The sequence below is a fragment of the Crinia signifera genome, chromosome 4, assembly GCF_055691185.1.
Source record: "Crinia signifera chromosome 4, ASM5569118v1, whole genome shotgun sequence".
In the NCBI taxonomy this organism is placed as follows: Eukaryota; Metazoa; Chordata; class Amphibia; order Anura; family Myobatrachidae; genus Crinia; species Crinia signifera.
Genome location: NC_139220.1, coordinates 230,762,829 through 231,051,186, shown reverse-complemented (window position 1 = coordinate 231,051,186; position 288,358 = coordinate 230,762,829). Strand labels below are relative to the sequence as shown.

The 288,358-nt window shown below is 42.6% G+C and overlaps 1 protein-coding gene across 4 annotated transcripts; it reads left to right on the top strand.

The window, feature by feature from the left end:
* Positions 1-53,108: 53,108 nt before the first annotated feature.
* On the top strand, positions 53,109-281,771 carry FBN1 (fibrillin 1). Of its 4 annotated transcripts, none has more exons than XM_083183934.1 (66): positions 53,109-53,259; positions 53,441-53,757; positions 87,257-87,339; positions 92,364-92,462; positions 114,957-115,052; positions 117,582-117,677; positions 156,064-156,261; positions 159,186-159,311; positions 165,899-166,024; positions 166,117-166,275; positions 167,855-168,043; positions 168,445-168,603; positions 179,816-179,935; positions 183,518-183,643; positions 187,140-187,262; positions 192,818-192,940; positions 195,528-195,680; positions 196,989-197,042; positions 198,798-198,923; positions 199,365-199,490; positions 202,087-202,206; positions 202,468-202,605; positions 206,006-206,056; positions 209,525-209,650; positions 211,211-211,435; positions 212,699-212,824; positions 212,908-213,036; positions 215,110-215,235; positions 220,070-220,195; positions 221,550-221,672; positions 225,452-225,577; positions 226,376-226,501; positions 238,299-238,421; positions 240,008-240,130; positions 240,548-240,673; positions 242,060-242,182; positions 242,659-242,781; positions 243,177-243,341; positions 243,503-243,571; positions 245,499-245,624; positions 246,128-246,250; positions 246,789-246,947; positions 247,070-247,141; positions 247,218-247,343; positions 249,249-249,371; positions 253,153-253,278; positions 254,039-254,155; positions 256,056-256,184; positions 260,300-260,419; positions 260,505-260,630; positions 260,848-260,997; positions 261,572-261,637; positions 261,725-261,841; positions 262,612-262,731; positions 263,658-263,780; positions 266,274-266,405; positions 266,851-266,973; positions 269,113-269,319; positions 269,983-270,108; positions 273,097-273,219; positions 274,284-274,400; positions 275,568-275,693; positions 276,629-276,748; positions 278,205-278,436; positions 279,236-279,407; positions 281,232-281,771. In XM_083183934.1, exons 2-66 carry the CDS (start codon positions 53,585-53,587, stop codon positions 281,619-281,621), a joined length of 8,640 nt encoding a protein of 2,879 aa, XP_083040060.1. In that variant the 5' UTR covers positions 53,109-53,259; positions 53,441-53,584; the 3' UTR covers positions 281,622-281,771. The 4 variants fall into 4 exon arrangements, with proteins under 4 accessions (XP_083040060.1, XP_083040063.1, XP_083040061.1 ...); XM_083183935.1 differs by having other exon boundaries at positions 53,112-53,259; positions 53,496-53,757; XM_083183936.1 differs by lacking the exons at positions 53,109-53,259; positions 53,441-53,757; positions 87,257-87,339; positions 92,364-92,462 and adding an exon at positions 120,734-120,827.
* The last annotated feature ends 6,587 nt before the right edge of the window (positions 281,772-288,358 follow it).

The following is a 288,358-nucleotide window of genomic DNA, read 5'->3' as shown; positions in this document are numbered from 1 at the left end:
ATGGACCATAGTCACCACAGATGCCATTGCATTTAACCAATTTGTCTGAATATGAATAACTTTTTTTTTAACAGTTTTCTGGCATTTTGGAGCAAATGGTCAATTGTCGGTTGTTCTCATATGTTACCAGATTTTGTTTCCAATTAACCTGATTGCATAATAAATCTTAAGGTGTATTGCCATCTGTAGTCAGTTGGTAGCACCACCAACTCACAATAGGGTTTCAAATAATTTACATTTAATTGGTGGAACCCGTTTTCTATATTGTACGAAGGATTGATCTTGGTGTGGGATATCCCTCTGGTATATATACTCCTGTATCTGCTGATATATATTATCGTTTAATAGCCTGTACATTATTTTTCACATTTAGCAAGGTCTACACTTCTATAATCTTAGGATTTCTCATCATAAAGTGTTAATGTTTGTGTCTCAGCTGTTAACATGTTAGGAATCGACCAAGAGGAGGGGGCTGTGTTTTGTCCTTTGTGATAGGGAGTAGTCTGGGTCAGGCAAGGTAATGATGGCAGCAGATGGATATATGAGTTCTTATATGCCTTTAATGAAAAGAATAACAGTTCAAAATAAATGTTCTCAATTGCTACATATTTTGTTGGGACTGTAATTCTGGTTACCACCTAAAATAAAGTGTGACCTTTTTGAATTGCAATCAAATGGGTTTGCGGACAGTCCTTGGAGAAATTCTAAGGGCTTTTTGAGGTGGGTAATATAACAATTTTCCAGCAAGTTATGCTACAGTAGTCCTCTGAGATCAAACCAGATGGGCTAACCTTGGGTGCTGGTTCACTGGTTATTGTCTCTTTTTGGTAGGTTCTAGCCACTGTATACTGGTAAATCCACACAAGATCTGATGTTTTGGAGGTGCTCTGACACACATACAGTATTTAAAGATTTTTCTTTTGCCTGCTGCATGCCGGTCTCACAGAAATAGAGATGTCTTGTACATAAACGTTTCATCTCCTTTAATATGCTTTTGTCAAAACATACAAACCTAAAAATGTAAATATTCATATCCCAGTGCCACTTCCCACTCTCCCACACGGTGGTCATCGTAGGGAAGTGACATTGCGCTGTAAGTAGGGATGCCACTCCTGGGGAATTTATTTTAAACTCTGGATTCGGGATTGAAAAAAATGCGTAATCCCAGGATTGGCTTTCCTAATTAAAAAAAATAAACGAGAACCCCCCCCACTGTGTGACCAGCAGACTGCGCAGTGTGACCTATGACCACATACACACAGCCGGAGACGGGAGCAGGTACACTAATCCTGAATTCCTGGGATTGGAAATGCCAATACTGGGATTCAAATTCTGGCATTTTTAATTCCAACCCTAGGTGTGGGTGAGTATTTATATTTTTATGTTTGTATGTTACATGATCTTGAGGAAAGCGCACATTGGCGCACAAGATGACTGAGTCTTTTCTGAGACCTGAATGTTGAGAATATACCCATGACTCCTATGCAGAGGGCACTGGGCAAGTAACAGTGAGGAATAACGCAGTTTCGGTAATTGCACAGTATATAGAATCTGTCCACGCTTCCCCCAATAGCGGCTTCACTTTTTATTCTGCTGAGTCCTGTATATCAGTTGTTCCCCACACCTCTTTGTAAGCTCACTTTGGCAGAGCTTTATAAACTTTGTTTCATTTTGTATGTAACTTGTGTCATTAACAGGTCAGTGTACAACACTGTGGAATGCAGCAGCAGGACCATAACTAGGTGTATGCCAGAAGTGCATTTACACTGTGGGTGCACCATCTGGCAGCATCACTCGCACGGATGTTCACTGCCGCTCACCGCACTCAGTCTGCAGCTTTTTCGCACGCTGCGGCCATGTGTAATTCTTTCTGCTCCTATGCTGCATTTGCTACTGCATAATGTGTAGGAGACATAACCATGTTGTGTAATGGACATTACGGTTTGTGTAATACTGGAGCAGTGTGCCCAAGGGGCTCTACCCAGTGAATGTGTACAACTGACACTACTGTGTGGTGCAATATGAATTAGTACTTTTTGTTGCCTCAACCCTTCCCCATGAAGTCACGCTCCTAAACTTTTGGCGTACACTATACCTATTCTGAGTATTGGGGAGGGGTCAGGACATCAGTCTCCTACTGACGCACGGCACCAAAATGTGTAGTTAAGGTATTGTATAGCAGCATTCTATAAATAAAAGTTAATATATTCTTAAAATCCACCATAGTGTTAGATTAGTCAAACAATTTATCGTAGTAGGCAGGAAGATGGGCTGGTCTTCTGCTGATGGCCTGGTGACCAAGAAAGTTCTATGCAGGCCATTTTGCCAAATAACTGGCTAATTGAACCCTTTGAGTCCCAAGTGAATTTGTCAAAATAGGTGTGAAAATTAGCAAGTAAACATGTATATCCATCAAAATGACCTGTGAGGTTTACCTTTTTTATAGGAAATATAATATTTTTTTACACAACATTTTTTATTTGAATTTATATACCAACTGTGAGCAACACTGGCATTTTTAGCAGATATTTTGAACATCTCTCACAGGTTTGCACTCAAAGGGTTAACTATTATGAATATGGCCAAATCTGCCACAAGTTTTGTTGGACAGATCTGAAAGTTGTGTGGCCACCTTTTTAGTCATAGCGGCCAATATGGGAATCAGTTCAGTATCTAGAAACATTAACTTGCAAGAGTTGCATTGGAGATCATTGAAGACCTGATTTGAGTCAAGATGTTGACACCTTGATAACTCAAGTTCTACATCTTCTTTCACCCATGTCATTAAGGGTATACGTCACTAGGTCGACATGGGGAAGGTCGATATGCATCAAGGTTGACACCTGCATTATGGCGACATGGGAGTGTTCATGTTTTGTTTTGTTTTTTTTTAGCCGACATGCCCTACCATCCACTAGGACGTGGTGGGAGAATAGAATAGTAGCCCGTGCGTAGCGAGGCATGGGCCATGGACACTGTGTATAGTGTCCATGTCGACTGCGTTGACATTCGAGATTAAAATGTGAAAAACCCCATTTCGACCTAACCTTCAGGTATGTCGATCTTGATGAATGTCGTCCTTCAGTGGTCAACCCAATGGATGTCGACCCTATGATCCATACCCATAATTTAGCTTAATCAAATTTTGTATCTGCCCTTCCCCTGTTCCTCAACCTGACTTGAATAAGAACATTTTGCCTTGCAATTACCCTATGATTCTGAAATCATAGTGTAGTGTTAGGTTTGTTATTATTTTTTTTCGTACTTACGGCTGGCTGGTTTGCAGTCGTCCCTGGGCAGCAGGGGAATGGCGGAGCCTTGTATTTCCCTCATCTGGTATGGGCCGGCGGCGATCCCTGAAGAAGAAAGGCGCCAAAGCCTTAATGCAAGCACTATGGGCTGGAAGTGTGTTGGCGTCCCCCGCATGTTAGTTCCACAGCGTCTTGTGGCACACGGGAAGCGGCGTCCTGCCCGGCGCTATGACACGCACGTTAAAAGGGCGCTGCGTTCCACAGCGTCCTGTGACGACTTCCGGCTGTGCTTCTGTATAGAAGTCGGGTGCCCGCTGCGCTGGCAGCGACTATATCTATATATATATATATATATATCACAACTAGGAATGACTCTAGTCGCGCCACACAATAGGCTGCTACTCTAAAGAGACTCCCCTGTTAGTGGGAGACAATAGGTAGGATAGCAGAGAAAAATAGAGAGCGCCAGAGGTTTCCACCACCTTTAGTGCAGTGAATGTGTCAAATGTACAAATAATCAGAACATTTTTTGAACATTTTTGAAAAGATGACAAATTTTATTAAAACATTTGTAGAAAAACGTGTGGTGTCTCAGTTCTTTTGAAGACAGTAACAACCCAACGCGTTTCGTCTTTAGAAAGACTTCATCAGGGGTTTTAAAAAAAGACACGATCAGGAATATATGAAGATGCCTCAAATATTTTCACATTATATGGTGGAATTCAATAAAAAGATAGAGGTCGCAATCTTAAATAGGTGTTATACCAGGATTAGGAATTTTAAACATCCATATATGATGGGGCTGTTGTAGGTCCCATACTTTTCTAGATATGAAGAATCTTCACAAAGTGGTCAGAACAGCGCTGGCCGTGAAAAGAAAGTCTGATTAGGACTGGACTAAATAAAGATGAACGTTCAGCAGGGTCAACCGGGGTCAGATGCCCTAAATTTCTTCCTGATGGTATCTGGGATAGATATGATGATAGTGATGGAACTCAATCCGCACCGATAGATACCACTGTAAATGGCACTAATACAGTGCCTTTAGGCTACTGAGGTTCTTCCAGAAGTTATCTAGGGTGGATGCGGTGGTAAGGATGGAACTGATTCCGCACAGACAGGCGTTGCTGTAAAGGCACTTGTATAGTGGATCTATGCTACAATGGTTCTGCACAAATGTAACGATCAAGGCGACAGCAAAGTCCAAAAAGAAAAACCCCATTTCGACCTAACCTTCAGGTATGTCGATCTTGATGAATGTCGTCCTTCAGTGGTCAACCCAATGGATGTCGACCCTATGATCCATACCCATAATTTAGCTTAATCAAATTTTGTATCTGCCCTTCCCCTGTTCCTCAACCTGACTTGAATAAGAACATTTTGCCTTGCAATTACCCTATGATTCTGAAATCATAGTGTAGTGTTAGGTTTGTTATTATTTTTTTTCGTACTTACGGCTGGCTGGTTTGCAGTCGTCCCTGGGCAGCAGGGGAATGGCGGAGCCTTGTATTTCCCTCATCTGGTATGGGCCGGCGGCGATCCCTGAAGAAGAAAGGCGCCGAAGCCTTAATGCAAGCACTATGGGCTGGAAGTGTGTTGGCGTCCCCCGCATGTTAGTTCCACAGCGTCTTGTGGCACACGGGAAGCGGCGTCCTGCCCGGCGCTATGACACGCACGTTAAAAGGGCGCTGCGTTCCACAGCGTCCTGTGACGACTTCCGGCTGTGCTTCTGTATAGAAGTCGGGTGCCCGCTGCGCTGGCAGCGACTATATCTATATATATATATATATATATATATATATATATATATATATATATATATATATATATATATAATCTCGCTGGTTTTTAAACTAGAATGGCGTTTTCCGTGGATAGGAGTGAGATCGCTATACTGGATACTGTGGAAGAATCCTCTCAGAAGTTACCGACATTGCTGCCCAGGTAGGTCCTCACAGAGGACTGGTTATTAGCCAAAGAGTTTTTTTCTATGATAGTTAGTAAGGGTTTCTATTTCTTTATTTGTAGTGTGCCTCCTGCACCTAGGAAGAAGCTGTGCAAGAAGAAAAATGTAACTAAGTCATGTTTATCATGTGATAAGGCGTTATCTGGAGAGGCGTTATGTGTGGATTGTTCAAAGCAGGGAGATGCAGAACCATCAGTGGCAGATCAGTTAAATAACATGATGGATTGGATGAAAAAGAATTTTGTATCTAAATAAGAGTTTAATAACAAAAGGTCTTGGTCACAGGCTAGCCTTAGCTATGATGAAGACATAGCACAAGATTTCTCTGATGATAATGGTTCATGTGTTTCAAGTGTGGAATCTGGAGAATTGGTCGAGGAGGACCGTCATTTCGATTTGGAAGTGGTAGAATTAGTCCTAAAGAACTTATATAAAGCATTATATTATAAAGAGTCTGTCAAGTCAGAAAGTGATGCGTTGTTTGAAGATAGAGGAAAGAAGAAAAGGTGTTTTCCAGTGCACAAGTTTGTGAAAGATATATTATAATGAAAGAATGGCTCAATACGGGTAAGAGTGGGTACGTTTAAAAGGTTAGATCGTATGTATCCGGTACAGGATGAGGAATTCCTGAAATGGTGTGCCATCCCAAAGGTAGACGCAGCGGTAGCTGAGCTGTCTAATAGAACAACTATTCCATTGGAAGATGGAGCTTCACTGAAGGATCCAATGGATAAAAGAATGGAGAATGCATTCAAAAGGTTGCATATAGCAAGTTCCATATTCATGAAGTCTGGAGTTGCGGTTGCATCAATATCCAGAGCCCTTAGGTTGTGGTGTGGAGCATTGCAGGAGGATCTTCAGGAGAAAACTCCTAGGGATCAAATCAGTAAAAAGTTAACGCAGATACAAATGGCAGTCGAATACATGTGTGAGGCCTCATTAGATGTTATTGACTATGCAGCGAAAGCTGTTACATCAGGAGTTGTGGCTAGAAGAGCTTTGTGGCTTAGGGCCTAGGCGTTGGACTCCCATTCTAAAAATAGATTGGCGATGTTACCCTATGAAGGCTCATTTTTATTTGGTACCAAGGTGGATGCCATGATACAGAGAATGTCCGGGGAAAAGTCAGTCAGGCTCCCACAGGACAAGAGAGGAAAATTTGGGAATGTGTACCCAAGACAGAGCTTCAGGCAAGCGAGGTCATATAGACCAGGTCGCCCTTACAGGGACAGATATGCTCCAGCAACCTCCAGAGCATTTTTTCGTCAGTCAGCTAGAAGAGGTTTTCAGAAGCAATGACTGTCCAGCCCCCATGGAATCCTTACCAGTAGCAGGGACATTACAAAAGTTTGTAAATATTTGGACCCATTCGGTTCAAGACAAATGGGTTATAAACATAATAAAAGAAGGATATCAGTTAGAATTCCTTACAAGGCCAAAAATGGGCCAGTTTTTGGTTTCAAGACTTCCAGTATCCAGAGAGGACCATCACCATGACACAATGATCACCAGCTGGCCACAAGGTTGGCCGTAAATCATATGTATTAAAATTGCATTCTTCTTTTTTTTTTTTTTTATAATGTCTCTCTAAATTCATTGGTTGTGGGGTATGGAAAAGTGTGGGCTGTAGTCATGCATGTGTTCTGGGAAAGGAGGTGTGGCCACTGAAAAGGGGCATGTCCTTAAGTGTAGTGTACCACACCATATACCCCTTATACACACTGGGGGGTATTTTGGTTCACTTGCGAAGGCAAATTCACTCTCAGTTGGACAACACCATGTGCACTGCAGGTGGGGCAAATGTAACATGTATAGAGAGAGAGTTAGATTTGGGTGAGTTATTTTGTTTTTGTGCAGGGTAAATACTGGCTGCTTTATTTTTACACTGCAATATATATATCAGTTTAAAGTACACCCCCTACCCAAATCTAACTCTCTCACCACATGTAACATCAGGCCCATCTGGAGTGCATATGGTTGTGTCCATTAGAGAGAGAATTTGCCTTTGCGAGTGAACTAGAATAGCCCCCATTATGAAACACTATAGTAGACCCTTTATAATTGCCCCTTACATATTATGCCACACAGAATGACCCAAAATTCACACTACTGTATGTCACTCGGAAAAAATGTCAATTCACACAGAAGGACCCAAAAATTATGTTATGCCACATGGATTGAACCATAATTCACATTATGCCGCGTGGATTGAGCAAAATTCAGGAACCGAGACAGTTGGGATGCCGGGACAGAGAGAGGGTTGGTGATTACATTGTTTGCGGTCCTTTCGCATACAATATCTGTCCGGGCTTGGATCCGATCTAACAGATCACTTCTGCAGCCAGTGAGACTTGCAGGCTGCAGTTTGGTGCACATCACACCGATCCTGCTGTCAATCACATGCAATTTGGATGCTTTTTATGCAATTAATCGCCACAATCCCGTGATAAGAGCCCAAATCGCATGTGAATTGCCTAGTGTTTGGGCACCTTAACTCACCACTTGTGCCAGTGCACAAAAGTCTGTCCATCTCGGAATCAGGCCTATTGCATTGCCAAACATGATATTGTAAGTTAGAACAATTGGCTTAAACATTTCAAAGGTAGAAAGACTATAATGGCACTACATGAAAGGATGAAGCGTTCTCACCATGTCTTACAGAGTTACAACAATAAGTGTTCTCTGATATTTTATCCAGATCTAGGAATACAGGACTTGGTAAGGTTCTGCAGGTCATGCTAAAGTTGACTCGGAAAATAGTTTTTGTGCAGATGAGTTACGTGCCCACTTCCAAGACTGACATTGCATCTTAAATTGAGTTTTCAGTTTAAGGTGAAACAGGCTGGATTGGAAATGGGCCCCATTGGAGATTTAAACAAAGGAACTGCCAAAGGCAGAAATTGTAGATCAGCCAGAAAACTGAAATCAGAATTTTCCAGCAGACGTTTTTCCCAGGCTTTTCTGTCCTGGTCTCCAATATAATTTTGCTCAACCACTTCTGTTGCTGTGTTCTTAATCCCCTTGAAGGGCAACATTCTACAGTGTTACAGTTTGTTCTGTAAATGATAATATTTTTTGTAAGAACAGGCAACAGAAAAGCAGAAAATGTCTTCTTACGTCTGTAGAATGGTTAGCTGCTATTCCTTCCAATTTGTGTGTGTGCTTATTTCACAAAGTCACATCTAACATATGCAATAAATATTTAACCGTATCCTTTGGCACGCTCACAAGCAGAACTCCCTGCAGTAGTAACAAACCTGTTTCATGACTCAGCTTTAGTTTGAAACAGTTTCCCAAATAAAGTAGGACCTTACTTTGGCATCTAGCCTCACCTTTTACCAAGGGCAATGCTTTAAAAAAAAAACAAAAAAAACCCGGAGTTGTCTCTCGTGAACATATCGTACACTCCTGGGCTCTGTACTTGCAGCAGTGGCAGTAAGTTCGCCATTTTAGATATTATAGAGTTACATACTGTAAAAAAACAGTAGCCACTGCCATGGTTACAGTTCTCTGCCAACCAGCAGCCTGTTACCATGTTAGTGGCGATTTCTGAATTGCAGATGCTCGAGCCCTGAAACTGCCATCACAGGACATAGCAGCTCAGTGCTGGCCGGAGGCTTCGGGTCCACCTTGGAGGTGACATGCAAACTCTTCACAGATGGTTACTTTGGAATTTTGCCCATGATACTAGTGATGTGAGACCGTAATATCAGCAGTGCCACCATTAGATGCAGTGACTGTTTTGATGCTGAAAGGGTTTCAGTAACCTTAATGAGCAGTCCAATGACATCACTAGGAGTTTATATCATTAAAAAGGCCAAGTAAAGTTATATTAGGGTTAGTTTGTGTCATGTTTGTCCAGACATATTTAATAGTTCACATTTTTTTTGTACTAATACGTGTTTTTATGATCAAGATTGAAAAAAAATGTCCTAAGATTAACAATAACCATATGCATTTTAGATCAAATTGTTTATTTCACAGATCCAATCATCATTAAGTCAAGCTGTATTTTTCATTGCAGGGAAATTTCCCACGCCTTAGCATCTGCTAGCCCCAAATGTGGAGATTTTTCAGCTTTTACTTTAAAGTAAATCTGTGAGCACCCCTGATTTGGAGATGTACGGGAATGCATTCACAGATGCAATTTCACTGGCTGTGAAACTGCAATGATTTGCTTGTGACTCATATGCCGTCTTAAGCCCTTCATACACTACACTACTCCCCTGGAGAAGTCGCAGCCCATCCCACTTGAGCCGCCCAGGAAGTGTTTCCTGAGCGGCAGGATCGCTAGCAGTCCTTTTGAATGGGATCTATCACATGCGATCCCATTCCTTGCTGCTGGGAGGCTATCCGAGTCGGAGGTCGGGCTGATCTCCTCCTCCGATGCGCATGGGACTGCACATTGGATTAGATGTCAAACATCTGCAAATTGACCACTTTTTACCCAATTTCTCAGCCCAGAATCGAGTGAAAAGTGGCCAAATCAGAAAAGTGTATGGCCAGCTTTAGAAACGCTACTACCGGAATCTCACATCCACCGTTGACAGTATGTGCAAAATGGTAACTTAACACATATCAGACCTCTGTGTAAGTCTATACTGTCTAAGACTGAGCATCTCTCCATGGATGGCGAGGGCTGTCCAGCTACGGGTGAAATCACAGTACTTGTTTTTGCACACCTGCGTTTCTGTAGCTACTCCCATTTACCTCTTTAAATGCTCACTACCTATCGCTCGCTTTGTAAATCTTCTGTGTGCGCAAAATCCTAGTTCAATCACTGCATGTGTACAGTGTGTCTTTGGCATGTGTGCAGCCAGTGGAATAAAACACTCCACCATGTCCTACATTAACATCATGTACAAGTCTGACTAAGGCCCTATATCCCAAGTAGAAGAAATATCAATTTAGAATGTATATAATACATTTTATGGATAAAAGTATAAATGCATACAATAAGTAATAAATATCGATTATTAAATGTATATTAACATTTATTTAGTATGTTATTTCATGCCTATAAAAAGATAAATTGCAAAATACTTCTTAAAAATGCAATAACATAATAATCTTATTGTTTTACATTTACATTGCCACAAATGTGGACTCAATTCATTTAGATGTGGTCGGTGAGTTACTATTGTATGCCGCCAAGAGCAACTCAAGTTGCTCCCCTCCATTCTGAAACAAACTTATGGATTTTTGTGTGCAGACCTATGGGGCTGTGGATGAAATCCTGCAAAAATCAGGGACACAAGTAAGTCACAAGTAAATGTGCCCATACACTTATCCGATTTGGGACGATTTTTCCTGATTCTGATGGATGTGTTTCACATCCCCTCCGACCCGATGCATTATGGGGAGGTTGGACAGGCTGCACATTAAATTTATCAGATCGGAACCATCAGTGGCACAACACGGGTACTTTTGAGCAACCACGATGTGTTGGGTCCTTTATTAGGTGTGTGCCAGCAGTGAAGCACTGCTGGCACACACCTACAGTATATGCAAAGGCAGGGGGCTGGCAGTGGGGTCTGAGGGGTGGCTGGGAGCTAGTAGCAGCATTTGCCGGGCGGCGGGGCTGGAAGCGGCTGTGAATTTGAAAAAAATATTTTTTAAAGACTGGCCGGACACTGATTGGCTGAGAGAATACTCTCAGCCAATAACCAGCTGGCCAGTCTATTCTAAATATTTTTTCAAATTCACCAGCCGATTCCCGCCCACTGCCAAATGCCGCTACTAGCTTCCCAGACGCTGCTCCGACCCTGCTGCCTGCCAACACCAAATCGTAACCCAAGCCTCCCGGGGAGCTTAGGAGCATATTAGTCCAACTTGTCCTTAGGACAAGTCGGACTAATGTATGGGGGCCTAGTGATCTCTGTATGGCAATTACTGCCAATTATTGGATACATAACAACAGATGTCAGTATATGAACTACAAAAATTTAAATGAAAATCTTTGAGCCACCATCTTTGAAATGTCTTTAAATAATAAATCCAATACGGTTGTTCCATAATAAGTATCCAATGCTTACAATATTAGTCCTTACCTTATACATCAGTTATAAGCATGGTGAGTGTTGGCCCCCTGCTCTCATAAATCTGTGCACTCATACTTCTCAAGAGCAGTGTTCGACTGATTTAAGTAGTTTATGTGAATTAAATAGCTTGTTTATATCTGACACATATTTGCAGCATACCAATGTAGGGGAACTTTGCAGTAGCGCTATTTGTCATGCTTAAAAAAATAAAATGCAGCATGTCTCTACAGAGGCGGAAGTTCATGCCAGTCACCTGGAGGCATAGGTGCCGATTCTGTGGGTGCTTGAGGGCACGAGCACCCACGGAAATTAATGAGCACCCGCTCAGCAGTGGCCCAACCGCCCGTGTCCCACTGCACTCCCCTCCCTTGTCGCTGGCACAGGTACTGTGTGGACATTTATGTACCTGCACTGTGGGGGCATTTATGTATTTGGCACTGTGGGGGGATTTTTGTACCTGCACTGTGTGGGCATTTATGTATTTGGCACTGTGGGGGCATTTATGTATTTGGCACTGTGGGGGGGATTTTTGTACCTGCACTGTGTGGGCATTTATGTATTTGGCACTGTTGCCATTATTTGAATATTGGAGACAACTGTGCTGCGTAATATAAATCAGTTTTATTTTGTGGCCACGCCCCTTTCCCATGAAGCCACTTCCCTATATTTTTGGCTTGAGCACCCACCAGCAAAAACATAAATCGGCACCTATGCCTGGAGGTGTTATAATTTGGTGCCACCCCCCTATAGAAAAAAATGAAAATGGAGGGTCAGGGTCAAGGTTTGTGAACCTTATGTAAGCTGAACACTTTTACAATTAAGGATGACACAACAGAGAAGGACTTGTTTATGGGGAAGATCAGACTTGCTCAAAAATCTATAAGACTGATTACCTGAAAATGTTTATAATAAACTGGTTGTATGTTGGTATATAATGTATAAGATTTGTTGAGCTATTATGCTGGAGTTGTTTGCCTTTTTTTTTCCTCAAAAGAGTCGCATCACGACTGCGAGTTTGGTGGGATTATTTTGTTCAATGTTACATTTTGGAATGTTCTGTTACATTGCTTCCAAATGAGTAACAATTGTTGGCAAAACCATTCTCCATCTGCTTAGCAGACGTTGTTAACATGTTCAGTGCTAGAGATGAGATGAGTGAAAATTTCTTGCATGTCAAATTTTTTTGTCATCGAAGCCGATACCTGCATGACACCTTATAAGTGTACTGCCTGGTTCACTAAGCTGAAAACTGGATATTTTTTTACACTCCCCTCAAGGCCTAAAGATTGCATGAAATTTCACCCAATATTTGCTTTAAAGAAGCAGAGCATCCAAAAATGTTTTTTTGTTCAACAAACTTGTTCCCTCCACCTCTCCAACTGGCAAAACTGTTGGACTACATTACCAAGACCCCATGCAGTGTATGTGTGTGTGTGAAATTTGTTTATGACTGTAGTTTGTTGACGAGCCTAAAGATAGCATGTAAACTCCCGATCCATCAGGGCTATCCAATTAGCCCTGAAGCCAGATGTTATGGGAGACGTTTTTGCCTAAAAAAAAAAAACGTACAGGTTAACCAGTTCTGCAATCCTGTTATAGCAAATATGTGAACATTTCATGGATACTGTGTGTAGGCACCTGAAATCTGAGAAATCGAGAGCTAAATTGAATAGCCTTTGGACATTAAATTCCAAGGCTACCTCGATATATCTCCTACAGTGATTTATCATGGGTAATTGAATTCCATATGTCTCCATCCAAACTGAGAACAATGGTAGAAATGGAGGTTTGTAACCTGTGCTCAAAGAAGATGCTGCACTATAATGTTAAACGTGCATGTACTAATAACAACAAAAAAAGTGAGAAATGTAATTACGCAGTTGCTGTTCTGCGCTCAAAGAAGGAGCTGCACTATAATGTTGAACGTGCATGTACTAATAACAACAAAAGTGAGAAATGTAATTATGCAGTAGGTCATTTATTGTGGTCTTGCACAAATAAACGCTGCAAAAACATGCAAAGGGATTTGGAGTGGGGTAATGGGGTATGGTTTGTGAGGGCTGCTGGGCAGTGGAAATGGGCTGAGTCCAGGGGCCCTGATGGTGGGGGGATCAGACACAGTCAAGGTGGGAGAGATGGAGTGGGTGAGTGCACAGAGGAGGTGGTGCAGGGGGCTGGCGTCCCGTCCCCTCCGCAGTGCACCGCTCACCTGTGTTCACCGCTGTAGTCTTCCTTGGGGTCCCAGCTCTTCTGTCTGCTTGTGGTAGTATGCTGTCCTCTACGCCGCGGGTTTGGGTAGAAGATGTCATTGAGTATTTAATCTTCTAACAAGATGTGCCAATGTTTATTAAGTATTTTTTGGAGTTTGGACCTTGACTGTATTGTGTGATGAAGGAGGTCTTGAATTAACCCTACACCCCAAAGGCCTTAACATCGACAATGAAATGAAATCCATAATAAACGGTTAGCAGCAGCAAAGTCAAATAATAATAGATAGATAATTAATACAATAATATATCTAGAACCCATGTTGACTTCTCCCAAACCTTTAACCTATAAATCCCCTTATCCCCCACCCTACCAATTTACAGTAGCAATTCTGCCACTCTTCTGAAAGCTTTATTTGTCTATCCATTGGTTTTACCGCTTCAATTCTCTTTGTATATCTATGTACCCAAACTCTAATCCATATACCCAGACTGTGTTCCTAATTACCAAGAATAGGTGCCAGTTAACACTATGGCACCCATTAACAACACGGCACTTTGTATCCCCCTGTACCCACAACCAAGATGGTAACTATTGCCCCAGTGCTTATCAATACGACACCGATTTCCCATAACAAAGATGGCATCCCAACCAGGGCATCTAACCGCCCGTTCCCACAACCAAGATGGCGACTACTGCCTCAAACCACCAGTATCACGAAACAATAAAAAGCCCTCTAACTAGAGGCCCAGCACTCCCTGAAGAAGGCTAGGAAGCCGACATGCGTAGGAGAATTACATTCCACCACAAACTTTTCCTGATCACTAGCGCCCCATCCCCCTAAGTCTCCTCCCGGCCAGGAGAGGAGCGCACAGGAGCCGGGTAGGACTCTGACGCTGGGTGATGGTATTCTCGCCCTGCCACAACCCGGAAGTCATGTCCCGCCCAGGACCTGTGGAGCCGGGCTCGCAACTCAGCCGCAGCACTGAACGAGCCGCAACGTAGAGGACAGCATACCACCACAAGCAGACGGAAGAGACGAGACCCCAAGGAAGACTACAGCGGTGAACACAGGTGAGCAGTGCACTGCGGAGGGGACGTGACACCAGCCCCCACGCACCACCTCCCCTGTGCACTCACCCACTCCATCTCTCCCACCTTGACTCCAACATACGATCCCCGGGGTGAGGATATGGGTCGGGGGGCTGGCCCTACGTTCTTCTGTGGTGGGTTTTGCTGTCCTGGTAGGTTTTTCCTGCCCCAGAAAAACCCACCACTCAAGGAGTTAAAGGTGAGACAATCACCAGCACAACTCCTGAATTAGCAGCTGTCACAAGTTTAAGATAAATGAGCTTACCTGGGTGCATGAGAAAGCTATGATCACAGAATGGTTAATTAAAAATCTGTATGTGCCAAAAAACGAAATATTCTGAAAACTATGGTTTTTCAGAATATTACGTGTTTTTTTTTTCCCCTCACCCCTCTTTTTTCATACTTACCTTGTCACTGGCACACTTGCGCAATGCACCCATGGAACCAGAGATGCCACTGAAGAGGAGTCCAAAGGCCACCGTGGATGCCAGGGGACACCGTGGATGTCAGAGGACCATCGGGACACCGCTGGGGGAAGTATGAAAAGAAAAATCCCAAAATCTGCAAAAATCCCTTATCCAAAATGCTTGTGGTCCAGAGCATTTTGGATAAAGGGTACTCAACCTGTATATACATACAGGATACCACTGCACTCGCCATATACATATGCACTATATATATATATATATAGTGTCTGATTGTGGGTCTCTGAAACACTGCCAACATTGTGTGTCTCTGAAACACTGCCATCTGTTGGCAGTGAGTGAAACTACACCACTTTCTCATACATGCACAAACACAGAGGCAATCACAAGGTAGCGGACATTTGTTTCAAGCAGGCTTACTAGTATATGTATATATATATGTGACACCCGTCTTGTCTATGCCCTGGCATCTCTCCGGCTTACCTGCCTTTCCGTCGGCTTGTGCGGTTGGTTCCTGCGGCGCAATCCAGCGTCTGCACCTACTCCCTGTCCTGAAGACGTCCTTGGCGTGAGAGGAGCTGCTTTGCCTTGGGTATTGTTTATATCATGTGGTAGTCAGCCCACAGTGATTTTATATATGGTACGAGCAATTGTCTGTACATACCTGGATTCTTTTATATGTATCATTAAAAAAAAGTCTTTTACCTGCACTATGAGGCGCACCTCTCTTTTCTGTATATTTTAGATATTTGTTTCATCCTGACCCTGGATGCCCCTTGCGTGAGAGGTTGCAGCAGTTCATCAAATTGGACTTAAGTGCTCATTTTTCACATATACCCTTCTTGTGAATAAGTTGTGGTTGGACTAATATTGGACTTATCATCAGCGCTGCTCACAACAGTATCTTTTTACTATATATATATATATATATATATATATATATATATATATATATATATATATATATATATAATATTGGACTTATCATCAGCGCTGCTCACAACAGTATCTTTTTACTATATATATATATATATATATATATATATATATATATATATATATATATATATATATATATATATATATATATACACACTTACACATTACATATACATTACATATTGGGTACATATAAATTTTGAATAAGTGAATCCCAATTCTTCCATAACATTCTGTATTTGCCTCTAGCACAGATGGTCTTAAGGCTGTTGTCACGGCTCCACCTTCTGAGAGAGGCTCTCCCTGAATCCCACCAGGGAAGAGGAATAAGATAACTGTGATGCAGATGGGGAGCATTGTGTCTCTAAAGTAGTTGCCTCCCAATTTATGTATACGTATGTGAGCGAAAGAAAGAGATATTGTATATAGTTAACTAGTAGTTCATTTAAAACACAGAAATACATCTCCATATACGTAGTTTACATGAATTATCCAACTGGGTGTTTGGCATGTATTACAGTTGCTACTTCTGCCATGCATACTCTGTATTGAAAAAGAACTTGTCATTGCCTTGTAGTCTTGTGGAAACCTCCCTCGTATGAACATCTGCAACAGGAAAAGATCACTGTATAAGGGAATTCACATCATTGTGTCAGGGGAGAAAAACAATTCCTCCCAAATGTGTTCTTGAAACATTAAAGAAAAAATAGTGATATAAATTCTGCAGTATGTACAATATTGCACACACCCATGTATGACCATTACGTATATCGTTTATAATGATGGAGTTTTGTAAGGGTGGAACAGAGGATAAAAGTTTATATGAAGTCTTTCAGAACTAGAGGTTACTGGAGAATCCTAGAACATATAAACAGATATCAATCAAGGCAAACATAGAATTACTTTGTGGTAATATAATGATTACTCCTTTCATTCTAGCACGACTTCACTAGACTTTTGTACTAAAAAGTAAAGCTGGCCACACACATGGGGATTTCATCTCACCTGAGACCCCAGGACTAATATTGGCATGCACTTGAACAGCTAGAGACCATTATAATGGCAGAGGATTTAAAGCCTGGATCTTAGTTCCCATGTGGTCACTCAGTAACCAGTATTGTTAATGTGTATGCAGCAGTCTAATGGGATCATAGGTATGTGATCCCAGACCAGTGATATACTGTATGTACTTAGAGACCCATACTGTATAGTGATACTTTAGATAAACCCGATCTCTTCTTTTCTGCTGCAAATTGTCAGGTATAGTATAGTGCAATGGTTCTCAAACTGTATTTCCCTGACCTTCTCAGCAAGGGGTCACGACTCCATGTTGCTGACCATTTCATCTGAAATCTCCAGGGATATGGACGCCGAGCGACCATATCCCCATGCGTACAGGGTGATGGACGCCAGAGTGTGCTCCTGCAACCAGCCCTGCATCAGTTGCTGATTGCAGGAACATACTCTTGGGACCAGCGGCTTCCCCTAGCAGTGTGTCGTTTCCATTAATGACCATCTCTGGTCGCTAATGAAAACGGGACACTCAGCAATTTGGTCGCTGAGCGATTTATCACTTCGCTCCATGTGTACAGGAGCTTAGACCTTAGCCTTATGTATTACTATCGCGGGGCCAGTGGTCTGTGTCCTGTAATGCTCACTAGCATCAGGACGCAGATGTTAAACACAGAGCAGTAGAAAACTCACTTTATTCTTTCCTTTCTGACTGAAAAGTGCCTACTGAAAACTCTCATCACCCATCCGCTATATTATGATGGGATGACAGCAGATTTTCTGTGGGATAAAAACAATCTTTAAGTCACTTATTTAAACTTTCTATATTCTAAGGGCAGTATTCAATGAGAAAATTCTCCGTGCATGGCGAGCGTTTTATTTCACTCGCCATGCACTCTCCGTGTTTTTGCGGAGATTCTCCATGTTTGGAGATTCTCCGTCACGGCACTTTATACACTATTCAATGTATTTAAGACTCGCCGCCACTCGCGGCGAGTCTTAACCCCTGCAGCGGACGAGCGTCCGCGGCAGGGAGCTTTCAGGGAGCCGGGGGACGGAAGCAGCCAGAGAGATTAAAGTCTCCCTGGCTGCTCCAGAGGAATGTGGAGGGTAGGGGGGCTCCCCAGGACCCAGGCAGCACAGGCTGCCCCCCCCCCTATAGCCAGCGGGGGACCCAGTATTCACTGCACCCGATCGTGCATATTAACGATCGGGTGCAGTGAATATATGAATATCTAATGAGCGGCTCGAGCGCTCCGGCCCCCTGCTGGCTGCACTGTGTAAAAAAAAAATAAAAAATTTTAATTAAATATATATTCATGTGCTATAAGCACATGAATAAAAATAACATGCCCCTTCACAGAAAAAAAAACCTGATTTTTTGACACCAAAATTAAAAAAAAACCCTTTTAGTTTAAAAGTTCACATTCCAGATCTCCATCAAAAGATGGAGAATTTCTACACGGAGAGAGACGGCGAAAATCACTTAGAAAGACGGAGAATATTTCACATTGAATAGGGTGGTTCACTTTTGGAGAGCAAAATGCTCTGTCCAAGGCGAAAAAAGCAAAAATTCTCCATAAAACACAGAGAATTTTTCTCATTGAATACTGCCCTAAGTGTTAGACCTTCTATTAAAGTTAATTGATATTGAGTGTGGCAATTGATTACCCCAATTCTCACTGTGAAAATGAGGTACTGTAATGTATGGGGAAGCGGTCATCTATTAGAATGAACTTAGGTCTACAGTCATTAGGTCGACCCCACTAGTTCGACTGGCAGGAAGGTCGACATGACTTAAGGTCGAATTTGCATAAAGGTCGACATGAGGAAGGTCGACTGTCATAAGGTCGACATGGGGTTTTTCACTGTTTTTTTGAGCCGACATGTGCCGACAGGCGGTATTTCATGCCCTACCATCCACTAGGGCGCGGAGGAGGTTAGGAAAGCTGTGGCGAGCGAAGCGAGCCACCGTGCCCGATGCATTGTGAGCGAAGCGAGCGATGCGAGGGTCCGATTCTCATTGCCAACTGTGTCCATGTCGACTGTGTCCACATTCGGATAAAAAAAACAGTGAAAAACCCATGTCGACCTTATGACCAGTCGACCTTCCTCATGTCGACCTTTATGCAAATTTGACCTTAAGTCATGTCGACCTAGGCCCATGTCGACCTTAAATCAGGTCGACCTTCCAGCCAGTCGACCTAATGACTGTAGACCTAAGTTCATTCTGACAGATGTACCGATTCCAATGTATGCTGGTACAAATACAGCCTCTAGCACAGTGTAACACACAATAGATACATGTTGCAATTGTAGCAAGTGTCTGCTTATACCCCTTTTACACCAGAGCCGCAACTCGGATTATTGCCACTCCAGTACAGGGCTTGGTGTAAAAGGGCAAAAAAAAAAAAAAATAACCTTGGTCCTGTTACCTGGTGTCCGACCCGCCAAATGTTCAGGGTTGGACACAGGGCTTCCCCGAAGTCGGGCCTTGTAAATGGGTAACCTGGGTCATCCGACCCAGGGACCCATTTCCTCCAATCAGGGAGTCCAACCTCTGGACCGAAACGCCTTGAGGTCAGTCTGGAGGTTGGGGTGTCAGGCGGCGGTGCGGGGGTGACGGTTGGCGGGTTTCCTGGCACTTGGACATGATGTCATCTCCGAGCACCGGCTCAGGGCCCGAATTCACAGGCACCCTCTACCCGGCATAATGCCGGGGGACGCCGGTATAAAAGGGAACAACTGCTGGTCGCATACGGGTCCAAAAACCCGAGTGCGACCCGGCAGTTTTGGTGTGAAAGTGGTATTACACACTGTTTCTGTCTCTGCTCTGATTCCCCTCTCACTCCGCTGCCATTAAATTTCAGGCACTGCAATATTGTATGATAACAGTGTGGGGTACTCTTTACCTAGAAGGGCGCCCGTCGTGGTGATCGCGAGTACATTTATGTCTGGCCGCGACGCGACCGACGCGATGCCCGCGATTTCCCATTGAAACCCATGTTAAACATGGAAATCGCGTCGGTCGCGTCGCGGCCGGCCATAAATGTACCCGCGATGCCCGCGACGCGATGCACCCGATTTCCCATAGGAATCAATGTTAAATGGCCCGACCGACGCGATTTTACTGTTAAATGCCTCAATGGACCCGATGTGGCCATAGGAATCAATGTTAAATGGGCTACAGAGCCCAAATAGGCACAATTAACCCTTAAATGTCCCCCCCAAATTTTTAACGCCACCCCATGATCCACGCCAACCCGAAGCGTGGCGAGCGCAGCGAGCCCGCGAGGGGCGGCGGTACGCGTCCTCCGACCTTTTCATGCCCTACTATCCACGTCGGCGTGGAGTTGAGAATAGAATAGTGTGGCGAGCCACCGAGCCTGAAGCGTGGCGAGCGCAGCGAGCCCCGCGAGGGGACGCGGATACCTTCACAGGTAAACGCGTCCCCTCGCGGGCTTCACAGGTGTCCGTGGCCACGCGGACACCTGTGAAGTCCGCGAAGGGACGCGTTTACCTGTGAAGGTATCCGCGTCCCCTCGCCACGCTTCGGGCTCGGTGGCTCGCTGCGCTCGCCACACTATTCTATTCTCAACTCCACGCCGACGTGGATAGTAGGGCATGAAAAGGTCGGAGGACGCGTACCGCCGCCCCTCGCGGGCTCGCTGCGCTCGCCACGCTTCGGGTTGGCGTGGATCGTGGGGTGGCGTTAAAAATTTGGGGGGACATTTAAGGGTTAATTGTGCCTATTTGGGCTCTGTAGCCCATTTAACATTGATTCCTATGGCCAAATCGCGGGCATTGAGGCATTTTACATGAAAATCGCGGTCAATCAGCCTTTTTAACATTGTTCCCTATGGGAAAATCGCGGTCATCGCGGGCAGCAGATTTTTATGTACCCGTGATTTGCCCGCGATTTTACCCCCGACGCCCGCGATTCCAATCGCTGGCGCCCTTCTAGGTAAAGAGTACCCAGTGTGGTTGTTTTTTAGTGATGGAGAGCAGCAGAAGAATATATCTTTTAACTTGCTTCAAGGGCGTGAGCATCTCCCTGATATACTCATCCTACTATCGTCTGATATCTGATAGGAGGAAATCAGAGGTCTGCTGCTTGATGTCTAAAGATTGTTAAGGACCAGTGCAATTCTACTAAGATGCAAATATTTTATCCGTCGCTTAAATTGTTAGACAATTTTCATGAAATAAGGCACTTCAGTAAAGAGGACAATTAGTCCTCCAATTTAGGACCCTACTATTGAAATACAGCTCACTAATTAAAGGTCCAATGTGTCAGTACGGTAAATGTTTGTTTGTCTGTGTGTTATATATGTAGAATATTTTGGTGTTCTAACTACCTCCCATGTAATTTGGTAGTTGATATAGGACATTTTTATTAATTAACATAATAAAATTTAAACACACCTTTACATATTCAATTTAAAGTGCCCACAACTAAAGTCTTCTTTTCTCTATGTGTATACTAATGGAGTAATATAGAAAACGGTACTTGTGTAATAGCACGGTGCACGGCTACGCTATGTTTTCACCGTAGGCTAAACTACGCTGTCAACGTAGCCCAAGTGCACCCTCCTTGGTTGCGGTTGCTAAGGACTCGCTGTGACACAGGGATCCTCGGGTGATCCTTAGACCCCGGTGTACTGCTGGATGCAGGGGTGCAGGACAAGTATAAAGTTCCAGCTCTACAAAGTGTCTTCTGTGGAGTAAGCGGATTATACCCATTTCCCAGGAGAGGGAATCCACAGTCCCATACTATTTGCTGCTAACATTTGGAGAATCACCTTCTAGACCGAGCCAGCCTTACGTTTGTCCCACCCTAAAGCGTTGGAGGATTGGTCCTTAGTCCAACCAAACGGACTTCATTACTTGGCCGGGGAGTGCTACCCCATAAATACAACGCCATCCCCACAAAGAACAGGACCCCCCCTATGTAACGGGTATATCTAAGGACATCTTAGAAGGCAATCTAGGAACGGATCCCATCATTTCTCCATAAAGATATACGGTACCGTATGGACTGACTATTTATGAATTCATTCCCTCCCAGAAGCTCCATTTACCAATAATTCCACACTGCCACCCAATGTTGGTATTTGCATGTCTGTGAATCTTTTATTGAATATACTTATTTTTTGTGTGCAATAATAAATTGATTTAACCCAACTAATATCGGCACCTACCAATCTATCTATTTGGATCCAGCGCAGTGTACGCACCCCATTCGCGTAGCTGGTAACCAGCCTGAAGCTTGGCGAGCGGACGAGTTACACGTCCCCCTGACCTGTTCATACCCCCACTATCCATGTCGGCATGGAGTTGATTTTATAAAGTGTGGGGAGCGCAGCGAGTGGCAGATGCAGTGCAGGTGGGCAGATGTAACCTGTGCAGAGAATTAGATTTGGGTGGGGTGTGTTTAAACTAAAATGTAATTTGCAGTGTAAAAATAAAGCAGCCAGTATTTACCCTGCACAGAAACAATATAACTCACTCAAATCCCCCCCAAGCAGTGCACATGGTTTTGCCTGTTTTGAGAACAAATTTGTCCTGCGGTCCAAAACAGGCCCCCTGACTCCTGACTTGTGTCCTGTTATTCAGATGGATGGGAAATATTTCTTCAAAATGATATATAAATGCTAGTGGAGATGTCGGTTTATGCAAATAAGTCATATTACGCTATTACGCAAATATCCAAAACAGTTTCTTGCACTCAGTATATAAACCCACTCGATATAAGTCCCCAGTAAATAAATGTAAATCATTTGAGGAGAAACGTAAGCTTGCCACTTTGCAATATGCCATTTACGACACGGAGTGGCAAGGAATGGCTTAAGCCCTGGCCTATGTTCATGACTAGTTTTTCAAACTGCCATCCTGTCTGCCACTGCAGTGCCACTCCTAGATGGGCCACGTGTATGTGCCACCCACTTGTGTCACTTAGCATAGTCATCATGCTGCCTCGTGCAACCTTTTGGCCTAAAAACAACATTGTGAGGTGTTCAGGATAGACTGTAAAACAGTGGAATTAATGTTATTGAGGTTAATAATAGCAAAGGAGCAAAAACAAAGAAAACAAAAACAAACTTCTGGGATTTTTGCGGTTTTTATGTTTAAAAAAAAAAAAACAGATACAAAACACAGAAGGGCAGTGTTTTGGAACTGATCCAGACCCAAAACATGGCCGGAGATAAAGACCGAAAACTACTTTTTGGGAGGTTCCATACATCTCTGTGTCATAAGCCTTATTAACTATAGAAACACAGTGATTTTATTAGTATTTAAGAGAAAATATAGGATATTGGAATTAAAGTATGTATTTTTTCTTTTCCTGCCTTTTTCCTTCTCACTCAGGAGGCAGTAAGGGGCCATGCATAGCATTCTATGATGGCACTTGCCAGAGCAAACCGCATTTACAGTATGCATGAACAAGACAGATAGCTTGGCATCTTTGGGCTGCACAATCATTTTGACAGGTCCCTTTTAAAGGGACCTGTTTGGCAGAAAGGAGTTCATTTTTACAGGATGCAGTCAAACAGGAGCTGTTTAGCAGGAAGCTTTCTCAAGAAGATATATACACTCGTCTGCTGCATCCTGGTAAAATGCAATGTATTGTGTATGACTGGAATGATTAGTTTCACTGGTGCTCTTAGTTTGTTGTTCCCTCATTGACACCATTTGTGTAGACATTTGTTTTTCATGAACGAGTAATAAGACAAGTCCAGAATAGATGTACGAGTCAAAAAAAGTCTAAAATATTGCATGTGTGTCCCAATACATTACCAATGCGTTCCAGGCACAATTGTTTTATTTCATCTACTGTATGTGTTAAGCTACACACTGTCTTCGCCTAGGAAGGACAGTTTTTGTTTTTCTTTAGTATTCTGGCTCAAACAGTTCTGTACCTCTAAGAATTTCCAGGAATAACGTATGAATAAGATATATGAACAATGAATGAAACACTTTTTTTTTGTTATACTCGGAACTGGATTAATTTCTGAAAGCTGTAAACCACAGGATTTCCTAAATCCTTTCTTTCCTGACATCTGCAGACTATTATCAACACTATGTGATCTACAAGTCAAAATATCAGGCTAACCCAATTACCTGGTTTTCTGATACAACTTCTAGAAATGGTGCTTGGAAGCGTGGAGATAAATAAGATGAATACCACTGGACTGTTGTTTATTCACCAAGTTTGTTAGGATGATACAAGTGACATTCAATGTGGCTCCAGCAATCCCAACAGCCAAGTGTTCCTGTGACCCTGGCACTGGTTATACATTGGCCACCTAGCTAGCCACCAGCCCAGGATTGCATGATGTAAAGACAGAACCCAAATGTATACTTTCTACCTAAACACTTAGTAGCTAATTAGCCACAGCCATGTGATCCCCCCCCCCCCCCCCCCCCCTGCGTAGCTGGGCTGTGTGTGCAGGGATATTTGGGAAATGAGCGAAACAGTCAATTATTTTTCTAAGAATGACCGATGGAACAAAGATGCTGATATCGAAACTGCTTACAAGGACATAGTAAATGGCTTTGACATGTCCAAAAACTGGTTGCAACACACCCACATTTTTTTGAATCCCCCCTTTACCATCCACAATTAGTCCCTAACTTTCAGTCAATCTGCATATAAATCCTTTTTAGGAGCGCTATTGCAAGGGTTTTGGATGCATGCACTGAAATAAAAACATAAGCCAACTGCGTAAAGATAGAGTACATCGCTAAAACTGTACTTGGTCAATCAAATTAATTACACTAAGCCTATTTTAGGCTGGGCACACATAGGGCCAGATGTATCAAGCTACAATAAATGTTAAATAACCAGCCAATCAGATCCTACTATTCATTTTACAAACCCAGCCTGTAACATGACCGGTAAGAGCTAATTGGCTGATTGCTCCATATTCTTACTTTTTGAAGCTTGATACATCTGGCCCTTAAGATGATATATCTCCCAACATATCATTCCAACACTGATCAGAACGGTATATCAGTCATACTGACCATATTGTATAGTGTGTACCCACAAATGCACGTTCCTGTGGGCTGTTTGATGGGTCCTCCCCATCAGGCGTGCTGCGTGTCTTATATGATTATGGCAATGACGGCATACATCCTCTATATTTCTTGTTTGCTCCATATATCGTTCTGTTTATATATCATTATATTGGTTGTGCACTCGGCTATCGGTCTAATGCGTACCTAGCTTTACCACTGGCCTTAGATACAGAAAAAATATTTACTTATATTGATTGGCCTTTCATTACAAAATTTCTAGAAATTTTTGGTCTAAAGGGGAATTGCAGTTATTTACCATAATCGGAAAGAAGTGACTCTAGGGCCACGTAGGATCGCTGGAGTATTGCACTGGTGAATTGAATCACAAATGATGGCTTTGTATACCAGGCAAGGCCTCTTACCCAAAACCAAAATCCACCTTGGTGGACAGGTGCCATTCTACCTACTATTCAGTCACCCAGACACCGTTATCCTCTGTTGACTGCTACAGAGTCCAATTGAATCCATAGCACCACCGGGGTTGTGCATCAAGAACTCGCCCTCGTTTATTGGCATAAAGGGAGACCGGCATATTCAGCTTGCTGCAACCATACAGCCTCTGCCATCTCACCGGAGTAACACCACCTCGCCACTCATTGAAGGCATTTGGTACCAACAGACTTTTGCCCACAAAAATACTCCCACTTTGGATTCCATTTATTGCATACTGGACAATTCAGGATCAGAGGTCACAGGTGACTATTACGCTCTTTATATGCACCTTCATACTAATGTGTCTATTTTTTGTAGACTGTGCATAACATCTACCTAACCTATGGTTTAGAAGCTACAGAGATATCCTCACTATTTTTTTTATGTTTTAACCTAGTATGTTGGAAGTGGAATTCATTAAACTTCAGTTTGACCTATACTGTGGTCTTAAAGAAACCTGCTTTGACACTATTGATTCTAAAATTCACTTTCAGCTAGTTTGAACTGTATTTGCCTGTGCATAGCAGCCAGTGCTGCGCGGCCAACTAGGCGACAGCGCTAGGGACCATGGGATGTGTAAAGAAGGAAGGAGCCAACCTTCTTTACATCATTCAATGTGTACCCAGGATCATATATATTGACCCTTGAGGATAATTATAACTTAAGAGAGAAGTCCAGAAACAGAGCATTTTGTCCCTCCTGGAGAGGGTCATGTTGGGAGGTATGACATCGCCCAAGTGTGTACCTTGCCTAAAAGAACTGCCCTTCAGATTATGGAATTGGTATACTGTACATCCAACAGCTGGAAAGCTCCAGTTAAACTGTGCAGTATGTTGTAATTTTTTTATGCTGAAACTGTTGAAAACAAAGCATTGCAGTGTTTATATCATGATTCCACATTTTATTACTCACTTGTGGTTACTGATTTATCACAGCGATCCGTCAACAGATTTGCCTCTTATGAAAGGATTTATGTTATGCATTTATGTACTGCGTATATAGTTTAACTCCCACACTTTCTTTTGCACTGTGCCATTCTATGTGTTATGCACATTCAGTCGATTAAAGGTCATATTAGCACAGTTGATATGAAGAAACAGAAACGTGTATCTAAACTGACCTTCCACATTATGAGTAACTCTGCTTAATGGCAAATCCCAGTGTGAAATTGCATAGAAGGCTGATCTTGTTACACATATTTCAGACGTGCCAAAGTGGCAGACAATGATACTCCTCCTGCTTGTAATTACACCTTCTGGGGCTGGGAAAATGGAAACCCCAATAGGGTGGGGGAAGTGGAATTTGAAGATACTCCCATATCAAATGAAAAATAAAATGTCTGTGTCCTTATTGCTTGGGTTGTGGGATGGGGTGTTATGTATGGTGCAACTCATATTTTACAGGAGACCTAATACTGCACTCATACATGGAATCAAAATTTTGTGCAAAACCTGTAAGGGTACTTGTGTATTATCACAGCGCCCATCGCGTCGCATCGCATACCACTAATTAAGGTATGCAATGGCATGCGATGGGACCCGATTTCCTACTTTCCCCGGGCTGAGTATACAATTTTAACACCGCGTCGCATCGCATGCAATTATAATGGCATGCAATGCAATGCGACGCGATCATGCCCGATTTGGGGTTATTTCCATGTTAAATGCCCCCAGACCCCATTTTTAATTGTATCCCCACCCTGATGGGTAATGAGTATGTTAAATGCCCCCCCATTGTTAATGCCACCCCACTATCAACGCCAATCCAAAGCGTGGCACGCGCAGCCAACCCGCTAGGGGCAGCGGTATGTGTCCTCTGACCTTTTCATACCCCCACTATCCACGGCTGATTTTATATAGTGCTGCGAGCGCAGCGAGCCACCGAGCCCGAAGACGTGGGGACGTGGATTACTTAATATGTATTCCGTGTCCCTGCGCGGGGCGTGCTATGCTCGCCATGCTTCGGGCTCGTATTCCACGTCCCCTTGCAGGGCTCGCTGTGTTCGTCACGCTTCGGGCTCGGTGGCTCGCTGCGCTCGCCACTCTATATGAAACCGACTCCACGCTGACGTGGATAGTGGGGGTATGAAAAGGTTGGAGGACGCGTACCGCCGCCCCTCGCGGTGCACAGTTCGTTTGTATAGCTACCTCCTTTCCTGTCGGTCGATTCACGGCATCCACCGCGCTCCACTTATTAGGTGAGAGTTCTGTCTCCACAGATCTGTTTGGGGGGGCTCCTTTGATATATTCAGGGTATCCCAGGATTGGCAAGGTCCAATTTAACGGCAGGTGACAGTCAGGTGGGGAAAGGAGCACTCTTAACGCGTTTCTACGTCCTTCAGGTATGACGGTTTCATCAGAAGATACTGAAGCCGGTCATTACACAAAAGGTTATCTGCTACCTCATCCTGTCAGGACAGCTCCCTCACCATCTAAACTCCTTGGAGGTGATTTCTATACAAGTGAGAACATAAAAACACAGGTGCTAATTGGCATCTAACCTGTGACCGTTTGCCCACAGATATTGCTCCGTGTGTATCCCTCCAATACAACCTCCAATTAATATATATGACTGTTTGCCCACAGTGATTGCTCCATGTGTAGCCCTCCAATTATAACCAAAATCTACTCCTCCAGATAAAAATCGGCCGATTTGGATTACTGTTGTATTCAGTTTTAAATTGGAAGCACAACATCTCTATGGATTTGAGACTGTGAAGGCTTAAGCAGCCAATATTGGAGTATAACATCTTTCAGGTTTTTGGAAACTGACCATTTGGCAAAATTGGCTTGTGACATCTGTCCCTGTCCCCCTGCCCCTCTTTTCCCCTCCCTATCTTATATTTTATATTTATAATTATATTAAACTGGAATACATCTGTATTTGTATATGATTTTATATGTTTTTATCAATCTAAATAAAATCAAGAAACACTTAGGGATCTGCGAATGTCTCTAATAAAAAGGGACCCAAACATGTGGTTTAATGTGGCATGTGCAGATGCCCCAACATCGGAGGTGTACACAAACCACAGCAGCTTCTTACATGTGATATAAAGATATACAGCCACAGTTAGCTGCATGGTTCGCCGGGCTGCAATTATTCGCACCCAGCTATCGTTACATGTCTTTGTATTGGTGAGCGCATGTGTACCTATGTGCCAGCACACTTGTGACAAAGCTGAGTGTGGCTTTGTATTTGGTCCAATAGGAATAAATAAGGTAAACAAATAATCTAATTTGTGGTCCCTTTTATAGGTTATTTGATTTAGAAATATCCTAAACCAGGGATGGGGAACCTTCAGCCCTCCAGTCGGATTCAGGGCCGGTGCAAGCCTCCCCCCCCGCCCCAGGCAAATCCGCCGCCCGATGCAACCCCCACCCTGCGCGCGCTCCGGGGGGGGGGGGTGTTTGCGGGCGACACTGCGGCGGGCGCCTGCTCTCCGGGGGGGAGGGGGGCGGCGGGCGATACCGCAGCCGTTACGGTGTCCAGGGAGATGCTGCGGCAGGTGCCCGCTCTGCAGGGGGGCGGGGGTGTGTGCGGGCGATACCGTGTGCGGGGAGGAGGGGGGAATGCAGCTTTGATCACGGGCGGGATGGGGAGGGGAGAGGGAAGAAGCACTGAGTGTCTTACCTGCTCCCCGCTCCAAGGAGTCCAAACTTTCTATGGTACCTCTCCTCGGCGGCTCATTACCGCCCTCCAGTGGCCGGCGCCCTAGGCAAATGCCTAGACCTGCCTAGTGGTGGCGCCGGCCCTGGCTGGACTGCACATCCCAGCATGCCCTGCTACAGTTTTGCTATTTGGCCATACGAAAACTGTTGCAGGGCATGCTGGGATGTGTAGTTCAACAACAGCTGGAGGGCCGAAGGTTCCCCATCCCTGTCCTAAGCCAACATGAAATCACTAGTGACAATTTTACTCAAATCTTAGTAAATGTGGAATTTGCATATTGAAAAAGAATGTCCATTGATTCAATTTCAATTGAATTTAAATTTTAATACAAAATCGAACTTAAAAAAAAACCAAATATATATATATATATATATATAGAGAGAGAGAGAGAGAGAGAGAGAGAGAGAGAGATCTATGTGTATATATATATATATATATATATATATAGATCCAACGAAGGTGCGGCACTCATAGCTTTCAATAATGAACACTTCACACAGTGGTAGTGATCAACGTTTCAAATTTATATCAAATTTTTCATCAGGATCCTGATGAAAAATTTGATATAAATTTGAAACGTTGATCACTACCACTGTGTGAAGTGTTCATTATTGAAAGCTATGAGTGCCGCACCTTCGTTGGATCTACAATTACTTTTATTGTGAGGGCACCGGCGCAGTTACATTGGTCCTAAGGAGTGCCGATCCCTCCATCTCTATATATATATATATATATAGATAGATAGATAGATAGATATATAGATATATATATATCTATCTATATAGTCCTTGTGAAAAGGAAGATGCACTCACCGGTCTTCTCAATTTTGCTTGCAAAAGGTATTTAATACATACCACAAATATTAATTTAGCTTACATGACATATGGTCGACGTTTCGGTATACCTGCGAGACCTTTTTCAAGACCTGCCTCTCCTGCCCTCCTCGCACACTGAGGAGGGCAGGAGAGGCTGGTCTTGAAAAAGGTCTCGCAGGTAGACCGAAACGTCGACCATAACCTACTGTCATGTAAGCTAAATGAATATTTGTGGTATGTATTAAATACCTTTTGCAAGCAAAATTGAGAAGACCGGTGAGTGCATCTTACTTTTCACAAGGACTGTGTTTGCTGGAGTATCTTTTGGTATTCCATCTGGATTTGGACACCCCGGCAGTTTACATATGGGAGGAGTAGTGCTGTCCTATTTGGATGAATATCTATATATAGATATAGATCTATATATATCGACTTTTGGTTTGCAGGATGGCACTCTAAATAGAAAAAATCCCGGTGCCAGGAACATAAAGTTTTAGAACATGAAAAGCACTTACCCCCCTTGGTTGTAGAAGGATAGGAACCGGCATACGGTTGGATGGTGAAGAAAAGTTGATTTATTGTACAAACATGATTGCACACAACGACAGCTGTACACCTGACAGCTGTTTCAACCGAAATAAACGGTTTTCATCAGAGGTGAGGCACACAGTAAACGTATACAGCGGTGTTATAGCCCAACACCACGGTTGACACCCACTGCCCCCACCAGCCCCGTCAACACCTCTCTTGGCGTGTCAAGCGGCATTGTCTGTACGCACACAGACAGCTGCCGTCCGCCACACACTGGCAGATATGGGACTCCCGGAGCTAGCCTAGTGCTTACACTCTGGGAAATCCCAATGATGCTGCCTGAACCGCGCCCCCCACTCCAGCTGTCACTCACTGTAATTGAAGTCAGCTGCACGTCAGTGGAGGCCTGTTTGGCCCAATTTACATATGCATTTTGGTGCAATTTTCAGCTATTTAAGCAGGCTCTTTTACTGTGTGCCTCACCTCTGATGAAAACCGTTTATTTCGGTTGAAACAGCTGTCAGGTGTACAGCTGTCATTGTGTGCAATCATGTTTGTACAATAAATCAACTTTTCTTCACCATCCACCCGTGTGCCGATCTATATATATATATATATATATATATATATATATATATATATATAGTGGGCAGATGAGGGCACTCCAGAAAAGCTTCGCAGTAGATGCCGGGGTGCAGCAAACAGTGGGGATAAACAGAAGGGCAGAAACAGAGGCACTCCACGGACTTAGTAAATAACGGGCACAGGGACACACAGAAGTGGCCGACGTTTCGGAACTTTAATCCGTCTTCAAGGCATGAACAAACATACATACAAGACAACATACCTTTAAACCCTGTCAGGGTCCGCCTCCGGTGCCGTATCTCCCGCCGCGAGCCGGCGTCCATCATTACTTCCGGGTCAGGTGACCATGTTGCGGGTGTACGTCACTCTACCACTTCCGGGATTCCCGCACGGAGCATCATGTTGCCTGGCAACGCCGATGCGGAGAAGGCACTGGTTGGGCTAGACAGGGAGACACCAACAAGTCATAATGAAACAACGTTACAATCAGTGAGATAAAACAATATAAAGTGGGAGAACACACATATAGGAAAGCTGCATGGAAACAATCTATGTACACGGGCTAAGAGGCAGGTAGCAGCAGATAGAATGGGGCAGTCAGTTACATGAACATTTCATACGACAATTGTTCATTTAGACCTCTAGGTCTGACTGTATCCAATCTTGCTATCCACTGTGTTTCTAACTGGAGCAATCGCTTGCCTCTGTCACCGCCTCTCAAATCTTCAGCGACCTGATCAATAATTATATATTTGAGACTAGCCAAGCTATGTTTCTCTGTGAAGAAATGCTTGGCTACTGGTTGGTCCATAGGTTTATTGTTAAGCGTTGCACGTATTGCTGTGCGATGGAGAGCGATATTCTCTGATAGTTTTACCTATATAATAAAGGCCACAAGGGCACTTTATAATATAGACAACATGCGTGCTAGAGCATGTGAGTGGGTACCGAATTTTGAATTCGTGACCCGAGTGAGGATGAAAAAAAGACTTTGATTGGATCATTGCATTGCATGTCGTACAGCCAGTACAACGGTAGCAGCCTCCAGGTTTGCATTGTGTTCCTGGTGGGAGTCTTTTAGAGATGTCAGTCCTGACTACCCAGTCTCGGATGTTTCTCCCCTTGGTGTAGCAGGACATTAGACGTGTATTTTTAAGCTGTTTAAGGTGCTTGTCATGTTGAATGGTGGGCCACAACATGTTGGACATTGATTTAATGTAAGGGTCGGCAGGATTATAAGCTCGTACCCAACCGATCACATCTTTCTTCTGGACTTCGACCTCTTTTCTCTTCAAAGTCTCACTTCTTGGGATTTTGTTGATCCGATTTCGAGCCGTCAGCAGTATTTTATCCGTGTAGCCTCTTACTTTAAATTTGTTTTGCATCTTGGTGAGATCTTCATCAAGTGCTTCAGGGAGCTCGTGATCCTCTTCACTCTCAAAAATTGGGAGAAAGGTAACCCTCTTATAAGAGCTGGTGGGTGGGAGCTCTGTGCCAGTAATAATTTATTGCGGTCTGTCTTTTTTGAATAGATAGACGAATTCAATCTGCCTGATTGCAAGGTGATACAAACATCACCTGTGCCATCAAGAAAGCAGCTCTCAAAAAACATGTGGTGAAGAGATATTAAAGTACCAATTTAATTGGGGGCGTGGCTTGGCTGAGTGAGTAGAAGGATGCAGGGTGTCTGAGCTCTGTATTCATCCTGATCTATATCCTGCCTGCAAGACTTTGGACACTCCTGCCCTGCTCACCGTGATTCCTGGTGCTCCCCTGCCGCTGACAGGCTGCTTTGGAGCTTCAGCCTGTGGCGCAGTCCTCAGGTGGCTGCCCTGCTGTGTCCTCCTCCTATTACCTGCTGCCCCACCGAACAGACATTCTGGGGGTGGTATAGCTTGGCTGTCTGGACTGTGTCTTGTTTGGCCATTACCTTTCCACTCCATTTCATTGTGAAACTGAGGCTTACCTACTGTAGATGCTCATCACTTGCTGGCATTGTAGATAATATCCTTTGTTATTGGTGAGTCTTAGGGGTGTGCTAGCCACCACCATCTTGTCACTAAATCTCATTCTGGACATCATTCCTGCCTCATGATGTCTGTATCGCTGCAACACATACTTCATGCCATTACTGCATCTACTCAGCGACTCCTCCTTGCATTTGAACAAGTGGAGGCTCCATCATCTTTCTATCCTGTAACTCAGGTATATACTCCGCCTATACCGCCTCAACCTTTGGACGTCTCCTGTCAAACGAAGGTGCCTTCTACTTCATCTGCTATTACTTTTACCCTGGGCACTGGATACTTTTCTACAGTTGCAATGGATAACCCTAAGCTCTGGAATTATACTACTGGATATCTCACATGCCTGTGTATGCACTCCTGGATGGACTGGATGATTTGTGACTTTCTGTTTCAACATCTTCGGCTCCGCTGTGGGGGTACCTGGGTCCACACAATACGATTTGCCATCTTTTTGCTATTGCAGGGGTCACAGGCTTGGACAGACTGATAATTCTTGCTCTTCTATATACTTTATTGTTATATTGGATTTCATTTCTTGTTTGGGTACTCTTTACCTAGTACGGCGCCCGTCGCGGGCATCGCGGGTACATTTATGTATGGCCGCGACGCGACCGACGCGATGCCCGCGATTTCCCATTGAAACCAATGTTAAACATGGAAATCGTGTCGGTCGCGTCGCGGCCGGCCATAAATGTACCCGCGATGCCCGCGACGCGATGCCCCCGATTTCCCATAGGAATCAATGTTAAAAGCCGCGATGGACCCGATTTTACTGTTAAATGCCTCAATCCACCCGATTTGGCCATAGGAATCAATGTTAAATGGGCCACAGAGCCCATTAACCCTTAAATGTCCCCCCAAATTTTTAACGCCACCCCACGATCCACGCCAACCCGAAGCGTGGCGAGCGCAGCGAGCCCGCGAGGGGCGGCGGTACGCGTCCTCCGACCTTTTCATGCCCTACTATCCACTACGGCGTGGTGTGAGAATATAATAGTGTGGCGAGCGCAGCGAGCCACCGAGCCCGAAGCGTGGCGAGCGGACGCGGATACCTTCACAGGTAAACGCGTCCCCTCGCGGCCTTCACAGGTGTCCGTGGCGACCCGGACACCTGTGAAGCCCGCGAGGGGACGCGTCTACCTGTGAAGGTATCCGCGTCCCCTCGCGGGGCTCGCTGCGCTCGCCACGCTTCGGGCTCGGTGGCTCGCTGCGCTCGCCACACTATTATATTCTCACACCACGCCGTAGTGGATAGTAGGGCATGAAAAGGTCGGATGACGCGTACCGCCGCCCCTCGCGGGCTCGCTGCGCTCGCCACGCTTCGGGTTGGCGTGGATCGTGGGGTGGCGTTAAAAATTTGGGGGGACATTTAACGGTTAATTGGCCCTATTTGGGCTGTGTGGCCCATTTTACATTGATTTCTATGCCCAAATCGGGTCCATTGAGGCATTTAAGTGTAAAATCGCGGTCAATCAGGCTTTTTAACATTGTTCCCTATGGGAAAATCGCGGTGATCGCGGTCATCCCGATTTACCCGCGATGCCCGCGATGCCCGCGATCACCGCGATTTTTACCCCCGACGACCGCGATTTCAATCGTTGGCGCCATTCTAGGTAAAGAGTACCCTTATTTGTTTTAATATGCTTTTGTTCTTATTACCCTGCAGATTTCCTGCGATGCCCGCGACGCGAAGCCCCCGATTTCCCATAGGAATCAATGTTAAAAGCCGCGATGGACCCGATTTTACTGTTAAATGCCTCAATCCACCCGATTTGGCCATAGGAATCAATGTTAAATGGGCCACAGAGCCCATTAACCCTTAAATGTCCCCCCAAATTTTTAACGCCACCCCACGATCCACGCCAACCCGAAGCGTGGCGAGCGCAGCGAGCCCGCGAGGGGCGGCGGTACGCGTCCTCCGACCTTTTCATGCCCTACTATCCACTACGGCGTGGTGTGAGAATATAATAGTGTGGCGAGCGCAGCGAGCCACCGAGCCCGAAGCGTGGCGAGCGCAGCGAGCCCCGCGAGGGGACGCGGATACCTTCACAGGTAAACGCGTCCCCTCGCGGCCTTCACAGGTGTCCGTGGCGACCCGGACACCTGTGAAGCCCGCGAGGGGACGCGTCTACCTGTGAAGGTATCCGCGTCCCCTCGCGGGGCTCGCTGCGCTCGCCACGCTTCGGGCTCGGTGGCTCGCTGCGCTCGCCATACTATTATATTCTCACACCACGCCGTAGTGGATAGTAGGGCATGAAAAGGTCGGAGGACGCGTACCGCCGCCCCTCGCGGGCTCGCTGCGCTCGCCACGCTTCGGGTTGGCGTGGATCGTGGGGTGGCGTTAAAAATTTGGGGGGACATTTAACGGTTATTTGGCCCTATTTGGGCTGTGTGGCCCATTTTACATTGATTTCTATGCCCAAATCGGGTCCATTGAGGCATTTAAGTGTAAAATCGCGGTCAATCAGGCTTTTTAACATTGTTCCCTATGGGAAAATCGCGGTGATCGCGGGCATCGCGGCCATCCCGATTTACCCGCGATGCCCGCGATGCCCGCGATCACCGCGATTTTTACCCCCGACGACCGCGATTTCAATCGTTGGCGCCGTTCTAGGTAAAGAGTACCCTTATTTGTTTTAATATGCTTTTGTTCTTATTACCCTGCAGATTTCCTGCTCTATTGATTCTCTGTACAGTACACCAAATTTTAATTCCCCCAGTCAGTCCACACTGGCGATATTCTTTAACTGGGATACGAAGAGGCCACTGCCCCTGTTAGTCCATGTGCCTTTTGAATAAAAGGCACATTGACTAACTGGTAGTTGGTCTGTAGTTGGGTGGGGGAATAGGTTTTCTTATATCCAGATTTTGTGGAAGGGCTGGAGGCGGCTTGGCTTAGAGCCATTAGTATTCTGCCTACTCTAACCTCCTGACACGAAGATGTTTCTGTTATTTAATTATCCTACTATATTACGGTACTCCATGTTGATACTATTTGGCTGGGGTATCGCCTGACCCTTAGATCCCCACGTTGGTGGGAGGGTCATGCTTGCCCTGGCTATAGTCGCTAGCTTATCGCCCCAGTCAATCCATGTCTCATTTTATCCTTTGATTCTAATTTGTTTAATATAGTACTGTACTTGGGGAGAAGATTTGTTATATATCCTAATATTCTTCAGGGTAATATCCTTGCAGCCCCCGGCACATCCTGCTCTTAATTCTATATGTATTTTGTGTTCAAGAAGGGGGGGGGGGTGGTTAGTTGTATATCTTTTGAAACATAGTTGGAGATAATTATTTGCAATTCAATGTGGAGACCTGCAAGATTCCTCAACTGCAGAAAAGTTACAGTCTTGTCCTGATAGCAAGACTGCCCCAACTTTTAATTTCAAGTGGCTGCATTGCCACAGCAGTGGTGAGACTACTGGGGACATATCATTCAGGTTTGAGATTAGGTAATGTGGGACAAACACAGGGGTGATTTCAGACCCATTTCTAAGCAGTCTGACCAGATCGCTTAGAAATGGAGCAATGATCGCTCCGTGTCTATAGCCATGGGCGACAGTGACGCGCTGTTCTGCGCATCGCTATCACCTGCAGGGAAAGCCTTCATGCTAGATCGGGGGGCTTTGCTAATTAAAAATAGGCAAAGCCCCGCTCAGCACGATCTATCAGCCCACAGCATCGACGGAATCATCACGGGTGTACCGCGATGTGTGCTGAGCGATCGTACTTAAGGTCGCCACGTCTGTATGCCCCATAAGACTTTCTGATTCCTGACTGTGCGTGTACAGTTCCAGAAGGCCATTGCGAATTATGTTATTGTTAAATAGAACATCCAGAATGGAGTTTCCTACGGTCCCCCTATATAATAGCACTAGTTCAATATATTTTCACTTTTGATTATTTATCATATGTGGTTCAGCTCACGATTACTCATACTATTTATTCATGTCCAATAGTGGTTTTACTTGCTTTTTTTTAAATAAATAATTTCTAAACTACTATTGAAATATTGTATTTCACATCATAATCCTACTTTTCCCTAGATCTGTAATACTATAAACAATTCAAGTGAAACGGAAAAGTTTTAATTTTTCCAAACTAAAGGTACAGCCAACATCTGCACATCTTTCCATTTAAGGTAAAAGAAAAAAATATTTAGTCATAAAAAAGCTCAGTTTTACTCAACTTGGGAAGCGACTGAGTTGTGCCAATATGCTGTGCTTCCAAATAACATGTATAATAAAGTCACTCTGCTAATTGCCGGCTCATTTGATAACAGTGCTGCAGATGTGTCAGTGCAGCAGTTTCTTGGGGTTTCTCAGTTAAATTTCATGTAAGATTTTAGTTTCTAGGTGTTTTTTTTTTGCCCAAGTTTATTCTCAATGTGGAAACTGACCATAGGAGGCGAAACACTAGTAAGAGCACTGGGAGGGATGAGTAGTGAGCAGATGATGAGTGTGAATGTGAGTAATGGAAAGTAACGTGTAGGACCATGAAAAGCATAATTTAAGACTTGTCTGGAGCAAATTTGGAAAGACGATAGATCACAGACAAATAGACGAGGTCTACTTTCAATAACTTGACTGCTCTGAGATCCAGGTCCAGTAAATTGATAGGAGAGTGAGTGCCAGAGTCAGACCAGATGCAACAGCAATGTTGAAAGCAGTGTACTAATGGTTTTGTGCGCACATACATCTGTGTCACACTGCGCAAGTGTCCGGATTTTGCAGGAATGAAAGGGACATTTACTGGACAACCACAGGCAGCCCGGATGGTGTAATGGCAGTGGCGTAACTATAGCTCCGCAGCCCCCGTGGTGACGGGGGGCGCAGAGAAATTGGGGGCGCCGCCGGGGGGGCTGCGGGGCTATAGTTACCCGCGGTCTGCGTCTCGCCCGGCTCTCTGTCGGGACCTTCCTGACGTCACGGTACCGGCCAGCTCCTGCTGCAATGAAAACTGACAATTAGAAAATGGCTGCCCCATACTGCAGACAGTATTCTGTCTGCAGTATGGGGGCAGCCATTTTCTAAGAGTCCGTTTTCATTGTAGCAGCAGGAGCCGGCCGGGGCCGTGACGTCAGGAAGGTCCCGACAGAGAGCCGGGCGAGACGCAGACCGCGGGTAAGAAGGGGGGGCAGGTTAGGTGTGTGTGTGTGTGGGGGGGGGCGCCGAATAAATGTGCGGCGGGGGGGGCGCTAAATAGTTAGTTACGCCCCTCTGTAATGGTTAGCATTACTGCCTCACAGCGCTGAGGTCACGGGTTCGATTCCCACCATAGCTCTAACTGCGGAGTTTGTATATTCTCCCTGTACTTGCATGGGTTTACTCCGGGTACTCCGGTTTCCTCCAATAATCCAAAAATATAGTGGTAGGTTAATTGGCTCCTAACAAATTAACCCTATAATGTGTGTGTGTGTGTATATATACATGTGGTAGGGAATATAGATTGTATGCTCCACTGGGACAGGGACTGATGTGAATGTTCAAATATTCTCTGTAAAACGATGCGGAATATGTGTGTGCTATATAAGAAACTGTTAATAAATAAAATAGGGAAGGATAAAAAAGAAGCATAGAGATAGAGGGGGAAATTTACTAAAGGAAATTTGTAAAAAAATAGGTGTATTTGTATCCAGAAATACACCTAGTTTTTACACATTCATATTTTTGGGATTTACTATCCCAAAAATATGCCAATTCGTATTGATGGCACATTCATATTTGTATTTTAAAAATACGAATGGATACACCATCGATAGAATATGAATAGGAATCACCATTCAAAAGAATGGTTATTCCTAATTTACTAAGCGGCCGTATTAAAAGACGTCCGTATTAAAATACGGCCGCTAATTATCAGTAAACGGCTGATAATTGCCGGCCAGATACGCCAGGAATATACACTTTATTTTCCTGGCGTATTTGGCTTTAGCCTTCACGGATCAGTCAGATCCGTGCAGGCTGCAGTGTGTAAAAAAAAAAAAAGAGTTAAATAAATTAATAAATAAAAAAAAAACTTTGTGGGGTCCCCCCCACGGCCATAACCAGCACCAGGCTCCGCTGATTTTTTAAAACCAGCCCCAGTGCCGTGCCTGGTTCCCAAAATATGGGGGTCAAAATGAAGTATTTTAAGAACCAGCCCCAGGCCCAACCAGCCAGCAGGGTAATGTCACAGCCGGGGGACATTTTCATATAAGGTCCTGCGGCCAAAATATTAACCCTACCGACCAGTCAGCCTGGGGGAGGGGGGAACCCCCCAACGAAGGCCCCCCCCTCAAGAACTTACTTACCCAGGCTGAAGCCTGGTGCTGTCCCTGGTACCCCTGGGCTGTGGGTACCGGGCTGATTCAAGTGTAAAAATTTGAATAATCCATTGGGTTTTGCTGTGGAACTATGAGTCTCAGCAAGCCTGGAACGCATACTGGGACTTGGAGAACCACAATTCCCAGCATGCGGCCCATTAATGGGCTTGCTGGGACTCTTAGTTCCACAGCAAAACCAATAGTTAAATAAAATCACACTGACACTCCACTGTACAGCATGGAGAATGATTGCACTCCCCAGTATATCTCCCACTCACTATTGTCTGCCACCACTTAAGCTTTCTTCAGGAGCAACTCACTCCAAACCGGAAGTCTAAGGTCCTTCCTACTACTACAATTAAATCCCAGTTATCATTGCCCATATACTAACCTGTAGAACAAGATATGTAGCTTGGATAAGCCAAATCCACAGGCAATATCTATCCAATAAGAATCACAAGACCAATCTTATTAAATGTGATTTAAAATTAGAAAAATTGGAACAATGTCTGAAGTATATACAAAAATAATGAATACAAAGAAAGAAAAAAACATAAGTTTTATTTAAATGAAATATTTGAGCAGGGAAACGCATGAATGTCAAATTGGTTCCCAATAATTGTACAATGTTCTGCATGTTGGATATGATATTTATTCCTATATGGGTGTCAGCTTGGCCCACCTTTCCTTGGTATTATCTGTCAATGCAAATTAGCTAAGGTCTGCTTGACACCACACCAGTTTTTGAATGGGACAAGTGACACACCTGGGTTTCACCTTTATCTATTTTACTGTATATTTACAGTATGTGTATTGTAAAGTAAAATGGTATTACACCATATACCATTTTCTATTTTTTTTTAAGTCATCCTGAGCCAACTGGCCTGACCCAGACTGACATTTTAAGTACACTGGGGTTTTGTCAGGGAAGCCCGTCTGGGCTCAGAATGAATTCTGGCCAATCAGGAGGCGCCTAGCCGCCTAGCGGCCAATCAGGAGAGGTCTCTCCTGATTGGCCGCTAGGCGCCTCCTGATTGGCCAGAATTCATTCTGAGCCCAGACGGCGAAGAGAGAGGATCTCTCCGGCTCTGAAAGCCGGGGAGCGTCGCGGAAGATGCCGGCAGCTGCTGACAACTTCCAGGATGTCGACAGATGAAGAAACAAGACCATCCATGGTGGACCTGGTGAGTAGGATTTCCTTCCACAGGTCCAACATGGATTATCCTCGGACAGGACGCCGACCCCGGAGCCGCCGACACAGGAGCCGCCGACACAGGAGCCGCCGACCCCGGAGCCGCCGACACCAGAGCAAGCGACCTACCTACGGGATCAAGATAGGTAAGTATCAGTATGTTTGTGATGTGTGTATTAAACTTTTATTTTAAATGGGTGTCAGTGTGTTTTATTTCACTATTTTTTTACTGTGGCACTACAAGTGCCAGCGGGCCCTTTAATGCCCAGCAGGCTGGGACTTGTGGTTCTCCAAGTCCCAGCTTGCTGGGGAGGCTTGCTGGCACTTGTAGTGCCACAGTCAAAAACAATAGTTTGTTCTTTTTTTTACACCTCTATCAGCTCGATGCCCACCGCCCAGGGGCATCGAGGACAGCACCAGGCTTCAGCCTGGTCAGGTAAGTCCTGGAGGGGGGGGACCCCTTTATTGGGGGGGGTCCCCACTCCCCCAGGGCCCCTGGCCAGGCTGACTGGTCGGTAGGGTTAATGCTTTGGCCGGGGGGACTTGCATAAAAAGTCTCCCCCCGGCTGTGGCATTACCCTGCTGGCTGGTTTTGCCTGGGGCTGGTTCTTAAAATACGGGGGACCCCTACTCATTTTGTCCCCCGTATTTTGGGAACCAGCCCTAGAGCAGGAGCCTGGGGCTGGTTGTTAAAAATCAGGGAACCCCTATTTGTCGGGTTCCCTGTTTTTTAATTACCGGCTCCAGGCTCTGTCAGCCTGGTGCTGGTTTCGGCTGTGGGGGGGACCCCACGCCGGTTTTTTTTTTATTTATTTAATTTTTTTTTACACCATGCAGCCTGCACGGATCTAACTGATCCGTGCAGGCAAAAACGCAAATACGACATGAAAATGGTGTTCTATTTTTCTGTCGTATTTGCGTGGGTGTTTTACACCACTTAGCAGCCGTATTATCAATACGGCTGCTTAGTAAATCAGGAACCACCATTCTTTTGAATGGTGATTTCTGTCGTATCCTATCGATGGTGTAGACATTCGTATTTGTAAATACAAATACGAATGTTCCATCTTTAGGACTACGAATTGTTGTATTTTTGGGATTGTAAATCCCAAAAATACAAATTCGTAAAAAAAAGTGTATTTCTCCCTACGAATACACCTTTTTTCTACGAATCCATTTTAGTAAATTTCCCCCATAATGTCACATGGAGTGGGCCACAATGCAGGGACAGTGTCGGCTGGGACACAGGGACAGTGTTGGCAGGGAGAGTTGCAGGGACAGAGCTGGCAGGGAGAGACGCAGAGACAGTGACGGCGGAGTGACACAGGGTGCTAGGGTGGGATAGAGAGAGGCAGGGCGCTAGGGAGGGATGAGAGACACAGGGTGCTAGGGAGGGCAGAGATATGCAGGGCGCTATGGAGGGCAGAGGGTACTTCCTCATGTTTGCGGCCACTGCTACGCCAGTTACGTTAGCCGCTACGTAAGGATTACCTTCAGTAAAGTTGTGGCAAGCTAAGCAAGCCACCGTGCCCGAAGCATGGCGAGCGAAGGATGATGCTTAGCAGCATCATTGTCCCCTTGCGGGCTGGCTTCACTCACCACGTTTCCGGCTCGGTGGCTCACTTCGCTCGCCACAACTTTACTAAACGAAATACATGGTGGCGCGGACACAGGAGGGTGGCGTGGGGTGTGTGTGTGTCAGTTGAATACTGACAGGGCGAGCTAGCCTCCGGCATTGAATATACCCCATAATGTATTACTAATATGTACAGATGTTTGTTTTTGGACTGTTAATATTAATATTTAAAATAAGCAGGAAAGAAGAGTTAGACTGAATTTTAATATTTAACATTAAAGCAGGGCACTACACATGTGACTGACAGCTTTCTATTGGTTTCCGGAAGCCCAAAATGCTGGGATTTAGACAGCAATGAGGAAGGGTAAAGTAGGCGTGCCCATTATGTATCGGCTGTGGGCTGATTAGAAGGTGTCATTGGCCAAGCTATAAAAAGCTCCTGCTGCTGAGGTGATGGAGCATCCGCAGCACTGGGGCAAGCAGCTCCTGATGGCCTGAGGTTATGGAGCATCCTCAGCACTGGGGGAAGCAGACACCACTGAGGGAGAGGGGAGGACCAGAGGCTCAGCTTGTAGCCTCTAATAGCTGTTGATGGGTGTATTTGGGGGAGTGGCCAGAGCAAGTTACTGACTGTAAGCAGTCTGTAGAGGTACTGTTAGTACCCACACCACTAATTAAAGTTGTTACTTACATCCTGATTGATATAGTAGGCAGCACTCAGAGGACTTATCAAACAACAATGTGGTTTTCTTGGGGTGGGTCCTGCGCACTGGGGTTTTCCTGGGGGGGGGGGGGCGCGGTGCTAGCTGCTGCACTTGTCCGGTGACCGATCCGGATAGTTTGGCAAATTTTTTCTTTCTGGTAGTGCTGCGCTTTGCTCCTTAGGGTTGTGTGGGTGATAATGAATGGATGATTGCTGAGTGGTTGTGAATTACGTTTTATTTGAATAAGGTGCAGGTTTATACAAGGTGCATACAATGTGAATACAAAGTATCGGTTTACTTGTTACATAACGTGCAGTTGTAAATATATAATGATAAAAAGTAAATACAATCAAATGCGTAATATGGGCTCAATAATGCGGGTTTGGCAGTGGTGACTGTTGTTCCGTGTCACCTGCCGGTGGGTCAGGTAGCGGCGTCCCGCTGGCCTGTGCCCTGAGTATCCTCGATATCCTTAGTGCGGTGGTGGTAAGTAGCAAAAGGTTCTGAGTCTTTGGGTGCCCAGGTGTGTTTTTGTGGGTAGCGGTACAGTTGTAGTTGGGGGTACAGTTAAAGAGGAGCCGGCGATGTTCTTAGACCTCCTCGTGTGTTCTCCTGACAGGTGTTTTGGGGTCAGGGCTCTCAGTTGATGGTTGCAGACGGGCAGGGAGGTTTGCTATGGCCGGTCTGGACTCACCGTGTGCTGTTTCCCGGCGGGTGGGTCTCCCCGTTGAAGGCTGAGAGCCCGGGGCTGGTTATATGGGTGTGGATCAGTCGGTCACCAGTTAGTCATTAGGTTGACATGCATTTAGGTCGCCATGTGTCTAGGTCAACATGCAGGAAGGTCGACATGAGTCTAGATCAACATGAGTCTAGGTCGACATGGGTTAGGTCAACAGGGTCATAAGGTCCACATGGATAAGGTCGACAGGGTCATTAGGTCGACCTGGGTAAGGTCGACAGTGAAAAAGTCAACATGGTTTTTTGTTTTTTTACCGTTATGTCAACACAGTTTATCTTTTATCAGTTTATCACAATCAACACAGTTTATCTTTCATAAAAATCTTTCATCTTTCAAGAAAATCTGTCATCTGTCAAAAAAAAATGTTTTGTAAACAACTCTGGGAAGTTCAAGGGAAATCTGTCACCAATATCTTTCATGCACACATTGTACGAGTGTGTATGCACCTTTAGACAATTTATCAAATGTATTTAACTCTAAAAATTGCAGAACTTTCTGTACATACAAGACACACATTAGCATAAGTTTGAATAATTTACACACTTAAATTAACAATTTTCTATCCATAACTTCATACATGATTTTTTTGTAAATTGTAAAAAAAAACCATTTTTTTTAAAAAGGTATTGTTTGACATAATGGAGCTAATTCAGACCTGATCGTATGGCTGCGAATTTGCACAGCGGACGATTATCGATACACTGCGCATGCATACAGCCCCGTGAGGCCATCCTGCAATTAAGTCCTGCTACTTTTTCTATTTGCATGCAGTTCCCTAGGTGATTGACAGGAAGTAGGCATCTGGGGGTGGGAGTGCTAAAGGCAGGCGTGCCTAGGAAAACGCTGAGAGTGTCCGGGAAAACACTAGGCATTGCCTTAGTGTTTTAGGGGAGGGTCAGCTCCAGGTCGAATATGCCTTATTCCATCACACAGCCAAGAAAGTCCAGGGCTACGCAGTGCCTGTAATGACTTGTACTAAGTGAAAAAATCATTAGATGTGAGCCTGTTACGATGGTTTTATGATGGGTTTTGGACATATTCGCTCGGCTGCGAATGGATGTGCAACCGTACACATCTACTCACACAGCGAGCACATAAATTCGCGAGGTGGGATTTCACTCAAGCGGAGCAGCAGCTTAAATGAACGCTTGGTTATGCAAAATTTGCGGCCGTGCGATCAGTTCTGAATTACCCAAATGAACCACGTGTGATCAATAAAGCATTGTTAATGTCAAATGCTGTTATATGTTTTAGAACATTTTTGAACTTTGTGTATACACAAAACAATGGGCCTAATTCAGCATGGTTCTAATCAGAGAATTCGCTGTTGCCCGTGGGCAGAAAGAAAGAAAAGATGGGCAGATTAATTCTCGAAAACCGAACCATTGGTTGTTTCTATCTGCGCCAGTCTAGGGCTTCCACTATACTTCACAAGAATCATGCTGGAAGTGGTCATCGTCAATGTCAGAGACCCATCTGAATAAAGCCTGGGCATCCCTGCATTTTCACTAACACACACACAGAAACGTCACGTTTTCGGCCCTATGCTGACTTCCTTTCAATAAAACTGTGTAACGCAGTCATAACATGATTCATTGCCAAGCTGCACAAAAGATTTTACGGTTGCTGTATGAGATACTGGATTCTAAGTGACCTATAAAAAAAATCAAAAATAATAATAATAATCACAATAGGAACAAGACAAGCTTTTAACCTTGATGTGGGTTTGTAATTATTATGTTTTAATTGTGTTTATAATAATTGTGGCATTGTTAGTCAATTATTTTTATTAAACCATATTAATCTAATCATTCTCTTGTTGCCAAATATTTAGCGCTGCTACTGTACATTTGGAACTGAATTTTCCTTATTTTTAAGCAGCTGCTGTTAGTGAAACAGCTAGACAAGCCCCTGAAATTACCTTTCTTGGTTATCTATTTTTATCGTGCATCTGCCTACATCTGAAATCCTCTATGCAGAAAAAAAGCACCAGCCTATCAGTTTCTGTGGCCACTTGTCAATTATCTCTTTAATTACTTTCACTTGTAGTTTCCCTCCTCTTTGAGGCCCCGATATCTCCTGACCTCCTGTGTCAAACTTAGCTACCCTTTCCGTCACTTATACCTACAGGTATACAGCATTCTTGATCCTAACTGAAGGAAAGTCACCCTGTCATTTTGTTACATTTCAACAGGGCCGGTGCTAGGGTGTCTGGCGCCCTCCTGCAAACCATACATTTTGCGCCCTTTCACATTGCCATTGCAACAAGCTGCAGCCCGATTGTGGGAGTGTATGCAACATGCGATCCTATGGAGGATCTCAGGTGCATGTACATGTATGCATGCACCATCTCAGTGCTGTGCCCGCAAAATGTTACAGGCACTAAAGGTGCCCATACACGCTGCGAGAATCGCATACATTATGAGCTAGATCGTATCGCACGGCATGCATGCAATGTGTGTGCGATGTGATCCGAAAGCAATACAAAAAGTATGTGCAGCACATACTTTTTGTACTGCGCGATGTGATGCCCAATTGCAGTGTATATGGCCACCTTTAGGCACATAACCCAGCCCATTATTTATAAAGTGTCTAAATTAATATTAAAAAAATCTACAATTATTAAACAATTTGTTATAAACATGTATAATAAAAACACTCACTGTTCTTTTACTGTTTAACTCTTGTGCAGTCCCTCCTCTTCTATCTGCCTAGGCAGGACGCTGAGTATGCCATTACACCCCTCTCGTGACTGAGGGGAAAACGAATGGGAGAGAAGGAGGAGATGGAAGAAGAGGGGAGGAGATAGAGGGGGCGAAGTGTTGAGGACGGGCAGTGGCACTGGCACAGCACACTGAGAAGAGGGTAGGAAGGGGAGCCGGCGCTGCTGCCTGTTTGGCATTTGATTGACAGCTGACAGGTGCAGGGAGCAATGGGTAGGGGGCGGATCCAGACATGTCATCCAGGCATTCACAGACAGCGCTACATGCCTCAGCGCAAAAGTCCATGAGGAAGAGGGGGCAAGTCGCAGGAGGAGGACAGTGTGTGCGCGGTGCAGGGAGCTGCTCAGCCTCTCCATACTGCCACCCGCTGTCAGACAGGCGCTGCGGGTGGCGTGCAGGAGGCAGTGACAGTGAGGGCTGAGGCAGCTTTAGCAGAGCAGGGAGGGAGACAGCGCCTTTTCAGCATGGCGCCTCCCTGCTTTGCAGGATCCTGCTGAGTGGGTAGCGCAGGCCCTGCATTTCAAGATGCTGGCATACATGGGATTCAAACCCATTGCCTGTGACATTGCAGTCAGACACTCTATTCATTGAGGTATCTGCCCTAGAGAATTCTAACTTTGTGAAAAAATAATCAGCATTGCAACATTGAAATGTGTTACTTAGTATATGGTATTGTAACTGAATAAAAAGAGCTCTCAAATGAAATGCATGAATGTGGTGTAAAGAGCAATAACTTGTTTTCTTTTCTTCAGACCATTATCAGGCCCATAATGAATGGTGTAATTCAGGAGGTAAAAACAAAAAAATAATCAAAGTACCATTAAGAATATTTCTTTAAAATAGTATCTAACAATGTATAGCACTTGTCCACTGACCATTATATTCTATATCAATATGGGGGCATGGCTCATAAAAAGATATAAAATGCACAGATACTTAAGTTTAAAATAATTATTTTAATGCACAATTATATATATATATATACTGGAATAGGTCGGCACTCACTTCCAAGAATGCATCTGCCTGGGGTCGCCTTCCAATGGTCCCACGCAGGAACCACATATATATTCAGAGCAAAAGAAGAATGGCACTCCCACCAGGGCTTGATAAATTTGCAAGATAGGATATTTTAATCCATCAACATAAATTTACAGACAGGTCAGGTATATATATAAAGGACAACACAGCAGGCATATAGTAGATACTGTAGCCAACGTACAATATGTATAAATATAACAAGCTTATCAGTCAGAAACCCAATGCGTTTTGGCGGTCATTCTGGTTGACTCGCAAAGATGTGAAACTCACAGCCGTCCACACGAATGCCTGCCTACCGCACACACGCAGATTTTTCATGCATAAACATCCATTGGCAGCTTGTGTGTGGGGCAGAAATCATTTGATGGTCACCGACCATCGAATGATTTCTATAATGCTCGCAAATCTAAGTCACTCTTTGGAGACTCAAATTTGTGGCGCCCTTGTACGGGAAGAGGGCAGGCAGCTGACATCCGGTGATGTCAGCTGCTAGCCCCCCCGCACTGGCGTCACGGCCAAATTACCATGGGTACTCCCAGCAGTTTCATGAGAACGCCCATGAAACAGTGGGCATTCTCTTGGGTGTTACCCATGTCCACCGCCACACACTGCTCCATGGAAACGGGCCAGTGACTATGAAAGTCACCGTTCGCACAGATGGCCTGCACATGTGCAAGCCATTACCATCGCTCACCATTGCCAATCTGGTGAATATCAACCTGAATGACCTCCCTCTCAGACTCTCAGACTTCTTCAAGGGGATGTTGGAGAATGGCCCAGAAGAGGTATTTATAGAGGGACTGATTGGATCAGCAGGAAGTAGGTGCTTATATCACATCCTACAGATGTAGCAGGGCTCATCTTTGGCCGGCGCTCGCCAGATCCCTTGCACTGGCGAGCGCCGGCGATAGAGACTGTGACGTGCGTGCGTCTCACACGCACGTGCGTCCCAGTATCACGGCTGCTGGGCAGCTTCTCCCTGCCCGTCTCCGCTTCAGGGAGACACTGCCCAGGTCAGGGGACCATCGGGGGAGGCGGCAGGGACCGGCATCAGGCTCCATTTGCCAAGAGGTGCGCGAGCGTCTCGTGCGTGCACGCCCCTGGCGGTAGCCGGTCACTGGCAGGCCTGACGACAGAATCGCCAGCCCCTGCAAAGTTAAAGCCGGCTCCATCTGTAAAAACTAGACTAATTCAAGTTGTAAAGTGGAGAAACAGTGCAATTCTGTACCTATTCAACGTCATTCATAAATACATATGTACAGTAATGTATTAGTCTGTTGTGAGAAGAATTCATTAAACGTTGTTGCTTTTGTGTTTGAAATGCATGGAAAAATAATGTTTTGAGAAGTAGAAGTGAATAAAGAATTGTCAAGAGTCATCAGGAATTTGTAGATGGAGCAGATATCTAAAGGTCAGAGATGAGAATTCATTAAAAAGACGGTACTTGTTTCCTAGCACGGCCACACCGATTAAGATCGGGGTGGTCGTGCTGAAAAAAATCGGTCGGTCGCATCGCATGCGATTTGGTCGCATGCGATGCGACCGACCGATCCGACCGATTTTTGACCCGATTTTTTCATTAAATCCAATGTAAATTGGGTCCCTGGGACCCAATTTTACATTGGATTTAATGAAAAAAATTCCAAACCCCCCCAAATTGAAGCGTGTACACAGCGCCCCACGATAGACGGCAACCCGAAGCGTGGCGAGCGCAGCGAGCCCGCGAGGGGCGGCGGTACGCGTCCTCCGACCTTTTCATGCCCTACTATCCACTAGGGCGTGGAGTGAGAATAGAATAGTGTGGCGAGCGCAGCGAGCCACCGAGCCCGAAGCGTGGCGAGCGCAGCGAGCCCCGCGAGGGGACGCGGATACCTTCACAGGTAATCGCGTCCCTTCGCGGGCTTCACAGTTGTCGGCGTCGCCACGGACACCTGTGAAGCCCGCGAAGGGACGCGTTTACCTGTGAAGGTATCCGCGTCCCCTCGCGGGGCTCGCTGCGCTCGCCACGCTTCGGGCTCGGTGGCTCGCTGCGCTCGCCACACTATTCTATTCTCACTCCACGCCCTAGTGGATAGTAGGGCATGAAAAGGTCGGAGGACGCGTACCGCCGCCCCTCGCGGGCTCGCTGCGCTCGCCACGCTTCGGGTTGCCGTCTATCGTGGGGCGACGACGGGGACATTTTTAATGTGAAATGGGTCATATTGACCCATTTCACATTTTTTAACATTTTTACACCATTTCAATGTTAAAATTTTTTTTAACATTGAATCCTATGTAAAAATCGGGTGCATCGCGTCGCATCGCGTCGGGACCAATGTTAATGGTCCCGACCGACGCGATGCCCCCGATATTTTACAGTTCCCGACAAGATTTCAATGTTAAAATTTTTTTTAACATTGAAGTCAATGCAAATATCGGGGGCATCGCGTCGGTCGCGTCGGGACCAATGTTAATGGTCCCGACCGACGCGATGCCCCCGATTTTTGTTTACTAGCCGGCAAAATGGACCTGATTTCAAAGGAAATCGGGTCCATCGGGCTAATCGTGTCCCTTAATTAAGGGACACGATTAGTTACGATTGTGGCCGTGCTAGGAAACAAGTACCAACCTGACTATTGGAATAATCAATAAGGGAGAAAATAAGAGCATGGATCCAAGTTTTTGCACTGCCTGGTGTAAGATGCAGACATATTTTGGTTGTGTTTGCCTGTAGAATAATTTTGAGACAACTTGAATGTGAGGACAGTTCAGAGTCAAGGATGACACCTAGGCAGCGTGCTTGTAGTGTAGGATTGAGTGTCGAGTTCTCAACATTAATAAAAATAACAGGTTGGCAACTACTATTGGTCAGTGGAAATATAATTAATACTATTACTATCAGTTTGAGGTGGTGAGATGAATTGGCAGAGAGGCATTCAGTGACATGGACTAAAGGCCCCCATACACTATGCGATTTGGGCACGATTTCACCCGATTCGGATGAATCGGGCCGTGAAATCGGCCCAAATCGCACTTGCAGACACCCAGTCCGATCCGATGCGCGGTCCCGTGCGCATCGGATCGGGGTCTGGAGGTCGGACGGGCTGCACATAAGATTTGCTAAATCTTATGTGCAGCCCAGCCCCGAAGCCGTGCGGGGGATGACAGCGGGCGGGGGATGCCGGCTATAGAGAGCCGAGCAGGGGGAGGCTGCATAGAGAGCCGGGCAGGAGGAGGGTGACAGCGGGAGCAGCGCGCTGGGCAGGGAGGATGACGCTGGCTGCCGGGCAGTGGCGGGAGCCGGGAGGAACACACTAACTTTAAAAAAAAAAAAAAAAGGTCATACAGATGACTAGCAAGCCATTGATTAGCGATTTTTTTTGTCAAGTTATCTGTGTTCCTCCCGGCTCCCGCCGCTGCCCGGCAGCCAGCGTCATCCTCTCTGCCTGGCGCGCTGCTCCCGCTGTCACCCTCCTCCTGCCCGGCTCCCTATGCTGAAAATTCAAAGGTTTCGTTCAAGGATGGCGCTGATACTACACCAATGCAGCCCACCTCACACTCAAGACCTTCACTACAGGCCTAAGGTTAATACGTATACAAGAAAAAGGGAATAGTGTGCGGAGATCTTCCTTCTTCCTATATTAAGCAGTCCTGGGACGGTAACACCTCACTATTGAAGGATTTACATTACCACAGTCGGTGGTTATATGCCTTTTATACCTGTTTGTTTGTAAGTGTCCTGTGAGACTAATAAATTGTTATATGTGCCCTACAGAATTGCACTAGGTTTTGTTTTGGCTTTTGTCTCATCAGGTGAAAGATCTTTTAATTAGACCCTGAATCAAACAGGCGGATTCTGCATTTATTTGTATGTATATCACCTCTATTTGTTTGTATCACCTAAGCGCCCATGCACACTATTTCCTTTTTCTTGTATACGGCTCCCTATGCAGCCTCCCCCTGCTAGACTCTCTATAGCCGGTATCCCCCGCCCTCTGTCATACCCCCCGCACGGCTCCCTCCTACTGCAGCTCCCCGGGGACCGCATATGATAAATCCATGCGATTTATCATATGCAAACCTTGGCACATCAAGTGCCTAATCGTGTGTCCCCCTCCTGGGGAGTTGCAGGGTGAAATCAGGTCCGACTTGTCCTTAGGACAAGTCGGACTAATGTATGGGGGCCTTAATACAGATGGTGAGAAATCTAAAGGGGGATAGGCCAATTTGAGTATCATTCACCTAAAGATGATACTGAAATCCAAAAGAGCTGATTTTACAAAGAGATATGGTATAGATTGGAAAAAGCAGGTGGCCTAAACTGAGCCTTGTAGTACTCAAGGTGGAGGCCTATTGCCTGGAGAAGGGGGTGTGTGATTGCTTGAGTGTGACAAGTGTGTTTGTACAACATGTGTATGAGTGTGACGTGTGTGTGCGTATGACATGAATGTGTCTGGTAGCCTTGGCTTCATTGCCGGCTCTACCATTAGCAAGCTTTAGGCAGCTGCATAAAGGGCACCACCAAGTCTGCCTATCCTGAAATTAGGGATATCTATGAGTAAGATATTCTTTTTATACTTAATCGCTTCAGTGGTATGCCTGGAAATTTCTCGGACTGAGCTGTGCTGCAGCATGCTACTGATTGGCACCGGGGCTCCCCTTGCCAGGCCTCTCCGCCCCCGCTTGGGAAATTTGGGAGCCCTCGGGTGCCTGAACACAAACGCCCATGAACACCCAAGCATTTTAAGTGTCAACATACTAACTGTTGACCACTGGTGGTTGACCTAGCGATTGTCGACCTACACATTGTCTACCACATAGCCGAACCCTACAAATGATCATGGCCAGATTTAACAATGCAATGGATGGAGCTTCAGCTCCAGGTCTGCACATAAAAATAGGCAATTGCATTTCTATTATACATATTTATGCATTTTTTGTACTTTTATATATTTTGGGGCATACAAACTGCGGTGAACTGCCGCCGCCGTGCTATAGCGCTTACACTACGCTGGAGGGACTGCCGCCGCCGAAGGGACACTACGCTGAATAGGACAGTACGTAAAATACTTAACGGCCACGTGAACTGCCGTCGCTGTGCTGAATGGACACTACGCTGAATAGGACAGTACGTAAACGACTTAACGGGCGCCGTGATAATACACAAGTACCGAACAAAACAAGATAATAGTGATTCACAGTACAAATGCAAATTAGGACAAGTACATAAAAGACAGTTGCAGCAGTGGACAATGAGGCAATTATAACAGTGGCAGAAATGAGGAGAGAGGGCCCTGCTCGTTAGAGCTTACATCTGGAGCTGCAAATGATGTACAGCAATCACAATTAAGCATGTTGCTGAGATACATTTTTTTTTTCATTTGTTTATGAAATACATTCCTTGTCAAGCATAATTTCTCTTGGAAGAAGGATAGGTGCAGTTTTGCAGATAATAATGATTGATGCATATTTCACCACAAAAAAAAAAAGTTAAGTGTTATGTTCACCTCTAAATCACCCCTTAGGTAGAGAGATGCATCTGCGCAGCACCTACACACAGACAGAGCACCATCCTACAGTCACAATGGTTTGGTTTTCCAATGACATGTAATGCTGCAGGTGGGGAAATGAGAAGCCCCCCCATCCGCACCGCATAGTGGCGATGTGCAGGCAGAGCCCCGCGCTTTGCACTCAACCCCCGGACAGCCTCACAGGCGATTGCAGCCAAGAAAGGCTGAGCCTGCGCCTTAGTGGGAGCAGCCGCAGCTCCTGCTTGGTGTTTCTGGGCGGGTTCCCTCGCTGCCACTAAGCTTTTTATCTGCTTTATATTGTCCCTAACGGCCACTTTGTTCTATAAATTCTAAATAGCGTCTGTCCCCCCGCCACAAGGAACATGACACGAGCTGACTCGGGTGCACGCTGAGGTAACCCGGAGCCCCTGCTGCTAGCTCTCTCTCTGCTTGGGAAGTTTGCGCTCTGGGGGTAGGGGGCAGCGCAACCTTCCGCCTGCAGCGTAATGCTATTCGGGAGTACAGCGCATAGGGCTTAGCTAAGCTGTTTGCTGCAGTGTGTAAGATGAGTTTGCCTGTGTCTTCTCTCCTGTAGACTCCCAGCTGCCGCCTAATCTGAGGAGAGCTGTTATTTCTGTGTTTCTGGACAGGACCTGTTGGAGCAAGCAGATCGGAGCCAGGGAGTGAGGAGTGTGCCCGCCGTACTTTAGGAGAAGGAGCCGCTGTGCACAGCATCAGGATGCGGCTGGGAAGCCTGCTCAGGCTGGCTGCTGGATTTATAGTGTTCCTGCCCTCCAGTGCCAACCAGTCTGCTGACAAAGATGTGGCCGCTGTGACAGTAAAGGATGCCAGAGCCACCAGGGCTAAGAGGAGAGGTGGCAGTGCTGGAGCAGCGCATGATGTGCTCAAAGGGTAATTATTGCTTATTTATCTGCTGCTGCACACACATGCCATGTCCTGCTGCTGAGTGGGCTCTTCCTATGCTAGAAATGGGTGCAATGCATGAGCTGACACTCCTCTCCAAGAATTATTACATGTCACTTGTATTCTTCACTTGTGAGGCTGATAAACCACGTGTTACAGTACTAGCTGCAGTATAAGCACTCATGTATATGCACTAGAACTGCTTTCTGCATGTGCCTCTTGTTTTGTGTTGTATTGTTAGAATTGACAGTATCTATGTTGACACATATATGAGATTGCTACTTGTTATCACAGATTGATAGTAAGTAATCAGCAGGGTATTAAATACTATCTTGGTGCTCTTCCCTCACAGCTATCCAACTGATCTTTGTGTGATGACCTTTTACAATTGTCTACATTTAATTTAAATGGTTAACTATAGTATACCATGTTAACTGGCATTATCTATCTATCTATCTATCTATCTATCTATCTATCTATCTATCTATCTATCTATCTATCTACACCTAAGGCTTTGTATATAGACTGTATGGAGAGTATAATTGTACTTAAGTTACTTTATTTAGGGTTGGAAATGTCATTGTGGCTGGTTCAGTACAGTTTATCCATAGTAGATAGTACTAGATTATGCCACTTGATATCGTTTTATAAACTTGCCAGGGTACCACTTATTGTGCCAGATCTCTGCTGCAAATAAAAACGGTCATTTTTTTCTTAGCAAAGAGCTACTTAAGAATCCTTAAACAGATGCAAATGTTAGGCAAATGTTATGGTTTCCAGCCTTTAATCAGCAGGGTGGTTCTATATTATACAAACAGTGGGATTTCCATGCTGTATTATGTGGATTACAGACAGGAGAGGGGAGTGGTCCCCTACATCGCAATCTGAGCTCTGCTTCAGCGATAGGCATATACTTATATGATGCAATACATAGAATAGGGTTTCAGCACATGAGATTGACCTTTGCTGATTTAAATCACCACTTTCCAAACAGGCGCCAGTTGGAATTTATCTATTAGCCATTAAAGCATTTTCCTGCATGCCTACGTCAGTGCATCTGGAGGCAGCTGACCAGTTACATCTTAATAATAATTGATATGAATTTACAGTATCTGATATTTACTCTGGATTAAGTGTTATACATGGTGTGTAATATGCAATCTCTATTTGATAAATGACAGTTCATACTTTTTTTCTGAAATGGCTTCTTAATCTGTACATCCAAAACCAATTTGTAATATCAAATGATGCAGCATGTCTTATTATCCCAGCAATATCTTATTATGCCAGCAGTGTCGGGTCCAATATTATTGCCCTTCCCCAGAAACATAGTAGAGAAATCAAATAGATTGTATAAAAGCACATAGTGCTGAATATGGTACCTTGCATTAATATGATCACTGATCAATATATTGGGGCTGTAATGAAATTACTTCCCATTATAGCCAGCAATATTAAAGTACAGTACAGTAAGTTCGTTTTGGTACTTGTAGTTTGTGTTTACATTGGTTTGTGACCTGCTCAAAATGAATTTCCTGTTTAAATGGAGGTATTTCACAGGATATTTATCAAAGCTTATAGAGAAAGCTATGTACACACTGGGCGATATATATTGTTAATGATATGAATGATATCCATACCATTAAAGATATAATGTGCAAATCGTCCAGTGTGTACGTTAAAAATCATTACCGATGCTCACAGCCGTGGGTCGTTGATGCACATGCTGCTCAATCTGACAATATCATCAGTGATTGCATGTATGGAGCGGGTTACGTCAATGACCGATATTGTGAGTGATATCGGTATATGCAGTATAACGTTCTTCTGCGGGAATCACCGAGGGAAACGCCCAGTGTGCACCCAGCTTGAAAGATAAATGGCCAGATGCACTAAGCTTCAACAGTGATAAAATGGAGAGTAATAAACAGCCAGCCAATCAGCTCCTACCTGACATTTTTCAAACACAATCTGTGACATGGCAGGTAGGAGCTGATTGGCTGGCTGCTTATCACTATCCATTTTATCACTTTTGAAGCTTAGTGCATCTGGCCCAAAGTAACTATTCAACTCCAACTGCCATTTGTCAAACACAGTTTACATGTATGGTTTTTCAGTGTAAGTGATTGTAACATTAATATTTTCATGCTGTAACTAGCACCTATTGGCGCTATATGCTGTCCTGTTATAGTATTACTTTTTGATAATACTGCAAATATAAAATGTATACGTATAAATGAGATGCTCCAATAAAATCTCATGTAAATATTAAAATAAAAATTCCTGAAGGAGTTGTGGGTAAATCTGTGGCATAGTAGTGTGTGAATTTGTCATATTACAATGCTACTACAGTATGTAACCTCTTGACTGAGATTACTGTGGAGGATATTTTTGACAGTCTGTATTAAACTGACAGGATATAGAGCGCACATGCCAAAATATGTCAGCTATGTATGAGCAATAGTTTTACTCACAGATAACAATGAATTATTTTAGAGTGAAAGTATTTCTAAACACATTTGGTTAGTTCAAGATGGATATATCTCAACATACTTTAGCATTAATATTTGGAGTTCCTTAAACATAACATCAGTTTAAATTGTAGGTCACCAAAACACTCAGAATAACTTTGGAAGTTAGGCTCTTTTTGGGTTGAGAGACACATTACGGATGTGCTAATCTTAATATAATTGGACATTTTAAACACAAAGGCTGTTCGTGATATATAATATATTGGGAAAGCATTAACATAAAACAGTGTTTGATGGATTTCTTCACATTTGTTTATGAAAGCGAGTTTTGAGATATGTGTATATTTAACCATTAAAAACTAGGTTTCTCCACATTGTAAATCCTTATATTGAGGATATTATACCTGATGAGGTTGATGGCAAACTCTACAATGTACAACCTTTCACATCGCAAATGTTGGGTCGTATCCGGGATTTGGACATGGGTCTGTCCCAGGAGTAACACAGCATTTGGGAGGTGAAGCATCCCATAGCAACACGGCAATAAGCTGGGTCGCTGATGTCATCAGAGGGGCAGAGCGGCGGCACGTCATCGGGGGGCGGGGTAGGGGACAGCACTTGGAGCTGAAGCTGCCCACTCCCTATAGTGTGAATGGGACCTGGGTTGTTCGACTCGGGTTACCCATTTACACTGCCAATCAACCCGAGTAAAACCCTTCTTTTAACCCAGCTTGGAATGCCAGGTTACTGGACCTGTTTTTTTTTTTTTCAAATGTCCCTTTCACACTGCACAGTGACCCAGGTCTACCCAGCAACAACCTGGGTCGGACGCAGGTTATTTGTGTGGTGTGAAGGGGGTGTAATATTACTAAGTACTGCATTGGTGTCCTGCGGCCATAAGGTGAGCGGAGAGGTCATCAAACAGTTACGTCTGCATAATTGGTGTTTGCAATGCTTCTTTTATTACATGTAATAATGCAAGTACTGTACAAGTAAAGACACATAGAAAACCATGTTGTGTTTACATGTGTATTTTATAGCATTTTATACAAATACCTTCAGTGTGATTTATTTTTTATATAATATATATGTCATAAATAAGGATGTCATTATCTTGTTCAAGCCAAATGCATAGGTGAGCATTTAATAATCTAATTTAATTTACAATTGACTCCCATAGAGATAAATGTCTGTTTCCAGTTGTGCTGATAAATGTCAGATATACAAAAAAGTGATCTGATTTCAAGTAAAAACACATGTAAGAACATTACTTTATAATGTCTTATTTTGTACAATGAGTTTTATTTATGCATCCATTTATATGTTCTCAGATACCCTTGAAAACATATTAAATGAAAGGTGAAACGTCAGTGTGCACTGCCTAGGAGCTATGGTACTTCACTTGCGGAGGCCTCACAGTTCTAGAAAAATAGCTAAAGAAAAATAAAAGAATTCAAACTATTTACATTAAAACTACATTTTTCTCTGCGCTCAAAATTGATGAATAGATAAAATATACAAATATTTTATGAACGACACTAGATCATTATCATGTTAGAATCTCTGCCATTGTTGGCCTTATTCTGACCCACCCTGCCATCTTCATTCATTCTGAAGGCTAAAGGCAAGAAAGATCTTACCCTCCCTACACTGTTACTTTCCAGCTGTGCAATCTCTACACTGGATCACAAGCCCTTAATCACTCCACAACCACCCCACCCGTACATCTCTGACCTCATCTTATACCACAATCTCCCCTGTTTGCTCCAATCTGCTAATGATAGGTGTTTCTTCTCCCCCCTGATATCCGCATACAGCGCCAACTCCAAGACTTCTCCCATGACGCATTCAACTCCAAGACTTCTCCCAGGCTGCACCCAACTGACGCAATTCACTTCCACGCCCAATCTACTCAATCAGACTCCACTCAATGAAGCCCCCTGTTCATCATAGCTCACCAATCTCACACACACACACACACACACACACACACACACACACACACACACACACACACACACACACACACACACACACACACACACACACACACACACACACACACACACACCATCCTAGCTGTACAGTCATCTGCTATGCCCAGCACTTTATGTATCATGCCAGGGACATTTGGGGAGATGTAGTAAAGCTGCAGTGAGATAAATTGTAGAGAAAAAAGTACAAACCAATCAACTCTTAACTGTCATATTTCAAATATAACCTGTGACAGTTAGGAGCTGATTGACTGATACGTTATCTCTCTGCAGCTTATCAATCACTTTGATACATATACCTCTTGGTCATTGTTATAAATATATATATATGTAGATGAAGAAATGTATTACTGTGCATTGGGCCTAATTCAGATTTGATCGTAAGGACAAATTTGTTCTCAAAATGGGCAAAACCACGTGCACTGCAGGGGGGAATGTAACATGTGCAGAGAGAGTTAGATTCAGGTGAGTTATTTTGTTTCTGTGCAGTATAAATACTGGATGGTTTATGTTTACAATGCAATATAGGTTTCAGTTTCAGCACACCCCACCCAAATCTAAAGGGGCCTACACATGGGGAGATTTTCTGAGCGTTCTGAGCGATGCTAGATAGCTCAGAACGCTCAGCACTGTGTGCTGAGGGATCTGTCAGGGCCAGTGTTCTCAGGTGAGCATCCTGGATATTAATCGCTGGGTGATTGCGATGCCCGGGGCCGATGTAGGGGCATTTTCTAAGCGATCTAGTGAGATTGCTTAGAAAATGACCTGAAATCGCCCTATGTGTAGGCCCATAACTCTCTGCACATGTTATATTTGCCCCACTTGTAGTGTACATGGTTTTGGCCATTTTAAGAACAAATTTGCCCTGCGATGAAGCCTGAATAAGGCCCATTTTTTCATTGTTTTGTTTCCATGGAATCTTTTGCAATACCATATTTGCTAACTGACCTAATTTCAAGGAAATGTCCCAAATCCTGTATTCCTGGAAGTTTATGTAGTTTTTTTTTTCAATATCGACAGTACCAGATTCCTGGTTATGATGCTGAATGCAGTTCTCAGTATCTGTTCCTATTCTGTATCGTTGAAGAAGAAGAATTATAATATGAATAAATTCCGTTATGACCATTGGAGCAACTTTTCCAAATGATTCAGGATGCTAACATTACCATATTGCCCAACATCGCCCAGTGTTTGAGATGGCGAGATGTGGGGTTTGCTCCTGGGGTGTGAGAGTTCATAGATTAGGACAACCATGGCGCTCTCATCCTTTTTCACATAAAAATGCATTCTTATGGTATTCTGATGGAAATACCTCCAAATCTACTGCAAATAGGCAAGAGTGTCCTGATGGTGGTAATAGTCCCCTGCAATTGTGATTGTCCCACTGAAATCAAGATAGTTAGGAACTAAGCATTACTTCCTGCCATCCCTTTCCTATGTGTGCAAAATGCATTGCATAGACATGGTTAGTGCATAAGGCAACACACACTAGAAGATACTTTTCAAAGATATGCACAATAACGATTATCGTGGATATTGTCTAGTGTGTACGCACCATGGGCGAAATGTAATACGGTGCGATTTTTAGACATGTGCAGATGAATTTGCACATTTTCAAAAAAAATCGCACATGTAATAACGTGCGGATTGAGGTAAAATTCACAATATTTGAATCGGACATTTAAAATCGCGTCCAGATGTTTTCTCATGAAAAAAAAAAATCAAATCACAAATGTAATTAATGACCAAAAATCGCAAAACAGATAGATCAGGTTCAGCCTGGTGAGTTTGACAGAACCATACACAGATCAGTGAGATCTGCGCACGGTTCTGTCCCAAAAAATGTGTGAGTTAAAATGTAAAAAAAAAAATGCGTGCCCCCCCCCCCCCCCCAAATCAAATGGATCCTCCATATTTAAGAAACCAGCACCAGGCTCTTGGACTGGTCTTGGTTCCAAAAATATGGGGGAACAAAAACGTAGGGGGTCCCCCATATTTTGGAGGGGATATGGTCATTGGGTCACCAGCAAGTTGTTAGTCATTAGGTCAACACCATTAGGTCGACATGTGTCTAGGTCGGCATGCAGGAAAGTCGACATGAGTGTAGCCGAAATGGGTTAGGTTAATATGGGTTAGGTCGACAGTCAAAAGGTTGACATGGGGTTTTTCACTGTTTTTTGAGCCGACATGTGCCGACAGGCGGTATTTTATGCCCTACCATCCACTAGGGCGTGGCAGGAGAACAAAATAGTGTGCTGAGCTAGCGAGGCACCGATCCCGAAGCATGGCGAATGGACGTGGTGCACTTTAACCTGTGTCCATGTCGACTGTGTCGATATTCGGGTAAAAAAAACCCTGAAAAACACCATGTCGACCTAACCCATGTTGACCTAATGACCCTGTCAACCTTATGACCCTTCCTGCTAGTCGACCTAGACACATGTCGACCTAAGTGCATGTCGACCTAATGGTGTCAGCCTAATGACTGTCTAACAACTTGCTTGTGACCAACTGATCCACACCCATTTTGGAGTCAGCACTGGGCTCCAACAGTAATGACACAGCTGGTCCCCCGGCTGTCACTTGAGCACCGTGACTGGTCAGCCCTGGACAGGGCTTCACCAGTCCACGGCGATGGACGCTGGGCTGATGTTTGTAATAAATAGATACAATCATATTGCTTTTAACAGGAGAACTACAGGACCCAGCATAGGGGGCATTGATGAGCCCACTGGATCTCGTAGTTCACCTGTAAAAAGAATATGTTAATAATGAGACAAGACATCCAGAGCTGTACAACTATAATATCACCCCTTTTACACTTTAATAACATTCACACATACTCACCTGCTCCAGCATTCTCAATCTCTCTTTGCCACTGCTCACTCGCCACTGATAGCCCAGTGACGTCACAGGGTTTCTGTCTCGGCTACAGTGAGCGACGCTCACCCGGCTGCCAGCAGTGAGTGAGCAGTGGCAGAGAGAGGACAACGCTGGACCAGGTGAATATGTGTGAATGTTATTTACCCTTTGAGTGCCAAGTGAATTTGTCAAAATTGGTGTGAAAATTGCCAAGCAAACATTTTTAATTAATCATAATGACCTGTAATGTTTACCTTTTATATAAATAATATTTTTTTTCCACAAAATTGTTAATTTGAATTCATATAACAAATGTGAGCAACACGGGCAATTTTAGCCTATATTTTGTGCATCTCTCGCAGAGCTGTTCGCAAGCAAAGGGTTAAAGTGTAGAAGGTGTGATATTAAAGTTGTACAGCTCTGGATGTCTTGTCTCATTATTTGCACATTCTTTTTACAGATGAACTACGAGACCCAGTGGGAACATTAATGCCCCCCATGCTGGGTCTTGTAGTTTTCCCGTAAAAAGCAATGTGATTTTATCTATTTTTTTACACACATCAGCCTGGGGTCCATCGTAAAAAAAGCCGCAAAGTCCCGCCCAGGGCCGTTTCTAGACAATTTAGCTCCCAGGGCGAAGAAAAAAAAATGCGCCCCCCCCCCCCCCCAAATACATAACAGGGAGTAGAAGAAATTGTGCGCGCCGGAGGGCGCGCCGAAATAGGGGGTGTGGCTTAATTTAAAAGGGGTGTGTGGTTTAATATAAAGGCGTGGCCTAGCAGGAAAACAATTACCTTACATCACACTTTTGCGACCTGCATGACCAGACATTGGTTACTGCAGGAGTTGTCATTGTCCTCCCGCACTTAAGTTGGCGGGCTGAAGGCCACACAGTGACATAAAAAATATAAAGGCCCACACAGTGACCTAGTACGCCTCACAGATCAAGGCCAAACAATGACAGGCTACTTAAATCATTATACACTATTTATCCATGATGCCAATTACACATGACGCTGCACACCGTGATGACAATTACACATTACGTCGCACACCGTGATGACAGGTACACATTATGCCGCACACTGTGATGCCAATTACATATTACGCCGCACACCGTGATAAAAATTACACATTTTTGTTGCACACCATGATGACAATTACACATTATGTCGCACACCATGATGCCCATTAGACCCCACACTGTGATGCCATTACACCCCACACTGGGATGGCAATTACGCAAAATCCCCACACCATAATGCCCATTACACATTATGCCCCACGAGCCGCTGCCACAAAACTGATGCCGTTTACTAATATGCCCCCACAGTGCCAGATATGCCCCCACAGTACCACACATATATGCCCCCACAGTGACAGCTATGCCCCCACAGTGCCACACATATGCCCCCACAGTGCCACACATATGCCCCCACAATGCCAAATATGCCCCCACAGGTATGCCCTCACAGTGCCAAATATGCCCCCACAGTGCCACACATATCTGCCCCCCACAGCACCACACATATATGCCCCCACAGTGACAGCTATTCCCCCAAAGGCCACACATATGCCCCCACAGCGCCACAGATATATGCCCCCACAGTGACAGCTATGCCCCAACAGTGCCAAATATGCCCCACAGTGCCACACATATATGCCCCCACAGTGCTGGATATGCCCCCCACAGCGCCACACATATATGCCGCTACAGTGACAGCGATTCCCACACAGTGCCACACATATATGCCCCCAGTGACAGCTATGCCCCAACAGTGCCAAATATGCCCCACAGTGCCACAGATATATGCCCCCACAGTGCCAAATATGCCCCCACAGTGCCACAGATATATGCCCCCACTTTGCCACAGATATCTGCCCCCACAGTGCCAAATATGCCCCCACAGTGCCACAGATATATGCCCCCACAGTGCCAAATATGCCCCCCCACAGTGCCACAGATATATGTCCCCACAGTGCCACAGATATATGCCCCCACAGTGCCACAGATATATGCCCCCACAGTGCCAAATATGCCCCACAGTCCCGGAAGCAGCATACAGTGACTCACGTCTCACTCTCTGCGTCTCCCCCTGCTGCCATCGCCTCTGCTGCTGCCTCTTCTTCATCTTCCTTGGGGAGGGGAGGGGAGCGCATCGCATGTCTCTCCTTCCCCTTCACTGAGCTGTCAGCCATTCATACATCGCGGGCTGTTCTCCTGGCTGACAGCCCAGTGACATAGTGAGAGAGGGGAAGGAGAGACGCACGATGCGCTCCCCTCCCCTCCCCTGGGAAATTAATCAGCGGCGCCGGCGACGGACGGTGAGAGGCGAGCCGAGAGGGGGAGGAAGGGAGGCGGCGCTGGAGGGAGCTGCCGGACGCCCCGGCTGTTTATTAGAGACGGACAAGCCGTGCGGCGCCCCGGGCTGCTGCACGGCTTGTCCGCCTCTAGAAACGGCCCTGGTCCCGCCGCAAACATTAAAAGCCACGGACATCGGCATTACAGTAACAGCCTGCAGGGGAAGCTAGGGAAAGTCTCCCCTCAATCATCTGGTCTGCTCCCAAACCTCCAATAAGGAGTGTAAACTTTGCATTGGTCTTATTTACCAATTTTATTTTTACATTTATTTTATCTTATCTATATATATATTTTTCTTTATTTTCATCTCTATTGTTTCCTAATATTTTCACTTCATCTCATTCTCTCAGCATCCCTATCCCCTCCTCCCCATCCCACTTGTCCTCCCCCTAGTGCCCTGATGGCTAACCTTGACACTCCAGCTGTTGTTGAACTACACATCCCAGCATGCTCTGCATCAGATTTAGCATGGCCAAATAGCAAAACTGAAGCAGAGCATTCTGGGATGTGTAGTTCAACAACAGTTGAAGTGTCAAGGTTAGCCATCAAGGCCTAGCGCTTGATTCAAGTTGTGTCCGTAGGTACAACACCATCTTGGATGGTTGTGAGGTACATAAGTACAACTGCCCAATGAGAACAGGAAAGTATCTGTGTATTTATAGAGGATCCATCGTGATTTAACAGTGTAATACAATATTTCCATAGATCACTGGGCAATTTTATTTTCTTAAACGGGAAATGTTAGCTATAAAATCAGAGCAAGGTGTTGCTTTAGGAATTAGGTGTTTGTATGCAATTTGGGGTTTGTTTTAGAGCACACACTATTTTGTCCGGGAACACATGTGGTCTGTATCAGGGTCTGCACAACTTTCATGTGACTACGCAGCTCTAGTGATGAGACCTTGGAAGTACTTAGAAGTTATGTTTATGTTGGCCCTGAACTATATGCAGTGCTTAGAATCTCACTTTCAGTTTGAACTCTATTAACTGCTTTGCAGACAGAATGGGCAGAGGGGGTACTTGCATTTTTACAACAAAAAAGATATATATATATATATATATATATATATATATATATATATATATATATATATATACTAAATTAATGGGTCTAAATTGGACAAGAGAAAACATGATAATAGTAGATCAAACTAAATGTTGCTTTCTTATGAATTTCTGATTTTGTTAGTAATTCTACAGTTATGTATATAGGGGGTTATCCTGGTTGGTGGTACACCCGCCCCCCCTCGCAGCGTGTGTTCGCACGCAGGGCATGCAAATGGATGATTAACATAAACATCTATTTGCAGCCTGTGGGTGAACACCCACATCATTCGATGGTCGCCGACCACCGAATTATGTGGAATGTGCACGCATATCTAAGTGACTCTCAGGTCAGGTAGATTTCCGTGCACCCTTGGGAGGAAGTGGGACATCACTGGATGTCAGCTGCCCGCCTTCGGCACCGACGTCACGGCCCGAACAGTCTGTTCGCCGTGGCCGCACGCACCCGGCGTATGCACATGCACAGAAATATGTCTGCCCCCGGCATTTGCGGTATGAATGGTTTATTGGTAAAGCATAACTAATATGACAACCCGGGTCGCTCGGCACTACACTTGCCAACCCAGGAAAAAAGGCTGGTGTGAACGGGGTGTTACGCTTGCAGTGTAAATAGGAGTGCAGTGTTAATGTTATTGTGCTTTGCTATGAAGAACCAACTGCCTTATATATCTTGAAATTGTTGTTCGCAATTTAATATGTCACTGTGCCCCCAATAACATATCTGCCCCGCTCCCGATGACGTCAGCTTATTGCCGGGTCACTGTGCACCACAAATGCCTGTTTGATCCCAGGACGGACCCGTGTCCAAATCCCTCATTTGCAATGTGAAAGGGGTATACAATATAACAGACTGTGTATGCAGAAACCTTGCTCTACTGTACATGTGATCATGATGTGTCATCATGTGATGCCTCATATGAGCATTCTGAGTGGGTTTTGTTAATAGTATTCTCATTCCAGTAATAATAATTACTGCCCAGGGCTGTATTAGCCATACGACTGACTACTGAAACCTAGGGACCCTGCAGGACCCTGCAGGAACTAAAGTCCCATCAATTTTCTTTTTGCTAAGGCACTGTTAGGACCTGAAACCTTGGCTCCAATGGTTTAAGGCAGTGGTTTTCAACCTCTGTCCTCAAGGATCCCCAACAGTACATGTTTTCAGATAATTACTTCACTTGCGACTCTGTGTGGAGACCTGGAAAACGTGAACTGTTGGGGGTCCTTGAGGACTGAGGTTGAGAACCACTGGTTTAAGGCATTTGTGTGTAGCATGTCACACCTGTAGTCAGCTGAGGGTTGTCTTGAGACAATGAATGTTAGAGGAGGAGACAGCGTCAGAAAACTTTATTTCAACTGCGTATTGGTGTCGGTGTGAACACTGAAAGCGTAAATGATGGCATAAGCTGTGCTTCCCAAACATCAGCTGTTGTGGGGTGAAGATTATATTGCAAGGGGGGAACTGATATACCTGAAAGAACAGGGGTATGGCCATTCATTAATACGGCCCTGTTATTGTCCCAGATTTAAGCTCTTAGTGCCAGACAGTGATGAAAACAGAGCAAGCAAAACATACAGTAGGCATACAACATAGACAAAATAAATGCTGATGTTAAAATAAATTCCTATTCTGGAAGGAGCATACAGCCGAGTTGGCAGAGCATGTCCAAGAAAGTTCTTCTAGATCAGTGGTCCTTAAACTTTGTTCATACCCCATTAGTTGTAAGATTTCTTTTTTCGTACACCATGTCAATTATTATTGCAATTATTATGTACAGCACACAGGGATTATCATTTTCTTTTTGGGAGTAGCATGTTACGAATTAGCAATGCGTTTTCCAGAAACACTTGGTGTAATTACTAAGTGGCAGTGTTTTAAACCCAATACGATTGCAGCATTTTCCCACTGATTTACTAAACACAAGCTCATTGCAGTCCTCCTGCGTAACCTCTCCCTAGAATGAAAAACAGCCTGGATTTTTTTCCCATTAAAATGATAGAACCCCCAGATTTACGAATTGCTTTTTCCACTACCAATATTTCCATTGTCAGCCTCGACTTTATCCTTCTGCAGGAGTGATGTTTTATGTTGGAGATGGAGTATCTCTGGACTAAAGCTGCCCATACACTTGTGAGATATTAGGTACAATCATGTGTTTTCGATAAATTGCAGCAACAAATTGCATGGATCGCACACCAATTACATGTGTCACCCATGGCGATGCGTGGACACGCTTGTCGAATCTCGCATCTCAAGATATTATGTGCTGCACATAATATGTATCGCATCGCATGTGCTGTCACATGTGTTTTTAAACACATGCGTTTTATCGCAATGCTATGGGCGCTGTTTTGAACTAATTTCCTAGACAGTCCCATCCTGGAAGAAGGAGGACCTGATTTCACGCATGATTGTATTCACATCGAACGTGAAAAAAATCACTTGAGACGCGATTTATCGCTTAGGGAGCTTCAAGGGGAATCGTCACGTGATATCGCATTGCATACAATCGCACACATGTAGAGTATGGGTAACATAAATGTATATTTCCGTAAAAAAAGTCAGCAACGCAACATTGATTGATTTTCATTGTTCTGAATTCGTTCTGATCTCGATAAAAATAGTTGAGAATCAAACTTTTGTAAACAAATCCCCAGTGTAATAAGGTCAATGGCTGAGAAAGCATTGGCGCTAGCTCCTGAGCCATATTTACACACAAGGCCTAATTCTGTTTGGATCCGTCCCTGGCGTATTCCCTCCGGGGACAGATGGTGCAGCTCTGTGCATGCGTATGGCTGATTATGCGCATGTGCAGGGTGGCTGTGCAAACACCTTCTTCGCCGATCCGTTTGCACCGCTAGGGACGGGCACAGGAACCCCTGGGTATGCAGATGGGCCGATGCCTGCGGGGGGCTGGCAGTTGATGTCAAATGACGTCAGTGCTTGCCCCCTCGGACGGAAATAAAAGTCAGTTTAGACTGACTTTTATTTCCGAAGGGGAGAGAAATCATTTAATGGTCGGCGGTCATTGAATGATTTCTCTCCCTTTTGGCCGCATGCCAGAAAATGAGACACATCCGCTCGCATTTTACGGAGGGGATGCAGGCGGCATGGGGGTGCGGGTGTTCAGTGAGGGGGAGGGGCGTTAAGCCGTTTGCTAAGCATCGAACATCCGCAGCTTATTGAGTGGTAGTGTATCAGGCCCACAATCTATGAGCCCCAGTAAGATCCGTGTCACAGATCCCAGGAAGATCCGACACAGGAGCTACAATGGGGAAACAATTGCAGTTATTGAATACATTGTAGAACCTAAACATCCTTTTATTACTTTAGATTAACTAGTTGTGCCAAATTTACTACAGCCGGGCCTATACCAAAGATGGAAACGCAGAGAGCATACCTCTCAAACTAATCTAACCCAGAAAAATCATTTGGAATATGCACTTCTCTAATTGGCATTATGCTTTAGTTGACTTGTACCATTATTTTCATGTATTACTACAGTAAAAAATAAAATCTTGGACGACAGCTGTTGCGTTACATAACCAAAGGGCATCATCTGGTATTCATCACAATTCAGCTCCTTCCCAGATCTGTATTAAACTGTAACATTTCAGAATTCTTATTTAGTGAACACATTGCCCTTTTAACTTTGAAAATTCAGAAATTAGTAGTTAGGGGTATATTGTTTTTTTTAAAGTGTTTCAAAAGAGTTGACCAAAGTCATTACTGCTTCACAAAACTGCGGCCATGGGTTCGATTCTTACCTGGACCCTGTTTGCAGTTTGTATATTCATCCAATGTTTGCTTGGGTTTTGTTCGGGTTTTACCCGGTTTCCTCCCCCACAAATATACTTGTACCTTAATTGGCTCACAAACAAAAAAATAACCCTAGTATGCAAATATACAGTATGTGCCTTTCATGGGTAGACTAGATGGGCCAAGTGGTTCTTATCTGCCATCAAATTTTTCTAATGTCAGACAGGGCCAAACACCAATGAACTTATATAGATGTATAATTACTCATACACACACCCACATCAGTGTCTCAGTATGGCAGGGTGCACCTCCGTCTGCATACCTGCCCCAATAGTATGGCAGTTAGAAGCTGATTGGATGTACATTAGATATATCTGCAGCTAATTGAATGGACAGCGTGTTCAACTGGCTGCAGATTACCCCTGCACCTAATTGAATCACTCCTTCTATGTTTTTGGTAGCATATCTCTGAAATCGTAACGTACAGTATTTTTTGGTACTTTGTAAAATGCATAAATAACAGTACACATTTTGAGACTAAGTAGTTAACCAATAATAAATATCTGCCACTGTTATAATTGCATCAGTGTCCACTGTTGCAACTGTCTTTTTTATTTACCATGTACTTGTCCTAATTTGCATTTGTACTGTAAATCACAATCTTTCTTGTATTGTTCTTTGCTCATCTATGTATTGTCACTGCGGAACCCTTGTGGCGCCATATAAATAAACAATAATAATAATCGCATATAATCCAAGTTACTAAATAGCATACGTAGACCTAATAAGTCAGATTTGTAGAGTTCCAGATGAAGGCTAGAAGATTTCTAATTAAAAGTCTGTAGTGTTAATTATACTTTAACTGAATCTTAACCAAAAGGATCTGAGCGATTGTGATCACTCAATGATCATTAATTGTTTGATTAATCATACAGGGCCAGATATACTATAGTGCAGGCTTGCCTACCCTCCCGGAATGGCCGGGAGCCTCCCGAAAATCGGGTCTGCCTCCCGGACTTCCGGGAAGGTGGTCAAGTCGTCCGCTTTTTGTTCATAGCCCACGCTACCCCCATGCCCGCCCCGCTGGTTTAATTAGCGCAAATTGCGGGTCCGCGGTGAGGAATTGCGGCATTTCGCCTCATTTAAGCCCAGCACCATCTCCGCGGCCCGCGAATCACAGAGTTTTCCGACATGGGGGGCAGGGCCAAGTGATGTCAGCAATGCCCCCGCCCCCCTGACGTGTTTTGGCCCTCTGGGCTTCTCCCGGAGAGGTGAAATTTAAAGTAGGCAAGTATGCTATAGTGCCACAATAGCTTTTCCTGCTTCACCTCTTAACTGAGGCGAAGCGTGAAGCAATAGCACTGAGATTTAGGAGCATCTCAGTTGCTGGGGTGCGCAAGTGAATAATCCCCCTCAGGAGATCCCTGCCAATCCCAGCGAGCATGTGCATAATCTCACAACCCTCGCAAGTTCACACATGGGGGACTACTTCTCCCCAAAACAGAGGCTCATACATCTAGGGGGTTATTCTGGTTCACTCACAAAGGCAAATTCAGCAAATTCACTCTCAGATGGACAAAACCATATGCATACATGCAAGACCCCCCCCCCCCCCCACACACACACACACACACACACACACACACACACACACACTCCACAGTTATGGGGAGGAATGTATGTACTGTATTTACTTTAGAATGCTTAATACATAAACATACTGTACAAGATACAGTGATGTAAGTACATACCTCCCAACTGTCACACTTACCGCGGGAACGTCCCGATATTCGGGGACGTTCCCGTGTCCCGCCCGGGGCCGCCATTGTCCCGCGGTGGGGGGGACAGTTGGGAGCCCCCCAGCTTGCCAAGAATAGACGCTGTGCGACGAGCGGCGAAAACGGGGCGTGGCCGGAGTTCGCGTCACCCCGTGTTCGCGTCACCCCCCTTTTCTCAAAGCTGCGCCCCCTTTTCGCGAACGTCCCGACCTCTCAACTTCAAAAGTTGGGAGGTATGTAAGTATGTTCTCTGCATTTATGATTAAAAAAATATTCTATTTATAAATATCCATTTATTTATTTGATGTCAAACAGCATGTGCTTAGGTTGCAGCAGAATCAGTGTCAGTTTATTCTTAATAAACTGTGGTTTGACAGACTGTATTGTTCATTGTACAGCCGATTAATGTTCTTTCCTTCTCTGCAGGAGTCCTTGTCAATACAATTCCAGCTGTGAAGCTGAGTGCGCCTGTTATCCCCACTAGGAGGCCCGTTATATACACATGTATGACTTTAAATTAGATTATACTTCTATAAATTGACATGGAGTCAGTTATGCCTTATAAATGATCGCCCTTTTAAAACATAGGGCCCAATTCAGGATCAGTTGTAATTTTGATAGAATTCTCAAAATTATAATTGCCGTCACTACATAGTGTGTGTGTGTGTGTGTGTAGTGGGGGTCAACCAAGCACAGGAAAGCCTGCCTGACTCGCTGTGTCCCACCCTGTGAGGCAAATGCAACATTTTAACTCGCCCATTAAGGGTAGCCCCCAGGCTCTGCAGCCTAGATTCGAAGTAAGTTGCGGAGCAGACATTTTTTGGGTCTGCCTGTGAAGTCATACACCCGGCGTTCCCCCCACAAACGATTCCGACACACCTGCATTGCTTGGACCGCTCCGAAAATACACTCGGTTAAAGTCTTAAGGCCCCCATACTCTATGCGGATCAGAAGAAATCAGGTCAAATTATCACAAATTCAATGTGTATGAGATCCGATCTGAGGTGCAGTCCCAGGTGCATCGGAGTCAGAGGTCGAACAGGCTGCACATAAGATAAGTCGTATGTGTAGCCGTCAGCAGCACATTGCGGGTACTTTTTAGCACCCGCGAAGTACCACATCCAAAACGAGCCGTAGGTGTGTGCCAGCAGTGCAACACCGCTGGCACACACCTACTGTATCTGCCGAGCGGGGAAGCATCGGGCAGGAGAGGAACTCTCCCCGCTCTTCATCCCTGTCGGGCGAATGGTAGGAGATTAAAAAAAAAAAAAAAAAGCCATACAAAAGGCTAATTCTTTAAATGGGTTTTATTTTGGCACACCAAGTGCCAAATTGTAAGTGAGCCCTCCCTATGGGCTGCCAGGGGAGCTCTCAGGGTAATCGGGCCTGACTTGTCCTTAGTAGTGTATGGGGGCATTTAGACTGTGGTAGCTTTTTTTCGCAATGCGACTGCAGTTTAAGGCCTAAGAACTGCTCTCAGATTCAGAAAAATTAATTTGCAGTCTAAAGGCTGGCTAGGGGCGGCAGCTTGGAATTGTGGGTGCTTTCTGTTGTGTGCGGGGTCCATACAACGCAGATGTCCGGACCTTTTTTGGTCGGCTGCGTGATGTCAGACACTACCGCTACGACCCAAAGATGGCGGTCCGTGTGCGTGTACATGTGGTAGGGAACATATATTGTAAGTTCCACCCCAGGAAGGGACTGATTTAAATGTTCAAATATTCTCTCTATATAAATAGCTGGTAGTAAATAAATAAATAATATTATAGAATATTGCTGCTGTATATAATGCGCATATGTGTATTATATAAAGTATACTGTGCTTTGCTTTCAAAGCAGTAACTCCCAGAGGCATTGGTGTTGCCTGCCTCTGGGCTCCAAGCCCTGAAGGGCACCTGCATGTACAGCAGCACTTGTGTGGTTCACAGCGGGATCCAAGTGTGACCGCTGCTCTTGCAATGGAGTTCTGTGGTGCACCCTCGCAATAGTATCGCCTGATACTGCTCAGCCTGCATTGCAGCCTGCATCGCATCAAATGACGGCGCACTGGCAGCTGCTTCTGGACTATGATATGGGACACGCAGTAAACGCTGATGCACTCTCTAGTCTGCTAGATCGCAGGGTTTTGCCTGTAAACATTAGCCAAAACCCTGCTCAGCACACACTGCGGGTGCACTGCTTGTGTGCCGCCATGTGTGCTGAGCGATCTGTGCTTAGCACATCACTCAGCATGAAGGCCGGCATCGCTGGGCTTTAGTTATTGTTTTCTCATTTGTTTGTTTAATCTGTGAGGTGCTGCAGAACAACATACACCAACATATATACACCCACCATATGTATTTTTTTTTTTTAAGAGGGGGCACCAAACTTGATGAACTTATGCCCGTTTGTGCTTTGAGGATGTACTGCCCTCTGAGCATGAACCCATATTCTGTTAATAGCTGGATTATTTTACATGCTGGGTTTTAATACATTATACATGTTGATATTGAAATGGCAGATATTTGTTTAATAAGAATATTGTTTATCTAAAGTTTATTAATAAAAAAATGTAATAAATATAATTGTAAAACATCAGTCAAGCAAATACTGTGGCTCATTGTTTACCTTCCAACATACAAACTTCAATAACGGGCATTCCCGGAAAGGGGGCATGGCCTAGACAAAAGGGGGTGTGGCTCCATAAGAATGCTGCAGCTGTGAGACACACCCCCTGTTGTTATCACCTTGGGGCCATGCCATCTTTCTCCCATGAATAAACGTCTTTTCACTGCTGCTTTGTTCAGCAAAAATCGTCAAAGTTGGGGGAATGCGCATTTTTAGCTTCCAACAAGTTGTAATTTTCAGTAGTTCTTCGTTTCATTTATTTAATGCAGTGATATGCTCATCAGTGCGTTATGTGTATACTGGGCCTGATTCAGACTTGTTTGTTTGACATATACTCGAAGGCTAGCGAACAGGTAAGCGCTGCCCCGCCGTCCCCCCCGCCCTTACTAGCCCTTACTAGCATGCGAGGGGACTCGGACACATCCCCTTGCATGCAACCGAAGGGGAGAGAAGTCATTTGATGATTTTTCTCCCCTTCAGTAATAAAAGTAAGTCAGAACTGACTTTTATTTCCACTGCAGATCACAGATACGGGGCAGGAACGCACTTCATGTGTCGTCAGCCTCCCGCCCGAGCATGCAGCATCACGCCTGCGTTCCCAGCATTTTTATGTGGACACCTGCAAAATGCTGGGTGTTCCCCTGTCTGCCCCCTCTGGAGCGAACGGCCCAGCGAGTGTGAAACTTGCCGAAGCCGCTCACTCTCAGGATTTGCGCATGCACATAAACCCAAAACATCGGGGATGGGGATGAATTCGGCCCCATTGTGTGACGATTCCGTTTGCTAACTTTGAAAGCAAATCTAGAAATGAGCTGTGGCAGCGAGATAAATACATTGAGCGCTTAGCTCCCTATTACTCAGCCTGCACCCTCAGCCCTGCACCAGAGTGGGAGGCTTGCATGTCTGAGGAATTGTTACATGGTTACATAATCATGGGAATTTATCATTTGAGAAGCTCCATTAGAGAGAGAAAGTAGAGTCACGTTCAGTATGTATCAATTCCCTGAATTTCTTAATGTTTTACTGTGTTGCCATTTACTTTCCCATCAGTAACAAATTAGATTAGTAGCACTATGACCGCACTGACATCTGTCTGCCCACTCACTTTTACCCATCATTCTCACAGTGTGGTCAGGGGGACAGGTCACATAACCCATAGAAACATAGAATTTGACGGCAGATAAGAACCACTTGGCCCATCTAGTCTGCCCCTTTTTTTAAACATGTTACCTCAAACCATATTTGATCCTTATTTTTTTGTAAGGATATCAATATGCTTATCCCAAGCATGTTTAAATTGTACTACTGTATTTGCGTCTACCACCTCTGTTGGGAGGCTATTCCACTTATCTACTACTCTTTCTGTGAAAAAATTCTTCTTTGCATTTCCCCTGAATCTTCCTCCCTCTAGTTTCAGTGCATGTCCTCTTGTTCTGTTGCTCCTCTTCCTGTGAAGAATGTCTCCCACCTGTACCTTGTTAAAACCCTTGATATATTTGAAAGTTTCTATCATGTCCCCCCTTTCCCTTCTCTGCTCTAAACTATACATATTAAGATCTTTTAGTCTTTCCTGGTACGTTTTGTGATGTAGGCCATGCACCATTTTAGTTGTTCTTCTTTGTACAGTCTCTAATGTATTTATATCCTTCTGGAGAAATGGCCTCCAGAACTGAACACAATACTCTAGGTGAGGTCGAACCCAGCTCATCTATTTGTCCAAATACTATGTGTGGGCTTCTGCTGTTGCTTATAAAGAGCACAGAGAGGCCGGCAGATAACAGGCAGCCATTCATTCTGTCTATTTTGCACCATATGGTGAACCGGTTGATAGGTCAACAGTGTCTAGATCAACAGTTAACAAGTCAACACTATATAATCTATAATCATCGTAGACAAAAGGTTGACACAATCAAAAGGTTAACATGTCAATTGTCGATAAATTAAAATGTTGACATGGACCAATTGGAAACCGTAAAGTGTGCCGAGTGCAGCGGTGGCAGAGGGAGGCAGCTTGCCCGAGGCATGGTTATGGTATTTTAGATCTACAATGTCTAGGTCTACAGTCATAAGGTTGACAGGGTCAAATGGTCGACAGCCAAACGTTTGACAGGGTCAAAAGGTCGACATTCACATGGTCACCAAGAAAAGGTTGACGTGAGTTTTTCATGGTTTTTTTGTGGTGTCCGTGTAGTCATAGGTCGGTATGGACACCGTCTAAGTGTACCGTGTCCCCTCGCATGGCTCGCTATGCTCACCATGCTTTGGGCACAGTACCTCGCTGCTATTATCTTCTCCCTCCACGCCATAGTGGATGAAATACCACCTGTCAGCAAATGTCGGCTCAATTAAATTAAACATAACAAAACATTTCAATGTCGAACTTTTGACCCTGTCGGCCTTTTGACTGTGGAGCAATGGTGGTCGACCTTATGACTGTTGACCTAGTGTCAACCTATAGACATTGCCAACCATGTATACAAAAAACACACCATGGTGCCGATTCAGACCCGTTCAGACGGGCTGTGAATTCACAGTCCGTCCGATTATTGGATGACCGCGCATGCTCAGGATTACGCTGTGCAGCAAGTGAAGGTGCTTGACATCCTGCAGGCATTTGAAGGTGTCCTGCCAGCGGGTTTTGGGTTTTCCCTGACCACCAGGAGTGAGAGCCGCTGACGTCATTAGCGCTTCCTTCTCCTGAGCCAGGACTCACTGCGAGCAAAGGAAAAAATAATTGGATGGTGGAAATCATTCAGTGGTGAATGATTTCCCCCGTGTGTGCATGGCTACGTACCCATTACCTTCATTGCACAGGGGCAATGAAGTGAAGGGGGCATGCATTCGGCAGGGCTCCCTGGGCTCTGAACACTCACAGCCCATTGAGCAGGTCCGAATCATGCCCCACATGTATTGTGTTTATTTCTATTGCACTCCTATTGGTCCAAATTCTGATAGGGCTTGATTTAGGCCCTTCATTTCTTCTGTCACTCTGGTCGTAATTAGTGCTCATGTTTACTGGTGCACTGGAACTTTTTGGCCAAACACTTATTCAGGGATGCATTGTTGCAAGAGGGTTGACGACAGCCAGTGCTGCAGAATAGGGGGCTTGTCAGCCCTAAGTTCCTGGGCATGCTGGAGCCATCTTTGGATGCAGCTTTATTGCCATCAATATTGGGAATTTCCTGGCTATCTTGAGTGACTACGCGTCATTAACAATGATTAATGTCTACTGAATTTACAGGTCAATTCGGTTACATAGCCGAAAGCATGTTCAGCAGGTCCCAGTGACATCTCTGAATAATATCGGTGGCTGATATAGTTCAGTGAGTACACACAATATCGTCCGCCTGCGGCCAATATTGGTAAGCAATTTTGCTTAAGCAAAAAAAAAAGGCCGGGTAGTGGTTCAGAATGAGAGATCTCGATCACTATCGCTCATTCTGTACACACAAAGAGATTTGCATCCACTTGACTAGATTTTGACTGCATGCACTGACTAGTTAGCAGGAGATAGCGACCTGCGAGACCGCGCATCGTAATCGCTTAGGGCAGGGGTCCTCAAACTATTTTGCACTGGGAACCCATTAGACAATAAAAATAATGACAGGACCCCAGCATGTTACTGCAGAAGGTCATCACATCACATGTGTAGTCAGCAGACAGCACATACATGGCAGCATTGTGAAGGCACAGAGTGATGGGAGGAGCCTAAAATAACATACAATTCAACAGATTGTTCAGACTCCTTGAATCACAGACTGAGATTAAAAAAGTCATCAGCCTGATGGAGTCGCGACCCCATACTGAGAAGGCCGGGACCCACTTTGGGGTCAGGACCCACAGGTTGAGAACGGCTGGCTTAGGGTATACACAAGAAGAGATCTGTGGTTACTTTCTAAGCAATCTAGTCAGATTGCTTTAACTCTCTGCAAATGCTACATCTGCCCCACCTGCAATGTACATGTTTTTTTTGTCCATTAACCCCTTCATGACAGAGCCAGTTTGTGCCTTCATGACAGAGCCCTTTTTTTCAAATCTGACATGTCTCACTTAAGTGGGGATAACTTTTTTTTGCTTTTACTTATCCCAGTGATTTTGAGATTGTTTTCTCGTGACACATTGTACTTCAAGTTAGTGGTAAATTTTCGTCGATACAGTCTGTGTTTTTTTGTGAAAAATACCAAAATATCGTGAAAAAATGGAAAATTTTGCAATTTGCAAAATGTTAAATTTTCTGCTTGTGAGACAAATAATCATACCACTCAAAATAGTTAATAACTAACATAGACCATATGTCTACTTTATGTTTCCATCATTATTTCAACTTCCTTTTAATTTTTTTGGACACTAGGAGGCTTACAATATGAATAGCAAATTCTCAAATTTTCATGAAAATTTCAAACACTGATTTTTTTAGGGACCAGTTCAGTTCTGATGTGACTTTGAGGGACTTGTATGTGAGACACCCCCATAAATGATGCCATTTCAAAAACTGCACCCCTCACAGTATTCAAAACAGCATTTTGGAAGTTTGTTAACCCTTTAGGTGTTTCACAGGAATTAAAACAAAGTGTAGGTGAAATTTCAAAATTTCTTTTTTTTTGCAGAGTTTCAATTTTAATACATTTTTCTAACGAATACAGTAGATTTTACTAGAGAAATGTGACTAAAAATTGATTCCCCCAATTCTTTTGTTTTCAAAAATATCCTATATGTGGCCCTAGTGTGCACGTTGACCAAACCACAGGCTTCATAATAGAAGGAGCACCTACTTGATTTTGGAGCCTCCTTTTTATGAGATTATATTTTAGGCACCATGTAGGTTTCTAGGCACCATAAGTGCTAAAAGTTAGGAACCTCCCCCACAAGTCACCCCATTTTGCAATCTACACCCCTCAGGGAATTCATCTAGGGGTATAGTGTACATTTCAAACCCCCAGGGGTTTCACCAATTTTGGTACAACTGGGATGTGAAAATGAAAAATTACATTTTTTTACACAAACATGCAGTTCTGGCTCAAAATTTTTCATTTTCACAAGGAATGAAGGAGACAAAGCACCCCAAAATCTGTGCCCCAATTTCTCCCGAGTACGGCAATGCCTCACATGTGACCAAAAAATACCAGTTGGGTGCATGGCAGGACTCAGAAGGGAAGGAGTGATTTTTGGATTTTGCAGCACAGATTTTGGTGGAATGAATGGTGGGTGCTATGTTGCACCAATACAGTGGAACCCCCCCACAAGTCACCCCATTTTGCAAAGTACACCCCTCAGGGAATTCATCTAGGGGTATAGTGTACATTTCAAACCCCCAGGGGTTTCACCAATTTTGGTACAACTGGGATGTGAAAATGGAAAATTACATTTTTTTACACAAACATGCAGTTCTGGCTCAAAATTTTTCATTTTCACAAGGAATGAAGGAGACAAAGCACCCCAAAATCTGTGCCCCAATTTCTCCCGAGTACGGCAATGCCTCACATGTGACCAAAAAATACCAGTTGGGTGCATGGCAGGACTCAGAAGGGAAGGAGTGATTTTTGGATTTTGCAGCAAAGATTTCGGTGGAATGAATGGTGGGTGCTATGTTGCATTAGCAAGACTCCCAAAGCACCAATACAGTGGAACCCCCCCACAAGTCACCCCATTTTGCAAAGTACACCCCTCAGGGAATTCATCTAGGGGTATAGTGTACATTTCAAACCCCCAGGGGTTTCACCAATTTTGGTACAACTGGGATGTGAAAATGGAAAATTACATTTTTTTACACAAACATGCAGTTCTGGCTCAAAATTTTTCATTTTCACAAGGAATGAAGGAGACAATGCACCCCAAAATCTGTGCCCCAATTTCTCCAGAGTACGGCAATGCCTCACATGTGACCAAAAAATACCAGTTGGGTGCATGGCAGGACTTAGAAGGGAAGGAGTGATTTTTAGATTTTGCAGCTCAGATTCTGGTGGTTTTTTGGTGGGTGCTATGTCGCATTAGCAAGACCCCCCAAGCACCAATACAGTGGAACCCCCCCACAAGTCACCCCATTTTGCAAAGTACACCCCTCAGGGAATTCATCTAGGGGTATAGTGTACATTTCAAACCCCCAGGGGTTTCACCAATTTTGGTACAACTGGGATGTGAAAATGGAAAATTACATTTTTTTACACAAACATGCAGTTCTGGCTCAAAATTTTTCATTTTCACAAGGAATGAAGGAGACAATGCACCCCAAAATCTGTGCCCCAATTTCTCCCGAGTACGGCAATGCCTCACATGTGACCAAAAAATACCAGTTGGGTGCATGGCAGGACTCAGAAGGGAAGGAGTGATTTTTGGATTTTGCAGCAAAGATTTTGGTGGAATGAATGGTGGGTGCTATGTTGCATTAGCAAGACTCCCAAAGCACCAATACAGTGGAACCCCCCCACAAGTCACCCCATTTTGCAAAGTACACCCCTCAGGGAATTCATCTAGGGGTATAGTGTACATTTCAAACCCCCAGGGGTTTCACCAATTTTGGTACAACTGGGATGTGAAAATGGAAAATTACATTTTTTTACACAAACATGCAGTTCTGGCTCAAAATTTTTCATTTTCACAAGGAATGAAGGAGACAATGCACCCCAAAATCTGTGCCCCAATTTCTCCCGAGTACGGCAATGCCTCACATGTGACCAAAAAATACCAGTTGGGTGCATGGCAGGACTCAGAAGGGAAGGAGTGATTTTTGGATTTTGCAGCAAAGATTTTGGTGGAATGAATGGTGGGTGCTATGTTGCATTAGCAAGACTCCCAAAGCACCAATACAGTGGAACCCCCCCACAAGTCACCCCATTTTGCAAACTACACCCCTCAGGGAATTCATCTAGGGGTATAGTGTACATTTCAAACCCCCAGGGGTTTCACCAATTTTGGTATAACTGGGATGTGAAAATGGAAAATTACATTTTTTTACACAAACATGCAGTTCTGGCTCAAAATTTTTCATTTTCACAAGGAATGAAGGAGACAATGCACCCCAAAATCTGTGCCCCAATTTCTCCAGAGTACGGCAATGCCTCACATGTGACCAAAAAATACCAGTTGGGTGCATGGCAGGACTTAGAAGGGAAGGAGTGATTTTTAGATTTTGCAGCTCAGATTCTGGTGGTTTTTTGGTGGGTGCTATGTCGCATTAGCAAGACCCCCCAAGCACCAATACAGTGGAACCCCCCCACAAGTCACCCCATTTTGCAAAGTACACCCCTCAGGGAATTCATCTAGGGGTATAGTGTACATTTCAAACCCCCAGGGGTTTCACCAATTTTGGTACAACTGGGATGTGAAAATGGAAAATTACATTTTTTTACACAAACATGCAGTTCTGGCTCAAAATTTTTCATTTTCACAAGGAATGAAGGAGACAATGCACCCCAAAATCTGTGCCCCAATTTCTCCCGAGTACGGCAATGCCTCACATGTGACCAAAAAATACCAGTTGGGTGCATGGCAGGACTTAGAAGGGAAGGAGTGATTTTTGGATTTTGCAGCTCAGATTCTGGTGGAATTTTGGTGGGTGCTATGTCGCATTAGCAAGACCCCCCAAGCACCAATACAGTGGAACCCCCCCACAAGTGACCCCATTTTGCAAACTACACCCCTCAGGGAATTCATCTAGGGGTATAGTGTACATTTCAAACCCCCAGGGGTTTCACCAATTTTGGTATAACTGGGATGTGAAAATGGAAAATTACATTTTTTTACACAAACATGCAGTTCTGGCTCAAAATTTATCATTTTCACAAGGAATGAAGGAGACAAAGCACCCCAAAATCTGTGCCCCAATTTCTCCCGAGTACGGCAATGCCTCACATGTGACCAAAAAATACCAGTTGGGTGCATGGCAGGACTCAGAAGGGAAGGAGTGATTTTTGGATTTTGGAGCACAGATTTTGGTGGAATGAATGGTGGGTGCTATGTTGCATTACCAATACAGTGGAACCCCCCCACAAGTCACCCCATTTTGCAAACTACACCCCTCAGGGAATTCATCTAGGGGTATAGTGTACATTTCAAACCCCCAGGGGTTTCATCAATTTTGGTACAACTGGGCAGTGAAAATGAAAAAAATACATTTTTTTACACAAAAATGTACTTCTGGCTCAAAATTTTTCATTTTCACAAGGAATGAAGGAGACAAAGCACCCCAAAATCTGTGCCCCCATTTCTCCAGAGTACGGCAATGCCTCACATGTGACCAAAAAATTCCAGTTGGGTGCATGGCAGGACTCAGAAGGGAAGGAGTGATTTTTGGATTTTGCAGCAAAGATTTTGGTGGAATGAATGGTGGGTGCTATGTTGCATTACCAATACAGTGGAACCCCCCCACAAGTCACCCCATTTTGCAAACTACACCCCTCAGGGAATTCATCTAGGGGTATAGTGTACATTTCAAACCCCCAGGGGTTTCATCAATTTTGGTACAACTGGGCAGTGAAAATGAAAAAAATACATTTTTTTACACAAAAATGTACTTCTGGCTCAAAATTTTTCATTTTCACAAGGAATGAAGGAGACAAAGCACCCCAAAATCTGTGCCCCCATTTCTCCAGAGTACGGCAATGCCTCACATGTGACCAAAAAATACCAGTTGGGTGCATGGCAGGACTCAGAAGGGAAGGAGTGATTTTTGGATTTTGCAGCTCAGATTCTGGTGGAATGAATGGTGGGTGCTATGTGGCATTAGCAAGACCCCCGAAGCACGGTGAAATGATGAACCTAATAATCCATAGATGTGTGGTATATTTTAAAGCACTCCTTTATACATAGGCCGGGTTTGTCGGGGCAAGTTTCACAGTGGAAAATAGTTTCCTTTCTTATTCCCTTTTTATAACAAACTTTGCACCTTTTTTGTGTCCTGCCCTTTCTTGCAGTGGAGGGGATTTCGTTGGGAAAATGCTGCCCTGGTACAATACGGGGGCCAGTACTAGAAGTACTGGGGCCCTCTGCCTGCTGATTCCCAAATGTTAGGCTCTTTATGACTTCCTCTTGAAAGTGCATAAATGTCCCCCTCTGGCCGGTAGAACGGAATAGCACGTAAGCGTTATACAGTGCCATCTGGATGATATACACGGCCAGCTTCTTGTACCAGATATTTGTTTTCCGCAGGGCACTGTACGGCTTTAGTACCTGATCTGAAAGATCCACTCCGCCCATGTACTTATTGTAATCTAGGATACAATTTGGTTTGGAGGTGTGGGTACTGGTACCTCGTACAGGGATGGAGGTGGTACTGTCTCCATGAATTGTTGTCAGTATAAGGACATCCCTCTTGTCCTTATATTTGACCAACAACATATTTTCGGTGCATATTCCCCTGCTTTCACCCCTTCTCATTACTTGGGCAATGTGCGTTTTGGGGAGGCCTCTTTGGTTCTTGCGCACAGTACCGCAAGCTGCTGTACCTCTTGAACCAAGGGCCTTAAACAGGGGGATGCTGGTGTAAAAGTTATCCACATAGAGGTGATAACCCTTATCCAGGAAGGGGTGCATTAAATCCCAGACAATTTTTCCACTAACACCTACGAGGGAGGGGGGGCATTCTGGTGGTTCAATTCTTGAATCCTTCCCTTCATATACCCTAAACTTGTGGGTGTACCCTGTGGTGCTTTCACACAGCTTATACATTTTTATGCCATACCTTGCCCTCTTACTGGGAAGGTACTGGCGGAATTTAACCCTTCCTTTAAAATGTATAAGGGACTCGTCGATACTAATACATTTATCAGGGATGTATAGCTCTGCAAATTTGGCACTGAAATGATCAATGACCGGCCTGACTTTGAATAGCCTGTCAAAGGTGGGATCATCTCTGGGTGGGCACTGTGCATTATCGGTGTAATGTATAAATTTATGGATTGCCTCAAAACGAGCCCGGGGCATGGCCATACGGTGAAATGGGGTGCTGTACAGAACATCTGTACTCCAATATTGCCTAATTTGTGGCTTTTTTACTATGCCCATATGTAACACCAGACCCCAAAACGTCATCATCTCTACTGCATCTACAGGGGTCCACCTAGCAAATGATGACGTGGGGTTTTGAGCAATAAACTGCTGGGCATATAAATTAGTTTGGTCCACCATTAAATTTATAAAATCATCAGAGAAAAATAATTTGAAAAAGTCAATTTCTCTGAGACCTGTTGAATCAAATTGGATTCCTGGGATGGCCAAAAACTCAGGAACCTGGGGCTCAAAATTGTCTGGTGGTGGGGTCCATACGAGATCAATTATTGGGGGGGGGGTCTCAGCTGCTCTACGGGGGCGTCTTTGAGGGGGTCCCTCATCATCAGAGGAGGAAGAGGAGCTTAAGACAAATCCTTCAAATTCCCCGCTTGCCTCACTGGCTGTGTCAGAGTCAGATGCAAGCATGGCATATGCCTCCTCCACCGAATACATTCTCCTGGATGACTGGGACGACATTTGGGATGACATTTGGGATGCCATTTATATTTTTGTGTTACTGGTAGTGAAATGTTTCAACACGTGTATAGTGTAGGGGGGGGTACAAACTTTATTTCAACCCAGGGGGTATGTAGTGTGTATTGTGTATGTAGTGCAGAAAAAAAAAATACAAAAAAAAAAAAATTGAAGGGTTCAAAAAAAAAAAAATGGAAGGGGTTAAAAAAAAAAAAAATGGAAGGGGTTAAAAAAAAAAAAAATGGAAGGGGTTAAAAAAAAAAAAAAAGGTCCTGCGCCAAAAATTGAGCACAGATGTTGGTCAGTAACGTCCGTCACTGAACAGCGCTCAAAGGCAACAGGAATTTGATCAAAAAAAAAAAAAAATAGATCAACCCTATGCCGAAAAAGCTGATCAGTGATGTACGTCACTGATCAGTGCACAGTGGCCACAGGACACACACAAAATCACAGTGTGTGTAAAAAAAAAATGTAAAAAAGACCCCACAGCACTCACAAAAAATAAAAAAAGGTGATCAGTGATGCGACACTGATTACCAGTGAGGGGCAGCAGGTGCACAACCTTTGGTGGTACTGACAGGTATATATAAAAAAAAAAAACCTCTGTACCCCCAAAAAGTTGCTGATCACCTCAGATATAGTGATCAGCACAAAAAGGCGGGGGCAGCCGACACAAAATTTAGCACTCTATCACTATCTCTCTCTATCTCTCACTATCTATCACTCTATGACACTGCAGCAGTTATATAAAAAATATATAGCACAATCTGTCACTATCTCTCTATCTCTCTCTCTCTATCTCTCTCTATCTATCTATAGCTCTATCACACTGCAGCAGCACAAAATATAGCACTAGGCCTCTCTATCTCTCTCTATCTCTCTCTATCTCTTTCAGTTATATAAAAAATATATAGCACAATCTGTCACTATCTCTCTCTCTATCTCTCTCTCTCTATCTCTCTCTATCACACTGCAGCAGCACAAAATATAGCACTAGGCCTCTCTATCTCTCTCTATCTCTCTCTATCTCTTTCAGTTATATAAAAAATATATAGCACAATCTGTCACTATCTCTCTCTCTATCTCTCTCTCTCTATCTCTCTCTATCTCTCTATCTATAGCTCTATCACACTGCAGCAGCACAAAATATAGCACTAGGCCTCTCTATCTCTCTCTATCTCTCTCTATCTCTCTCTCTCTAACTCTCTCTAACTCTCTATCTATCTAATAAATCGCAGCAGCACAAGATGCAGCACAAGATGCAGCACAGGATGTCACAAAATGTCACAATATCAATGATCAATGATCAGGTAAGGGTTCTGGTCAGTATAGGCGGCAGGTGGGGCACGGTGACCGCACTGCACGCTTTCCAGACCGGAATGGCGTCTGCAGTGCAGTCACCGTTAGTTTAAACCCCCCTCCACGGCTGTGATTGGTCCGTCGGTCCGACGGACCAATCACGGCCTTTGGGGGCGGGCGGGGTGAGGTGGGGTGACACCAGTGTCACCCTTACACCCCGCGGTGATTGGTGCTGTACTTTACAGCACCAATCACCTCCGATCCCGTGTCACCGGCGAACGTTATTCGCCGGTGACACAGGAAAACGCTGTGAATGGCTGTTCACACTGAACAGCCAATCACAGCGATCGGCGACGGGGGGGCGGCATCGCAGCCCCCCCTGGGCATGCAGGGACATGTCTGCTGTCAGGGACAGCAGACATCGTCCCTCTGTCACTGCGTCTCTAGACGCAGTGACAGTTTTAAGCCATGACGTATATATACGTCAACGGTCGGGAAGTACTTCCCGGCCATGACGTATATATACGTCAATTGTCGTGAAGGGGTTAAAGGATTTTGCTTTTGCAAACCCACCAGAATCTCCCACAAAGTCTTAGACCTCCTTTACAATGCATAACGTCAAAGTCTAAAGATAACGTCTACAGCTGAAATGTCCTGCATTAGCAGAGATACCTTTTTATGTTTGAAACATACAGTTTTGTGCTGTCCCCAGTGCTTGATTGTCCTCAGATAAACTGCGTTGGGGTGTATTCCCATGCCTGTAATATGGAGAGCCTCCTCACATCAGTGCCACATACGGCTGCTCATTTGACACGCCTAGCGCTTAGGACTGACAAGCTTATTCTCAAGATGAACATAAAAAAATAAATAAAGGGCTTTTGCATTCTGGCTTCTAAATTAACAGCTGGATAATCTCTGGGTGGAGAGGTGTTTGGATCACAAAGTAAAATAATGCACAAGCTTATATATTCAAATCTAATTATTCATTCTATTCAAATTGTTCTGCCATTAATAAAAAGACTTGTACTGCATGTACTAGGACTACACAAAAGGCAAAAAAATACCATTTACTTCTCATTATAAGGTTATGAAAACAACTCAAAAGTCAAATGATCACATTTCTCCCTAAAAGGGCATTCATCACTCACTTTATTCAGGTCGTATTTACCATACCGATCTTTGAAGTGGTCTAATCAGTAGCATCACGTAGCATAAAATATATGATGTTGTTGTCATATAAAATAACTATTAATCATATAATTAGTTATATGAATGTGGATGTAAAAGTTTCCATGCCTTGAACTTTTGACATCGTGCTGTACTTACATTTGCTGTGTATCTGTGTACGGGTCTGTGTCCTCTGTTATCAGTTATTTGTCATCAGTCTGCATCATTGAGACTTCAGACAGGAAGTCTACAGTGCAAACAAATATAGAACCCCACCATATTACTTGCTCTGAAGTTGGTGGAATTTAGTAAAAATGGGACATACTACACATGCAAGTTTTCACTGCATATGAAGATTTACTGGCTGAATGGCGGAGGCATAGGCATAAGCTGGGCACACGCTGAAAAGATCTATCGACCGATACAGAGCGGCCAATTACATAAGCTATACACACTTACCAATCAGCCTCTTGATATATCAGACAAGACAACTGGAAGCGCATTAAAATGTTCCTGCCCAGCTGTGATGTCAGTGTCGGCGTTCCCTTCAGCCAGTGAACAGACGTTAGGCTGGTCGCCCGAACAAACATGCAGATTTTTCAGCTATTTTGGCATCAGCTGTGCTGCAGGGCCAACCTGATATGTCTGTGAACGATGTTGTTCACAGACATATTGGGTGTACACACCTGCCGATCCAAATACGGAAAAGGGTCTGAGTCAGCTTTGGAGCTTGTGACTATACAGTATTAACTGGACTTTTGCCTATATTTGCTGGACATGGCAATGCATTACCTATCAATGCCATGTCCAGTAAATATACAGGTCACTGTAGTGCTCTAAGCATTGTTACTCATATATTTTTCATTGCACTGTAATAGTTATTGGACATAGTACTGCACTAATAGTCAATGGGTAAATGACTTAAGTTACACAGCGTGGTGCTATATTATACATGTACTGGACAGGACACTGTTCTAAGATATTAAAGATATTAATCAGTTATACCTGCAATTATGTAATTATTATTGTCTTTCTGACTGTCTGCACAATGTAATTAACATTATTCATAATTCACTTAGTTGTTACTATACAAATAATAAAGAATCATCAAGGCTTTTACAGGGGCGAGTTACAAGTGTAACAAATTAGGGGCTTACAAATACCCCAACGTATCTGATTTAAATTGAAATGATCATTTATTTTAAAATGCTACTGAAATCCAGTGTAGACGGCACCTATGGAGTTAAAGGTCCACAAGAGGACCATTTGTCTATAATTTTTTTAATGGACTCAGTTGTGCCTGGGAAGAGTCCAAATCATTAAGTTATAACTGGGTGAGAGCATCCTGGACTCATTAAAATACTGCTGAGAGGAACAGAATTTGGGCCATGTTGACCGTTAATACCTCATCAGGGTTTTTACTTCCTAAGCTCTGAGGCACAGCGTCCTGTCTTCTTGTCTTTCACCAACCAAATAATGTGCCAGTTACATGAGTATTAGAAAACTGATACTTTTTACTTCAGCTACCTGATTTGTTTTCCTGCACAAGTAATGATACTAGACTGAAAATAAATCTGATTAAAAGGATAAACATCTGTTTATATGTTTGACACTTCAGTGCAATTTAAACAGATTGATCTAATATGCTGCTTTCTTTTTTCAAGGCCCAATGTTTGCGGATCTCGTTACAATGCCTACTGTTGTCCTGGGTGGAAGACTTTACCTGGAGGGAATCAGTGTATTGTCCGTAAGTTCATCTTTTGCTGTTACTCAAAAGTAATTTAAATAACAGAGATTCAAAAGAAATGTAATAAATATCTAGAATATGACATTATTTGATAAGTTATATGAACAATTAGACGGGTTAAGAGCAGTGCTCTAACTTGACATTTTGGTGCCCTGTGCCAGAAAGGGAACTGGTGCCCCCCCATACCGAAAATGGGTACAGTGCGTGTCAAGGCACGTGTCAAAATTTAAGGGGCGTTGCTACTCGGGGAAGGGGCCTAGCCACATAATGTTACCAATTCACATTATACCATACAATAGTGTCCGTTATATACATTACACCGCACAGTGGTTCCACTTGTACACATTGCGCCAGGTAGAGCCGCTTATTCAATTTGTGCCAAGTAGAGCCTATTAGACGCACTGTGTAAACATACTGGGGGAAATTTACTAAGAATACGAATACAAAATTTCGTATTCTTAATGCGAATGACTACGACTGCATACGGCTGTTCCAGCCGTATGCAAAGTCATGTTCCGGAGGGGAATTTACAAAGCAGTCAAATACGACTGCTTTGTAACCCTCCGATGGCGTAATGATTCGTATTAGCGGCCATATATTTGGCTGCTAATACGAATTCGTATAGCCAGTCTGCACGGATCAGTCAGATCCGTGCAGGCTGCAATGTGTAAAAAAGAAAAATAAACAAATAAATTAAAAAAAACGGCGTGGGGTCCCCCCCCACAGCCGTAACCAGCACCAGGCTGAAAGAGCCGGAGCTGGTAATAAAAAAATCAGGAAACCCAGCAAATAGGGGTTCCCTGATTTTTTTAAAACCAGCCCCAGGCTCCAGGTCCAGGGCTGGTTCCCAAAATACGGGGGACAAAATTAATAGGGGTCTCCCGTATTTTAAGAACCAGCCCCAGGCCAAATCAGCCAGCAGGGTAATGTCAAAGCCGGGGAACACTTATTATATAAAGTCCCGCGGCCAAAACATCACCCTACTGACCAGTCCGCCTGGCCAGGGGCCCTGCGGGAGTGGGGACCCCCCCCAATAAAGGGGTCCCCACCCTCCAGGACATACCTGACCAGCCTGAAGCCTGGTGCTGTCCCCGGTGACCCTGTGCGGTGGTCACCCGGCTGATTTTTGTGTAAAAGAAAGAATAAACTATTGTTTAATACTGTGGAACTATGAGTCCCAGCTAGCCTCCCCCGCAAGCTGGGACTTGGAGAACCACAAGTCCCAGCATGCGAGGCATTAAAGGGCCCGCTGGCACTTGTAGTTCCACAGTATGAAAAATAGTAAAATAAACACACACACAGACACATGAAAAATAAAACTTTAATACATCCAAAGCCCACACATACTGATACTTACCTATCTTGAGCCCGTCGGTAGGTCCCTGGGTCCGGGGCTCCATGGTCCAGGGTCCGGTGCCTTGGTTCCTGGGTCCGGGGCTGCAGAGTCTGGGGTCCAGGGCCTTGGTTCTGAGGCTGGTCCAGGGCTCCAGGGCTGAAGAGTCCAGGGTCCAGGATCCGAAGAAATCCATATGGGGACCTGTGGAAGGAAATCCTACTCACCAGGTCCTCTGGCGAAGATCCCGTCTTCTTCTCTCCGCTGTAGTCCAAGTCGCGCATCACCCGGCCGGCACCCGCTCGGACTGAGGAGAGACACAGAGATGTTTCATCTTCCGTGCCTCTCCTCCAAATGATTCTATTGGCCGCATAGCTACATCCAATCAGGCCTGAGCTCAGCCCTGATTGGTTTTAGGGAGTCCCAGTCAGGGCCGGCGACAGGGGGGATCAAGGGGGACATGTGTGACAGGCCCCGGCGGTCTGAAGAGCCCCAGAATCCAGCCACGGCCGGGGCCCATCTGTAAGCTGCGTGACCCGTCTAGTGTGCAGTCTGAGCGTGGCGTGCTGCCCCGCCCCCGCCAGTGTCTATGAAATATGTGCTGCCTTGATCGCTCTGAAGCTGTGTGCACTGTGCAGCCGCCGGGGCCCATCTGTAAGCTGCGTGACCCCGTCTAGTGTGCAGTCTAAACGTGGCGTGCTGCCCCGCCCCCACCAGTGTCTATGGACTGTGTGAGTGTGTGCTGCCTTGATCACTCCGACGCTGAGTGCACAGTGCAGCCGCCGGGTCTCTCCGGCGGCTGTGTCAGTGTGTGTGGTCTGAACTTGGACCGACTGGAGGGGAGACTAGTGAGTCTCTGTGAACGTCCGCACTTACAGTGCAGCAGGCAGCAGCAGCCGCTCAGCATTTGGAGGCTGAGTCGGTTGTCTCCTGGCTGCACTGCGCACGGACCATACTGTGCATGCGCGGTCCCATTATGAAACCTGCTCCGCACTGTGCTGTGGCTGCCTCCTGCCCTGGCCCTGCCTAGTGCCCTCTTGTCAGGAGATGGACGCAGAGCAGGACGGGACAGTTGGAGAAGCCAAGTCCCCACTTGAAGTCAGAAAGGCCCCCCCTGGATCTGGACCTCAAAAGTACAGGTGACTAAGGTGAGGAGGTCAAGGAGGGAAGGAGGCAATTAGCTGCCTGGAGCTCATCTCTGCAGAGAGAGCCAGGCAGGGCCATCTTTACACATGGGCTTGATGGGCAGTTGCCCGAGGGCCCTACAATCCTAGGGGCCCACTGCCCAATCCAGGTCATAGGTTACACACCTGCGTCACCGATATCACTATATACCTGCGTCACCCATATCACTATATACCTGCGTCACCCATATCACTACATACCTGCGTCACCTATATCACTACACACCTGCGTCATCCATATCACTACACACCTGCGTCACCCATATCACTACACACCTGCGTCATCCATATCACTACACACCTGCGTCATCCATATCACTACACACCTGCGGCATCCATATATGGTTGTGACTTTATTTGCATGTACTGTTACACAGAGTAATTAGAATATTTAAATTGAATTAGGCTGGAGATTATAGTGTGGCTGAGAGACGTTTTATATTGTAGCGAGTGCCAATAGATGATGGTAGACACACCCATTGGACGATGTTAGACATGCCCAATAGGTGGTGCTGGACACAACCCTTTTGTTTGACAGTGCACCCTCTAATAAAATGTGCTGTGCAGGCCTATGGCCGCAAGCTTAGTGCGCTGACTACTAGTGAGCCCAGTCGCCACAGACAAACAGATGACGGGAATCCCTGACATCCCCGGCTCTTTTCTAGTATTCCAGTGTCTTATATTTGGAAATACATTTACTGGTACATGCAGAAGAGGGTTGTGTGGGTTTAGGATTATGTGGGGGGGCCCCAGAAATATCAGTGTACAGGGCCCCAAAATTTCTGTTGCCGGCCCTGGTCCCAGTGACTGACCATAGCAGAGGAAGCCGAATTCTGAAGCTGGTGGTCCTGCGGTGGAGGAGAGGGAGATGAGTATATGTGTGTGAATGTGTGTATGTATGTATGACAATAAAGTTATACTGAACTTGGTGTGTGTATTTGTTTCCTGATTTTTTTAATTTATTTTTTACTTTAACACTTTTTACACACTGATCTGTGCATGGTTCTATCATGTACCATTTTTAGGATGGAAAAATGCATCCTATTACATTTGCGATTTTGATGTTTTCAATGAGAAAACATCTTGATGCGATTTTTTAAGTCCATTTTTGTTGGTCACAGCAAAATGTGCGATTTTTATGGGAAACGGTCCTTGGGTCGACCTATATTCGGCCGACACTGATTGGTCAACAGGCCATAGGTCGACAGCTATAAAAGGTCGACATGACTTACATTTGCCCCAGTGTTTCAAAAATGGCAAAAAAAAATCTTGAAGACGTGGCAGGTCCAGGGTTGGTGTTGTTAAATGCAGGCCCTGGACCGGCATTTAGGCATACTAGCTGATACCTGTTTCCATCCGATGGTCGCTATGGTGATCCGATGCTGTTTCCTCATGTGCAGCACTCGGATGTGGCAAATGCTTACAGGAGGCTTCTATCTCCCACAGAAACCTTCTGCTGCATTTGATTTTTAACGCCATGGAATTGCACAGCCACTTCCTTATGTCTGCCCAAATCCTTCCAAACATGAATAAGGCCCCTAGTAGTGTCTTCCTAATAGTATTCCTGTGTAGTGCCAATAGACACAGCAGTGATATAACATGAGGTAAGGCAGTAACCAGCACCAGTTACATGTACAATGTCAGACATACCTGCGACCATAAAGTTTCCTATAATATTCCATATAATTACTGCCAACTGTGCACATGTGGGGCATACGTCATGTTTATAACATTGCAGTGTAAGAACACTCCCATAGCAGCAGAACACTACTAATGACAATACATCATTGCTCATCTTATTCAGCATTCCACATCCAGCGTCATCAATTTCTCACAAGATACTGTATCCTGCCCAGATGTTATATCGCTCTATAGATGATGTAGCTGTAAGCGGGAAGGGTCATACTACCGCACCTCTGCATATTTATGTAACAGGCAGGTTACACCCTGCAACGCCATGCAAGCCAATCTGTATTGTGTCATTGTCAAAGTAATGTACAGTCTGTGTTACAGTTTTCTTTTCCTGTATTATCTTTTCCCATATTATTTGGTACTTGTATAGCCTGCCATGCTTACGTTTAATTTTTACAGCTTTATTTAATGAAACATTGATGAAACGGTTGAAATGTAAAACCCTAGAAATGTGGGTGTTTTTTTTTTAAATTGACCTATTAAATGGCAACACATGTATATGATTATTGTTATGTCCACATCAGCAGCTTTTGATTACCGATAGCAAATAACAGGTTTGAGTAGAAATGATAGATTATAATGACTGGGTACATAGATTATGCAGTGCACCTGGATGCAAAGGTGGCAGCTTTTTTTTGTTTTATATTTTGGTTTCTTGCATGAAGAGTGTCCTGCTCTCTCTCAGCGTCAGCTCAGTGACACCATATTGTCATCATCTCTTTAACTGGCATTATTATATATTAAATAGAATGTAGAAGTGCTCAATGTGTAGGACTGAGATAGATGAAGACTTATTTATCTTTGTATTCTTACAGCCATTTGTCGTAACTCCTGTGGTGATGGATTCTGCTCTCGGCCGAATATGTGCACATGTCCAACTGGTCAGGCCGCCCCATCATGTGGATCTAAATCAGGTGAGTTTTATTAAGAGCCAAATTGATGTTCCTGCCACAACCAGTAACTTCAACTATAAATTGATTCTGTTTATACAAATGAGGGGGGGGGGGCATTATTTTGACAATTATCATTCTCCTCCTAAGCATGTAACATGCATTTTCCGTCTGTTTCTTGGGAATTTTTACCATTACAATCTTTCCAGTTCCTTGCATTGTCTGCCCAGGCTCTCGTAGCATCTGTTTGTCTAGATTGTAGCCATTGCATCATCGGTGCATGTGGCACCACGGAGGGATGGAGATCTAACATATGCTTCCCCAAACATACGTAGTTAGGGTTCACGTTGGCACGGTACCCTCTACTCATTTTTGGCAGCAGCTCTTGATGCTTGCTTCCCGTTTGAAGACCAAGCAAGCATGCATTTGAAGTTTTAGATAGCAGGATCTGTACATAGTTTGTTATATTTATAATGATTTGTTTGCATGGATCTCCCTTAAGCATGAGAAACAGCTTGTACATAATTCAATGCAAAATATTTATATATTCTCTGGACAACCATGATAAATGCCTGTATCTGGTATGGAGAGGGCTATGACCATGCCATACTGTGACGTTCAGCTACCATCAGTAGGTACTTTGTCAGCCTGCAGCTGAAGGCAGCCATGGCCACACCATGTTGGGCTAGTATCTGTATCTGTTTGTAGTTGCCCCATACATTACTTCTTATTTAAAATCCATAAAGGATAATAACTGTATTAGGGAACTGGGCCTCTTCTCCTCAGCCCCTATATATTAAACTAAAAAGTGCTGTCGTCTTGATGACGTCTTGTGACATCAGCCACCCACCCCCGGCAGGCATCAGGCCGCCTGCATTCCCCTGGACTAGCCCTGTTCTCGCTGCTGTCTGCCCCATCCCTCATTCCCTGCAACGAACGACCCGGCGAGTGTGTAACTCACCAAAGCTGTTCATTGCCGGGTTCCGCACATGCGCAAATACAGGCTTGCGCATTCACAGACCCCCCCCCCCCAAACATCGGAACTGATTCACCCCGTTCCCAATGGTGTTGAATTACGCCCTAAGTTAGGTACTGATCTCACACAGGACCTGACCTCACTTCTATACAAGACAATCCTTGTGAGCACACATATCATTCATTAAACAGAATTCTCATTGCGTGGTAATGGCAGCACTATGCTGTATGCTACAGCTGTCAGTTGTATCTGTCATTCCTGTCGTACTGCACGTTACTCCACAAAGGGGAACCTTGTGTATCATTTAAATATCTAATATCACCTTTATATTCTAAAGAAACAGTGGCCCTTATGGCCCAATTACCATCAAATATTAGTATGCTATAGCTAGGCTTTTCCAAATGATAAACTCTGTAGATCACTTATTTTAAGCTAAGGTTTTAAAAAATATATATTATTTAGAATATCGTATCTAAGTATAATATTTCTTTAAAGTCTTAGCAAGTAATTTACCCCCCTCCCCCCATTCCCTCCCCATATAACAAATACCCATGGAAACATTGTAGCCAACGCCAGTACAAATGTAGGAAATGTCACATTATGGCTTCACGTCAGCTTGGTTTCCGTTACAGAAGCCGGTCTTGATTCCAGCTTGGAACAAGTATTCTCCAATCATTTCATAAGCGTCTGCACTCTCCTAATCTAAACTGAAAGTTCAAAGCGTTTCGCTGCGTTTGGTGCTCACGTGGGAAGGGAATTCAAATTTGGCAAGAACTTCATTCATTGAAATCTGTTCCTTGAGTTGATTTCCTATCCTACGTGTTGATGATATAATTTCCTATACAGCTTGTAATCCTAAACAGTTTTCTTAAATTGTATAAAACTTATCTCAAACAGCACATTTTGACATTAAATACAATTTTTTTCCAAGTTTCCGTGAGTGTAAACTTAGAGGTATATTTACTAACAAGTAGCGAGAACCATGACTTTTTATTATAGCATAAATCTCTCTTGGAGCAGTAAAGTTTACATTCAAAATGTAATCTGTGCATACATGACTCAATTGGTACGAACTCACTATCTTTCCTCCATTCACAGTCCCCCCCCCCCCTCCCAATATCCAGCATCTCCACATTGTTGACAACACAATAATCTCCCCTCGAATCCTCCCTCTCCTTTGCCCTCCACGTCCAATCTCTGGCTCAATCGGAAACCACAGTCAGCACCCGGCCATTGAGAGGGAGGGCCACTGATGTCAGCAGCGGCCCTCATCTCCCCACTGCTTGGCAGATGTGAACAGGGGGAAATCCATTGCTGTAAACGTATTCACGCGGGGTGGTGTTAACCTGATCTACGAAGATTCACAGCCCAGTGATCAGGTCTGAATCAGGCCCATTAACTCTTTAGTACTGGGAATATATCATTCTTGCTAAGCTTGTGGACATATGTGCATCTATGAATTATACAGTATGTGTTTTATGGCAATATCATTGTGATACTACTTCTCTAAAGGGCTGGGCAACACCGGCCCTCCAGATGTTAGTGAACTACACATCCCAGGATGCTTTGCATTCGTTTTGCTATGTGGCCATGCTGAAACTGATGCAATGCATGCTGGGATGTGTAGTTCATCAACATCTGGAGGGCCGGTGTTGCCCAGCCCTGCCAAACACTAATCCCAGGTATAACACGCAGCCTTGCATACGATACCTCGGCAACTGCCAGCTGGGAAGGCGCCGGGCCCTCCGTGGGCTGGACCTCATAGAAACATCGGACAAATCGTTTGCACAGCACTTGTGATCTCCGGATCCAATCTGATGCACATGGGACACACATTGGATCGGAATCAGAGGTTAGGCACATACGATTTGGGCACTTTTCACCTGATTTCTTGTCCCGATCCAATAGAATCGGGTGAAAAGTGTATGGCCAACTAGTGATATTTGGATGGTAAGAGAGAATGATGAATTTAATGTAGCTAGAAGCAAGTATTCCAGTTCCAAGATATATAGACATAGGGGGTTATTCTGGTTCTCTCGCAAAGGCACAATCACTCTAATGGACAAAACCATGTGCATTTCAGGTGGGGCAGATGTAATTAGAATTAGATTTGGGTGAGTTATTTTGTTTCTGTGCAGGTGAAATATTGGCTGCTTTATTTTACACTCCAATATAGATCTCACTTTGAAGTAACCCCCCCCCCCCCCCAAATCTAACTCTTTCTGCACAAGTTACATCTGTCCCACCTGCAGTGCACATGGTCTTGTCCATTACAGAGTGATTGTGCTTTTGCGAGTGAACCAAAATAACCCTCTTATTTACCATGAACATGTAACATTTTTAATTGCTGCTAATTACCATTATAAAAAAAAACCTAATCGCCATAATTTATTTGAAAGAAAAAACTATTGCTGAAGTAATATTGCTGAAATGGTAAGTATTTGCTTACCACTATGCCAGACCGGTTGTTCTATATTTGGCCTTTATTTTCATTAAATTTATTATTATTATTATTATTATTATTATTATTATTATTATTATTATTTTACAAGGATTCAAAATAGATAAATGTTTAAATAGCATGCGATGCGATTTTTTTATCGCACACCATCGCATCGCCTGCCATACAATAATGGCATGCGATGCGATTTTTTATCGCATCCTATCTTTTTAATTTAAGTAAAATTAAGTAAATAAAAATAATACAAAAATCCTATGTGTCCAACCACGTGGTTGGAATACAGTACTTATTGTATTTTTTATATGGAACATGACAATATATGGTACATTAAGGTATAGACATCAGATTACAGTATATACTGTGCCGTGTACCAAGTTTCCTGCACACAAACTGTGATGGGTTTGAAGCTCTCTTGTATCACAGATAATGTGCTACATATGACTCCATCGGCTCACTGGAACCCCATGCATTTATATGTACCTTGTCATTTACTGAGTGTTGAATATCTTGTATATCTCTAGTACTGTAAGAAGCCAGCTGTGACTGTCCCCTTGTATAATTACAGTACGATACACAGTTATTAATATTTATACTGTTTTTTTATGTAACGTTTCTGGCATTGTAAAGGTCTGGAGTTGCTACAGCCAAAAAGACTAACCAAAAATGTTTTGCCATTAAATTTCAGTAGTTAATTCCCTGACAAACCATAGGAATGTGCACTATGTCTGGTCCTCTTGTTCTAGACATGTTTAGCAAGTGTGGCTGATAATATTTTATGGATCAATGTCTTGCTTAGTATAATCTGTGCCATATTTAGTGGGCAACATATGAAATACCTTCAGGGTCATGTAGGAAGCATAGAGAAATGTAACTGTGTTAATGTGCTGTGCATGGGTACCAGTAATATGTTACTGCATTTGCATAGTGCTCTGTATTCTGAAGATGACCTCAATGTCCAATGAACAAGCAGTGTTTCACAGTGGTCACCAGAGCAGCTGATAAGACTCAGCCAAACCAGAAAACTGTAAGGGCGGGATGTATCAATACTCACATTTCTGTAGTGAAGTGGAGTCCTTTTTTTGGTGGTGTTTTCGCTGGCTTTTTGCGGAGTTTTCCGCGTTATGTATGATTTTTTCCCTCTCTTCTTAGGTCTGCGGTAATGCAGACCTCCGTCGGAATCTTTTCGGGGTTTTTTTTTTTTGTGCGCATGCGCAGATGCGTCCTGCTGCTGGCTGGGTTTCCCCGGCTTGCAACGCTCAGCTTTTTTTGACTTATCCCTTGTATTGCTGGCGAACTGCAGTTGTGACAGTTCAGTTATTAAAGTATAATGTATTTCCAGTGTTGTATTTACCTTATTGGGTTGTGCTGTGGGATGTATTTTACTTGTTGTATGGGAGGCAAGATTGGTTCTTTTTTGGAAGGTGTGAGGCACAGATCATCAGGGCTAGGCAAGAGGCAGTGTGCCTCACACCTCACTGCCTCTTGCCTAGCCCTGATGATCTGTGCCTCACACCTTCCAAAAAAGAACCAATCTTGCCTCCCATACAACAAGTAAAATACATCCCACAGCACAACCTGTTTAAATAAGGTAAATACAACACTGGAAATACATTATACTTTAATAATTGAACTGTCACAACTGCAGTTCGCCAGCAATACAAGGCGAATTATATGTAAGAGAAGCTGAGCGCTGCGAGTGTTAATACATCACACAGCGCTTCAGCTACAATACTCTGCAATGGGAGGATCTTTCACGCCGGAAACTCCGTGATACTTCAACCCAGCGGAGTTTTTTCAACAACAGGAAACGAAAACTTTAATCATACATCACGCGAACAAGTGGCGAAAGCGAAAACGGGATGTCAACGCCACGGTAAGCGTTGATACATCCCACCCTAAATCTGATTTGGAAAGAAGAATGTTCTTAGAGATGTGGATTATACATTCTCTGGTCCTCTTGCCATCACATTACTCCCCCATCCTGTAGATGACTTGGGGTCACTTAGACAAATCCATGCAAATGATCATTACACTTAGACCCTCATTCTAGTTACCGTGCGGGGGACCGATGGTGAAGTTGTGGACGCTCTCACATGGGAACGTCCAGCGTTTCATGGGCGTTCCCATGCAAACGCTGGGTGTTCCCATGTATATGGCAGCGTGACGCGGTGTGCCGGGGCATGATGTCAGCCACCGCCCTGTCTTCAATGGGAAGCCCACAATATAAGTCAGTAGTATTTGCGAACTCTGGAGAAATGATTCAATGGTCGGCGACCATCGGCTCTGATTCTAATTGACTCGGTAAGCTGAGAATCTTGCAGCTCACCGAGTACTTGCAACGCGACCCTGGCAATTACACGCCCCCACCACCACTGTTTCCCCTCGCAACCAAGCATGGGGATGTGTCACGAAGACTCATCCCCTTTCATGTGCCCGCAGCCGGAAAAATCATTCGATGGTCGCCGATTTCTTTAGGGATCGCAAACATGTCAGTTGGCGAACGAGGGCCTTAATATCCATAACTCAACTTATATGGCTCAGATTTCAAATATGATAAACATGCCTGACATGCAAATGAGAATGACTCTATTAGCTAATTATATGCAGAAATCCAGCTGTACGTTATTTATTTATTATTTATTAACAGTTTCTTATATAGCGCACACATATTCCGCAGCGCTTTACAGAGTATAGTTGAACATTCACATCAGTCCCTGCCCCAGTGGAGCTTACAATCTATATTCCCTACCACATGTACACGCACACACAGACATTCTAGGGTTAATTTTGTTTGGAAGCCCATTAGCCTACCAGTATATTTTTGGATTGTGGGAGGAAACCGGAGTACCCGGAGGAAACCCACGCAGGTGCGGGGAGAATATACAAACTCCACACAGTTTGGGCCATGGTGGGAATTGAACCCATGACCTCAGCGCTGTGAGGCAGTAATGCTAACCATTACATCATCCGTACTGCCAAACGTTATGTATGGTATGTTGTGTATAAATATATTTATCTGATGCAACCCGATGGTAGCTAAGGAAAAGCTATTACATGCACTAGTTTGTTGTACTTAATATTTGCTTCCCTGATTACCACACAAGTTGAGACGGTACATTCTTCCTTTCTTGTATGTTTCCGTTGTAGGAAAGAGTTTACAACATTGTGCCATATTTATTTTATTGTCTGAGTCTCATGTCTGTATGAAATAGGACATCTGTTATGAAATAATGTGTTCAGTACCTTATTCCTTATATTGCACCAGTGTAAACCTTCCCAGTCTTGTTTTCCCTGTGTTTATTAACCCAGGAAATTGGGCCTATTTCAGCATGCATGTGGCCACCCAGCACAGGTCAAGTCCTTCTCGCAATCCAGGTTCCCTCCTCGTGCAATCGCATCTCAGAAATGTGAATGCATTTTTGAAATAGAAGTGCTTGTGTGCTTACTCTTAGGGTAGCTAGCTACGTAGGCGGTTGCCGGGCCACCATTTGTCCCGTCGCAGCAGCTGCATGTGAAATCATACTGCCACCACGCCCCGCCTCGCAAACACTCCAGTTCTAGTTCAATTGTCCAAACCTCCCCCCAAGCTATTTCGGCACCCATCTAACATTGGGTACGCACAAGCACATCCCATTTGCTGGAACACAAATCATGCCGTACACATCACAGGATGGCTAAGTGTATCCTCCATTATTTGTATCCTCCATTATTTGAATCCTTTTAATTGTGTTGCTCAGGTGAAAATTATCCCGGGGTCGAAATAGAAAATGGTGCCCCCCTCCCCAGTGGCTTCACTTATAATAAAGCTTTTAGGGCAGGCATGATGGGACTTGTAGTTTCACAACTGCTGGAGGGCCACAGTTTGTACTAAAAGTTGTATTATAATAATTAGTACATTTCCTTCCAACGTCTTCTCTCTATTTTTAAGATACAACAACAGAGCTGTAGTGCATTATAGACACACTTTGATCTGTTATCACATATCCCAAGACTCTACAGCACAAGAGGAGTGCAAAGTCCCATTTGAGTCAGCAGTGACTGTAGCAAATTACTATGAAATGAGTGGAGAGAGATCTGTCCTAAGGCCCTCATTCACTATGCAATACACCTCTTTTTCTGTGATTGCAGGGATCAATTGCAGGTGAATGACAACAGGTTTGATTTCCGGTCCAGTGGGAATCCCACCGGAGCCTGCGAGTCACACTGGGGCAGATGTATTAAGCCTTAACAATAGATACATTTAAGTTTGATAAGGAGAGATAAACGTCCAGCCAATCAGCTCCTTACTGACTTTTTTCAAACAAAGCCTGTAACATGGCAGTTGGCAGGTGATTGGCTGGATGTTTATCTCTCCTTATCACCCTTGTATTTATCTCTTTTTAAGGCTTAATACATCTGCCCCACTGGCTGCACAAGCAATCTCTTGGATTGCTTGTGCAGCCGTAATGGCTTGGCTTGCATACATTTTATCACATGCAAAAGGACTGCATGCATAATATCGCATGCAATCCTGCTGCCCGGGAAGCGACTTCTTCGAGGGGAGAAGTCACTGCATTGTACGGTGGCCTTTAGTTTAGCACCACCCATTCTTGGGGTCCCTTTGACATCTAGAGCCAGGCAGCCAGTGCCTCCAATGTCTCTTGGAGTTATGCCACTGCTGTAATGACAAAAGTACTGTGTGTAATGTGTGTATAATATGGGAAAGTTTCCAAATTACTTTCAGGTTTTTTCACATTGAGTAGCCATGTGGCCGTGATTCATATCGTCTACTGGACAGTTCTCTTACATTTTAACTGAATAAAAGAATAGTGAGACTAGGATGCTTTGCATATGTTACTTCTCGTCTACCTCCAAGGTTTTACTCATAACTACCGGGCCCTATACGGTTGCCAGGTTGAATGCATCAAATCAAGCAGGGAATGCTTACAACTCTCTCCAGAGCAAGGCTCTGCACACAACTTTATTATGTAATCTATGCCAGTGCTTCTTCTCATACAGCAATGGAACCCAGTTAATAACTCAGGGGTCTTACTCAGCTCAAATGTTACTCATATAATACAAGAAATCAGTAATATGTTATATATATATATATATATATATATGCGTCATTCTGGTACGCATATCACTTCACTGTTTAAGGATATTCACTATTGATGTTTTACACTGAAGGCGCAGCTGTCTACCATTGACTTTATTTTCAAAACGGCCACGTCGGAAAAACGTGACCACTTGAGACATTTTGCAGCCTCTTGAGATATATACACACACACATATATATATGCATATATGTGTGTGTATATATATATATATATATATATATATATATATATATATATATAGTTCCTTATTCTATGTCGATCACGCCTAAACCGAAAAATTGGGTTGTTTGAAGTTAAGAATTTAGGGTGCATCACAGGGACAGTTTTCTCTCTGTAACATGTGTCATACGTGTCCTCCCCACTGTATAGTGAATAGAACAAAAACAGGGAATGTAACTGTCAGCAACTTGCTATGTATGGTCATGTGTTCAAGCAATATTCGCCATATAGCAAAAATCCTACAGAGCATCAAACACTGACTTTTATGTGAGTAAGCTAGAATTGTTATATAATATTACATAGAATTTAGAAACATAGAATTTGACAGCAGATAAGAACCACTTGGCCCATCTAGTCTGCCCCTATCTAAAATACATAGTGGGTTAAAGGGTGTCCATTGAAAGCCAACACAGGCAGCTGTTCCATTCTTCTGGTTCTCATCAATGGTACTCTGGATTCAAGTTCTGTTCTATATAGCTTAAAAGGGCCAAGATATCATGATCCAATCACATAGAGAGTGGGAGAGGCCCAAAAGGTCAAATCAGCTGTTTGTGAGATAGTTTGGCAACTAACTCCTGACTAATGTTGTCCAACATTATTCAGCAGACAGAAAACAGAAAATGTGAGTGTTTATTGTGTATAGATTTGTAATGAATATGAGTGATCATTAAAATGTAACCGCTGATTTGAAATACTGAAAATGTAAATCAAAGTTGTTGGTAAAAATACTCCCAGCTTCTAAAAACTGAAGTATTAATCCAGGGGTGCAAGTATGTCGGTACGGGGTGGTACGGCGTACCGGTAAAAGATATATTGCCGGTACCCCTTTCCACCATAACAAATGCCCCCATAAGAGTTCAATACGCATGCGCGTATATGTAAGTGGCAGGGGGCGTGGCCTCCACCGCCCCACCACAGCTGATAGCCTTCGGAGGGGAGGGGAGCACATCGCTTGTCTCTTCTTCCCCTCCCTGTGTCACTGTGACACAGACGCCTGTTCACCAATCAGAGCTCGTGTGCTGGCAGCCAGTCAGGAGCCAGCCCGCGAGATAGACATGGGGCAGGAGAGACGGAAGATGCGCTCCCCAGGGAAGAAGCAGAAGCAAGCAGCGGCGGTGGGAGACTAGAGGGGGGGGGGGAGAGAGAGGACCTGACCTGACACAGTGAGTTGCTGCTTACTGTACTTCTAGAACTGTGGGGGCATTTATGTGTGGCACTGTGGAGGCATATCTGGCACTGGGGGAATATGTGTGGCACTGTGGGGGCATATCTGGCACTGGGGGCATATGTGTGGCACTGTGGGAGCATATGATATCTGGCACTGTGGGCATATGTGTGGCACTGTGGGGGTATATGATATGTGGCACTGGGGGCTTATATGTGGCACTGGGGGCATATGTGTGGCACTGTGGGGGCATATGATATCTGGCACTGGGGGCATATGATATCTGGCACTGTGGGCATATGTGTGGCACTGTGGGGGCATATGATATCTGGCACTGGGGGCAAATATCTGGCACTGGGGGCATATGTGTGGCACTGTGGGGGCATATGATATCTGGCACTGGGGGCATATGTGTTGCACTGTGGGGCATATGATATCTGGCACTGGAGGCATATGTGTGGCACTGTGGGGGCATATGATATCTGGCACTGGGGGCATATGTGTGTCACTGTGGGGGCATATGATATCTGGCACTGGGGGCATATGTGGCTCTGGGGGGGCATATTAGTAATGGGCATCAGTTGTGCGGTGCAATCAGCATTATGGTGTGGGGCATAATGTGTAATGGGCATTATGGCATGGGTCATATGTATTGGGCGTGTGACGCGTAACAGGCATTACTGTGTTAATTTTGGCCGTGTGCCTTAGGCGTGCAATATTCCAGCCACTCCCCCCTAGAGTCATGACCACGCCCCTGACCACGCCCATTTAAGGCGCGCGGCACAGTACCACTAAGTCGTTTTTGCTACTTGCACCACTGTATTAATCTGTGACGCTTGCATGAACTAATTTGCAGTAGGCGGTACTTTGGGAAATGAGAAAAAAAGATAGATTTGTTACACTGAGGCAGTAATTATATATTATGACATACAGGAATTCATCGTGTTAAGGTGATTTGGAATTCATCGTGTTAAGGTGCAGGCCATTCTACTTGCGATGGAGTTTTTTGTGGTCTTTGTAGCTGCAGTATACATTCTGCCCCAGGCCAATGTTTCTATAGCACTGGACTCCTTGTTCGAAGTTATTTCCAAATTACTGTCTGCCCATCCGGAGTGTGCCTTTATTGTTGCCGGTGACTTCAATCAGGCTAATCTACAGTTGGTACTCCCAAAATTTGTCCAAAATGTGAACGTCCCGACGCGTGGCAAAAACATCTTGGATCATGTGTATACAAATATCAGAGACGTGTACAAGACTATTTTGTGTCTTCATATTGGGCAGTCGGATCACTCTTCATTATTCCTAGTCCCAAAATATCTACCAGTGTTTAAGAAGTCTAGGCCAGTTATTAAGAATGTTATGGTCTGGCCTGATGGGACTTTGTTGGGTCTGCAGGGGTGTCTGAAATGCACGGATTGGGACCTATTTGTTGAGGAGGCAAACCGTGGTTCTAGCATCGATGTAGACTCACTGGCTTCCATGGTGTTGATGTACCTTAAATTTTGTATAGAGGGTGCTACTAGGGAAAAGAGAATATGATTTTTTCCAAATGAGAAGCCATGGATGAACAGTGAGGTTCGTTCCCTGCTAAGATTAAGATATAGGGTGTTTAAATCTAAAGACACAGCAGCATATACAGTTACCCGTTCTAATTTGAAGAGGGGCATCCGGTTGGCAAAAAAGGCCTATTTGGCAAAAATAGAAGGCCATTTTAAAGAATCTGGGGATGCTAGAGCAATGTGGCAGGGGATTAAACATATTACAATTTGCAGCGGTTCTAATCCTGGTTTATGTAAAACTAATGGGCCTTCTGTGGATGAGTTTAATCAATTCTATGCCAGGTTTGAGGAGAATTTGATCCCCGTAGTTAAAATCCTTAAGCGGTCAGATTCTCTATTGGAATTATCAGAGTCGGAAATCAGGTTGTGCCTACGGCAAACTAATGTTAGTAAAGCCCCTGGCCCAGACGGCATTCCAAGCAGGGTCTTACGTGCCTGTGCTGAACAGTTAGCAGGAATTTTTACGAAGATTTTTAATTTATCACTGGCATATTGTGTTGTTCCACAATGTTTTAAAGTCACTACAATTATTCCTGTCCCTAAATCGGCGGGAGTATCTTGTTTGAACGACTTCCGCCCGATTGCCCTCACTTCCTTATATATGAAGTGTTTTGAGAGAGTGGTCTTGTATCACCTAAAGGGTGTCATCCCGGCGGAATTTGACCGCTATCAGTTTGCGTATCGGTCAAATCAATCCACCGAGGATGCTGCTCTTACTGTCCTTCATAGGATTCTCTGTCATTTGGAAACTAAGGACTCCTATGTCAGATTATTGTTTGTGGACTATAGCTCCGCTTTTAATATCGTTGTGCCTGCGGTGCTGATCGTGAAGCTTCGGGAGATAGGTTACAATCTTCCCATCTGTGACTGGCTGGACATTTTGACGAATCATCCTCAGTCAGTTAGGGTGAGTTCTTCTTCCTTGTCAGAACTTGTCCTAAACATAGATGTCCCTCAAGGGTGTGTTCTAAATCCTTTTTTGTACTCTTTGTACACCTCAGATTGTTTTTCAAACTCAGAGTCCAACCTCATTGTCAAATTTGCTGATGATACTACAGTGGTGGGTTTAATCAGTTGGGGAAAGGAAGATAGCTATAGGTCGGAGGTGCAGCAATTAATTAAATGGGGTAAGGTTAATAACAACTCCTAAATGGTAAAAAGACTAAGGAGGTGGCTATTGACTTAAGAAGATCGAGAAGTTCGACTATCAATCCGCTGGTTTTAAATGGTGAAGAGGTAGAGTAGGTTACTAATACTACATTTTTGGGTATTACGTTCTCGGAAGATCTGTCCTGGTCCACACATACCGCAATGGCAGTTGTAAAGGCTCAGCAACGCCTTTTTTTCTGCAAAGATTATGGGCAGCTGGCCTATCTAGGCCTATGCTTATGAACTTTTACTGCTACCTAATCGAGAGTCTGTTGACTTATGCCATTGCGGTATGGTATGGAAATTCTAAGTGCTCTGAACGGAGATCCCTTGATAGGATAGTTAAGGCTGCTGAAAAAGTCATTGGCCAACCTCTGCCTAGGATGGCAGATATTTTTTTGAGGAGGGGAAAAACGAAGGCTAAAAAAATTATTTTAGACCCTAGTCATCCCTGCTATTCTCTTTTCTTCCTGTTGCCCTCTGGGAACGTTACAGGTGCTTGAGTTGACGTACTAGTTGGTTGCGGAACACTTTTTTCTCATCTGTTATTTTGTCTTTGAATTGTGGTATATGAATTGTGAGTATTCTTTCTTCTCTTCTTTTCTTCCTTGTGAAGTTCACTTTACATTTTTTTATGTTGTAGTGACAATAAATTATTATTATTATTATTATTATTATTAGGAAGAATAGGAGGGGTGGAATCATATATCTACATATCTTCACATTTTGTAGTGTATCATAGGGAATAGACTACAAAGCCGGCAAAGTCTATTGCCTGATATAGCCTTTGTCATCTGCCACCGGCACTAGTATCTAGGGTTGCCAATCCCGGGGCATTTTTTTCAATCCCGGAATTCGGGATTGAAAAATGCCCAATCCCGGGATTCCCGGGATCCCGGGATCGGCTTCCCTAATACAAAACCCCGCCCCGGCCGCCTGCATATTTACTTACAGGTGCGGTGCGGCCGGGCGGGTGATGAGCTGGGCAGATATACAGTAGCCAGGCGTGTGTGGCGGGAGGATGTAGCCTTTGTCGGTCGATGGTCTGGGGGTCCGGGTAAAGGAGAATGCAGGCTGGGTGGGAGGGCGGGCGGCGGGAGGTCAGCGCAGGAGTCAGATGAGGAGGCGGCGGCTGTTGTGTGCCCTGCGCAGCGTGACCTCTGACGTCGTCACGCTGCGCAGAGCTGCACTGCCCGGGACGGGAGAAGCCGGGCAGCGTCTGAGCACTAGCTCAGACGCTGCCCGGCATTAGACTGCGCATGCGCAGTCTAATCCCGAAATCCCGGGATTGGAAACTCCAATCCCGGGATTGAAATCCCGGCGTTTTAGGGGCCAAATCCCGGGATCCCGTCGATCCCGATCCCGGGATTGGCCACCCTACTAGTATCCCCATACAATGCATGGAAAAGCCTTTCTAACAAAGATGATTGTATCATGAATTTGGCTATAATGGGTAAAGGGAGTGAAGTGATTATGGGGACAACCGTTGGGGCCTGACTCAGCTTAAGGCAGTACAATGCAGTATATTGCTGTCTTAGGGCACTTAAATGTGACATAATATAAATTGGGAACACTCTGTTGTATAATAAGGACTATGGCACTAATATGGTATATAAAATAAACAACTTCTGTGGAGAAAGGTATATCAATGGGTGGGGGAAGGGACCCTTTTTAAATGTTCCTATGGGGTCCAAAACCCTGGACTGTCTTACATGTACTTCCACAATCCTTTGATCTCTGTTGTCATTCAGGATTGTGATAGAGAAAGATATTTATTATTTGTTTCCATTTAAAGTTAACCCCTTCCCGACATTTGACGTACATTTACGTCATGGTCGGGAAGTACTTCCCGACACATGGCGTAAATGTACGTCATGGCATTTAACTGTCACCGCGTCTATAGACGCGGTGACAGTTTCAACATGTCTGCTGTCCCTGACAGCAGACATGTCCGTGCATGCCCAGGGGGGGCTGCGATGCCGCCCCCCCGTCGGCGATCGCTGTGATTGGCTGTTCAGTGTGAACAGCCAATTACAGCGTTTTCCTGTGTCACCGGCGAATAACGTTCGCCGGTGACACGGGATCAGAGGTGATTGGTGCTGTAAAGTACAGCACCAATCACCGCGGGGTGTGAGGGTGACACTGGTGTCACCCCACCGCACCCCGCCCGCCCCCAAAGGCCGTGATTGGTTCGTCGGACCGACGGACCAATCACAGCCAAGGAGGGGGATTTAAACTAACGGTGACTGCACTGCAGACGCCATTCCGGTCTGGAATAGCGTGCAGTGCGGTCACCGTACCTCCCTGCCGCCATACTGACCAGAACCTTGCTCCATAGCTTGCTCCATACTTACCTGATCGCTGCTTCATCACTGCTTCCTGGATCCTGTTACTACTTGTGCCTTCCTGTGAAATTGTGCTGCTGCAGTGTACTAGCTAGATAGATAGAGAGATAGAGAGATAGAGAGATAGAGAGATAGAGAGAGATAGAGAGAGATAGAGAGAGATAGAGAGAGAGATAGTGTCAGAGAGTGCTGATCGCTGCTTCATCACTGCTTCCTGGATCCTGTTGCTACTTGTGCCTTCCTGTGAAATTGTGCTGCTGCAGTGTACTAGCTAGATAGAGAGATAGATAGAGAGATAGAGAGAGATAGAGAGAGAGAGATAGATAGAGAGGCCTAGTGACAGAGTGCTATATTTTGTGCTGCTGCAGTGTGATAGTTATAGAGAGATAGAGAGAGATAGAGAGAGAGAGATAGTGTCAGAGAGTGCTATATTTTGTGCTGCTGCAGTGTGATATAGTTATAGATAGAGAGAGATAGAGAGAGAGAGATAGATAGAGAGGCCTAGTGACAGAGTGCTATATTTTGTGCTGCTGCAGTGTGATAGTTATAGAGAGATAGAGAGAGAGAGATAGAGAGAGATAGTGACAGATTGTGCTATATATTTTTGATATAACTGACTGCTGCCCCCTCCTTTTGTGCTGATCAGTATAAATTAACTGATCAGCAACTTTTTGGGGGCGCAGGTTTTTTTTTATATATAGATATACCTGTCAGTGCTGCTGCTGCAGTGTCATAGAGTGATAGATAGTGAGAGATAGAGAGATAGAGAGAGAGAGTGATAGAGAGTGCTAAATTTTTTGTCTGCTGCCCCCGCCTTTTGTGCTGATCACTATATCTGAGGTGATCAGCAACTTTTTTGGGGGTACAGAGGTTTTTTTTTTTTTATATATACCTGTCAGTTGCACCAAAGGTTGTGCACCTGCTGCACCTCACTGGTAATCAGTGTCGCATCACTGATCACCTTTTTTTTTTTTGTGTGTGTGCTGTGGGGTCTTTTTTTAATTTTTTTTTTACACACACTGTGATTTTGTGGGTGTCCTGTGGCCGCTGTGCGCTGATCAGTGACGTACATCACTGATCATCTTTTTCGGTACAGGGTTGATCTATATTTTTTTTTTTTTGATCAAATTCCTGTTGCCTTTGAGCGCTGTTCAGTGACAGACGTTACTGACCAACATCTGTGCTCAATTTTTGGCGCAGGACCTTTTTTTTTTTTTAACCCCTTAAATTTTTTATTTTTAACCCCTTTTTTTTTTTATTGGTATAAAGTATTTTTTTTTTTTCTGCACCACATACACACTACACACTACATACCCCCCGGATTGAAATAAAGTTTGTACCCCCCCCACACTATACACGTGTTGAAACATTTCACTACCAGTAACACAAAAATAAAAATGGCATCCCAAATGTCCTCCCAAATGTCCTCCCAAATGTCCTCCCAGTCATCCAGGAGAATGTATTCAGCGGAGGAGGCATATGCCCTGCTTGCTTCTGACTCTGACACAGCCAGTGATGCAAGCGGGGAATTTGAAGGATTCGCCTTAAGCTCCTCTTCCTCCTCTGGTGATGAGGGACCCCCTCAAAGACGCCCCCGTAGAGCAGCTGAGACCCCCCCTCCAATAATTGATCTCGTATGGACCCCACCACCAGACAATTTTGAGCCCCAGGTTCCTGAGTTTTTGGCCATGCCAGGAATCCAATTTGATTCCACAGGTCTCAGAGAAATTGACTTTTTCAAATTATTTTTCTCTGATGATTTTATAAATTTAATGGTGGACCAAACTAATTTATATGCCCAGCAGTTTATTGCTCAAAACCCCACGTCATCATTTGCTAGGTGGACCCCTGTAGATGCAGTAGAGATGATGACGTTTTGGGGTCTGGTGTTTCATATGGGCATAGTAAAAAAGCCAGAAATTAGGCAATATTGGAGTACAGATGTTCTGTACAGTACTCCATTTTACCGTATGGCCATGCCCCGGACTCGATTTGAGACAATTCTTAAATTTATACATTACACCGATAATGCACAGTGCCCACCCAGAGATGATCCCACCTTTGACCGGCTATTCAAAGTCAGGCCGGTCATTGATCATTTCAGTGCCAAATTTGAAGAGGTGTACATCCCTGAAAAATTTATTTGTATCGACGAGTCCCTTATACATTTTAAAGGAAGGGTTAAATTCCGCCAGTACCTTCCCAGTAAGAGGGCAAGGTATGGCATAAAAATGTACAAACTGTGTGAAAGCACCTCAGGGTACACCCACAGGTTTAGGGTTTATGAAGGGAAGGATTCAAGAATTGAACCGCCAGAATGCCCCCCCTCCCTCATAGGTGTTAGTGGGAAAATTGTCTGGGATTTAGTGCACCCCTTCCTGGATAAAGGTTATCACCTCTATGTGGATAACTTTTACACCAGCATCCCCCTGTTTAAGGCCCTTGGTTCAAGAGGTACAGCAGCTTGCGGTACTGTGCGCAAGAACCAAAGAGGCCTCCCAAAAACGCACATTGCCCAAGTAATGAGAAGGGGTGAAAGCAGGGGAATATGCACCGAAAATATGTTGTTGGTCAAATATAAGGACAAGAGGGATGTCCTTATACTGACAACAATTCACGGAGACAGTACCACCTCCGTCCCTGTACGAGGTACCAGTACCCACACCTCCAAACCTAATTGTATCCTGGATTACAATAGGTACATGGGCGGAGTGGATCTTTCAGATCAGGTACTGAAGCCGTACAGTGCCCTGCGGAAAACAAAAATCTGGTACAAGAAGGTGGCCGTGTATATCATCCAGATGGCACTGTATAACGCTTACGTGCTATTCCGTTCTACCGGCCAGAGGGGGACATTTATGCACTTTCAAGAGGAAGTCATAAAGGGCCTAATATTTGGGAACCAGCAGGCAGAGGGCCCCAGTACTTCTAGTACTGGCCCCCGTATTGTACCAGGGCAGCATTTTCCTGATGAAATCCCCTCCACTGGAAAAAAGGGCAGGACACAAAAAAGGTGCAAAGTTTGCTATAAAAAGGGAATAAGAAAGCAAACTATTTTCCAGTGTGACACTTGCCCCGACAAACCCGGCCTATGTATAAAGGAGTGTTTTAAAATATACCACACATCTATGGAATATTAGGTTCATAATTTCACCGTGCTTCGGGGGTCTTGCTAATGCCACATAGCACCCACCATTCATTCCACCAGAATCTGAGCCGCAAAATCCAAAAATCACTCCTTCCCTTCTGAGTCCTGCCATGCACCCAACTGGTATTTTTTGGTCACATGTGAGGCATTGCCGTACTCGGGAGAAATTGGGGCACATATTTTGGGGTGCTTTGTCTCCTTCATTCCTTGTGAAAAAAAATGTAATTTTTCATGTTCACTGCCCACTTGTATCAAAATTGGTGAAACCCCTGGGGGTTTGAAATGTACACTATACCCCTAGATGAATTCCCTGAGGGGTGTAGTTTGCAAAATGGGGTCACTTGTGGGGGGGTTCCACTGTATTGGTGCTTTGGGGGTCTTGCTAATGCGACATAGCACCCACCATCATTCCACCAGAATTTGTGCTGCAAAATCCAAATATCACTCCTTCCCTTCTGAGTCCTGCCACTTTTTGGTCACACATGAGGCATTGCCGTACTCGGGAGAAATTGGGGCACAGATTTTGGGGTGCTTTGTCTCCTTCATTCCTTCTGAAAATGAAAAATTTTGAGCCAGAACTGCATTTTTGTGTAAAAAAATGTAATTTTTCATTTTCACTGCCCACTTGTATCAAAATTGGTGAAACCCCTGGGGGTTTTAAATGTACACTATACCCCTAGATGAATTCCCTGAGGGGTGTAGTTTGCAAAATGGGGTGACTTGTGGGGGGGTTCCACTGTATTGGTGCAACATAGCACCCACCATTCATTCCACCAGAATATGTGCTGCAAAATCCAAAAATCACTCCTTCCCTTCTGAGTCCTGCCATGCACCCAACTGGTATTTTTTGGTCACATGTGAGGCATTGCCGTACTCGGGAGAAATTGGGGCACAGATTTTGGGGTGCTTTTTCTCCTTCATACCTTCTGAAAATGAAAAATTTTGAGCCAGAACTGCATTTTTGTGTAAAAAAATGTAATTTTTCATTTTCACTGCCCACTTGTATCAAAATTGGTGAAACCCCTGGGGGTTTGAAATGTACACTATACCCCTAGATGAATTCCCTGAGGGGTGTAGTTTGCAAAATGGGGTCACTTGTGGGGGGGTTCCACTGTATTGGTGCTTGGGGGGTCTTGCTAATGCGACATAGCACCCACCAAAATTCCACCAGAATCTGAGCTGCAAAATCCAAAAATCACTCCTTCCCTTTTGAGTCCTGCCATGCACCCAACTGGTATTTTTTGGTCACATGTGAGGCATTGCCGTACTCGGGAGAAATTGGGGCACATATTTTGGGGTGCTTTTTCTCCTTCATACCTTCTGAAAATGAAAAATTTTGAGCCAGAACTGCATTTTTGTGTAAAAAATGTAATTTTTCATGTTCACTGCCCACTTGTATCAAAATTGGTGAAACCCCTGGGGGTTTGAAATGTACACTATACCCCTAGATGAATTCCCTGAGGGGTGTAGTTTTCAAAATGGGGTGACTTGTGGGGGGGTTCCACTGTATTGGTGCTTGGGGGGTCTTGCTAATGCGACATAGCACCCACCAAAATTCCACCAGAATCTGAGCCGCAAAATCCAAAAATCACTCCTTCCGTTCTGAGTCCTGCCATGCACCCAACTGGTATTTTTTGGTCACATGTGAGGCATTGCCGTACTCGGGAGAAATTGGGGCACATATTTTGGGGTGCTTTTTCTCCTTCATACCTTCTGAAAATGAAAAATTTTGAGCCAGAACTGCATTTTTGTGTAAAAAAATGTAATTTTTCATTTTCACTGCCCACTTGTATCAAAATTGGTGAAACCCCTGGGGGTTTGAAATGTACACTATACCCCTAGATGAATTCCCTGAGGGGTGTAGTTTTCAAAATGGGGTGACTTGTGGGGGGGTTCCACTGTATTGGTGCTTGGGGGGTCTTGCTAATGCGACATAGCACCCACCAAAATTCCACCAGAATCTGAGCTGCAAAATCCAAAAATCACTCCTTCCCTTTTGAGTCCTGCCATGCACCCAACTGGTATTTTTTGGTCACATGTGAGGCATTGCCGTACTCGGGAGAAATTGGGGCACAGATTTTGGGGTGCTTTTTCTCCTTCATACCTTCTGAAAATGAAAAATTTTGAGCCAGAACTGCATTTTTGTGTAAAAAATGTAATTTTTCATGTTCACTGCCCACTTGTATCAAAATTGGTGAAACCCCTGGGGGTTTGAAATGTACACTATACCCCTAGATGAATTCCCTGAGGGGTGTAGTTTTCAAAATGGGGTGACTTGTGGGGGGGTTCCACTGTATTGGTGCTTGGGGGGTCTTGCTAATGCGACATAGCACCCACCAAAATTCCACCAGAATCTGAGCCGCAAAATCCAAAAATCACTCCTTCCGTTCTGAGTCCTGCCATGCACCCAACTGGTATTTTTTGGTCACATGTGAGGCATTGCCGTACTCGGGAGAAATTGGGGCACATATTTTGGGATGCTTTTTCTCCTTCATACCTTCTGAAAATGAAAAATTTTGAGCCAGAACTGCATTTTTGTGTAAAAAAATGTAATTTTTCATTTTCACTGCCCACTTGTATCAAAATTGGTGAAACCCCTGGGGGTTTGAAATGTACACTATACCCCTAGATGAATTCCCTGAGGGGTGTACTTTGCAAAATGGGGTGACTTGTGGGGGGGTTCCACTGTATTGGTGCAACATAGCACCCACCATTCATTCCACCAGAATCTGTGCTGCAAAATCCAAAAATCACTCCTTCCCTTCTGAGTCCTGCCATGCACCCAACTGGTATTTTTTGGTCACATGTGAGGCATTGCCGTACTCGGGAGAAATTGGGGCACAGATTTTGGGGTGCTTTTTCTCCTTCATACCTTCTGAAAATGAAAAATTTTGAGCCAGAACTGCATTTTTGTGTAAAAAAATGTAATTTTTCATTTTCACTGCCCACTTGTATCAAAATTGGTGAAACCCCTGGGGGTTTGAAATGTACACTATACCCCTAGATGAATTCCCTGAGGGGTGTAGTTTTCAAAATGGGGTGACTTGTGGGGGGGTTCCACTGTATTGGTGCTTGGGGGGTCTTGCTAATGCGACATAGCACCCACCAAAATTCCACCAGAATCTGAGCTGCAAAATCCAAAAATCACTCCTTCCCTTCTGAGTCCTGCCATGCACCCAACTGGTATTTTTTGGTCACATGTGAGGCATTGCCGTACTCGGGAGAAATTGGGGCACAGATTTTGGGGTGCTTTGTCTCCTTCATACCTTCTGAAAATGACAAATTTGGAGCCAGAACTGCATTTTTGTGTAAAAAAAATAATTTTTCATTTTCACTGCCCAGTTGTACCACAATTGGTGAAACCCCTGGGGGTTTGAAATGTACACTATACCCCTAGATGAATTCCCTGAGGGGTGTAGTTTGCAAAATGGGGTCACTTGTGGGGGGGTTCCTAACTTTTAGCATCTTATGGTGCCTTGAAACCTACATGGTGCCTAAAAAATAATCTCATAAAAAGGAGGCTCCAAAATCAAGTAGGTGCTCCTTCTATTATGAAGCCTGTGGTTTGGTCACCGTGCACACTAGGGCCACATATAGGATATTTATGAAAACAAAAGAATTGGGGGAATCAATTTTTAGTCACATTTCTCTAGTAAAATGTACTGTGTTCCTTATAAAAATGTATTAAAATTGCAAATCTGCAAAAAAAAAGAAATTTTGAAATTTCACCTGCACTTTGTTTTAATTCCTGTGAAACACCTAAAGGGTTAACAAACTTCCAAAATGCTGTTTTGAATACTGTGAGGGGTGCAGTTTTTGAAATGGCATCATTTATGGGGGTGTCTCACATACAAGTCCCTCAAAGTTACATCAGAACTGAACTGGTCCCTAAAAAAATCAGTGTTTGAAATTTTCTTGAAAATTTGAGAATTTGCTATTCATATTGTAAGCCTCCTAGTGTCCCAAAAAATTAAAAGGAAGTTGAAATAATGATGTCAACATAAAGTAGACATATGGCCTATGTTAGTTATTCACTATTTTGAGTGGTAAGATTATTTGTCTCACAAGCAGAAAATCGCTAAATTTTCCATTTTTTCACGATATTTTGGTATTTTTCACAAAAAAACACAGACTGTATCGACCCAAATTTACCACTAATTTGAAGTACAATGTGTCACGAGAAAACAATCTCAAAATCACTGGGATAAGTAAAAGCAAAAAAAAGTTATACCCACTTAAGTGAGACATGTCAGATTTGAAAAAAAGGGCTCTGTCAGGAACGCAAAAACTGGCTCTGTCAGGAAGGGGTTAAACATGTTCAGAAGATCATCGTTTAGCTATTGTTGTATATTGTGATTTATATTGTGTTGTGACTCTGGTCTGCAATTGTTTTTCAGTCCAGCATTGTAACGTCAGATGTATGAATGGTGGCACCTGCAGCGATGAACACTGCCAATGTCATAAGGGTTACACAGGGCCGCACTGTGGCCAGCGTAAGTACTGCACTTTTTTTATTAATTAATAAAGGTAAAAAATACTTACAGTTTTGTCTCTTTTTTGTGACTTATGTATAGTGTAAGGGGATAAATACAAATTCAATGTTGAGCTGCAGGTAGTTAACTGGAGTACTTTGTTGTTTAGCCCATTTTAGATGAATTATGCATTAATATGGTCTCTATAGAGTGGTAAGCCGGGCATCTATCAGGGAGTAAAGAAATGTATGTATCAGCCAGAAGTTGCTGAAGAGATAATCAGATTCAAAAATTATAAAAAATAATTTAAAAAGCAGCACAGTGGGTAGAATTGCTAGCACACTGTTGGAGTTATGGGTTCAACTATAGAACTTGTTATGTTCTTTGTGGAGTTTTTATGCCCTCCTATCTCTGGGGGTGCTTACTCTCCAGGGGCAAGCTGTACTAAACCTCAAAAAGTAATATACTAGAGAGCGATAAATCACCAACCAATCAGCCTGTAACTGTCATTTTTCAGACACAACCTGTAACATGTCAGCTAGGATCTGATTGGCTGGTGGTTTATCACTCTCCATGTTATCATTTTTCAAAGTTAGTACATCTGATCCCAGGTCTCCAGTAAGGTTAATTGGAACCTAAAAAAACCAGCGTATTGGTATAGAAGAGAATTAAACTGTAAGCTCAAGAATTTGTTATGAATTATTAAGTATTTTCAGTACAGTAATGCTTAACGACAATACATGGTAATACAGCAGAAAATAAAACTGAGAGGCTTTAAAAGTAGCTAATGTAGAGTTTTATATGTTTTAAAATAGAAAAATATAGAGGAAAAGCTGTAGGAATGCATGGTAAGTAGGGTGGCCAATCCCGGGATCGGGATCGGCGGGATCCGGGATTTGGCCCCCAAAACGCCGGGATTTCAATCCCGGGATTGGAGTTTCCAATCCCGGGATTTCGGGATTAGATTGCGCATGCGCAGTCTAATGCCGGGCAGCGTCTGAGCGGGTGCTCAGCAGCTGCCCGGCTTCTCCCGTCCCGGGCAGCGCGGCTCTGCGCAGCGTGCCGACGTCAGAGGTCACGCTGCGCAGGCCGCATAGGATTTCTCCATGTTGTCTGTGAGCTGTGACTGACCCCGGGCACGAACACCCGCCCAGCCACAGACCAGACCGCCGGCGCCCACCCGCCCAGCAGCAGACCAGCCCGCTCCCCATCATCAACACAGCTCATCCTCCCACCCGGCTCCATCTCCTCTGCTCGCCCACCCACCCGGCTCCCGGCCGCACCACGCAGTAAGTACATATGCGGGGCGGCCGAGGCATGTTTTTTATATTAGGAAAGCCAATCCCGGGATCCCGGGAATCCCGGGATTGAGCATTTTTCAATCCCGAATTCCGGGATTGAAAAAATGCCCCGGGATTGGCTTCCCTAATGGTAAGTCATACTTGCCTACTTTTGAAAATGAGTTTCAGGGAGATTGTAGTTGGTAATAAAACTTTTCACAGCGCCCCTTGAGGGGGCGTGTCATTCTCCACCAAAAGGGTGTGTCTATGTCCATATATGGTGAGATTGTAAAAAGAGGTTATGAACACGGCACCTAGAAGCGTGGGTGTGTACTGCTACATCGGAGAGTAATCTTTTAAAATGACATATCCAAATGTAGATGATCCCCAAATCAGTTACTAAGAGTTAATATACTTGGTAAAGTGCTGAGAAATTGTGCTGATAATTCAATGCAACTGTATCTATCTCTCATTTCTTTTTTCCCCCAAAATTTAACCGTGTAATGTGGGCTAGGTGAAATGAGGGAGATTGCTAGACTAATGAGGGAGAGAGGGAGATTGCAGCTATTTCAGGGAGTCTCCTGCAGAATGCAGGAGGGTAGGCAACTATGCGTTAAGTGGTTTGTAGATTGTGTTTATGGAATTTAGTCTCTGGAAACCAACCAGTTACCCATAAAGTTACAGAAAACAGAAACACAACAATGTAAATGTGAGTATTAGTGTTCTACACACAATCTGTGTAGAGATTCCTCATTACATCACTGAAGGAAGTACTGATGAGAAATATAGTAAGTAGTAAAAAGGGACACTTGGTGGATACACACCTGTCCTATCGGGAGCCATTTTGTAGGAGTCATGGGGTTCCTGCTATATTTGTCCAATTACGGCCCATCTGAATTGTGGGTATGGAAAAATGACTCAATGGGCCAAAAACTTCCTAAACCCATTCAAATGGATTGCATGTCATAGATAGTCACGCAGCCTAAGGAGAAGTAGTTGGACCAGAATCCAACACCTTCCCTATGTATATTTACAAAGAGAAAGTCAGACATTAGAGAAGCTGTGTTGTCAGTGGCCATCTACTGTAGGTAAATTATACTCTTATCCATTATGTGCGGTAATAATAATATCAGTGATTGATGGTTGAGGCAATTAGTGAGGTACAGGAGTCTGTTTGCTGAATATAACTTTATAACAAAATGTGTATAAGCACATACTTTACATGTTTAAGTAGCATCGTACAAAGTTATTTTTTTATTGCAACTTACAGCTGTCTGTGAACATGGTTGTTTAAATGGTGGACGATGTGTAGCTCCAAACCGATGTGCCTGCCCGTATGGCTTTACCGGACCGCAGTGTGAAAGAGGTAAGTTCTTTTTCTTCACCTTTTTGATAAATGTGAGAAAAACATTAGTACAAAGCTGTGAATTGGATTGCAAAGTAAATTTGCATTGTGATTTAAGGCTATCGGCAACTCACACCTAGATGGATTGACCCCAATTTGGGATACGGTCGTATTGTCGACTGCACTTAGGTCAACAGTCATTAGGTCGACACTGTTGGGGCAACAGGGGGCAAGGTCGACAGGGTTCTAGGTCGACAGGTGTCTGTCGACATGGGTTAGGTCGACAGGTCATTAGGTCAACATGGTTTTTTCACTGTTTTTTGAGCCGACATGTGCCGACATGCAGTATTTCATGCCCTGCCATCCACTAGGGCATGGTGGGAGAATAAAATAGTGTGCCCGAAGCATTGCGAGCGATGCGAGGGGCTGCAGTTCACTTCCAACTGTGTCCATGTCGACTGTGTAAACATTCGGGTAAAATAACAGTGAAAAAAACCATGTCGACCTAACGACCTGTCGACCTAACGCATGTGTCAAACTAACGCATGTGTCGACCTAAACCCATGTCGACATTGTCCCATGTCGAACTAAACACCTGTCGACATTCATCCATGTCGACCTAGAACCCTGTTGACATTGCTCCCTGTCAACCCAACGGTGTCGACCTAATGACTGTCAACCTAAGTATGGTCGATAAAACGATCCATACCCCCCAATTTAACATTCTGAAAATATCATCTTTTGGTTCAATTTTTCTTTACCCCAGCAAAATAAACACATTGACAAACGTAGGTTTTTTTTTTTTTTTGTGATTAGATTTGTTTAATTCTATTGGTTGGCCAACTGGTGATAAAGGAGATACAGAGCATTATGTATTGTACATGGGTATGGATCATTCGGTCGACCCAACAAAGGTCGACACTAGGTAGATAACGGAAGGTCAACAGGTAGAAGATCGACAGGGACTGAAGGTCGTCAGAATCCTTGGGTCAACCGGCGGAAGGTCGACAACTGAGAAGATCAACACGTATTTTTTTTTGCGTCTAGATCTTAAAGTCTAGTTCTCGCTTCGCTCGGAACACTATTCTATTCTCCCTCCATGCCCTAGTGGATGGTAGGGCATAAACTACCGCCTGTTCTGGAACCACAGTGGGGAAAAAAATCAAGAAACCTTTGTCGACCTTATGCATTGTTGGCCCTCCTGCCGGTTGATCTAAGGACCCTGTCGACCTTCAGTCCCTGTTGACCTTCCGGTGTCGACCTAAGGAGTGTCGACCTTTCTTGTGCCGACCTAACAACCGCATCCCATTGTACATTTGTTAAATATTTACAGTTTATTATGTCTCTGGGTCAAGATCATGTTTAACGGTCTTTGGCTTAAAATACTATTCTGTTTTGCTCTGTCTGTCCTATCTGTTCTATTGGCATTTAACAGGCTGCCTCTTCCATGAGCACACCAAGCAGTAGGCAATGAGCAAACATGAGAAACACAAATTCCTTGGACCCTATGTAGTTATTTAACTTTCTGATACCTTTATTTGATTATTCGAGTATCTGCTGCATATCAGACTGTATAATCTCTTATTTAATTATGACTTTTAAAGAAGAATTTGAATGTTCCGTCCACTTTTACCAATAACAAGAGAGATTGTGTAGGTCTTTAAATTAGATGAAGGCAGGAAGGCATCGGAGCTAGCAGCTCATGGCAACAGGGGAGTGCCGGGGACCTGTTCCAGTATATATAAATCCACAATGCTTAATGAAAAGCGGGGGCACTCACCAAGGCAGCTTAAGTCAGCGTTTTATTATTGAAAGTCACATAAGCAGAGACGACCTTTCAACCCTCTAGGGGTCTTTCTCAAGACAAAAATTGCATGTTCACAGGTACAGCAGGCAGGTTGAACATGCACTTACCAATAATATTCCCCAGCATAATGGCCGGCTACTTCGGATCACTCCTGTTCATCCTCGAGAACAAGGTAATCCTGGTGACAAAACAGAGAGCGCTTAGCGGGGACCAGTAACCTGATTCCTCATAGTCTTGGCTAACTCTGCTCTCCGACTCCATGCAGTGAGCACCAGCATGTTTAGCCCTGCCACTTCCTGTGTCCTGATTCAGCAGGCCATTCAAATGACCAAAAAATCGCTTTTTGCAATTTTCGGCATTGTGCAAATTTGCCAGCGTGAGCATTTAATCTGCATTGCAAAAAATGCGACCATACTGTAAGCAATGATTGGGGGGACGATGACTCATTGGTGTGGGGGCGGTGATGCGGAGTTGTGGGCATATCAAGACCGTTTGCTGGGCAGGCAGTGGAGGCTACTTGATGTCACACACCGCCGCTGTGACTCAAAACATGGCGGCCATGCTACCGGCTGCGCAGCTAGGCTGCACAACCAAGGGGCTATCGTTAAATGCCTGAGTTGGAAGTATTGTACAATTCAACAGATTTTTTTAGACTTTTTGGATTACTGCCTGAAAGATCAGAGGGGTAATGAGCCTGATGGTCTGCAACATAGAGTTGTGTCCCCATCGTGAGATAGTCGGGCCCACTTTGGATTCACGACCAACAGTTTGAAAATTGCTGGTCCAGCTTTACATTGAAAGCACAGGTTGCACTGATGCTTCTACCATCACAAAGAAGAGAGAAGTTGAATAACTAGACATGAAAGACATATTGCAAAGACATATAAAATGAGCCAGGTAAACACACAAAATATGGTACGGTGTAAGACCGTAGAAGAACAATGGGTTTGAACAACAATATTATTCATACGTTGCCTGTGATTTGGCCAATTTCAATTTAATCGTTTTTATATATTGAATTTGTTTGTGTACTTATAGTAAACAGAGTAACAACCAGTATGATGATATTACTATGTATTACTAGCTACTTATCTGAGAACAAAAACATAAATTCAATCATCTTGATTGCACTTCAAAGTTATGTCAAATACATCCTTTTATCTTTTGTACGTGAAAGCATACCTATATACAAGTCTCATTCGTAATACTCATGTGTTAGCATCTCTTTCGCCTAACTTCCCTTCGTCTCCTTTTCTTTACTTTCCTGCAGTCTTGCATGCAGCTATCTTGGTATCTCCTTCTTCCTTCTTCTCTGTGCTTGCTGATATCTGGTGCAACATTGCAGATCCATCCTGAGAGCAAAGGTACCAGCTTCCTTGTTATTTGATGTATTCTTGAAATTCGAGCTGCACTTCCAGAAATTCCATATTCTATTAAAATTATCAGCAGATGTACTATCCATGAGAAAAGCGCTAAATTATGAAAATTGGCACACATAAAAATGGTAATGCAATCACCGGAAAAGACATTAGGTTCTTAGAAAACATTAGTAAACAAGGGAATACAATAGTCAGGGTAATACAACATGTTACGGGGGAGAAGGGAAGTACACATCATATAGCAGTGGCCTAAATCAGGAATAAAATTAAAATTTCCAATGGGGAAGGGCCATACAGTACATCAGCATTTCAGCCAGTGGAACAGATCAGCAGTATAAAGGGAGCAGCCATATAGGAGTGGGGATGTATAAGCATGACAAGCAGTCATTGGCAGTAAAATGGAATGGTTATGGTCAAGTGGTCAACTAGGTAATTCTTGGTAAGAGTACCATAAAGTAAGCTGGAAACAGTTAAATTGTATTCTGACAATTTTATGTAGAAAATGCCACCTGCTGGTTGTCATTTCCAGCAGTGCACAAGCTATGTGTATGCACTGCGGAAAGATTCCCACCATGGCCCTAAATATGTGGAGTTTGTATATTCTCCCGGTGTTTGAATAGGTTTCTTCAGCTTACTCCGGTTTCCTTCCACAATCCAAAAATATACTGGTAGTTTAATTGGCTCCCGACAAATAAAGTCAGAATCGTCGGTACTTATATGTTAGTTGGGCGCCCACTATAGTTAGTATAGCTTAGTGGGCACCCAACTAACATATAAGTACCGAATCATCTTTATTGGCCAAGTATACTTGCGCATACTAGGAATTTGGTTTGGATTGCTGTGCAATAAATGTGTTTAAGACAACCTAGATCACGGGTGTCAAACACAAGGCCCGCGGGCCAAATCCGGCCCGCCAGACCTCGTCATGTGGCCCGCGCGAGGAGATAGCACGCAGGGGCAGTGTGTCTAAAACAGGAGTGCTGCGGGCCGCGTCCACGTCCGCAGCCGCCTTACCTGTTCCTCCACTGTCGGCGGCCATGTTCCTGTAGGCACATATGTATGCGGCTACAGAAACATGACCCCCGGCCTCCACAGCTAAGTGAAGGAGGGCCCGGCCGCCTGTTCCCTCTGATGCCCGGCAGTGACAGACACTGGGTGGGGACGTCATGATGATGACGCTGCCCGCCCATGCGTCTGTAGAGAAGTAGGAGCAGGCAGGGAAGCTGGACCGGGAGTCGGGGACAGTGTGGCCGCAGCAAGCAGTGAAGAAAAGCTGGAAGCCGCAGCAGCTGTGCAGGACAGACGGAGAAACAGTAAGTGAGGATGAGGATCACACTCACAATAAAAAATATATATATATCTGCTGTTTCCTGAGGTGTCCCCGTGTATAATAATAATAATGCCATGACACCACAGGCTGCTCCTCCTGTATAATCATTTATGTGTCATGGCATTACTTTTATTATATTATACAGGGGGAGCAGTCTGTGGTGTCATGGCATTATTATTATACAGGGGGAGCAGCCTGTGGTGTCATGGCATTCATTTTATATTATACAGGGGGAGCAGCCTGTGGTGTCATGGCATTATAATTATACAGGGGGACCTACAGATACAACCGGCCCTTTGAGGGTGACCAAACTGCTGATGCGGCCCCCGATGAATTTGAGTTTGACACCCCTGACCTAGATGAACCAAATGGCTCTTATCTGTATTCAAAGTATATGTTTCTATAGCTGTTTGAACCACTGGATAGTGGATAGTGGCTCATTTATTATCCATTCATGGGATTACAGTAGTATTCACTGTAGGTTTTTTTTAGGGCAGGGTGATGACCACCGGGCAGGGCTTTTTTTTTTTTTCAATCGGAAGGGCACATTTTATATTAGAAATTTACATTACAAACATATATAAAAAATGGCACACTGCACTAGGATTATGCACTGTAATGCCTCTTACACATTATACCACACACAAAAAAGGCAGGGTTCATTTTGAGGGTTTAACAACAGGCAGGTTGTGGCAACCTGCAAAAGAAGCTTGGAGGGAACACTATTACAGGTTGATCAGTTGAATACTCAAAATCAACCACTGCGCCAATCCCTTTTTTCTTAATTAAAAGCTGGCTATATTATTATAGTACTACTAGTACTTACTAACATTGCACAAAGGTCTAAAATGAAACCTTGGTCACCGAACTGACACGACTTTGTATCTTACTAGAGCAGGTTAGTCAATGCAGTAATTAACGTTTTAGTAATTGGAAATTAACTCTTGTTGTTATATTGTTATAAATGAATTATACATCAAAAATGAAGCCTCAACATTATGTTTAAGTTTTTTTTTATGATTGTGAGAATAAAAAGATTCTAACAAAAAATAAAAATGACAGATACGACTGTATTTTTGATGTTGCTGTTCTATTTACCAAAATTAAAGTCACAATGGGGTAAATTTACTAAGATGGGAGTTCTGTTGAAGATGGGATGTTGCCCATAGCAACCAGATTCTATCCATTATCTAGTAGAAGGTGCAAATAAACAAGAAGTAGTATCTTAATGGTTGCTGTGGGCAACATCCCATCTGCATTCAAACTCCCGTCTTAGTACATTTTCCCCCAATGAAAGAAAAGAAATATGATTATTTCATTGTATTCTATTAAGTGCATTAAATAATGCCTTTTAAAAACTTCTCATGCATGTTTTTGTAATGTATTTTTAAGTAATTTGGAGAACATTAATAAATTGGCATATATATATATTAAAGCTGCACGTGCAACAAAGCGCAGTGTATTGTTAATAATTTAAAGCTGCCCTGTATTATACACATAAAACATATATTTGAAATATGTGTCAAATCCAGCTATAGGTTTTCTTCTTATTACCACCTGGGACTGAGTCTGGCACTCTGGTTACAGCAGCAGGCACCTGCATGCATTAGCAACCGGCGGTGTTGTTAGATAATAATCATTCTTTGGCCGCTTCTGCCCAGTCACTGACGCACTGAGAAGAGGAACAGTCATAGTTTGATTAGTATCCAATAAGAGTGTAGGCTGATATTCCATCTCAGGCAACAGCCCCTCCTTTGGCTTGGTCCACAAAAGCTTGCAACAATTATAACAACCGACACAACACACACAAACACATAAAATACACAACTGTATTACACCTACACTGCTCCAGCTGTTTCTGTCTGTTGTGATCATTTTATTAACATTTATATAGCACCAACATATTCCATTGCGCTTTACAATTGGGAACAAAACAGTAAGAAGAGACAGACCTGTAATAAGCCCTGCTAGCAAGCTTACAATGTATGGATTTTCTATGGGCTTTGTCAGTATATTGGTATACAGTTTGTCTTCCTATTTTCCATTACTGTCTCATGTCTGTCTTATTGTCTTACTTACAAAATTAAGGTGCCAATATGACTGGCAAATATTGGAGTAATCCCCCATTGTGCTGATGCCAGCGTTGGGCCATCACTGAAATCCAACATGTTGGAAATCCTTGATTCGCCTATTCTGACCCAAAAATTATCAGGGTCAGCGAGTCTGTAATTTCAAACATGCTGTTTATTTGAAATTTCCTGATGGATTGCCAATCACTGACATTCGTCGGATCGCATCATTGTTCGGCATCCGTAGAATGGGTTATTGTGGCTCAGATTTATGCACACATTGCTTATAATATCTGCTACAATTTTCTCCTGCTCTTCCCTTTTTTTTATTCCCTTCTTTTACCATTTTTTTCTGTCATTCCCTTCTTCTGGCCTTCCCTTCTGCCATTTCCATACTCTGCACTTTCCTTCTGCCCTTCCATTGTGTCATACCCTTCTTCTGCCCTTCGATTCTGACAATCCTTTCTTCTTCCCTTCTTTTGCCATTCTGTTGCCTGACATTACCTTATTCTGCCCTTCCATTCTGCCATTCCCTTGCCTTACATTCTCTTATTCTGCCTTTCTTTCTGCAATTGCCTTTGTATGCCCTTCCCTTCTGCCCTTTCTCTCTGCCATTCAATAATTCCACCCTTCCCTTTTATTTTCTGCTAGTCCCTTCTTATGCCTTCCCTACTGCCATTCACTTCTTCTGCCATTTCCTTATACCATTACCTTTCTCTGCCCTTCCCTTCTGCCATTCCCTTTTTCTGCCCTTCCCTTCTGCTTTTCTTTTCTTCTGTCTTTGCTTTATACCATTTCAGTATTCTGAACTTCCTTTCTGCCCTTTCTTTCTGCCATTCTCTACTTCTTCCCTTCCTTTTCCGTATCTGTTCTTCCCAAATACCAGGTTCTACTCAGTAAATGGCATTAGTCTATGCTCAACACATTTGCCAGCCTGTAACTAATATGTTAAACTTACCTATTGCTCCATGCATTTTACATACTGTAGCCTCGCAGTCTCTTCAACAAGTTATTGGAGCATGTCAAACAAGTTACTGGTCCACATCCAGTACATTCAGCCAAGCTGTTCCCAGTCTATAATACCAGCCTTTGCTTAGCATTCTGTGCTGGCCTTTACCCAATATCTTATACCATTCTTTCTCCATCACAATATTCCAGCCTGTGCCATTATATTGTACCAGCTGGTGTCCCATACAGTACATAAAACCAGCATATGTTTACTACAATATTTCAGCATGTGCTACATTACACCAATATTTACCCAACTCAGTAAACTAACCTATACTAGCTTATAACCATCACATTTGTCTAGCCTGGGCCAATTACTATTATATCAGTCTGTGTGCCTCACCATTTTACAGCTTCTGCCCAAGCTCAGTTCACAAGGGCTGGGAGGAGGTCCCACCATGGAGAAGGAAGGCGGGAGTGCCAGGTATGGAGGTGCTGCGATGTGGGAGCAGGTGGGGAAGAGCCTGTGACTGCAGCAGCTGCAGCAGTGCAGACAACAAGCACCATCATGTTAAAGAGGCTGGCTGCTGGGACCTCCAGGCAGAAGGTGGGGCAGCACCTAATACAACTTGAAAATACTGCCGCTGCTTGATCCCTTCACTGTACAGAGAATACAATGTGCCGCCTTTCATCTCACCACGTTTCTCTTCCTGTGCATTGGTGTAAGGTTTGGGGAGGGGGGAGCTTTCCCCTTTACCCCCCCCCCTCTCTATTCCCCCTCCTCTGCATTTGCTCAGCCATAAATATCCTTAAAAGCCAGACCATTGAGGACTGAGTGTGGGAACCACTGCCTTATGTACTATCAGTGTTGGATCTTTCATTCCTGATTGACAGATATACTTTATGCTCTGTTTGGATCTGTAGTTTTCCCTGAGGGATCCAGTTCTGCATCAATGAAATGGTGGTCTCTAGCTCTCTCATGTGTTTAACGCTGATTCCCATTGGAAGACTGGAGGCCATAAACAAATCATAACTCATGGCTTTTAAAGGCATTATATATGTTATATATGTAATCATTTTATTGTGCGGGAGGGAGCTGCAACCTAGACTCTATGATTTATACTCTGCGTGCATATGTCTGGGAACACCAATGAATCTTCAGCTGGGGATGATTTGTCTTACCATTGGAAAGGCGGATCACCAGGCAGATTGCCAATTCTGGAGAGATTTATAATAAGAGAGTAAAGTCAAGTTTATGTTGTATACCGTATGCAGTAAAATATGCCATTCTGTGTACAGTACGTCAGCATTCGGATGAAATCAGTATTACGAGTGCTTCTGCGAACAGACGTTGGAAAAGTCTGACGTTTGGGGTGGAACATAAACAGAACGAGAATGTTTAGAATAGTTTCTAGTCTTATCCAATTGCAGAATGTATATGTTAAATTACAGAGTCTGGATAGGAGGAGTGGTCATGGGCTGCAGCATTCATTGCAAAAATGATGTGTATTTTTAATGCAATTTGAAGGTATGAGCTATGTTTGAGATCACCATCTTCTTGCACTACTGTCTATCAGAAAACTCATATTATTATTATGCAATTTGGATTATTTTTTTGTGAGATTTGGAAGCTCTGATTGGACAGTGGATAAACATGTCTCTACCACTTCAAATTAGCTTATTCGTAACAGGTAGTAATTAGTGGTAAATGTGGGTGGTTTGTGACATTTGTAGCTATATAATTGGTCTGTGGCTTTAGGACAAGACTGGGTTCTTGGCGGCGGCGGCGGGGATGGGGCATGGGAACAACTAGCATTTCATGGACGTCCCCATGCAGACGCAAATTGCGGCGTGACGAGGGGTGCCGGGAGTGAGCTTAGCAGCTTACTGAGTCAACCAGAATGAGGGCCTAAATGTATTCCGGTAGAGTCCTATGCTCTAACTCATTGCTTTACGTTGGCTACTGGTAGACATTATTTCCAATACCTGTGTGTGCATTCTAACATGCCTCCCTTGTCCATCCTACTTTATGTCACTGCCCATACCGTATTTACATAATCACTAGTACTACTTTCACATCGCAAAATGCAGGGTCGCACCGGGACTTTGAAACGGTTCAGTCCTCATATGTAACCGTGCATTTTGCGCTTTCTGGCCCCTTCAGCGAACCGGCAATATTGCAGGTTCGATGAGGTCATGTTGGGCAGGGGCAGAGCGGCAGTACGTCATCGGAGGTGTGTGTGGAAGGGGGGGGGGCAGCGCTTGGAGTAAGTATGAACGGGAAATGGGTCGATCGACCCAATTAACCCTTTCACACTGCACAGCAACCCGAACCAGTGAGAACAATTATTTTTGACCGGTTTGTAATGCCGGGTTGCTTTCGGTTTGCTGGTTTGCGAGGTTTGTATTATCCTATCAAACATGAAATAAAAAATAGGGTTTGTTTAAAGTCTTTATATTGTTTAAAGTCTGTATATTTCATCAGACCTGACCATCCGGAGGGCAGTCAGGACTGTGGCAGTTATAATGAGAAGATGATTGAATAGTGGCAGTTTCTAAAACTCTCAAACTGTTTTCAATTCTCACAGACTGATTTGGATTAGCTGAGATGGTTTTTCTTTCAAGAAAACATGATAATTACTTTGATATGCTATTGCAGTGCAGATAGGGGGCCCACTGATGTGTCCATGGCCTATTAATTCAAGCGGACTCCATCATATGCTCTGCAGCATTTTAATTATGCTTTAATTTTTTTGCTCACTTTCCTAAATACAAACTTCTCTAAGGGATTTAAACCACATAGTAAATTGTGAGGAATGAACATCTTTCTTAAATGTTGCTTCCAAAAGAATCCTTTGTAAATATTTGTGCATTGTTGCTACAGCTGAGCAATGACATTCATATGCGGAGAATGTATTTACTTCCATGTAACAAATGGTTACTATCACCGCAATGTCTGAGATGATTTACATAGTGCTACAGTAGCTATGTGCATACAACAAAACTGTTGGAAATATTACATTCTTTACTGCCACCCATTACTGTGAAGCATCTGGTCATTTGTAATGACTTAATCTGTAGTACATCATTGTTTGGATGCATTGCTATGTTGCACAAAGATAATTCTTGGATGATAATCCCTAGGACAGATGTGGCGTTTTGGCTGCTGGACGCGCATGTGTCCTTTCTGTTCTTTGCTCTATGAAAGCTATAACACAGGCTGGACGCTTTGGTTGTTTCTCTAGTTTGTCATAATCTCATATTTTTCTGTTGATGCAAAGGGGTGTTTGAATAAATTGCATTAGTAATTCTTACCAAACCAAAGCACAGTTTACACATCTTGAGCCTGATGCAGAGCTGGAAGTAAATGTAGCATTTATTACCCCGAAGAAGCATACATGGTAAATTCCCCTATTAAACCATATGCACAGTTGTACACATCACGCGGTATGACTGCTATCCCTTTAGGTGTACACCTGGATGTCTATTACATCATCAGTGCAATCATGACTGAGCACTGCCCTATACTAGGTGGAAAGTATGATCTTACCAACAGGCATAGTTACACAGAGATCCTGTGATTCCTGGTTTAGACTGCACTCAGGGGCTGTATAGATTGTGAACAGACAGACACTTCATTGGATGTTTTCTTGTCTGCTAAGAATCAGCCTTTTCCTCAGTTGGAGAGACTTCTCTCTCTACCTGAAGCTGCATATACTTCCTACTGCCATAGGAGAGACATCTTATTGAACATCTTTTTTATACTTGTGTGAATTGGTCTCTCGGACCCGGTTTTAGTGAATCAAGCTCACCTTGAATTGGCAGGATTAATCCACCACAATACATTGAAGAACATTGTTATTCTGTAACGAAACTTGAGAGATTTCTTCTCTTATAAATCGGAAGCCCTAACAAACGTTCTAGAGAATTTAACTCCGGCCACAGTATATACAGGAGTTATCTCCATCTTTTTGATTGGTACATCGCCCCTGATGAAGTCCCAAGGGACAAAACGCGTCGGGTCGCGGATCTGAATTATATGTGGCACTAGTCAAAAACAGTGGAATGAAAATACAATGCTGGATTAACCATCAATAAATGTTTACTTGTTTTTATCCATTTTATTGATTTATTGTATGTAAAGCCACAGAGTGGTACACTTAGCGCACCCCTATTCTTTCCTTTTTTCATCCTTATCCAACCTGTACCTTCATTGACAGCGAGGTACGATAGAGGTGCTGCTTTCTAAAGCGCATTATTGGGGCCACTACCTTCTGTCCAATAGTTACACCTATGTTCAACTTTGTGTAGCATGCAGTTGTGTGTACACTCCTTCACCGATCCATGCCTTTTGAACATGAAAATGCCCTTTATAGATCAGTTCCACCTGTTTGGTCATAAGGTTAGTTTGCAAGTGCGATCGGAATGTGAATCTTCATAGAATATAGCTATAGAAATTTATAGGATATGACCTGAAATGGCGCCTTGCTGCCTGTGAACTGTACTTAACCCTGGCTATCACCAAATAACCTTTACAATACCATACAATCACAAAAAATGGGAATTTCCAATCACTGGCGCAAAAGGGGGATAGAGATGTCTATATCTTCTTATATTTGTTCTCAACGATCTTCAAAGGTTGTTACTCCGCCGATATGTGGAAGGAGTTAGAGAAGAATGGTGACGGTTAGATGTAATTATCCCAAATTTTAGAGATAAGAGAGTAGATGTATGAGAAAAACTTGGGCGTACCCCACTTACGGTAAGTAGGGCAGTGTATAGGCTCGTAGCGGTTTCTTTGTGTTCTCCTGATGTTGTCTTCTTCAAGGTAAGTTTTTCTCAACGTGGAAGGATGTGCAAAAAGAATATATACACACAGAGTTAATACATGGATGTGTACTATATTGATTCTGTTTCTTCAAAGGTGCCCCCGTAGACTCAATAGTTGATAAATAGTGGTATCGAGTCGTACCTTACTCACCGAGCAATAGAGCAAGGTACACATATAAAGGTTTCTTTTTTATATTCGAGGTGACTGTTATATGTGAAGGTCAATAATGGGTAAACGTACCCCAACTCACGTGGAAAGAAGTTATCTTTAAGCACGTAGCGGGTTCTTTGGATGGACTCGACAGTTGTCAGCAGATCATTGTTTTCTCCCAGAATTTGATGGTGAATAAAACAAATACAATAAAAGTGGTGTATCAGATTATTGACATAATATTAATGCCTCCTTTCTCATAAAGTGACCCCGTGAGATCGAGAATCAGTAAACAGTGATATCAGATCGTACCTTACTCACCAAGAGATAGAGAAAGGTACACATATAAAGGTTTCTTTTTCTAGGTGATTATTATATGTGGAGATCAACAATGGGTAAACGTACCCCAACTCACGTGGAAAGAAGTTATCCTTAAGCACGTAGCGGTTTCTTTAGATGGATCAAACTACAATCAGCAGACCATTGTTCTCTCCCAAGATGTGATAGCGAATAGAATTGTAGACAAGCACTGTGGAGAGTGAGCAGCCATCATCCTTTCCCCTCTGGATATCTTTTTGGACCTTCTGTATGTATTTTAGAAATTTTTAAAATATTTTTATTGTCTTTTTTACTATTTTTCTATTTTTGGGACTTGTACTATATTGGATGTATCGGGATCCTTCCATTGTTGGGATGGAGGATTTTTATTTGTTTCTTACCATATAATAAAATATAAACTTTTTGAAGAGACCACTGTTGGAGTATTTTAAAAGGAAAATCTAAACCACAAGGGATCCCTATCTAAAGACAAAGAAACCTTGATGGGTGGTGTAACATTGATAAAATTGTGAGTTGGGTACGCAAATTTCTGAAGATCATAAAATCTCCTGGTATTGAGCCTTTCCAGTAATTACCACGAGGTGGAGGGAATCTATCTCTAAAGACACCTTTATGGGTGTTTATCTGCACTTTTTAGTGTGAGTTATGGTACGAAACCAGTACCTTCTAAATCACTAGAAATAAATAAAACACAGTCACCTTCTTTATTAATATATGCCTATTGCAAAAGAGGCATACTATTTATTATATTAATTTTCTGACACATTATTTTGTATTGTTCTATTCGCTATCACATCTTGGGAGAGAACAATGGTCTGCTGATTGTAGTTTGATCCATCTAAAGAAACCGCTACGTGCTTAAGGATAACTTCTTTCCACGTGAGTTGGGGTACGTTTACCCATTGTTGATCTCCACATATAATAATCACCTAGAAAAAGAAACCTTTATATGTGTACCTTTCTCTATCTCTTGGTGAGTAAGGTACGATCTGATATCACTGTTTACTGATTCTCGATCTCACGGGGTCACTTTATGAGAAAGGAGGCATTAATATTATGTCAATAATCTGATACACCACTTTTATTGTATTTGTTTTATTCACCATCAAATTCTGGGAGAAAACAATGATCTGCTGACAACTGTCGAGTCCATCCAAAGAACCCGCTACGTGCTTAAAGATAACTTCTTTCCACGTGAGTTGGGGTACGTTTACCCATTATTGACCTTCACATATAACAGTCACCTCGAATATAAAAAAGAAACCTTTATATGTGTACCTTGCTCTATTGCTCGGTGAGTAAGGTACGACTCGATACCACTATTTATCAACTATTGAGTCTACGGGGGCACCTTTGAAGAAACAGAATCAATATAGTACACATCCATGTATTAACTCTGTGTGTATATATTCTTTTTGCACATCCTTCCACGTTGAGAAAAACTTACCTTGAAGAAGACAACATCAGGAGAACACAAAGAAACCGCTACGAGCCTATACACTTCATAGAATATACTTGTGTTTGTTCAGATCCAGAGCATATGTGATGTGCTAAATATGCAGCATGCACTCCAGGGGTATATTAGCTGAGGAGCGTGCCCTCCTGTTTTGCGATGGCACATACCAGTAGTAGACTTTGGTAAAATAGGCACTGTGCCATTTTATCAGTGATGTTGCTTCTGTCACACTCAGGGGACTAATGAGAGGTAACTATTGGTGCAGAGTGTGCTTTGTAGGACCTCAGGGGCCCATTTGCACTGCACATCCTGTACCCATTATGCTTTTCCCTAAATTTTTCTGTACAGAGGTGCGAATTCAGATGCATGCAGGGAGATGTGTAAGGAAAATATAGTGTGTGTCCCTGGGTGGTGACAGAGAAATGATGTCCTGTGTCTTTATGAGTACATTATGGGAGTGTCATGGGTGTGTCTGTGAACTAAAGGTCAGCTTTTTTATAAATATTCCCCTTAGTTATTATTATTACCATTTATTTTAAAAGGCGCCACAAGTGGTACGCAGTAACGTACATGTATCACACATTAGAACTATGCATGGTACACAGAACTAAACATATCAGTAACTGAAGAACTAAGAGCACAGGAAACAATTAGCAACATAATTCTTAGTACACAATTCAGCTAAGATGAAGGGAAACAGGGGCGTTGTACATGCTATAAGGGGCAGGTTGTCATTGGGAGAGATAAATGAACACAGGTGAGAAGAGATTCGGGTACAGATGGTAGGTGAGTAAGAGAACTGTATTTGAAATGCAAGAAGAGGGTTTTGAGAACAGAAGGGAAGGAGCCTAGAGTGTAGAGCAGTGTTTCCCAACCTGGGGTACGTGTACCCTTGCGGATACTCTGCAGCACAGTTGATTGAGTTGTACTTGAAAATAATATTGGTAATAGCAGAAGAAGAGGAAGAAGTCTAGTTCTATGCATACAATGCACATTTTAATATTCTTACATTTTTTTAGTGGTGGTAGTCTACTGTAAAATATGTTTGCAGAATCTTGCTTGCTTCTGCCCTGACCTTTAGCTTATCCCTTTTCCCTTTACCCTACTTGTCTACCCTTCCAGAAGCTGCAGAAAACTCACAATTTTTGAGATAGTCTCCTTCAGCCCCAGAAGAGTAGGTGGTTCTCCCACATCCTGCCCTCTTCCTAGTGAAGCGGGTTGGATTGTATGCTACTCAGTGTCTCTAGCAGGGAAGAGGGCGGGGTTAAATGACCAGATTGTGACATTTATCTTCTCCCCTCACCACGGATCATTCAAAGAAGAATGTGGTTGTTCATCATTTCATCATCAAAATCCTGGACAATACTGATAACTCTAATTAGAACTACAATCATTTGTCTACCAATAGGTATCCATTCCTTTATCTGTGTGTAGTTTTATGCTTTTGTACTTTTTTAGGTTACCATATGCAATTCCTTGTTTCTGCCCTCAGTGTAACACTTATTCTAGAGGATTAGTTATTGGAATAGTTTATATGCCAATAGCAATGCCAAATCTAATTACAAGCAAAATAAAATCTCGGTTGCAAATGCACTCTTAATTAGTGTCCGCTCAGATAGAATAGTGGGTAGCGTCACTAGCCGCTTGTTACTGCTTCTCATCCAGTTGGTAGAGCTCATGTTTTATGACTTCAGCATTGCTGCCTTGAAACATGTTGAAAGCTTGAATTACACTTGCTGAAAAGTGCAGTATAAAGAGGCGTTAGTATCTTGGTGTTTATTCAACTTGTCATTAACTAAGCGGGTTGTTTAAAAATCTAAACCAATTAAAAACTCTACAGCATGTTACTATTTACATTATGTATGAGTTAGTTACTTAGTTTCTGCAAACATTTTTTTTCTTGTTTAACCTTTCAAAACGCTGAGACACGAGATTGTAACTTTTGTTGCCAATTCCTTGTGAGGGTTAAGACATAAGCCACCGGTATATTATCAAGACCCTACTTCTACTCCTCATCTTGGCTACACAAAACTCTATGAGAGGTGGAGTTACTTGGTAGATGTCCAAAGAAAGTGAGTAAGTACTGACCTAATGTACACTGCACATATTCTTGGTAAGAAATGTATGTTTTACAGGGTGTGCTAGAGTTCACATCCCCTTTTTCACATCTTTCAAAAGATTGTAAAATGCTCAGCTGCTCTATTAAACTCGCAGCTCAACAAAGGCTCATATGCAAAAAAGCATATGATAAATCATTCGATCTGCGTCTCCAGGCCAGAGCAGGTCCGCCCCCAGACTGACGTGCATGCCATTATTTAAATCAGCTGCTAATTATGCCTTCATACTAGGGGACGTTTCCTTCCTGCATCAGATTTCACAGAATTTATAGGAGATATTTCCCTGAAAAGGAATGTTTTTGTAACCTCATAACTATTTGACTATCTGTATCTTATTATGAGACATCATTTTTATTAATTTACGTCTCGGAGGGAATAATCTGTAAAACAATAGGAATGAAAATATTGCCTTAACTTGCCCTGGATTATTCTACTTCCTAAGTCCATATAAATGTTGCATTACAAATCAACAAGTTAATTAAAAATTGGGACCACTCCATATTTTATGTTACTCTTTTTTTTTTGCAAAATTCCTGCATCTTCTTAAAATAGTAAAAAGGATATGAGCTTAACTAAAATGAAAAAGTAAAAATGAGGATATTGGTATGTTTTATTACATAATAGTGAAATAATGTATACTTAGTCCATCAAATTCCAACAATGATATAGTCAACTTTCGTTTTGCATACTATCGCATATAGTAGTGTGCGTAGTGGCGTAAGTTATTCCCATTTCCCACTTGCCCGGAGGCAAGATACATGGTGGTGCTACCCCCCCCTCAGCTGCACAGGGATTCCTGAGCGGATCGCCGTTCGTGCATATCTAATGGACAGGCACCCGGTAATTCAATAGGCATTGCACCGGGTCCCCCCTCCCAGCAAAGCACTCATCACCAAGCAGCACAACTATGCTGCACTACCCCACTACCTCTACACAGCACTATATCAATACACTACATTCCGTTTTATATTCCACGGTACATCAGTACACTACATCAAACTATATTACTAAAGTACACCCCCCTAGATGCTGCAGTACATCCCTAGAATGTATCCACCCTATACGCCTCACTACATCGCTACACTATATACACCCTATTCTCCGCACTTCATCACTACACTAAATGCCTCCTATACTGCACACTGCCTCACTACACCAAATACCCCTATACTCTCCACTGCATCACTACACTAAATGCCCCCTATACTCCACACTGCATCACTACACCAAATACCCCCTATACTCTGCACTGCATTACTACACTAAATGCCCCCTATACTCTGCACTACATCACTACACTAAATACACCCCTATACGCTGCACTGCATCACTACACTGAATACCACCTATTCTCCACACTGCATAACTACACTGAATACCCCCTATGCGTCGCTCTACATCGCTACACTATATGCCCCCTATAACAAGCAAAAGAATGAGTGAATCCTTAGGGACTAATTTAATTAGAGAGGGCATTTTATCACACATGATAAAGGGTGGTAGCCTCAGGCTATAATGCCCAGGGCTATTCAATTGCAGCCCCATTTCCTTGAACTGTAAATTAACCACTAATGTGTGTTAACCAATATACAGTAATATTATCCATGTAATCCTGAATACATTCACATTAACTGCACCTGCGATGACGTAATTTAACTTGGATTTCTGTTCAAGGCTCACTCAGGCTCAAACAAAATATCTCCATTAAGTGCAGCCTGTGGGTTGTCGGGGCCTTAATTAAAGAGCCCCAGAATATAAATTAGCCAGTGGCAATTAATCACAGCTAATAGAATCCGGCCCTTAGATTACTACAGTATACAGAAGACAGTTTTGTAGAAAAGACTGCAGAGTAATATTCCTATTAAAGGCAAACAACTTACATACAGTATATTGGATGTCAGTGTTCTTCTTTTAAGCACATACCTAGTACCCTACTGAATTTTTAATATTTCACTACTTGTAGTGGCATATCCAGTTTGCTCCCACAGGCCTGTGCGTGGATCCTTTGTGTGGTCCTCTGTTTATTCGTTTGTGCATTATATACTGTGATATGTTACTGTTTGTATTATCATGTAGTAATTTAAAAATAAATGGTTAAATAGGAGCATAGCCAGTTGTGAGCTTACTTTTGTAAAACTTAGCACTTGGGGGTTTTCCTATTCAATTGAAGGACATAAGCTTGTATCCCCAGAGCAAATCAGATTTTTCCTAATCACTATTTTTTTTTTTCCAAAATATTTTTATTTAGGATTGAGCATTACAATATTACAGTGAACAAAATGCAGTTGTATGAATCACAATAATACAGTATAAAATCAGTGTACATTTGAGTAGTAATGTTTCTTATCCTGCTTTGCCGAGCAGAGGAATGACAAAGATACCGGCGAACACGGCCGGAGGGTCCTCAACACGTGAGACAACTATGTTGCTGGAAGGTCTATCGGGGCATCCCCTAAGAGATTCCTAGTCTCGTACCATTGTGTGGCTCTAAAACATTTGTAAATCTGTACTTTAAGATCATCTGATAAAGAGTCAATAAAGCCTTCCCATATTTGGAAAAGTTTTTCTGTGCGTTCCTCCTTTTGTAAGGATCTCCACCCACTCCATATGAAAGACATGGAAAAGTTTCGCCCTAAACAGTTGTACGGTTGGAGGGTCCGCATGAATCCACTGATGTAGGATGCATTTGCGGGCCACTGCCGAGATTATAAGCATTACTTTTTTACTGTCGGGTAGTATTGGTGTATTGGGAGGAAACATACCCAGCAAGGCCCATTCCGCCGTCAAAGGAAGGCTGTTTAATAAGTAGGTCCTAGAGAATCCCTGCACCTGTCTCCAAAACCGGAATATGAGAGGGCAATCCCACATACAGTGCTTGAATGTCGCCCCCGAGCTACCACACTTTGGGCATGTATCGGCTTCAGATATGCCCATGACATAGCGTCTATGTGGGGAGAGGTAACCATTGTGGTAAATATTGTAAAACATTTCCCTATACATAGAGGAAGGCATGGTCTTCCAGGAATACTGGAATGAGCGTAGCAGGTGTTTTAATGAATATTGTGGAAAGATATGCAACCATGTAGATATGCCTGTTCGTATGGTGTCTAGGGCAATAGGAGTATGTAATATTTGATAATAAGTCGAAATGGCTTTCCTTCCCGATGTTGGTCTAAATAGCAGCGTGTCTAGGGCATTAGTTTTATCAGTAGGTGAGAGATATTTAAGAACCGAGCTAACGTAATGTTGGGCTTGATACATGGCTAGAGCCTGTGATTGGGGAAGCGAATATTTTTCAGCCATGTCCTGGACCTTCAAAGGAGCTGTCGCCGCATCGTTTACTAATCACTATTTTTAGGAAAAATCAGTAGGAATTGCTCTGGCACACCTGCAGAAGTTTCCAATTAGTTCATTGGTATTTAATTACTCACGTTCCTCCATCCTGTCAGGATCCGGTCTTTTTCAGCAGCGGCGAGTGTGTGTGTATATGTATGTATGTATGTATGTGTGTGTGTGTGTGTGACCCCCTTGTGTGTCCGAAAACAGCAGTAGGGAGAATAAAAACTCCCAACCATGTCCCCTCCCAGTAGCCACCTCTTCAGCGTAAAGATGACAGGGAAATGACCTGATTATTCATTCAAGACCCAGGATGGGATGTGTTCTATATGATCCCATATCCCCTGAAATGTATGTTGTTTATCATGTAAGTAGCATGTGATCTTTTCCATGCATGCCAAACATAGCACTTGATATACCAAAGCTGGTAGAGAGATAAAGTGGAGAGATTTCATTGTTATTCTTATAAAGCTTAAATCACTAAGCAGTATATTTACTAAGCCTTAGAGAGATAAACCACCAAACAGCCAGCTTGTAACTGTCCTTTATCAAACACAGCTTGTAGCATTGCTTGTAGCATCCACTGTATCTCTCTTCAAGGCTTAGTAAATAGACCTCAAAAGTACCAACCAATCAGCTCCTAACTGATTTTTGAAACGGGTGTGGTATAGGGTTCCGACAGTCGGGATCCTGACAGTCATTAGCCCGATATTGGGATCCCGACTGGCCGACTGACTCAGACAGCATGGCAAGCGCAACAAATCCCCTTGCGAGCACTGTAGCTCGCTACGCTCGCCACCTATTCTATTCTCCCTCTATGGGGGTCGTGGACCCCCATGAGGGAGAATAGCCGGTGGCCGCCGGGAACGACTGTCGGGATCCCGTCCGGCACCCTTTGAAACACACCCTGTATAATGTCTGGTTGGTACTTCACCTCTCTGCACTTTATCTCCATGCTCCATGAGGTTCTGTTATTTCCAAGGATCAAGCCGAGTACACACTGGGCGATATGTTGTCAGGTTGGAGGGATTAGCATATTGGCCACTGTGTATACACAATATGCTTGCGACGATGATGTTTGATGTGCTGCACATCAAACCTAGAACAAGGGTAGTGACACCATGCATGTTAATGAAGGACAGAGCACTGATCGTTTTAATCCTTCATTAATATTGCTCCAGTGCATACGGGTGATATGTACTGACTAATTAGAAAGGGCATCTTTAGTATCAAAGGTGTTGCATTTGTGCTGTATTTTAAACATGGTGTAAACTTTATATTGGAAATAAAATTAATAAAATAATTTCAAAGTTTTGTCTATTTTCAAGGTTTTCTATCCATTCTTCCATAAGTGTCCTGACCTACATTCTACTAAGCATGAGGGGATTTGTTAGCAATGTAGACCATGGCAACGCATTTGCATTTTAATAAAAATATCATTTGAGGACAAATATTTGCTTTTCCTGAGACGAATAGCAATGTACCTCACAAACTTTGCTTAATTTCCATGAAGACGAGAGAAAGTGTGTCAGTGGGGATTATTCTAGTTCACTCGCAAAGGCACATTCACTCTCTAATGGACAAAACCATATGCACTGCAGGTGGGGCTGATGTAACATGTGCAGAGAGAATTACATTTGGGTGGGGTTTGTACTTCATACTGATATCTATGTTGCAGTGTAAAAACAAAGCAGCCAGGATTTACCCTGCACATAAAACACCCAAATCTAAAGCCCCATACACACGGGGGAGATATATTGCTCAGCCATATATTGCTGAGCAATATATGGCTGAGCAATATATTGCTCAGTTTCTCCTTTTCATCAGCGACCAGAGATGGTCGCTGGTGAAAAAGAAACTGCCGGGGGGAGCCCGGCAGTGGTAATCAGCTGGTCGCAGGAGCATGTTCCTGCGACCAGCGATCACCACAGGGGCAAAAACGGGAGCGCGCACCCGGCGATATATCGCCGGTGCACACTCCCATTGCGGGCAATATGGTCGCTCAGCGACCATATTTCCCGCGATTTTGGACAAAATCGCCCCCGTGTGTACACACCTTAACTCTCTCTGCACATGTTACATCAGCCCCACCTGCTGTGCATATGGTTTTGTCCATTAGAGAGTGATTGTGCCTTTGCGAGTGAACTAGGATAACCCCCTGTGTGCAGTGCAGCAGGACTGTAGTCTGGAATGACAGCAAATTTCTGAATTAAAATACTTTTTTTGCATTGTGAAAGAAACCTATATTGTAAAGGTGCGCTCTCTCTGACAGTGCTAATTACTATTTGATCGTCCACCAAGACGTGCATAAGGAAAATTGAAATATTTAACTCTAATGGAGAGACAACATTTGTATTCCCAGAGGATTTTTTTGAAGACCATCAATTGTCTATGATGAAATTTCCCTACAAACCCACTTTCCTTACTCAACGAAAAACATAATCCATGCCAGTCCTTTTAAAATATTATAGTATTTTTAATACTCTGGGCAGTATTCAATGCTCAGGATTCACAATTTTTTATGGCACTCTCTGCGGTGAATCTTTTTCACTGAAAATCGGATTCACCCTATTTAATGTTCACTGTTCGCCGAAAGCGAATAGTTAATGCTGGCCAGTTCTCCATTTCATGCTCGCTGCAAGTCGCTGTTGTTTTTTTAATGGGATTTTCGCCATGAGTGTATTCCATGCTCAGATGGCGAATTGCTTTCAAAGTGATTTACGGCATGTGTCACCGTTTAGCAATCATCATCTTTTTAAGGTGAACAGGAATATGATCTTTTAAAATATAGTTTTTTTATTATTATTATTTGGTATCAAAAAAATCAGTAATTTTATTCTGTGAAGGGGCATACTGTTTTTATTCATGTGTTTGCTGCACGTGAATATATATATATAAACATTTTTTTTACACATACGCCACCAGGGGGCGGGGAGACGCTCATTACATATTCACTGCACACTGGTCCCGCTCATTACATACAGTATTCACGAGTGGGACCAGTGCAGCGGCTCCCTCGACCGCGCCCCTGCCCTGCTCCTTCTCCCACAGAAGTGTCAGGCGCAGGCAGGGAGGCTTCCATCTCCCTGTTTGCTGCCGTCCTCCTGCTCCCCTGCAGGGGTTAAAAATTGCCGTCAGGGGCAGCGAGCCCCTGCGGATTTGAATAGGGTGACAGGGAGGGCTGGCAGCGAATGCTCCAGCCCTCCGGAACGCGGCGAATGTGCAGCGAATACTAAACAGGATTCACTGCACATGCTGAAAAAAGTAATTGAGAAAGGTCAAGTTCTGTGATGGGTCTATCAGGGAATCTGCGTGAGTGGAGCTTATGTGAGGAATAGGGAGGTTTGTCCAAAAAACAGAATTATCTTGGGGCGGGGCAGTGGTAGGGGGAGTATAATGCAGTATACTGTCAACCTAAGCCTATGTCGATCTTCAGTCATGTCGAATTGTATGCATGTCGACCCTCAGTGGTCAACCTAATGCTTATCTATCCTATGATCCATACCAGGATGAAGGGAGCCTTCCGTCATACAGAGGGAGCGCCTCTCAGCCTGTGCTGGGAATAACCAAATTTCCTTAGCTGGCGATTGCCGGCGGAGATGTATTCCATCTGACGGGGATGTGCAAGCGTCTCACACGCACGCGTCTCCATCAACACGTCGGCGGGGAGCACTTTCCTTGCCCTTCTGCGCTGCAGGGATCAGGGAAGCTGGGGGCAGCTGCTGGGGACATGGGGGGGATCTGCAGTGGGCAGCGGAGGGCACCGTCAGAGTGGGGAGTGCGAGCGTCTCGTGCCTCCTTCTGGTGGCTGCTGGCAGTTGGCGACGGGAGCTGCTCCATCTGTAGATATGGAGAGGTCTAACATGGGATGCCTCTGGCCATGTAGAAGATTCATTAGTAATGGACCAGATCTATTGCCAAATTTATAAAACCATCAGTCTTTGTGGAAAGAGGAGTTATGTACCATTATTTATTGAAAGGCAGTTGTTAAAATATGCTGAGCTTGAATAAATGCTTGTGACATTCATTTTGTAGTTGAAGTAGTATAAGAAAGAATATTCCTCCGAAAAACAGCTTTGGAAGTCTGCCAGAAAAACAAAGGATCGTTGTTGGCCGTCGATAAGTTATTTAAGTGGTATTCCTCCCAAGCTGCCTCAAGTTTTTGTTTAAATTTTAAAGACTGTGACAATGCTGCAGGGAATCTCCAAGAACAACAATGCTTCTTTCAGTATCTACTCTTAAACTAAACCATAACATGGCGTGATTTAATAGTTCAATAGGTTCCATTTGAATTTTATGGAATTTTGGCAATAGATCGGTAGAACACAACACATCTATTCTAAACAATGCTCCATAAGCCGCAGATAAACAGGAAACGTCTGTCATTTGGATGATAATGGCGCCATATATCTAATAAACGTAGTTGAAAGTTGCTTGTCCAGCTGTGTAGCAGAGGTCAATTTAAAATGACCTGCTACGATCATAGATATATTCATATATGGGGTCAATTTTGCCACAAGTATTTAGAAAAAAGGGTTTGGAGTAATTGTTCAGAGCATAAACATTGTACAAAAAGTATTGTGTTTTCCAAAAGATATTTCCCACAATAAAAATCTACCTTCTGGGTCAACCACCGTTGATATGATATCTACATTATTATGTTGTTTTACAAGAATGATAACCCCTCTTGCTTTGGAATTAAATGGTGCTAAGGTCATAGTTTTCCATTTAAACATAAGTTTAACTGTTTATGCAACCGTCAGGTGTGTTTCTTGTAAAAAAATAAAATAAAAGAAGGATATCTATATGCAGTTTGTTAGCAAAGATCGACACCTTTTTCTTTTTGGAGAAGGAGTTAATTCTGCCAATATTTCATGAACTTCGTTCCAAGGTAGTTATTCAATATCTAAAGGGAGTGGCAAAGCACCAGTAGCATATTTATCAAACAAGAAACCATAAGATTAAAATACTTTACATGAAAACATACGGTTGATACAATTGCAGCCTATAGAAGGGGAGGGGAAGGTAAGCATACAACAGGGAGAATAGAAGTATCAGTAACAAAATTACAAACACATCAAAGATTTCCATTTTCCATACAGATGCATACAGTGCTTCAATCATTAGCACCTCTACAACAAACTTTTGTTAACTATGAAATTCATTTTTTTTTATAGATTTATAAGTCATGTGGGTGTAGAGACAGGCTCCTCACCTAATGGCTGATATCCAGCAATAAGTAAGAGTATTCTGGGACGCCATAGAAATAAACGTCATGGTAATTTGAAAATGCTCCAGGAAATACCGTAACAGACGACAAAATAATAGTTCCTGAAGATCATGTAATAGGACCATAAGATTAAAACTTGAACTAACAGATGGGTGACTCCAATTGCATTATAGCAATGAGATAGAGCTGTTAGTAATACAGCTCAAACTACTATAAGTAGTGATGATTGCTCTTGTACGTTCTTCAAACTGTAGGATCTCGAGAAGCATCTGAGGATTCACCCTCTTGATATTATTGGCGTTGTCTACTTTGTCAATATCCGCGTAAGAGTTTTTGTTGTAGATACGCAGGCAGGCAGGCAGGGTATAGAAGTGTAAACTTCTTCTCTATTTTTAACAGGTGGGCACACAGCAGGGATAATTCCTTCACAGCATTGGTTAATTCCACAGAATAATATTGGAAAAGAGATTGTGTTTTTTTCCAGAGGAAACCACAGCATCTAAGGGACAATTTCCATAATACATTTTATGCAGGTAGTTCAGGCACCGAAATAAAACAATTTGTGGTTTCGAATCAGAATGGTAATGCTGTGGGCCCACTCAATGTCAGGCAAAGTAGATTTGAGAAAATCATGGAGCTCTGTCCCTTTAAGTTATTCTGGCTGGCCGACAATGCGTAGGTTGTATCTACGTGATCTAAAAACAAATGATAGATTATTCGTGGCACAATGCTGCCCTAATTCCTATTTCCTGAAGTTACACCTTTACTTCAAATCATACAGATAGAAAAAAACGGAATATGGATGAAAGCGGCAAAGAATACTTATAACTTTAGTGCTATTAGCAAGCTTTCTGAATAATTTTGGCTACTGAATTTGAGACTCTGTCTGCCTGTCTGTCTATCTATCTTAGCATTACTGCCTCATATCAATGAGGCCATAGGTTTGAGTCTGATTATGGCCCTAAGTGTGTGCAGTGTATATACAGGTCGAGTATCCCGTATCCGAATATCCGTTATCCGAATTATTCCGAAATACGGACATTCCAGAAAGTGAAAAAAAATATTTTTTTTGCTAAAAACTCACTGGGGACATTTGTAACAGCATCACTGGGGACATGATATGTAACTGGCACTATATATGTGAAAGACAATGATTGCTTGGCATTCAAATTCAGTGCTGAGATAGTACACACATTTTGTTTCACGTTTTGAAACCTTGTTTTTTGAACAATTAAAATATATTTGTGTGTATTTTATGTGGTAATAAAATATATTTGTGTGTATATTATGTGTTTATACAGCATAAATGCAAGATACTTCAAAATACATCATTGAAATATTAAAATATTCCGAAATACGGAATAATCCATTATCCAAAATTCTCCTGGTCCCGAGCATTTTGGATAAGGGATACTCAACCTGTATTCACCATGTGCTTGTGTGGGTTTCTTTTCGGTTTCCTCCCACAATCCAAAAATATAATGGTAGATTAGTTGGTACCCCCTTCCCCCACAAAAAAAACCCTAGTGTGTGTGTGTATATACATATGTTTAATGCTGACTAGATAGGCCAAGTGGTTCTATGTTTTTATCTATCTATCTATCTATCTATCTATCTATCTATCTATCTATCTATGTACCGTACCTATCTATCTATTTAGAAAACAATTACCATGCATATATTTCTATCCAATAAATAAAACTGAGGTCAGTGTTCACTAGCTAGCCAAGCTGGTTATGGACATCATTGATGTAATTTGCTTTATTTAAGCAATGAAGTGTAACTTTCAACTTCTTTCTATTAGTAAAGGTGTAAATGAATGTCATCCTGTAGTGCTGTGTTAATGTGGTATTATCCCATACCCCAAGGTGCAATAAATATATCCTGAATGCATTATAGCAAAGTGAAGTTTTATAGAATAACATCCATGAAGGAAGCACTCTGTATGGCCATGTGGTGAGGCTGCCGCACTGAACCCTTATTGTAAGACTGCTATGTGCTACGTGTGCTGACTGTACTAAAAAAAGAACATAAATCTAGGTAAATAAAAACACGCACAAGCTAAGGAAAGCTACACAAACATAGGATGTACTGAGCTCGCGACAGCATTGCAAACAATGAGCTTCACAAATTACAGCTCAACTGTTTTCACTGACTTTTAAGACTGTACTATTACATGGTGTAAAACGCTAGCAATAAATTACTAGATTCCCCCCCCCCCCATGAATGCTGCCCTTCATTAGCTACTACAAACTAGCAGTCTTGTACTTAAATCTTTGCAGTCTATATATGATTCTAATTCCATGTATAGGGGAGTATTCTATTAGATGCAGTAAATAACTGCAGATAAAAGGGGTATGGATCATTCGGTCGACCCAAGAAAGGTCGAGACTCCTTAGGTCGACACCAGAAGGTCGACAGGGACTGAAGTTCGACAGGGTCCTTAATTCGATCGGCTGAAGGTCTACAATGCAGAAGGTCAACACATATTTTTTTTTTAGGCATCTAAATCTAGACGTCTAGTTCTGGACACGGTCTAAGTGTACGGCAGCCCTTTGCATCGTGCTCCAGGCACGATTCCTGGCTACACTCGGCACACTATTCTATTCTCCCTCCATACCTAGTAGATGGTAGGGCATGAACTCCCACCTGTTCTGGAACCACAGTGGGGAAAAAAAAATCAAAAACCCTGTGTCATCCTTCTTCATTGTCAACCATCCGCTGGTCAACCTAAGGACCCTGTCATCTTCAGTCCCTGTTGACCTTATGCCTGTCGACCTTCTGCCTGTTGACCTTCTGCCTGTTGACCTTCTGCCTGTTGACCTTCTGCCTGTCAACCTAAGGAGTGTCGACCTTTCTTGTGCCAACCTAACGACCGCAACCCAGATAAAAGTACTCCAGGGGGCTATCCTATTAGCCCTGATTGTCAATAGTTATTGAGGATTAGGAGGCGCAGTATCCCTGACAACAAGCCCCATTAGGCAGAGTTTTTCAGCAATAACACATGGGTTTGGATCTTACCCCTGATGCCATGTGTTATCATCTGTAAATTGATCATCTGGTGCACAGTAAAAACACGCTGGAATTGGATAGCCTGATAATATCATCAAAAAATTGTCTGCAGTAGATTTCGCTGGCAACAGGAATCTGTCCGTATTAAGTCAAGTCAAGTCAAGTCAAATTTATTGTCATCAGCAGCGGGAGAAAACTCTCTCTGCAGACGAAATTGTGTAATACATAAATACCAGTACAATAAAAGCAATATCCGCATAATACATATAAAAAGGGAAGAAAAATACGTAAGGGATATATAAAATCAAACATCACTTCAAGCATTCAACATACGCACTGCTGATGGAAGGAAACTATTGTGCAAACGGCTTGTACGTGCCCTCATGGTTCTGAACCTTTTTAGCGAAGGTCATTTCTCGAATGAACTAAAAAACGGGTGACTGGAATCGGCTCAAATATTTTTGGTACGCTTTAAAATTCTAGAATTATAGAGCTCCAGTATGGTTGGCAGTTGCACTCCTATGATTTTACCTGCGGCCTTTACAATACGTTCTAATTTTGAGCGTTCCCTAACCATGCAATTGCCAAACCAAACGATAATGCCGAAGGTCAGAATACTTTCTATCGAACATCTATAGAAGTTTGTCATGGTGGGCTTGCTCACACCGGCCGCTTTTAAACGCCTCAGAAAAAAGAGACGCTGTTGGGATTTTTTTGTTTGAGTGAGAACATTGCCAGACCATGACAAATTGGCTGAGACCAAGTCTCATGCTCAACTCAACTATTATAGTCAATTTGTACTATGATTTACTTTAGCTGAGCTGCAACATACTGCATAAAAGACAGTTAAACCACAAACTATAAATTAGGCCGATATCTGGGCAATTCCCCATTATGCTAATGACTCTATGAGTCTAGGGATGGTGGAATGGGGTTCCTTGATTCTGACCAAAAATGATTGGGATTGGCGAGTCTGGGATTTTTAATGTTTTTTATTGCTGATTCTCCAACGGATCACCAATCATCATTGTCTACCAATCGTATTTGACAGAACAAGTAATTAGGCTGTAGATGTATGGTATGCGCGGGTTACAGATTACAAGATAACAAGTAGCTTTTATCCTGGAATACAAAACCCTTTTTTAGGTAGCTTCAAATATTTTCTATACATTGGAAGAACATTGATCTTCATTTGATTCATCTATGAGATATTTCCCCTTTTAATCCCTCATAAATGACATTATTTAACAAATGATGTCCCCTAATAAGTTTGGTAATGTACAGTATAGGGCAATATTAATTGTATACTTTGTTTGATAAGCAAACACATTGTGAGATATACATTACAGTAGAGTCCAGAAGTATATATAAAAATATACAAAGAAATGTGGGGTGTATGAAAATCCTGATTTTAGAGCTAATATATCCCTTAGTAATACATTTCTCTGTCAGTTCTTTGATTTTAAACATTACTGTATATTTGGCAGTGTGTTGAAGCTTAATGGACACTGTAACTTTTGGTATCAATATATTGTGTGTGTTTGTGGTAGAACATATTAAGGAACATTGAGTAATGCCAGGTTTTAAGGCAAAATACAAATCTGATGTGTCTCATGGGTTAGCACAGATCACTAAGTAGTTACTAAGCAAAACAAACAAGAATAACAACAAAAATACCAAACCCAAGTTATATTACAGTTTAGACTCCCGCATGAATATCATTGCCAATAGCCTCGTTACTTGCAGAATGTAGACTGCAAACATGTGTAATAATGTAGATGCCCACGAAAATTACTGTTTTTTTTCTCTCCTTTTTTGTAGATTTTCTGTATAATAGTTATAGAGATTCCGATATTCACCCGGAATAACCTTTTGGTTAGGTTTCACCATTCATAAGTACCATCTGTGTTTCTGGGAAAGGAATTGTAAGGTCCAGATGGAATATTAAACTAACATTTAAATGCTTCTTCATACCTCGGGTAGGGTGGTCATTTTTTTTCTTTTCAGTGTTTATGTTCAATAGCTGTAAAGCAGTCATGTTCCTTATGGTAACTGTCCAGAAGTGCCAATTGCTGGTACTAATCAGCCTTATGTTGGAAATACAGTACATAGGGGTTTATTTCATAAGATGGGAGTTATATTGCAGATGTGATATTACTATGGACAACCAATCAGATTATAACTAAATGAAAAAGTAGAATCTGATTGGTAGCCCATAGCAACATCACATCTTCAGTAGAACTCCCATCTTAGTAAATAAACTCCATAGAGTTGGAATGACCCCTACGTGCCATTGAATATGGTTTAGGCAAAGGAAAAGGATAGATCCTTATGTTTAGGTGATAATCTGTTACTGGACTGATTTGTTCAGCTCTCCAGAAACTGTATTACTCATGTTAGCAAAACAAAATAAATAAAAAATCTCCTACAAGTTTGACATGTTGAACCAGTTAAAAGCTTTTCAATTTAAACTGAAAATCATAGTTGGGATATGTGCTAGACAAAGAATAAAAGAACATTTAATACAATTGGCTTCAACATGGCTTAAACCATTATGGATCTTTATCATATGACAATTGGCCTTATTTTGTTAGTAAAGAACAAATGGTCTGAATCCGATTAGTATGTAAATCCAATGGTTTAAGTAATATTCTGATGGTTGGCAATCTGCACATTTGCAGATCGCCAACTAACAGATGTTTGCATAGTAATGAGTTCTGTAATTACACTTGCACTGTCTGATAGCTGCAGCCTAACTGACAGACTGCAGCCGCTTTGGGTCGGGGAGGGGGGTGGTGCAGACAAGCAATTCCGATAACGATTTTCTGGGAAGGCAGTGGCCAGGGACTGCTTCTGGCTATGCAGATTTCCTGGCCTCATTTAAAAAGCTGCAGTTGCCAATCTGCATAACATGAAGGTTACTCAACTGGCCCATAGCCTCAAAGACATGGAAGCAGATCACACATGCATTCAGGAGCCATACATTTACACCAGATGCCTCCTGGTGTATGAGCATATGTTAGGATGCAGCAGTGATGCGAACTTTGTCCACATAAGAATCATGCCCAAAGTGATCATTTAATAAACTGGTTGGGCTGTAATTGATGCAGACCTTAAAGTACATTGGTCAAGCATTCTTCAAATGAGTACACTGAAAAAAACAATCACCTATATGCTGCATGGTGCAGAGATTTGTAGAGTGGTGCTGCAAGTCATGGGGTCGTGATGACATAGGTTCACCACGAATTGCTAGAAATCTTGTTGGCTGGGCTACTCTAATGAAGTTCATGAGTCTACCAGACATTCTGGGAGAATAGAAACGAATTAGGAAAGCTGGATGTGAAACCATATTTGTTGGCATAAACCATTGCGTTTCCTATCTGCCAAACGTTGCATTTTTTTAAAATTTCAGCCTCCAACCTGCCGAACTGTAAATCCTGTGGTTTGGATCTGAACACCAAATCTTATATGCGGTGGTTAGCAGGCCGCATACAAAACCACCCTTTAGTAAATCTTCCCCCTGGTGTTTCATATTTTCACAAGCTTAAATATAAATGATAAAAAACAGCCAAGCGCAGCTGTCTGATTAGGTTCAGTACTCAGGGCTGTAAGGAATCATATCTTTCCTCACCTTATTCCATTTCCATCCATGTGGAGTTCATTCTACAGTAGGTGTAAAACCTATAACATTTTACCACAATTTCTCTGTTTCATATTATCTTTTTTCTGAAACAATAGCTGTTGAACTAAAGTTCCCAGCATGCCCCGCAAGGTGCCTGCAAATGTAATACATATCCACTGGCAGAAAGTGCATGCTTGGGAAATTAGTTTATTGGTGTAAATTTAAAACACATGATGGGACTCCAGTCCAAAAATATGTCAACTGTTGATGCAGATCTTTACCCCTACTTATGGAAATACACAGCAATTGCTCTTTTCTGTCAACACTTGTAACACTTCAATAGCAAACCAAACTTTCTCCCCATGCCAGGCCCAGGCAGAAAGCTTCCTCACTTCTGCTAATGACCACCCCTCACCTCCCCCACACACATCACCCTCAGTGTCCTTGGCCACCTGAGCTCTTTACAACTATGTTGACTAGTGGGGACCGCTTGAGAAGCATTTTTTTTACCTCTAGTTGTCTGAGATTCATTATAAATGCGGCCTCCAAGGGAATGCAGTGGTAGGTTCTGTGCTTAAGGGGCATGGCCAGTCACCAAAAGGTGTGGTCAGCCACCCCAGAGGCGTAGCTAACCATTACAGAGTGCATTCTCTGGACTCTTTTATAAATATGTATAATGCATGCATGATCATGTACCAGAGTGATAATAGCAATGCATTGTAATAACACATCACCCTTGGAATGCAATATGACTTGTGATCAATAATGAAGCTGTATATACAGTATCTCTCTCTCTATATAAAATCTGTGGCCATGCTGTTTGGGCTAATCTCGAGAACTGCTGGATGGATTTTGATGAGGTTTTCAACGTTATATAGAGTATTTGCCAAGGAAAGTTTAGGCATATGAAAAATTGATCTATGACAAAAGGGATTTGAGCAGTGAAAAGTTTAGGAAAAGAGCAGAATGGTAGTTCTCTACAGTGCACACAAAGGCCAAGAGTGATCCTACAGTAGTTGTGGTCTCATAGAAGGTTTCAGACTTCAGGAAATCATCACAGCTTATCCTTCACATAGGTTCCCACCCGATCTCTCCTTAATGCTCTTTTTCACCTGCTTCTATGAGTCATCAGTAATAAAGTTTACCATGTGTGCCTCTGCCCCCTGCCTCCCCAATTGTGCCTCTGACACCCTCCCCATGAGAGCTTCTGACCCCCTCCCCATGACTGCTTCTGCATCCTACCATCTCCTACCATGTGCACCTATCATCTCCCCTCTTTATGTATACCTAGGCATCCTGCCTAACCAAGTTTGCTTCTGCCCCCCTCCCCCATCCACATCAGCTTCTGACCCTCTTCCCCATGAATGCCTATGCCCCTGCCCCCCTATGTGCACCTATTATCTCCCCTCTTTATATATACCTAGGCGTCCTGCCTGACCAAGCTTGCTTCTGTCCCCCCCATCCACATCAGCCACTGACCCTCTTCCCCATGAATGCCTATGCCCCCTGCCCCCCTATGTGCACCTATTATCTCCCATTGCAATATGTTCCCCTGCCTCATGTACGCATTAATGAACCTGCCCACTGCCTTGACCCCCTCTCTCTATGAATACCTCTGCCTTCGACCTCCACATGTGCCATATTTCCCCTCCCGATATTTGCTTCTGACCTCCCCCAAGCATCCCCCTCCCCTCCCAATGTAAATATTGTATTAGTTTTATGCCAGAATTGAAAATGATTAAAACCAAAGTTTAACTTTAACTCCTCATCCCTGATTAATTCCACATCCCTCATTGCCCAATGCGAATCACTACAATGTCTTGTGGACACACATCTGGGATCACATTTAGTATCTTTGTGGATTTTTTTGTTATTACATATTAAATAGAATGTTTCAAGGTTTAATATCTTCGGATTTGAACATTGCATCCCAGCGAAAATAGTGAGTAGCACTATAGACGGCAGATGTTAATGTTTAGCCATTGCATGCAGAATTTGTGTACTGTACCTATAACTATTTTGCAGGCATATCAAAATCTGATTTTAGCATTTTTCTGTTGATACTAGTTCACATTTCAATGTGACAGGCCAGTCACAAAACTTGCTATCAAAGCTAAGTTCACTGTTATACATCCATGAACAAAACACGAGAACTAGTTTGGCCTATAAAATGGATTTGTACTCTTTGTAGGTATCGGGTAATCTTACCTAAACTTATTCCCATGAAAGACTTCTATGTATATCTACTGTGTGCTTCAGGGGTCTCAAGTATTTCTTTCTTATCATGTTTTTTTGTGGCCTTTATAACCTTTGTTCGTTTTCCGGTAGCTGCGTCCACCAATTATCTTTATAATGAATGTTTAAAATAATAATGTTACCGTGTGAGAGTAGTGATAATTCTCTGATACAGTCCTGGTCACATAAATAGCATTTAACAAGTAGCTGTTACTCCTACATTGCCCTTTTACTTTATCGGTTAACATTTATAAACATTAGAACTAGATAGTTAATCATAGTTCACTTAAACATACAGATAAAAAATGCTAATACCTGAATGACTGAGAGGCGCTTATGTGTTCATTAAGTATAAAACAGCATGGTCAGGGTCTTTTAAAATAGTTGGGCTGCCTTGGTTTCCTCTAAATATGATTAGCACGGATTCAAGAAGAAGCTTTAGTGACTTTCAGAGATAGTTAAGTTGCGGTGTGTTTGGAAGGGGCATCAGTGATGAAGACAGCTCGACTTGCTAGCTAAATGATGTTGGCATGGAAAACCAGCAGAAGAAAACATGAATCTAAATGGTTTAGCAAGTGAAGATCAATTAACTGCACATTTCAACCTGTGTTATGCGCAGACCTCCAGACCAGGATATGTTTGTTGGGTTAAAGCACATAAGCCTTCTTCTTACCTAGTAATAAAGACCAGGTGAGAAGACCATAAAGACAGTAGTTGACTGAGGATTAGAAGGATGCGATGTTGTCTTATGAATCCTTCTTCATTCTCTTCTAGACAAATGGATAAGAGCAGTTACCATACTAGTCTAAACATTTCTACAGCTCTGAGAGTGCTTATTTCCAGTAGTGAAGATGGTTCTGTGATGCTGTTGAGAACATTTTCCAGGTTTAGGTTCAATCATTCCATATGAAGAGAAGGTCAATGCCAGTCACCACCTAATGGTGGTGGTATATACACCCAAGTTGCAGATTTGTTCTTACTAAAGGAATGAATGTCTTTTAGAATGACAATGCCACCATCAACCTAGCACAAGTGATCACTCAATGATTTGTTGAGAATGACATTGATGTTATTAGAGGTTATGACTGCTCAGTCACCACATCTAAGACCATTCGAAATAGGGGATTACCCATCGCCTTCATGTCAGAGTAGTTGTCACAGTGTAGTACTAACATAGGGCAACAGCCAATATCTGCCAGCTGTTTCTCCTTCAGGTCAGAGGCCAGAACTATAGGTAGTTGCACACGAGGATTATTAAAAACATTGGATAATACAAATTATGTTTCTCATTCTGAACCAGGTTCACATTTTATAGTCAGATATAAATGCGATTATCCGCCTGTATTCACAGTTGGCTGCCTCTATGAGACTGCAATACCCCCATCTCTCCCAGCTATCGCTATAAGTTCAGACACGCAAACCTTACCTACTGTAGATGAAATCAGTCAGTTGTTTGCATTCACACAGCTCTGATCAGCTTGTACAGTAATTCCACCTATACGTCCACAACATGCCCATGAAATATTTGCCCTACATGTCAGTGGCCAGTTGCTGCACATTTACACTCTCTAAGTGGCAAGTAGATATGCAGCTCAGATGCGCACTGCATGCAACTCTAAATCAGACTATCTGTGTTTTAGGCACCCCTTAGTTATATAGGCCCTAGACAATTGCCTAGTTTTCATGATGATGACTTTATATTGGTGTTTCCACTTTTGTGATGCACGTGTACAATATCAGCCTAGAGTTTTAGGCCAGATCTTCCTACATACACTGGGAATGTTCTCTTGATTACATGCTGAAGTGGGCAGTATGGGGAATACAAGACATGTGATACAAGTGAAGATCACAGGTGTGCGTAGGGAGGGTGCCTGGTGTGCCCAGGCACACCCTAATGTCTGTCACCTTCCTTACAATCACCTTCTGCAGTGATCATGAGTAATGCCACCCCCTACTTCCGGTCTCAGTAAGGACAGTGTTACTTGCCAGGTGCCACTTTGTGATGTGGTCAGGGGTATCGTAGCTATTACTGTATGTGAGTGCTATGGGGCAGGCAGGCAGCTGGGGGGCAGGTAGGCAGCTGCGGGAGGTGAGTGGGGTAGAGGTACCGTCCCTTTATGTGGGGAGCTGGGGAGGGAAGTGTTGGATGTTGGGTTCTGGCAGTGTGGGGGCTCTCCCTGGCTGCAGCTATACTGACAGGAGATATCTCTCCAACCACTGTTATGTATGTTTTATTATAAGGTTGGGGTCGAGGGAAATGGTGTGGGTTCGGATATGGAGCCTTCAGAGATTTCAGTGTACTGGGCCCCAAGATTTCTATTGCCAGTCCTGGGTCTATCTATCTATCTATATATCTATCTATATCATTTTTTGGTAGTGCGCACCCTAATGAACTGTGCTGCGCATGCCAAAGGTGAAGATACAGTAAGTCAAATCTGAGGTATGAAGTGTATTTTAATTTCTTGCTACTCTGTACTGTTGGAACTTAATGCTTTAAATGTATGGACATCACACACCAGCAAATCAAGCCAATTTATTTTTAAAGTTAATTTATTCATTTAGCATAAGCATATTTCATTTCTCTTAAAATCTATCTCTGGAGAAGTGGTCAACCTGGTATGATGCTTACCTAGTGTGCCATTTATACAGCAGCATTGCAGAGCCTTACAGAGCACAACATTCAGATGCCAAACCCTGTTTGCCAATGTCAGTGATTGTTTGCCTCATACATTGCCAAGATTCCACTATTCAAAATTCACATGTGCAGTAGCCCAGATGTTGGCAGAGGCATGGAAATTGTGTTGCTCTCTCCCTTTATAGTGTATGTTGTTTGGCAATGCTTGTCGTGCTATAGTTACAGGGGATATCTTGTTCAAATGCAGAAATCTTATTTTAAGTGATTAATAGTATGTACAACAGAAAATATTTGTAATTGAATATCTCAACAATAAACTTTTTAATGCAGTTAGTAAGGGTAATGCACCACACACACGAGGCAAATGTAGTCCTATTTCTATGAGATCTGACTAGATCGCTTAGAAATTAAGCACCGATCGCCTCATTTGTAGCCCCCCCCCCCCGCAACGGTGATGTTCGGTCATGGGCGTCGCCAACGCCGGGCTAGATTTATACTGCCTGTAGTATAAATCTATCTAATCATTATAAGTGTTCTCTCACCAGAGAACACTGGTCATGCCAGATCGCTGATCACACATCACTGGTGCATCACAAGGTGCTGAGCAATCTGTGGTAAGCAGTATCGCTCAGCACGGAGGCTTCCTCGCCCCGTGTGTATGGGGTATAACTTTTTATTGAAGATTTAAAGACCTATACAATGCTTTGTTACACAGAAATAATCAACTTCCTGGGACACTTTGTCCATAATATACGTTTTATACAGATGAATAATGGTGGTTAGTTATGATTTGATTCATCCAAGGACCATATGAGTTTTCTCCCTGTGTTTGCATGGGTTTCCTTCCAGAGGCCAAATATTACTGGTATATTAATGGGCTACTGACTAAAATGGATCCTTTTATAAGAATTTAGGGGTACTGTAACTTTAGATTATTTTTATTTTCAGGGGATTTTCTGTCCAATTTAAAAATCAGGTATTTACTAAAGTAAAAATAAACTGAAAATTGGCTCAAATGTACCAGAAAATAGACTTTAGACTGAAATAGAACACAAAACATCAGTACTTTAACATAGAGTTCTATAGAAAGTTCTTATTTACTAGCAAAATTGATTCAGAATTGACCCAAAATCACTAGAATGAATAAACCTTTAAATAAAAATTTGACAGAGATCTGTTTGATTTCTAAACCATATGGAATTGTCTGCTACCTCCAAAATGATGCCTATAACAGAGAGACAAGGGTGTGGGGCATTCTGGCTGTCCAATTCATGGCATTTAAAGGCACGACAATACTTATACAGCTTGAGTATCCCTTATCCAAAATGCTCTGGACCAGAATCATTTTGGATAACGTATTCTTCCGTATTTTGGAACATTTTTCTATTACAATGAGGTATCTTGTGGTATCTTGCATTTATGTTGTATAAACACATCAAACATATGAAATACGCACAAATATATTTTATTTGAGCATGACACAAAGTTTGTGTACAATCTCAGACACTGAATTTGAATGCTGAGAAATCATTTTTTTGCAGCGGAGGCGTGCGAGGGGATTCATTACACATCCCCTCACATGTTAATGAGGGGAATCGGGAGCAGCGGGCGTTCAGACGAGCGGGGGGGGGGGGGCGGCATCTCAGGCGCTCTGTAAGCTATGATCTTCACAGCTTACCGAGTCAACCTGAATCGGCCCAAAATTCAGTACATTCAATACATTCATCATTAGTGTCTGCTCTATCATTGGGACTGGGACCTGCCACCTGACCATACGGTTCATTGATGTTACTGTAAATAACCATGTTAATCAGCTTCTCCAGAGATCTAAATGCAAAACCAACTTATGTAGATAAAACAGTCATTTCAGCCAGCGCTTGTTTCTTATGCACCTGTTCTCTTTTGTTCCAGATTACAGGACAGGACCATGCTTTGCTATTGTGAGCAACCAAATGTGCCAAGGACAGCTGAGCGGTATAGTGTGTACGAAGACTCTGTGCTGTGCTACAGTAGGGCGAGCATGGGGCCACCCTTGTGAAATGTGCCCACCCCAGCCACATCCTTGCCGACGCGGCTTTATTCCAAACATCCGAACAGGAGCGTGTCAAGGTATGCAAAGTACATGGAGTTGCTGAAACTGAAATGTTTTAATGTTGATAGAATTACAGTGCTTTGGACAGCCTGACTTGTATTATACCCCAGCCTATGCTCAGCAAATGGAAAATCATTGTCTGATGCATTACTTCATGACTGACTGAGAGCATGATGTAAAAAAAAGGGAGGTGAGGGGGGGGGGGGGGGGGCATTAGTAACTCAGGTCAGACAGACGAGCCAAAGCATTAATGAATTTCTCCTTGCCAAGAACTCCCTTAGTCCACCAGAAAGGAAGATACTTTAACATGACCTCAGATACAGACATTTAATATGTAATAAAACTGGAAAATCATGAAATAAATGCAAAATGACTCCTGTCCTTTCATTAGACAGCTGACAGATTGTTTGGTTTGAATTGAAATGACTTGTGAAAAAAATGACTTATCCACCTATGTTTTCCTTTCACATTTTATTCTGCTGGAGTGTGCAGTTCAAATCATTGCGTTTGCCCAGATGTTCCTCACTTATTTTTGAGCATGCCTCCTGATAGAGGGCTCTGACACAGTTTTTGGCTTTTAGTCTAATACTTCCAGCTGTATAAATTCTTTTATTGTCTGGATGTCTGGCAGGAAGCAGAAGAAAGTTAACAGAGGCAGCCATATACTAAACTGTTGAGTAATCTAACTTTCCAGCACTGTGGGGGAATTTTGTAAAGTTTTATGCAAGTTTTTTTTAAACTGGGACACAGAAAAAACCCCAGGGTTGTTTGTATACATATTTAGCAGCTCAGGACAGAAAAAGTAGTGCTTAGCAGATGGAAGGATCTTCTCTGGATGCATGGTGGTACAGTTAAATGTCCAACTTGTGATTTGTGCAGATGCGGAACTGCTTTCCAGGCTTCCCCTATACCAACATCAATAGAATAGTTGCACAGTACCTCGCTAGTGGCCACTAGCTTTGCTTTGTTTATTTTTTGTGATTGCCCAAAGTTCCCCTAACCACATTTTGATGATCATGCCCAGATAAAGACAGAAAGGAGTATTTGAATAATGGACCTAATTCAGCATGGATCTATAACCTGAGAATTTGCATAACTGCGAGCAGGAAGCCGCCACCGTACAGAAAGGAAAGGTGCCCCCTGCAAAATTGCAGTAATGATATTTTCGCAGATCTATTCACAAAGAGTGTCCATCGAACAGTTTTTTTTCCCATCTACGTAAATCTAGGTATTCCACTAATCTGCTCAAGAATCAGGCTGGAAATGGTCATCGCTGACATCTGAGACCCAACCAAAGACCGCCTGGGCACACCTGCATTTTAACACACCCAGAAAATACCATGTTTCTACCCCTTAACACCGGCAAACAAACTGCGGCTACTCTGCGACTCTGCGACTTCTATGCGTACGGATATGTTTTCGCTATTTGGGTTTGGGCATAAAATTTGCGAATCCTCTGATTTGTCATCCATGCTGAATTAGACACAATCTTTGGAATCCCCCAAGACAGTGGTTCCAAAACTCAGTCCTCAAGTAGCCCCAACAGTGCATTTTTTCCAGGTCACCTGGCAGGTGCACTCATTATTCACTAATACATTTTAAAAGATCCACAGGTGGAGCTAATTATTTCACTTTTGATTCTAGGGTAGATTTATCAATTGTGCCCTAACGTTCCTTATGGGCGCAGGTTCGCTTCACCACTTTATCGTGGTGAAGTGAGCCTGAATTTTGCCCGAATCTATTAATCTTTGGGTGCACGTTATGAGAGTGCGTTATCCCCCTCCTGCCGGGGATACGCTTCCTCCCATAACGAATGCTCTAGGCGTCCGGCGGCGTCTTCTGCACATGCGCCGGATACCTTGGTCTTGCGTTGTGTACCCCGCTTGCTGGTCTCCGGCGTCTTCAAATTCAAATTGCGCATGCGCCAGGTAATGTTCGCCGGGGTTGCTGTGTACCCGGCGCATGCGCAGTTTGAATTTGAAGACGCCGGAGGCCAAGCAGTAGGAGGAATTATAGAAGAGAGACGCCAGAAATGAATTGTGAAAAGAGGAGGAGAAAAGACAAGGAGCGCGCGCCCACAAATCAGCGTAGTAAATAAGGTAGGAGGCAGGATCATTTAATAAATCTACCCCTCTGTGTGGTGACCTGGAAAATGTGAACTGTTGGGGGTACTTAAGAACTGAGTTTGGGAACCACTGTCCTATGAGGGATAACTATTAGTTGTTAACTCCCAAAAGGCTTTACAATTATTCCAAATAAATCCATACAATTTACAAAATAAACTGAAAGATTTCAGAGTTTAATAAAATAAGTGTCTTAGCTAGACTACTGGATAAGTACTCCCTGACCAGTTTCATTAGGCAATATATCTTTTAGGTTTTTTCCTACTATTTTCTGACATCCACTGCTCCTCCTTTTGCTGACATCTGTTGCTCATCCTCTTGCTGACATCCGCTGCTCCTCCTCTCGCTGACATTAACTGCATCTTCTCTTGCTGACATTCGTGTCTCCCCCTCTTGCTGACATTCGCTGGTCCTTCTCTTGTTGACATTCGGTGCTGCCCTCCCCCTGTTGCTGACATTAACTGCATCTTCTCTTGCTGACATTCGCGTCTCCTCCTCTTGCATTCATCCACTGCTCCTCCTCTTGCATTGAGGCAGGTGAAAAAAAATGCCCTTGTTTCAGCGCTAATTGGATAAAACTGGCTCTTTAATTATCCCACAGTCATCTACCGTGGCTGATTGAATTCTGCCCTAAATCCTTAATGACATTATCCTGTTCCATGTTACGTAATCCCCAGTGCTGGAATCATTTGAGTACTAAGCTGATCTTACATAACATGAATCTTAATGAATGGGTCACTTGGTCTCTAAGAGTAATTAGCTGTGATGGATTATACTGAGGTATGTTTTTAACTTTTATTTTGTTGTTTTTTGGGCAGATGTGGATGAATGCCAAGCTATCCCTGGGATGTGCCAAGGAGGAAATTGTATTAACACTGTTGGATCTTTTGAATGCAAATGCCCAGCTGGACACAAGTTTAGTGATATAACGCAAAAATGTGAAGGTAAGTAGTATCTAGTATATGATTTTGGTAAATTATGTTTTATTTTGTGCATATACAGTATTTTATATAATATATAGTGTCATTTTGTATAATCCTGCAATTCTTGCTCCTTATTTTATTGAAACTATTGTTGACTGTTGCCCTGTCTTTTTTAATTTACTTAAACTTTGGTTATCTGCACATGTTTGATCCGCAAGTTGTAAGCTGGACCAAAATAGGGAGGAAATAGAGTGAAGTTTAGACTTTTGGGAGTTCATCGCACAAGGGTGGGATGAAGAAATGCAGCTGCTGGGAGATCATTCTGTCATATGGCCTGACGGTGTGTTAGCTAGGCCCATATTTTTCTGCTGACATGATCTGCTCCTAGGAGGGGACTCTGGAAGCATCTATCATAGTGATTGCACTGAGAACTTCTAACTCTATCTTTCTCATACTAATACTGTGTCCAAAGGGACCCAGCAAATCATTTATTTCTTTTGCACATAAAAAAATCATCAACTGTTCATAATTTTTAAGTAAAAACCAGTATAAAAGTAAAGTATCTTTAATTTTTCAACAAATAAATGTAGGAAGGAATTTATTGTTTCTTGCCAATTAGCGCTACTTAGTGGCTACTACCCGAAAATGTCAATGCGTTATTCTGGTGGCAGAATAATTAGCTTTAGAACAAACTTGCTACCACGAATATCGTGTATTTGTCCTCAAATGACTTGTTATCCAATAGAACATCAGATGACGATCTGGATTGCTGGTACAGAAAGTGCAGCTGGATGTACTGTATGAGAATATGAACATCACAATGGGCCTTATTCTAGTTCACTCTTTCTGACAAAATCCTTTTTAGATAGACAAAGCCATGTGCACTGCAGGGGGGAAGATGTAAAATGTGCATAGAGAATTAGATTTGGGTGAGTTATTTTGTTTCTGTGCAGGGTAAATACTGGCTGCTTTATTTCTACACTGCAATATAGATCTCACTTTGAAGTAAAACCCCACCCAAATCTAATTCTCTCTGCACAAGTTACATCTGCCCCCCTGCAGTGCACATGGTTTTGTCCATCTAAGAAGGATTTTGTCAGAAAGAGTGAACTAGAATAACCCCCAATGTGTGCAGCCCTGAAAGAATTCATAGCAATCCTATTGGGAAATGCCGTTACAAGAGGACCTCTATTGAAACTATCTTTGCAGTAATTTTCTCAAATATGGGACAATATAAGTGAACTAACTCTAGTGTGGCTCTCCTGCAACAGAATAGTACATGTGTGTAGACAGCATTAGTGAGGAACAAAGCAACAGATTGAATTCTTGACAGATTGGCCAATAAAAAAAAGGCTTAAAAACCAGCTTTTTACATCTATCACGGACTAGATTGGTATTTGCCAAGAAAATACAAAAGTATATACTTAAGATTCCTAATATACCAAAATGGTTAAAAAAATACACCATAAAAAATGCATAGGGGTCCCCCATATTTAACCATTTGAGTGCCAACATCTCTGTGAGATTTTCAAGATATCTGCTAAAAATGCCAGCGTCGCTCACATTTGTTATATAAATTTAAATTAAACATTTTGTATTAAAAAATGGTATTTCCTATATAAGGTAAACATTACAGGTCATTATGATAAACAAAAATGTTTGCTTGGCAATTTTCACACCAACACTATGCTCCTTGAGCTAACCCTGGTTCGTGCAGGCTTTTTAACACAGGGAGTACTATACAATTCGGGCACACTCACACAACTAATCATGCACACTATTAAAAACATCTAAATAAGATTCCATACACTATCGGAAAACACAATTCTGTCAAACATGATTCTTAGTAAATGAGTGTATTTGACCTTGAAAAACTCTTGTATTCCAGCGATGCTGATCCTTTTTAAACTGAAAACACGATTTTTAGTAAATGTACTGTACTGTGTTTGAGAACGCATCTGTACAGTACTGGATGTCTGCTACATGGCCTGACTTCTCCAACTGAAAACTACTTGTCAGAAAAACAAACAAACTGTTGTCTTCTGGGGGTTGCTTGTATCTTAGGAGCAGATTTATTAAGCTTGGAGAAGAGATAAACTGGAGATAAAGCGGAGAAAAGGTAAAATGAGATAAAGCACCAGCCAATCAACTCCCAACTGTCTTTTTAAAACACAGCTGATTGGCTGTGCTTTATCTCCTTTTAACTTTTCTCCACTTTATCTCCAGTTTATCTCTTCTGCAAGCTTAATAAATCTGCCCCTTAGTTACAAGTACCCATAAAATTTCATAAACAGTTTGGAAAAGAAAACATTTTGATTTTAGGCATTGGAAATACAAAATCTTAGATGTTCTGAAATTGTTGTTCTACTCTTTGAAAATTATCCCTGGGTAAAAAAAAACACTTGTGGCTTCCTTTCCAGATACACACAACTAGTGTATTATACTGGCAATAAACTAACATTAAAGAACAATACCGACTTATCAAACACTTTAAATATGAAAATGTTTTGGCTTTTTGAAGCAGTGTATAAAATTTAATTACAATCATGTGTTGATATTGGCCACTGATGCAGGTTGGCTTGAAGCATAAATAGAGCTGTGTCAGTGATATTTACCCAGGAAAACAGAGAAGTTCTGAGTAACGTACTACTAGTAAACTAAAGTTAAAACTTTATATAAGTATACCAAAACTTTAACTAAAGCTCTACGTTACCAGAAAGTCCACCCGGTGTGGTACAGTAAGAAATGATCTCCGATGAGTTGCTATATATATTGCCCTACAGTAACCAAGGGCAGATTTATTAAGCTCGGTGAATTGATAATGTGGCTGGTTTTTATCACTGGCCAATCAGCTCCTAACTGTGAAGTTACAGTCTTGGTTTGAAAAAAGGCAGGTAGGAGCTGATTGGCCGGTGATAAAGACCAGACACTTTATCACTTCACTGAGCTTAATAAATCTACCCACAAATTTCTTAAACAACACATAGAATATGATTCAGTACATCATTTATCTAGAAAATACTTTGCAGTCATTTTATTTTGACGGTTATATAAAATGTAATCTGGAGGTTAAAGCTGTATCATCAGTTCAGTGACTCCTGAAAATATTCCACTGCTGCCTAGATTCTCTGCCACATTTCTTCTTTCACATGAGTTTAATTTCAAATTTGCAGCTATACATAAGGATTAAACATTTCTGAGTTCCTGCCAGTTCAAACTGTACGGAACAGTGGTTCTCGGAAATATTTTTACAGTGGTCTCCAGTTTAGCCGCAAACAAATCAGGGGGTCAGTCTTGGCCCACCTGACCACAGTGTGGCAGCGTGGGAGAATGCTTGCTTAATAACGTACAGTGGTCCACTGAGAGTGCTGGTGGCTGTTGCTGATTGCTGCTGCTGCTGCTGGCTGTTTGTTACATTTTTGTATGTGCAAAGATAGTAGTGGCAACGAAAAGGGTTTTATCTAATAATATACTTTAATTAACATGCCTTTATCTAGTCATGCAAGAAAAGACAAAGACAATACTATTAAAGAACTCCGCTATAATGAGGAGTCACTTAACTTAAACACCATCTCTTCACCCCTAATTAGATCCCACAGATAGCACATTATAGTGTCACCGATTTATAGTGTCTTCCAATTAAGCAGAAGCTATGATAAATGCATCCAAACCTGAATCAAGCTCACTGTGCCACTGTGAGTAGAAATACAGGGAATAGTTTTTCAGCATCAGCTGGAAAGGAAGATATTGCCAAATTTTGTATGAGAACATTCAGTTTATTTTCCCATATAACAGCATACAGGCCGCTCTAACCCTGGTCTGTTTTGGCTGAAGTCAAGATGGAATGCTCTGACTAAAGGACTTACAGACATGAACATTGTGAACACTGTAAAAAGTCTAATATAAAATAAATAATAACTTACTTCACAGTATCTATCTATCTATCTATCTATCTATCTATCTATCTATCTATCTATCTATCTATATATACATACATACCTAGAAATCATCCCGCCACTCCCCAGAAATGCTTCAATGTCCCCGGTGCCCTTCGGAATAGATAACTGGGATGTAGCAAAGAACCAGACAGCAGCACTAAAGGGTTACATGAATGGTGTGTATTGAGTCACAGCCTAAATAATGTTTCCAAGACATTAGGGAGAGTGCCGGTCTGACCGCTATATATATATATATATATATATATATATATATATATATATATATATATATATATATATATATATTCATTCCATTGGCAATCACATTAAACCATCATATCTGGTCGACGTTTCGATCCTCAGCAGGGATCTTTGTTCAGACATCAGGGTATAGCAGCAGAATCCATAGCACCAGGTAGTGTGACAGCAGAATCCATAGCACACTACCTGGTGCTATGGATTCTGCTGTTATACCCTGATGTCTGGACAAAGATCTTTGCTGAGGATCGAAATGTCAACCAGATATGATGTTTTAATGAGATTGCCAATGGAATAAAGACTTTTTTTGCACATTCAATGTAATGGTGAGTGCTTGCTCCATACTAGAAACTACACGCACACAAAAACACACACACACACACACTCCACTCTCCTGTTTGTAGTATCCGGGGTGCCTTGTCAAATATCAACTGTACATACACCTCCTGGGACCGGCACTCCACGTCATTTATGTAAAAAGATTACTCATGACACCAGCATGTGATGCAACGTTTCAAACCTTTAATGGTTCGTCATCAGGCAGTCTTTACACTGCCTGATGACGAGCCATTAAAGGTTTGAAACATTGCATCACATGCTGGTGTCATGAGTAATCTTTTTACATAGATGACGTGGAGTGCCGCTCCCAGGAGGTGTGTGTATGTATATATATATATTTATACTCCTGTGTATGCCGTCACTTTCAAGTAGCCTCAAGCAGCTTGGCTGGTGCCTTCTGTAAGAACCAGTCCAGTCAGAAGAACATATCCCTTGCATGAACAGCGGCACTCAGGACTCCATAATAAGCCTTTATTGGCTTCTCTCAAACAGCTTACATGATATATTGTCCACAACTGAACCGGCACTCATTACGATGATGCCAACTGGTCGGGTGCCTTATCTAGCGTAATTCAGACTTCCAATCAAGGTACGGCACTCCGACAATGATAATAAAAAAATACATGTTTAATAAGAGTTTAATAAGGCAATATACACATACACACACATACATACAGTGTTTTCTAGAAACAATATGAATGTAACCTCCTTTAGAAAGCCAAAATATCCTCACCTAAAGAAATAGTCTAATCAAGAATCAAGAAATATAACATTGCCACTTTTATTTTATTATTTTCCAAAAAAGGAACCAGAGTTTTGTGATGTTTTGCTCACTTCCAACCAAAGTATGACTTGAGGAATTTCCCTCTCGATACCATGTAACCAGCCATAATCCTGAGTACTGTGTCAACATAGCAGTTCATGAGTCAGGGACATTCAGAATGAACACATATACTGCACTATTACTCAAACCATACAAACCCTAGATGTGTTTTCTTAAACCACAGATGTTCCCCAAGGTCTCTTTGAGTGCTCAACTCTAATATAGAGTTGGGGGAGTCACCGATATATTCACTTATGTTAAAAGACTGGAATTAACACCGCCTTTTGCACAGTTTTCGGAAAACCTTAGAACTTTTTATTAGTAATTGCATGAATAACTGTTGGATTCATCTGGGATTTACCTTCATATTGCAATTACAATGATAACATTGATTTATATAGGTGTTGGTGGCTCTTAAAGTTACTTCTGCGAAACCTGAAAATTAATATTAAATAGCACTAGAACTTTTTGTTTGACCTGTATTATAAACACTAGATCCAAATATATAAAAACCCAGCAGTAATACAGTATATTGCACAACTGGTGTCAGACTTTGGTTTAAAAAATAACATTTTATTCTCTTTATCTCCCAAGTGATTTACAAACCACTAGAACAAGTACCATAGAGCAAGCATGTCCAAACTATGGCCCTCCAACTGTTGTGAAACTACAATTCCCATCATGCCTTGCCACAATTTTGCTATTAGGGAATGCTAAAACTATTGCAAGGCATGCTGGAATGTGTAGTTTCACAGCTGGAGGGCCATAGTTTGGACATGCCTGCCATAGAGTAATTTAAAGATGACATGTTATCCCCCCCCCCCCCCCAAAAAAAAAAAAAAGAATTAGACCGAAAAATATGTAGTATGTAATTTTGAGCATCATTAAAGTTTTAAAAGCAGTATTGTTTAGATAAAATGTGATCTCTTATTTTGGTTGTATTAGCTGGGTCTATGTTGTACAATTAAAACTTCCGGACTTTTGACTTTATAACATTGAAGCCCATTTTTTATTCTTTACTTGAGCCACAATGCCAGAACTAGTTATGTTGAAAATATAATAAGAACATTTTGCTGTAATGGCGTGTAGGAATAATGGGCTAAAGAGTTCTAAACAAACATTTGTGATATTTTATCAATAGAGATGGATTTGAGGGATGAATTCAAGTATGTTATTGAAAAACTATTGACACCTGTTATTTCAAAGTATTTTTTTTTTATTTTATACAATTTCCATTTTTTTTTTTCCAGATATTGATGAGTGTAGCACAATACCAGGGGTCTGCGAATCGGGCGAATGTGCTAACACTCCAGGGAGTTATTTCTGCAAATGCCCACCTGGATTTTTTACATCAGCAGATGGATCTAGATGTATAGGTAAGTATGAAAAAAACAAATTCTGCCTGTAATTTTCTCAGGTACTGTTAAGAAATATTGCCTCGCTAACCCTTGGCTTCTCTCAATGTTAGATATTCGCCCCGGATATTGTTTCACATCCTTAAGTAATGGGCGCTGTACCAACCAGCTTCCGCAACTCATGCAAAAAACACAGTGCTGCTGTGAGACAGGAAGATGCTGGGCCTCAGGAGTATCCGCCCCACATGAAGTGTGCCCGTTACGGGGGACAGGTGTGCCTTTACACTTATACCAATGTATATGTCTGATTTGTACAAATGTGTTTGTTTTTTAGTTGTATGTATGAAAGCTCACTGAACGTTGTGGTAGATAATAAGCTAATATAATAATAATTGTTATTATAATAGTGAGATAATGGATAATATGGGTAATAATGAGCTCAGAGGGCAATTTCAAAATGTTACTTTGTAGGATAGTTTATCTATTTTGGACAGAAAGTGGGTGAAAAGGAGAATGATTGCTTACCTAAAGATTTAAAAGAGAAAAGTAGCATGTTGAATTGTAACTACTATAGCATCTTAAAACTAATCTCTTTGTAGATTTGTTATCAGAAAGTTTAGGGTTTTTAAATGCGGACTGAACTAATATTTATGTTAATATATAATACTGTCCATTTCGCAGCAGGCGAGCCCCATGCCAGTTCTATTGCACTGAAACTTTTTGCTATGAAGTGCAATAGTTCCACCACATGGCATTGTTCCACCACATGGCATTGTTCCATCATACGGCATTGTTCCACCACACTCCTGCATCTCAGTAATGGGGCATTAACACGTTGAGATGTCTACTAAACGTTTGTGCTGAACAATTCAGGTTGGGCAATTTCCCGGTGTTTAAATCGTCCATAGATCGCCCATACACATGCAGCAATCTGTGTTAAGCAATTTTTTTAAGCCATTTAGAAAACCTAGTTTCTTAAGCAAAAAATAAATACAAATTAGGGTTATTTAAATAGTCGGTTGATATTACAGATCACAGGGCTCACAGAGAGAGGCAGGGAAGTGGTTATAAAGTTTTAGATTGCTCATTCTGTACACAAGGAGCAATGTAAAGTTGCTTGCTAAGCAATCTGGATAGATTTTTACTACATGTAGTCAAGATATAACAGGCAACGTCAATGCACAGGACTGCGCATCGCCATCGCTCGGGGGTATACACACGGAGCAATCCATACTTAATATTTAAGCAATCTAGTCAGATTGCTTAGAAAACAGCTTAAAATCATCCCATGTGTATTCCCTTTAAGTGTTGTATGTGTGATTAGTACAGATGTATGTTATAATTTGTTGGGGTGCAGTGGTGTATGCTTAGGCATAGGGGGTATTCAAATCCCTGCCGCTATTTTCGACGGAGGAAATAGCAGCGGGCGCCTATTTAATGCTGTCTTTCCCAACAGCATTGAATAGGCATATCAGCAGAACGGACCCTACTTTAAAAGCTATCGGGCCTGTTTTGCCAAGAAAGACCGTGGATTGTTGAGATCACGGCCGTATCTCGACAATCCATGTCCTTTTTACATGGCCACACCCCCTTTTTGCCGATCAGCAGGTGGGACATCAAATTCTGCCTGCCAATAAACAGACGAGCGGGCCGAGAATGGTCAGGGTCACGGACGTCCTGACAGTCATGACCCGGGATAGAATACCCACCATAGTCTGTTAATGTGGGGGTGTTAATTGGCCATTAAAGTAGGAGTAGGAATAAATGTATCTTTGTCAGGCTCTGTACTGTTCTGGAGATTAGTTTTCCAATTTATAACCAAATTATAACTGGTATTTTTTTTCAATTCAGATGAGTATCGCAAGCTGTGCACAATGTCTTGGTCACGTCCTGGCTTTCCAGGCCCAGAAATAGGAGGACCTATTTTTGGACCAGGCCCAGTATATCCTCCTCCAGTAGGTCCTGATGGACCACCACCTGTCTACCCTCCTCTGTTTCCACCACGACCAGGATATCCTGTCCCAACCCGAGATTCTCATGGTAATTTAAATATTAGTGATCAACATAGACAACAGTCATATAATATACTTACAGGGCCCATTCTGGGGTTCTGAGACAAGAAATAAACAACACTCAATATATTTATTATGTATATTATTATTCCCCTACATTTATGTCATGTACAATTGTAGTTCAAACTTGTTTATGCACTATTAGATTATACATCCCAGTAAAAATGGAAATCCATTGTACTGTATGAAATGTTGTAATTTGCAAAGAACAACACCAGAGCTGCTTACTGTTGATCATACTTTTACCAACAACCTAAAAACTCACTTAGCTTTGGGTCTTGCATTTAGAAACTGATGTAGGCCACATAACGAGTGATCTGCACCGCCACTCGTAATAAGTTACCCATTTTGCTCTATATTTCTCCCCAGTTGTTCTACCAGTAAATCTAACACATCAGCAGCCGGTAACAGATTACTGTGTGTCATTCCGTAACCTATGCTTACATGGCCGCTGCATTCCCACACCCGGAAGCTATCGTTGTGAATGTAACAAAGGATTCCAATTGGATGGAAGAGAAGTGTGCATTGGTACGTTACTTTTCTTTATTATTATCTTCAAAGTTCATGATAAAATGTTGCTTCTGAAAGCAGTATGCTGTATTGATTACATTAAGGTGAAAACCTATAACCTCAATACTGTTATATAAGTAAAGCATATATATTATTAGCCATTAATACTAGTGCTGGGAAATATTGTAACATAAGTAGAATCATATATAATATAATAACTCTAGACTTGTGGTGCTGATTGTAGCTTCCCCACGCTGAGTAGTTATTGCATTTTTACCAAGGACAGTGGGTGTACATGTGCTGGTGGCTGTCTTTCTACAAGTGTTACCACCTTAGCATGATAATAACAGCAGACGTGCACAATAAAATATATATTTTTAAAATTAAAATAAAGCTTTATTTAAAAGTATGTTTGGAGAAAGTTTGACTTTTGGCAAGTGGCAAGCTTGGCTAGAGTGCTGATACTACGTAGAAAATGGACATTTCAGAAATCCCAAGAATGCATTGGTATCTAAAAGAAATTCTCCCTGAAGCGATGGTATAAAATACGCAGCCTTGTCACAGGCTTATAAAGCTCTATTGGAAATATTACCCTCTTAGTCTATTCAGAATATTATAAAAAAATATTTTTGTTAACTCAACAGTTTAGTACAGTAGGTACTTGTTTCCTAGCACGGCGCCCCCAATTTTGATCGAAGTGCAACGCATCGCATGCAATATAGCTGCATGCGATGCAATTCGATATTTAATTGTACAAGCACCCTGATGGGTGCTTACAATGTTAAATGCACCCCCATTGTCAATGCCACCCCCACTATCAATGCCAACCCGAATCATGGTGAGGGGCGGCGGTACGCTTCCTCCGACCTTTTCATACCCCCACTATCCATGTCGGCGTGGAGTTGATTTTAGATAGTGTGGCGAGCGCAGCGAGCCACCGAGCCTGAAGCGTGGCAAGCACAGTGAGCCCCGCGAGGGGACACGGATTACTTTACATGTATTCCGCATCCCCTCGCAACGCTTCGGGCTCGTATTCTGCGGGGCTCGCTGCGCTCGCCACACTATCTAAAATCGACTCCACGCCGACGTGAATAGTGGGGGTATGAAAAGGTCGGAGGACATGTACCACCGCCCCTCGCGGGCTCGCTGTGCTTGCCACGCTTCGGGTTGGCGTTGATAGTGGGGATGTCGTTGAAAATGGGGGTGCATTTAACATTGTAAGCACCCATCAGGGTGCTTGTACAATTAAAAATCGCATCACATCGCATGCCATTTGTTGGCATGCGATGCCATGCGATATTTCATTGTACAAGCACTCCTGTTAATTTAATGGGAATATCGCATCGCACACCACTAAATATGGTATGCGATAGTATGCGATGCATCGCACACCACTAAATATGGTATGCGATGGGCGCCGTGCTAGGAAACAAGTACAGTACAGTATATATATATATATATATATATATATATATATATATATATATAGAGAGAGAGAGAGAGAGAGAAGAGATAATCCGGCACTCCACTAAAGAAATAAAAAGGCAGCTTGCTCCGGTGCCTTCCCAGAACCACGCAGGTCCAACACAGGTAAATCAGGCAACAGGCGTCACTCGGAGTCTTGAAGTAAATAAAGTGCTTTATTGCATATCAGGTGACCTACACCAGTGTTTCGAGCCCAGTGCTTGTCCTCAGGGTACCCTCAGTGACGCCTGTTGCCTGATTTACCTATATATTTATATATATATATATATATATAGACTTTGTGGGGGGATGGACGAAGCACTCCAGACTTTGTTCAGTGTCCAAAAACGAGTTTATTTGAATCACAGCAACGTTTCAATGCTATTGCATTATCATCAGGCTCTTTGAGTGCTTCGTCCATCCCCCCACAAAGTCTATATGATCATTGGGACCAGGGCACCCGACCAGCACCAGCACTAGGAGGTAGTGCCCGGCACCACAACAAAGTAATTTATTGAAGCGAGGTATAAGAATTCATAATACTCAGCACATCCGTGGCAGCAGCATGAGACAGCTTAGCACTTAAAATCCACAGGCTTAGCCCTGACGGGCCGTTTCGGTGTCAAATCACCTTCCTCATAGGGCATCAAACATACAATGAATCCTCACAGTATATAAAGCATGGAAATACACCTGAATCAAATAATAAACAATCACAGATTCGCGCCAGTAACAGAGCCTTACCCTTCCTGCACTGCAGGCATGCTCCCACGGCGTCCCGGAAGTCTCCACGGGGCCTGGAACTAACATGTCTGCGCCTAGTGCTGGGGGAAGCAATCTGTGTACCCAGGCGCCGGAAGTGACATAGCGGTTGCCGTGGCAACGTTATACACGCTATGTGCGCTACTCAAATCACCGCTGATATGCTGCTAATTCACAAAAAGTGCCAAAACAGCGGACATTGGCTGGGAGACATTGCTAGCTCCCCACAGCCTGTAAAGTGAGAATAGCGCTAGCGCGACGTTGCCATAGCAACCACCACACCTCCATGTCAAATACAAAAAACAATACAGAAAATAGGGATAATAATAAGAGAAAAAAATCCAAAAGCAAAAACAGTGGGTAATAAAGGTAATAAATATTTACATAGTATCTAACATGGAATGGCAGAACATAATGTGACCATATCATAGGTTACTGAGACTCACTGAACTGCCGGATCCCTAACTACAAGAATACTGCCAAATTCAGTTCTTCATTTAAACCTAACGGTGCCATCGATTGTAGCGTGTAAGTCCAATAGCTTTCCCGTTGTAGCAACAAGCTATGTCTGTCCCCACCCCTCTTTAATGGTGGAATGTAATCAAATGGGAGAAATCGGAAGTCACTCAAGCGATGACCTGCCAGTGCAAAGTGTCTCGCAACCGGGGGAGTATTAGCATCCAACTTGATCAGGGCTTTGTTAATTGATGAGCGGTGCATATTGATCCGCTCCTTGAGCATCCGGATGGTTTTTCCCACGTATATCTTGTCACACGGGCACTGTATAATATATACGATATATTTGGTGTTACAGTCCATCCTATGCTTAAGTTTGTATACCTGCTTCGTTAATGGATGCTGCCAGCTGCTGCCACACATAATATATTTGCAGTCAACGCAACCCGTGCACTTTCTGGCTCCTGTGCCAGTATTGAGCCATGTGGTTCTCGCCACTGTTTTAGTGCCCACATCCGTGATGACCACCTGTTGTTTAATATTGGCGCTCCTCTTGTAACAAAACATGGGAGTCTGTTCACAATATTTGCCAATGACAGGATCCGTGCTTAGAATATGCCAGTGCTTCACGATGGCTCCCCTTAACACTCCCGAGTTGATGGAGTATGTATTGGGGAACAAGAGCTTCACTCCCTGAGTGTCCTTACTGCGTGGTACTAGCAAGTCCTCCCTTTTCAGGGCTAGGCACCTCTATTTTGCCCCATGCACCTCATTAGGATCATACCCCCGAGAGATAAAGCTCTGTCCCATCTCATCCAGGGTTTTGATGAGATCATCCCTGCTGGATGTAATCCTTACCGCTCTCACTAATTGAGAGAACGGCAGTCCCCGTTTAAGGGGCTGGGGATGAAAGCTTGTTGCCATTAAAAGATTATTCTTGTCGGTAGGTTTCTTGTATAGGGTGGTTCTGAAACCCTCTGGTGTTTTGGATACCAGCACGTCCAAAAAGTTAAGCTGATCTAAGCTACTTGTGCAAGTAAACCTAATGGACCCGGCAGTCCCATTTAGCCTGCCTACAAAGTCATCCAGTGCCATCTGCGATCCAGTCCACACTATGAACAGGTCATCAATAAAGCGTAAATAAAATGCAATAAATTTGGAAAAATCTGGATCCGCCATAATGTGAGTTTTTTCGAAATCATACATAAACAGGTTTGCATACGATGGGGCCATATTGGACCCCATCGCAGTCCCCTGCAGCTGTAAATAAAAGGCGTTATCGAACAGAAAATAATTTTTATGCAAAATAAACCCAATGAGTAATAACAAAAAATCAATTGGAGGACCTGCATAGTGTGGACTGGACTCCAGGCACCTTCTGACAGCTGCCATACCTTCAACATGACTGATGTTGGTATACAACGACGTAACATCAAGCGTCACTAAGATACAATCAAGTGATGGCATGCCAAATTGGTCGAGCTTATTGAGGAAATGAGTCGTATCCCTGAGCCAATATGGTGTATTTTGTACGACATCCTGCAAAAAATAATCCACAAACTGGGATACAGGTTGTGAGAGGGAACCAATCGAAGATATGATTGGCCTCCCAGGTGGGGAGACCAATGTCTTGTGTATCTTGGGTAAGATATAGATGAGCGGCACCCTGGGAAACTCCTGTGTTAGGAAATCCAGAGTGCCCTCATCCAACCACCCGTTCAAGCTACCCATATTAAGGATAGAATCCAACTCTTTTTTATAACCTACTGTTGGGTCATTTTTCAACTGTTTGTAACAGACCTCATCGGTCAATTGGCGCAACACCTCATTTATATAGTCAATGCGGTTTAGGATTACGGTCGCCCCGCCCTTATCCGCGGGACAAACCATGATTGCGGAATTTTCCCGCAAGGACTTCAAAGCTAATTGTTCAGTTTTGGCCAGGTTAGACCTAATAATCCTTGACCGCTTGACCTGAGGGATCACGTCCTGTCTGACCAGTCTAATGAAGGTGTCTATGGAGGGGTTATTAACCTGTGGGTCAAAATGAGACTTCACCTTAAAGGGACAAGCAATTTTAATCTCACCACTGACAGCGTTATCAGTGGGATGCTTAGAAAAATAATCCTTCAATCTAAGTTGTCTCTGGAACTTGTACAGTTCGACCTCACAGTCAAATGGATTCTGCCTGTGGGTCTGAACAAAACTGAGTCCCTTATTGAGTACGGACAACTCAGGTTCCGTCAATACGTGATCGGATAAATTATATACGATCACCTCTTGTTGTCCCTCTGGGTTCTGCCTCTTTCGGTGCTTGACCCCCCCTCTCCTGCAGGGTTTTTCCCTCGCCCTCTGGCCTTTGTTTGGGATGGCTCCCCTAAAAAAACCTTCTGATTGGCCCTCCCCGTGGGTTCGGTGTCGCTCTGCGAGGTGTTGGATTCAATATCCGTAAATTGGTAATTGGAACGCTTGAAATCACCCCTCTTTCTTCTTACAAAATTCCCTCTCCAGGGTCTACGTACAGCTTGGCCAGAGAGCCAGGGATAAACCCTTAACTCTTTGTAATCCTCTTTAACCTTGCGGTATTTATTCTTTTTAAACAATAGCAGTTCAGTTTTAAACTTCTCCACTGACTCCTCCAATTTGGCAAGCCAATCACTACCCGTATCAGCTTTAACCACCTCCAAACCAACTGCCTCACAATTTTCAATTTGTTCATAGTGTGGACTGGATCGCAGATGGCACTGGATGACTTTGTAGGCAGGCTAAATGGGACTGCCGGGTCCATTAGGTTTACTTGCACAAGTAGCTTAGATCAGCTTAACTTTTTGGACGTGCTGGTATCCAAAACACCAGAGGGTTTCAGAACCACCCTATACAAGAAACCTACCGACAAGAATAATCTTTTAATGGCAACAAGCTTTCATCCCCAGCCCCTTAAACGGGGACTGACGTTCTCTCAATTAGTGAGAGCGGTAAGGATTACATCCAGCAGGGATGATCTCATCAAAACCCTGGATGAGTTGGGACAGAGCTTTATCTCTCGGGGGTATGATCCTAATGAGGTGCATGGGGCAAAAGAGAGGTGCCTAGCCCTGAAAAGGGAGGACTTGCTAGTACCACGCAGTAAGGACACTCAGGGAGTGAAGCTCTTGTTCCCCAATACATACTCCATCAACTCGGGAGTGTTAAGGGGAGCCATCGTGAAGCACTGGCATATTCTAAGCACGGATCCTGTCATTGGCAAATATTGTGAACAGACTCCCATGTTTTGTTACAAGAGGAGCGCCAATATTAAACAACAGGTGGTCATCACGGATGTGGGCACTAAAACAGTGGCGAGAACCACATGGCTCAATACTGGCACAGGAGCCAGAAAGTGCACGGGTTGCGTTGACTGCAAATATATTATGTGTGGCAGCAGCTGGCAGCATCCATTAACGAAGCAGGTATACAAACTTAAGCATAGGATGGACTGTAACACCAAATATATCGTATATATTATACAGTGCCCGTGTGACAAGATATACGTGGGAAAAACCATCCGGATGCTCAAGGAGCGGATCAATATGCACCGCTCATCAATTAACAAAGCCCTGATCAAGTTGGATGCTAATACTCCCCCGGTTGCGAGACACTTTGCACTGGCAGGTCATCGCTTGAGTGACTTCCGATTTCTCCCATTTGATTACATTCCACCATTAAAGAGGGGTGGGGACAGACATAGCTTGTTGCTACAACGGGAAAGCTATTGGACTTACACGCTACAATCGATGGCACCGTTAGGTTTAAATGAAGAACTGAATTTGGCAGTATTCTTGTAGTTAGGGATCCGGCAGTTCAGTGAGTCTCAGTAACCTATGATATGGTCACATTATGTTCTGCCATTCCATGTTAGATACTATGTAAATATTTATTACCTTTATTACCCACTGTTTTTGCTTTTGGATTTTTTTCTCTTATTATTATCCCTATTTTCTGTATTGTTTTTTGTATTTGACATGGAGGTGTGGTGGTTGCTATGGCAACGTCGCGCTAGCGCTATTCTCACTTTACAGGCTGTGGGGAGCTAGCAATGTCTCCCAGCCAATGTCCGCTGTTTTGGCACTTTTTGTGAATTAGCAGCTATTAGCTGCATATCAGCGGTGATTTGAGTAGCGCACATAGCGTGTATAACGTTGCCACGGCAACCGCTATGTCACTTCCGGCGCCTGGGTACACAGATTGCTTCCCCCAGCACTAGGCGCAGACATGTTAGTTCCAGGCCCCGTGGAGACTTCCGGGACGCCGTGGGAGCATGCCTGCAGTGCAGGAAGGGTAAGGCTCTGTTACTGGCGCGAATCTGTGATTGTTTATTATTTGATTCAGGTGTATTTCCATGCTTTATATACTGTGAGGATTCATTGTATGTTTGATGCCCTATGAGGAAGGTGATTTGACACCGAAACGGCCCGTCAGGGCTAAGCCTGTGGATTTTAAGTGCTATGCTGTCTCATCCTGCTGCCACGGATGTGCTGAGTATTATGAATTCTTATACCTCGCTTCAATAAATTGTTTTGTATTTGCATTATATGCGATGGTGTGCTGGACCTGTCTGTCCTTGGATTGGAGTTATCTGATTGAGGACTGATACATGATATTCATTGAATGTCCCTGCACCCAGCTGGTATCCCTACTTGGAGTGTGCGTATCCCCTCTACGCCCTATATATATATATATATATATATATATATAAATATATATATATATATATATATATAAAACTATTGTATAGGTGCCATGTTTCCGGAGACCAGCGCATGCAGAAAGGAGGGGGCCCATACAGAGTCTGCACACTGGCTCTCTCCTCTGTTAATCTGCCCTGGTTGTGTCTGTTTATAATATACTTTACCATAATTGCAGCAATGAATTACAGTCTGCTTGCTGTTAAGGCCCAGTCTGCTTTTTACATTGTTGAAGTTGATGATGTCCGTGAATATTACATTGTAAAGATTGTAGTAGATTAGGGATTGAAGCAAAGGCAAAATACAAGCATTAATGTTAACAAGAAAGAAATCCTCTTCACAGCATTTGCCAGAGCAGCCGGCCACGGAATTCTTTATGGTTTCTATGCAAATGGAAAAGTGCTGTTTGCCAATAAAATGTACAAGTTACTTTGAAAGTAAAGAGTATTAGATTGATACTAAGCGCTGTGAATCCTGGGCTGCTAAAATGTTTGTGTAATGCATTTGGAAGTGTGTGGAATTTATAGTTCAGAATGTTGGTTCACAAACAGCCTCGGTGAGTCCAAAGCTTTTGTGGTGAGTCATGCGTTGAGGTTTAGGTTGCCAAGTCATAAAATGAATCCTAAGAAACCTCTCCTTGGAACATTGGCTCGTTGCCTCTTCAACACAACTCTACCTGTACCAATTAAGAATAGGATATATATATATACGAGAACATATTATATGTTAGCCAGCACCGGAAGTCATAGGTTGTATTGTAGGAAAGTAGATGGTGGAGTAGCCATCCTATCACCTTGCAAAAACACAAAATAGTATTTGCAGCTGTGATTCCTTGCCCTTTAAACAATACAGCACTAGACAAGCTGCACACACATAAAAAAAGAACCTTGAACTCACAGAAAGCATAAAGCAGTATTGGTGTAGGGTTTTTTGGGTAATAACGTCCACGGGTTGTGTATTCCAACCTCACAAGGTAACAGGTGAGGCAGCCATCTCGTACTGCATTGGATTTCCCTGAGTGGAATAGGTTACTCATGAAAGAGATGACACAAAATGGACCAGCTGGTCCATGTATTTATCATCCCATCTACATTCATACCAGATTAAGCAGCCATGTTGGGTGCACTATGAAGGTTACACTGTGGGAGGTGAGCAATACAAGGGCCCAAAGCACATATGGGAAAATACTTATGTGGTTGCATGAAATAAACAGTATGGAATGGAGCACATCCTGCTCATAGAGCAGTGGTTCTCATCCTGGGGTACTCGTATTCATGGGGGCATGCTGCAGACTGACTGGGGGTTCTTGAAACTAATATTGGTAATGGTGTACCAAGAAGAAGTGTCCCAATGATGGAAGAAGTCTCCCATTTCATAGGAGACAAACCACATCATGTCACTTCTGGTTCTGTTTGCATTGTCATCAGCTTCTCCTTGCACAATTTGCCTGACCAGCAATCCACTGGGAGCTACCCATGCTGCCCTCAGATATCAGCGATCATCTGCCCCGCGCTGACACGGGTGGAGGAAGCAACATCATTAATCCTACAGGCGTTAGCTGGAACCCCAACGACAGTACACAGCCAGCAGGCAGACACAGAGTGACCCGATTCCTGACCGCACACTACTTCTCCGCTATTCCTTATGCATACCGCTCAGTTCCACTCCACTTGTAGGTACTGTGGATTTTTTAAATTGAGAGGAGATACTCATAAAGGAAAAGCCTAGTCAATGGGTATGTGAGAGATAAAAACCGCTGCCATAGAAGATCCATATAAGGCAACCCTCTGGGAGGCACGGCATAGATCACCGCTGGCAGGGCGTGCAGTCGGTGTAGGTACACATTATAGGAATAGCACACAGGGATGGTTGAACTACACTGTTAGAGAGAAAAGAAAGCACATGGTAGCAACACATTTGTTGGTAGCCAATGGAAGAAATAAAATTGGGATATCATTATTTTGATAAAATTATAAATGTTTTGGTCTATTGTGAGCAGTACAGGTGAGTGTGAAAGAAGTGGGGAGAACATGCTCACAGCATCTATTCCCAGAGACAGATAGGCTGGGGGCATGGCCAGCAGCTCAGAGAGACTCTGGCTGTGAGTCCAAAGCGTAGAAAACACCACAAATTTTGCCTGGATTCCCAACTTCAACAGTTCTAAAGTTTGGGAGGTATGTATTATGGGCCTGATTTTCATTCACTCGCAAAAGCACAATCTCTAATGGGCAAAACCATGTGCACTGCAGAGAAGCAGATGTAACATGTGCAGAGAGAGTTACATTTGGGTGAGTTATTTTGTTTCTGTGCAGGGTAAACACTAACTGCTTTATTTTTACACTGCAGTATACTGTAGATATCCGTTTGAAGTACAAACCCCACCCAAATCTAACTCTCTCTGCACATGTTATATCTGCCCCACCTGCAGTGCACATGGTTTTGTCCATCCATTAAAGAGAGAATTTGCTTTTGCAAGTGCACCAGAATCAGGCCCTATGTGTGATTAGTATCTGTAGCTAAAGGACATATGCCACTGTGTTATAGAAGATATTAAAAAATAGAATATACCACAATGTAAATAGAGTTATTGCCAGTATTATAAAAAATACAGATCAAGGGCCAGATACTGTATAACAAAAAAAGCATGCCATTTTGTGTCTGTAAAGCGTTGCAGATTATGTATGTCCTATATAAATCAATAGTAGTAATAATAATAATTATACTTTTGTCACAAATAAGGTAACAGTATGGCTGTGGCTAGAAATCTCCCACAGTGTTACAAAGAACATTCATTACAGAATATATTAGGAAGGATGTTTGACTAGAAAAGCATGTTTATCCAGGGCTAGAATTCTGAATGAGCAACCGTCTTGGCTGATTCTTGGTTTTTCTTCCAGATTGTAGACAAAATTAAGTTTCAAAAACCACTTAATGTATTCCTGATTTTTATTTTTAAGAGAAATTAATGAATACATTATGATGTTCTGTTCTGTTTGCTGAGTATATATTTAACCGCGAACTCCCCTCAATTCTAGGAAGGAAATGAATGTGTCCAATTAGGGTGCAGATCTATATTTGCATGATGAGTCTCTGTGTGCTACTGGAGTCTAAGGATATGCCAGGAATGCACATTAATCCTCTGGGTTTTCATTCATTCTTGACTATTAAGGATTACTTCAGTATCCGATATTTCTAAAAGGCCAAACATGGTGTTTTATTAAGCATTACCACTCTATTTTTTCACCTGTAATTTACAAATATTCTACATATAATTTGTTTATGTTGCTGCATTATAGTAACTCAAGTTCTGCCAATTGTTTCTTCCTGCTTTTGCTCAATGGTTACTATCCAGTATTTTGTAGAGCATAGTGAAAAGGACTCGACAGAGATGCTACCTACCGGTCTTCTAAGACACAGTTTTGGGGCATTATTTAAAACTAAAGGGGGTTAGTTAAACCGATGCACGACCCCACGCGGTTGGTATCGCAGGTACAGTAGAAATAGACTGTGCATTACACACCCGTGTTTTTAAAGTGGCGATCATTTACAAGGCAAAACTGTTTTGTAAGGGATTGTCGCTTTAAAAATATGAGTGTACTTGCTCAAAGTCCAGCACCTTCAGCTTCTAGTAATCCTATCACATTCCCCCCTAATCTCTGATTCATCATTACAAATCTATAGGGCAAATTTAAAACTCAGCCATTTTGTTTTATGTATTTATAAATATTATGTCTATAAGTTATAATGAGTACTCTTTCAATATGTGCTTTTATGTATCAGATGGATCTCTTTGAGCAAGACTTTCTCTTTTTCCTACATTTTAGATATTGATGAGTGTGAAACAAATCCTTGCCGTCATGCAGACTGTGTAAATACACAGGGATCATACATCTGCAAGTGCTACGCCGGCTTCCAAAGTACATCAACACGCACAGAATGCAGAGGTATGACGTATAATTTATTTATTATTTAATTACAGTTTCTTATATAGCGCAGCATATTCCGTTGCACTACAATTGTAGACAGGGATAAAACAAATTGGGTAACAACAGACAGACATGGAGGTTAGAGGACCCTGCTGCAAGCTTACAATCTATAGGGACATAGGAGGGAAACACAAGCACAGGCATCAGTAATAGCATAGCTTGTAGGTCCAGAACGGAAGCTATATATTACATAAGTGCCTCAGAGGGTTATGCATATGGACCTTAAATATGATAGGCTTGCCTGAAGAGGTGAGTTTTCAGGGAGCGCTTGAAAGTTTGGAGGCTAGTGGAGAGTCTTATTGTGCGTGAAAGGGCATTCCATAGGATGAGAGCAGCCTGATAAAAGTTCCGTGATAGAGCTAGTGATCCGTGCAGAACAGAGACGCAAATCTTCCTCAGAGCGGAGTGGCCGAGATGGGAGATATTTTGTGATAAGTAAGGAGATATATACTGGTGCAGTATGGTTAATAGCTTTATATGTGAGTAGAAGTATTTTATATTGAATACGGTAAAATACAGGGGACTGGCAGAGCGGATCCACAGACAATAAACCTCTTGCTAGGAAGATCAGCCTAGCAGCAGCATTTAGAATGGATTGCAGTGGCGATAGTCTGTTCTTAGGAAGACCAGTTAGGAGACTATTGCAATAGTCAATGCAGGATATAATGAGTGCATGGATAAGAGATTTAGTAGTGTCTTGTGTGAGATAGGGTCATATTTTGGATAGATTTTTAAAATGCATGTAACATGATTTGGAGACAGATTGAATGTAGAGAACAAAGGACAGTTCAGAGTCGAGGATGACCACTAGGCAACAGGCTTGTGGGGTAGGGTGGATTGTCGAGTTTTCAACAGTTATGGAGATATCAGGAAGGTATCTGTTCTTGGCTGGTAGGAATATAAATAATTCAGTTTTGGAAATATTGAGATAATGCGGCATGATGCAGCAGGGGTACAGTCAGCATCTTCAGGCATCGGAGGTTTTACAGTCTGACATTTGTAGTTTAGTAAACATGTTACACTAAAGATAAAAGACAAAAATTGTGCAGCATCTACCTACTATCTGACAACTCCTATTTCCATTATTGTCAGTCTAGTTTTATTCATAGCAAAGCAGCATGTTAGCAATATATGAACATTTTGGTGGTGGAAGTGTATTACGTTTGTATATTAAAGCTATTTATGCTTTATGCAAATACAGTAATTGTGTAATTAAGTAACACTTATTTCCAATCACGGTTTACTTGTATTTATACAGTATATATCCCAGTGTACACTACGGTACAGTGGTCTGCTACTGTATATGAGAGAGACACATTTCCAGCAGATTTTGCAATAACAACGTTCACATTAAATAGACTGAAAGCTCTGGTTCTACATGGACACATACTGTACTAAGGGCCAGATGTACTAAGCTTGATAAACCACCAGCCAATCAGCTCCTAACTGCCATGTCACAGGCTGTGTTTGAAATATGACATGTAGGAGCTGATTGGTTAGTGGTTTATCACTCTCCATCACTTTTTAAGGATTAGTACATCTTGCCCTATGCCCTAGAGAGAGAGAGATAAATGGGGTAATTCAGACCTGCTCACTATGCTGCGTATATACGCTGCCTACTGAGCTGGTAAACACCTTCCCTGCCATATGCACACCCACCACGCTGCACAAATCCCCGTGCTACGATGCGACCGGATGTGTTCTCACCATCAATAAGCAGGCAGCGGCACACCTGCGTTCTCAGGTGTCTGCCCAGCGTTTCCATGGTTGCCCATGGTTTTTGTGGGCATGCCCATGAAATGCTGGGTGGACCCCAGGGACCGCCCCCTGCCTGTCACTCAATTTGCTAATGCCCCAGCGAGTGAAAAAACTATCATCGAAGAAATGGTAAGATTCGAACCTGTAAGAACAGGTCTGAATCAGCCCCAAAGTAGCAGCCAAGTAGTTCCTGTCATTTTTTCAAACAGCATGTAAGATGGCAGTTATGAGCTGAGTACATCTCTGCCACCATCGCTTGATTTCTGATTTTGCTGCACCATCCTGCCTGATATTTGATATAACTATATTTCAGTTAAATATAGAGCTGTGACGGCAATGGTATCATTGCATTAGCTGTTTGATTGGGATATAATAATGGAAAAAGTCCTAGTAGAACAAGGACCTGATGTGCTATGCTTGAATATTGATCAAATGGAGAGTGATAAAGTAGCAGGCAATCAGCGCCCAACTGTCACGTTACAGGCTGTTTTGAAAAATTACAGTTATGAGCTGGTTTGCTGGTTGATCTCTCCCCAAATGTGATAGCATTGGGGAATTCAGGGACGAACCAAAGTGATATGATTATTCCTGGGTGCTTATTAGAGGATGCCTTGTGTTATTATAACAAGTTTATTTTGATTGTGGTTATGCCTGTTTTTTTAAAACGGCAATTCAAGACACAGCCATGTAAAAGCATTACCCCTATAAATATCACGCATACTGCAGATACAATCAGAAGCTCTAGGTTTTACATCCCAATGCTTCATAATTACACCCCTTGAATACAAAACAAAAATTAAATTAATTAAAATTATAAGACGATATCCACTATCTCTGTGCTCTTGCAAAAGTATTCCACAAATCAGTGAATGCCCACTGAAGGTGCCAACCTCTTTATCTTATTAATCCTGTTCTGCAAAATTAAAATCTAGGCTGTTATCAGGGTTTTTACCGCATTTTGGGATGCTGTAAGCATCCCCCCATAGAAGCCAATGTGCTTCTACCGCAACCCTCCGCCGCCCTGCGCCGACCCCCCGCCGCCCCGCATCGCCCCCTCACCTGTGTCCGGGCAGCACAGAGCTGTGCTGCCCGGACCTGTGACCTCCTCCCTGCACTGATCCTCTTCCGGGTGCAGGGAGGAGGAGAGCCCGGCGCAGCAGCAGCAGCGCCGGGTGTGTGAGGGAGGGGGGAGCCGCCGGGACCTGCTGGGACCCGGCGACTCTCACCGCAAAGGACAGCTCTTAACGCAAGAGCTGTCCTTTGCCTTAATTATCGCATATGTTACAACATATGCGATAATTATAAATGCGATGGGCTGCGAAGGGGGCCGGAGATTCTTAGAGAATCTCCCCCTAGGTATACATTACAAGGGACACTTACTGGAAATCTAAAATCAACCGTAATTGCATTTATTCTCACGGTACCACCAAAGATGGCTTGGTACTTATGTAATATCTGGACTCCCGTTTTTCTTATGAGACCGCGTCCCCTCGCGGGGCTCGCTGCGCTCACCACGCTTCGGGCACGGTGGCTCGCTGCGCTCGCCACACTATATAAAATCAACTCCATGCGTAGTTGGATAGTAGGAGTATGAAAAAATGGGGTGCATTTAACATGGGAGCCCAGATAATACATAAGTACCGATGGCTTTTGTGCCACGTCTTGGCTGCTTTGTGCTTCTAAAATGAGGCAACAAAGTGAGTGCACTGGATTGTAACTTGACCTTTGTATGCAATTTGCTTTTGTCAGGTATGTCATTTTAAACTCATTTCCATTTTCTAGACATTGATGAGTGCTTACAAAATGGGCGGATCTGTAACAACGGTCGATGTGTGAATACAGATGGCAGTTTCCACTGTGTGTGCAATGCAGGTTTTCAAGTGGCGCCTGATGGGAAGAATTGTCAAGGTAAATTCATTGTTTGGGTTTATTCAAACTTTATTTTACTATACAGTACGTGAGATTTTACCTGTGTAAGACTGGCATAAAGCTGGCCACACATACAGCAACATTAGATACTGAAATAACAAACCACTTGCACAACAAATTACAGTAAGTGTGGACCCAAAAGTGATTCCAAATAATAGTTGGTCTTCATAACATAATTACCAAAGAGGGTAGAAAAGTCAGACAGACTGGTTTCCTTGTACTTGTGCAAGTCAATTGCGCTTCCAAAAGGGATCCGGCTGTTGTAGTTACTGTACTGTATGTTGTATCCAACCATAATGAATGAGTTTCAGCACAGATATAATTACATGCCCTTATGAACTTGCTATCACCCAGTTTAGGTTCTTGGTGTAATGACACATGACAATGTCATAATGACATCATTGTATAGGAGCACATATGTTAGGCAATGGTCCATTATGGCTGATTGTGATGGCATCCCCTGCATCCAATGTGATTACTCCACTGACTGGAACAATTTATGAACACGTTTAGCCCAAAGTTTAGAAGGATCTTTACATTTTATAAATTGGAGACTTTGTTACTCATTGTAACCTTCCCAAAAAACAAATCAGCGTGAGTGTCAATCACCTTGCAAACCACTGGCTACATTTGCGCAGGCGGCTCGTGCATGCGCAGTGCGGACCATGTCCATGCGCTGTCGTTTGATAATCGTTCATGCTGCAAATTCGCAATCGAGCGGACGGGTCTGAATTGTGCTCATGGACTGTACATTTGCTGGAGTTGTATAGCCCTGATCGTGATGTCTTGGATTATTATAGCATTAAGAACTACTATTGTCATGTATGGTAATAACAGAATACGGCTAAATTCCTAGGGTCGTCCACTTTATAAGCAACAATTGGCACAATTTTGCTACTTTATGGGTGCAGCAGGTTTTGCAACCCATGCAATACTAATGAAATAGAGTTCTGTTGGAAGTTATTTTATAAAGGTTGCTGAGAACAGACCCTGTGATCCTTTCATGTGTTAAAACAATTTCAGAAGAAATTTTTATAAACCTATTCTGGCAGCATAAACCCAGGGTGTAAGCTATCCAGCTGGCAGCGAGCATGTGTCCGATGGGTGATGGTAACATGCTTGTGTGTCTCAGCACCATGAGGGGGGACAACGTCTCCACCTCTTCTCTGTAGCCTTACACCCATATACATGAGACAACTATTGTACATGAGATAAAAGCCAGGGTCATTCTTATTTGACACATAAAACTCTCTGGATCCTTGGCCAGATTAACAATGGGGCGGATGGAGCTGCAGTTCCAGGCTTCCACCTAAAACTGGCCCATCATCATGACACCAGCTGGCCACATTGTTCGCCATAAAGCTACACAGTCAATTTGCATTTCAATTTTACACATTTATGCAATTGTTGTACTTTTATATTTTTAGGGAGACACTGGGGCTTATAGACTACGCGTTCCACATGCTTACATGGCATTGGCCTCACCTCCTCCACTCTTCGTAATAGGCCCATTAGGCCCTTAATCTGGCCCTGCCTGGATTAATCCATTGCCCACTTAATACCCCTTTCACATCGCAAATGCTGGGTCGCACCTGGGATTTAGAAATGGGTCCGTCCCATGAGCAACCGGACATTTGTTAGGTGAAGCTCCGCTCAATGACCTGGCGAAATGAGGTGTCGCTGACATCACACAGGGGTGGGGAGGAAGTCAACGTGTCATAGGGTGGTGGGGGAGGAGGCAGCGCTTGGAGCTGATTCTGCCTCCTCTTTATAGTGTAAACGGGACCCAAGTCGCTTGTCTCGAGTTACCCAGTCGAGTTTACGCTGCCCAGCAACCGGGTCCGACCTGGGTAACACCCTTCTTTTGACCCGGATTGGAATACCGGGTTGCTGGACCCGGGTTTTTCAACATGGCGCTTTCCCACCGCACAGAGACCCAGGTTAAAGAGTTATAAGTGAGGAATAAATGTTATACAGGCCCATTATTATATGATATCAACATGTTGCTGAATTTCAAATCATTGTTTTTATTATTCTCCATAACAAGTCAAAACAACATTTTAATTCTAAAAGGAAATGTTCAAATAGTATCTCCCTGAAACAGTCTGTAGACAACAAGCCAGTTTGATAGATATATTTAAAATGCCATTTACATTGCAGCCCTTATATTTAAAATATACAGTATAACAGTGTATTATCATGTAAGTTCCATTTGTCAGTCTACTTCACACTTATTACACCTTCTTGGTGTAGGGAAGTATCATCTGGCACCATGTGAAGGGTTAATAAGACAGCCTCAGTGAAACAACACAGCGGGTTAGAGAGATTTTAATACTACCCCCTTGGGACTGGGCGTAGTAGGGCTCATTGCCAAGATAGAGAGACCCAGCCCCAGTGCTTAGCCCATAGCCCAACACATGCATTTCTTGGATGTCAGGGAAACACTTTTATACAATACATGTGAGTCAGCTTAAGTCCTATCTAATAGTAACCTACTGTATGTAAATAAAATGTGGAAGTTGAAAGGCGACAGCATAAGGAACAAATATAAGATGAGTACTCTACAGTAATCCTGTTTGGGGTTCTAGTGGTTACATCTTATGCGCTGCACAGCCGACCTCCCGATCACCATAGAGGAGCTGCCTTACCTTCATTTCCGGCTCTTCTGCTGCTGCCATGTCTCACAGTGGCTCAAGCTGGGTACACTGAAAGGTAGCATTAAACTCAGTCAGCCGAAAATCAGTGTGTGTACCCAGCTTAACAGTCCAGGTTTCAGTGATGTCCATTCTTATGTACAGATAGTAATCAAAATAACTGAGGTATTAATTAATTAATTCACATTTGCTCAAGTCTGACTATCCTTAAAATCTATTTACTAAAGATTGGTTTTGATCGATTAAAATCGATCTTAATCAATGTTGGGCTTCCAAGGCTACACACTAACTTTTAAAAATGAATATAAAAAAACAATAATTTGTTAGTAAATGTGACATCGATTAAGATGAATTTCAATCTGTAAAAATTGATTTGGACCTTTAGTAAATATACCCCTTATATCGGAACTTGAGTATTCAATCTCGGCCGTTTTTCGCGAAACAGGCAGGATCAGCCGATACAGATTCATGCTTTGAAATGCTGAATCTGCGAATGCGGAAATGGCTGCTACATTTATGAATTAGCGTCCGTTTCCGAGGAAAAATACTTCTCCAATTGTCAAAATGTTTCCAAAAATCTGAAAAATCATTGCGAATTGAAAATTGAAATGCAAATTCCATCTATCCTGTGTGAAAAAGGATGCTATTTGCCATTATTTACACAAATTGGAAACATTGAATAACCCCCTTAGTGTACCTTGAGGAACGTGGCTGGGAACCACTGGACTGCAGAAACATAAAAAGCAGTTGCTCTAAAAATATATTTTGAATAATCATAGTGATCATAGTGATACATAATAAACAGATTGTGTTTTTTGCAGATATGGATGAATGCAGTGTAAGAAACATGTGCTTAAATGGAATGTGCATTAACGAAGATGGAAGTTTTAAATGTATTTGTAAACCTGGCTTCCAGCTTGCACCAAATGGACGTTTTTGCACAGGTATGTATTAATGTAATTACAGTCCACCATATACAGTATCTTCCGTAGACTGTCATTTTATGGCCTTTAGAAAAATCCACAACTAGGCGGCACCAAGGAATGTCCCTAGCAATTTGTATTTCTCTGCATAAACTTCCTGCCTCCACTCTATGTAGACATCCATTTAGCATCCTGTGCTATCTAAGCACATGTATTACAGCAGCTGTTCTGTCACCTCCTGAGATTCCTCATAGCTGACATGGCACATGCCTTCAAATTCTTTCCCACCCAAACCATAAGAGCTTGCATTTGCTCTATTAGTGTAATGCAAGTCATGTTTAATGGACAATGGGCCTAATTCAAGCCTGAACTCAAAGCTGCTTTTTTTATTAGCAAATTAACAAAACCATGTGTACTGCAGGGGGGGCAAATGTAACATGTGAAGAGAGTTAAATTTGGTGAGTTATTTGGTTTCTGCGCAAGTTAAATACTGGCTGCTTTATTTTTAGGCTGCAAGTTAGATTTCAATTTGAACACCCTCCACTCAAATTTAACTTTCTCTGCACATGTTACCTCTGCCCCACCTGCAGGGCAGCACGGTTTTGTCACTTTGCTAAAAAAAAAAAAAAAAGCTTCTTTGTGCTCATTTATCATTTTGCCTATGTGTGTGACATTGGGTCCTGATTCAGAGGGCCATGCAGATCTGCAAAATTCGCAGATTGTGTTCTTTTCATATCTGTGCATGCACGCGCGTGTACAAGCCTTCAAATTGCAATCACAGTTTAAAGCTAGGTACACACCTACAGATTTCTCTGTACAATTTATCTGTACAAATCAGCCATTTGTTCCAAACACCTGGAAACAAACAATAATAATTATTATTGGTATAAATATGTTAAATTAATAGATTTACCAATTTGTCTGACTGACCATCTGGCAGCAAATGATTGCAATTTGCTCCCATAGTTACCAGATTCTTATTCCTACCAGACAGATTGTGCATATAAATCTGTCTGTGTGTTTCCTATCTCAAGACGTGACAGGGACAGTGGCGGAACATTGTGGAGGGTGCTCAAAGCAGGCATGTCTGGACCATCTGTGTCTGACTTCACAGTCAATGTTCGAGCACTTCGCTGTATAGCAATATTAATGCATCCGCAAAATTTTGGAGGCACATCTCAAAAAGGGACCCGGCATGCGGGTGGCCTTGTTTTATGTTGGGTGCACCCCCCCCGCGCATCCTGCGGCTTGGAGTTATAATTTTGAAAACTTTGCAAGATTACAACTCACGGTGAATTAGGCCCATTGTGACTGAGCCTGTGGAGAATGTGGTGTCATGCAAACAGATGTCTCAATACACTCCCTCTAAGCCGCCATCATGAAAACAGAGACACATATGTGGCCAAGTTATTGTGGTTTGTTTGGTTTTCTTGTGTCACTTTGTTCTGTTTGAAATATTTCTTTTTCCGTTTATTGAAGAAAGACTCAGTGCATTCATGTATTTTTGTTGTACAAGATAATATCTTCAGCAACAATTACAAATTACAGAATCTGTCTAATTGACTATTACAAATGAGTCAAGTCAAAATAAAGACCACATGTGTCTACATATGTTTACAGCACATTTATTAAAGTCATCAGCATAAGAATACAATATTTATACATTGTGAATAGTCTTAATTGCTATGAAACGAACATTACCCAATGTAAGATGATGTTGGCTTCTTTGGTTTTGTAGAATTTAACTTTGTTTACTTTTTCTGGTTACATCTTGCCAAGCAGAATCTGATGTACAAAGTTGTGTGGATACAATTGTCTGCACACATCAGTTTTTGTTGTTTCCATGATCAACAGAAATAAACATCTCCACCGTAAGATATAAATCAATCATGTGTGGCCATATAACCTTTAAAAGGTTATACCTTGCCCTTAGACTCAGTTATAAAATCCAGATCCAAACATCATTCCCATATGCTCTTCAGGCCTTCTACATGCCCTCATACCCCTTCGTACATGCCCTCATACCCCCTCACTTGCTCCAAACTCCCCCCTGCATGCCCTCATACCTTCACTTACCACATACTTTCTATTCATGCTATATGGATCTCCCACTGGCTAAAAATTACTATACTAACTCCAATTGCCCAAATGCGCCCAGATCCCTCATGTAATCCAAAAATGCCACATCACACTCAGGGGTAGATGTATGAAGCAGTGATAAGGGAGGAGAAGTGATAAAGTCCCTGGTACTTTATTACTGGTCAATCAGCTCCTTACTGTTAAGTTACTGGCTGGGTTTAAAAAATGCCAGTTAGGAGACTATTGGCAGGTGATAAGGTACCAGGCACTTTATCACTTCTCCCTTATCACTGCTTCATACATCTACTGTACCTCTCAGTCCTTCATACATTCTCCCATAATACTTAGTAAAAGCACATTCAAAATAAAATCATACAGGTGATTATAAAATATTTTACTGTATATAATTTAATGAATGATTGTTTTTATTGATTATGATTAATTTTTAATTGCTACAGTAAAACATTTTGTGGGCCATTTATTTGTAAACATTGGAGCATGCCACTTTGTTGATATTTCCCTGTGCATGAAAAAAACAACAACAACCTGAACAGCCTGTGGTCCGGGCTGCTTGAAGCCCCCGGGGGCTGGGGGTGCAGCAGCAGGGCAGGAAGTCCGCAGTCTCCAGGAAGCGATGAGCGTACAGTGGCAGCAGAATTTGAAAATTTTTCAAAAGATAGGCCTGCTGCTGATTGGCTGAGAGTGCTCTCTCTCTCATCAAATTAGCGACCTCGCTGCCTCACCGCTGATTGGCTGAGCGAGAGAGCACTTTCAGCGTTTTCATGGGGACGCCCATAAAATGCTGGGTGTACTCATGGGCTTGCCCCATTCTCTCCCACTGTTCCTCCCTCCCTGCAACAAAAGGCTCGGCAAGTGTGTAACTCACCAAAGCCGTTCATTGCCTGGGTGTGCACAGGTCAAAAACGTGTGTGCGCATCTGCAGACCCCCAAACATCGTAATGGAGCAAATTTGGCTCCCTTCCAATGTTTGGGGGAAGATGAATCAGGTCCAGTGTTCTTTTCAGGAGATAGCTGTGATAACTTTATCCGCGAATGCCGCAGTGCCCATGTCTGGATAAAATTAACAAATCACAATGTACAGCTATAGCCACGCTCATCATTGCCACTCCAGTCACCACCAGTGCATCTAATTCACTACCACGGCTCATAGAAACACATTGAGCAGTGATATTGCAGTGTGGACACTCCGCTGTGGAGGCACAAATTTGGCGTGATAAACAAGCAAGAGCAGTGGCGATCCTGCAACGATGAGTGCAGCTACATATGTAGGTGGCATTTCTGTAGGGCATTTATATAGAGGAGATGTTGACTATTACTGTACCTTCATCTATAGCCGCTCACAGAAATTTACCTTCTTGGCCTATTGCAACTATCATAACAAGACATGTAATACTGATTTTTAATTAAATATGTTTTTATAAAAGTATGGCATACTTATATATCTAAGATATTTTGCTTACAGTTTGTTGCCATTTATTTCTCTGAAATATCATACTTGTTCACACTGGTGTCTATAAATACTGAACAAGTTTTGAATACTCTTATGTGTCTAGTGATTTTTTAAAGTTACAATCTATTAATAAAATACTGTTGGAGTGAGTTTGGATATTGCGAGTGTGTGTTGTGGCCGTAAGCCAGAGATTAAAGGAATAGAGGTGTTTCATACTCATTTTGTCCTTTTAAGGTCAGCAGTGTTGTACATAGCAAGAGATTTGTTCTGTGTTGTGGTCTAGCTTGTTTACATGGTAACATTGCATACAGTATATGATTTATTTCTATACTTATAATGATTTACTACAAAGCTAAAAACACAACAAAGATTAAAACACTTGGTAAACACTTCTGTGTAACAAAATCAGATAACTAACTTTCTCATTGTTAGGTACAGTATTGTTGTTTTGGTATACACAAATAGTACAATATTGAAAAATGACAATAATTGTCAATGTGCGGTCATAAGGGTGCATTCAACGCTTATTAGTGTACCTCAACATCACATATGTCCCTGTGCACCTCTATTAGATGCATGGAACAATTTGCCACTTGAAAGCACTTTGGGCCAAAAGTAATAGGGTGTGAGAATGAGAATCAGGAAGTGCGAGATTTTGGAAGAGTTTTCTCATATTTTTTTTAAAGTGGCAATTATTTACACTGCAAAACCAAGTTGATTTTGCCATGTAAATGATTGCTGCTTTAAAAAAATGGGAAAACTCTCCCAAAATCTCTCACTTTCTGAGTTCTGAATCAGCGACCATCGAATGATTTCTCCTGATAGTGAAGGCATGCGAGGGGATGTGTTCTCGTACACATCCCCCCACATGGTACTGAGGGGTCTCGGGCGCTCAGTAAACTGCGATATTTGCAGCTTAACAAGCCAACCTGAATGAGGGCCTAAGTTACTTAGAGGGGTATTTAATGTTTCTTGTTATTTCCAATCAGCAGAAATAACGGGACTTGAGTATTCAATCCCAGATGTTTTTGCCCGGGAAGCAGCCGGGATTTGCAGCTACAGATTTGGCTCTTTGAAAAGCCGAATCTGCATCCAATTCCACCTAAAAAAGACATAGATTAGAATGCAAATTCCATCTATTGTGCACGAAAACGGCTGCTATTTCCCGTTATTTGTGAGGTAATACCACCCTTAATAGACAGTAAGTACAGTGTAAATTAATACAAACAAATACTGTACATACTGTAATAACAAATCTGTAGATAAGACAAAAGGGAAAAGGTCCTACTCACACAAGCAATATTTAGTTGGTATGGGAGGACACAAAAGGCAGAAATAAGCATGGACTGTAGGCTTACACAGAGGAGTAGTAGGTTAATAAAAAAAGGTTATTAAAGGTATGTTTGGTTGTATAGCTGGGTTATAGTCCAATCGAACAAGGAAATGAGGGGCAGATTTATTAAGCTTGCAGAAGAGATAAACTGGAGATAAAGTGGAGAAAAGGTAAAAGGAGATAAAGCACCAGCCAATCAACTCCCAACTGTCTTTTTCAAAAACAGCTGATTGGCTGGTGCTTTATCTCCTTTTACCTTTTCTCCGCTTTATCTCCAGTTTATCTCTTCTACAAGCTTAATAAATCTGCCCCTGAGTATCAGAGGCTAGATGTGACCTGGAGAAATCCTGAATGTGAGAGAAGTGGTGTCATGGAAGATGTGAGGCAGCAGTCATTCGCAGAGCTAAAATGTGCTGGAGTACCTTTCAGAACAGCAAGTACCCCGCGGCCATCACCATTAATTGAGTTGAACCTTATATGTCTGCTTTAATTCATAATATAAATAGACTTCGCACTTTAGAGGCAAAGTTACATAACACACCTGCTTCTATCCCTAAATAGTAACAATACATAATAACTCTTCATTTACAGTATTATTGTTACCACAGAGCACACATTTTTTTGCTTTTATTCAATTGATAGAAAACCTATATCAATATATTGTTTATTGACTAATTGTCCTTACCATTGCAGATATCGATGAGTGTGAAATAGCGGGCATGTGCATGAATGGCCACTGTGTAAACACAGAGGGTTCCTTCAGGTGCGAATGCTTACCTGGCCTTGCAGTTGGACTTGATGGACGCGTGTGTGTAGGTAAGATATAAATCTACAGTAGCTGCAAGCACACCCAGCCAATCTACATGCCAAGTATAAGCCTTCAGATAGAAATAAGATGATTAGAGTGTCTGGGGTCTATAACAATTTGGTTAATGCTATAGTGGTATGAAAAAACAGAACATCCAATAAATATAGTTATGGCCTACAAGTTGCAGATAGTCCAGTGTTCACAATAAAATTTGTATCTTACACACTGAAAACATACTTATGATCTTAAGGTGTGTACACACGGTCAGATGTGCCTTAAGATGCGATCCACGATCCGATCAGATCGGATCGGGATCGGATCGCAAGGCACATCCGATTTGCATACAATCTTGACTATATAGTGCAGATCTGCACTATATAGTCAAGGCAGCCAAGACTTTCTGGCTTCCGATACGTGAACGCGCATCGGGATCGGATCGGGATCGCAATGGTTAAAACCCTTGCGATCTGCATCCGATTCCGATCTGATGCTGATCCGATGTTGACTATATCGTCAACATCGGAAAGGGAATCGGACCATATGTACACATCATTAGGGATAAATTCAGACAAGCTCAAATTGCATTTGTAATTTAATACATAGGCATCGCATTTATCATGTATATTGTGATGAGTGAGAAATATATCACAGCATATATATATATATATATAGTTGCAAGCAGGATATCCCATATTGCATGCTGCAACATCAGTATCAATACTTGCAAAACGTCCCAAAATATATTGTTACTATATAGAAATATTATGCAACAACAGGCATTTAAGCATGCACACGTCTATAAGTGCAGCTAGAGACACCCTTTGTTCCGTGGATGCTACAGTTGTAGCATTTTTGCCACTTTAGACTATATAGACAAACTAGTAATCCTGAACGAAACAAAAGCTTAGACAGAGTCTGCTACTTTCTGTGCATGTTTGAGAAAAGGATGTAGTTTCACTCTCTGCCAGCAGATGGCAGTGTATCAGAGACTCACGGACACTAGACATATGTATAGATGATATGTGCTGTTATCTACAAATGTTGTTACTAGCATTAACTCATTTTTAACAAAAAATCATAGACTGATGTTGGGAGAGCCCACATTATTTATTACACAAGGGGGGTCATTCTAATTTATTCGCCCCCCCTCCCCATGGTTTTGCACAGGGGAGCGATGTTTAGCTTATGAGCATAAGCTTGTATGCGCATGTGCAGATGCTTGGTGCAAGTGGGTGCGGCAAATTGGTTATTCGCATTAGTCGGCGGTAGGGATGCCAATCCCGGGGCATTTTTTCAATCCCGGGATTCGGGATTGAAAAATGCTCAATCCCGGGATTCCCGGGATCCCGGGATTGGCTTCCCTAATTGTGGGGGCACATGGGGAGCACACAGAGGAGGAGAGAGATACAGTACTAGAGTCCCCCTGACTGCTGGGAATCCGGTAAATACCTGCAATCACCTCGGGGCGCTGGGTGGGTGGGCGGGTGGCAGGGGGCGCCCGAGCGCTGGGTGGGTGGGCGGGTGGCAGGGGGCGCCCGAGCGCTGGGTGGGTGGGCGGATGGCAGGGAGCGCTGGGCGCCGGTGAGCGCTTTGCCGGCCGTGAGTGCATTTGGCCGGCCGGCCGTCCGTCAGCGCTGGGCGGGTGGGCGGGCATTTGGCCGGGAGCGCTGGGCGGGCAGCCGTGGATGTGCGGCTGTGCCCTGCGCAGCGTGACCTCGCAGCGTGACCTCGTCACGCTGCGCACTGCGGGGTATGGGAGAAGCCGGGCAGCGTCTGAGTGCTCAGACGCTGCCCGGCATTAAACTGCGCATGCGCAGTTTAATCCCGAAATCCCGGGATTGGAAATTCCAATCCCGGGATTGAAATCCCGGCGTTTTGGGGGCCAAATCCCGGGATCCCGCCGATCCCGATCCCGGGATTGGCCACCCTAGTCGGCGGTGAGGGGCTGCGCCCATGGGAACGCCCACCGTTTTATGGGCGTCCCCATGAAAACGCTGGGCGTTCCCATGGTATTTTGGCGATGGCGGGGGTGGCGGAGCGGGCAGTTGACGTCAGAGGATGTCAGCTGCCTCCCCTCTTCCCATACAGGAAGCACGTAGATATAGGACACCAGAGAGTGTCTTAGATCTGCGTGCACTGTAGAAATCATTCGATGGTCGGCAACCATCAAATGTTTCCTCCCCACACGCAACCTGCAAATGGATGTGTATGCTACACATCCATTCACACATGTGTAGGGGATTTCGACGTGCCAGGGAGGAGGGGTGGCAGGCAGCGTTTAAAGCACGCGCAAAATTTTTAAATTTTGCAGCTTTGCGTGCAATCCAGAATGAGGGCCAAGGTCCTCAACATTCTGGACAGCAAATCCTGGCTTGGTAATGAACCTCTGAAAGAACTGTACCCAATATTTGCTGATTTGCAAAGAGTATATGTAAACACTGCTTATTTAATTTCTCCTTATAACTTTACAACAGGCAGATAAATAAGGCACTGAACTTAGAAAATACATTGCTGTAACAATAGAATTGCATAGCAACATAATGTTTATACTGAACCCTGCCATCAACCCCTTTCATTATATACATTATATTGCAGATACTCACATGAGGAGCACATGCTATGGTGGCTACAAGAGAGGCCAGTGTGTTCGGCCACTACTGGGAGCAGTGACTAAATCCGAGTGCTGTTGCGCCAACATTGAATTTGCCTTTGGTGAACCATGCAGTCCATGCCCAGCTAAAACATCAGGTAAGAAGAACCTTATTATTGTGTCAATTTAGTTTGTTCCCCACATATCAGCATTGCCTCTCTCACATACCACTTGTGCTCCCATATATTAACATTGCCTCACTCACATACCACTTGTGCTCCCATATATTAACATTGCCCCACTCACATACCACTTGTGCTCCCCATATATCAGCATTGCCTCTCTCACATACTACATGTGCTCCCATATACAGTATAAGCATTGCTTATATATATATATATATATATATATATATATATATATATGTGTTTCCAATATATAAGCATTGCTTCTCTCACATACCACATGTGTTCCCCATATATTACCATTGCCACACTTACATTCCACATGTGCTCCCCATATATCAGCATTGCCTCTCTCACATACTACATGTGCTCCCATATACAGTATAAGCATTGCTTATATATATATATATATATATATATATATGTGTTTCCAATATATAAGCATTGCTTCTCTCACATACCACATGTGTTCCCCATATATTACCATTGCCACACTCAAATTCCACATGTACTCCCCACATATCAGCATTGCCCAGTGGTGCAAGTAGAATTTTTTTCTTGGTGGTACTGATAGCCTCCACCAAAAATGGGCGTGGCCATGTGTCGTGAGGGGGCGTGGTAACACAAAGCTAGAGGAGTGACTAAATGACAATAGTGGTGTGGCATCACGAGACAGGGAATGAGAAACAGGGAATGACTAGGGTTGGGTTAGCTCTTGCTTGGGGGAGAGCCGGGCAGCTTGTGCTTACAAATGTGGAGCCTGCTCTTCATGCTGTCGGCGACGCTGATGCCTGTCAGTGTGACAGGCAAAATCAGCAGTAGCCGGTAACTGCATACCTGCAACATATTTCTTACAGGTACTCTGTACCACGCCGTACCCCCTTACTTGCAACACTGGCATTGCCTCTCTCACATACTACATATGCTCCCATATATAAGCATTGCTTTTCTCGCAATATATATGTGTTTCCAATATATCAGCATCGCTTCTCTCACATAGCACATGTGCTCCCCATATATCAGCATTGCTTCTCTCACATACTACATGTGTTCCCCACATATCAGCATTGCCTCTCATGTATATGTGCTCCCAAACTCATTTTGTTTAAAAGCCTAAAGGAGGCTGAAAAAAAACTTTCTTATTACCTCCTATTATAATATCTAGAGAGGAGCTGAAAACTATTCATGTCCTTGAAAGGCCTATTTGTGCAGGTTATTTGGCAATAAACTCTTCTGTCACTGGTTAATATGAGGCTGCAATGTCATTTCCTATCTTTTCAGATGAGTATCAGGCATTATGTAGCAGTGGGTCAGGAATGACATCTACAGGTTCTGGTATGTATGACTAATACTTTACTCCCAATGTACTTAGACCGGAATGATATCAGCCTGGGCTAAAATCAGAATTCTGTGTATTCTTTAGCCAAAATAGTGTTTCTCCTTATACCCCAGCTACAGAGGCAGATTATCCACAATGCATCCTAGGTGACTGCCTAGGGCCCTGCAGGTCCCAAGGGCCCTATGAAGATATCCCGGCCTTTCAAAACGTTAGGATAATTGTGCGACTACCACATGATTTTAAGACGTCATATAGGCCTGCCCACACAAAAGTCCTTCTGATGCTCTATGATAGGATAAAAAATGTTTGGACACACAAAATGCTTTCATCCACTGTATGTGGGCAGTCAGATCACCCTAAATGTAACACATGTATTAGTCTACTTTCAAAAGATCTAGAGCCTTAAGGTCCATAGTGTGTATAGTGCAGGATGATGGGGAAAATAACTGGGCTGAAAAAAAGCTCAGTGCATACACAGTGAGTGTTTTTCCCCCTGCCCAGCCATTTTCCCTGGGGGTGGACGGCTTTCCATAGCAGGAGGCTATGGAAAGCCGTCCACTCTGTCACTCATCTGCTGGTAGTACCACCTATTGAGTGGCGGCCGGCAGCGATGATGCGGGAGCGCACCGCTTATCGCTGCCCCGTACACACTGGGCGGCTTTCATGCTGAAAGCTGCTCAGACGAGAAAACTGAGCGGCTTTCACATGAAAATCACCCAGTGTGAACAGGCTTCATCCAGCTCTGTATGCAATGCTGATTTTAACTCAGCGTTTATCGATAGAATGTACACACGCCAAGGTACTCTATCGCTGCCACCTGCAATCAGCAACAAAACTATAGTGCTATGTATTGTTTGAGCAAGGAGGGCCCCAAACTAGTATCTTACCTCGGGCCGCATTAGGTTTAAATATGCCTCTGCCCAGTTATTTATGTGTCCTGGGCTTCGCAGTAGTCATTAACATTTATTTGCATTCACCTAGCTCCATTCATAAACAGTAGGGAAAATGTTGCACCTCTGCAATGGTCACTGTACTTACACACTGAGTCATGTTCATCATGGTACAATTGGTAACCTTCATACAGAAACAGGAGCGTACATCCTGTGCTCTGCAGATATGCATAGAAATACAATACATGGGAGTATAAGGCTGCTGCTTATACTTCTCACTTACAGTAAATGCATCTGTTAGGAGATGGCAGCTGTTGCCTGCATGCATTGCTATCATCTGAGACCAACTGACTATATCCTATGGGAAAAAGCTGGACTGAACTTTGTTTTCAACTTTAAACTTTGCACCCATCCATACTATTCATCATATAGATCCAAGGCATTGCTAGCTTAGTTGCTAGTTTAATGCTTTATTATAACTTTATTATATACATTTCTCATTTCTAATTAAAGCCATTTGCTTGTTACCATTTTTTTCCAGCCACTGTTTTGTATATGTAAACAAGCTGTGTGTTTTTTTTTCCCCCATATGAAAGTAATTAAAAGGGTCAATTTAAAAATCCATTCGGTGCAAAACAATGTAGTAACATAATATATAAATAGCATTCTTGGGTCCAGGAAGGTTGCCAGATGTAATATCCGGGTAAGATATCAGCTTATTTCGCTCGTAGCAGAATGTTTTATCTTACATGGAATATCTTACTTTTGGCATTGCCATTCCAGATACAGACTGACGTATGCATTATACTGAGCATTACGGGCTACCTGTGCACAGCTAATACTGTACAAGTCTCTTTTCAGATATCAATGAATGTGCCCTGGATCCTGACATATGTCCTAACGGAGTCTGCGAAAACCTCCATGGAACCTACAAATGTATCTGTAATGCTGGCTATGATGTGGAGCGTACTGGAAAGAGTTGCATTGGTAACATTTCTTTGTTGTTTCTCTATTTAATAGTCTTTTTTTCTACAAAAATAGACATAAGCAATATAATGTATTACGACATGAAGGATAAAGGGCAGCGGAAAACATGTTTAGCAACAATAATAACAGAGCATGGCAACCACAGGTCAAAGACCTATTCATGATACAAGGATGAATAACAAGTAACTTTGCAGAACAATTGAGGAGTGTGAAGTAATGGAGAGGGAAGGGAGGAGGTATGTAGGGTAGGGGGAGAGTCGGGGGTGCTGCAAGCAAGGTTGGGAAGATAAGTAAATGCGATCAGCTCTTAAATATAACTAGACAATACGACAGCTCCCATCCATCTGACTATTGTATTGTGCTGTGTCCAATATAACATTAAATACATAATGCCTCAAATGTAGCTTGTGTAAAATGAGATCTGCATTCTCTCCTTTGTAGACATTGATGAGTGTGCCTTGAACAGACTGCTCTGTGACAATGGACAGTGTCGTAACACTCCGGGAAGCTTCTCCTGTACCTGTCCCAAAGGATATGTCTTCAAACCTGACCTTAAAACTTGTGAAGGTAAAATATTTGTTGCAAATGTTATACAATTCTGTTTTGAAAGCTTAGATGTCATGTTTTTCGAAGGCAATGGATGTTCCTTATGTGCAGTAATGGATGGTTAGTGAAGATGCAACAGGACACATACTATATGCAGTCAGTTCGGAAACATTATATTGGGTTCACAGCTAAAAGAAGTTGAGCAGTACTGATAGAATAGGATGTAGTGGACATCCAGATGGATAGGATGCCAGGGATTAGAAGACAGACACCAGAATCGAGACACAGGAATTCCGGCACCGCCATACCAAATGTAAATATGCTGTATGCCGAAATGTTAGGGTTAGGCTACAGGGGGTTGGGGACAGGGTGGGAATGTATGGTTAGGTACTAGGGGGAAGGTTAGGGTTAGGCTACCCCGGTGTGGTGTGGGGGGACATATATGGTTAGGCACTAGGGGGAAGGTTAAGGTTAGGCTACAGGGGGTTGGGTGTGGGGGGGTGTATGGTTAGGCACTAGGGGGAAGGTTAGGCTACAGGGGGCTGGGGACAGGGAGGGATTGTATGGTTAGGTACTAGGGGGAAGGTTAGGGTTAGGCTACCTGGGGTGTGGTGTGGGGGGACATATATGGTTAGGCACTAGGGGGAAGGTTAGGCTACAGGGGGCTGGGGACAGGCAGGGAATGTATGGTTAGGTACTAGGGAGAAGGTTAGGGTTAGGCTACCTGGGGTGTGGTGTGGGGGGACATATATGGTTAGGCACTAGGGGGAAAGTTAAGGTTAGGCTACAGGGGGTGGGGAGTTGGGGGTGATGTATGGTTAGGTACTAGGGGAAGATTAGGGTTAGGCTACATGGGGTTGGGGACAGGGAGGGAATGTATGGTTAGGTACTAGGGGGAAGGTTAGGGTTAGGCTACCCCGGGTGTGGTGTGGGGGGACATATATGGTTAGGCACTAGGGGGAAGGTTAAGGTTAGGCTACAGGGGGTTGGGTGTGGGGGGGTGTATGGTTAGGCACTAGGGGGAAGGTTAGGCTACAGGGGGCTGGGGACAGGGAGGGATTGTATGGTTAGGTACTAGGGGGAAGGTTAGGGTTAGGCTACCTGGGGTGTGGTGTGGGGGGACATATATGGTTAGGCACTAGGGGGAAGGTTAGGCTACAGGGGGCTGGGGACAGGCAGGGAATGTATGGTTAGGTACTAGGGAGAAGGTTAGGGTTAGGCTACCTGGGGTGTGGTGTGGGGGGACATATATGGTTAGGCACTATGGGGAAAGTTAAGGTTAGGCTACAGGGGGTGGGGAGTTGGGGGTGATGTATGGTTAGGTACTAGGGGAAGATTAGGGTTAGGCTACATGGGGTTGGGGACAGGGAGGGAATGTATGGTTAGGTACTAGGGGGAAGGTTAGGGTTAGGCTACCCCGGGTGTGGTGTGGGGGGACATATATGGTTAGGCACTAGGGGGAAGGTTAAGGTTAGGCTACAGGGGGTTGGGTGTGGGGGGGTGTATGGTTAGGCACTAGGGGGAAGGTTAGGCTACAGGGGGCTGGGGACAGGGAGGGATTGTATGGTTAGGTACTAGGGGGAAGGTTAGGGTTAGGCTACCTGGGGTGTGGTGTGGGGGGACATATATGGTTAGGCACTAGGGGGAAGGTTAGGCTACAGGGGGCTGGGGACAGGCAGGGAATGTATGGTTAGGTACTAGTGAGAAGGTTAGGGTTAGGCTACCTGGGGTGTGGTGTGGGGGGACATATATGGTTAGGCACTAGGGGGAAAGTTAAGGTTAGGCTACAGGGGGTGGGGAGTTGGGGGTGATGTATTGTTAGGTACTAGGGGAAGATTAGGGTTAGGCTACATGGGGCGAATGTATGTTTAGGCTACAGGGGGATGTATGGTTGGTCACATAATTTGCTGTATTATTGAAGGGTGGATATCAGCGCTGGTCATGATGGTGGCTCAATGGCACATATCTTCCTACAGTGATAGATAGGTTATATCACATAGGTTGCTGTATTGTTGGATGGTATATATCACAGGCTGATCATTACATATCTGCCTGTATTTAATAAGATAATTTTAGTATATACCGTGCAACTCTGCTAACGGCGTGTTTCTTGTTTTTTGCCAAAAATGCATTGTATTCACATAGCGATGGCACTAAGGCACATTTTTGGGGGAAAATGGAGAAAAAGATGCCCACGGTATTTAACATCCTCAAGACTGGGTGCGACTAAAAGGGCTGCTTAACGTGACTGCAGCAAGGGAGGACACATCTCTATATCTGTGTTTGTTGAGGGATTGCTTATATCACACTACTTACTGTATTGTTATATGGTGGATATCACATAGTTGGCCATGGCATTGGAAAGGTAATATCACATAGCTGCATAATGAATATGGATATGGCTTGGTGTATTGATGAAATTAGGCTGTCACATGGCTGGATATATAGATAAAAGCCAGATATCATATAGACTAGGTACAAATGTCAAGTAGTCCTTACAGTATCACAATGAGAGATGGATCACTTGGCTTGTTGTAGTTGTGTAGTCCCCGCCTATCTAGAATAGCATATCCATAACAAATGAAACCACTAAGAAAATAAATCATACTTATTTCAGATGTTGATGAGTGCGAATCCAATCCCTGCATCAATGGTGTATGCAAAAATATCCCAGGATCGTTTGTGTGTGATTGTCCCACTGGAAGTACACTGGATAAGACAAAGACCATTTGCATTGGTAAGTACCTCTCCTATTGTATTCGTACATACTTGTTCATGTTAGTGACCCATCTGCTACAGTATATATCAGTTACTAAGAAATACACAAACATTTACCTCTTGCATGTAGCTTTGCTGAGAGCTTTGTTTTTAAAGGAACTTCCATGTAAGTGTTTTCATTGTTTAGGGCCAATAGGAATGAATACAGACTAGAAAAACAAATGAACCATTTTCACCAGAACTCTGTTTCATGCAATGATTGTTTTTCTCTGTTCCATAGAAACGGTGATGGGTACATGCTGGAAAGACATAGTGAATGACAGATGTGAAGTTAACATAAATGGGGCCACGCTGAGATCGCAGTGTTGTTCCACATTGGGAGCAGCCTGGGGAAGTCCATGTTTACCTTGTGAAGCAGGTAATACTATGTTCTGTGAGTCGTAACTTTCACTGCTTGCTCCTCCACTTCCCAAACCATGTCTTCTTGCATTTACACCATGCTATGTGATGACTATTATCATGTTCTAAGCAAAGTTCTAAAAAAAATAGTTTTTCACGTGTTTTGGTGTCTATGTTGACTAGGACACCATATAAGTGTACTGCGTCCCCTCTCATGGCATGTTTTCGGCAAGGTGATGCGCTATGCTCAGCACACTATTATAGTCTACCTCTATTACCACTTGGATAATAAAGTATGAAAAGTTACCTGTTCTGGAGAAATACTCAAGTCAACCTTTTCCAGGTTGACCTTTCCCATGTCAATGCACTGCATGTGTCAAGCTTTTGACCAGGTCGACATAGGTATATTGACCTTTTTCATGTGTCGACCTATGGCCTGTTAACCAATGGTGGTCGATCTATTGACTGTCAACCTTTTACTGCTGACCCGTCTACGGCATCCCCTTAGCAAGACTCCAGCTCTAGCAGGAAAGACGTCCTATAAGTGTTTCCTGACTTTTCTGGAAATGTTGGAGTTTGGTTCTTAAAGGCTGTACAGTATGTTAGAATAATTTGTATTTTAACTCATATTAGCTCAGTATAATTAATTTTAAGAGGAACCAACGGGTTGGGATCATTTGGTCTACCGCATTATGGTCGACCGTCATTAGGTCGACACCATTAGGTCGACATGTGTGTAGGTCGACATGGGAAAATGTCGACATGGTTCTAGGTCAAAAGCTCATTAGTTCGACAGGTCATTAGTTCGACATTGTCAAGGTCGACAGTCAAAAGGTCGACATAGGGTTTTTCACTGTTTTTTTACCTGAATGTCAACACAGTCGACATGGACACAGTTTAAAGTGCACTGCATCCCCTCGTTGCGCTCGCAATGTGTCGGGCACGGTGCCTCACTACGCTCGGCACACTATTTTATTCTCCCACCACGCCCTAGTGGATGGTAGGGCATGAATTACCACCTGTCGGCACATGGCTCAAAAAACAGTGAAAAACTCCATGTCGACCTTTTGACTGTCGACCTAGACAATTTGAGTAAAAATTACTTCACAGAAAGGGTAGTGGATAAGTGGAATAACCTCCCATCAGAGGTGGTAGAGGCAATTACAGTAGTACAATTTAAACATGCTTGGGATAGGCATATAGGCCCTTATTCTGAATCGTGCGGTACGGCCCGCGTGCGGCCGTACCGCCGATGTTTTCAGTCTGCACATGCGCAGAGGTCAATCTGCGCATGTGCAGCCCAATTCGCCGCAGACGTAGTTCGTCCGCCGCAAAGGGGGCGTATAGGGGCGTGAGGGGCTTCATACCCTCATTTCCCTATGCATACGCCCCGCGTTTCATGGGCGTTCCCATGCAAACGCGGGGCGTATGCATGCTAATGAGGGTATGACGCCAGTGATGGGGGCGGGAAGCTGACGTCGCCGGATGTCAGCTCTCAGCCCCCATACAAGCTATCACACGGACGATTGTCCGTGTGGTCTCAGCTTGCGGGACCTGGTGGGGCGTGCGGCCCTGCCTTCGATGGTCGCCGACCATCGAATGCAGGGGGCAGCTCCCACCATGGTGGAGGCGTACGCCCCACCATTTTCTTGCGGATCGCCAGCCGTCCGTGTACGGACGGCCGTGGCGATCCGTATCGTGGGCGGGGATTGGTTTGTGCGGCCGGAGCACCGTGTGCGGCTCCGGCCGCACAGATCTGAATAAGGGCCATTGATATCCTTACAAAAAAATAAGGATCAAAGATGGTTTGAGGTAACATGTTAAAAAAGGGGCAGACTAGATGGGCCAAGTGGTTCTTATGAGCCGTCAAATTCTATGTTTTTATATTTCTATTACTAGATACCACAATTTGTAATTATGTATAAAGTTATTGAAATTACAATGCAATGTGTGCTTCATGGGTCTGCTCTTTGTTATTTGTTTAAATGCATCTATTCTTTGCATATAAATCTTATTCACATTTAACTTTCAGTTAACTTTAATATATAGTTAACTTTCATATATTTGGCAAGCATCTGCAACCAAAGACCTGCTACTTGATTTTAAACTTAGGATTTGCCAATATATAAATCATGCATTCTTATTTTTTAAAACATTTTGGAAAATCGAAAGGCCACTACACACTGGGCGATTTTGAGCTGAAAGCAGGTCAGTTTACTCATTTGAGCTGCTTTCAGCTCGAAAGCCGCCCAGTGTGTACGAAGAAGCGATGAGCGTTTTTCAGCCCAGCTATTTTCCCCATCAGCGGGCAGCATATTCACTGAGAAAAATTGTCCAGTGTGTATGGACCTTAACAACTAATGATTCTAGAGCCACACAATTTCAATCCATGACTTTTAGTACACTCTGTTGTAATTTGTTTTAATTTAATTAGCAATGGTATGTGATTACCTGGGGCTATCCAATTAGCCCCAAAGCCATGAGTTATCAAGGATTTTTTTTTCCACCTGCCTCAGTGGGTCGGAAAAAAAAATCCCTTATAACTAGCAGGTTAATGCGTGCCATAATTTTGTTAATGTGCAAATCAGTTAACTGTTTATGGATTCTGGGTGCTTACACCCAATAAAATGCTAATTTCACAAGGCTAAGAGAAAAGTATACCAGTGCTGGCTTGTTTCTCAAATAATTCTGAGAATGACGGTTTCTTAGTAATGTAAAAATTGAATAAACATTATACACACATATTAAGAACAGACACATACATGTGTTTGAGTATGTAGAAAGGACACACTAAAAAATAAAAAATAAAATTAATTGGATGATAAACCCTAGAAACACTTTTGGACTCCGGTAAACCTGGGTGGAGTATTGAAGTTCAATACTCCACCCAGGTTTACCGGACAAGATACCAGAATACAAAATTGCTATGTCATCATACATCTGGAACCGGCCACCTGGTAATATATCACTGCTATAATTAGAGACATCCCTTCCAGAAACATATAATCCTGGATATAGGAGTCCAAAAGTGTTTCTAGGGTTTATCATTCAATTAAGTTTTATTTTTTAGTGTGTCCTTTCTACATACTCAAACACATGTATATGTCTGTTTTTAATATGTGTGTATGTTTATTAAATTTTTACATTACTAAGAAACTGTCATTCTCAGAATTATTTGAGAAACAAGCCAGCGCTGGTATACTTTTCTCTTATCCGGTATATTTTCTGGGGACTGACTACCCCCTTACTAGCTGCTGTTAGCAAGCGCACCTTACTACCACATATTTGTCTAATTTCACAAGGCTGTCAGGTGAAATGGGAGTGCTATTGAATAGCTGTAGGCTAATTGAATTCCCCATATATAGAGCTAGAGCTACTTATCTGTGATTATCATAGTTACATGTGTCTTTGTTTTATAGATCCTGTCTGCACAAAAGGATTTGCGAGATCCAGAGGCACGCAGTGTGAAGGTACAGTTACCTACATGTGCAGGAAGTCTTACACTCCTAATGATCTATATATGGGAATAAACTAGTTTATAAACCATACAGTTTACCATAGTTTATAAACCATACAGCCCCCCCCCCCCCCCCAGCAGGTGGACGTATGTGCACATGCCTCCAGCAACACTGTATGAGCACACATCTATATATTGCCTCTCACTATACATATGTACACTGCCCCTTACATACTGTACATATATATGCACTGACGCTCCTATTTATACGTATTTACATACATACACACACACACTGACACTCCTATTCATTAATACATACTGTACATGCACTGATGCTCTCATTCATTCATTCATTCATTCGTTCATACATACATACATACATACATACATACATACACTGCCACTCTTATACATACATACATACATACATTCACACATACAGTACTACATACACTACTGCTCCAATTCACACACATATACACTGCTTCCATACATATATACATATATCAATAGTAAAAATTGTGTTCTGTGCCTGTGATGTGGAAGCATCTCTGTGTGGTTTTAATAATAGATAAAGGGGTTAATCGCAGAGCGCTGTATAAAAGAAATGCAATACCAATTAAAAAATGTAACAAATAGTAGCCTCCCCATTCTGGGGCCTCTCCTGCCCTGCAGAACTTGCCGAGTGAGTAGCGTCGGCAACATGTCAGTAACTAATGATTCAAAATTAAGAAAAACTTTTTCTAGAGGGTGTAGGGGAATGCTCCCCCCCCCCCCCCAAGCCCCCAGACCCCATAGCAGCTGCATCCCCTGCACCCACTATAGATATGCCACTGCAAAGGTCCATATTACATTGTAGCTGTGTTGTTCCATAAGAATGCAAAATAAATCCCCAGTTAGGCAGACCCTAAAATAACTTTACAATGTATAATACAATACCTAATTGATGCTGAAAAAAGTATTTTACCTTATGCATTTAAAAAAAATGTACATAAAATGTTAATTTCTTCTTGGAGCTTGTGCTCCTAATGAAATGAATCCAGCATCGGATGGCCAAAACTCGAACGATTCAGCATAATGAACAACTAGATACTTCCACTGACGTATGGACAGCACAGCTCTTCCCTGATGTCAGGTCTCCAAAGACCCTTGTTTTGTACAAGAGAGGGTTCACTCCCCATGACCCAACACTTTGGCTCTTGCTTTTGTCATATGTTCACCATGACAAACTGTTACACGCCTTGGAACAAGCTTGCCAAAGTCAACACTTATAAAAAAGGGTGGTCCCCTGTTCTTTTTGCACTCTGAATCAGAACTATGCAAGAGTGTTGAATTGTTAGCCTAGTGCTAATGCCCGCTTCCAGATGACAATGAAGTCATTGTAGACACTATGTGGCTGCATGGCAGTAATAAAGCAAAAGGTCGTCTTCTTCAGCAGTGATGTGTTGCAGACATCATTAGAACTCCTTCCTGCTTTGATGTCAATTTTTTTTATTACAGCTTATAACAGTTATTTAAAATACCTTCTGATATGTTACATTACTGCAGAAAGTGAACGCTTTCATTTTTTTTTCTTTTATGCCTGTACACTGCTCAATACACTGTACAACATAACATATTGGGTTAAATGTGTGATGCTTGGAGAAGTGGTATTTATCCCCATAAAGCACATTGGGGCAGATGTATTAAGCCTTAACAAGAGATAAATGCAAGGGTGATAAAGAGAGATAAACGTCCAGCCAATCAGCTCCTTACTGACTTTTTTCAAACACAGCCTGTAACATGGCAGTTAGCAGGTGATTGGCTGGACGTTTATCTCTCCTTATCACCCTTGGGTTTATCGCTTGTTAAGGCTTAATACATCTGCCCCATTATGTGTAAGGTGATATTGTACAAGCCAATCAGCTACAATATGTAAATTCACAGTTAGAAGCTGATTGGCTGGAGCATTATCACCTTGCACATAACGTTCTTTATGGAAATATATAACACTTCTCCAAGCTTCATACATTTACTATATTGTTATATGCTTCATGTAACAATACTGCATTGATCATGGAATCCTCCCATTTTACATGCAGCACAAACAGTGGGATGATCTGCTCATTCAATTCATCAAACAATAAATTGAGTGGATTTGAAACTACATACTATACAATGGTCATTGTAATGCTACGCAGATCACAACAGTGTCCAATATATCATATAGTGTTACCCAACTTAATCAACATGTGGAACGTATGTAGGTTAGATGGCCATCAGGTTGCCTATTACTGCTAGGGATCCGCACTGCCATATAAGTACTAGGGTTTAATGTTTATTACATGTAAATTGCAACTTAATTCAATATAGGCAGGGCTATTTTTGTGCAGGCTCTAGCAGGAACTGTGGCCCTTATTCTAGTTCACTCTTTCTGACAAAATATTTCTTAGATGGACAAAACCATGTGCACTGCAGGTGAGGCAGGTGTTACTTGTGCAGAGATAATTAGATTTGGGTGGGGTTTTACACCTGCCTCACCTGCAGTGCACATGGTTTTGTCCATCTAAGAAATATTTTGTCAGAAAGAGTGAACTAGAATAAGGGCCACAGTTCCTGCTAAAGCCTGCACAAAAATAGCCCTGAATATAGGAGTTTGCTGAAAGACTTAACTAAGGGCCTTATTCTGGTCTGTGCGGCCGGAGCCGAATATGCGGCCAGGACCGTGCGTCCTAAACCCCGCCTTCCGTACGGATCGCTCACTCCGTCCGAATGCGGTAAGCCGCTGACCGCACGGAGCACGAGTGGATTTCTCATGTATACACCTCCTCCATCTCTGGGAACCTCCTCCATCTCTGGGAACCTCCCCCATCATTCGATGGTCGCATACCATCGAATGCAGGACCGAGCGGTCAGGCAGCTCCCGCGAGCTCAGACCACTCGGGCATTTCTCCGTGCAAAAGCAGGGATCTGGGCGGGCAGCTGACATCCGGCAATGTCATATGTCTGCCCCCTACACGTGCGTCACGGCCGCATTACCATACGTACGCCCAGCGTTTACATGGGAACGCCCATGAAACGTGGGGCGTATGCATATGTTATTGAGGCCAAACAGCCCTTCACGCCCCTCTCCACCCCCTGTTCGTAGTGTAAACAAATTATGCGGAATTTGGACGTATGTCCCTTTCGCACATGCGCAGATATGCCTCTGCACATGCGCAGACACAAAACATCGGCGGAACGAACGCACGCGGACATATCCGCACCAACCAGAATAAGGGCCTAAGTGTAAAGCATAATCTGATTGTGTTAGTACAATAAGAGAACCCAGTCGTAGGTCTTAGTTGCCCTTTAATTTGTTGATGGTGGCCCCACATGTGCAATGCAGAGAGCTAAGTGCCTTATGGGAATTACACCACACCCTTTTCTGAAGGAAGCATGATTAATGGTGATATTTGTATTGCTTTACTAATGCAACATTCATTTGTTTTGGTTGCAGATGTTAACGAGTGTGATGTGTTCCGTGGACTGTGCACCAATGGTCAATGTGTTAACACACTGGGATCCTTTGTCTGTCAGTGCCCCACTGGGATGACGCTTGATTCTTCTGGACGCACGTGTCTTGGTATGAGATCACAAACTTTGCAAAATGCAAATACACACTAAAAACATTTGTTTAAATACATTCCAACATCTCCCTTGTGAATTTCAAATAACAATGATATAATTCAAGGAGGATACTTACACTTTTGTAATGAAAGATCAGTGCTGTCAGAAAAAGATTTTCAGTCCCAGTATTACAGCTGGATTCCCAAGGTTGAAATACAATACAGGCAAGTAGTGAGATACAAACGCCCTGGACTGCATCAGAATCTGCTTAGGATATGGTGATATACTGTACATGTTTTGCTTCTGTACACAGCTTCTTTTTAAAGAGATAAGCAATTGTGATAAAGTGCCATTATTTTAGCTAACAATAAGAAAGTGTTTAACATTTCTTTGTATAATGCATAACAAAGAGTAGTATCATAACATAGAATGGAAAATAGTGTAATACACTTTTCAATGGTAATCACAAAATGGATGTAAAGATACAGTAATGCTTGTGTTATATTAAAGTATATGAAGGAACTTTAAGCTGATCACACATAAGCTGAACCTGCTGTTTGGCCCGATTATTCGATAACATAAATAATATTGAATCTAGTATTGTATTAAGCCTAGTACACACAGGGGCGACTTCAGCCCCGTGCTGAGCGGTGTAGTTTAGCACAGTCTCTGGTGAGAACACTGGCGATCCCACTAGATCTTGACTACACGTAGTCAAGATGTAGTCAGGTGATGGTGACATGCAGGATCGCACATCCTGCATCGCTCTGGGGCATACACACGGAGCAATCCCTGCTTAATTTCTAATCGATCTGGACAGACCGCATAGAAATATGGCTAAAATAGCCCCATGTGTATGAGCCTTTTAGTGCAGGCATGTCCAACCTGCGGCCCTCCAGATGTGCTAAAACTACACATCCCAGCATGCATTGCCATCATTCTAGCATTCACTAATAGCCAAATTGTGGCAAGGCATGCTGGGATGTGTAGTTTTAGCACATCTGGAGGGCCGCATGTTGGACAAGCCTGCTTTAGTGTGTATACAATCCTTGGAGCACAGTTTGATAGGTGTCACCCACTAACCATGCCTGTTAATCCTATCCACAGGAATTAAAAATGAGTGGTGAATTTGCAAACATCCAATCACAAGCTGTTCTCTAGTGTTCTCACCTGATAGATCACCTAATATTTGCACTAGCCAATGACTACCAGAAAATTATCCGGCTTCCTCAGGTGTATGCGCATCTGTGTCTAGGCCTGCATGTGTTTCTAATTGCAAAAAACCACCCTTCCGGCACCTGACCTATGTTACGGTGCCATTCCTTCTGCATCATGCCTTTCCAGACACAGGTTTGTGAAAGTACTAGAATCACACGAATCTGCACCAGGGTGTGTGTGTGCACCCATTTTTCTGGGAATGTAAAAATATGCTACTCTAGCTGGTGTAGTACTAACACTGAATCACACAAATAGACTTTCACACTAATGCCACTTTAATAAATATATATTGTATAACATTTTGGATTGCAAGCAGCCAGCACTTGTAAGCAGTTTTTTGCTTTATCCTTTTTATCAGACATCCGTTTGGAGACTTGCTACCTAAAACATGAGGATGAGGAGTGTTCCGCAGTTATTGCTGGTCGCCACCGGATGGATGCTTGTTGCTGTTCTGTGGGGGCTGCTTGGGGATTTGACTGTGAGGAGTGTCCATCTACAGGAACTCCTGAGTTTGAAATTCTTTGCCCCAGGGGACCTGGCTTTGCACCTAAAGAGATAACACCTGGCAAAATCATTTCCAAAGGTAAAAGTCTAATGGTTTTATCTGTGCGGAAGCAGGGATGCCCCTAGCCATTACTTTGAATTATTATTATTATTTTATTATTATTATTGCTATCTATTATGTATTTAAGGTTCTGTGTACTATGAAGTGATATTTTTTTAATCAGGTCGTTTTTTAAAGAGTTTTTCAGATATAAATAATGCCCAAAACAAATCAGCACAAACAAGTAATAAATAGATAGATAGATCGGGGTGCTTGGGCCCCTTTGTCAAGGTGCAGAAGTGAGTGAACATTATTATCAGTTTTAGAAACTGATAAAAATATGTTACTAAGAATCGTGAAGGCCAAGATTTAGAATAAGGAAAAACAACATGATAAAGAGAACAAACAGAAGATGATACATTATGAAAGCAAGATACTTATAAAAGGGTGAAAGCAGACCACACAACCATGTTCTGGCAATTATAAGTTTGGCCAAGTTGGAGAGAAAGAGAGTACACTTACAATATTCACTTACAGCACAGAGTATTTTATTGTAGTGTTCCTCAATGCCAAATAGAGAGAATAAGGGGAGCATTGGAACAGTTATTTGAATATTTGCCCAAATCTGAGTCCAAAAGGCGAAAACAATATTGCAATCCCAAAGGAGCTGCCAGAACCCAGAATATTGGGAAAGCATGAGATGCAACTGAGTCATCTTGTAAGTTGGTACAATGGGGAGTGGTATTCCCTGAGGAGAATGTAATAATACATACATACATACATACATACATACACAAGAACTTGTCTTTTTAGTGAGCCAATAACCTGCTCCCCAGTACAAGATAATGTAGACCTGCCCCCTAGGGCTCAATAGAAGAAGATAATTAAAAGGGTCAGGAAACCCTTTTTCAATTGGGCACACCCAACATGGTGCTATTGAAGGTATCTATAAAAGATGCATGAGAAAGATAAAATGTGTCTGCAAGGGCACAAAAAGATATAAAGTTACATCAGCCAGATGTGGTCGATGCTGAGCGTATCAGTTCAGAGGAGGCAGCTTTAAACCATAAGGGAGTACAGTACCTACAAGGATTGTTTTTAATCATTCAAGTCAGTCTACATGAATTTAAAACAACATGTTGCCTGTCTAAACTGTAGGTTTATTGTCGGGTAATAAACACAGTTCTTTTACACTTTGCGCAAAATAGGTTATAGTTACGCCACCCGTATGTAAGATGCCTCTAAGTACGGCTTTCATAGCACTGCTGCTTACAGATTGCTGATCTTTGCCTTTTCTTTTAGACATTAATGAATGTAAAATGATCCCAAGTCTGTGCAAGTATGGGAAATGCAGAAACACTATTGGTAGCTTCAAGTGCCGATGTGATGTTGGCTTTGCCCTTGACGCTGAAGAAAGAAACTGCACAGGTAACTAACTATTCATTGATAGGACCTACCGTATAAATGCAATATGCTGCCATTCACAATTCAACCATGCTGTGTCTTTATAGATATTGATGAATGCAGAATATCTCCTGATGTTTGTGGACAAGGCAACTGCATTAACACTCCTGGAGACTTTGAGTGCCACTGCTTCGAAGGCTATGAAACTGGATTCATGATGATGAAGAACTGTATGGGTGAGTGCTGCTCATTGGTTTAAAGCAATGGTTTAGACAAATCAAAGACCTTAGAATTCACCGGAAAATATCTAGTAGACAATAAATAGAATAGTAAAAAGCTTTAAAAATCATGTATAATAACACCCAAATTACATATAATCAATTCAGTAATATTACTGTTGCTGATATATACAACTTTTAATTGCTTATACTACAAAAAACATGTTCTGTAAAAGAGGATAAAATATCCTTGTTCTAAAATAGTCCTAAAAGCAAATGTTAAATAGTCTATTATAGTCTATAGAAAGACTATACAAAATATATACTATACATTTAAAAAATAAATAAAGACTAAACATTACAATCCCACAGCCTTTATTGTGTAATATATACTTTTTCATGCTAATGTACAGAACATATTGGCATAGTTAGTAGTTCGTGTTCTTGGCATATCAGCTCTACTTGCAGTTTGTGTTGACAAGGGAGGATATGAAAATTGACACTTGTCACCGTAACATTTTCTAAAATAAGTGGCATTGTTAATTAGTAATGATATTGAAGAAATATAATACAAACATAGGTCATTTACACAAGAGCAAGAGTTGCCATCTTTTAAAACCACGTCTCCTTGTGTTAGAGTACACAACTTGAAAGAAAATGACACCTTATTTATTTTATCGTTCTTTCTATTGTAGCGATAGACTTAATTCCACAGTTTGAATATATTTTATAAGAAAGTGTCCCTTCTTGGAATGAACATCGTTTTAGCAGAATATTGAATATCCATATATGTGCAGTGGTAGAAATCCAGGTTCAGTCCCTCTTTCAATATTCCATAAACATGACCCCACCTCCTGACCTTATTAGAAATATAGAACGATGACATAGGAGTAGAGGAAGGTTCAAGGTTTAGCAATTATATTGAGCAAATATTTAGGGTGTAAGCATAATGGATTTATAATTTTAGCAAATTAGTCCCTAATAGAGTCCGGATTACAATTTTAAAGTCATTTAGATTTTCACTGCAAAAAGATTACTTTTTTAGTCACAAATTGAATATAGATATGTTAATGCCACTCTCCCATAATCACGGGAAACGTAATATAACTTTAAAACAGGGCTATCTTAATGTATAGGTAGATTGGGTAGCTGCCCAGGGCCCCATGATTCTAGGAGTCTTCAATAAAGGGTGGCTGGGCCACTCTACCTGCCTTCACTCGTGCAGCCAGACAGTGAATAGCTGTCAGCATGCTGACTGGTGGATGGCTGAAGCTACTCACCAATCGGAGTGCAGCATTCACTACCTGCCTCCTAGCCTGCGGTGCAGACATACAGTCAATGGCTGTCAGCAAGCTGATTGGTGAATGACTCAAGCTATCCACCAATGAGAGTGCTGACAGCCATTTATTGTATGGAAGTATGTTGAAAGCAGTTGAACATACTGAGAGATGACCACAAAAAGGGTGGGTTACGAATGTACTGTAGTTATTTATTCACATGAATGGATATGGAGGGGACCCAGTGGATTGTCCCTCCCCAAAGCCCATGCTTTTAAGATGGCCTGTATTAAAAAAAAAAAAAAAACTCAGTGCACTGCTGTAATGTTTGACCATATTTAATTTCCCCTTTTCACCACATTATAAAATAACCCTATTTATGTCACATCAAGTATATCTAGGAAGAATTAAACAAATTACTGTATATTATAGTTATTGAATTCTAACATTTAACCACTCCCACATGTATACAATAGGTCAGATATTTTTTATTCAGTTTTTAACAAATAAATCACACAAACGTAAAGTTCAGAATATTAATAACACTGTGAAAGAAAGGTATTTAGAAGTAAGATATTATTATAGTACATTTATTTAAGAACCACCTTGGTCTAAACTACAAAATGAGCCTTGATATCTGGATGGGTAACTTCATAATGTAAAGGTAATGATGTTCTATATCATTTTATGTTACTATGCTGTATATACAGATGACCTACAATGTTCCATTACAGTTTTGTTATCCTCTAAATGATCTATTTTATGAGATTGTGCCTTCATGTTCCTTATAACATTCTATGTGTTTTAATTACAGATATTGATGAGTGCGAAAGGAACCCACTCTTGTGTCGCAATGGCATCTGTATCAACACAGAGGGAAGTTTTAAATGTGAATGTCCTCCTGGGCATGAAGTATCAGCTGATGGTTCCGCCTGCATAGGTATGTTACATACACTGTGATACAGTTCTCTTTATCAAGCAATACATATTGTTTTTTATTAATAAAACAGTCCAATCATTTGGTTATAGTAATGTAAAAATATGTATACAAATAGCTTTGTGACCTTCCAGCAATTGTTTATTGGTTTATTTTACCTGAATAAAATAGCTTTGTGACCCTCCAACATTTGTTTATTGGTTTAATTTTTTGAATGGATCTGCAAGGTTTGAGACTGTGGGAGTTCTATTTCAGATGGGATGTTGCTATGGGCAAACAATCAGTCTATCTATTATCTTCTAGAGCAGTGTTTTTCAACCAGTGTGCCGTGGCACACTAGTGTGCTTTGAGCTGTTCTCAAGTGTGCCCCCACATCTAGAGATGCCCAAACCCATTTACAGCCACCACCAGTTCAAATGTTATTTACTGGTCTCTTCTTTTCATGTAAAGGGCCAATGTATTTTATTTTTTTTACCTGTGGGGATCAGTGTGATTGTTTTTAATGTGGGGGCCAATAGGTTTGTTTCTTTCCTGTGGTGGCCAATGTGTTTTGCCCTTTGGGGATCTTAGGGTGTGCCTTGGCAATTTTCCAAACAGTCCAATCATTTGGTTATAGTAATGTAAAAATATGTATACAAATAGCTTTGTGACCTTCCAGCAATTGTTTATTGGTTTATTTTACCTGAATAAAATAGCTTTGTGACCCTCCAACATTTGTTTATTGGTTTAATTTTTTGAATGGATCTGCAAGGTTTGAGACTGTGGGAGTTCTATTTCAGATGGGATGTTGCTATGGGCAAACAATCAGTCTATCTATTATCTTCTAGAGCAGTGTTTTTCAACCAGTGTGCCGTGGCACACTAGTGTGCTTTGAGCTGTTCTCAAGTGTGCCCCCACATCTAGAGATGCCCAAACCCATTTACAGCCACCACCAGTTCAAATGTTATTTACTGGTCTCTTCTTTTCATGTAAAGGGCCAATGTATTTTATTTTTTTTACCTGTGGGGATCAGTGTGATTGTTTTTAATGTGGGGGCCAATAGGTTTGTTTCTTTCCTGTGGTGGCCAATGTGTTTTGCCCTTTGGGGATCTTAGGGTGTGCCTTGGCAATTTTCCAAACAGTCCAATCATTTGGTTATAGTAATGTAAAAATATGTATACAAATAGCTTTGTGACCTTCCAGCAATTGTTTATTGGTTTATTTTACCTGAATAAAATAGCTTTGTGACCCTCCAACATTTGTTTATTGGTTTAATTTTTTGAATGGATCTGCAAGGTTTGAGACTGTGGTAGTTCTATTTCAGATGGGATGTTGCTATGGGCAAACAATCAGTCTATCTATTATCTTCTAGAGCAGTGTTTTTCAACCAGTGTGCCGTGGCACACTAGTGTGCTTTGAGCTGTTCTCAAGTGTGCCCCCACATCTAGAGATGCCCAAACCCATTTACAGCCACCACCAGTTCAAATGTTATTTACTGGTCTCTTCTTTTCATGTAAAGGGCCAATGTATTTTATTTTTGTTACCTGTGGGGATCAGTGTGATTGTTTTTAATGTGGGGGCCAATAGGTTTGTTTCTTTCCTGAGGTGGCCAATGTGTTTTGCCCTTTGGGGATCTTAGGGTGTGCCTTGGCAATTTTAAAGTCCTATTTAGTGTGCCGCAAGGTAAAAAGGTTGAAAATCACTGTTCTAGAGCCTTGATGGCTAACCTTGACACTCCAGATGTTTTTAAACGACACATCCCAGCATGCTCTGCATCAGATTTAGCATGGCCAAAATAGCAAAACTGAAGCAGAGCATGCTGGGGTGTGTAGTTTAAAAACATCTGGGGTGTCAAGGTTAGCCATGAAGGTTCTAGAGGGTGCTAAATAAATTAGAAGTAGATTCTGATTGGTTGCCCATAGCAACATCCAATCTGAAAATAAATAAATAAAACCCTGTGAGTGGGATCCCAGAACATGGTACTGATCAGAACTGCCTCTTGTATGGGTCTCAGTACAAAGACACACAGGTGGAGATTAAATTTTCGTTAAGGTGCCCATTAATATTAATGGGCCTAAAAGCACCAGGTTTAGCAGTGCAAAGTAGCTAGACCTGTCTGAAGAAGTGCTTAGGCAGCCAAACCATCATTATGCGCTAAAACGACAGACTTTACACACACATTCTCACAACTCAAGAGGCACAAGAAGAAATGTTTCCCCCATGGCTATAGGTGTCCATACTGTCACAAGTGAATTGCTTCAGTAGGAGCCAATTAATATACAGTAGATCCCTAATTGGGGCACGCAGGACAATTTAGTCACCCCTACAGATTCTGGAGTTCTCAGATTCAATGTCAAACTGACACTTCAAGTCCAGTGACAATGGTACACTGATACTTAAGTTACCAGAACAACGGCTGATTGACACATTGGGTATCAGAACACACATTTTTGGACCTAGAACACTCTCTCACAAAAACTTGGGGCCCCAGAATAATGGCAGACTGACACATTGGGCCCCAGGACAATAAGACACTAATAATTGTGGTCCCAAAATTAGCAGACATTGGATCTTGTAAAAATGACATACATGGTATCCCAAAATAATTGCATATTGACCCACGAGGGCCCAAAAGTAATAGAGTGTGAGAATCAGAAAGTGAGAGATTTCGGGAGAGTTTTCCCATGTTTTTAAAGCAGCAATAAATTACATGCCAAAATCGACCTGGTTTTTCAATGTAAATGATTGCCGCTAAAATAATTAGGTAAAACTTTCCAAAAAAATCTCTCACTTTCTAATTCTCACACCATATTACATTTGGCACAATGTCTCAAAATAATGGCATACCGAGATCAATAGCTTGCTGACACATGGGGTCCCTATACAGACACATTTGGTCCCAGATTGAAGATATACTGACCAATGTGTTCCTTGAAAAATGGTGTACTGACACATGAGGTACCAGAATATTTATTTACTGACACATGAAGTTCCAGAATAATGTAATACTGACACATGGGGCCCCAGTATAAAGATATACTGACACCTAGTACCAGAACAATGGCATACTGAGGAATATATATTTGTTGTACTTAATGCAGGGGCAGCTGTGGAAGTTCTAAGATGCCACTTCCACACTTTCACTTGAGGGGCTGGAAAGTGGGCATTGGTGGCCTAGTGTGTTTGGGGTTGGCAGTAGCTTGATGTTTTGCCTGGGGTGCTGATAAAAACTACACTGGCCCTGTGTACTGACACATGGAAGTACGTTTACTAAGATTGGGGTTCTGTTGAAGATGGGATATTGCCCATACCATATTCTACTTCTTATTTATTTATTTATTTATTTATTTATTTAGCACCTTTTAGAAGATAATCAATAGATGTTGAATGGTTGCTACGGGCAACATCCCATCTTCAATAGAATGCCCATCTTTCTAAATGTACCACATGGGTCCCTAAAACAATGGCATTCTGAGACATGGAGTACCAAAATAATGACACATTGACATATTGGATCCCAGAATAATGGCATACTGACACATGTGGTCAAAGAAACAAAGACATACCGACACATGGGCACCCAGAACAATGGCATACTAACCCAAGGGCTCCCAGAATAGTGGCATACTAACCCAAGGGCTGCCAGAATAGTGGCATACTAACCCAAGGGCTCCCAGAATAGTGGCTTACTGACCCATGGGGCCGCAGAAAAATGGTGAACTCACACAAGGGGTCTCAGTACATGGGGTCCCAAAACAATAGCATACTGAGACATGGAGTCCCAGAATAATGGCTTACTGACACATTTGGTCCCAGGCTAATGGCTTACTTATAAATGGGGTTCCAGAATATGTAATACAGACCCATGAGATCACAGTATAATTTCGTTCTGGCTCATGAGGTCCGAGAACAATGACATCCTGATACATCGAGTACCAGAATAATGGTGTACTGACACATGGGGTCCCAGAATAATGGTGTACTGACACATAGGGTCCCAGAATAATGGTGTACTGACACATGGGGTCCCAGAATAATGGTGTGCTGACACATGGGGTCCCAGAATACTGGCGTACTGACACATGGGGTCCCAGAATAATAGTGTACTGACACATGGGGTCCCAGAATAATGGTGTACTGACACAAGGGGTCCCAGAATAATGACATACTGACACATGGGTAACCCAGAATAATGGCATACGTTTATCTAACGTGGAGCTCTCTGGCCCATAACCACCAACGTGATTCTCTTTCATGAATTTTCAATATAAAAATTAGATTATAGATCGCTCAGCACACATTGCTGGCACATCGCTGTGCAGCGCTGTGTGCTGAGCGATCCTTGTAAGGGGGGGTTTGATCCACATCAAGCATCATGTCATTAATCCCCTGAAGGACATCATAATTAAATATTAACTGTCATAACAGAGGCTGTTTTCATACACATGTGAATGTTACGCAATACATTTCTTACATTGAACCAGATTGTGTTTTAGATTTAAAGGCAATTTCCAGTCAGACTGACAGTTAGAATGATGTTGGTTACTGAGTCCATAGTTTCCAACAGTTTTTATTTATTGCTAATCGTATGATAGGAAACTGCTGTTATTTCCCCTTATTGATTTATGTTAAGGATTATTTATGCTCCATAACTATGTAGGGATTTATTGTATATGTTCCATGACTGCATACAAAGTTATAGAATAAAATAAAAGGAGTCTTGTATTTTTAGATGGCATTGGGCCCATCCAGCTAAATGTTACTGTTGTTCAAGTTATGTCTTTTTATCTGGAGTCATCTGTCGTGATAGATGTAATGGCTGCCATGATCTAACACAAACTTGCCTGTTTCCTTTTAGATATCAATGAGTGTGAACTTGGTATGCAGTTGTGCAGATATGGTCGATGTATAAACTTGATCGGTACATACCAATGCGAATGTGACCATGGATATCAGCAATCACCTGATAGGCTCGCCTGTGTTGGTAAGTGTTTGTTACTATTTCTTCGCACACCTCTATAGGCTGCAGAAGAAAAATCTGTCGTGCTTGTGGGAACGAATTGCTGAGGTCCGAGCACCAGTTCCTCACAGCCATTGCAATAGTTGTGTTTCTAAGTCAGTGAAATGTGGATCAAACGTGCTCTATGGATTGTCCCAGCATATACAGTATAGTGTTCTTTTTGGGTGGTATATTTCTTCTTAGATACTGTACTTTCCATGTTGCTATCCAGTATTGTATGCCACCATCTGTTATGTTGCACCTCAGATGTGACGAAATGTGTATAGATGATGAATTGTACACTCACTGGTTCTTCTTGCTGTTTATAGCAGATAATCCATATGCTTCGATGGTGTATTCTGGCCAAAATAAAACCCAAGAAATTCAAGATGTAATAATTAAAATGCAAAACACAATTTTTACTAATTAAAAATGGAGAAATGATCTTACCTCATAGATGAATTTGTCACATTGGCCCTTATTCTGGTTGGCTTGCAAAGCAGCATTATTTTGCTGCTTCGCAAGCCTGGTAGCACCACCCACCTTTAGCCCAGCATCCGCTATTCACCTATTTTCCCTGCAGCGCTACCAATGGATGATTTGCATATACATCCATTCACAGACTTGCGTGGTTGCCCAAAATCATTAGAATTATTTCTGAAGTGTTCGCTAATCTAATTCACTCTCTGGTTATTTAGATTAGTGATGCCCTGCTCCGTGAACAGCATGGGCAGCTGGCATCCGGTGACATCAGCCGCCAGTCCCCGGAATGCAGGAAGCCACCCCCGTTCGCTTCGGGACACCCAGCTTTTTCCTGGGCGCACCCAGAATTTTTGTGGGTATTCCCAGGAAACGCTGCGAATGCCCCCTACCCGCCTCCTGTATGCCCACCCCGCTGTGAGCACCTCAGAGACTACACAAGCCTCTGAGGGTGCCCGCAGCGAAGACCTGCATATTCGCTTATGACCATGCGCAGATCTTCTACATCGGTCCCCGTTGCGAATTCTCAACGGGGCGAACCAGTTAGAATGAGGGCCATAATCCACTCAAATTGGGAAGAAGGAACCCCAGGTATCCTATTAACTGCAGTGTCTTTTCCAAGAAGAGCTTAAGTAAGACAAACTCTTGCTGCTCAGCATACTTGACAGCGGCCACACAAAAGTGATGTGATTCGCTGTAATATGGCCGCTGTACCCTTGATATTGTCTGTTATACTTTCAGTAACAGTAGAGGCATATAAAAAGAATATATTATTGTAACTAGTGTGTTGAAGTAGCGTACCATGTTCTCTAGCGTCTCATCACAATTTGTGTGTAAACACTCTTTACTTTGTTTTCAGATATTGACGAGTGTGAGCGTTTCAATGGAGGGTGCGATACAAACTGTACAAACTCGCAAGGAAGTTATGAGTGTAGCTGCTCAGAAGGTTATGCCTTAATGCCGGACCACAGAACCTGTATCGGTAAGACTCGTTCATATACTTATCTTAGCGTTCCATGATTTGTGAAAGTATTACCTGTACCGAAAAACAGATTAATCTTTACCTGGACAGGCAGTATGTAGCATTCCTTTTTGTAGTCATGTAAAACTATCCCAATCAATGGGCCTTATTCAGGTCCTCCTGCATTAGTGGCATATGGCGCCAAGTACCGATATTTGGTACTTTGGACATGTGCCCCATCGTATTGTACATGTGCAGAGTAAGTCACACTACAGCTTCAGACTGATTGACAGTTTGATGCCGTTTAGGCCGGCGATGGCCTCCATTTCACAAAACAGTGACATGTCACCACCATTGCTGGGGAGGGGCGGGGCCAGGATCTACATCTGATTACACAGATTTCTTGGCCTCTTTGTTGTAGCCGTGGTGCCCAGTTTGTGTGAACCCATGAGTCATATAGTGGTATGATGCCTCCTACTGCATTACCATGTTAGAGCTATTGCTGCTGCTTCCATGTAAGCTGGGGTGTACAGAGTCACGCTGAGCCCCAGTAATAAATGGGCAGCGTGGCCTCAACTGGGGGCATGCTCCATAGGGGATGCCACTGTAATCCAGGGGGACACACTTGCTTATGTGAAGCGGGTCTATCCTTCTCAGCCGGCACCATCTTCCCAGTGATAGTTGGGAAAATGCAAACAAACAAAGAAAAAACAGTCCCCAGGCGCTACCCAACACCTTCTGCCAAGCCTTCAAATTAGGACCACCACACAGTCCTTTCCAACGACAATCTCCACAAGAAATCAGGCAAGCGGCGATGGCGGTTGTTCTTACACCAATTTATCTCTCGCAATCATCATATATGTGGAAGAGAAAAAAACAATACAATGTCTAGTACATCTACAATTTAGATCATACTAAAAAATGGATATATGATGGGCCCAGAAAATGCGTACCCTCACTCACGTAAAGAAGAGTGAGAACCTGTGCATAAAGGTATCTTTAGCCTGGGTCACTTCGTGGTGTTAGCGAAAGTTCCCTCCACCAGATTATATTAGATGGACGTACCGTACTCACATACAGAAGTCACAGTCCACAACGGTTGGCACCCCTCTCCACCGACACGTTTCGATAGATACTCCTATTTCGATAGGTCCTTCACAAAGATAGAAGTACCTATCGAAACGCCTTATGGGCCTTATTCAGACCTGATTGGAAGGGGCCAAATTCGACCCCATTCCTATGATGGGGAGTCCGAGCTTGTGCATTTATGCGCATGTGCAAGCCCCGGTAGCGGACGGCTTCAGTGAGTTTCGCACTTGCCACTATTCACACTTGCTGATCCCGTTCTCTACAGAGGGGGCAGGCGGGGTGGACACCGGGCCAGTGTAGGGGAACGCCCAGCGTTTTATGGGAGTCCCCATAAAAACGCTGGACATTCCCATGGAATGTGTGCTTGGGCTGGCAGCTGACATCACATAACGTTAGCACCTGCCCCATATTCAGCCATCTTGTCCTTCGCAAAAAAAAATCATTCGATGGTTGGCGACAATCTGATGATTTCTGTGCCCTTCGGCTGCTTAGGAGAGGATGTGTTCTCGATCACATCACCTCGCATGTTACCGAGGGAAATGCGGATGGCGCTGGCAGCGCATGGGAGGAAGTAGTTTGTCAGGGCTGCCTAGCGAGCGGGTCTGAATCAGGACCCATATACTCTAGGAAAAAAATTCTAGATGTACAGTACTAAGCTTCAGCAGGAAAATGATTTGTGTGTTAATTTAAACTAAGTACGATCATTCTATGACCTCCTAGCAATGAAATGAAAGTAGATATTTTTGAAAGCATTTTCTTCAGTTAACCACCCGATGACCCAGATTGGTGTGAGGTGAAGCAGCTGCGTCTTCTGCCAAGATCAAGCCTTCCGCCTTATAGTCTATTTACAAGAACATAGATTTATTGTGCAAATACTGACAACCTTTCTTCTCTATTTGGAATGGAATGCTGAAGCTAGAACAAAACAGGCCTCAATTGGCTTCTCAGTCTAACTATTTATAAGAGAAGGCAATATTGTTTAATCCGTATTTTCATCCCTTTAGTGCAGGTGGTATATTTCAGTGATCCGTGTCCTACCAATCCTCTTGGGTTCTCTCTATGGTAATATAATATTCATCAAGACCACTTACTGTCAGTACGAATAAGCAAGTAAAATAGTGGCAAATAAAATGATGCAGTCAATTCCAGAGAATTCATTTTATGACCCTTACCCAAAATGATTCACTGGGCTGATCCACTACATAGGTACCATGGATACGGCACAATTACACCCACAGACACAGACTTTGGGAACCCCATCATAGATCCTCCCCATCCTTAGAGACGTTAGAACATAAATGAAGCATTTAGGGTTTTGCTGGATGTGCTTTCTTTGTTATTTGAGAGTTTGCCACCTAGTGATGTACCAATGTCCTATAATTGCACAAGCTAGAGATATTGTTTTTCACAAGAGACCAGCCCAGCAAACCCAATGTGGCTTAAGGCCATCTGGTCAAACAGTCTTTGGACTAAAAGAATGTTGGCAAATTAATACCTAATATGTAGCTATGGGCGTAGCGGGGAAGTTTGTGCTACAGCACATGGCAAAGTCTGCAAGTAATGAATTACTGACCAGCTTTCATTAGTGTGTGGTCATTTTTCTATCTCTATTGGTGGAAAGTTAAAATATCCTCCCCTCCTTCAGAGTATCTTTTTGGAATGATCTAACTGCACCCCAGCTATACTCCCTCGTGTACTGAACAGAGTGTAAATTAAGCAAAGTTATTAATTATTTAAATAACAACTACATGTAGGAAAGCACTTTACAGCGATTCATTGATCATTTACATCAGTCCCTCTCCCAGTGGAGCTCCCAACCTATATACCTCACCCCATAGGCAGACTATACCCTACAAGTATACCTTTGTGGTGTGTGAGGAAACCAGAAAACATGGAGGAAAGTGACACAAGTAAGAGAGAACATATAAACCCCACACATATATAATTGGGTCAGTAATCAAAACCATGACCTTAGAATTGCATGTTTATTTGCACTTAAAAGGCACATAAATAAAATGTCGACAGGTACAACATGTCATCAGGCATAATATCAGCTTGCAAAATGTGGACAGCCAGCATGTCAGCAGGTATATAATGTTGACACACAGTTTCAAGACTAACCCAGAACCCTAAGATCTCTGTTGTCCATATGTTGACTGTGGGCTCATTCAGAGATATACACATAACCAAGGGTTTGCGCATACCTCTAATAGTTGTTTAACTTCACTCATGGAGGACTCGTACTTGACATGTGCAGATCATCTACAGTAGTTCAGGTTTAAAATGTTGTATGCCACTATTTACTATAACCAAGGTCTGTATTTTTAAAGTGGAAATCATATACTGTACACGTCAAACCCCACCCAGATTTGCCACGTGCAGTAGATTATTGCCACTTTAATAATATATGCATACTCACACAACGTCCCTCACAGAATATTCAAATTCACTCAAGGTCTAATGTCAACAGGACGACCATGCCGACATACTCAGTGACAACTGATAAATACTCTCCGGAATAATCAGAACTGTTGTGATATATAAGACAACACATGTCACCTTACTGTGCAGTAACTAATGTATTTTATACATTTAGTATTAATATTCCGGTATACCTTTAGTTACAATTGTAGAGTTTAAGCTTTAGCAAAACAAACAAAAAAAAAAACGTTTTATCCTGTTACAATTCATTTGTGTTTTATTCTATTTAGATATTGATGAGTGTGAAAACAATCCAAATATCTGTGACGGAGGACAGTGCACAAACATACCTGGAGAGTACCGCTGCCTTTGCTTCGATGGTTACATGGCATCTATAGATATGAAGGCTTGTCTAGGTAACTTACTCTTTCAGATATGACAGATCTCTCAGACTTTTGTGTGTTTGCAATGCCCACAAGTGTTGTCTAATACCTGTTGCTTATGAGCATACCGTCACATTGCAGTCCAGTCAGCTGTTGTAGAAAGGTGCTGCGGGTTTGCCTGGTAATGACGCACGTGTGCCTGCTTTACATTGGAAGCCCATATCCTGGCAAATTAGGAAACGAGTTATTGCAAGACGGCTTCCCTCTGAAATATATGCAGCACGGAATAGCATTTTGTAATATACCATGCACAGGGATATTTTAGATACATTAAAGGAATGTCTCAGAATATGATATTTAATCAGTTTACAGTCTCATTAAGAAAGAAAAAAAGAAAGAAAACAGAGGATGTGGTCATTAGGCAATTACAGGCATAAAATATGTATTTGGCAAATACACACAAATTAAGTAATACACAAAAACAACATAAATTTTAGTGAATATATGTTAGAATATACAAACATAAGGGAATGACAGGATTAAAAACCCTAATAGAGATTATTAGACAATGCCATACAGCTACATTTATCTACCTTATGTTTTAGCCAGAAGTTGATTGCTGTCAGAACGGGCAGGTGACCATTTCTGTCCTGTCTGGCAGACAAGTGGTTGGAATGGATCCATCGTGATCTTACAGAGACCCATCCCCGGCAGGTTTGCATGTGCCCCTGTGTATGTGTGACTTCCTCTGTTTGGAAGCCTTTGCTTTGTAGAGACACTACTGTGTGTTTCATTGCTCACACCCTATATAACAAGTGTATTCTGTTTCAGATGTTGATGAGTGTGAGCTCCATTTAAACATCTGTCTAAGTGGAAGTTGCGAGAACACCAGAGGCTCATTCATCTGCCACTGCAATCCCGGCTACTCTGGCAAGAAAGGAATCACCGGATGCACAGGTAACAAGCTGTATGCAGTAACAGTAGCTCTATTTCATGAGGACTTTCCAGCTTACAGTACTGCTGGATCATCTGTACATTAGGTACTTATGTAGTAACTGGGCTGCCGATTTTTTGATTGTATGCCTTAAGTTAAGGCATACAATCAGATGCGATGCGATGCGATATCGCATCGCATCGCATCGCATCGCATCCGATATCGGATGCGATGACCCGATTTTTCCATAGGAATCAATGTTAAAATGATTCCTATGGAAAAATGGGTCCTTTTCATACCCCTACTATCCAAGTGGGCATGGAGTTGGATATAAACCTGTGGCGAGCGTAGCGAGCCACCGAGCCCGAAGCGTGGCGAGCGAAGCGAGCCCCGCGAGGGGACGGTATTCGTCCCCTCGCGGGGCTCGCTTCGCTCGCCACGCTTCGGGCTCGGTGGCTCGCTACGCTCGCCACAGGTTTATATCCAACTCCATGCCCACTTGGATAGTAGGGGTATGAAAAGGACCCATTTTTCCCATTGAATTCCATGTTAAAATGGACTCAGTCCATTTTAACATTGATTCCTATGGAAAAATCGGGTCATCGCATCGCATCGCATCGCATCGAATCGCATGGTCGCATGCGATGCGATGCGATCTCCCGATCCGACCCGATTTAGAAATCGGCAGCCCAGTTACTACATAAGTACCGTACATTATTCTGTCACTATCTGAAATGACACAGTTATTATATACTAAGTCTATTATACTAATTTAAATAAAATATGTGACATGAGCATTGTCTTCAGAATGCTGTCAGCCATTCTGGCATTTGTCATTTTAAACAGTACCCTAGAACATCTTACAGTATCTTGCATCAGTCTGGGGATGTAGAGGAAGGCTGAATCTAAGTGACAGGCTGGCAGCACTCTATACAAGGCTAAATGACCATAGCCACTGTGTGCACCCAGCTCAGTCAGTGCTTGCATAGCATTCAGGGCACACACAGAGTGCCATTGTGAGACTCTGGACATGTGGATGACACAGATATTAAACTGATTGTAAGATTCATTCGAAGAGCTTTGAACACCTGTAAATATTACTTGTTGTCTTGCTAACACCCCAACAGTTTACATTGTTAACATGTCTAACCTGTTACTGGTATATGATGACATTTTCTTATTGGGAAATATTTATGATCATGAGTGCTGTTCTGTAAGGAGCGCTGTCATTACCTTTTCCCTCATCTGGTGTTCTCATTTTCCTGTGCACCTTCATGAGTGTGGGAAGGAGTGAAGGAAGATACATCACAGCGAAGTTCCTTCATGCACTTCAGAAGCAGATTGCAGAGAAATGCATCATCCTCATAGTCTCTAATAAACTTACCTGTACTATAAGAAGGCTAAATAGTGTCTATACAGCCGCAAACTCATGATTGCAGTATACAGTACAAAGTATTGGCTGGCAAGCAAAGATGAAAGTCAGGCTGATCTAGCAAAATATTAATTGAAGGACACGTACATGCCAAGAAAGCAAAGGCGCATGCAGATGGATAGACCCTTAGTGGAGCTGTGGAGATTAGATTTGCCAGTTCTGAAACCAATGCCACCACTAGATAAATACTCCTCCCTATGTCTGCCTGTTGACATGAGTACAGTGAGTTCATTGGATATGTTCCCTTTTAATGTTTGGGAAGCCTAGCAACAGGAAGAATTTAAACTCGGTTTCCTTTATTTTTCCTAGAAACTGCACTGCAGCCCTACACTGTGGCTTTCTGTGCTAAAGTTTAGAGATGAAATGTACTGAAGACATTGTCAGCTTAGCACTAGCACACATACCATACGTTTCCCATTACGTTGCCTCTTACTGACATGCAAGCTTATGTCTGTCCAGAACATTGCTAATCTGGGCTGTAAATCCAAACTCTATTTTGCCTGTGGCAACGCCAGTTTGTCTTACAGCATGTTTTCCTGTGCTGCTCGCTTAGGTTATAAGATGTTGCAAGAAAAGGCTGATGCTGGGTACACACTATATGGTGCATGTACCCAGCGATGGCATATAGTGGCAGCACAATACGTTGCACATCTGTACACACTGCATGATGCAGTGGATGACGGAACAATGTATTGTTGCCCAGTGCATTTAAAATGTGCGCTGAACAGGTACTGCTATTGGATACTTTGCAATGCAGACTGATGTATTATTCGTATCAGCATTGGACCGATATATCGACCAATTAATTGCCTAGTGTGTACCTGTCTAAATTTATAAGTATAAATGAAGTTATAGTACAGCACATATCATACAGCCTGCGGTTGTAGTTATTATGAATGTTGTGGTTTCCCCAGGTAATGATTTCAGAGTGAGAAATACAATGCTTGCAGAGTCATTAGAATTATTGCATTTATACAGTATTTCCCAGTATGCCCCTGTTGTAAATACCTCATTACAGTAATTATTATAGTGTAGTATAGTACCCATCACTCACGCAAAAGGGAGGCACAGAGAGCCTATGCCTCAACAATATTATTAGTTATTGTCTGAAGGCCCCCATACATGCTGCGGTAGCAGCGTGCGAAGCAATGCGATGCAATGCACACTCCCATGGGCATCGCATCTCACAGTACAAAAAGTATGTGCTTCACATACTTTTTGTACTGCTCACGGATCGCATCACACCACATGCAAATCACATGCAAAATGCATGCATTGCGATGCGATCCAGCCAGTAACGCATCACATTGCACGCTGCTATCGCAGCGTGTATGGGGGCCTTTATTTATTACTTGAACTTTTTAGTTCCGATTTTGAATGGCAACTTCTGCTGTGTGTAGGCAATCGGTTTAGTTTAGGATGGAATCTGAAGATATTACATATCCTTTGGGCTCCATTAGAATTAGTCTAAATATTTCAACTCCCTTGTCATTGTGGATTGTTTCCATTCCAACAAATAAACATGTTTTATTTTCCTAATCACTCAGCATTCAGCATCCGCCCACTGTCATGCAGCACATTCACATCCCACACAGATGGGTTATTATCCATCTAGTAGGATTTAGTGGAGAGTTCAGACAATCGTTTTGCTTCTAGAGCGAGGTATATTACATCTGTAACAGATGACACGCCTGCAGTAATCAGCAGGAAACTTAGTGGAAAAAATGCCAAATATGAAGAAGGGCCATACATTGCTAGGAAATTGCTAGATTGTGTTTTAATAATTCACTTAAAGTATAAATTGTTTTCTTCATTTTAGTGTTTGACAATTCATGAAATATAAATGCAGAAGAAAATTAGCTCAGTTTCAGTATCCCTCTCATTTCAAGTTTTGGGATCAAATGTAATAGGGCCTCACACACTTTGAAAAGTCCGGTATAGTTGCAATGTAGTAATGCTATCTTGGTGAGCTGTATGATTGGTACTGCATGCAACCTTTGTTCTGCAGTTTGTGAATTATATTTTGAAAGGGCCACTCAAACTGTCTTCCGCACACCACTGCCTTGACTGTTGCCTACTCTCCTCTATCGGAAGATGACTCTGCAAGCTTCAAGTTCTCATAATGCAGGGGTTCCCAATCTTTTTTGAATCACGGCACCCTACAGTATCAGAATTTTTTCAAGGCACCCCTAGCCAGAAAAACAAACAAACAAAAAACCCAGAATGCATATAACATTAAGTATATTGGGTTTATATGCGGTCCTAAGGGTCAGTTATGTGGTAAAGGGCTGGATTTGCTTCTGTTTGTACACATTCTATGATTGGCAGCCACCAGCACTGGTTTTGCCCATAAATAATTAACCATAAATAATTTGAACTGGTCCTGGACCACCAACCCGAGGCACCCCAGCAAGTGTCCCGAGGCACCCCAGGGAGCCACGGCACACAGTTTGGGAACCACTGTCATAATGAGAGGTGACTTTACTAAGATGGGAGTTCTATTTCACATGTGATGTTGCTATGGGCAACCAATAAAAATCTACTTATTTAGCTCCTTCTAGAAGATAATAGATAGTATCTGATTGGTTGCCTATAGCAACATCCCATCTGAAATAGAACTCCCATCTCAGTAAATTTCCTTCAGAGTCTTTAGTACAAATGGCAGTTTTGTGACTCTTTTTTTTGCATTGGCTATAATGTAAATAGAAATGTACTTGTGTCTAGGCAAATTGTAGAAAATGAACATTTCCCATAAAAGTACAGAATACAGCGACCATTCTGAGCTAGGGATGGTTCTCAACCATTGATGTTGTTCTGATGGTAGTGTTTTTACCATTAGATGGCAGCATTCTGATGTTTGCCTCCATCGTATGGTAAATATGGTGTTGCGATAGTGCTGCCCCCAGTTCTATCCTCAGCCATCAACGCTGCAGATGTTTGAGTATGCGCAAAAGACCGCATTTAAATATCCGATGGTGGATGCCTAGCCATCATTTAATGGTGGATTTTTTATGTCCATCCCTACTCTGAGCTGGTAAAAAATCCTTTTGCAGAATGGAATTAGCTGAGTGCCTCTTGACACAGCACAGATTACTCCCCATTCATCTAATACAGGGCTGGGCAACACCGGCCCTCCAGATGTTAGTGAACTACACATCCCAGGATGCTTTGCATTAGTTTTGTTATGTGGCCATGCTTAAACTGATGCAAGGCATGCTGGGATGTGTAGTTCATCAACATCTGGAGGGCCGGTGTTGCCCAGCCCTGATCGAATATATCACTTTGCAGTCAAAACTGAGATCTTGGATTGAAACAGCTCTTTGACTGCACTGACTCAGCTTATGGTGTCGAGCTATTACCACCTACTGTACGAGTGCAGAGTGCTGTACTCTTCCATAAGCACTGCCATCTTGTTCTGCAAAACCAGGATTTGATCAAAGCAGTTCAACAATAGTACAATAAATAAATGAGACCCTGTTTATAAATACAGTATAACACAAGTGCAATGCCGCTGTCAGATCTACACATCACGTAGTCAAGGGAAAATTGCCCCAAACACTTGTGATTTGGGACAGGTGGGTGGAATTCTGTGGAATGGAGAAGAGAAAGAGTAAAAAGGAATATACAGGCATATAATACCGATTAATGGTTACGAATCGGTGAAACTCACAAACATAGGGTAATTTATGATTGTAAATAGCACAGTGGGTGATTGATAACAGGGTGTAAGCTAACTGACATGGAGTAAGGAAGGAATTGCCTTTGGGTCCTGTATTTTCTCCTGTGGATCATCACAGCTAAAATGTGGAATCTTGGCAAACCCTCATGTACTCTTTGCTGAACACTCAATTAAAGTACAGAAAGTCCCTTTGTCACACGTAGCAGTGTATGTGGGAGCATTTTTAGCACAGTTGCACAAGTTTCAAAACATCTGGTATAAAAAAAGTGAATGTCCCAAGGAACAAGCTCACAGTCCATGATGCATGATCAGAAGGTTACAGTAGTAACAGTCAGCTGAGAGCGATGGTCACCATCATATTTGCACCCCGCCCTTAGTTCAGTTGGAATGTTCTATTTTTCAGCTGAGGAAAGTCGGAGAGCCCTGGGGGTTACCTGTCCATCTGTGATTCACCAATTGCCTATAGCAAAAGACGCATGCATATTGACACTGTATGCTAGCTTAAAAATAAACAAAAATGTTGCTATGGTCAGATTTATGGCAATTGCTTTTGGTGTATATGCTGCTGTACAACGGAATGTACTCATTGTGACTGGTGTTATGCTGCTTTACATAGGTTTGTGCCAACTGCAGTATATGCTAAGGTGCTGTACACAGATTTGTGCCCAATAAGGATGGTGTTTTGTTGCTGTATAGACTTGTGCGCATTAAGGATGGTGCTATGTTGCTGTACACAGATTTCGGTACTTGTGTATTAGCACGGTGCCCGGCTACGCTACGCTGACAACGTAGCCTAAGGGTACTTGTGTATTAGCACGGTGCCCGGCTACGCTACGCTGACAACGTAGCCTAAGGGTACTTGTGTATTAGCTCGGTGCATGGCTACGCTACACTGACAATGTAGCCTAAGGTACGTTGTCAGTGCCGTGCTAATACACTCACGATCCACGGGAGTCCTGACCCGGCGGTGACTGACCAGAGGCGCGGACCCCCAGGAGTTCTGACCTGGCTGGTGACTGACCAGATGCGAGGAGGAGACCACAGGCGGAAGAGGGAGTCCTGACCCGGCGGTGACTGACTGGAGGCAGCTGAAGTCCTGGCGCGGAGGAGGTGATGCGCAGTGACAGCCGGCTGGCCGGTCAGCGGGGCAGAGGGAGCGCAGCGCAGCAGGAGTTAAGGAGGGGGAGCGGGGATCTGGCAGCACCAGCAATATACGTAATTCAGTGTACTGCCATCACATGGTTTCCCTGCTCCCCCAGCGGCACTACACCGCCGCCGGGGACATCAGTGCGGTGATCGTGCTGGACGTTTGCCGGGCCGGAGTAAGGTAAGTATAAAGCACTACACACACACACACACACACACACACACTAACAACATCATATCTCCACTATCCACGTCATACCCCCAGTATCCACGTGGGCATGGAGTTAATTTTATAAAGTGTGGTGAGCGCAGCGAGCCACCGAGTCCGAAGCGTGGCGAGCGCAGCGAGCCCCGCATGATCCGCATCCCCTTATGGGGCTCGCTGCGCTCGCTACACTTTATAATATTAACTCCACGCCCACGTGGATACTGGGGGTATGACGTGGATAGTGGAGATATGAACCATTGTGTGTATTATCACAGCTCCTGAACAAGTTACATAACTTACGTAGTTTTACGTATCTTACATAGTTTACGTAGCCAGCATAGTGGTGTATTGGTATTCTCAATACACCACTACGCAAACTACGTAATGGGCGCCGTGATAATAAACAAGTACCCAGATTTCTGCCCAATAAGGATTGTGCTGTGTTGCTGTACAGATTTGTGCAGAATAAAGATGGTGCTGTGTTGCTGTGCACAGAATAGAGCAAGGTGATATTTTTTGCAGGTGAATTGTGTCATGAAAAAGAAGCAAAAATATTTCCATTAAAGTGGTGCTCCTTATGTGATAGGAGGTTGGACATTTGCACAAAACATCTCTTCATATTTCCAACCTCCCCAGACTCTGAGCTGCACCCCTAGCTTGCATAAGCATCCCCTGAGGTCAGAGAGCAAGGCAGTACACGTGACAGACCTTAGCCCATACACAGTGCGATACGATGCATGCTCCCGCAGACATCCCATCACACAGTTCAAAAAGTATGTGCTACACATACTTTTTGAACTAGCTTCAGATCGCATGCAATTTAATCTAAAACACATACAATTATCGCAGCGTGTATGGTCACCTTAAGGCAATTTGAGGCGCAATTCCTGTTTCTTTAGTTTGTTTTACAAAACATTTATTTCATTTTGCTTACTTGCAAACTATACACACAGTTGCATTTCCTGAGGTAAATTGTTCCCAGAGAGTTTATGCTTGGGTGACTGACAGTTAGGCAGGAGATCAGTTTCTTACTTGCTCACAGAGAGCCAAGATTTGCATGAATAAAATTTTCCCTGGGAAGAATTACTTTGGATCCATTCTAATAAACATCCTATTACAGCTTAGACCAAACCACAGAGCAAATCACCACAATCCTCACTATATGTTACTTTTATTAGGGTTCAGTTGGTACAATTCCACGTACCGCAGCCACGGATCGGATGTTTTCTAGCCTCTGATATTATCGCTCCCTCTATAATTACCAATACATCTTTACTGCTCTTTCTCTATAGTATCGATTTATTTAATGTATATAATTATTTATTAGAGTGATTGTTTGATACACGTGCCCTTGATTAATAAGTGCTGCTGGTTTGACTGCTGTGGCCGTTAAACAGGCTGCATCGGTACAGGCTGATTTTCAGTGCTGTCTCTGAGAGAAGATTGTGCAGAGTTTACTTTAAGTAGAATTGCCAAGATATGTCTACTGTTTGTTTTGCTAGCAAGTACAGGAATCTCCCTGAGCTCCCCGGGCTCTTACAAAGATCCTTATATATCTTCACCCAATTCCTTCCTTGTGTCTTCATAAATATGACATGTTCCACATTCCCCAAACAGGACAATGTGCAAAATATCAATTTCACAGGCTGTTCTAGCTCTGTGGGAAAATAGTGTGCGTGCATGAGAGTACAAAGGATCAGCTTGGGGCAGCTTTATAAAGTCAGATTGGAGATGATTTTAATTAACTCACTTTTGCCTGACTATCATTCATTTATCATGCATGATTGTAATTTACTATGACTGTGCATGAACGGAGCATAACCCAGCTAGTGATGGAAGACTAGTAATGTATTTTTCTGTCTCAACTTTTGCTTGACGTTTTGAAGTACCTGCTTGGTTTAGCATATCTTCTTGAAGATGTCTCTTGGATAACGTAGGGCCAGGGTAGACATCCTGTGGCTTGGCACTCAAGGCCTGATTCTGATTTGTACACAAAATCGATGTTTTGATACTGGACATCCTCAGAACCCCTTACTGCTAATGTATGAACTGTGTTTGCGAAATGCACACACATTTGAGTACTAAAACCAAACGTTTCCGAAAAGACTGATGCAAGGTGTTTGCAAACATGGTTAAGGACCAGTTGAATCAAACACGAAAAGAGGCTTTGTTGTGGGTGAGTAATGGGAGTGTAATGGGTGCACTACTGCATGGGTCAGTTCTCCCACGCAAAACCACTGATACAGTGGCCATATTATTTGAAGGTTTCCAAGTTCTATCTGCATGACCCAAGACCTACGCAAGACCCCCTATGTTTCCCGCTGTTTCCCCGATGTTGCAGTGTGCACGGTCCGTCTGACGAATCTGCACATTACTCAGTTCAGTAAAGTTGAATTTTTTAAACAGCCCATCTCATGATCATACATGAGGAGACATAGCATTGATGTTTTTAGCACTTCAACTGAATTTTTGACATTTATAGCATACAAATCAGAATAAGGCTCGCAGCATGTTGTGAAACTACTAGAACCACAATCATCTATATATGTCTAGTGTCTGTGAGTCTCCGAAACACTGCCATCTGCTCGCAGAGAGTGAAACACATCTCTTTCTCATACATACACAAACACAGAAGGAAGCAGACTAGCTTTCGAAGCTTTCGCTTTGAGCGGGTTTACTTGTAGAGTATAAGCCAACAATAATTGGGTAGATACCGGTTGCCTATGATTGATGTTGAGCAAAATAGACAATGTTATTGCTATCTTACTGTGGAACAGTGTCTGTGTGGCTGACATTATGCTGAGTAGGCTGTCCTATTTCTATACTGTCTAAGTAAAAGTAATGTTTGTATTCAATTTAGTCTCCAGTACAGTATAGCATGTAAAATGGGATTTCAGTTGGACTGACACATTATTTTTCATTACTTCTAAAACACCCATGTGAGCAAACTATTGGTAGGTCACATAGAATGTTGGAACAGTATCCCATTCCTATACAGTGAGTTGCAGTAAATAAACGAAGTGTTACTTTGTATCAAAACTGTTCCATGTGGTATCCCATTCCATGTTTACTGGCGGGTTGGGAAGCATTGGCAGTAAAATCTTGCTGAATCTATTCTTATAAATGTTCTGCTGTTGATCTCAAAAGGTCATAAATAATCATATTAATCTGTAACTTTTATTTTCGTTGTGCAAAACAATGATGTTGAACATGGAAGCATAGAACAATATGTACATAGTTTTCATATTATATAGCCGTACTCTCAGGAGCCGAGGTTACTTGATAAACTATTTGCAGGAATCACTAAGTTGAGTTACTTACATGAATAGTGTAGAAAATCCAAGCCTGTAACTAGTATGGTGTAACATGTGCTACTGCACAGATTGCCACAAGGCAGGCGGTACTGTCCGGTGGCACACGGCAATTTTCTGTTTTAAATGATTAATTACTTTACTTGTAGCTTCTCTCTTTGATCCTTTTCATCCAGAAGCTCCTTTAGTCACATAATTCTTTTTTTAAGGCACACAAAAACACTGTCATAACTGGAACTTGAACCCAATACCTATTACAATGCAGTTACACACCCTACTCATGGATCTAGTGTGTGGTTACTGGTCTGGTTACTGATAGCATTCAGTGACTGGTAGAAACCATGTATCTTTCTCTTTTTCAGTATTACCCCGCCCTTTAATACTGAAAACTGAGGGATGTCACCAAATGCAATATAATAAAAAAAGGCTAGTTACGGCTCTGAGAAAATAGCACTTTTTCTTAACTTGCATATCATCAAAGATCTCCCCAGTGCTCTCTCAATTTGATTACTTTCTGTCCTCTAGTGCTAGTTAAAGCACAAAAAGGGGTACACTGTATGGATGGCTCCTATTGGATCCAATGAGTTTGTATACTATATCTGTGTATATAGCTCAGTTACATTTGACATGCTGCCTACTTTGACTGTTTTTACTCAAAGTGCTAGCTACTATGGCATGTAAAACGCGTGTGCCTAAGATATGTCCAGAGCATACTTGCCTACTTTCAAAACTAGTTTCAGGGAGATTATAGTTGGTTGTAGAATTTTGAAAAGCGCCCCATTGAGAGGGCGTGTCATGCTCCACCCACATGGCGTGTCTATTTCCATATATGGAGAGATAGTGAAAAGAGATTGTGAACGTGGGTGTGTACTGCTACATCTGAGAGGAATCTTTTAGAATGACTTATATCCAAATGTAGATGAGCCCCAAAGCAGTTATTAAGAGCTACATTACTTTGTAAAGTGCTGGGAAATGGTACTGATGATTCAATGTAAATGTATCTATCTCTCATTCCTTTTTCCCCAAAAATGTAACAGTGTAATGTGGGCTAGGTGAAATAAGGGAGATTGCTAGACTAATGAGGGAGATTGCTGCTATTTCAGGGAGTCTCCTGCAGAATGCAGGAATGTAGGCAACTATGGTCCAGAGACAGCGATGATCCTCACTGTACAACTAGTTCCTGCTCATATGAGCCTGCACAAAAGTATCAGCAATGGTTTAAAAACTGGACAGTGTCAGCTTTGGATCTGCATGACACTCATGCCAAGAATCAAATTCCCAGTATGTCGTTGTACAAATGACCTTTTGAATTTATTTTTGCTTTTCCCTTTAGTACCTGCCAAACTTAGCTATTTTGTTCTTCCTGAAATATTGGTTTCCTGTTATTGAGTGTTTATTTTAATCATTTTGGCTCAGTGCTGTATTTGTACTGACAGCAATTAACACATAGCAGTGAACCTAAAACTGTGTATGAAATGTTCTTTCTATGAAAGAACTAAATAAAAAAAATGTGCTTGCTATTATTACACAACGTTTGTACAGTAACTGGGAGAAATAATAACCCTGCATCTTCGGGGCATCCAGCACTGACAGTACATGCTCTGCATTCTTCCAGTTAGACAATTAAAAGGTGAAACCATTAATACTGTAGGTTGTGTCATGACTGAGCACCACTGGACTGGCCACCTTGGTTTTGGTAATACAAAATGCTCCCTCCATCTACTTTATGGCTCTCTGAGACCAATGTTCTTAGCCAAGAAAAATGGATACAACTGGAATGGTTTACATATTAAGGCTCCTCGTTCTACAAAAGCTGCAATAATCTACAAATGGGAATTACTGTCATTATTTTTAGTGTATGCCTGATGTGTAAATGGTAATATTAAACGGAATAATGCAATAAATAGAAGAAATCACTGTTAGATACTATAGGGACAGAGATGGAGCCAGTGACTATTTGTTATGAGAACAATTAGACAAACCAGCTTTACCTTTTCTTACAAACAACAGCCTAAACTTTTTTGTTCTCTGTAAATTTCCACAGATATCAATGAATGTGAGATCGGGGCCCACAACTGCGATAGACATGCCATGTGTACCAACACCCCAGGAAGCTTCAAATGTAGCTGCAGTCCTGGATGGGTAGGAAATGGTGTCAAGTGCACAGGTGAGGTGTATTCACAGTCTGTCATGCTTCTTTCTGAGTTGTGTTTTATCCTGTACAACACTATCCATGTAACCCAAATCACGGGGTGGTTTAAGCCATAGCAATCCCCATTAAGCCTTCACCATTGCGCATACTGTATGTAAATATCCAAACTTCAGTATCAAACAAAATAAATGACAGGGAAGCTATTGAATGCATGCTTACACCATCAGCGGCACTCCAGACAGCTGTCAGTGATGTATTCTTAGTGCTTTCATAGGTCTGAAGCAGAAAACAGGAACACACATACGGTAATAAGGTGCTGCAGGGTATAGGTGCCTCTTACCTTGCTTCTATTTGGATGTTAACTTCAGAAAATATTTAAAGTATATTTAATTTATAATAATTATAACTATATATAGGATTTATATTCAGGGCTTTTGGAAATAAAGATGTGCAAGCTATAGATCCCCAATGGCAAATCTGCATTTCCAGTGATATAAATGAGTAACAATGCAGTTTGCCCACCATTCATATAGGTGTAAATGAGTTACCAAGGGGTAGATTTATTAAGCTCACTGAAGTGATAAACTGTCTGGTTTTTATCACCGGCCAATCAGCTCCTACCTTTCATTTTTCAAACCAAGCCTGTAACTTCACAGGTCGGAGCTGATTGGCCGGTGATAAAAACCAGACAGTTTATCACTTCACCGAGTTAATAAATCTACCCCTTAGTTAGTAGAAGGAAGCAGAATACAGAATAGCACTTACAGTGTAGTAGAGCACACTTACATGTAATGTTCCCCTAGTGCCATGGGCTGGACCAGGCTTATGTCTGGGGAACCGTATTGTTAATAGCAGGACTAGAATCTTATTTACCCCAGAGCATTCCCCCTATATGGCTTGCATACAGAAGCAGTAATGAGGCAATTTGTAGTGTAATCTGTTTTGTTATTATACCCAATGTTATACGTCTGATATAAGGGCAATGGCTGGTCACAATGGAATGGATTTTAAAATATCAAACAAACCAACAAACAATAGTATTAGTAATAGTTATGACATGGCAACACTTTGGACCTTATTCTGGTCCGTTCGCATCCCCCGTGTGTTCGCATTTCTGCGCATGTGCAGACACAGGGTGCGTGCGTCCACAGCAAACAGACCATTCGTCCAAGGGATTCGCTCATGGGAACACCCAGCATGTTATGGGCATTCCCATGAAAACACGGCGTTCCCATGAAAATTGCCTGGTGACACGGGTGCAAGGGACGGGCAGCTGCCCACCCAGTTCCTGTCGGGAGCGCACGCAAATCTAAGTGACCTGAGAGCCACTTAGATACGTGTGCACCTTCCACATCATTCGATGGTCGGTGTCCATCAAATGATGTGGGTGTTTACCCCTGGCCTGCGTATGGATGTTTTAAACATCCATTCACAGGCCGTGCAATCAAACCTGGCATGTGAAGGGGGTGGACCGGCATTCGGTGGGTGGCGTCTGGGGGGACTCAGACCAGAATAAGGGCCTTTGTCTCTTATTGAATGAATTATAACATTAGTCTGATGTAAATAACATCTCTGATTTAAAGTAATGGTTTTTATTTTAGATATTGATGAATGTTCAAATGGGACTCATTCATGTAATGTTAATGCGAATTGCAAGAACACCATGGGTTCATATCGCTGTCTATGCAAGGAGGGATTTTCAGGAGATGGATTTGTCTGCACAGGTAAGCTCATATCTAATGTCAGAATACTGTTCATTTGACATCTGCACCATGGTGGGCAAGACCAGCTTTAGGCTGACCGTTTCATGTTGTCATATATTTTATTATAGTACATTCTCCATTTTTCACGACCATTTCTACTTCCTTGGTGGGGTCAAAAAAAAAAAAAGATTAGCGGAGAGTTTAAATTGTTGGCTTGGTAGATAGATGTTGTATCTTTACTGCCAACAAATAGCTCATCTCATTAGAATGGAGTCACGTCTTTAATTACAGCAACTGGAGAAGATATTTCAGTTTTGTCATTATGTTATGTTCTGTGTGCTGCAAGCCGAGCCAAAGCATTCAATATAGTAATCATGTCTATAGCCCTATAAGGGAAGTGAAAACTGGTTTAGTAAAGCTGTGTGCTATTCTCTACAGATATTGATGAGTGCACAGAGAATCTGAATCTATGCGGAAATGGTCAGTGTCTCAACTCGGCTGGAGGATACCGATGTGACTGCGATATGGGATTCTTACCAAGCACTGATGGCAAAGCATGTGAAGGTAGGATGTGTAAGAATGTATAGCAATATGGACAGAATGGACAGCAATGTAATAAAGCACATTTGTTTATGTTAAAGATAGTCCTGATTTTCTTGAAACAGTCCAAATGCACAATGGGCAACAGGATCAAGGATTGTAGCCATGACGTAATGGGTGACTGGCTAAATTAAATCACGGCATGGCTGGTCAAAGTAGTGGTGTGGCTGATGGCATAGGTGTACCATGGCATTGTACAGATATCTGACTGCACATGCATCCCCTGCATTTCCAAGATATCATCCCATTATAGACATAGTACTGCACACAGACAACACTGTACTGTGATCCGGCAATGCATGCAGTTCTGTCTGGTTACATACTATTCATTTTTATGGGTGCATTTGATAATAGAGATACTTATAACCCCGAATGGGCCCCAAACCTACTCCTATTGCTCTAACACTAGGTCCACCTGCCCTACTTCGAATATATCAGGGCCAGGCAGAGGGCTTGGATACCAAATGTGACATACAGAAAAAGTGCAAGAGAGTGTGATCATCAACTCTCCCTTCATAGATAAGTGGAAGGGATCAGTGCTCCTGGTGCCTTGTCATCTTGGACCCAGATGTAGTTGGGCCTCATGCTATGTTAGATGCTGTACCACATGGCTCTAGTGTATCAGAAAGGTATATAATACAGTATAATGGAAACTTGTAAAATAAGGATCATTTGTTTCCCCAATGTTAGCATAAAAAATCAGATCTACATTGTCTAGATTATGTGCCCCAATTATAATTATGGATATTCAATGTGCATGAATGATATCCATTAAACTTGCCAAATTTCTCAAATCCAGCCTGTAAATTGGTGTCAGCGCCCATGCAAACACTGTCCACCCCCAGACCACATACTACTCATAATGGTGCACCCTTTGAGGTTGGTGGTGGTACTAACATTACTGGGACTCTACTGCATCACTCAGAGCATCCTAAGTACATTTGCAGTAACTGTACAGCCTGCAGAGTGTGTGGCGGGGACATCTAAAGGACACGCTAGCCGACACTACAGCAGAGGTCGGTCTGTGCGTTCTCACTAGGCGCACCACCATCTTTACAGCTCTGCTCATGCCCACTGCATGCAAATGGCAGACATTTTGAACAACTGTGTATATAAAAGTACATACTGACATCAGTTCCCTATATCAATTTAAAATCGTTATTCCCACAAGCAGATATTGGAGGGTAGATTCACTGTGATGGATGTGCATGATGCGACCAGCTCCCAGTACGCATAGACAGAATTACCAGTGTTGAACATTTGCCAAGTGCCAGGTTTTATCTTATATCTTAGTAAATGTAATATATAACATTAGGGATAGCTGTAATGATGATGATGTTTTTTCTCTAGATATTGATGAATGCGCTCTTCCCAACATCTGTGTTTATGGCACTTGCAAAAATCTCCCTGGTCTCTTCAGATGTGATTGTGACTCAGGATATGAACTGGACAGAACAGGCGGTAACTGCACAGGTAGGAGAGAGGCAAGGCTGCTCCATTCCTGTATATTGACAAGTCATATCTATTGTACACAAGGTTTCCTTAATATGTGAAACATGTTTAGATTTGTCTTATTTCAGTTCACCATTAAGAATAGTGGATTCTACATGGAATATTTAGTCATTTACGTCATCCCTACCCCTTCATTTCCTTTCATACAAACACATACAGATATGCCCAGCCCGGACATTGCCGTAATGCGTATGTATATGCATGTGCGCAAACATTGCTGCAGCAACTACACGCTGCTATCTGTTCACACTAGAGTCAATTATTCTTGGAAGCCAGGTAACTGACCAGTATGTGTTTGGAGTTGGGAGAAAATCAGAGCAACCGTAAGAAGCCAACACAAACACAGATTAGGTTCAGTACGTTACCAGACTCAAAATGTTCCAGAAAAATACTATGATGACATTCATACACATATATATATATTTTTTTTCACTCAGATGTGGATGAATGTGCTGATCCAACGACATGTATTAGTGGATCATGTGAGAATTCCCCCGGCAGTTACCAGTGTGAATGCCCACCAGATTTCCAGCTTAACCCTACGCGAGTTGGATGTGTTGGTAAGATCTCATGAATACATGGTAGTTGCACAATGTAAAGACTGACTTTTTGCAGGAATTAATGAATATATTGTATTTACTGATACACATAATTAAGCTGTTGTTCACAATCTTCGTTACCTGAGGCTCACAGCAGAATATATCTATCCAATCATACGTCTTTAGTAGAGCTCTGTGGAGTTCTATTAGAGAGATATTGTGGTATTGAGGCCTCCAGCTTCAGCTTTGACTAAATCCAACCCAGTTATTACTTTTTCTTACTAAATTAAACATGTAAATACACAGATTACTAACTCACTATATCTTTTTATGTAGATATCACAGGCAACGAATACTGTTATGTTTTTCCTGAGAATTAAATTTTAATAATAACATTGATTATCTGTTTTAAAAAGACACTCGTTCTGGCAACTGCTACCTGGAGGTAAAGTCACGGGGAGATAACGGAGACCAGAGCTGCACGAATGAGATCGGTGTAAGTGTGTCCAAGGCTTCGTGCTGTTGCTCACTTGGGAAAGGCTGGGGAACACCATGTGAGCTTTGCCCTTCTGCAAATTCCAGTAAGTATGTTTGTATTTTCATGATATATACATGTGTAATTAGGCACTTTAACTGTCATGCCCCTAACTAGCAACACATTTATCTGCTTGCTGCTACTGTTACTACTTAATACTACTATAAGTACTATTAAGATATAAAAAATAGACCTCTTCATTTACAGCTGATTACAAAACGTTGTGTCCCGGAGGAGAAGGTTTCAGACCAAATCCCATTACTGTTATTTTGGAAGGTAAACTATATACATTTTTTTTTTTTTAAAGTGTCTTTTGGATGATACATTTCAAACTTATCAAAGCCAGTTGTTAATATTATTCCAGCAGGTCATTCATAAGCTATGAACAAACCTACATATATAGGGCCAGATTCACGTTGGCTTGCTAAGCTGCGTAGATTTACTGCTTAGCGAGCCATCTAGCACCGCCCACAAGGTGAGTGAATTCCCGCCACCCTGCAAACATCCCCCCTGCATTGCAAATGAATGTTTAGCACAGGGGTCCTCAAACTTTTTAAATCGGGGGCCAGTTCACTGTCCCTGAGACTGTTGGAGGGCCGGACTTGGGTGTGTATGGCCATTTTTTTCAAACAGAAAGGCGAACGCAGGAGGGTTGTATCGAATATATATATATATATACACACACACACTGTGCAGCATGCACTGTACATCCCCCGCCCCTGTCTGTTGTGGTGGCTGCCGTTACTGTGTACAATTGTACACAGTAACGGCAGCCACCACAACAGACAGGGGATGTACAGGTGCATGCTGAGTGGTGTGTGTGTGTGTGTATATATATATATATATATATATATATATATATATATATATATATATATATATATATATATATATATATATATATATACATATACATATACATATACACATATATATATTATATATCATTTTAAATATGTTAGTATAAAAAAACACACCTCTAACAATAAGAACACATTCAAGAGTAGACTGTGTGCGGACTGGGACACTGTCAGTGTCTGCTCAGTCAGTGCCACTGCTCCCTCCCTGCTGGCTTCTCGTCCGGCTCCTCTCTCCGGATTCAGTAAGCTACTCTCCTCTCTGCAGCCGCAGCGTGTGACGTGATGACGTCACACGCATAGGAGAAGCTTATGCAGGGAGACAGGACGGACCAGCAGACACTGCTGCTTCCCCTGACGTCCCAGGCCACTCCCCCGCCCGTCCATTTGCCAGCCAGCCTGCCCGGCGTCCATCCTCCCAGCAAGTGAGGCAAGTGAGAGTGATTGCCGCTTGGGCAGCGGCAGCCAGGCGGGCCGGATAAAAGTCCTCAGCGGGCCGCATCTGGCCCGCGGGCCGTAGTTTGAGGACCCCTGGTTTAGCATAAACATCCATCTGCAGGGGAGCATACGGCGGCGAAATCTCCGACCATCCAATGTTTTTTTCTTCCCCCTGTGGCATCAGGCTCATAGAACAGGGCGGCCACTGACATCATGCAATGTCAGCTGCCCACCTCGGCAGGCCCCTCTTCATTCACATGGGGACGCCCAGCTTTTCCTGTCATACATTTTAAGGATAGTTTCATAAAACTGCTAAATTTCCACAGATAAGTTTGCAAATAAATGGTAGATATATAGGGGAACACAATGACATTTTTAGCAGTATTAATTTGAAAATAATTATTAGTAGAATCACTGGAAGAAAAACTGTTTTCTTCTTACTGGCTTCATATAATGTGGTTATAAAACCTTTAAAAAAAATAGTGTATTTAAGAAAAGCCCAGTCTGTCAATAAAAAAATCTGTGAGATTCATAATGATACTGTGACACATACTTGTTATGGTGTTTATCAAGCACATAGCATACAGTCTATACAGTCTAAAGCTATAAAGTACAGTACAGTAGAGATGAACAGTACATAAGGTGCCCATACACGCTACAATTGCTGGGTGCGATGAGATGCGCACATCTCATCGCACAGCTCAATAAGTGTATTTGTACTAGATTGCATCTCATTGCATAGCAAAACCGATGCGATGCGATCTAGTCCAAATTGCATACATTAATTGTACTGTGTATGGGCACCTAATACTTTATCTCCATTTTTATTTTTTTTAAACTTCTGTAAACAACTCTCCAACAATTGGGTGTTGAGCGTGCTTCCATAATGCCTATACTTTGTTTTGTAGATATCGATGAATGTCTAGAGTTGCCAGGTTTATGCCAAGGTGGAAAGTGCTTAAACACCTTTGGTAGCTTCCAGTGTATTTGTCCACCTGGCTATTTCCTTAATGAAGACACCCGTGTTTGTGATGGTATGTACAAGTGAAGGTTTTATGTTGTACTTGGGTCACTGTCCGAGGGTGGTTTCTGATGAACATTTATGCAGTTTTTTTTTAAATTGTGAACTCTGCCACAGCTGATTAGAACATCCCTCTAACTGCCAGAGCCACCATAACAAATGTCAGTCCCTTTTCCTTTACTATGGGGGGACGAGGTTTTTACTACTTGTTATTTCCTAATTCCTCAGGACAACACTTCTTCACATTGATTACATCAGTAATATTAAATATAAGTAGAAATTAGCTTTATTCATATTTTATATTATATTTTAAATACATTTAGTAAGAAATGGAATTGGTGTGATGTCCCAATATTTACAGCCTAACTTCGAGCACAGTGTGTTGCACAGTACAAACGTTAGTTAACGCCTTAGTAACCGGTCGGCACTATAAGTTTAAACATTATGGTAGGGCAGTTCTACCTGTTTGGTAATATGTCTTACAGTATACATATGTACATATCATTTTTATTTAAGATGTCAACGAATGTGAGCAGCCTGGAATATGTGGTCCTGGAACCTGTTACAACACTGTTGGAAATTACACATGTATATGCCCACCTGACTATATGCAAGTAAATGGAGGAAACAATTGTATGGGTAAGTGCATCTACTAGAATTATCTATTATAATAGACATAGGCGTGCATTCAATGCGGGTGGCGAGGGGGGTTAAAAGGCAGGGATCGCCGAAAACAAGAGTTCCTCGCCGTTTACCCCCGCGCTGGCCGCTCACCCCATTTGACATCCCGTGGGAATCCTCGCTGTCAGATGCCGGTGAGGATTCCCCAAAACAGCTAATGCACAGAGCCCGCTGTATTTAGCCACAAGTCTCGCTGTTGTAGCGGCCACATACGTCATTTCTCCCTCGCTCCAAAAAGTTGGTGAGGGAGAAACGGCGTATGCAGGTGTGACAGCGAGCAGTCAGCCCTGAATACTGTCCATAAAGTTAGAACATAAACAATTTGGTACAACCACTCATCTCTTGACTCGCCAGTTCATCGGCAGGTAACTTCTTTATTTTTCGACTTTTTCGTTTTTATAACTGTAGACAAATTAATTGTCACTTGACTGATATATTGGACATTGGATTATTTAACTGCAGAACATGAAGTGATTTATATATACTTTATATGTAGACATGAGGAGGAGTCTGTGCTTCAGGAATTATTATGCCGACAATCAAACTTGCGATGGAGAATTGTTTTACAACATGACAAAAAAAATGTGCTGCTGCTCGTACAATATTGGGCGTGCATGGAATAGACCCTGCGAGGAATGTCCTTTACCAACTACTGGTGAGTGCAAACATATTCTATAGCTCACACATGTAATTATTATTATTATCAGGGGGTATTAAAGTGGACCCAGGGTTTTCATATAATTTCTGTTATTTATTTTATCACGATTTTCCTTGCAGATGAATTTGCTGCCCTGTGTGGAAGCGCTCGGCCCGGCTTTGTCATTGACATATACACAGGACTGCCAGTTGGTAGGTATTATATTTGTTGCGTGTATCTTGTATTGTTGACTGGAGATAACACAATGATGTCTTCCTTTCTCCTCAGATATTGATGAATGCAGAGAAATCCCCGGGGTTTGTGAAAATGGCGTTTGCATAAACATGGTGGGGAGCTTCCGATGCGAATGCCCAATGGGATTTGTCTACAATGACAAGTTACTGGTCTGTGAAGGTAAGGAGACGTAGAAATGTGCTTTTCAAACAGAACAGCAAAATGTCTCTTCAAAAATGGCTGACGAGAAACATTGCCAAAATCTTGACATGCGCATAAATACTGAAGACACAGCTTTTGCACCAATCATAAACATCATAAATATATCTTCTTTCTTCTCTAAGGAGGCTGCTCTGCAAGGAATTTGTTATTAAACAAGTTGTCTTTTAGGGTCTCGGTTACAAGCAGCTTGAAAAAGACATTGTTAAAATACAAATGACATACTTACATATTATGTATCTGACTGGAAGTATGAAGCTTTACAAACAAACTAGTGGTGCATTACACTATGCTGAAAAGATACAGTCCAGTTTGCATTCTTTTTCTAAGGGGGTATTGAATCCTGGGTCACGGCTGTCGAGCTGGCCCTACAGTTGTGACCCTGTCCCATCCTTGGACTGCTCGACTGAGAATTTGCAGGTGGGATTCAATGTCCCGCCTGCCACGGGACGAGAAGGAGGCGTGGCCACTAGCTGCGGCCGGGAAGAGGCGAGCTGCAGCCGAGAGCTTGTCACTTCCCGGCCGTTCTTAACAGAACGAGTCTGACTGCTTATGAAGTTGGGCTTGTTCTGCCGAGATCCCCTGTTCAATTCTGTCAGGGAAGACAGCATTGAATAGGGCTCTGCAGCCATCTCCCCCATCGGGAGATGGCTGCGGGGGATTGAATACGTCCCCTAGATCTTGAAAAGTTTTGCCCAACATACTATACTAGTAATAACTTTCATGATTTAGTGTAAAAGAGCATACTATCCAGGCAAGTCTCTCTCAGTGCAGAACACCACAAAGGGTGCTGGAAGGTACAGTCTCTATAGTCAATGTAAGCACAGTGGTTTTTTTTTAGCAAAGCCTTCCAGCGTATTGCCTATTTCCAGCACACCAACATCCATTTAGCTGTAAAAATCTGAATTTAAAATGGAAAGATCCCATGCTGTAAATAAACCGGTAGCACATTTGCCAATATGTAAACACGGCAGAAGCGTACAAGGGTTAATAGTGCCATTCATAATATCTCGGTAGAGACAGAGCGGCACTCACGGAGGAAAGTGGGGGGAAAATGCTGGAACTGTGAAAGCAAACAGGACTCCAAAGGTGGATAAACAGGATATTTATCCCACAGAAGCTTTTGATGCAGCTGAATACAGAACATATTAGAACTTCACTGCACAACAGCAGCTATGGGTCAAAGTTTTTCTCTTGGCCGCGTGCCTGAGTATGATCTCAGATTATTGCAGTTTAGCTGCTCTTTCCTAACCATGGGCCCGATTCAGACATGCTTGCTAGGCTGCATATATTCGCTGGCCTGGTGAGCATGTAGATGCTGCCCCGACAAACGCACGGCCAACCAACCCCCTTCCGTCTAGCAAATCCCCCCCGACACACATCGCATGTGTCCACACAAAGGAGAAACTCATTTGATGTTTACTCATCATCCAATTATTTCTCCTCTCTTCAATGATATAAGTAAGCATGGACTTACTTTTATCTTGTGTGAATTGGGCCTGGCGCTGGCATGTGACATTATCCCCCCCCCTAAGTAGGCAGGGGTAAGCCTCTGTTCGCAGTTGTCCGCCCAGTGTTTCAAAGGGCACGCCCACAGTTTTTGTGGGCGTGCCCATGAAACATTGGGCAGACCCCAGTGACCGCCCCCGCCTGTCAATCATTTGCCCCGAGTGTATGCACATACTGTACACACACCTCCACCATCGATTCGCTGCTCAATTAGCACGTCTGAATCGGCCTCAATATGTATATAGGAGGCATATTTCTATGAACAATCAATGTAAATGTGTCTCAGGTTTTTGGGATATATTTCTTGTGGACAGGATAATAATAATTTATCGCTGATATGTTTGTTGTGTTTTGCAGACATTGATGAGTGCCAGAATGGATTTGTATGCCATAAGAATGCAGACTGTGTTAATACAGCAGGGAGCTACCGCTGTGACTGCAAACCTGGCTACAAGTTTACATCAACAGGACAATGCATTGGTGAGACATTATGTAACACATGGCTCACACTGTACTGGGCATACTTGTCTTCAGCTCAGATCACTGCAACCCCTGGGGCAATATTATTTCACTAAATGTATTCTGAGATGTCCGCTATGAATTCAGGGTTTTTTATTTTTTTCTATTTTAGTGTGTTTTTTAGTTGTGCCTTTTTTCCACATGATAGACTTCCACATTTTACTTATAACCATTTTTTTCTCACAGTTCATAACAAATGATAACAACAGGGCAAAGTAAGTATTGTTGGAAAATGAAATGTGATCCTTTGTTCTGTCACACAAGCTGATGACATAGATGATAGCTACTTTTTTATGCTGCCAATGTTTATTTTTGGACCCTTCACCATTGAAACCACACTTCTAGCAGTGTTTGCAATTATGCCGGTATTGTAGCGTTTCCACTATACATTTGTTATAATCATCAAAGACCATTATATTGTAACCAGCACATCACTGCAGTCACACCGATTGCGACCCCTCTCTGGATTTGACCCATGGCTGGGGGGCATGATAGTTCACCAAAAATCTGCACAGAAAATAATGGTTGAAACTAATTTGCATAAGGGGATGTGGTCACATCATCCCTGGTTAGACCACACCCCCATGAGCTAGGTCTGTAACCTGTGAAAGTATACACAGGCTGGTATCTGGATGATACATCAACATTGTAATGTCGATAGTCAATGGTTCAACACCATACGGTCAAAATGCATTAGGTCGACAGGTACAAAAGGTTGACATAGAGAAAAAGATGACAGATGAAACTTCGGCCATGCTAAATGTCAGCAGGAACAAAAGGTTGACATGACAATGGTTGACACAAATAGTCAACCCCCTTTTTTTTTTTGAGGGGTTTTCACAAGTTTTCTCAAAACTTGGTTTATTTACACTCCATGTGTACATGTATTGGGAATAGTAACCTGTAGTGAGCGACACGAGCCGTCATGCCTGGACCATGTCAAGCAAAGCGAGCATGTGATGGTAGATATTTGCGCTGATAACGGTAAAAAAAAAACGGTCAAAAAGAAAAGAAAAAAAAAGGAATTCACATAACGACCGTTGTCATGTCAACTTTTTGTACCTGTCGATCTTAAGCACTGTCGACCTATTGTACCTGTCAACCATTTAGTGATGACCCATTGACTATCTACCATAACATTGTCAATCCTTTGATCCACAACCACAGAGCCTTTGTCTGATCTATCCTTCCCTTTAATCAAGTACAAAAAGAACACACTCGGTGGGCCTTGCCTTTTTGCAGATTATATGTTTCTTATTAAGTAGTGGGCCCTGGACCTACCTACAGTTTGAAATGAGCTGTCATCAGTTCTTGATTTATTATTGCTTTGGGGGATCTGCTCTTTCACACCACTGTGTAATCAGAAAATAAAACCCAAAAGATGAAAATCCCTGGCAGTAGGATTCTCCTACCTGGCCAGAAGATCACTCCCGCCCCAACACAAGAGAAGAAATAAAAAGTAAATGTTGGGCTCTTCTCCCAGATCTCTGAGCACATGACTCAGGTTTAACTAGATTCAAAAACTGAGAACATTTAGAGAACAATTTTCCAAACCTACAATAGTAAGATTTGCTATCAGCCTTAAAGAAAAAATCTAGTACGTTGCCTGGAGGATATACTCCATTTCACTTTTTGCTCCATCTCTGTAAAGTGGTGACTTTATATTACCAGAACTTTCTCTTTTTACGAGGAAGTCTGTTTTCCTGGGCTTTCTCCTTTGCTATCGTGAACACCCTTTGTCTATAGGGTGTTGATATATACTTTGTTAGAAATACTCTGAGGTGGTTGTATAAAGATGTTTACAGTTTCTCTCACAACTGCTATTGTAACTCGCCCAGTGGAACAGGAAAGCTCATGAGATATCAGATGTGAAGAACAATATCAGTGATCACGCTGGCAGGTCCTACACCTTCCTGTCATTCTCCTCTTACTGATCTGATAAGTGTTCAGGGAACCAACCTGACTGGCTCTCATGGAGTTTGCCCTCATTACAGGAAACACCTGATACCGAACATCCCAGTTATGTGAAATTTCATTAAGTTGGGTGCAAGCAGGGGTGACATTCTGATTTGTAAGGTAGCAGGTCTCTATAAACAATCACATGCAAAACCTGACATCGAATAGGACTTTTTGCTGTATTGTCAGGCCAAGATGGAAATCCCTTTAAGGTATAAGCCACTAACAAAATACAGCTGGAGGAGTAACGTGATCCACATTCATTTCTTTTAGGATTTGAAGCAAATGGAGCAGACCAGCACTTATGTTTAGTAATTCTAATGCTGCTGCAGACTAGTAGTAGCTTAGATTTTACCTATATGAGATATATTAATATCTTTACTAGTATGTGTTTCAACCAGGACATGTGTTTTTCACAATTACAAGAACAGTTCAGTATACAGAAGTGTCCACAGGCATCTGTCCTCCATGCGATACATAAAGCATGAGTGCCGTATGACTCTGTAGAACTGGGTGCCTTTGCGTGCAACTTTTTCCTGTGAAATGCATCTTATTTGTAAAACTGAGGATGCAGAATCAGCTTCTGCTGATTAAAAACATATGAAGCATGTCCATATTCTGTGTGACCACGTCTGCATCTGCAAACATCAGTCACCTATACGTATCAGCAGACCAACATTTCTGAGACCCAAACCTGCCAATTCTCTAGAAACAAGAGACTCCAAATGGTCACTCAGGATGTTCCAGTTATGGGATGTTCTTCAGTAAAATGGCTGCCTCCTTTTTGAATGTGACAATTGCCCTGTTATAGAACTTTTGCAGCGCGTAATCATTGTCCCGTATAGAGAAAAATGTTGTTCATTGCTCTGAGCTACAGAGTATCTATTGGTTACTGTAAGGACCACACTGAAATGACTGATCGATATGATGCCTCTAGACTCTGCTTGATGCTTATAGTGCTATGAGAATTGATATTGAAGACTTTGTAGTGATCAGTAGAGCACAGTACTGACATCTGGTCAAATACAAAGAGGCTGCATTGATCCTGATCTGCGATCTTACTTTCGGTGACCCAAAAGCAGCAGTATGGTCATTGTGCATGGGCGGCAACGGCTTCTGTTCTACAAAGGACATGTCTCCCGATGCAGACTTCCTGGACCCGCAAGCCTGGAATATACAGCTGCCTGCATAACCTGTAGGTTACTTAGATGACCAATATGCATGCAAGTAATCCTATGCTTTGTCTTTGGACACCGCAACGCATCACAGACACCGACGGGGAGCATCTATTTACACGTGCTCCTAATATTGCAAAAGCTTTTCAGAGAGTTATACAGAGCCTGTCCATTTTCTATCACAGTAATAGGCAAAGGCTTGAAGGAAGCAATGAAGTGTTGCTTTTGGCCCAAGGTTTCCACTTCGAATTATATTTATTTAAAAAAAAACACCTCACATGTGGTCCTTGGACCATTTTAGGAGCATAACTGTTTCTTTATTGCTTGACCAAAACATGAAGGAACTACAAGTATCCCCTTGTAATCAGCATTTCTGTTCTCATTATTGAAGAGATGTGGGATTGTAAACACTTTGATTGTAGAAATCCGTTTTGTTTAAAAGCAGGAAACATGGCATCCACTGACAAATGTAATCAGTGTGCTCATAGTCTCACTGACTCCATGGGTGTATGGTAATAGATGGCATCGATGTTATTTTCTGTCTTGCACATGTCGGCATGTTGTTAATCATACAGAGCTGTTTCATTGTCTTTTTCCTTCTATCTTATAAGATCGCAATGAGTGTCAAGAAATTCCAAACGTTTGCAGCCACGGAGTATGCAATGACAAGGTCGGAGGATATTTCTGCGTATGCCACAATGGATTTAAAACAAACGATGATCAGACCATGTGTCTGGGTGGGTAATTTCTTTGACGTGTTTGGTATATATTCCTACTTCAAATAGCTAGATACAGAGAGCAATGGCTAACTCTACCTCGATCAAGCTCCTCTGAACTGCTTGATGGTCATTTTATTGTCTTCTGCATTCGCCTTACTACTAGTGATTAACCTGCCAGTATATTTTTTTAGTGAGGGAGGAAACTGGGGTGACCAGAGGAACACACAAAAACTGTCCTGATCAGTTATTACTAATGACCCTAGTGCTGAGAAGCACCAATACTGGTGGCACAGGAGTGGGGGCCACTATTTACCCGGGTCTGAGATGCTGGAGGGACCCAGTGTGGGCTCGGGTATGAAGACACCCCCCCCCCCCATCCTCCTGAGTATGTCTATACGTAAGGACGGACCATCGTCCTAGTAATATCTTCAGGAAGATGGCACCTGCACGTTGAAAGCAAAGACTTCGCTGTCTAGTGCACATGCATCATATTCCCAAAAACACACTCCTGTCCTCCTCATCCCCTGTGGAGAAGTGGTCCTGCAATTATTTATCTATTACATTCAACTATGTTTATGGGGTGTGGAAACTCCCCATTTTCAGGCCACACCTCCCCGTTCATTACCAGAACCTGCATGGATTTAACGCCCCTGACACTAGCTGCTACTCCCCATACACTCCAGAGGGTGTCAGCTTTTATCACCGTGCTCATTTTACATATGTAGATTTTAAACCGTCAATTATAAATAAAAATATGTATCTTTTTTTCTTCTTGCAGATATTAATGAGTGTGAAAGAGATCCTTGTGGGAATGGGACATGTAGGAACACAATCGGGTCTTACAACTGCCGCTGCCATGATGGATTCATTCTGTCTCCCAATAATGACTGTATCGGTAAGTTACTGGTCAAAGTGTTATCCAGTCAGCTGACTGATATAGAACTTAGGAAGGATGGAGCCATTGTGATGGAAGTCCATGTTTCTCCTGATTTGTTACATTAACATTATACTTCCAGTTTGTACATTTGTGATCCCAGAGCTGCTCTGCTTGGCCTACTAACGGCCATTTGTTTTTGCACTTTTTCAAAGTGCCAGTAGTTTTGATAAATGATGAACACAGAAAATGTACAAGTGTTATCGTGATCACTAACTTATACTCTAGTAATGTACATAGAGCCATGTTAATAAATACATTATTCGTTACTGAACTGTATTTTAGGCAAATGCATATATTAAAATAGATATGACTTGTTGTTTAACAACAAGATTTAATTGCATTTACCACATTAGTGAGCTTGCTGTGAAGCTCAGGAGCAGAAGCTTGTCAAAATGAGCAATTGTTGCCATGTCACGATGGGAGAATGAACGGTACTTGTTTCCTAGCACGGCGCCCATCGCATTGCATACCATAAGCCTTACAATGGTATGCGATGCGATGCAATGTTACGCGATGGCACCCGATGTTATACAATTTAAAATCGTATACCATCGCATTGTATGCCATATACAATGGTATACGATTTTAAATTGTATAAGCACCCTAATGGGGGTTTTCAATGTTAAATGGCCCCCCTATAAGATTATTAATTGTATAAGCACTGTAATGGGTGCTTACAATGTTAAAAGCACCCCCACGCCACCCCCAGTATCAACGCCAACCCGAAGCGTGGCGAGCACAGAGAGCCCCCGAGGGGGGCGGTACGCGTCCTCCGACCTTTTCATACCCCCACTATCCACGTCGGTGTGGAGTTGATTTTAGATAGTGTGGCGAAGCGCAGCGAGCCATCGATCCCGAAGCATGGCGAGCGCAGTGAGCCCCTTGAGGGGACGCGTAATAGCCCACGCTTTGGGCTCGCTGCGCTCGTCATACTATCTAAATTCAACTCCACGCCGACGTGGATAGTGGGGGTATGAAAAGGTTAGAGGACGCGTACCGCCGCCCCTCGCTGCGCTCGCCACGCTTCGGGTTGGCGTTCATAGTGGGGGTGGCGTGGTGGTGCATTTAACATTGTAAGCACCCGTTAGGGTGCTTATACAATTAAAAATCGTATAGGGGAGCCAAAATTGCATCGCATGCGGCTATATGGCATGTGATGCGATACAATGCATAAGATGCCATACGATTGAAAATCGTGGGCACCGTGCTAGGAAACATGTACCGAATGAACACCTCTAGTTCGGATAGCACTAGAACACCCCTTCTATATAAAATATTACTAGTAGTGCCGAATGCAAATGGTATATACACAGCAGAGGGAGACTGTCCTACTTAAATTGTTTGGAGGCATGCTCAGCCTGCAGCAGAGCCAATCTATTAACCAATCAGCAGTTAAAGGGTTACAGACGGCGCAGTGGTAGAGTGATCATGTTCTAGGCAGGGATAGCTTCCCTCTTCTCCCCAGTCTAGCCAATATTTGTTTCCGCCTACACTCTATGTTCTCTTTGAAGGTGTTCCAAATATTAATTAGAAGGAAATGTCCCATTGTAATGTTTTTGGATAATATAATTCTCCCATAAAAATCATAATGACAAATAGGGTTCTAAGTTCTTACTTGCTCTTCTTCTTTTTTTTTTTTATCAAATCAAAGTTTTCACCATCAACATAAAGATATTGTACGGTCTGCTGAATATACCATGTTGTTGCTGCAGGATGTAATTCATCACATAAGGAAAGGAAATAAAAAGAAATGCGTACCTTAGACTAGTTGAAACTCCTACTGCTCTTTCTGTAGGATTCCCAACATGTAATCTTCCATTTGTTTTAAATAACTTTTTATGATGTGTTCGGTTTACAGATATAGACGAATGTGCCACCCTGAATGGGCAGTTATGTAGGAACGGACAGTGCGTCAATATCATCGGGTCTTTCCAGTGCGTCTGTAATGAGGGATTTGAGATGGCATCCGATGGAAGAACATGTCTTGGTAAGTATTGGAAATGGTTATTTCTTCCCTCCTGCTTAATTTCCACATTCTGACAATGTCAGCATTTCTCCTACCGACATTCTGAGAATGTTGGTTCAACATTATGAATGTTGACATACATTGTTATTGTTGACGTTTCGACCACATCTGCAAATGATGGTAGTCATTGTCCACATCACACTTGTCAACATTATGAATGTCAACATTTCAACCTTTTAAATGACATCCAGAAGCAACTCAATTGAGCTCTTAAGTGTGAGGTGCGTGTACTAAGTAGGAATTATCGGCCTGAGAAACTATATATATGCAATTACTAAATTATTTAATTATGTGACTGTAATGGATACATATTTCAAATTCATTTGTACACAATTATTAAATATTTGCAAATTTTAATTTCTTTAGTGGCTTCATATTTATTATAATCATAGCTCACAACAGTAAGGTAATTATTGACTTATAGAGGTTAAAGAGAATTTTTCTTAGTAGATTGTATATAGCTGTATAGTAACTGGAAATAATATAAATAAAAAAAACATAATTAGGTTACAGTATGTTTCACATGTAACAAAAACAATTCTAAACATTAAACTTTAAAATAAAAACTCTCTTGGGATCTAGTAGGATCTTTTCAAATTTGTTCTTAAAGGTAATTTGCATTTGTGATATAGAAACTGTATAATGTTGCTGTGGAAGGAATTCAGTTAGGCGTGGGATTTGCTGCACAGGGAATAGCTTTTGGTTTCATGCCCAAATGTATTATTTAATCTGCATTTTCCTATTTTGGCAATCCATGAATGAACACGCGCTAACCCATAGATTCTGTGCAAAGTGCTGGAATCTATGCGTTTTCCCACATGTTAAATGCATAGTCTGCACTTTATTGCAGATTTTATCTTGCAGCTCCTGAGGTTACAATGAAAAAAATCCAATCTCTGCAGTTGAGCATGCTGGGTTTCTACACCCTCTCCAGCTTAGCATGCTGGGTTCCTGCAGCCCCTGCGGCTTAGCATGCTGGGTTCCTGCAGCCCCTGCGGCTTAGCATGCTGGGTTCCTGCATACTCTGTGGCTTAGCATGCTGAGTTCCTATACCCTATGCAGCTTAGTTTAGCATGTTATGTTCCTGCACTCTCTGCAGCTTAGCAGGCTATATTCCTGCACCCTCTGCAGCTTAGCATGCTGGGTTCCTGCACCCCCTGCGGCTTAGCATGCTGGGTTCCTGCATCCTCTGTGGCTTAGCATGCTGAGTTCCTATACCCTATGCAGCTTAGTTTAGCATGTTATGTTCCTGCACTCTCTGCAGCTTAGCAGGCTATATTCCTGCACCCTCTGCAGCTTAGCATGGTGGGTTTCTGCATCCTCTGTGGCTTAGCATGCTTTGTCCCTTCAGCCTCTGTGGCTTAGCATGCAGGGTTCCTGCACCCTCTGTGGCTTAGCATGCTTTATTTCTGCAACCTCTGTGGCTTAGCATGCTGGGATCCTGCACCCTCTGTGGCTTAGCATGCTTTGTTTCTGCAACCTCTGAGTCATAAGCATGCTTTATTCCTGCGACCTCTGTGGCTTACCATGCTGAGTTCCTACAACCTCTGAAGCTCAGCATGCTGGGTTCCTGCACCCTCTTCAGCTTAGCATGCTTTGTTTCTGCAACCTCTGCAGCTTAGCATGCTGGGTTACTGCACCCTCTGCAGCATAAGCATGCTTTGTTCCTGCGACCTCTGTGGCTTAGCATGCTGGGTTCCTGCACCCTCTGTATTCTAGCATGCTGGGTTCCTGCACTCTCTGCATCTTAGGATGCTGGGTTTCTGCACCCCCTGCAGCTTAGCATGCTTGGTTCCTATACCCTATGGAGCTTAGCTGAGCATGTTATGTTCCTGTACTTTCTGTAGCTTAGCAGGCTATATTTCTGAACCCTCTGCAGCTTAGCATGCTGGGTTTCTGCACCCTCTGCAGTTTAGCATGCTGGGTTCTTGCACCCTCTGTGGCTTAGCATGCTTTGTTACTTCAGCCTCTGTGGCTTAGCATGCTGGGTTTCTGCACCCCCTGGAGTTTAGCATGCTGGGTTCCTGCACCCTCTGTGGCTTAGCATCCTTTGTTCCTGCGACCTCTGCAGTTTCGCATGCTGATTTCCTGCACCCTCTGCGGCATAAGCATGCTTTGTTCCTGCGACCTCTGTGGCTTAGCATGCTGAGGTCCTGCAACCTCTGAAGCTTAGCACCCTGGGTTCCTGGACCCTCTGCAGCTTAGCATGCTTTGTTTCTGCAACTTCTGCAGCTTAGCATTCTGATTTCCAGCACCCTCTGCGGCATAAGCATACTTTGTTCCTGCGACCTCTGTGGCTTAGCTTGCTGAGTTCCTGCAACCTCTAAAGCTTAGCATACTGGGTTCCTGCACCCTCTGCATTTTAGCATGCTGGATTTTCGCATTCTCAGCATCTTGGGATGCTGGGTTCCTGTACCCACTGCAGCTTGAAATTCTTTGTTTCTGCTACCTCTGCAGCTTAGCATGCTGGGCTCCTGCACCCTCTGCAGCTTAGCTTAGAATGCATACTGGGTTCCTCCAGCTAATACATTCAGGCAGCACATCCAGTTAGCTGTGGGGTAAACCATGCACCTAATTGACTCTCCCCTTTGGCTTTTTTATTATAAATGGTAAAAAACATTAAGGAACATGAAACTAAAGACTATTATGCACAATGCATAATTTATTATTTACATCCCCACCCACTTATTTCCTTTTAACTTTTGCTTGTCCTTCCTCCCCTAAAAATCTTGTCCATGTATATATACATATATATATATATATATATATATATATATATATATTGTTGGCAGGACTCCAAGGAGCACGCACACACTGAATTGTTACTTGTGGTAACTGTTTCAATAACAGTCTCTGAGCTTGAAAAACTTTAATACTACAGTGGAGCTAGAGACTCCCCAAAAATTAGAGGGGGCAGATCTTTTTTCATCTTAAATCACCTACCAAGGCAAATTATACACCATATGAAGTATATGAAGCTAGAGCCTACCGGCCTAAAGGTTCTTCTATCGGCCGCACTAATTGGGAGTCTTAAAATATAAGACCAGAAAACTGTCCGATTCAGGATTAGCACAAGTGATAACACTCAAGATTGTAAACAAACCCCCTGATGAAGACTCAGATGGACACGAAACGCATCGGGTATTGATTGATGCTATCTGAAAATAAAAATAAAAACATTCTTCAGAAAAGAAGCCACAAGAGTAGTTCTTATATATATATATATATATATATATATATATATATATATAAAAATTGTTTTTAATAAGACATTACATCTATAGGGCGCTGAAGATACTATTGTTGTTGTGTGTGTGTATATATATATATATATATATATATATATATATATATATATATATATGAGTAGAGGGGGATCCGGCTCTCCTGTGGTGTGCTTTGCTGCGTCGGGTGCCCGGGCAGAAGGATGTAGTATAGGACGGGACGGGGCACGGCACTCCAGACAACTTCAATAATTCAGGCAAACACAGGTTTCATATACAACGTTTCAATGTCTATTAATATGACTACCTGACGAAAATGCCACAATAAAAGGCATTGAAACGTTGTATATGAAACCTGTGTTTTCCTGAATTATTGAAGTCGTCTGGAGTGCCGTGCCCCGTCCCGTCCTATATATATATAGATATATATATATATATATATGGAAAATACGCACTAACAATGGTTTCTCTGTTTTATATTTTTAATTTTAAACATTCATTTTTATTTACTGAACCTTTTTGTTATTGTGTAATTGCAATTTTATATGTTGTCATTTCAAAATGGATTTTCTTCTTAAATCTTCCATGCTGTACGTGGACCTAGAACACGTGCACAAAGATTTGGAATCATCTCTCAATAAGTTACATTGTGTGCTTATTTTAGCAGGTGGTAGTCAAACTGAAAGGTTACCTGGCTTTGACACAAATGGGTGGGTGGATGGTAGACAGTCTTACATGACCTCATCCTAATGAAACAGATTTTATGACTTATTGCTCAGCTGTGTATAACAGTCTTTCCTGTTTCCCAGCGCTGAGAGAACTATAATGTTGATATTATGTAATCGTTCTTAGATATCAATGAGTGCGCCCTTGATCCTGGAAAGTGTGCTCCTGGAACGTGTCAAAATCTGGATGGCTCGTACCGCTGCATCTGTCCTCCTGGATATGTTCTGAAAGATGACAAATGTGAAGGTACAGCGAAAAAGCTTGTAATCTAATTATTTAAAGGTACGCTTAAAAGAAAAGCTGACCTCCTAAAATGATTTTGCCTTTTCAGACATTGACGAATGTGTTGAAGAGCCAGAAATCTGTGCTCTAGGGACTTGTAGCAATACTCCTGGCAGCTTCCTCTGTCAGTGCCCAGAGGGCTTTGTGCTATCATCAACTGGACGGCGATGCCAAGGTAAAACATTTCCTATAAAAGTCACTACGTGCTGTCACATTTATGCTATAGCTAAACCTCACATTATTAGCATCTGCCGGCAGTGTCACTGTACCCACAGAAACTATCCTATTAAATGAACATGTTTTTATCACCCATATCCTTGGTCACAAATGGTAGTAACATTATCAGTGTGATAAGAAGGTATTTCATGCACTTTTTTCTTTCTTTTTTAAAGATCTAAGAGTTGGATTCTGCTATTCGAAATTTGAAGATGGGAAATGTATTTCCCCAAAGGCCCAAAATCACTCAAAACAGGAATGTTGCTGTGCGATGAAGGAGGCCGGGTGGGGATCTCCATGTGAATTATGCCCAGTGGAAGGAGATGGTATGACCTAAATAAATACTAGAGCGGTCCTTACAGTTACCATTTAAATACACAACTATAACTTATTTTTTAGCACTATTAGTTGTAGGGTTTTGATATTGAATTAGTATTTTACAATGGCAAAGAGCAGATTTTTATCATAGAATAATCAAGGAAAATAGAATAAATTCCCAGACAATCCCACAGGGAAACAATTACTCAGTACAACAAAACAGCTTTCCACCCACCAAAAGCTGGCGAGCGTTTCATTTCAAATGCACTTGAAAGCCGATCTTGGAAGAACATTTATAGATGTACATGATGTGATGTCCAAGAGAGCACATTCCAAGAGAAATCATGAGAAACACTCATGCAGACACTGCCAACTTATTGCATGTTTGATCAAACTCTATACGCCGCTGCCATTTTAACCCTTTATTGGGTAACATCAGTTGGAAGAAACAGGCTTCCTAATAGTCCCCAACTTTATGGGGTAACATTCAGAGGGATCATAGGACTGTTTGGTAGATACTTTTGGAATATGCTGAAAGTGAAGAACTAACTTAATATTATTTTGTACATACTTTATTTGCAGAGGCTTTCCGAGAGATCTGTCCATATGGATCTGGTGTGGTCGTCGGGCCAAACGATGAGCGAATCGGTAAGATGTAATATTATGTAACCATACAACTGCAAGAAACAGCCAACCAAGGATTTACATTGTGGCTTTCTCCTCTCCTTCTTGTAGACATGGATGAATGCACTATTCCAGACAAATGCACAAATGGAATATGTATCAACACAGACGGTTCCTATCGATGTGAATGTTCCTTTGGATATGTACTTATAGGAGACGAGTGCATAGGTCTGTTGTAATTTAATTCAAATATAAAGAGAACTTATTTTGTGTAAAATGATTTGTGATTAAGCCTATCTATATCATGCATAGGAGATTAAGGGAATAATTACAGAATTAAGGATTTTAACTAAAATAAATGTTTCTATTGAAATAGAAAGTGCTTGGTTTGTGATTGTCAGCTAGCGTCCAATGTCCCCTATCATTTAGGAAAAGTTTAGTTTTCACAAAATTTATCGATTGACCTGAAGCTCCGGGGAGATCATGGGAAATTGTTTCCGATATTATTCATGGATCATGTCTTCTAATGTCTACCTGGCTTCAAGGTGCACACACATTAGATGACATAATTAAAGATATGCACAATAACAATGACCAGTAACGATACTTTCGTCCATATTGTCTAATGTTTATGCACTATATTGTTATAGTGCATGCTCCTGCGGGTTGTTAGCATTGTCCTCCGTATTCTGTACGTGCAGGACTACGGAGGATTGAGCTAACGAGAACGGTATGAAGCATGGCACTGTTAAACCTGCATATGTCAGGTAGTTTCCCTATATACACACAAACATATATGTCCGGCATTTACATTTTTCAGTTATTATAAAATATTTATACTTTGACACTTCACTTTGGACAGAAAGAACCAGTTGGGGAGCCTGCTAAAGTGTTATGGAATGTGCATCTGTTAATTACAGATTACAGTATGTACAAATATACATAACTAGTACTCATTCACCAGTTGTTGTCACTAATATTTAGAACCTGTCTTTTAGATACTGATGAGTGTGCTGCCGGAAACCCATGTGGAAATGGAACTTGCAAGAACGTGATTGGTGGGTTCGAGTGCACATGTGAAGAAGGCTTTGAGCCAGGACCAATGATGGCTTGTGAAGGTAATGTCTGCATTTATTATTTATTTACAGCTTTCTATATAGCACAGTATATTCCGTTGCGTTTTACAATTTGATTGTTTAAAGCTCATTAAATTAGTCAATTGGTGCATACCTTCCAACTGTCCAAATTATCACGGTACAGTCACAATTTTTTGTGATTGTCCCCATCCCACTTGCGACCGGTAGTGTCTGGTGGTGGTGGGGGCAGCTGGGAGTCCCTCTGCCTATTGCTGCTCTGCTCAGCACTCATGCGCACAGCGTTTTATCAGAGAGACTGAGGACATGGCCAGCAGCTCACAGAGTGAGGGGAACTGGGTCGTGGCTTGCAGCTACTGCGTCCCTGCGAGGCCACACCCCCTCCAACATCCCCTTTTTAGGCTACCCAGAATCAGCCTGTATCTGCACAGAGTTGTGGAAGGGTCAGAATTTATATGCACTTATGCCTATGAGTGTGATCTTTTGTTATTGTGCAAATCAATTGGAGACTTAGGGGTTTATGTATTATACCCACATTGAGTGTGCGGGTATAGCCCTTCCTGCAGTAGCAAGTTGTGTGAACATTTCAGTGAAAACTACCCCCTTCAGCAATCCCTGCTAGAGCCTACAACAGACACTGATGCACTATGTCTCTCCTCTCGGCCAGCTCTACTGGGCATGTGCGGGATCTCGCAAGCATTGAAAGATCTCTTGTGCAGACCAGAGCCGGCAGTCTGTGCAGCCAATGTATGAGCAATGTCACTTGAGCTGTCAAAATCTGTAGTTACCACTGACTGCTCATACATTGCCCCGCACAAAGCACGATGCAAAGTAAAGTGCTATAGCTGGATAGGTACAGGATGCCTACAGTTAAGACGCTTTGGTGTAATTGTTATCTTTTTACTTTAACATATTATTCTTATATTAATTATGTTGGACTTTCTTAACAGATGTTAATGAGTGTGCACAAAATCCTTTGCTGTGCGCTTTCCGCTGTGTTAACACCTACGGCTCCTATGAATGCAAGTGTCCAGCAGGTTATGTGCTCCGGGAAGACAAGAGAATGTGCAAGGGTGAGTGTCAGAAGTGGACATTGGTGCAGCACGTGCATTGTATCGGGCCCCTGAGAACCAAGGGGCCCATTGCTGCCCAGACCAGCAATGACTTCTTGGGTTGGGGTAAAGGTGGGGGCTGATATTATATATTTGCACCTGGGCCTGCCACTCACAAGTTCCATCACTGGTGAGTATGTCTGATCTGTCCAGCTGGTGTCAAAATGTTATCACAACCACAGATTCTAATTAGTAAAACTACAGACATTCCTCACTTAACGACCTACCTGTTTATCGACCACTCAGACTTAGGATCCGGCCTTCTTTTATTGACCGCACTGCGACTGCTCAGACTTACGACCCCCGGCCACTTGGACTTACGACCCGCCTAGACTGTTTAGTGACCCGTGCTGCTCTCGTTTTGCAGCATCTCCGCAACGTGTCAGAGAATAGGAAGATAGGAGGAGTATCACTTTTCTTTATTTAGAAATATACTGTACTTGTATTATGTATTTTTATACACATTCGTTTAGTGACCAATTCGTTTAACGACCGAGACATAGGAACGGAACCCGGTCATTAAGGGCCTTATTCTGGTCTGTGCGGCCGGAGCCGAATATGCGGCCAGGACCGTGCGTCCTAAACCCCGCCTTCCGTACGGATCGCTCACTCCGTCCGAATGCGGTAAGCCGCTGACCGCACGGAGCACGAGTGGATTTCTCATGTATACACCTCCTCCATCTCTGGGAACCTCCCCCATCATTCGATGGTCACAGACCATCGAGTGCAGGACCGAGTGGTCAGGCAGCTCCCGCGAGCTCAGACCACTCGGGCATTTCTCCGTGCAAAAGCAGGGATCTGGGTGGGCAGCTGACATCCGGCAATGTCATATGTCCGCCCCCTACACGTGCGTCACGGCCGCATTACCATACGTACGCCCAGCGTTTTCATGGGAACGCCCATGAAACGCGGGGCGTATGCATATGTTAATGAGGCCAAACAGCCCTTCACGCCTCTCTCCTCCCCCTGTTCGTAGTGTAAACAATTCATGCGGAATTTGGACGTGTCCCTTTCGCACATGCGCAGATATGCCTCTGCACATGCGCAAACACAAAACATCAGCGGAACGAACGCACGCGGACATATCCGCACCAACCAGAATAAGGGCCTAAGTGAGGAATGTCTGTATTGTTATTATAAACTTAAAAGGTCTCACAAACACTTGCAGTGCTGCACAGTGAAAGAGAATATAATCTATTGTGTGTAAACGCTTCATACAAATGCATCATGTTTGCCACTTGCAGTGTAATAACACAAAACATACATACATTATAATGTGCACTACAATAACTATAATAACTATGGCATTACTAACAATGGTAACACAATGTACTGTACTTACCTCAGTGTGACGAAAATGCAATTGTTAGTGCAGGGCCAGCCTTGCAGATCATTTCCTATAAAGTGATTCTAAGGGTAAATTTACTAGAGATCGATTTGTGCTCGATTTAAAATCAACCTACAATCGATTAATATCAAAAAAGTGTTTCAGGGACAAAATTTCATATTTACTAAAAGTCAATTTTTACCATTAGTGATTCTCAGATATGCAAAATAAACAAAAATAAATCAGTGGGAAATACAAAATTGGTCAAAATCATCCTTTAGTGATATATCCCTCCATGGCTGACTGACATGTGACCTGCTATTGGTACTGTACTGTAGGCATAGTTTTCTTTAAAATATATTCAAACATCTCCATAATAACCACTTTATTATTACAAATACTGTAAGATGTTAGAAAAAAAAAATCACTACATTGGTAATAAAATTAATAAATCCAGAATATTTTTTATCATATACTATAGACTACTAAAAGGGGGAAGGGAGATGTATCAGGAACATATAGATCAGTATATTGAGGAAAATTTACTAAGATGGGAGTCCACATGGGATGTTGCTACGGGCAACCAATCAGATACTATCTTCTAGGTGCTAAATAAATAAGACATAGATTCTGATTGGTTTCCAATAGCAACATCCTATGTGAAATAGAACTCCCTTCTTAGTAATTTCCTCCATTGTATTTTTAGCCGGTGACAGTGTGTGTGGCAGTACCTCCAATCTGGTGGAATTTGGACTCTGATAATCAGGCTTTATATCCTTTGCCATATATGTCTTGCCTGCTGCACTACAGACATATTGCTCATCATACACACATACACACCAGACAAGCGTGGAAGGCAGGAAATATCATACGACAGATGTAAGAGAACAGTGGGCGTTCTAGTCTGGAGTTGGGGAATTTAAAGCTTCAGTTATTTTTTGGAATGCTGCATTCCGGCTGCATCATTTGTTTTTATTCCTTGTTAGTAATGATAACAATTTTTTACATGTATCCTGACTTATTTATGATTTATTTTAGCTTCCTTTATGTCTGCCGCTTCTTATGTTTAGTATGTATGAAATTATTTACATGACGTTAGTATGCATCTTCTCTGCTTTGTTCTATAGATCAGGATGAGTGCGAAGATGGAACTCATGATTGTGACGCTAAACAGATGACTTGCAAGAACCTTATTGGAACTTTTATGTGTATATGTGGACCTGGGTACCAACGTAGGCCAGACGGAGAAGGATGTATGGGTAAGGGAGGTTCACATTAAATACTTTGGGGAAAGTTTGGCTAAAGAAAGGCAAACAAAGAAATAAAAGGACATTTTGGGTGGTTATGGCAAAGCAGGACATAAATGAGAACTCATAAACACGAGTGCAGCTGTAAATTGTTCTCATTAACTGGATGAAAAAAATCCCAACATACAATTTTAAATTATGTCTGGTCAGGACATGGAAACTTCAGATGCGGAAAACTTTAACAAAGTGTAAATATCATTTATTCTCTTGAGTGTGAGAATCCATTGAATTAGAAATCTGTTTTGAGAACATTGTAAATGTCATGCACGATACACAGTTTTAGTTTTGTTATACAAATAAGACACAATAGACTTATATGGATGCCATTTTACTGTGTAACTCCGTTTTAATGCTATAGGTTTTTGTTCTTGTTTAATGTGTTTTTTTGTTTCATAAGATCTGAACGAATGCAGTAAGCCTGGATTATGTGAAAATGGAAAATGCCTGAACACTGTCGGCAGCTACAAGTGTGAGTGTGCAGACGGATTCAATGCCAGCGCTACAGAGACAGAATGTATTGGTGAGTATGAGACGGGGCAGAGAGGTTGTCATACTGCTGATCAAAGGTTTCCGAAATCCTTTCAATTTCTTTATCAGCAAATATTAATGATCCACTTTCATGTTTAATAATCAGAATAATAGCAGCTGTCTTTAATCAGGATTACATATAGGAAGTCAATAAACTACCAGTCAGTTGTAACCATTATTTTGCTCTAAAACTAATTAGGATTAATTAACGTATCTTTATAACTGCATTTTTTGTTTCATTCAGACATAGGATTACTGTTAATTTTTTTATATATCACTACCATATGCAGCGTATTACAGAGACTATTTATGGGAATATGTACTAAGCTGTGGATGAAGTACCAGCCAACCAGCTCCTGTCATTTTTTAAACATAGGGCCAGATGCACTAAGCTTCAAAAAGTGATAAAATGGAGAGTGATAAAAAGCCAGCCAATCAGCTCCTACCTGCCAAGTCACAGACTGTGTTTGAAAAATGTCAGGGAGGAGTTGATTGGTTGGTCAAGTGTCATTCTCCATTTTATCACTTTTGAAGCTTATTCCATCTGGCCCCTTGCTTGTAACATGGCAATATGGAACTGATTAAATGGCACTTTATCTCCAGCCAAGGCTTAGGGGGATATTTAATCTCTGTCGATATTTCCGACAGTGGAAATATCAGCAGTTCAGAATTCAGTTCCGGCCAGGACTCATCTGCTAGAGACCCGCCTCACTATGGAGGAGAGTCTGTATTGTTTGAAATTGCCATGGATTGTTGAATCCGATGCCTTTTTCCGACAAAACGGCCACTGATCCACGGACTTTCCGACACCCAACAGCTGGAACATTTCAGGTGTTGAGTTACAGTCAGAAGAAATTAAAATGTCCCTGGTTTACGGCTGTCGGAACGTTCCAAGTCAGAATCCCGGATTGAATACTCCCCTTAATCTTTCTCATCAGTTCCTGTACCACTGGGGGTTACAGTATAAATTCTCCACCACTCAATCTCGCACCCAGTTGGGTCCATTTTGTGAGCAGTCAATGAACATACCAATATATCTTTCAAATGTGAATGGAAACATAATACATATTTGTGGACTATGCAAACGCCACATAGATGAAGCCCTTGTCGGAAATAAACCCATTCTGACATTGCTGTGAGGTAATAATGTGCCAATATGAACCTTGAAGTAAAAAAAGTATAAATAATTTTAGCTGGCAGAGATATCATAGTGACAATATAAGGCAAACCTAGTAAACTTTTTTCTTTTTTTTTTAACTATCAATTTAAACAAAAACAAAAAACTTTTAAAAAGTTCAAACGGGCACTGAAAACTCACCTATTCATCAAAGCGTACCCTTCCACTGCATAAACCAGCTGGTTCTCCGACCCCTTGCCTGTTTACATCCTGCTATCTAACCACCACCCCCTCGCTTGCACCTCTTGTAATCTGTCTGTCTCCCCTTCCTACTAGATTGTAAGCTCCTCCGAGTAGGGCCCTCTTCCCTCCTGTTGTCAAAGCCCACTTCTCTTCACATTTCACTCACAGCTCTCCTTTACTCCAACACCCAGTGACCATCTTCATACTCATCTCCAACATTGGCCTCAAGCCTCTAGTTGTATGTTGATTGAGTCCTCACTACTTACATTTAAGCTGTAATGTGTATTGAACTGTGGTGCTCTTTATTTGTACTGTATTTTTGTTATTTATTCAATGTTATGCCAAGTTTTGTCTCCCTGTATTGTTCCTTTGTACGGCGCTGCGAAACACTTGTGGCGCCTTATAAATAAAATTATAATAATTATAATAATAAAAGGTAAGGGGGATTTTAGTGCCCTTTTCTCCCAGACTGCACTATGTAGAAAGATAGGATCACCCAAATTTGAAAAAGGGGAGTCTCCTCTTTCAAAATATGGCTGCTATCCTATTAGCCCTGATGCCCCTTCAGCAGACAAAAATGGATAGGTAATGCAATGAATGACCGATGGTCATTATCGTCGTTATGCAGTTAGCGGACAATTTTATCGTCTGAAAATGAACCCTTAATCGGACTAAATCACGTGGGATAGGGGATAAGGTATTCCAATGTTGAATAACATATGGTTTAAACATTTGCTGAGATCATTTCTGTACATGCTTTATTTGTTACAGACAACAGGCTGGGATATTGCTTCACTGAAGTATTACACACCATGTGCCAGCTGGGATCCTCTACACAGAACTCTGTCACCAAGTCTGAATGTTGTTGTAATGCTGGCAGAGGCTGGGGTATTACCTGTGAGATCTGCCCCTTCCCTGGCACTGTTCAGTTTAAAAAGCTTTGCCCTTACGGCAAAGGGTACACGACTGGAGGAGAAGGTAGGTCTTTGCTCGAGAAGTTACTGTCTCTGCTACACCTAACAAGTATAGCAGAACTAGGAACATTACACATTAATACATCAGTATTTTTCACCTTTTAAATCCTAATTTTAAAAATTGTGTTATCATTATTGAAATCTTAACTGTATATATATTGAACTTGAATATATTTAATAATGCAATATTGTAACATACATTTACTAAATTCAAAAGTAATTTCCTAGTTCATTTGTCAATTAGAAATATTTCTATGGAACGCAATATTTAAGTATATTTATGGTATCATGAAACAGATATCCCAGGGTAGGTACCCAGGCCGGTACTTTATTAATCACTATGGAGATCACTTAGTCACTCTCATGTTACTGGCTGGCTAGGATGGTGAGTATTTCTGTGGCAGAACAAACCTGTTTATAACATGGTTATAATAAATGTAATCACATTCGTGTTGCTAGCTTTCTGCTGGAGAATAAGGTTTGTTCAGGAGGAAAACTACTGCAGAAGCCGATTTCCAGCATGCACAGAGGTGTAACCCAATATCTAATGATAGTCAGGGATAATGGTTGTCTGACACTCTTTTATATATGCTACATGTTTGATAACAATATAAATACTTGATGTAGAAATACATTAATATGTCTCATTCTTCTATTTGGTCCTCAGATATAGATGAGTGTCACGTGCTACATGGAATCTGTCTCAATGGACAGTGCATCAATCAAAGAGGATCCTATAAGTGTCAGTGCAATCTAGGCTACACCCCAGATGTGACAGGCACCCAATGCATAGGTATGTTGGCAAATACATAGATGATTCAATTACTGGCCAGTCATATTGGTCCTTTGTCCTTTTATAAACAACCCTGTTCTAGAGCTCTCAATTCTGTTACAATCTTGGATGAGGATAATTCAGGCAGTGTTACGGCTGCCCAACAACTAGCTTCCAAATGTAAGTTCTACCACCACTCTTTTCTCCTACTACTATTGTGTCACTTGTAACTGCCCCTTTATTCTCCTGCACCCTCCTTCTAAAGGGTAAATTTACTAAGATGGGAGTTCTATTGGAGATGGGATGTTGCCCCTAGCAATCAATCAGATTCTATCAATTATCTTTTAGAAGGTGCTAAAAAAATAATCTGATTGGTTACTATGGGCAACATCCCATCTTCTGTAGAACTTTCATCTTGGTACATTTAATACAAAGTGTTTACATAAGTCTGTATACTACATATCTCCACTAACCCGGTCTTAATTGTATTTTCTGCACTCAGCATACACCGTATCTCTAACATTTAAACCCTTGCTAACCATTAATATATTTTACCACCGCAACTGCTGCATCTTGATTTGTCCTGGTTAGGTTTGTTGTTTACCAGTGCTTTTTGCCATCCATTTCACTTTGTGTCCGTTGTGACTAGGGATGCAAATCCCAGGATTGCCGGCAGCTGCGTGACTGTGCAGGCAATAAAAGATAAGAATTCTGAGGGCATACAGGGATGTAGGTTCCGGAGGCCAATCCCGGGAAACTTGGTATTGAGAGTTTTTCAAATGTGAATCCCGGGATTGGCCTCCCTAGCTGTGCTCAAGGTGATTATGTTGTTATTGTGACATACAACACATTTTTCAACTCTTCTTTCCATTCTAAACCATTTATCCACCCTCTCCACTCTCATCACTTTTCCCCTCTGTCATCTTTCCAATAGTCCATGCCATCCTCCACCTTCACCCTGCTCATACACCTGCCATTCTGTGCTCGTGTGTACCTCTTTCTTCTTCTCCATTCCCACTTTGTCAAAATTCATAGTATGTCTCTCTGTCACTTCACCTCACATCCTCTCTCTACCCTGCTCCTTCTCCCTTACCTACATGCTAACACACTCTCACTGTGTGACTCCACCCTGTCTTCCCACTGCATCACCTTTGCACTGCACATCCCCCTACTCTTCACCTATTGTACCTCCTACTACTACCCCCAACATACAGTCAGCATACAAGTGACTCTTCCTACCTTATCCACATACCTCTCTTCAATCCCTACATTTTTATCGTGCCTTCTGTGACAAAAGGTCATTCTATTACAAACCCGTCCGAATCCATGATCCACTTTATCCCCAGGTTCCACAACCTTGTTGCGCTCACTGAGACTTGAATCACCCCAACTAGCATGACGTTATTTGCATATGAAGCCTCTGTACCTATTTCAAAGCCAACCTATATTTCTACAGCTCAACCCTGTCCCTCTCCAAACAATATTACTTCAAGTCTTTCATTTACTCCTAGTCTTCCTATAACCACTGACTGCTACCTTCTCCTAAAATAACCCTCTTCCCATATATTCTGCCTGCCATGCTCTTGACTTTTTCACATCCACAATTTATGCTCACAGTCATGACACTCCCTATCAGTTGCTACAGTCATCACCCATTTTGCTCTCCATCTGCCTGCCTCCTTCACCTCCTTTTCCCCTGCTACAGACAATAATGCCAAAGGTCTGTTTTTATCCCCTTTCTCTTCTCCTTTTACAACTCCTCTAAAGGAGAGCCATCAGCTCCTTTGGTCTCCATTATTACACATATGCTGGAGACAAAACACATTACCTGTGCTTCTATGACCTCTCTCCCTCTGTTATCTCGCGTGTCTCTAATTTTCTTTATGCTATCTACTCCTGGATGTCCCCAAACTTCTCAAACCAAAGATGTCTATAACTGACCTCAAACATTACTAGGACCATATTGCCACCCCCTACACTCTACATATCTTTTTACAACATCTCTCGCTCATCTGTCGCTCTTGTTTGCTAATAAGATTAATCTCTGACTTCTCTTCAACTCAACTAACCACATTTCCTTTCTCACAATCTTGCTGATTATACATTTGCAATGTGGCCACAATTGCTCCTTCCCTCACTATAGACACCATCTACGCACTTGTCATCAATTGTCGACTCTAGACTATTGCAATCTCCTCCTGGCCTCCTAATTGCAATCTAATATTGACTTTGAAACCCATCTCATTTACATCTCTTTCTGCTTCACTGGCTTCCCATCTGCCACAGAATACTGTGTAAACAACCCCTAACTTAATGAAGGTCACTTCTACATCTGCAATCTCATTTTTGTCCACAATCTCTCCCTTACCATCTATTGATGGCTGCATCACTTCAACATACTGTACATGACCTTATCTCACCCCCACACCCAGGACCTCTCTTGTGCTGCTCCTTTACTCTAGAATTCACCCTCTTGCTCTATCAGACTTTTTTGCCACCATCCACTCCTTCAACATATTTTTCACCAGTGACTTTGATACTTGAAGACCTAGTCAGTGCTGTATACTCCTTCTCACCCCATTTACAATAGTGAGTCTCTCTATACCGGACATGTCCAGACTATGGCCCTCCAGCTGTTGTGAAACTACACATCCCAGCATGCCTTACCGTAGTTTTAGTATTCCTTAATAGCAAAATGGTGGCAAGGCATGATGGGACTGGTAGTTTCACAACAGCTGGAGGGCCATAGTTTGGACATGCCTGCTCTATACTATCATATACTCTCCCTACCCAGGCACTGTGTTTGGATTTGTCACTAAACAACACTAAAGTTATCCTATGTGTTTATGTAAGATCCATGTCATTTTGTATGGCATTGAAAACGCTTGTGGCGCCTTACAAATAGAAGTTAATTTTTTTTATAATAAACTGTGGCAATGTGCCGTTTATGCTGTGAGTTTTGTGTTCCGTTACCCCTGTACGGACTACAGAATTATGTTATTGTTACAGATCTTGATGAATGTATCCAGTCTCCCAAGCCCTGCAACTTTATCTGCAAAAATACTCCTGGAAGCTTCCAGTGTTCCTGCCCTCGCGGATATGTCCTGCAAGAGGATGGAAGAAGCTGCAAAGGTAACGCACACATTTATTGTATGCATGTGGTTATTGCTGACTCTCTTTCCATGGAATTGCTCAGTTGGAAAACAGGCACATACTGCATATATATATATATATATATATATATATATATATATATATATACACACATACAGTACACTAAGGGTGCAGGGAGTGTCAGTCATTACATGTAATATGAATTATTCTTACAGGTTGGTAACTTTAGTTGTTGTCCCTGACTAGTGAGAATACTGGTATGTTATTTTGTAAAATGCTGAGAATTTATTTGGTCACAATTTAATCCACATCACATGAGACCATTGACGGGGCAGAAAAAGGTTTGACCAGCAGTTATTAGTCCCTTGACCACAGAACAACGATGGAGCTGATGTAGAGTGAACAATATGCCAACCTGAAGAGAATATATTCAGGGATTTCACTCTGCACATACTCTGAAAGTACACCTATAGTACAGGCGTAATATATTCTTCCCCAGTGAGGGGTTCGGGTGGAATCACTGTACTTGTGATGGTCAAACCGGGTGTGGTATGTTTCACCGACAGTCGGGATTCACCGACAGTCATTATCCCGACGTCGGGATCCCGACTGGCCGGTGTCAGACAGCGTGGCCAGGGCAACAAAGCTTCTTGCGGGCACATTGGCTCGCTAAGCGAGCCACCTATTCTATTCTCCCTCTATGGAGGTCGTGGTCCCCCACGAGGGAAAATAGCAGACGGCCGTCTGTGTTTTAACAGTCGGGATCCCGACGTCGGGTTAATGACTGTCGGGATCCCGACTGTCGGGACCCCGTCCGGCACCCGGTCAAACCGGTGCTCAAGATTTACCAATGGTCCATGTTTTCCAAATCACCTAGCTGCTGCACAGCTGTAGTCATTACTAACTGTCACATTTTCAAACCTGCTGCATTCATTCCTACTATAGATCCACAGGGTGCCTGAGATACATGAACTGTTGGTAGATCTCTAGGGCAGGTTTGGCCACCCCTGCTTTATTCAGTAGTTTCATACATATACTTTATATTACAAACTGCAATAATAATGTCTTTATTTTCTTTCCAGATCTTGATGAATGTGCAACCAAGCAACATAACTGCCAATTTATTTGTGTCAATACGTTAGGAGGATTTACATGCAAATGTCCTCCTGGTTTCATACAGCATCATAGCGCTTGTATTGGTAAGTACATTAGAGAGAAAGGTCTATAACATATTGAGGCTTCATATTGAGGTGATACATAAGGCAGTAATGCCTTTAGTTAGTATCCCAGAGCCCCTTTGGGTACCAAGCAAAGCATTGGCGCTGATGAGAAACAAGACGTGTTGCTGCTTGTTAGGCTGTGGCCACTGTCTCCATAGAGACTGAGTAAAGGCTGCAGAATCGGTTGCCACAGGAGAAAACACTGATGGGGTTTGTGTTTTAAATACAGGAAAGAAAAGTTGTAATATATCATATTAATTTTATATATTGGACTAGACACTACATAATAAGTCACGTTAGTACAGTAAGTGGTTATTACAAAAACACAAATTACAGTATAGATAGAACATTAAATATTATTTCTATACTATAAGATGTAATTAATTTCATCAGCTTGTAGCGACAACCCGCTGTATCTCTAGTTTAAAATTGTATCGGGATAAAAGATAGGGACTATGTAGCTGAATGCGCTGGTGTGTTAGGGCAGATCAACAGACTTTGTAGTGGCAAATACTGTAGATTGTTCTAGGAAAACTGCAATTTGCCCATCAGGATTACATTACTTTTCCTGATGATTGCATATAGAAAGGCTGCTGTGGTGTCCTTGCCAGTAACATAGCACAACTTAATGTCCGCTTTCTAAAAGGTCTGTTGTGGCAATTGGGGGACCATGGTTTAAATACAAAATACAGCCACTTTTCTAGCTCCAATTGCTAGGGATCATGGTCACATACAGCGTGGATGTAGTTGCAGGCAGCAGGGGTTCTTGTGTCTGCAATCAGAAAGCCCAGCCATGCCAGCTGCCACAATAGTCATCATTAGTGTAGGCACTTGCACCAGCTCTATGCTGGATATGAGAAACAGGCATCTCCTTGCCATGTGTATGATAAAATTGCACAGAGCTATAGATACATGCCCACAATACAGGATAGTTCCATGTGCTTGCATTATCTTTTACCAATTTTACCGGTTGCCGTCAGACTTTAAATAAGGCCCATAAGCAGCAAGTTATTGGTTTATGCAGCTATGTACAGAACCGTGCATTTGCCTACAGTACAGAGATTTTTGTGGGTGTAGCAGAGCAACATGTTTGCCTACTGTACAATGTCAGCAATTGAATCTTTTCTATCTCCCATGTTACATTAGATAACAACGAGTGTTCGGAAATGGGCATGTGTGGTGCTAAAGGCATTTGCCAGAACACTCCTGGTAGCTATACCTGTGAATGTCAGCGTGGATTCTCCCTTGACCCGAGTGGTGCAGCATGTGAAGGTAAGGTGCTTACGGTGATGTACACACACTAGTACCCTGCAGCATTACTGTGTGCTGCAGCAATCAGCATACCAGGGGAAATTGCTTTTATTAGACACATATTTCATATACTGCTTTCAGTGAGTTTATATGGCTTCTCCCCAAGCTGATGGTTCCTTAATATACGTAGGCCAGGATAATTCAAATAATAATTGTTTTTCTAAACGGTCTGTGTAACGACGGCTATGGACGTCTTCTGTTATTTGTTTTGTTTGCTTTGTCCTTTGTGCTAAATACAAATCCCAGTTCTCCCCAGGCTTGGAAATGTAGAAAACTGCATGGTATCAGTGTAACCCTGCCAACACTGTGGCCCGGGGCAGCCTTTTGCTAAGGTCCCTAATGGGGCACTGTAGCAACATCTGACAGTTGCCAGCTGGAACAGGGGCTTGTCTTTAGCATTAGGTTTGCCAAAGGAAACATCACTGTTTATTTGTGCAGAGCGCTCCCCTCGCAGAGATGGTGGGTGCTGTACACGCCGCAGAGTCTGGTCGCAGCGGCCACCAAGGACTATTGACCAAAACAGTGTGACCATCAAAGAATCCAAAGTGCAGACTGTGCCATTCGCATTGTACATCTCTATTACATTTGTAAACAATGAACATGTGGCAAGTAATAACATTCCACTAGCATTGTGCTGCAGCAGCCTATCTGCCTTATTTACCAGTGATTTATATAGCACACACATATTCCGGAGCGCTGCACAGAGAGTATTTCACCATTCTCACCAGTCCCTGCCCAGTGGAGCTTACAATCTATATTCCCTACCAGATATGCACGCATTTTAGAGGTTTGTTAAGTAAATGTATCTTATATTGCATTATTTTCAAGCTTGCTCATATAATATCCTTAATATGGTAATCTACATAGTGTAATGAATACAAATCCTTTGTTACTAGATGTGGATGAATGTGACGGAAGCCATCGGTGTCAGCATGGGTGTCAGAACATCATAGGAGGATATAGGTGCAGTTGTCCACAAGGCTATTTACAACACTACCAGTGGAACCAGTGTGTGGGTGAGTAGTGCCTCCTTACACTACACTGTGCTGCTCAGTAGTCAGAGGCCACAATCTCAGTCTGGGGTATGATCCATAGCCTTGTATTGAGCTGCCACTTCCCGATAAAGATTGCTTTGAGGAATATACTTTACAAACCTGCTGCTGCGGGTGAGGTGGGGTCAGCTGGACTTGCTGCAAATAATTATACAATGAAACATACTTTATTTCTGGGCCTACAGAGCTTCAGCTTGTTCATATTTAAAAGCCACTTGACCCAGTATTTATAGTTATGTTTATGGTAAATAGGATTATCTCCACATGTGCAGGCTCTGCAGTTGTACACTATTTTATCAACAACTTTAAATTGTTTTGTGACTCAAGGTTTTTTTTTATTTTAAGAAAAACAAATGCTGTAGTTTAAATCCCATTATAATCAGTGTGTGACCTAGGAGAATTTATTTTATACAGGTACCACAATGACTTTGCAGGATGAACTGGCCAATAATACTGTTTCCTCTAGCAGCGTAAACATCTGTGTTTATCCCATATGTTGCTGTGCGTCACTATAACCTCCGTTTAGTCAAATTTTATCTTGTAATGGCCACACAACAGACCTTTAGCTTTTAGTGGGGAGTGATACACAGCTGAGGAAACCGGCTGTCGTAAGACAGTATCCAGCTGTTTAGTATCCAGACAGCTACTATGTCAGTAGTAGTACCCATAATTCTAACCATCCCTACTTAGTACCTAACACACATGCCCCCCCTTTTAGTGCCTAATCCTACCGCTAATACTCCAGCCCCACGCAGCCTAATGGCGCTGACTTCATATAGTGTACCATCACCATTGTCACATATACGTCTCAGATTCTACAAATCCCCTACACCAGTGGTTCTCAAACTTTTACAAATCAAGGCACCCTATAGTATCAGAATTGTATCCATTTTATCCTAGGCCAAAAGGTTGTTATTGGGAAATTAAGAAAAAAAAATTATTAAATAAACTGCGCTGTTCATATGTCCTCTTTAGGTTTAATTATTTAGCGAAAGACAAGATTTGTGCTATTTGTAAACATATTTTATGATTGTCAGTCACAAGCACTGTTTTAGCCAATTGCATTGACCATAATGGACCACCAACCTGAAGCACCCCTGCAAGGTTCCCGAGACACCCCAGTGTGCCACGGCACACAGTTTGGGAACCACTGCCCTACACAACTATCCTACAACAACATAGCTATTGCAAATTGTAATTCAATCAGCAGATGAACAGTTCCAGGTTGCTAATGGGTCTAGCACATTATCAATATTAATAATACATTTATAAATAATAATCCTACAACTTTCTTATCTCAACTAAGCTGCGGCACTGTGCCTTTATCCTGTAATGGTGAAGTGGTGAAGTGAAGGATTATACATTAACTGGATACTGTATAAAAGTGGATAATTGCCTTTGTACTGCTGTCCTCTTGTAGATGAGAATGAATGCATGAACAGCCATGTATGTGGAGGAGCCTCATGCCACAACACATTGGGAAGCTTCAAGTGCATATGTCCAACAGGATTTAATTTTGAACAGTTTGCTGGTTCTTGTCAAGATGTCAATGAGTGCAGCTCCTCTCAAGCCCCATGTAGCTTTGGCTGTTCCAATACAGAAGGTGGCTACGTGTGCGGCTGTCCACCTGGATACTTCAGAATAGGACAAGGGTAATCGCCTTTCTGTATATGCAATCCAATAACTGCCAATGTTTCACTCTATATTTCTCTTCAAAACAATATATCACCTTTTGTTCTTGAAGATGCATAAAATTGTGTTTATAAAGTATTATTATTGATATGGCTTGATTATTCTTTTTTATATTACTTCCAATCTTGTGTTTTTATTTATGACACTGTGGGTGAGATTTAATAGGATGAGAGATTCAGAAAGTGAGAGATTTGGTGAGAAATCTCCAGTTTTTATAAAGCGGCAATCATTTACACTGCAAAACCAGTTTGATTTTGCAGTGTAAATGATTGCCGCTTTAAAAAAACCTGGAGATTTCTCACCAAATCTCTCACTTTCTGAATCTCTCATCCTATTAAATCTCACCCTGTGTATTGTCTTTAAATGCATCTGCAAAACCCTCTAAATTGTGTAAAATACCCTCCTGTATATTTATACAGAACCACATAGATTTTTTTCCACCAATTATCTAAACACAAATCACTACCTACTGTACTACTGCCAACCCATGGCTTTGCCATCTTTATTCCGGGGCTGATGGGTAATCCTCACAGCTGTCACACCTTTAGCTGCCCTGCATTGAGGCAGATTTCTTTTAGCTTTTCCTGTGGAAGACTTGGAAGCCAGTGGAATGGGTGATGTGGAATGGGAGAATAGGGCAGTTATACGCTCTCCATGGAAAATATTTCCCATTTCTTCTTTGTTGCGTTCTATTGTATATTGTGTAACTGGTAATAAAGAAATGCAATGTGTTCATATATATCCATCTTGTTTTCTCAGGCACTGTGTAACAGGAGCAGGTCTAAGTGGAGCTCATGATATGGCAGTCAGTGGGGAAATAGATGACAACTCACTATCACCAGAGGCTTGCTACGATTGTAAGATCAATGGGTATCCCAAGAGGGGAAGGAAGCGGAGGAGCACCAATGATACCGCTTCAAATGATGATGAGGTATTGGTTCCTTTGTTTGAAAAAAATGAAATACCACCTGCTTCAAATCTAAATGGTTACAATATATAATTGGGCAGTATGCCAAAGTATCCTAAATAGTTTTGTTTATTTGGGGGGGGGGGAATTGTGAATGTAACATACATTTTGGACCGAATCCTTGGGTTAAATTTATGAGGGATTCCCCTTAAAATAAAATAAAAATTTGTATATGAGAACACTCAGTCAACACTATAATTTAGGCAGATGACACAGCAAAATATATACAAAATTAAATAAATTGGACCACAACAAACATAAAAGATAAAACCATTTTGTGCAGTTATCTGCACTGACAATGGGTGTTTTGTTATATGACTGTTATTAACAATCTGTTGCTTATCCCAGATATTCCCTCAGTTGTTGATTATGTAAATGATATTGTTATGAATGTTATTATACTGTATTATTAAGCACTACATTATGGAGGTGACGGGGGCACAAATGTACAGTACAATACAGATAGTAGTAAAAAGACCTATAACATAATTCTATATGTGAAATATAAATAAAGTGAATGCAGTATACAAATACAGTAGAATGAGCCATTCATGCAAGTTTGTTATACTGTATTATCGGGATAATATTTCCGACAGACATTGAATTGACATTTTACCTATTCAATATCAAGTTTGTATTTTCAACTGTCGGAATAGATTCTGACAGTTGGAAAGTCCATGGATCGGCAAAATCGGCAGCGGATTCGACAATCCAGCAGCTGTTTGCGACAATGCAGATTGACATTTACCAAAGTTGAATCTGCACAGACGAGTCACAGCCGAAAACGACTGGTATTGAATACTGTTGGCTAATATTTCCACCTGTCAGAAATATCAGACAGGGATTTATAGAAGGTAGCCCTTTATTTTTTATGTGCAATCTCTGTTCGGTGAAAACTGTGGTAAATCAGAATGAAGTCAGTAAATAATGTTAATAAACTCTGTTAATGTGTAATGTGCCTTAAAGTGGCCACACACTAAAGATGATCTAACCAGCCTGGTTAGAAGTATAATATTTAAGTGTGTGGACATTTCAAATATTCCTCTTTCACATGAAAATCCAGGATCTAGTCCAGGTCAATGAACACAGGTTTCAAACCGTGTCACACCAACATTCACATTGCAGGCTGGACACAGGGTATCCTCTGCCAGCAGTTGGACTTGACATCATTTCCAAGTGCCGAGAGCCAACTTTCTTTCCATAAGGGTTAATGGGACCCTCTTCACCTGGGAGTCGGACCAACCCTGTTCACTCTCCAGGTTGGGGACCATTTCTCCCCGAAGTGTGACCCGGGTTAACACGGCATTAACCCAGGTTATTGTGACAGTCAGTGTGAAAGGGGTATTACCTGGCACATTTCATCATAAGCTCCATTTCTATCACTGTGTAAGTACAGGCACAGGTCCTAACTTACAGAATCATTGAATTTTTGTACTTGATCAAAATATTGGTCACCTCTATTATAAAGCAGCTGGTAGGAATATATACCACACCTTAGAGGGGCAGTGTTATACCTATGCCCATCTTTCTGGAAATAAGCAGTGCTAGTGTGATCCTCCATTACACGGAGAGAAGCAGGACAACGTCAGCTAGATTGTAGAACTCAGCAAGACAATATAAGGTCAAAGTTGTTGCTCATACTGTAATTAGAAAACATGTATTAGTTGTAAAACATAATATGCATTACAGCCCGACACACAGCATGGGGTCTGAACTACAAGATGTTATATTGATAATAGTGATTTCTTATTAATGAAACTAAAACATAATTTTCTTTTTATTCGCCAGGAGCAGCTTGTATTGGAAGCCCCTGTTAGCCTCGCAAGTTGGGATATTGAAAAACCAGCCATCCTCTCCTTTAATGTCTCCCATCTAAACACCAGAGACCGAATTCTGGAGCTGACCCCAGCTCTCACTACTCTGAAACATCACAACAAATATGTGATAGACTCTGGAAACGAAGGCGGATTATTTAGGCTCAACCAGAAAGAAGGAATCAGTTACCTACATCTGACCAAGAAGAAGCCAGTGGCTGGAGTTTATAACCTAGAGATTAGCAGTTTCCCTCTTTACAAGGAGAGAGAGCTTATCCAGCTTGAAGACAGACACGACAGAGACTACCTCACTGGTGAATTGGGTGACATTCTTAAAATGAAAATTCAAATCCTACTCCATTAGTCTGACGAATCAGAGACGAGGAAAAATTAAACCAAAGTTTGATAAGTAGACATGAATGTCCCCTCCCCAACATCACTGATTTCCCGTAGGATAGGTACAAGTCCTTCATAACTATGTTTGTATGAATTAAAAAGCACTTTCTTATCATGATATATGCAAGGTACAGGATCATTATCCCAGCTCAACACAACCACTTTCTCAGGCTTCTTATATAGTACGCAGCTGAGCTACCTTGATATGGTGAACACGACGATTTTAAACTTGGGGACTTTTCCATTGGAAGTTGGCCTTTGATGCTGAAAGTTTTCAGCAGAGGTACACGTAGTTGTTCTCATGTTGGACTTCTCTGGTTTGTAAATTCAAAGTTTTCCATGACATCTACGAGTCACTAAGCCAGACATTTTTTGAGATCTTTTGGTGCTAGTAACTTTTTTGAATTTTTTTTTTTTTTATAAATGCACTGTAATATTTACACAATTTAGAAGCCAACCATAACTCTGTCTAAATCTTGTTTTTATTTTATTTACAAACTCAACCAAAATTAGCTTTAGTTTATCTCAATTATCTCTATATGTCATGCAAATGACATGTGTGTATACTGTAACCAAGCTTTTATTTATCCTTGGAGCAATTGTAAACTATATATAAAAAAAGACCTAAAGTGGGTTTTTTAAAAGGTGCTTATAAAGACCAACTACTTGTCTACACAGCCTAGTGGTGCAATTTCTGTGACTAGGTGAATGCACTGAGGTCAGGCGACAATACACATTATCAGTTCAGTGCTATCCTATCAAATGCAAAGTATGTTGCACATCAGTAGTACCCAGTGGCATTTTTACAAAGGGCTCAGCATCAGGATAAAACCATACTACTTTTTTTACATTACATTTCTGAAAGGAAAACAATTCTCAATTAAACCTAAGTAGTTCAGTTACACCATGCTTACGGTTTTTATCATACAAAAACGATTACTGTATGTTTGTCATAATGTTGTCGGGAAGAACCAGCCTGTATTGCTTTCCTGTAATGTCCTGTGGTACTCAGTTTTGCATAACTAAAAGCCAAGCAGATGTCTATCATGTGTGTGAAGAATTTAAAATCCATTAAATGTTCAAAATAAATCAGCAGCCAACCTACTGCTGTGACTGTTACAATGAGACTGAGTGATTTTAATTATTGTTTGGTGGTTTGAAAACACGAATATATGGAAACGCACGTAGACAATGTGTGTGTCAGCAACCGTAAGGATATTTCTTATACTTAAAATCTATCAACCTTGCTAGTACTATCTTTCCATCAAGGGCTTGATTCATAGTCAAACGATATAGCGATATTAACACAAACAACCAATTATTTTTTTTCCTTTTCATCTACGTCTGAGTCGCACTGATATGTACGTACAGGGCTACTGTGTGGATTTGGACTCACTGTAGCACAAATGAGAGGGATGTTTCCGGATAGTGACTGGGATGTAATGGGTGAGGGGTGGCTTGAAATGACAAGGATATTTTTGCATCTTATGGGAAGGTCGCAGTCGCCTCGCTGAAAGAGTAGTAGGCCACCCTCCAAGGAGGATACTGTGTCTGCCTTAAGGCTAGTGCAAGTTTGCGCTGTGTGACCGATGGTTTTGACCATGGGTCTTCAAACTGTGGCCCGCCAGATGTTGTGAAACTACATGTTCCAACATGCATTGCCACATTTTTTCCTATAAGAGCATGCCAAAACTGTCAGGGCATGCTGGGACATGTAGTTCCACAACATCTGTAGGGCCACAGTTTGAAGACCCATAGTGTTGACACACCAGACAGTACTACAGCATCTGTAGATACTGGTACTGTAGTGGCATTAGCATAAAGATGCCACGTTAGCCAAATTACTGGCTCAAATAGTTACTATAGTTATTATCTGTGTATGTGTTGAATGGTTGAATAGCACAATCCCATACTATATATCTATATTTTATATTATGTGCTATAAGTACAAAGTATTGTTTTATCTTTTGTACCCAGTACAAGTTCTCCCAACATTCTGGACCATTGTTTTAAGACCCCTTTTTATAACAGGGCCATGGACCGTATATTGCATCAGTTTGGAATCTACATAAAGTTTATTGTGACTTGTAAGCCAGAAGCCAGCTCTATTATTAACAGTTAATAAAATAGGCCGATGTATTGTATTCCCAGCTCCAGGCACAATGGCAACAAGGCCGATTTCTACTGATAGCACAATCTGCTCCCAGTTTTCCATTTATTATCCAGTTTATTTGGGCTCTTGTTATGTAATTCTGCCTGGGATGCAGGACAAGTACTGTGGGGGAAATGTAATAGGATGAGAGATTCAGAAAGTGAGAGATTTGGTAAGAAATCTCCAGTTTTTTCAAAGCAGCAATCATTTACACTGCAAATTCAAACTGATTTTGCAGTGTAAATGATTGCTGCTTTGAAATAACTGGAGATTTCTTACCAAAACTCTCACTTTCTGATTCTCTCACCTCATTATATTTTAAAAACATTGGGTGAAATGTAACATGAGTAAAATTATTGATCCTTCCAACTTAATTTTGCCAATATTTATTATTATGAATGTTGTGTTAAGCAATCGAAAAAATATGGCTGTGTTTTCCCTATTCATCTGAAATACAGTTGGTGTTCTATAGAACATCAAAGGTACAATGCTCCCCTAAAGTTACAGGTGGGTACAAAATTATTTGTATTCTGGACAAGTCTCCAAATTCACATTTTATTCATTCACAATGATTTCATTTTTGTTCCTATTAACTAACTATAACTTATATAGAAGAATAAAATGTGGCAAAACTGCGGAGTACGGTCACAAAAAAAGCACAGTATGTAATAATCCTACAGGTGACTAGGAACAACTGACGTTCTGTCAGACATTTCTCTTGCCCTACCTGGTGATTAACAAAAAAAACACGTTTCAGCAATCTCAAACCATGAAGCACATTAATACGTAGGGTACGAGTCAGAGAGACGCTGCTTTATCCTCTCTAGAATATATTGCTGGAGTTATAACATGCAAATGCTAGTTTCAGACATACTCTTGTTTACTAGCATGTGTCTGAATGACTGCTCCCCTGCATGCAGTAACACCACCCACGATTGCAGACGATCACCATCAGTGCAGCAATGCATACACCATCAACACTGCATGTTCAGTGGCCACTGTGGAAGCCACTATGCGCCTGAAAACGTAGTCTGTATCAACTGACTCCCAGAACACGCCAAGGAAAGACACCTTTTTTGTTCACTTCAGACCACCTCCCTCTGATCCTTCTGTGCGTACTCAGGGTAACGCATGCGCAGCAGAAAATAATTGCTGAACTGCATGAGCTGCTAGATTTAGCTGTGTTGTATCAACTGTGGGGACTCAGAATCAGTTGAAACAACACAACTCAATCTAATAATTTCATACAAAGAATTGCCTTGTTTCTTAATTTTTTGAATGCAATTGAATATAGCAATTGTTGTATACAAAGGATTTACAAAAGCTTTTCACCTTCAGATGTCTTGGTTTGGGTGGGCCCTATTACTCCTTTCTCTTAATACATTGCTTTACCTTCTTCTAAATCTATTTGTATTTTCATTTCAGCTTTGTTCTATGCATTGCAGTCTTTAGTTCTGGTTCCCTTGAATGCTACACAAAGCACACAAAGCACACTATTCCTTGGACTTGGTTGTGGGGGATGTATACTCCTACTAGGATTGCCTCTATTATCCTAGTAGGAGTATACATCCCCCCACAACCAAGTCCAACAGAAGCCCAACTTCAGCTGGCCACTCTGATAACGGAAACCGAACTTAGACACCCAGACTCGCTGCTCATTGTGCTTGGTGACTTCAACTGTGCCAACCTGAGCCAGGAGCTCCCAAAATACACCCAGCAGGTCACATGCCACACAAGAGAGGGGCGAACGCTAGACCACTGCTACACCACCATAAAGTCTGCATACCGATCCATACCCCATGCAGCACTGGGTCTCTCCGACCACTGAATAGTCCACCTTCTTCCGACATATATCCAGAAGCTAAAGTCTGCTAAGCCTGTTATCAAGTCTGTCAAAAACTGGTCAATCGAGGCAAAAACAAAGCTTCAGGCCTGCTTCAACTGCACTGACTGGATGGTGTTCGAAGCCTCTGCCTCTGACATAGATGAACTAGCGGATGCAGTCACATCCTACATCAGCTTCTGCAAAGACTTATGTGTACCAACCAAGCAAATCCGATCCTTTAACAACAACAAGCCATGGTTCGGTAGCCAGCTCAGGAAACTCCGCCAAGCCAAGGAGGAGGCATACAGCAGCGGGGACAGGACACAGTACAAAGAAGCCAGGAACTCCTTGACTCTGGGTATCAAACTCGCAAAAAGGGAATATACAAACAAGCTGACACACAACCTCAGAGCAAAGGACCCTGCGGCAGTATGGAAGGGCATGCAAAACATCACAAATTACAAGAAAGCCCAAACACAGTCTGAAACCAGTCATGAACTTGCAGAAGACCTGAACAAGTTCTACTGCAGATTTGAGCAGGCTGTACCTCCCCCACTCCATCCCAAAGACCACCACACCCAGGCCCTCCACGTGGACCAAGGCGAGGTAGAAGCAGTACTCAAAAGAATAAAACCTAAAAAGGCTGCAGGAACAGATGGTGTGTCGCTATCCAGCCTTAGGACCTGTGCAGCTCAGCTCGCCCCCATCTTCACAACGATATTCAACTCCTCCCTGGACTTGTGCAAGGTTCCTGCCTGCTTCAAATGCTCTATCATCATCCCGGTCCCTAAGAAAACACCCACGAAGGACCTAAATGACTTCAGGCCAATTGCACTAACCTCAGTGGCCATGAAAGCATTCGAAAGACTAGTACTGAAGCACCTGAGAGAAGTGACAAACTCTCACCTTGACCCCATGCAGTTTGCCTACCGGGCGAACAGAAGTGTAGAGGATGCGGTCAACCTCGGGCTGCAACATATTTTACAACACCTCGACCACCAAGGCACCTATTCGTGGACTTCAGCTCAGCATTTAATACTATCGTTCCCAGCATCCTGCAGCCAAAACTCCTCTCCTTAGGAGTCCCAGGATCAACATGCTCATGGATAGTGGACTTTCTAAAAGCAAGGGAACAGGTGGTCAAAGCCGGCGCCTTCTCGTCCAGCACACGAACAATCAGTACTGGAGCCCCCCAAGGATGCGTCCTCTCCCCTCTGCTCTTCTCTCTCTACACGAATGACTGCACCTCAGCTGAGCAGTCAGTGAAAATCATCAAATTCGCAGATGACACCACTATCATCGGCCTAATCAAGGATGGTGACGAGACCGCGTATAGGCATGCAGTGGAGAAGCTGACACAGTGGTGCAGCAGCAACAACCTCGATCTAAACCCCACCAAAACAGTTTAGATGGTGGTCGACTACAGGAAAAAAACAAATGCACTAGCCCCGCTAACAATAGCCAACGCAGTGGTGTCGCGGGTTGATTCCTTCAAATTCCTAGGGACAACCATGTCCAGTGACCTAAGATGGGGATTAAACATAACCACACACATCAAAAAGGCCCAACAGCGCCTGTTCTTCCTGAGGCAACTCAGGAAATTCAACATCCCACAGGAGCTGCTGTGCGTATTCTACACCGCCATCGTGGAGTCTGTCTTATGTTCCTCGATCACAATCTGGTACGGTGGCGCAAGCGAGAACGACAAACAAAAACTGCAGAGGGTAGTGAAGACTGCAGAAAGGATCATAGGGACCGACCTCCCCCCGATAAGGGATCTGTTCTCATCCAGGGTAAGGAAACGTGCTGAGAAGATCGCAAATGACAAGCTGCATCCTGGTCACAACCTGTTCGACATCCTACCATCCAGAAGACGGTTCAGGTCCATCCCCATCAAAACGTCCAGATCCGCAAGAAGCTTCTTTCCGTTAGCCGTCCATCACCTGAACAATCCAATCAAAGCGAATGCAATCCCAATATCAACAGCCAAACAACGTGTCCCTACTTGGCGACCTGACCACCATAGTCGTAGCTAGAAATTAAATGCTTGAAATGTCTTTATGTAATATATGTAATGTCTCCCTCCCCCCCTTTTCATCCCTGCTTGATGCTGCACTGTAATCCACAAAAAATTCCTAGAGTGCGCAAGCACACATGGCCAATAAAGTTGATTCTATTCTATATAATTGTATTAAATGCTGACAGTAGAACAGATTTGTGTTCTATCCCAGGGCAACTACAGATGTGGGTCCCCCTCATTCATACCCTTGTATGCACACAGTGCCCCTGCATTGAGCCTCCCTTATCCGTTTATTCCAAAAACCGAAATATTCCAAAATCTGTGGTTTTCAGAATATTTCTGGTTTTTTTTTGTTCCCCCCTCCTCTTTTTTTACTTACCTCGTCCCCCAGTGTCCACGACGGCCAATGGAATCCTCTTCAGCAGCATCCCTTGTCCCAAGGATGCATTGTGCTGGCGCACTGGTGCACTCACGCAATGCACCCCTGGGACTGAAAATGCCGCTGAAGAGAATTCCAAAGGCCGCCGTGAATGCCAGGGAACACCGAGGACGTCGGGGGACCAAGTAAGTATAAAAAAATATTCCAAAATCCGCAAAAATCCCTTATCCAAAATGCTTGTGGTCCCGAGCATTTAAGATAAATGCTGTAAATGTGGAAATATGCTGCAAATACTTGCTGCTGTGGCTAAGATGAGAAGGAACACATCT

Bases quoted from the DNA above. Each gene is read 5' to 3' on its own strand.
- FBN1 (XM_083183934.1), top strand. From the start codon at position 53,585: ATGCGGCTGGGAAGCCTGCTCAGGCTGGCTGCTGGATTTATAGTGTTC. The intron at 206,057-209,524 runs GTACAGTTACCT...TTTTGGTTGCAG, and splicing joins CAGAGGCACGCAGTGTGAAG to ATGTTAACGAGTGTGATGTG. The intron at 278,437-279,235 runs GTAATCGCCTTT...TTGTTTTCTCAG, and splicing joins TACTTCAGAATAGGACAAGG to GCACTGTGTAACAGGAGCAG.